The 288,358-nt window shown below is 44.9% G+C and overlaps 3 protein-coding genes, 4 long non-coding RNA genes and 1 other non-coding gene across 16 annotated transcripts in view; 4 read left to right on the forward strand and 4 right to left on the reverse strand.

The window, feature by feature from the left end:
- LOC129381407 (uncharacterized) overlaps positions 1–89,182 on the forward strand; it is a 138,575-nt gene extending 49,393 nt beyond the window's left edge. For 3 of the 4 annotated variants that reach the window (XM_072285376.1, XM_072285377.1, XM_072285378.1), the window contains exons 4-5: positions 88,024–88,304; positions 89,056–89,182. In XM_072285376.1, the coding sequence (XP_072141477.1) occupies positions 88,024–88,299 (276 nt within the window). In that variant the 3' untranslated portion in view covers positions 88,300–88,304; positions 89,056–89,182. Of the gene's footprint in view, positions 1–79,861; positions 80,332–85,285; positions 85,452–88,023; positions 88,305–89,055 lie in introns of those variants that run through there. The other variant, XR_011891007.1, reaches the window with a different exon arrangement.
- On the reverse strand, positions 1,370–33,694 carry LOC126518349 (uncharacterized). The gene is made up of 13 exons (XM_072285375.1): positions 33,595–33,694; positions 33,042–33,112; positions 31,210–31,251; positions 26,797–26,909; positions 23,942–24,013; positions 22,629–22,768; positions 18,139–18,185; positions 16,631–16,742; positions 15,538–15,684; positions 10,461–10,617; positions 7,924–8,019; positions 3,275–3,415; positions 1,370–1,648 (listed from the first exon to the last, which is right to left on the reverse strand). Exons 2-13 carry the CDS (start codon positions 33,082–33,084, stop codon positions 1,622–1,624), a joined length of 1,137 nt encoding a protein of 378 aa, XP_072141476.1. The 5' UTR covers positions 33,085–33,112; positions 33,595–33,694; the 3' UTR covers positions 1,370–1,621.
- On the reverse strand, positions 27,408–27,603 carry LOC140214301 (U2 spliceosomal RNA). Its single transcript, XR_011891287.1, has one exon. It is a non-coding gene; the product is annotated as a U2 spliceosomal RNA (small nuclear RNA).
- On the reverse strand, positions 74,078–76,787 carry LOC126518347 (uncharacterized). Its single transcript, XM_050168197.3, has 2 exons — positions 75,346–76,787; positions 74,078–74,827 (listed from the first exon to the last, which is right to left on the reverse strand). The coding sequence occupies exons 1-2, from the start codon at positions 76,723–76,725 to the stop codon at positions 74,528–74,530; spliced, it is 1,680 nt and encodes a 559-aa protein (XP_050024154.2). The 5' UTR covers positions 76,726–76,787; the 3' UTR covers positions 74,078–74,527.
- Positions 89,183–125,759: 36,577 nt separating the features above from the next.
- On the forward strand, positions 125,760–145,724 carry LOC140214290 (uncharacterized). The gene is made up of 4 exons (XR_011891275.1): positions 125,760–128,740; positions 142,645–142,731; positions 143,192–143,274; positions 144,781–145,724. It is a non-coding gene; the product is annotated as an uncharacterized lncRNA (long non-coding RNA).
- Positions 145,725–145,913: 189 nt separating this feature from the next.
- Positions 145,914–162,699, forward strand: LOC140213956 (uncharacterized). The gene is made up of 4 exons (XR_011890878.1): positions 145,914–146,955; positions 160,501–160,587; positions 161,032–161,110; positions 162,616–162,699. It is a non-coding gene; the product is annotated as an uncharacterized lncRNA (long non-coding RNA).
- Positions 162,700–163,069: 370 nt separating this feature from the next.
- Positions 163,070–189,787, forward strand: LOC126517441 (uncharacterized). 5 transcript variants are annotated; one of them, XR_011891194.1, is made up of 4 exons: positions 163,070–164,804; positions 179,506–179,644; positions 186,170–186,359; positions 188,132–189,465. It is a non-coding gene; the product is annotated as an uncharacterized lncRNA (long non-coding RNA). The 5 variants fall into 5 exon arrangements; XR_011891196.1 differs by having other exon boundaries at positions 163,071–164,804; positions 179,593–179,644; XR_011891195.1 differs by lacking the exon at positions 163,070–164,804 and adding an exon at positions 189,715–189,787 and having other exon boundaries at positions 176,284–179,644; positions 188,132–188,547.
- Positions 189,788–191,904: 2,117 nt separating this feature from the next.
- On the reverse strand, positions 191,905–229,147 carry LOC129381496 (uncharacterized). 2 transcript variants are annotated; one of them, XR_008609667.2, is made up of 3 exons: positions 228,404–229,147; positions 195,421–195,521; positions 191,905–193,770 (listed from the first exon to the last, which is right to left on the reverse strand). It is a non-coding gene; the product is annotated as an uncharacterized lncRNA (long non-coding RNA). The 2 variants fall into 2 exon arrangements; XR_011891273.1 differs by lacking the exon at positions 228,404–229,147 and having other exon boundaries at positions 195,421–198,443.
- Between the last annotated feature and the right edge of the window lie 59,211 nt (positions 229,148–288,358).

Consider the following 288,358-nt stretch of genomic DNA (forward strand, 5'->3'; position numbering starts at 1 on the left):
AAGTAAGGCTAGCATGGAAAACTTCTTGTTCAATGCAGGAAAATGCTGTATGAAATGTGGCGCTGAATAATCAACAAGCAGGTTCAAGTTTAATCAACGGAGATTGGGGCTTGCTGACGCGGGAACACACGGGAAGCTTATAATCAATCGCAAGAAGCCTGTTGAGTTAACTGTGGGAGGCGGTGAAGGACATTCATGCTGGTTATCAACAGTCGTCATAAAATGGTATGGTCGCTGGAACCAATGTTTCGACGAGGGGACTTTTTTTTGTTCATCGGTCCGTAGACAAGCACTCTTACCGAAAGCTTGGTTCCAGCCGTGAGGCGTCTCTTGTTTGACCATTGTTGATCACTTCAAGCCCCCATTTGCGTGTGATTAATAATAATAATATATGGGGTTTTACGTGCCAAAACCACTTTCTGATTATGAGGCACGCCGTAGTGGAGGACTCCGGAAATTTCGACCACCTGGGGTTTTTTAACGTGCACCTAAATCTAAGTACACGGGTGTTTTCGCATTTCGCCCCCATCGAAATGCGGCCGCCGGGGCCGGGATTCGATCCCGCGACCTCGTGCTCAGCAGCCCAACACCATAGCCACTGAGCAACCGCGGCGGGTCCATTTGCGTGTGACTGTCTGTCTTGTTTGACATTCGGGCTGGTGGGCCCCATAAATTGATTGACAGCGTGAGTAGACAGACGGATCAACAGGTGTGAGAAACAGGTATGTTCTCGGTAGCATATCACAGAATCATGCCTATTTATAGCACATTTTCATACCCCTCTGTGTACGCTCCGCTTAAAGCAGAAAGGAAATTGAGCACGATCCAATTTTGATAGTGCTTGATGAAACTCTTATAATGAAGCGATTATGTGTCGCAGCAACGCAAACAACCTCTTGTGAAGTAGAAGTCCCAGTCTTGTGACGCAAGTGGCCTGTGTGATGATTTCCGCTTTTTCGTTTTAATTCTAGCCTGGAGTATTATAGTCGTAGCGGCTGCTGCGTCAGTACAAGTCAAATTTACTTGTGTAGTTTTCATACGTATATACTTATACCATATAAAAAAAACTAAATTATGGAGTTTTACGTGCCAAAACCACTTTCTGATTATGAGGCACGCCGTAGTGGAAGACTCCGGAAATTTTGACCACCTGGGGTTCTTTAACGTGCACTTAAATCTAAGTACACGGGTGTTTTCGCATTTCGCCCCCATCGAAATGCGGCCGCCGCGGCCATGATTCGATCCCGCGACCTCGTGCTCAGCAGCCTAACACCATAGCCACTGAGCAACCACGGCGGGTACTTATAACATTTGTCTGCGCCTAGGTAATTTGACTATCGACGGTATTCAATAAAGATCAACACGACGGTTATGTATAAACCACTTGCATTCTCTTGGAAATGTATCGTTGTCGCAAGCTTATGCTGTTTTATTTTCTGTGAAGTAGCAATACCCTGCATCAAAAAAGAAAGAATGAATGAAAAAAAAAATAAACGCTTTGAAAAAGAAAAAGTCACTTGGAGAAGCAACAGGAGGCAGGCGTTAACGCAGCTCAAGATATACAACAGCATCGCTTGTTGTCACTGGAATCCCTCAGTCAGTCTGTGTTCCGAAGGTGAATTTAGGCGCACACGCCGTCTAAGCACACCTGAAACAAAGAAAGCAAACACATTGCGTTTTACGAACAGGCAAAAACAACTAAGATTTTGGCTTGCTGAAAGCAATATCTGTGGGTTTATTTTCCTTGTATTTGCCCGTTCTTTTTGGAAGTTATATAGCCGCCTGCGGTTAGGAAGGTATTTAACACAAATAGCTTTTACTTATTGTTATTTTCTTATTCTTTCGGGCTGTTTTCGTGTTCAGTCGGGGGTCGGACTCGGCAAGGAAACAAGGAAAATGTTCGTTCACTCTTGCGTTCACTCGTTCGTTCACTCGTTCGTTCGTTCGTTCGTTCGTTCGTTCGTTCGTTCGACGATCATCGCCGATCATCGCCGATGGTTTCCGCATAATGTTTTCGTATATTTAATTTATTTCGCGAAGCACCACGACCTCCCCCCCCCCCCCCCCCCCCCCCCCCCCCGCAGAACGATTCCGCAATAAAGGTTATTTTATGAACAGGTAATCGGGAGAAACGAAGTAGGTTTGCTATTGTGCCGAGCGAATAACACTCCATGCATGTGTCTGACACTGGTCCTATCACCGCAGTTAACCTATGGGTGAAGAGAGCTGTGCAGAACTGTCTCCAGAAGAATGAATCGGGCCCCCTCCGGAACTCGCGCTGCGAAGTGCTGTGTTACCTATACAGAAAGACACAGCACTGCCTTAATCACGGAGCTTCGTTCACGTTGAATATATACCTGTGTTAACTCTCAGAAGACTTACAGAAATCCAACGAAACGATACGCAAGATACACAGAGATTTGTATGATATTTCTGGTGACCGTGGTCTTGCTTCCAGCAGTCAGTGCCGTGCAATATTTTAGTTTCTTGAGGGTGATAATTTCCATCGAATAAATCTATAGTTCCTTTAGCTTAGGAACTTTAAAACTGTAATTCTGTAATCTGTGGAGGAATTAGACCCAAGTGAGGGAGAAAAAAGCGCGCACGAGTTAAGGATTCCTTTTGTTCAATTTTAATACCATTCGCAGCTCACAACCGATCAATCCTAGTTATAACGGAGAGGGAGCCCCGCTTGGGGGTCACCGACGAAGCGAGAAAAATGAAAATAATTGAAACTGATCGTTAATCAGGTTTGGCCGGCTCATGGCCTGCCTTAAATGCACGTCTGTGTACAAAAAAAAGAAAAAAAGAAGAAAGCAAACGGTAGCCATTTGGTCACCGCTGCGGCAATAGTTCCGTTATCCTGCCGATTGGTGAAATCGACGAAGGCCCAAGTGCTTTGCCAATCAGGAGCACCGCTTCTATATTTATGTTTTGTGGAGTACGGAAGCAGATACCGTCTGTCCCTTTGTTTTCCAAGATAGCCAACATAATACTTGACAGAAGTGACAGTCGGAAATGCCACAGGCAAGACCGTTTCATTGTTGTGGCGTCGTAAAGCCTTTCGGCAAGTGCGAAGGCAGCTCAGCTTTTGACGTGCGCCATTTAGCACCGCTTTTTTTTTAGTTTCTAGGGCAGCGTATAGTGATAAGGACAGTTTGGCGTTGAGCGGTACAAGGCAACGAAGAAAATTAGGGCTCTCGATATTTACGTAAGTTGCAAGAAGACTGCATGTAAAAAACAAAATTGAGTTCCAAAGAGAAAGGTATCTCACCCTTGTCGAATCACATACTGTGCCATCAGCGGCATGAGTCTCCCAGCAGTTCCAGTATCCACCAACGCGCCCTTCGAGGCGGACGAACCGGCAACAGGACTGCGTGCAGTCTTGGTAAGGTGATACTGTCGTCGTTCTCCGCTGAAAATAAATTATAAGTTCACAATATCAGCCAAGCCTCGCAGGCAAGCATGTGCCACCAAATCTGCCGATCACATCGTTAGGGGAAAAATAATTTCGGCGATTTGTGTTCGCACGTGTCATATCTGGTAGCGGGGAATAACGTCTCGCCGTGGGTATATTACTGTGCCTCACTGGCGTAAGTGCGGTTTCGCTGGAGTTGAACTTAGTTCGTGGGGAAAATGTATATTATGGGCGCGCCATACATACGCCCCGGTTTACATAGAGTGACGCATCAGCTTTTCTGGGAGTCGTACTACCAGAACTTATGTTTGGCGAGTGCTAGCGCGTGCATGATGGAGCTATGCGGGGCACTTGGGCACTTGGGAATGCGACCGCGCCACGACTGTGTTGATACAGCGCCAGCGCTGCCTCCGCTAAAAGTCGGTGAAACGATTTGAATAGCTGACCCGGCGCTTTAGTGGTTATGGCTATGGATATGACTGAGCATGAGGTCGCGGATTGGAGCCTGACCGGGGTGTTCGCACACAATTTGGGATTGAATGCAAAAAAAATAAAAAAAATAAAACAGGGCACGAGCAGTGGCACCCTACGCCAACTGCAAACAAATACATTCCCGGACGCGTTTCACTTCAAACGGATATTCCCTGAAGTACGCAAAGAAGACACATACATGTAAGGCATGCAAACAGGACACAGGTATACTCAAAACTTGCTATGGGCATGTAACGCCCAACGCAAGAACGAGTTAAACTCCGAGACCCCATCGCGGAGGTGGGGCGCCGCTTTGCGCAGCTCCGACCTCGGAGACCAACTCTGGGCCATCCAGGAAAGCCCGCGAGGCGGCGATGAGACAAGACCTCGACGTGTAAGCACGACAGAAATACGGAAAGAGAAGCTACATGCTCGTTGGAAAGGGAAAAAAAAATGGAAACGGAAAAGCTGGTGAAACAGGGAGATACGAGAAACGATCGCCGAACGACAGAAAGCAGAACGACGAGAGCACCCGCAGACAGGCAGGCAAAAAAAAGAAAAAAACATCGCAATTTCCGCAGGAACAAGTAGCCAGAAAATGAGAAATATACCGGGAGAAAAACAACAACATATGCTTCAAACACTGGTTCTAGCAAAGATAAAAGTTCAAAGTGAACTTTGGTTGTCATAAATAAGTGAGAAAAGGAAGGCCGCACTTAGAATATTTTGGAATTACATAAGCTTATTAGGCAGGATGTCTGAAACAACAACACAACATATCTAAGACGAAGATGCAAGCAAACTGGAAGGGGACGCGGCATTAAATTACATCCGAAAAATAACAGCCGAATCTTTTGTAGGCAATGACGAAGTTTTACTTGAGGAAAAACAAGAGCATGAAAAATAACCAGATGGAGAAGCACCTGGTGCTGACAAATTTCCACTTGAAGAAAGCCGAAGAGAAAATTGCGAAGCGCACAGCCGCAGGGTTAGACGAGGTTCCCGTTAGGCTGATTGATGAACTAGGACCAAGAAGTAAGGAAGCTATGTTGAAATCAGGAAAAAAAAAATGTTTAAAAGATAGACGAATACTAGACAGTTGGCGAAAAAGTAGAATGAATTTAATTTATAAAGGCAAGGGGGTAGAAAGATAGAATTCACTTGTATAGATCGACCGTTGACCATTACATCTGTAATATGCAGGTTAGCAATGTAGGCAGTTAAATTAAAGCTGCAAGCATGGGCAGAGAATAATGCCATATTGGGAGAACTTCAGAATGGCTTCAGAAAAGGTAGGCGGCTGGATGGTAACTTATTTTTCCTTACTCAGTCTATTGAAATATCCAGAGTAGAAAGGAGACCGATTTGTGTGGCCTTCTTAGACATCACAGGAGCGTATGACAACGTAGACCGCAACATTTTGTAGGATATTCTGGAAGGGGAAGGCTTGGGCGACGATTGTATACAGCACTTGAGAGATTTATCGGGAAAATACCATTTGCGTTGAATAGGAAGGGATGAGGAACGGGTTGAGGAAATTCGGGGCGAACTTGAATTCCGGAAGGTGCTTCGCGGAGGGGACGGCCAAAGGCTCCGGCAGTGATGGGAAACGTGACCGATTCGGGCGCAGCAGAAACAGATCGGCCTGTCGTCAAGTGTCCGCCAGTCCGAGCGATTTCTGGTAGCGTGGGGATAACGGACACTGTGAGGTGGACTGCGATGAGACCGAGGCATAGGAGCAGCGCGGGCGTCAGGGCGACTCAAGGAGCAGGCGCTTGGAATCGCTAACATGGGTCATATTAGCGATTTCCTGATGAACCACGGACTGTATCAGCGATATCGTCTTAGCCGTGTTGTTCCAAGACGTCTGTTGAGGCGAGGGAGGAAACGCTGCTTCGAGTTCGCGGCGTACAATTCGGGTCATGTTTTCGCGTGGTGGTGGCGAGCTAGATTGGTCGGTACAGGAAGAAGTCGCTGTAGTGTTTGGAAGCCGTGTAAACTGATCGTATATACAGCGACTCTTCGCCTTCTCGAAACGGCGGCATTCCTTCATGGTGGCGTCGACAGTCGATAAGTTTCTGAAGACCAGAAGGTTGAAGGCGTCGTCAGCGATGCCTTTGATAATGTCTCCAACAAGGGACTGAGGCAGGGGTGCCCTTTATCCCCACTGCTGTTGGTGACGTACATGGTGAGGATGGAGAGGGCGCTAGAGGAAAGTTATGTCGGCTTTAATCTCTCATACAAACAGGCGGGTACAGTGGTAGAGCAGCAGCTTCCAGCTTTGTTTGATGTGGAGGACGTTGTGTTGCTAGCTAACAAGCAAATTGATATGCAACGTCTGTTTGATATCTGTGTTGGCTCTGTGGACGGGAACGCGAGAATTTAGGTCTGAAATTTATCGTTAAAGAATCAGGTGTTATGGTATTCAATGAAAACAATGAACAGATAATGTAAATTCAGGGTCAGGAAATACATATTTAACAGGGATAGGTGGGCTAGTTGGTGTAAGGAAGAACAGGGCCCATTGAACTAGAAAGCAACATACTTCACAAGGATAGGCGGGCTAGTTGGTGAAATACCTAGTTGGTAGGAAATTAGTTGGTAGGCTAGTTGGTAGGAAATACCTCGGGTAGAAGAATAAAATACCTTGGTCTATGGATAAACGAAGGCTATAGATATCTGGAAACACAGGAAAAAACAATTACTGCAAAGCGCAAGAGAAATGCGACCATAATGAAACACAGAGCACTATGGGGATAAAATAGGTACGAAGTGTTCCGGGGTATGTGGAAGGGTGTAACGGTTCCAGGACTTACATTTGTAAATGCGGTTATTTGCTTGAGGTCAGGCGTATAATCAGGGCTCGATGGCAACCGAAGATTAGTGGAAGGCCTCGCATTGAGAGCTCACGGGAAGACTACAAATGAAGCTGTGCAGGGGGTATATGGGCTGGACTAGTTTTAAAGTGAGGGAAGCTCGCAGTAAAATAGATTATGAAGTGTGACTGTGGAATGCGGAAGAAAGTAAATGGGCTGGGAGAGTTTTCAGGTATTTGTGCAGGAAGAACACTGACTAACAGTGGAGGAAAAGAACAAGGAACCTTACCAGCAAGTATGCGACCTGTACGGTGAGCAACACTTCAACAAAGGACATCAAACGGAAAGTCAGACAAGCTGAGATAATCTCATGATTGGTGGCAGTGGAAAAGAAACCTGCTATGAGTTACAACTTAAGAGGAAAAAATGAAATCAGGGAAGAAACAATTTATGATAATTGAAGGGTAGCTCACTACTTTTCGAAGCGAGATCAGGACGCCTTAGAACACGTACTTATATCGCAAAATACAACAACGAAGAAGATGTGCTTGCTGCGGTGAACCAAGGGAAACGATGGAGCGTGTTTTATTAGAATGTGAATATATCTGCGCAGCGGTCGATTTAGGCATCTCTGCATGGTCTCCTTGAAGCCCTTGGGTTCAGTGAGAGTAGGGGGAAAGTAAACATGTCCGCAGTAGGAGATTAGTAAGGGGTGATTGGAAGATTGGGGGAAGAAAATTAGGGGAACAACAAACAACGGAGGCATGCAAAAACAAAGTTGACAACAGGGGTTCAGAGAATTTGGTTATGGGAATTCGCTGTGGTTTTTTTTTCTCCTTTTCTTTTTTTCTTCTTGTTAACATAGGTAGGACATTAGGCAATAAAATAACAAGAGCTTGGTGGGGCAACTCACCACCCCGTTCCATAGGGTACGCTCATAGCATCCATCCATCCATCCTACGTCCCGTCGCGGAAGACCTGAGCTCAGGTCGCCAAAAACTTGCCGGACAATTCAATGAAGTTATTACCAACCAAACTCGTCTGCCGTGCAGTGGGCGCACGTTAGAGAACCCAGGTGGTCAAAATAAATCTGTATCTATGCCCCGCGGCTTCCCTCACAGCCCGCTATGCAGCTATACGCACTACGCACCATACACCACAAATTATTTTTTAGGAGCATTGCGAATAAATCAAAGAATAAGAGTTTGCATCACCTACTCTGTATAATTTGTCAGCTAGTCTCTTGGCTGCACGGTGCCAGCGGCTCTCCCTCGTCGTTGGCCAGGGGTTGACGTTCCGATTGATTGTAGATAGCTGCGAAGGGAATGGGCAGTGAGCTGTAGCAACTTCTGCCGGTGTTTCTACGCAAGCTCAACGCATTTCCCCTCGGCCCGTAACTCAAAGTTGTGCCTTCGAGCAAATGATGGGCTTCTACAACGATGCTGTCAGAGGCACCCCCACAACCATTTTCAGGCCGCGACGGCGTGCGGCAGCGTGCTCGGTATCAGATGTCGTAGGATTAACAGCCAGCCATGCAACCTGCCTCGGAGTTTCCAATTTTTTTAGCTTTGAAAGGTAAGGAACAGTAATGACCAAATTAGAGTTACCTTGCGTGTACCACGCTCGAATCGAAGACAACTTCATTCTTGGCTGGTAATTTGTAAGGCGAGTTTTCTTTCTCGCGTCGCGTTTTTATGCCTCTATGTAGGAAGCCAGCCAGGAGTTTCTATGGCTGCGGTTATGAAAGGTGATGGCGGGATCCAGTGACGCGGCTTCCGCGCGATCGCCGAAGTGGCCGTATAACCGTCGGTGATGAATCGTCACCATATAAGAACAGCAGGTGAACAGACCCCTAAAACTTCCGACGAAGGGTGTAATATTACTGTTGTATACAGCTTCTCTCTCTTTGATGTTTGCGTTGCTAAGATTAACATACGCCTGCGTAAGCTTTTCGCGTTATATGAACAATTCAGTCTTTTTGTGTGAAGCATCGGCAACTTATGTGAATTTGCGGCAACACTCAACGTAATGCTGGAGTCATATCACTACTTTCAGGTAGCACAGATAGCCTGTGCTACCTGAGCATCGTTATCTTTTTACCTATGCCGAGAGCAGACTTCGACAGTCGCTAGAATATTTCTGAGCATTAATTAAAGCTTCTGTTGGGCTTGTTCCTGTATTTGTGGTTCAACTTTGCAGCATCGTTCTTTAAACACAAGCGATTCCGAGCAGTTGCTAAATATCGGAATTAAGTTGAACTGCGTCATCATCTATCAGTGATGACTGTCAGAGTCGATTGTGCGACTGCATTTGTCTGAATTGGTGCGCCACCAAAGCAATAACGTATGGCATTTACCAACACCAGCGTTTGTTTGCTTTCTTGACGTGAAACGTCTTTCATTTCGGTCAGCATACTGCGTCGCTTGCTAAAACATCATGTAACCAAAACATGCTACACTGGTGTCGCTTATATCTTTGCAACCATGCTACACACTCGCCTGACTTTGGTATCGTTGTGTAGAGGAAAACGCCGTTACTCGATCACACATGTGTCGCATGCAGAAATGACGTCGTTATCGCGCCAAGCATGGCACAGTCGGAGCTAAATTTAGCCCCTCGCTCGGCATTCAAAGGGGCACAGCTTTGCGGTACGTTTGTACACCCGAGCGGGAACGATTGCGTTTGAGAGAGCTCACTCAGCCATAGTAGGCTAATTTATAGCATAATCCATCAAATTCAATCCTGTGCTCATTGGGAGTTATAAGGCTTAAAGTGTGCACTAGGTTGCATAAACTTGACGCTTGTTCGGGTCTGACGCTCCCCGCATTCGACACGTACGGTTCAGGTATGACGTCAAGGAGACTCGAGAAGAAAGGCAGATGGGATGCCGTTGCGATTCGCAGCCATCAATTGTGCTCACGGCGGGCCCGCTACGAATAGGGAACGAGCCCGATTGCAACGTTAGACCGTAGGACCGTAGCAGTCGCTACAGCGGCTGCTGCGTCTACCGTTCTTGGCCGAATCGAGCCCACTTCACACGGTTTCTCCAAGGACGGCAGCCCGACGTTTTAGCGAGCTGCGCCATGAATGCACTGGCTACGTGTCGCGCTTTTAAATGAACCTATCGCCAAATTGGGTCACTGTGTATGTGACACTGGGTGTGCGGGCAGCAGCGGAAGACGCATCTCGTCACGGATGCGAGGCGGGAACTTCTCCGCAGTGCCACTAGATGGTGCAACGCCCCCATAAAAAAAGCGCTAGAGAGAAGCCCAGCTGCCGCATGATGCGTTTTTTCAGCGCCATGCACCGGCGCGCCATGCATCTCGGAGGCCACGCGCACCTGCGCCTATAGAGGGCTCCGAGCATTGATAGGGAAGCCCGAGAGGGGAGTCCCGCTGCAGCACAAGCCTCACACACAAGGCCGCGGTGCCAATATACTGTGTTGCTGTATTGTTTCAATGAGAAGCGCATTGCATTCGACAGTCATATTGGGTTGGGTTCTGCCGAATTTCTTTGTCCCCTATCCTTTTTACTCCTTAGCGACGAGTTAACGAAACCCAATTCCAAATGTGTTTATTTAACTTCTTCAAACCTAAGATGTTCAGTAACAGCGGAACAGTGGTTCGTCTGCTGAAATGAAAACGCCGCCGGTACGTGCCATCGCATCATGCGAGTCGTGATACAAGTGTGCGCAAACTGAAATCGAAACAATGGGCAATGACAGCGTTAAGATAGTCGCGTCGAAATGTGCTTACCGAGCAGTTTAATGGTTGGCCAGTGTTATTCTTTAAATGCTCCGATACGTGGCAGGCATCACAGTCAAATTTCTTGTAGAACTCCACGGGAAACTCGTTATGTTCGGGAGCAAGAACAGGTTGTGGTTTGTCCTTCCAGCAAAGATCACGGTAGTTTCTGAAATGATTCATTTTTTGATGTAAAACGTTAAGCGCGGTGTTAGTAATGCTACCACGCACAAGGCAGGCTGAACCTATACATGTCGACAGTGCGCCGATAATATGGAAGCGTCGGACAAATAGTGGAAATTTTGACTGCTTCAACACGCACGTTTGCAAGTTCAGAGTGTCCGCCTTACCGTTTTCCGTACACGAGTCGATGAAAAATCTTGGAATTCTGTGTGTGCAACAAGGTCTAGCGTGACGGATATTGTGGACGCATATAAGACACACATAAAGATTTCGGTGCAAATTTTACATTGGTGCTGTTAATGCTACCCGAATGGCACAAAAGATGTTAAATGCGTGTTTTCCCGTTTTCCTTGGTCAACTAGGTCATTCTACGGCATTATATATGCGATAGAGTTGATTGCATCGGCTAAATGAAAATGATAAATATTTGTTTTTCTACATTTCTAAAGGCATGTTAAATGCTTCCAAAGTTTCCCGGTTATTCCGGGAAAACCGAACGGGGCAGCAATGTTATGATTGAAGAAATGGGGTCCATCGGTGATGTGCACAGAAACCTCGAATCCGTGTAGGTAATAAGGAGCGCTGGAAATAATTACAGAGTGATCGCTTCGTTCCTATTTAAGGGCGTACAACATGGACACTTTATTTATCCGGTGTTTTGGAAAAACTGAATGTGCCACCTTGATTCAACTTGCATGTAGTCGGGACGTATGTTGTGTGCTGTGCAATGACCGTTTGAAATGGGAAGGTTAATGAGTGCCTTTGTAGAAAATTTGCCATGCTTCTAGAGTGTTATAAGTACACTTTTTTTTTAACGATTATGAAGTTTACCAAATTTTCTGAAAGAACATTCGGCAGGGCTGAAATTTCAAGGAAAAAGGGGCATAATAGGGCTCATGTGCTGGCAAAGTTACAAGTGTGTCAGTTAAATAAGCTGTTTGGGAAAAGTTTTCTTAGGCGAATGGTCGGAAATGTTGTACGGCCGTTACGCAGAGGTATCCAGTGTCCTGAGACTCGACGCCGGGTTCACTTTTGGTAGACATCGGCAGCATGTCAGGAGTAATGTGTGTCGTGAGTTTAACGTTTCTACGTTATGCACTTTACAAGATTTAGTCAGTGCCCGTTTTTCTTTCAATTTTCGGGCATTATATACGAGAAGCGTAGAGAGTCGTCATCGAAATAAAGAGAAATACATTTGTCGCAGGTTTCTTCCAAGTCTTAATTATCTGTCTCTTTAAACTAGAATTTTATGTTATCCTTGCGTAGTTCGTCGGAATGGCCTGGTTTCGCGATCACCTTTTCCACCGGGGTCTTAAACTAATGCTCCGTTGGGTCTGTTAGACATCGGCCACTCTGTGGTTTGCACAAAATGTATCGGGTAGGATTTTGCTCATCTTTCGACAGTGTTAAGAGCGTCGCCTCAGTGTGCATCGAGCGGCGCGAATACCGTAAATTTTTTTTTCTTCGTGGAGCGAGCTGCTTGGCAGTCACGGTTGTTCGTCATCGCTAAATCTCTACGCACAGCCCTCTCTGTGTCCTTAATCGTTCCCACACTGGCCCCTTCGTCTTTCACGTTAGCATAGGACGCGAAGAACGACGCACGCAGGGAGGAAGGAAACGAATGCAACGTGGTTCGTCGCCTCAGCGTTTCGTCTTGGTTCTTCGCGTCGTCCCTTTGCTGTTGGTTATGTTCGAAGATAGAATAATTATGTTCTAGTTCTGATTATAGAACTACGTTCGAAGATAGAATAATCGATAATCTTGAACATAAATTATACACTTGACGATTGTTTTTCTGATTTTGAAAAAAGGCATTTGACTCCATTAAACATGATATCTTATTGCAGAAGTTAAGCAATTACGGAATTAGAGGGGTTGCCTTAGATGTAGTTACCAGTTAGCTAACGAACAGAACCCAGTATACTGCGGTAAACCAAGCTCAGTCTGATATTGGTGTTATGTCGTTTGGATACTACAAGGGTCTACAAGGGACCATTATTATTTCTTCTCTATATTAATGACATCGTAAATATTCCGCTAACCCCAGAAATTATCCTCTATGCTGACGACACTAACACATTTTTTTTCAGGGGCTAATATAGGTTACATAAAGAGACAAGCAAATACCTGGCTTGAAAACTTATGAGTGTGGCTTGGCGTGAATAAATTAGCTCTAAACAGGAGCAGAACAAAATTTATCGTTTTTAGACCGAAGAATAAATATGTGACAGACATTGCTCTTCACTTCGGTGATCACCAAATCGAACACGTTACATCCCATAAATTTCTTGGTGTAGATTTTCAGGAACACCTAAGTTGGTCAGCACATGTCGCAAAAATACAGACATTTCACGAACAATCGGAGTCACTTTTAAACTAAAGGATCTGTTACCACCTTGGTTAAAAAAACAAACATATCGTATCCTAGTACACTGTCGTCTGCACTACTGCCTTCATGTGTGGGGTACAACCACGAAAAGGAATTTAGAAAGCCTACATGAACTACAGAAAAAAGTGCTGCCTGAAATAGAGAATGTTCCACGCTCAGCACGCTCTGCCCCACTATTTCAAAAGCATCGAATCTTGACTATCACAAACATTTGATGTAAAAAATTTGCGTTAGTTATATACAGTCAAATATTCATCATTTTTCTTTGAAAAATACGTGCATAAAAGACACCCGTAGAAACTCCGGCATGCCACTTATAACTAAGAAATCATTCACACTAACTAGGGTTCACAAAAATTGTCATACCAGATTCCCGACTTCTTGAATAACCACAAGAAAGTTATGACCGTTGTTATAGACAGCGTCTCAGGGCAAGCATTTAAAAAAAGAGCATAAGCAGTTATCTTCTTGGCACACTATTTTGAAACGCCTTTTTTTTTTTTTGCTCTCTGTGTGATAAGTGAGTACTAAATGTTTGGTTTGTTGTTGAGTTTTATTTTTATTGTTCCTGTTTCATTGCATAGGTCGATTTTTCGTGTACTTCATGTCACAAATGTCATTCGTTCTTAGTCGCGCATTTCTCGCGATACTGAATACTCTTGTTCCAAATGTTTTCACTGTGATGCATTGTTGCCAGTGCTTTCCAGTGATCTATAATTGAAAGTTTTGTCGACAGGCTATGCAGCAATTATTACAGTGATGTTTGGGGAGGGGGAGGAAGGGGGTTGACAATCTGTCAGGCATTAATTGCCTTTATGTCTGCCACCTAGGCAACTGTTTTCTGATGCTTAAATAAAATACTTTGACTTGACTTTGTGTGTCCCAGGTAGCCCAAATGCAATAGGTTTGTATACCTTATAGGTAATATCGCCTGTGGCAAACAATACATTTATGATCTTGATTCGGATTACTCCAAATGGCCGACATTGTTACTGCGATGAGCGTGCTTAGGATGCTTCACACACTTTCCGGTGTCTGTCTGTCTGTTCGTCCACCCGTCCGTCCGTCGGACCAACTAGGGTGACTGAGTATGTGACATTGGGTACACATGTACCGTTCTTTAACAGTCCTCTTTCACACTAACTTGGGTCATTGGGTACGTGCGCCACTGGCTTGGTGCAACTCTTCAAGAACGAAAAAAAAAAAACATAAAATAAATGTATCGGATGCAGGGCGGAACCGAATCCACGTCATATACGTTCATTCTTGCCAGAATATATATTCACACGCCACGCACGGACTTCGCGGCAGTCCGTTAGACGCCATGGATTGTTCAGGAACCTTGCGGCATACACGCCTCAGACATAACGTGTCTCCGCGGCGGCGGTACGGTGTGTTGCCACACGGCTTCGCTGCTAATCACATTGGCATCGACAATCATCGTGAGTTGGGTTCTGCCGGAATTCATTACACTAGAAATGGAAATGCACGATAGACTAGTTGACGATGTTCTGCTGATCAATTTCGCAACTGATCAGTTTAGAGCACCTAGTGCAACTTACGAATTGAACCCAGTGACGGGTTTTTGAGGCACATCAACTTGGAAGGAGTTGTAAAACTTAAAGAAAGAACAATATAGGGTGTATCCGCTTAATTTATTGCTAGAGCAGCTGAGCATGCTTCTCGGGACGCACTTAAATGGAAAACAAATGCACTTCGTCGCGCACTTCGTGGCACTGCGTATCTCGAAACTAGTGTCCTCAGAATTCGTCCCAAGGTAGATATAACTTGCGAACTCCCCGCATACAATTCGTAAATTGCGATGTGCGGTAACATAATTGAATGAATGAATGAATGAATGAATGAATGAATGAATGAATGAATGAACTTTCTTCCCCTCTTAAGAGAGGGGAGGGGCCGGAGGGGGGTGGAAGAGGGGGAGGTCTAAGCACTCCAGTCCCAGCAGGGGTCCGTCACCACATTATGCGGCTGGAAGTCCGTCTCTTCCGGAGGATCTCTTACGGAGTCACATCGACGCTGTCGACGACGCCGACCTGAGTCATGGCTGCTGCAGCTGCTACCGCCGACGCACGCTGCCGGCGTAGCGCGGCAGGGGCGCGGGCGTTCGGATGTTTCGAATAATTGGCGATAAACTGAAGATGACTGGTCCGATTTCCGCTGAATAGGTATCGTTCGACAGCGGGTCACTTAATGCACCAGTGGTCCAAAAATCACACGAGTCGAGGCAAAAATTTGGACACAGCACACGAAAGAAGGCGGAGCCGATGCATCATGCAACCACAGCGTTCTACAGCGAAGAAGAAGGAAAACCGGCTACATAAAATATTCCTGTCACAAGTAACAGACGTTATAACAAAATTCTAAATAACGTTAAAAGAAAAGACGCCTCATATAACGCACTTTTAAAAATTTACTTTCAGTCATTTGCCATAACCTTCTGGATATCGCCTGTCATAAAAATTGGTCAGAGACTCGGTCAGAGACTCGGTCACTTACATTAGACGATAATAGAAGTCTCGAATTGACTCTCTGCTGCAGTCAGACAAGGCTGGTCGGCGTCCTCCACTAGCCGAGGATGTCAGGTATTGGTCTTCATCTTCGGGGCATTCGCCCCACTTCCCATTATCTTTTTTTGCTCCTACCCTGTAGAGGAACATATGATCAATCAGTTTCCTTGCCTAATTCTTCACTTAGCTTCGCAAAGCGTTCAAACAGTTCAGAGAAGCTGAACGACGTTAAGAAAACAACGCCAACGCCAAACGCTCCTTACAAGTCGCAACGAATCAGCTGCTCGGTGGCGGCCAAAGAGTTTGACAAAACGAACAAGAAGAAAGTGTGTCTGTGCTCTCAAAAAAGGCGCCAAGTTCGTAAGATGCGAAGTTGGTGTAGTGTACACGTGACCATTAACCTGCGGCCATATTTACATAGGCCAGACCGGCCAGTATGTTAATACCGTCTAAACGAGGATCGAAAATCACTTGACAAAGACAACCACTCACACTTAGCCAACCATTGCCAAACGCTGTCCTTGTAAGCCTGTATTTTGTCGTACTACGATTTTGTTTTCTCGTGAAAACAAACAAACACGCGCAATTACCGAGGTGTTTCGTATAAAAAAAGAAGCGTGCCGATAGTACGTAATTGAGCGATGTGACCATCTGACAAGGAATTGGCCTTTTAGAAAGCCACGTGATATTTTTTTAGAATGTGTACAATGTCTGTGTTCTTGTACATATTTTTATATACTTTTTCAGTTAAAAAATTCTAAATGATCTAGCACATGCTCGATTTAGTTAGCCTGGGTGTAACTTCTTCTCCAAAAATAAACTGAGTTGCGAGACAGCGCTTGCATACTACTTTTGCCGTGTGTGTCGAGCGTTGTGCGCCCTGCAGTTTCGTAATGAAGAGCTACAAACTTTCCGAACCTTCAATACCTTTACAACCAGAAGTAATAATGAACAATTTCACTATCTCTGTGTTGCACCAAAACAGATGGTGCTTTATTTTTTTTGTTTTATACTCACGTATTGCGTTTTATCACTGAAAACAATAAAAAAAAGAGTGAACTTCCGGTTTGTGGTCGACTCACAGAAGCGCTATTTGAAGGGCTGTGAGGCGTACTCCGTTGAAGGTGGCTCCATCATCGTGAATGAGTCCCACTGAAGCGTTCCCGTAACAGATGGATCGGGGATTAGATAGTCCTGCACGAATAACACTTTCCTGTTAGCAGAAGCAGTGATTAACTTCTTCCATAACAATATAAGAAACAAGTTTGTCGTTCGGGGGCTTGCTAAGTATCGAAGTAAAAAGTTATTGATTCATGTAGGATCCTCTGCAAGCGAAGTATTTTTAAATATGTAGAATTTCCAAGCATTTGTGAACAACTAACTGTTGTTAATGTTAGAAATATTGCGGGGAGGTCCACCGTAAAATAAAAAAAAGCAATATTCGTTAAAAAAATTAAAGGATTTTATAGGCCGAAACCACGATCTGATTATGAGACACACCGTAGTGGGGGCTCCTGAAACTTGGACCACCAAGGGTTCTTTAACGTGCACCTAAATCAAAGTACACGGGTGTTTTCGCAATTCTCACTTATTGAAATGCGGCCGCCGCGGACGTGGATTCGATCCCGCGACCTCGTGCTTAACAGCCCAACACATGGCCCTTAAGCAACCACGGCGGGTGCGGACCGAAAAATTGATATTGCAATAGCTGAAAAGAAGCATTGTATTTGTTGTTTTAGGAGGATAGGGAAGGTACTGATTTTATTTATGGGGCTTTGCGCCCGGCTTCTGTATTTCTTTATGTCAGAAGTTCTGTTAACATTAGCATATTCTAGAAATAATAGGCACATTATTGATGATGTTTATATTAAAATAATTTGGCGACGAATTTGAACTAGTAAAGAATCACCCTCAAGCCGACCGTGTTACCAGATACGCGAGAAATCACGTAATGAAGATGGACTCGACATCTCGCGAGTCCGGTTCGTGCTTCGGTCAGACGCTTGAGGGCGCTGCCGCCGTGAAGAGTGACGGAAGGTGGAGTGGTGGCAGCGCGTTCTCAGTTTCCTGCTTGTCGGATACCGAGTTTCGCGTTATCAATACATTCTACTTTGGCGAAGCGCACGTATATTTTTCTGCCCTCTGAAGGAGCATGCGGCGCATTGCGACACGAACGAGCGATGCAAGAAATCCTATACACCAGGAACCTGTACGCACCAGAGCGCTTCCTAAGAACACGTGACTGTCAATAGTCATAGCGGACAAATTAGCGGATGCGTCCAAGCAGTGGCAGAGTTCTTACGGCCGTAAAGCTTCGTGAATTAAGTTTAACCCTTGTATCGGAAACATACCATTTAAAAAAAAGTAAGCGACAGCGTCGCGATCGGCAGCACAACTTTTGCCGTGGAAAACAACCCATGCATAAAATGAAAATATGATATGAAGCAATTACGACCTTTGATATGTACAAGCAAAACCTAGATCACACAGACGCAAAAAGCGCTCGTAGAGTAAGAGTGTGCTACTATTAATACGAAGCACTACATAAGGATGGAGTTTATGTGAAGAAAGTAATTTTATAGTTTCTCACCGTACCACTCTCCGGTCATCCATGATTCTCTGATCTGCAGCTTCTTCCTGCGCTCAGCGACATGATTCATTTGTAAAGCACTGTCTTATTCAGACCACGAGAACATTATTAACAAAACGCTGATGATGATAAATAGTGGCTTTCTGCGTGCTTAAGTTGAAAGCCGCGCGCGTCGCGTGACAGGCCTTGTTCAGATTCTACGCTGGCTCCACGGACTCCCTATACAGGAGCGTTGCCCAATGGGGAGTCTCGGTGGCTCCTGCCATTTCTCGATGCTTAGCTCTTTGTTCATCGCACGTAACACGTGTCGTAAATTCTTTGCGTTGAGTAAAGAACACTCGCAGCACACAGTGTACTTAGGCATACGTAACTATAATGAAGCGTAAGGTGTGGTGTAATGTGCAAAGCTCACGAACAATGGTAGCTTTGATAGTATACGTTATGGGAGAGCTGCACTCTGAGTCATCCGCTTGGGGCATCTACCATGCAGCTCTGCCAACTTGTGTGAAGAGAGTCCACTGTCTCGGGGGTTGCTACTGTGCAAAGCGTGACGGCGAACGGTACGGCCGATAAACGGCAGCTGTGGATTTCACTGTAGCGGTTTTTCAGCAATGTTCCACGTGGTTACGCTCGTCACTGCCCGGCGGCGGAAATCGCTAGCACCATGAGAAAGTTCAGTTAGGCCTAGGTGTGGACTCGTGTGGCTATAATGATGCCGATTTCTGGTGTGAAAAGTCGGGATGTTGCAATTCCTGGACATCGCGGAAACCAAGTGTCGTCTTTATTGCGATTATCTTCGGTGTTATTCCTTCGTTTTTTTCAATTATTATTTTTGATTTTATTATTTCTTTCTATGCTTGTTTCTTTTATTTTGCAGTATATTCAAAAAGAAATGTATTTGTCGAGGTGGTTCCTACCTCAATCTTTACACAGCAACCGATATAAAAGATAACAAAAGTGTCATCGCGTGAATACTACGAGTTTTGTGACCCAAAACGAGGGCATGACCTAATACTTCGTTCAGAAAAGTTCGACCTATGCTTTGTCGTCAAAATGAATTTCATTTCAAGTTGTAAGGTTGTTGTGTCGTAAGTGTCGTAACTTGTAATTTTTTTTTTACAAAGGCGCCTCACCGGCCAAACGCGGTAATTAGAGCCTAGTTGGTCTGTCAAGTAGCTCTAAATAAAAAGTACTGACACCAGAGCGATGACACGCAGCGATAACTTTCAACTGTTTATTTTGAGAGTCGTGCACGCTTTTAAATGGACCTCTTGCGCACGTTAGCTGGGGCGTGTCATCATGTCAAGGACAACTAGCGCACACGTCCAATAAATAAAGCCATTTTTTCAAATAGAGGGAAGCAGTGCAAGCGCTTTTTCCGCCAAATTGAGAGCATTAGCTGCTTCGATTAACTCACGTGTTGATTGATCTCTGGCTTTGAAAACGGCACTGCACTGGTTAAACATTGGTGATCACCCTCACTTGTTACGATGAAACACCAGCGACCAACCGGAAGGTTTCCTTACGTTGTTTAGCTGGTCATTCAGGCAACGTTGTTCGGGCTACAGCATTCTGTAGACAACGCACGTCTCAGATTAAAGGGACTTATTTTTGTTCTTCTGTTTATCGCACTGCTGTTCACGAGGGGAATTTTGGGTTGGCCGTCTGGCCAGCTCATTTGTTGCCGAAAAGGCAACTTGTATATTTGAGCGCCGGGCAATGTTTTTTTTTTTTTTTCAATTTCTACGATAGCTTTTGAATGTAAGGAATCACAGCATTTCTTTCTTTGCTATTTAATTTCGGCGTACCTTACTTTTGGGTCGTGACTTCCTAGGAATTCCATTGGCTAAGGGAATCAGCATACTGTTAGAGTACCCAGGTTGAGACAGGTTGACGCCTCGTTTGCTGAGGTTATTTTCGATCAACTGATGGCGAGATTTCCGCAGGAAGTTTTGAAAACAAAGGTTAACGATGGCTTGCTGGACGAGTTTCGAATGCGAACACTGATAGGGAAACAGTGGTTTACTAACACAAGGCTCGTAATTTCTACAAGCATGGTGCTCGCTAAAGCTAAAACGTACACCCAGAAATCACAGATTTCGTTTTACAGGAAGTTACTGCGTCATCTGTAGCGGCATAAGTCACCATTCAACAATTTTGTTAACTTTTTGGACGACTAAACTTTGCTGTGGAACAATCGATAAGGAAATCGGCAACGTACAGAAACAATCTATTTACATTAGTTCCTTCCACTATCGCAGGTGACGTGTTGTGTAACACAGAGAAACATAAATAACTTCGAGCACGTGCGAACAAACGACCCAATGTACACACCAGTCCTTTGAAGATACGGGCTTTTATTCCACTTGACGAAAATGAATTTAATTTTTTTTGTCAGTACCCTAAGGGCCCCAGCTAGCGTTGACTGCGGTGATAATTACAACCTTGCGTGACAACCTGAGAGTGACAAGGTTATATGTACACTCGTGAGAAAAAGTGTACGGACCGCAGGGTTGCCAAAAAATAGAATTTATTAGTAAATAACACGCTTAAACGGAAACTGACGAGTACACTAGATGATTCGTTATACCATGTTTGGACTGCAGTATTTCATTCCAAGTTGCATTCCCAGACAGAGGTCTAAATGAGTTTTCTCGCGCAATTCCTGGTCCGTATACTTTTGCTCACAAATGTACGCTGTCCAATTAATACAAAATTTGCATTAATTGACCGGCCAATTAGATTTGATAATTTACCTGACGTCAAGCGGTTTCGCATGCTTAAAACAATTTTTTTTCGTACTAGTTTCGGGATGAAACGTGAACGTCTTGGCATATTAGATAGGGCATCCTGATGTCACTGTCCAGCCAAAGGTAATATTATAGTCTGAAAAAAAAAACTAGCTTTGATTTTCAAATTAGTCCTAGCATTTACCTCAGCCGACCAAAGTCATTAAGCTGTGAGCAGACACCAGCTGGTTTAGCGCTCTTTCAGAGGTAAAGAGCAGGTGCCCTGCGTTTTTGTGGGTGGAGCTTCCTTGTAATTCTTAGGTTGTCACCAACTACAGTAAGCTCGGCAAAGCTTAAAGGGGCCCTGTAACACTCTTTGGGCACGGTAAATAAATTACGCTAGAAGAGAGAGAATGCTTCCGTGAGTGCCTAGGCCGAGTATTACTCAAATCCATGCAGTAAGGAACGCACAATGCCTCTGTGAAGATCGGTCATGCTTTCCTACGGCTCCGTCAAACCCCCGCCATCTAAACTGCACATAATATGGCGCCGTGGTACCTTCATACGACTATTGGCTAAATGTGTGAAACGAAACGCGAAATGTTAACTTTATCGACGGCCACAAAAGTTTATGCAGCGTCAGCAGTGTTCGTGGTATTTGACGCATTAAAAAAAAAAAAAAAGAGATTACGGAACGCCAATCCGTTCAGAGTTCAATGGCCGTCTTCTGTTCGAGCTGGGCCGCCTCCTCCACAGCGCAAGATCGTGGCATCGGTGAAGCTTCGTTGACTTCCGTCAAAATGCACGTCAGCGCGTTCCAGTGCGTCTTTCGCTATTTTGTGTAAAAAACAGGCATACGTAGGCTCACTCGAAGGTGACGCGTAGTGCGAACGCGGCGTTTGTCCTTTTTCGCAGCTGTGGAAATTGTGCGAGAAAAAAAAGAAGTGCACTGCACCGGTTACTGCAAGACGAAGCTTCAGTAAACCCTGTTATGTGGCAGCCTCTGAGTTTAGAATGTCATGGGTGTCAAAATAGGAAGTAGTGGCGTCTACGTGAAAGTCTAAAAAGCAAAATTAATCTGCGCACCATTCGGTGGGCGGAGCGCTGCTGTCACCGCAGTCCTGCACGACATCGATCAAAAGGGCTGCAGGGCCATTTTAAAACAGCGGAACCTTTCTCACCGGCTGTTCTGAGCTTTGCCAGTGTCAATGTTCTCTGCTGGAACAACTCATCACTGCCAGAACCACCATGATCGCCTACGGGTGGAGATCTGTCCGGTCACTTAACATTGGCCCATCCTTCGGAATAAAAAAAAGCTGACTGCAGCAGTGTAATTATGGCTGGGCGGCTTTTAAGTCAAAACCACGCGGTTCACTAAAGCAAGTTGCCGTAGTACTGCTTAACAACTAGCACACAACTCAGCGCCAAGTGCAACTACAGTATCAGCGACGCTTAATATTTATCTGTGGTTAACAGTGCCTTCTTCCGGTATCTTGATGTTACGCGTATCATTTTAGCTCCTTGTGCGGTAGTTTCACTGAACTCCAGTTCAGTGATGAAGGCTGAGTGGAAGAGCCAGGCTCATCTACCCTATGCGCTCTGAGTCTCCTTCGTTAGGGTAACTGTTCGTGCTTAGCATTCTTCAAGTACGCGCTTTCACTATCGTTTTCCCGAATGATGGGCGAGGCTGGTAGAAGTTGTATTGCAAGGTACAGCAGAAACATTGTCCTTGGAATGGTGATCACCTCACTGTGTACTTACCCTGTCGCAAGAAACACTATGTCGACGTCGGGTTCCAGTGTTTCATTCCACGTCATTATTGCGCCCAGCTTGTCCAGTGTGTCATTCGCTTGTAGTTTATCTGTTCCGTTTATAGTAGTGCTCGTAATTATGTCTTCCCTCTTGGTATAAAAAAAAAGAAAGCAAATGGGTGATTAGCAGCGGAATATATACAGTTAAACCTCGATATAACGAAGTAGGTAAAATCCCCAATTTGCTTCTTTATATCGAAATTTGTTGCATTGAATTAGACCTTTTATTCAGATAAGTACAGTTAGCGATCGTTTTCTCTTACACCAAAAGGGGCCACAGAGTTTTCCAAATGATCGGTCAATCGAAAAAAAACCAAATTTGAATGAGAAAACGATCCATTTTGATGAATTTGGGAGTAGGCGACGAATGATACAGTTTCATGCCACGTCGACGATATCTCCAAATAGTGTGGTACTAATTAAGCGAAGCTAGCACTGGGACGACGCTATCATGAAAAGCGCCGGCAGCGGGGAGCGAATGCTTCGTCTGCCTCTCGCTCCAACGGGTCACCGAAAACTCGAGATTACGCAACTTTCAATGCTAAACGTGCGAGAAGACATCTTACGTGATGCGACACAGTCTCGGCAGGCCCACTATTTGCACATGCGGCAGATTACTTCTAAAGCAAGGTGCGTGGTTGCGTATGCGCTTAGTCGCGCGAACAGCCATGCGCCGCCACGGCCAAGACCAGTGCCAGAAATCGCGACGCGCGCCACCTCAAAGCCCCTCCCGCACTGCCCCTCGCGCGAGCTTGGCCCAGTTACGGCAAGCTGCCTCCCCTCTCCTTCTTTCCCTTTGCTCGCGCGGGGAGGCAAACATTCGTGCGTGAAGCCACCATCTTTCTTTCTCACCTTCGGACACTTTCGCTTCCACCTAAAGCGCAAGGTGCGCGGGCCGCGATAGGACCTTATCGCACTTGGACTTTATACGGGACATGATACGGCTCGACTTCGGCGGTCGCTCCTGTCGCGCCGCGCGCGGTTTGATAGGTGCGTTTGCAAGCAGCCGCTCGTAATTCAATTATTTAACCATCTGCGTCCGCGGAAGTTTCCATTTGCTGTCTCGGCATGCCTTTGCTGCGGAAGCGAAATTTCGTTATATTGAAATCGCGTGCAAGGACACTTCGTTGTATTGCGATTCTAATTACGTGGTGTTCTGTGGACAAGAGGTTATAAAGAATTCAATACTTCGTTATATAGAACATTTCGTTATATGGAAGTTGATTAAATCGAGGTTTAACTGTATTTGCTATATGTTCTCACCTGAAGTTTCGATGATCCGACAAGAGTGAGGCGGATTTTGGGGTCATCGTGTAGCTTGAAGTACTCCTGGGCCTGCAAATTTAACGCGGTGATTGCGTTAAGTAGTTGAATGATTTAATTGTGCTTTTGACTGTAACCATAACTATTATACGAAGCAGGGCTATTCACTGCAACAATTCGTAGCACTCAGCCATAAAAACAAGCGAAAAACAAGCAAAAGCAATTGTTACGTTTAAGGTGGCTAGAATGTCGCTGAATGTGGCATTATAATACAATCTAACGGCTTCATTGAGGTGCCACTTATGTGACCATTTTTATTTTCTTTATTTGTAAAGAAGACATAGCTCACGCATTAGGGCGCCGCGACTTATTCTAAGAACAGCCGTTGCCATTATGTTCGCCAGTTCTTGTAGCTAAATTTGTTGTATTTATCATACATCCCTCTCAGTGGAAGTGAAAACTGGGCGAGTTGGTATATGTTGAGCATGGTACAAAATAGTGCGAACGACAAAGCACAAAATTAAATTATGGGGTTTTACATGCCAAAACCACGGTCTGATTACGAGGCACTCTGTAGTGAGAACTCCGGACCACTTGGGGTTCTTTAACGTGCACCTAAATTTAAGTACACAGGTGTTTTCGCCTCTGTCAAAATGCGGCCGCCGTGGCCGGGATTCGATCCTGCGACCTCGTGCTTAGCAGCCCAAGACCATAGCCACTAAGAAACCACGCCGGGTCGACACAGAGCACAGTGAATGAAGGACGCGAAAGACGAGCAGTGACGTTGGCCTTTGTTTTCGTCCGTTGGGAATTACATCTTTATAGAACACGAGGAACGAAACGTCACTATTTTCTCATGCGTGCAAGCTTTTACGGGAATGTTAAAGCTGAGCTTGGAGGGGCCTTAGGTATACTGTTACCAGTTAACAGATGTGTAAGTTCTCATACACGAGTTGTCCGAATGCGTCAGCCTCTAGTAGGAAGACCTGTCGGATTAACCACTGCGGTTGGTTCGCGGATGATTTCAAGGGGTTTCAAAGCGAATTACGGTAAAGAGTACACACTTAGGAAGTGCATCTCTTATACAGCGCTCATGTAACAAAAACGTTGTTAATACTCGCGCACGTTGTTTGTTGGAAAATGTTGTGCAATGTGTGGTGCACGATGCCGCAGATAAATTGGGCGAACTTGAAATGTCGTGAACATCGCATAAAATTCTCATCGCTAATTATTGTATTTTTGCTTTTAGTTTTAGTAATTATCAAACTTATATCAGGGAAGTTTTTCGTTAGGCAAGTCTTCAGCTTATCTCTTTTTCCGAGACGGTGTTTACGACTGCACTATCTGTTCCTGCTACCATTTGCAACGAATGCTCTGTCCGGCAATGGCAGATGGGACGGCTGTCACCTCTGAAGAGTGATACACCGAAGAGTGAGAGATAGAAAGAGGTGAAAGTTTGATACAGAAGTTGTGGTAATTTGGCCAAGCATTGTCCGAATCGTCAACACACGGGGCCCCTTGATCTTCACTGGAATACCACAAGCAGAAATGGTCGACACGGCGTCAACAATCACAATCACGCAGATCACTAATCGAGACGCGCATAAACTTTGCCAGCGATACGGCAACACATTACATACCAGTGTCGGAACAGAACGAATGAACTCACCATAGCCCTTTCGTAAAGTTACATGCTTGCGGCCAGCGTTTGTTAGGTTGATTCAAAGTTTGGGCAAGGTAGAATGCACTAGATGATGCGGATAGGCTAGGGAAAATTCCGGCGGAGATTCGCAGTGTGGGGGAATGTATCAGAATAAAACTTCATAACTTCTAGCTGAGGGTACACGTGCTCCGCCAAGTCTCTCTGATACAGTGCTGCTTCAGTAACGTAGTAGAATAAATACACGCGCATCGTTCAGATAACATGACCAAGTCACGAAGAAGTACGAGATCTAATGAAATAATTCATACAAAGCCAATGTATATACGCTCCCACACTGGAGATTATCGATATTTACTTGTGAATATCTGAACTCAAGAAGTTTTTTGACTGGAAAGTGAACTTCAAAGCGTGAACCTTTTCAGACCAAAGCTTTCGATGCCGCTTCGCCCGGTTTGAGGCTGTCCGAATGTCTAGCTCGTTTGGGACCGCGTCAACAAGAGATCCTAGGATACGCAAGCGCTTTTTATTAGTTGTGAATGCAAACTCATTAATGTTCCACTGAACGTCTATGAGCGGTCCTTCGAGTTACAATGTTCTTGCGGGCAAGCGAGCGCGTTGAGACGCTAGGCACGTTTTGAGCCACAGTGAGAACGCAGGCGAGAGCTTGTGCGGACAAGAAACGCGCGGATTACACAGGCTTACGAGAGCGAGAGCAAGGGTGACGTGGCGTCGCGGCGATGCCCTCTCCCCTCACGCAAAACCTGGCGCGCCAGCAGTTGTTCGCCCGCTCTGCTCCGGCGAGGCGTGCACGTGAGGCGTGCACGTGAGAGAAAGTGCGTGGCGTGTCCTAAGACTGCCACTGACATTAATACGGCCCGCCAAATAAATATAGTAATGGCCTCGACAGCGGGCATACGTATAAAGGAATAATAAGTAAAAGCAGTACTATTGTCAGGACCATTTCATTGAAGCTAGGAATTTCCTCCATTATGAGGCTGTTCGGCCGCAAGTAAAAAAGTCACAAAACGAGCACCTTTATTAAGTTATCGCTCGTGGCCTGTACAGTAGACCTAAACGAAATAATTGGCAACATTTCAAGCATATTTAATTTATGGAACGGCAGACGAACTAGGCCCGCGTAACAATTCGAAAATATGGCGGGTGGCTTAACGAAGACACCTCTGTTGCTTACCGCTCTTGTGAGTACAGTGAAATAGGCGTCGAAGCTGTCGTTCACTTTGAAGAGGGCTCGCTCCGAAAATGCCTTGTCATAAACAAAGTGTAGTCCTAAATGTAAAACTTCGTCTGAAACAGCGAGAAGTTCACATTGCTTTGAAGTAGGTAAAATTCTGGTCAAGCATTTCAACATGCACTTACGCTTTCACACATCTCAAGATTTTATGTGTAGCAAAAAGTGGACATGTTGAATCAGAAAGCAGGTGTCGATTGAAAAAATGAAGATGTAAGGGGGGATGTAAATAATGGTGTGATATCTTTTTTTTTTCTCAAGAAAGGCGTGGATGTCCGGCTGAGGGGAGCTCTGATGACCTTCCTGAACATCGGAATTAATATGTCAGGAATGTTAAGAAGGGTGCCTGATTATGTGATCCATTATCGTCAGTTTGCAGCGCAGCAGGAAGGTTAAACGAGGACTAAGAGAAGGACAAGTGATGTGGCTAATTGGGCTCGTAGGCGACGCAGATACGTGTCAACTCTACCAAATTTTACAGCCAAGCTCTTTATGACTAGGGTTCTGTGTACTCTTGTTCTGCGTGTGAAAAAGTCGTGGGCCGATCCCGGAGATTGGATACCGCAGATCCCGGGGACGGTGCAATACCTCGCCGACCCGCAGTGGAGGTGACAACAAAGCAAGGCTTCAAGCACTCCGCCAACTTGCAAAAATAAGTTTAATATAGTGTGTCCAAATAGAACCCGTATCAGATATTAAGCTGATGAGAACAGACACTGCAACTTGACCCGCGTCGGCCACGCCAACGGTCGCACCGCGCTCTCTTTGTCGGCGTTCCAAGCGCTTGCGCATTATCTACTTTCCTTTTCTTCCGCTCTCCCTTGGTGGCGCTCCCGTAGAAACGTCACGCGTGTCTAGTTTCCTGCGGCTCCTAGGGGCGGCGGTCCCGTCGTCAGGCGAATTGACATAAAAATCACGTTAAATTAGTTCGTAGGTTTGTTCAAGAGGCTGTGTCGCCTCTGTGTCGTGTGCTAAGCAGCTTCGCTCGTCGCACACCTTACAGAGTGGAATGACTCATGATTTTTCACAAACATTACTAAGTTGGGCTCGCTTTACTTCTTTACAAATGTTGTGGCAAGCTTTACGAAAAATCTGTTTGCGAGCGAGTTTACCTCGTTTACCCTACGCACCACGTATAAGACGATGTTGCCCTATATCGTTGGAAACCTGCTGAAAGTGAACGGAAGAAAGCGGGTACTTGCTTGAAGGAATTTTGTTCAGACAAGTTCCCGAAGCAGTTGAACTAGGCAGCACTAAAGTCACTGAAAAACGTCACTGTGATCTAGAAACGGCGTGTTGACTGTCACATTATATTTAATAAAAGTGAGCATGTACTTCTTTAAAAGTTCAGCCTCAGGGAAAGCTTTAAATGCGAATCATTTCTTTGACCCCTTCTCAGACCCAAGGTCGAACGCGAGGTCGTCCAAGGACACATAGTGTGTCGCCGATGCGCGTGCATCCTCATGTGCCCGTTCGCACGCTGCTATTGGCTTGGCGCCTTCTTGCTCCACTCACCGGGAAATGGGTGCGCACGTCATAAATAGACGTCACTCGGTTGCGCTAGCTGCGCTCCATTGCGCATATATGCCTGTACCTGCATTTACGACAATGGGCACTCGAAAGCATAAAGCGGAAGGCGAGCGTAAGAGTGCAAAGGCTCCGCGGAAAGTAAAGAAGTATGCGATGCATGCTGACGGGGCGATGCAGGAGGCGGAGCGACAGGTCCACGAGATACGCATGGCCGTGGAGCGCGAGCAAAAAAATAAAGGAAGCGACGTGAGGCTGAAGAACAGGGGCACGCCAAGCGAGCGGCAGCTAATCAGGCCGCCGAGACCAAGCCACACCGATTGGATAGACCGGCAGTTGGGGGACGCAGGCGCGTACTCTCAAAAGCACTTTGTTACTGACTAATTTGGCCTGGCGTGTAGTGTTTGCGATGGCCTCTGGTTCCGATCGTACTTCGTGAGTGTGTCACAGGCCGCGCTTGTAGCGATCCTTGAGCGAGCGCTGGCTCAGGACGACGCGTGTTCGCTTGAGCTATGTACCAGGTGCAGGAGAGAAATGCTTGGCATTTCTTGGATGGCTCCTAATATAATGTTTTTTTTTTTAAATGTGTGCTAAGGTGTGCCAGTGCGACCTCTGAGGCTACACTGCTAAAGCATCCAAGCGACGGGTTCAGCATTCGGTGAAGTTGGGAGCTGTTTTATCTGATTTCTGCTGCCACAGCGCTTCTCATTGTGGGAATATTAGGGCCTCTCGATTACTGTGTTGTGGTGGGCGCCATGCACGTCAAAGATGTTTTTTTCCCTTCATGTTTTCTTTATTTTTGCAGCGATGTGGTTAGTGCGACTATAGCGCTTACATACCCACGAATTTTGGACATTGCCCCTTCGACAGTCTGTCGAGTTTCGCCGCAGCACACTAGCGTAATTCAATGAACAGCACCTTCAAAAATTTTATTTCGTGAGTCTAGTTTCAACGAGGTTGTCAGAAACATGAAGAGGGTACTTCCTTGTAATAGCATACGCATTTATGACACTTAGTCGGCACTTCGTGAGGTGTCATGGCAATGTTTTGGTCCTGACGAAAACTTCTATAAAGCAAAAGAAGTTACACAAGTGTCGTAAAAGCGTGTGTTATGAGAAGGAAGTACCCTCTAGACGTTACTAATTGGAACTCGTTGAAACTTCACCGATCTTTCGAAACAGATTTAGAAAAAGACAGATATTTCCCTTTGAGTTGTGCAAGTGTATTGCGCTGAAGTTCAACACATATTGGAAGGCGCAGGGTCGAGAATTATTTGACATGAAAAGCGGCCCCGTCATGTACACAACTCTCTCTCATCTCATCTCAATGTTCAACCGTGTTGTAACTAAATCGTTACGATTTTTTGGAACATCCACGTCTTCGTTTCTGCTTCGTATCCTGGCCTCCTAATGCTCATAGCCCGTCTACACCGGTCGACTACCATTTATTAAAGACGGACTGCTATATATGAGGAACGAGAATCCAGCGCCCTAACAGGCATTCTATGAAACACTACAACGTTTCCACGCTTCCTTGGGAGGACCAAACTAAGGAATGAATTCATATTAAGGGAAACGGAAGCCCATATTATGGGCGACGTGTTTGGTTTATTCATCTGTTCGGAAAATTATTACTCAATACTCTTTTTTGTTTGCGAATTTTAATGCGTTTTACGAGGCGTGTAGTTGGTTTTTCCGACTCGTCAGTGAACTAGGCTAAGCACGTTGTTCATATTTCGTCCAAGTAAAAAGAGGCTTGTTGTGAGGTCGAGAGATAAATGCTTAATCTGTGAATGGTAACTTGAAGAAAATTACTTATTCAAGCGTTCCAATATCTTATATCACCGCTACGCGCAATGTTTCTTATGGTAGTAAAGCAGCTATACATGACACCGAGTTCCAGTTTGGTGTAAGTGGAGGCATAGTAATTGTAATGTGCCGCGGAACTTTCATGTTCTTTTTTCCGTGTCCTATTTTCCTGCGTCATAGGAGGTTTGTAGTATGTTTACCCAGTGTCATCGGAGAAATAAATAAGACACCTTTCTTATATTTGGCGAAAATAAGGGACACGTTATGGGTAATGCGTAAGCAAAATTCAACGTGTGTGGATTAGTTCCAGCGTTTGCAATAAATTACGTATGCAAGCATTTCGGAGCGTTATAACTGCGATTTACGAAACAGCACAGACTTTAACCCGTCTGCGGGCAGGCATAGTTATCTAAGGTCAAATTCAGCAATAGTAGTGCGACGATATAGCCAATGTTATCGCATAGTCAAATGTGTTTGGATGAATTACGGCCTTTGTAAAGATTTATGTATAAGGGATCAAAAGTGTTTGTGCAGGCAAGGTTTTCAACGGGCAATTCACATGCGGTTAATGTTTTAAAGTATGCGGTGTACTTACAGGTAACAAAACTTTTTGTTGCAACTTCGCGAAATCTAGGCTGGCAGTTTTGTTGTGGTTCTTGGAGGTCGCACATGTCTGCTGTCTTTTCTTTTTCTAACGCTGTTTATAATTGCCCTTTCAGTGCAACTTGGAAAGGTGTGTATTCATTAATTAAGTTAGCATTTATGGTTAACACCGCTTTTTTTTCCTTTATTGGCCCACCCACTACAAAAGCATCTGGTACAGAATGTCAATTTACCTGCTACGAGATTTTGCTCTAAGACACTCATGCCTATGCCCAGCGTGTCTGTGAAAAAGTGCCAAACGGTTTTTACTGAATTTTTGTAGGCAAACACAAGTAACTGACTGTTGCGTTTTTCATCTTGTTTGTTTGCTAAAATAGCTTTCGGTGTGATGAAAGATTAGCTTTAAGTATACGATTACCTTCATGCTCTGGGCGTTCCCACCAATTTCTGGGAGTAGCATCTAGAAATGAAGCAAAATTTTTAATTTGTTACGTAGTTTTAGGAAATGCAGTATATATTAGCTCACCAACGTAAGAGACGGTACTGTTCGGATAAAAGCCACTCGGTGCGTACAGTGGAATAAAAATATGAATGAGAAGAAACAAATTAGGACAACCGTTATGGCTAATTGCTTCGAAATGTGATTTGTGGCAGTGTCTTAAACAAAACAAGAGTAACAGCAACAACAGAAAAGGGCCCTACCCCGAAACCAAGCATCTATGAGTGAATCACATCACCATCATGTATACAGGGCATCTCAGCTAACTTAAGCCAAGGTTTTAATTTATGCCGAAACACGCTGCGATGACACGACCAAGCTCATGTTTTTGGCTATTGAGTGAAACAAGTTAAGCAGTTTTCTTTTGTATTCCGCTTAATTGCATATTTAGTCAAGGTTAACTAATTGACCAACCTCGCAAGTGTAAACTGGAGGCTATGGCATCTAATAAGAACGTTGTAATGCATTCTATCGAGCATCTGTTTCAGCATCGTCGAAACTCCTACTTGTTAAGTGCTCAACTTTTTTTACGTCCTAAAAAAAGCCCTTGAAATGCGAAAAAACAAACAAACGCGCGTGACCTGCTCCACTGCGATTGCAGTGGCCTCAAGAGTGTCGCGTGCGAACGAACGAACGATCAGCGTATGTAGCTTGGTGCGCTGCTGCTCAAAAAGCGACAGGGCAGCGACTGAGGCTCTGGCTGTGCGATATAAGCCGTAGATTGTGCGATTTAAGCCCGCATTAAGCTTTAAGTTACTGAAAGTCGGCCGTTCAAGCTGTGACCGCCTTCGATTATACAAACTGTAGCGTTGGCGAGCGATTGACTAACAAGTGTGACACACTGGAGTACTGCACAGTTAAATCACAACTGTGAAAAAGAATGGTACTGCTGAAAGTGAAATTGGATCTATGCCAATACAAGCATGCAAAATCACAAACAGAACAGGAGGCTTGCGTTGCGCTGCGTCGTGAAGCAAGTGGTTAAGAAATTTCACTACATGGCGCGTGAACCGACGCCCTGGGAACATCTGGGGTCGAGTAGTCGTTGGAGCATCTGGACGTTTGTGTGGTCCAATGCTTTGCCGCATATGCCAGAGGTGTTTGTAGTGTCTCGACTTGACCTCCTCGGTCTCTTAGCTCCCAATCGGGTGTGGAACTCAAGTCGGATGCATGGAAGACGTACGAAAGTGATTTAAGCGTATTATCGCGGTCAGATTTTGTGGGAATAGGTATCAACTCGAACTAGGCCATTGCGTCGTCGCAGACGAGAAAGAAAACATCCATGAAGTATGTTTCAGAAACAGCCAGTTGACTTGAATAATCCAGGATACAGCATCAACGTGCCAACCTACCGCGTGATGTTACACTTTCATCTCTCTTCTCAGTACAACGGAAACGCTTTTTGCGACAAAGAACACGAGGAGATTGTTAATTTCTCCGCTTGCATGGAGAAGCCACACTCTGCACCTAACCGGCATATTTCTATAAAAAATTGTGTTTTTTTTTTTTGCGCGAGCTCGTCGCCGGGGCCCGGAGGGCGATCCAAGCCAGAGGGTTCCTGGAATAAGGGACCCTCCCATCACGACTGACAAGTCACTGCTTCAAATAAAGGTTTCATTCTCTCTCTCACATTCGCAGCATAGCAGTCGGTAATAAGAACCATCGCGAAAAAGATTTATATATCTGAGCTTTTTTCGGGTCGAAGAGGTCAATGTAAAAAGAAAAGAAAGAAAAAAACTTTGATAACTTACACACACAAGTGAGGAATAAAAAGCCGATATACGTTGACTTCATCGTGGGTACAGTGGCATAAGTGCTTCCCCTGTAGCACGGAAGACAAAGTTGGTAGAAAATATAACTTTAAAAGCGGGATCCATGCCTGAAGGTTATTAGAATAATATAGTTAAATGATGATTCAGAGTTCTTTTGCAAAAATAGGTAAGGAGAGGGGAGGGAGCGTACGATAGAATTACGAAAGCTTGACGAGCGATTGCTCATAGTCAGGTAAATTTTAATTTGTCTGGAAGTATGATGGAACTTGGCATCCTGCAAATAACCTTTTGGAAAAGCTTTTGGAAAATAAACTTTTGGAATTATTTTTGCAAAAGCACACGCCTAGTCTTCTTGCGCATTATGGGGACAAAAATATTCTGTATTTATATGCATATTGCCGAACGTAATGTCCTTCAACGAGAAAATGAATGAGCTTTCTTCGCAAGATAACTAGCGCGAATTATGCGCGAGAAGATAACACCATGTCAAAATAAGATAATTCTGATTACACTGCGAAAGCGAAATACTTACGTCTTTATGAAAGCTCAATTATGGCGGTTTACCGCCTACCTTTCGAATGAACAGTACTCTCGAGATGTCTGCTGATGTGCGAAAAGCCACGCACGTCACTTTCATTTATAGTGCTTCTTAAAGCCGTGCAACTGTGACTGGCATTTTAAACAGACTTGGCAAATTCAAGACTCACCGTTTGGAAATTGGTTTTGCTATTTCATTTGCTGATAGTGGCCCTAACGTGGTTCATCGTGGACATCGATCATAGGACGTTCGCTGACTTTTGCTAGATAAAGGATGTCTAAAGGTAGAAGTACCTGTCCACGTGCGAAAACATTCGACAGTGGATCTCTTCAGTGAGAGACATTAAGCACGACATTATTACATCTGGTGCACCTGGTTGGACATTTGCATGGTCAGCCAAGTTTACCGAACAAAAAAGGACAAACCTTAAATGTCTGTGACTGCAGTTGATGTTTCTGGTTAAGGCCTCAGCGTTCAGCTGTCAGGAAACTATCATCATAAGGCGAATAAGTACATTAACTACGACTGGCAAACTTCAGAAATTCCTTCGGCTCCAAACTACAGGCATATGCTGCAATAACAGCAGGCTGTCAAAGTGGGTGCGCCATCTGGGTGATGTCGAGAACGAAGTAGTTCTTGTTTTTTTCTTTTTTCGTGATTTACTGTGAGACGCCACTCTAGATATATATTTAAAAAGGACCTTAAAATGAGGTATAAGGCACGTTTGCGTCCCGTCTCTCTTCGCATTTCCCCCTATTTTAAACGCTTCTTTAGAGACGAACCTGTAACAACTCGGCCAGTTTGTTATTATTATTATTATCGGCTTCCATTGCTGCGGCAACGGAAGTGGCGTCGGCCAAACGCCGAGTCGGCCTATTGGTTCGGCAGGAACCAGCCCGAGGAAGAGAAACTGTAGTCAAAAAGTCCACAGCGAGTTCATTGTGTTCTATTTCTACTCGAGCGATTATGCCTAGGGCGAAGAAACTTTTTAGAAAATCTTTTGTCGGAGGTTGAAGAAAAAGAAAGACCGTCTGCAGACGATCTACGTCAAGTAAGTCAAACGTCATCCCACAACAAAGGCCATTGGCACCGTCAATTCTCTTCGTTTCTGACACACTTGCGGACAATATCAATTGCCTTAGTGGACAAGACATTCCCGCTTTCCTGGATGCGCATGTTGCAGACGATATTAAAGATACGAGAATGGATGCTAAAAAAGAATGCCCTGGCCAGCGGTGTCCAACCGAAGCGCACTCGATGCTTTGACGATGATAAAAATGGTGGATGGCATTAGTCTCCGCCATTATATTCCACAAGACAATGAAACCACCCTTGATATTTCTTACAACAGTGACACATTGATAAGTGACAAATGGCTACCGATTTTAATAAAGCCAGCGATAGACTGTGTTGCCACACTGAAAGTTTGGGGTCTTGGCAAATTTGGTTGTGCAAGGCTCGTCTTCAAAGGTGACTGCTTATTATTGCACGTAAGCGTAGGCAAAACACGGGGAATGCGGGGGATGGAAATTCAAGACGATGAGCAAAACGAGAACAACGTAAAAGCGGGAGCCAACGTTTCGACAAGTGGACTTGTCTTTTTCAAGGCGACATATGCTTTCCTCGGCTTGGTATACATAGGTAGGGTTCTTCTAAAAGGAAGAGGGGGTAAGGCGGGTGGGCGAGGCAACGACCGAGGTTGTGTTAGCAGTGAGGGTGTAGGATTGAAAAGAAAGGTGTGGTATTCAAAAAAAAAAAAAAGGTGTGGTATTCAACGTCGGTTGAGGAATGTGAGTTAGCGCCGTGTGTCAGCTGCCATGTGTTTTCTTGTAGAAGAGGCCTGAACGATGGCGACGGGGAGAGGGGGGGGATTACTTGCTCTGCTGAAGGTCAATGAGCTATCGTGTCTCTGAGAGAGAGAATAAAAGAAGCGGCAGAAAATGGTGCTCATGAAAAAAAAGGTACTAAAATGGAATAAATAAAAACAGAAAAAAGAAAGGGAGGATAGAAAAAAAAAAGAACACTAAGAAACTCAACAAAAATTAACTGAGTGCTGTTGCCTGTAGCTTGAAAATTAGCATAGCGAATACATTCTAAAGCTCCCTTTGAAACATTTGTGCCTATTGGTTGCATAAACGTTTGTTAAGGTAGGCCACTTCAGGCACGCGGTACGGCCTTATTTCGTCCCGAAGTGTCTTCGTTGCGGAATATATGAGAATCGGACGCGTAAGTGCTGGTATTCAAGAGATTACGTACGCTTTCAGCCTTTCCCGAAATACGAAGACCTTGAAGCTGAAGCGCAACAACTACTGTCTCGTGTCCCCTTCTTCGTGTGTTGTTGTATTCGGCGCCGTCTTTGTAATCATGCTTAACCAACTAGCCCACCAACACATGCTCAGTAACTACTTGCGGTTCGCTGGAGGACGGAAAAAAATATACAGGCGCACGAAATTCATCCGCGAACTCAAGAGAGGCAAGACGGACACAAAAGAAGATGCAGCGCCGAGTGGACGCCCTACAATCTCAAAGATGGAAACGATTCTGCGAGTCGTCGGATCATCGCCAGCGCTTGTCCGAGATATGGAAAACAACCGTGCCGCGGACTTCGTATCCATTTCAGATCTCTCGCTCTGCACCAAGACGGACGAGAGATGGAGATAACTCAAGCACTTTGCAAGCCTTGCAAGCTTGTATACCCCACGCGAGCGTCACGCCACTCCTGTGTCACAGGACTCCTGTACGGATGCAATGTCTTCTACGAAAGATCTTGCAGAGGTAGTCGTCAGAAGTTGACGACGTTACCGATGCAGTGCTCGGCGATTCAGGGCCGAAAGTACGACGCGTGTCGCTTAACCGGTACGACGCTACCGGGTGCGACGTCTTTTCCCATGTGAAGTGAAATGCAGTTGTTTCATTCCGCTTCTGAAGACTGGTAAGTCCCCGCTGGACCCGCCGTGGTTGCTCATTAGCTATGGTGTTGTGCTGCTGAGCGCGAGGTCGCGGGATCGAATCCCGGCCACAGCGGCCGCGTTTTGAAGGGGGCGAAATGCGAAAACACCCGTGTGCTTAGGTTCAGGTGCACGGTAAAGAACCCCAGGTGGTCGAAATTTCCGGAGTCCTCCACTGCGGCGTGCCTCATAATCAGGAAGTGGTTTTGACACGTAAAACCCCATAATTTAATTTAATCCCCGCTGGATTTGCCATCGTACCGTCCCATCGCTTTGGCAAGTTCGAGTGTTTATCGCTGTTTATCTCGTAACTATCACCCAGCAGCTGGAGTAGCATGTGAGGCGATCAGCCAGGCTAATGCCCCCAAGATATCATTAAAGATTGCATATCTATCTTTAGATAAATCGCACTCTGGCCACTTGCGTCGGAAAGACAAAAGAAATGATGGTACTGATGCACCTGGATAACCTGGAACGTTATACCGTTTGCCCAGATCCTTACCTGCGCTTCAGTTTGCCCGTGCGACAAGGGCACAATTCTTAAGGCATGAGCTTTGCTTTGCTTAGGATCTTCCGGAGGCTTGTCTTGACAGCTCTTATCAAGTTTTTCCAGAAGCCGCCCCACCACGCCCCCCTTTCTGCGGTAAACTTGCACTCTATTCTTCTTCGAGAACAATTGTCTTGGAGATCTCCTTTGAACAATACTCTTGCCAAAGCGGCGTTTTCCTTTGATACGTTGTTGAAAGTCTGCGCGTTTTCGGTGTCTATGACGTCGGGCAAGCCACGACGCGATATAAGTCGCGTAAACGTGAACAGAAAACTTTCTGCTGACAGACGTCTGGATAATTCAACATGCACTGCTCTTTTTAAGGTATGTAACGCGCAAGAAAATGTGGACAACGAAATGGAATGACGACATACAGAGTGCTACTTCCAGCTGAATCTATTGCGCAAGAAAACACCGTACGTAAGCATTCACCATTCATAGCCACAGCGCATGCGTCAGAAAAGACTTTATATCTAGATGTCCGGTACAATTGCCAACGGACGCGACGCCCTGGCCGCACACTTTGATAAAAACACACGCCCACATAGAAGACAATGTTATGTATGACAACATATGAGAAAAAACAATAAAAAGAGATTATATTAAGAAAGGGAGATCGTCAAAAGAGTAAAATAAAGACAAAAATGTATAAAAGGACAATAATGCCATGAAAAACTTGTGGCAGCATTGACGTTGATTAAGATTAGAAGAACGGCTGTTTCGACGCCATCGTAGAAGGATGTCCAATCCCAGGAAGCGAAGTGGGTGCGTGGCTAAGATCCCGCGCAGCCGGCGCGAGGGCGAGGTGATTGATCCGCCGAGGAACTACCGCCAGCTAGGGCCTTCTGCTAAGTAAAATAGGCTCCTGTTTATTGCGGCTCATCGTCATCACTGATTTTGCACGCCACAAGATTGGGGACCACAAACAGCGGACATGGCTGACGACAACCGCAACGCTTCCAATGATCAGCGTGGAACCACCATCACGGATGGCAGCGATCGAACAACCCCTGCACCACAGCTCGAAGTGACTGCTTTTTTGTTGAGGTTATCCCAGTACTGGCCGTCAGACCCCAACTCTGGATTGCCCAAGTAAACAGCCAGTTCGCCATTGCGTGAGTCACATCGCAGACACAAAAATACAGCCATCTCGTATCCTCGCTGCCACCCGAGATTGCCACCGAGCTTCGCGACCTGATCCTTCTACACCTGGCGACAGACCCTTTCAACATCCTCAATAGCGAAGTCGTCAAATGCACGACTGTGTCGGAACAACGACGGCTACAGCTGTTTCTCCAAACTGGAGAGGTCGGGGATCACAAGCCTTCGCAGCTCCTGCGTCTTTTCAACAGCTCCTTGGAGACAAGGCAATCACCTTCGATCAAGAGTTGCTTCTAGAATTGTTCCTACAATGTTTGCCTACCTCCGTCCGCATGGTTCTGGCGACCGCTAGCAGTTTACCCGTGTCCCAGCTAGCTAAACTTGCCGACTCCGTCATGGACGCATGAAATCCCGTGGTTTCACTCGTGGAACGTTCAGATGCATCCACTGTGCCACCTTCGCCCTCCCTACAAAGCCTGCGTGATGAATTCCGCGAGCAGATCTGCAAACTGTCAGACCAGATTGCCGCTCTATCTACTCGACGTTAGCACTCTTCATCATGCGGCCGCTCTTTCTCGCGCAGCCGCTCGCTGTCTTCATCACGGCAAGGCGAATGCTGGTACCATCGTACATTCGGTAACGCAGCGCGAGAGTATACGGAAGCCTGAAGTTTTCAGGGAAACTCCCCACAGCACCACTAGAAGCGGCGAGTGGTGCTCACTCCGAAGTCGGCCGCTTATTCTTCGCGACTGACAAAACCACAGGCCTGCTGTTTCTCGTGGATGCTGGTGCGGAGGTAAGTGTCATCCTATCCTCAACTGTGATTCGCAAGCACCGACAAGTCAAATAAAACCTACAAGCTGCCAATATGACTCCTATTCCCACCTATGGGGAACAAGTACTGTGCCTCAACAACGGCCTCCGCAGGACATTACGATGGATTTTGCTAATTGCTTATTTTACCTATCCCATTGGGTGCGGACTTCCTGCACCATCACATTATCTTAGCTGACATGTCCTGCGAACACCTCGTGGATGCTACGACACACCTTTCTGTGCTTGGTATAGCCTCGCGAGTGCCACTTCAAGCGGTCAACAGCGCATTGCCGAAGTCAGTTTACATAAAACTGCTTGAGCAATTCCAATCCCTTCTTCGACTCGCCAACTTTCTTTTGCCGGTCAAACATGACGCGACTCACCATATCTTTACAACCGGCCCACCTGTCCACGCTCGAGCTCGTCGTTTGCCACCTGATCGCTGCAAGATCTCACGGGATTGTGCGGCCTTCCTCATGCCCTTATGCATCTCCACTTCATATTTTGCCTAAGGCGTCTCCTGGAGATTGGCGGAGATTACCATATGCTCAAATATGCTACTGTGCCGGACCGGTATCCACATCCACACATTGCAGGTTTGTTTGCACCACTGCATGGAGCAACAATATTCTCCCAGATCAACCTATTGACGGCTTACCATCAAACCCCTGTGGAACCAGCGGATATTCCCAAGACCGCAATCATCACGCCATCACGGTCTCTTCGAGTCTTGGTCATGGTTTAAAAGGTGCGCTGCTTGGCTTTGAGTGTGTTTTGATGCATGTGTTGCATACGCCGATTACATTCTTTACTATTTGTCTTGCACAGGGTACCCAAAATTTCTTCCTGAGCTCGGTAAGGGTATCTTGTAGATTACTACGAAGTTGACGCTTATGGTAGTCTCTTATGACAAGTTTTGTCAGTGGGCGAAGTGGAGGCAACAAAACAGGATGTTTAACTTCTGCTTCCTATGAGAATTGCAGTCGTCCACTTACACGCAACCGTCTTTCCATAGCCCTGGACTAGGGGCAGACGGCCATTGCTAAGAAGATGGAACACACCATCTGACTCCGCGAAATTCATCAAATTTTTCTAGTGCTCAATAAACGTTCTTCCTCCTCCTCCTCTTCCTCCTCCTCCTCCTCCTCCTCCATGTCGAGAAAAGGATGAAGCATACTAAGACGGGAATTAGGATTCAGCAGTAGTTCTTTTTCAAGCTAATTGACTTCTGCATTCATCTCCCTCTATCTATCTCTACCTCCCTCTCTTTCTCTATCTCTCTCTCAAGAATAACGTTCCATGTTATTCGCCCGACGTTGTCTTGACCCGGCACAGCACTGCCTGCTGTGGACTCAGAAATACCTGCAAAGATTATAAGCCAATAGGAAGAGAAATATGGGTCTACTTAAGGAGAAACTTGCAAGAAATCTACAAACATGTCTCTTCAGTTAGGAAACTGTACATTAGTATGAAAAACATTCCTTATTGTGCTTACTTAATACTGAGCAGGTAGTAGTTCTGCTAAGCAACCGCCCCGAGAAAAGGAAAGCAGTCTGTCTCTACGAAAAAAAAAAAGGTTGTAGTAATATTATGCAGATCCAAAGCACATGCCGGAATCTATGTGAACAGAATGTTTCGTGAAGCGGTAATTAGATGCTATACGACTAAGTACCATACGCGCAATGTCATTTATTTTCATACCTTGCAGCGTGTAATCTGATGCAATGGTTATGTTCATATACTATGCCATTCATAAGCTATGTCCCTCGTTCAAGACTATTTGGCATTCCCTCCACCGGCGTACATTACATCCTTAGCGAAAGTTAAAAACTACGTTGTGCAGGGGCAACAGCTGTCATCATCGGTGTCGAAGCAACGCATGTGATGTTGCGAAACAGCAATAAATGTGGCATATGACTACGTCACCGTGAGCGAAGCAAGAGGAGCTTCGATGGCCCGAAACGGAATAGAAACTAAGTGTCACCTCCTTTTCCTTCTTTTTTTGAGATGAAGCAGACCTTCAACACATGGAAATGAACTCTCTTTGACTTGCCTTTAGTGACGTATGTACTGTAAAATTTTTGTTCGACTGCTGTTTTCATTGTGTATTATTATTATTGCCCCATTTGCTCGCTATTCATCTACTATTGCGGCAGAAATCGGCGGGACTTCCACCAATTGAGAGAGAGAGAGAGACTCTGCGAAGAGGAAGAGTTTGAATCAAGAGGCACAAAAAATGCAGATTCGCCTGTCATTTTATTTTCCTTTTTGGCTTGCAATGAAGAAGGGGCAGTTTCGCCGGAAAGGTGAAGCATTGATAACGATAGCAAAGCATTACACAACTAAATGAAATAAGGTTCGTGGTGTTAACGGCTACATAAATATATCACTAAGCATTCACCTGTCAAATAAATTATCAGGCGTGATGTCAAGCGCGCACAGGGAAAAAATGAACAGATACCACTTGATGACCGCGAGCCCTCGCTATCACAACACAGGCGTAATGGATAACGCCTCACAGCGTTTCATGAACGAGAGCACTGCGCAACCTCCTGCGCCAAGCGTGCGGGATAGACAGCGCGCATAGTGCCACCAGCCGTCTCGGCTCACTCTTTGCTTTTGCAATAGCCGCAGATTACCCTCCAGTATACAGCACGCGGTCACAGCACGCGGTCAGCGTATGCGCACAGCGACTAGAACGACCACGTGCGGTGTTAGAATCGCACCGCTGGCACGAGTTGTTGGGGTCTCGGTGCTGACGCCCGTTATTGCCAATGGGTCGCAAGCCCCAAGGGTAGCGTTGGCCTGGCGGCCTGGGGCACAGGAAGCATCCGAAGGTCCCGGCAAAGCAAGAGAAGACTGGTAACAGAACAACTTGTTTATTCTAACATAGCAAAAGAGCGGCCGGTCAGTTCGACCGAAGTGGAGAGACGGGAGAGCACGTAACTCAACAGTACAAATCGGAGCCTCTCTCCTGGCGTCCGGGGGCAGCTGCTCTTATACTCTCGGCGTCGCGGTCCAAAAGGGAAGGTCACGGGAAGAGCCCACGCGACGGCGCGCACGGTTGAGCCGAGAGACATGTTGAGCCGAGAGACATGGTGAACCGAGTGTAGTGACGCATCGCCAACCCGCCCACACGACGGCGTGCACGGTCGAGCCGAGAGACCTCCTGGCTCCTCATTTGGGGAACTCCGCTCCCCGGCTGCCGCGCTTTGACAAGCGAGGGCACACACACACACACGCACACACGAAGACACGTGGCACTGAAACACGCCTGGACACGCTTGGCGGGGAAGCGTTGCGGCGGCGTCGCGCGGGCCAAAATGTCCGCCGCTTTGAACGAAGCCCCGGCGTCCGTTGCATCCGCGCCGGCATTACCGCGCGTTGTAGGCGAAACGTAACAGACCGCCCCGCCGGGGGAAGGAGATCCCGATGGTCAGGGGACTGCATCCGCTGTCCGGAGGGATGTCGCTCGATGATGCTCATAACCGAAGTCGGGCGTCCTTTGGCGTTTCTTGAGCGCAGCGCACAGAGAAGGCCTCGTTCTCACGTTCAGGTGCACACAGGACACTGCAAAGTGACTTCGGGAGAGTTGACATTTTTGTTCTCGTTTCCGGCAAGCGTTAGAACTACGCCGAAAGTCAACCGCTCAGTCAGCAAGCACGGCACAACCCTCACTAAGCCCTGCCAGGCTGTTTCCCCTTTTATACTGCTGCCTAGTTCCTTACAGTAGTTTAGCAGCACTCAGAACGCGTCCACAAATCGGAAAATTGCACTAGAAAGCACATCATCACTTTGAAACACTACACAAAAGCAATAAGTTAAAAATCCTGCCTCAGGAAGAAAAACATCAGTAACAAGCAATTTTGAGGCTGATTCCCACGTTAGGGGCTTCGACTTAAGCCATCGGCGTTACCGTTGAGACTCCCCTTTTTGTAACGCACCTCAAAGGAATATTGTTGCAAAGCGAGGCTCCAGCGCAGGAGGCGGCCATTTTTGGGAGAGATGGTCTGCAGCCATTGGAGAGGGCAGTGATCCGTTTCAATGATAAACCTCGAGCCGGCTAGGTAACATGACAATTTCTGAACGGCCCACACGATACACGCACACTCTTTCTCGGTGGCGCTATACGCCTGCTCACGACTGGTCAGCTTACGACTAGCATACAGGACGGGGTGTTCTACTTCTCCATTTTCCCGTTGGCACAGTACAACGCCCATGCCTCGCTCACTAGCATCACACTGAACAACGAACCCTTTTGTGTAGTCGGGCGATCGTAGCACAGGCTGGCTTGTTAGGGCGCTCTTTAGGGCGCTAAAAGCTCTTTCCTTCGTCTCATCCCAGACGACTGTTTGCGGCTCTGTCTTTCTTAGAGCATCCGTCAAGGGAGCCGCGATATCAGAGTACCTGGGGATGTACCTCTGATAGTAGCCGGCGACACCTAAGAACGACCGAATATCGGTCTTCGTGCGCGGTTGCGGGAAGTCTCGCACAGCGGCCACCTTTATTTCAGAGGGGCGGCGTCGACCCCGACCAATCACGTGTCCGAGGTAGACAACCTCGGCCTGTGCTAACTGGCACTTGGGAGCCTTGACTGTCAAGCCCGCATCGCGCAGGCGGGTTAGCACTGCCCGCAAGTGCGCCATATGCTCAGGCCAGGATGCGGAGAATATCGCTACGTCGTCTAGATACGGTAAAGCGAATTCTTGCTGTCCCCGCAACACTTTATCCATGAGGCTTGAAAAGCAGTATGGCGCGTTCTTCAAACCAAAACTCAAAACTTTAGGACGGAATGTCCCCATTGGTGAAATGAACGCCGCATACCTACTAGCCTCTTCTGTAAGTGGAACCTGCCAATAACCCCTGACAAGATCTAGGGTGGAAATAAACTGAGCGCTACTCACTCTCTCAAGGCGCTCCTCGATGTTAGGGATCGGATAAATTTGATCCTTAGTGATGGAATTAAGCCTGCGGTAGTCGACGCAAGGACGAGGTTCCTTGCCCGGTACCTCAACTAAAATCAAAGGGGAGGTATAATCACTCTCACCCGCTTCAATAACACCGAGCTGCAGCATTTTCGTTACCTCAGCCTCCATAATATCGCTCTGGCGGGGTGACACCCGGTACGCCTTGGATCGTACTGGCTCTGGGGAGGTAAGTTCTATGTCATGAGTAAGGACAGAAGTCCTACCAGGCCTCTCAGAGAACAGACCTTGAAACTCTTGTAAGAGCTGGTGTAGTTCGGTTTTCTGCTCAGGCGACAGCGATGCTTTACTTATTAAGTCACTAATGACTTGATCGGTGTCTTTCCTGTTCGTCACTGAGCCTAGTCCCGGAAGCTCGACCGGAAGCTCTTCGGGCACGTTTACCATCATGCACACCACTGCTTCCCGTTGCTTATAGGGTTTGAGCAGATTACAGTGGTAAACTTGCTGTGCTTTCCGCTTTCCTGGCAGACTCACCACGTAGTTAACGTCCGACAGTTTTTGAACAATCCGTGCTGGGCCCTCCCACTGCACGTCGAGTTTGTTCTTTAGCGATGTGCGCAATATCATGACCTCATCGCCCACCTCAAAACGACGGGCCCTGGCTGTCCGATCATAATAAACCTTGGCCCTCTGCTGGGCCTCTGCCATTGCTTCACCTGACAACTCCTGTGCCCTTCTTAAGCGTTCGAGGAGCTTAAGCACGTACTCTACCACGACTGGGTCGTCGCCCCTGCCTTCCCATGATTCTCGAAGCATGCGAAGCGGAGATCGCAGCGAGCGACCGTACACCAGCTCAGCTGGCGAAAACCCCGTAGCCGCATGCGGCGCGGTCCTTAATGCAAACATCACTCCAGGCAGACACAGCTCCCAGTCAGTTTGATGTTCAAAACACAATGCTCTCAACACGCGCTTCATGACGGAGTGGAGCTTCTCCACGGAATTCGACTGGGGGTGGTGCACTGAGCTGTGTAACAGCCTTACCCCGCACCTTTCGAGAAAGGCTGTCGTCAAAGCGCTAGTAAACACTGTGCCCTGATCTGACTGGATTTCTGCAGGAAAACCAACTCGCGCAAATATGGACAGTAGTGCATTGACTATCTCAACTGAGCTGAGTTCTTTAAGCGGCACTGCTTCAGGGAACTTTGTCGCTGGGCAGATCACAGTCAAAATGTGTCGGTACCCCGTGGCTGTTACCGGCAGAGGTCCCACTGTATCAATAACGAGCCGTCTAAAAGGCTCCGTAATGATAGGTACCAACTTCAACGGCGCCCTCGATTTGTCCCCTGGCTTGCCCACCCGCTGACAGGTGTCGCATGTCTTCACAAAGTGGTCTGCGTCCCGAAAACACCCTGGCCAATAGTACTCCTGCAAGAGACGGTCCTTAGTTTTCTTAACTCCTAGGTGTCCGGACCACGAACCCCCATGCGACAAGCGCAACAGATCCTGACGATAGCATTGAGGCACGATCAGCTGATCGAACTCCACTCCCCTGCGGTCTAGATACTTCCGGTACAGGACCCCACCTCTTTCCACAAAGCGAGCATTTTTCTTGGCGATACCTTCCTTGATAATGCAGCGTATGTTTTCTAGGCTGCCATCCTTCTTTTGCTCGGCTATCAAAGCCGACCGGCTGACTTTTAGCAACCTGTTAAGTCCGTCTGACGTAGGCGCGATGAGCAAATCTGGAGACAGCTCTTCTAACTTTCCCGTGTCGGGATTTTCCTCTCCAGTATCTGGTGCCTTTAACGCTACAGGCTCAATTTTATTCAGTTCGGGCGTGCTCTGAATACCAGCTTGCTGCGCCTCTGACCCTTTCTCATCGTTCAACAACGTCGGCCCCGCAACTACCGCCTTTGCAGCGAGCTCCCGAACCTTCGATCTGGTTAAGGCCTGAACGCTAGCCTCACCAAACAAAAGCCCCTTCTCGCGCAGGAGGTGATCGGACCCGTTCGAAAATAAGTACGGGTACTGGGGGGGCAGCATAGATGACACTGCGGCCTCCGTCTCAAGTGCTCCGAAAGGTCCTTCAATAAGCACTTTTGCTACCGGCAGACACACGCTATGAGCTTCCACTGCTTGCTTGATCCATGCGCACTCGCCCGTGAACATATCGGGTTCTACGTAAGAGGGGTGAACGACATCCATCGTAGCTGCGGTATCGCGAAGCACTCGGCACTCTTTCCCGTTCACGAGGAGGTCTCGCATGTAAGGCTCGAGAAGCTTCATGTTCTCGTCAGTGCTGCCTAATGAAAAAAACACGACTTTTGGTTTTGTTTCTGGGCACTGCGCCGAAAAGTGTCCCGGCTTCTGGCACGTATAACACACGCGCACTTGCCTCATCTCTAACCGCTTTCTGCGTTCGGCTTCGGCTGCCGCCGTCTCCTCACGTTCGGTCGGACACTGCGCCGAAAAGTGACCCGGCTTCTGGCACGTATAACACACGCGCGCTTGCCTCGTCTCGAACCGCTTTCTCATGGGCGTGAACTTCGGCCTCTCGAACTTGGAGCCAAATTCACCCTTTTGACCGTCCTTAGCTCCACGAGCCCGACGCGTCACAAACTCCTCGGCTAGCTCAGCGGCTCTAGCCACCGTACTAACGTCTGGCCTATCCAAGACCCAGTACCGCACGTTCTCAGGTAACCGACTATAAAACTGTTCTAGCCCGAAACACTGCAGAACTTTCTCGTGGTCACCAAACGCTTTCTCTTCTTTGAGCCACTCCTGCATGTTTGACATTAGCCTGTAGGCAAACTCTGTATACGACTCACTTCTGCCTATCTCATTTTCCCGAAACTTCCGACGGAACGCCTCCGCTGACAGCCGGTACTTTTTTAGCAGACTCGATTTCACTTTGTCGAAATCCTCTGCCTCCTCTCTCTCCAAGCGAGCGACTACGTCGGCCGCCTCGCCGGGTAGCAAAGTGAGCAAGCGCTGTGGCCACGTTTCCCGAGAGAACCCCTGCTTCTCGCACGTTCGCTCAAAGTTAACCAGGAACAAACCAATGTCCTCTCCAAGCTTAAACGGCCGCATCAGGTCAGTCATTTTGAACAATACTCGTTCTCCTGCACCGTGTGCCTGACTTCCATTACGAGCGCGTTCCATCTCTAACTCGAGACGCTTCATTTCCAAAGCGTGTTGACGGTCGCGCTCTTCTTTTTCTTTCTCTTTTTGTTCTTTAAGTTCACGCTCCTGTCTTTTTGCCGTGGTCAGGATCGGCGTCCAGGGACAACCGACCTTGTCCAACACCACGAAAACCCGTTGACCACGATAATAGATGTGGAAGCTACCAACGGCGACGATCCAGCAACAGAAGGATATCCAGAAGACCCGGCGGATGGATCATGGCTCACTGCTCGCGGCCGGCGGAGACGCCGCGCCGACGCTAAGTCTGACCCAGCAGCCCACCGCCAAGAGACGCTGCATTCGAACCAAACTGTACCACAACGACCCCAGAGGCCCCCACCTCTGCCCATTGACGATTTTAAAGACATCCTGCGCCCGAGAAACGGTCTCACATTCGGTGAGTGGCCTCGCCACACTCTGACTCGCGCCGTCGGCATCGAGGCGCGCCTCAAGGAACAAGAGGTCGACGAACTTCACCTACGTGTTCAACGTGCCCAAAACATCGCCCTCATCAGTACGCCCAGTGAAAGAATAGCGACCAGCCTTAACAAGATGACATCACTTGCACTTGGCCCGCACCGCTACCCCACTCCACATACATTGCCTCCCCCGATAATTCCTGCAAAGGAGTCATCACGGGTCCCGACACAGGGACTACATCAACCGAACTTTTAGACCACCTGTTGGCACCTGGGGTGGAAATCCTCCATGCTCGCATGATGGGGCGAACAACCACGGCCATCATAACATTTGCTGGCCTCAAGGTACCGCGCTACGTTAGGTATTATGGGGCCGAGTACCGATGCTACATACACACCCCGAGGACCCAGGTGTGCAGCGTATGCCTCACAGTGGGCCACCGTGCGGACGTCTGCCCCACGCCAAGCATCAAGCGCTGCACCACATGTGGGACTGAAAACCCATCCACCACCGAACCTCACCAGTGCCAGCCCCGGTGTCTGACGTGCAAAGGGGATCATCCGACAACCGATCCCAGCTGTCCGGGCCGGGCACGAAAGCCACCTAACAAGCAACGAGTGCGTCAGGAACTCGAGAAACAAAAACGGCAACAGCATCGTCCTCCGGCCCAATCTAGAGAGCGACGAAGCCGATCGCGGTCCCGTTCCCGATCTCGGTCCCGATCCCGGTCACGATCTCGGAGCCGAGGCCCCTGCGAGTGTTCTAAGAACCGCGAGCGGGTACCGCCACCATCTTCATCACCACCGTCATCACAACCACCAGTGGCACCACCACCGGCCAAGAAGAAGCCGCCACCACTACCGCAACAGCTACCATTAGCAGCGCCCGAAGGGCCAGCCGGACCTAAAGGGGTAAGTTGGGCGGAGGGCCCGCCACCTTCACTGCGCAAATCTCCCTCACACTCATCCGAACCTCAGTCCCTACCACAAACCCAATCCCAATCCCAGGCGCCCCGCGCGAAAATTCCTCCCCAGTCCACAACTGCATTGTGCCGCGACCTCCAGCAGGAGCTTCGACGAGAATTGCACCGAGCTATAAGATGCGAGAAAGCATTCTCACGGAGGTTAAGGAAATGATCCGAGCCGCCTTTGTAGACTTCCAAACCACCGTGCTGAAACCAATGCTACAGGAAATTACTAACGAACTCAAGCAGAGCGTGAGAGAGCTCACGGCACAACCCCTTCCCCCTAAATCATCATCCTCCTCATCCTTACTAGTCGCACGCGCTACACCAACCTCAGCGCCGTCACTAGCGACAAGCGAGCGCGCTCACCCGTACGTTCGCCCAGCCCAGATACAGAATGATGGCTCCTGCAATGCAAATGCAAAATAGAACGGCTGGACTGACGATGTGGCAGTGGAATTGCAGGGGGTACCGATCTAAACGGGGCTCGCTGCAACAGTACATTGCCGCATCGTCAGAACCGCCGGACATCATACTTCTCCAAGAGCCGGGCGCCAGCCTTGCAACTATCAGTGGCTACGAGGCCGTTAGGGGCTCAGACGAGGCGAAAGTGTGCGCGCTTGTGTCCAAGAAACTCACCTATACCCATACTACTCTCACGTCAGATATCCCTCATCAAATCATTGAGGTTGTCCCCGCGGACACGAGACAAAATAGCCTGTACATCTTAAATGTATACAGTGCACCTCGGGCTCGGTGCGACAATTTTCAGTATCTACTCTTGGAACTCATCAAGTTGGGCCCGGTGTCCGTAGTGTGCGGTGACTTCAATGCCACACACGTGGCCTGGGGCTATCGCAGTAACACACCAAAGGGCACCCGGCTTTGGGACCTCACACATAATCACCGATTCACCCTCATAACAGATCATACCCAGCCTAGTCACCAGGGAAATAGCGTCGAGAGAGACACTTGCCCGGATGTGACTTTCACGAGGGGGGTCCAGGGCGAGTGGCTGAACACTGGCGAGACGCTGGGTAGCGATCACCACATTCTCATCATCCGCATCAATCACACAAGTTACAAACGCCCTGAAAAGAAAATTTGCATTACAAATTGGACCAAACTTCGCGAAATTCGTAAGGATCGAGCCAGAGGAGATGAAAGCCCCAAAAATTATGACAGTTGGCTCAGTGATTTACGCAATGATCTAAACAAAACGACTAGCCGCATTACCACGACGACAGAGACCCCCGAGGTTGACCCGCATCTCCTACATTTGTGGGACGCGCGCCGAGGTCTCACGAAGCGATGGAAGCGGCAAAAGTTCAATCGAAAATTGCGCTACAGAATATCCCAAATTACGAGAGCAGCCCAGGAATACGCAGACCAGCTAACCGGTGCTAACTGGCAAACGTTTTGTGGTAAGCTAAGTGGTACGCTGGGCACCGCGAGAACCTGGGCAATCCTTCGGTCGCTAATAGATCCCAGAAACACGAAATCCCATAAAAACCGGCAGCTTCAAATTTTCCTCCACCAGTACGGAGGAGACGCAGACCAGCTCCTGAAGGACCTTGAACAAAGGTATCTCTCCCGTGGCTCTAAGCCAAGCTACCCGGACTATCCGTACAGAGAAGAAAGTGACCCGCTAGGCACTGACATAACTGTCCAAGAAATCAAAGCCGCACTCGCAGACATTCATAGGAACACCGCACCCGGAGAGGACGGGATACGTTATACTCTACTGCGAAATCTCCCGGATGAGGACCTGGAAACGCTCTGTGCTATGTACAATCAGCACTGGCACGCCGGCACTCTTCCTCTAGAATGGCGACGTGCCGAGATCACTTTCATGCTCAAGCCCGGAAAACCCCTGTCGATCCAAAATTTACGGCCGATTTCCCTCACATCGTGCATCGGGAAGCTGCTTGAGTATGTAATCCTAAAACGGCTTCAACCTTTCTTGGACATGCAAAATTTCTTCTCCCACACACAGTTTGGATTTCGCCCCCATTTGTCCGCTCACGATGTTCTTCTTCAGATAAAAGAGGATCTCGTTGACCCCCCCATCAGGGCTCAGACGAGAGCTCTTTTGGCGCTTGATGTCAAAGGAGCTTTCGATAACGTTTCCCATGGTCTCATCCTTGAGAACCTGGCCCACTCCCACTGTGGCTCCCGTATGTACAATTACGTGCGAGCCTTTCTCAAGGACCGTGTAGCCACAGTGGGAATGGGCCCATATCGGTCAACAGACATTAAAGTTACCAGAGCGGGGACACCTCAGGGGTCGGTGCTCTCGCCGACGCTATTCAACATAACTATGGCGAGACTACCCCAGCTACTGGAGAAGGTTGAGGGGCTATACCACGCGATATATGCTGACGATTTGACTCTCTGGACGTGCACCGGCTCGGATGGAGACATTCAGGACCGCCTACAGACGGCGGTGGATATAGTGCAGGCGTACCTCGTGACTGGAGACCTCGAATGTGCGCCAAATAAATCAGAACTATTACTAATCCGACCCCGATGCAGCTATGAAACGCCAATTCCAGTGATTGAAGTGAAAATACAAGGCATACCAATTCCCACTGCACAAAGGGTCCGAATCCTTGGTTATCACCTACAATCCAATGCCAAAGCTCACTTCACGGTAGATCTCCTTGGTCGACAGTGCGAGCAAATCATCGGTATGATGAGACGTGTTAGTAACCGCCGCTCAGGACTCAAGGAAGCCGATATGCTGCGGTTGGTCAAGGCATGCATTATCAGCCGGCTAACCTATCACCTCCCATACCACAACCTCACGCTCTCTCAGACCAACCGTATAAACACAATTATTAGAAGAGCCGTTAAACAAGCACTCGGAATTCCTGTATATGCTTCCATGGAACGACTACTTGCTCTCGGGGTACACAATACCATCGAGGAACACATCGAAGCACACAGGATGGCACAACTCGAGCGATTGAGACTGACCCCTACAGGCAGGCATTTGCTCTCACGGCTGGGCTACCCACAGCATTCACCCTCTACGCGAGAGCATGTCCCTGTCCCATCAAACATCCGAACCTTACTTACCATAGCGCCAATACCGCGCAATATGCACCCAGAGCATCATAATGGTCGCCGGGATGCACGTGTTAGATACCTTCGGAAACTGCTCAACGCCCAGCCGGAGGGCACCGTCTATTATACCGACGCTGCCCACTATACTCTTGCGACCAGAAACAAAGAAAGACAAGTGTCGGTGGTGGCGGACGATCAGGGTAATATCGTCACCTCGTGTAGCGTCCAAACCGAGGCTACGCTCACAGGGGAGACGTTGGCCATAGCACTCGCCTTCAACCACATCGTCGGTCACATGAAAAGATCACCAAAACACGACCACATCATCATTACAGACTCACAAGACGCATGTCGAGCCTACCTCAGGAGTCATATACCTCAGGAAGCCAATCGCGCTCTCACCAGCACACGTATGCTCCCCGCCATTGCAGATCCCTCAATACCACGCATCAGGCTGATTTGGACACCTGCTCATGCCTCACTGTCGGGCAATGACCGCGCTCATGCGGCTGCCCGAGAGCTAACCTGCCGGGCACCTGGCAGTGAGGCGAGCAACCCATATAGAGCCTCCCAGAATTTGCCCAACACATACCGGGACACTCTAGACTTTTACAGACTAGAGCGCTTGCAATATCACCCTCCTCCCAAATCTTTCTCCCGGAATGAAGCCGTATCCCTGAGACGGCTTCAAATCAACTCATATCCGAACCTCCTCCTTCTCAACAAGCTCTCCCCAACCTTATATCCCACCACCTGCCCAGGGTGCGGTGCACCACCGACGACGTTCCACGTCACGATTGAGTGCCAAAAACCCCCTAAGGATATCCCTCTTCTACAATCCCCCCAACCAACATATGCGCAGTGGGAGGCGATCCTCCGTCGCTCCGAGCCTCAGGTCTGGCTGGCCCTGATACGACGAGCACGAGCGGTAGCGACAGCCATTGGGGCCCTGGACTGAGGGCCCCAACCACATAAATCCTTTCACATTATAATAAAGTTTCTTCTCTCTCTCCTCGCACACGCTTGATCACGTGACCTCCAGCAGAGAGAGAGAGAGAGAATGGGGAGATGAAGAGGCGCTATTTGCTGCCTACTTTTAGGAAGCACGTATCAGCATGATAAGATGGCGCGCATCGAGCCGTCATCCTTTTCGGCTCATCCTCGTGCGCTTTCTCTGGCAGCCGCACCGTACAGCGCGCGGGGCGCGATATCATCGCCCTTGTTCTTTTTACAGAACATTACAGCTACGGTGAAAGTTCGCCTGGAGTGTTCGTATAGTTGTTATCACAATAAAATGTGTTTCCATATTGATACCCATGTTTGACATTCACGATACGTATATTTCATATTGATAACCATTTACACATTAAAATACATTCCTATTGTTATTCAGGAAGAACCCATGGAGCTTGCTTGTTGAACAAAGGTGGCTCCACACTTGGAGAAATTACAGAATGTATAAAAAAATTGGGTCATTGCTGGTTTTGTTTTTCAAGGCCCAAGCTCCACGTTATATACTGCGGATTGCTGTGGCGTTTACCACTGGTAACTTTAATAGTCGCCCTAACCATGATTACGCAGCAACATGGCAGGGCCCCATGTAGCCCAGGCAGCCCGCTTCGACCCCGATTCGCACTTGTTGCTGGCTCTCCACCCTGATAGCAGCAAATAAATGGTAAAATACATCATCGCTTAGTCTCATTTCCCGCTAAGGAGAAAGCATTGGGTATGTTTTGTCGTCATTATTGTTCGTTTTGACGCGGCTGAGACTACAGAGGTATAATCGAGCAGTAGAAGTGGCATGATTTCCATTTAGCAGATGACGCCACAACGCTAGCGCTGGCGATGCGTTGGCGATGCCGCAACGCTACGAAAGCCTGATTGTTCACTCCATCACCAATAAACTACACCGCTCTAGTATGGTACGTGTTAGCGGTGGCGAGCAAACGCCAGACGCAGAGCAGACGATGCGGCACATGTGAATGCTTATTAGGGCGTGCTGTCATTTAGCGCTGCTTCCTTAAAGTTCAGTTAAACTTAACAGTACGGTGAAAAACACTGTATGTGGGGTCATGTGCAGGCCATCGCCACAATGAGCACCTAGGAGCAACGTCAATTCTTCTAGAACGCCACCCTGAAGCAACGCGTTGCCGACAACGATTTTTTCAGAACTAACGGCGATGATTTCTTTTCCAGACGGCCAAAACACAGAAGCAGCGATGGTGACAAAAAGGAAGTCAACAGTCCCATAGAATTAGATTGTTGACTGTTGTCGTCGAGGGATAGGAGGCGCTGTCGATAGCAGATAAACGCGGACGCAGACGAAAAGAAATCACAGAGAGAGAATAAGAGTGAACTTTAATGAGAACCAGCAGTTAGTCGGCTGGGCCTAGGCCTCCCATGATGGGACGTCGAGGTCTTGCCTCTTCGCTGCCCCGTAGGCCTGCTGCGTCGCCCTGAGTTGGTCGTCGAGATGGGAGCTGCGTAGGGCGGCGTGCCATTTCGACGAGAGGGTCACGGGATTAAGGTCTCGGTATTGATGTTTGCAATCCCATAACATGTGGAGGAGTGTTGCTGAGTGAGTTTTGCAGATCTTGCACGTCTGGCTCGGGTAGATGTCGGGGTATATGATGTGATAGCGTGTGAGGGAGGGGTATGTATTGGTCTCTGACAGGCGAAGGGTGGTTGCCTATGCTCTGTTTAACTTGCGGTGAGGGGTGGGGAAGGTTCTTCTTGCGAGGTAAAATGACTTCACAAGGTCGTTGTATCCTGTAGGGTGGTCGCGTCCGGCGGGTGCGCCTGCACCATCTCCGGCGCGGTTGACTAGTCCTCGTGCTACAGAGTGTGTAACCTTGTTGCGGTTGGTGAGGTGCGGGTGGGCAACGCCGGCGTGTGCGTGGATCCAGACGAGGGTGATTTGATTTTCAGATGAATGCGGGGCTTGTTGTAAGATACGGAGTGATTGTTGAGAAATACGACCCTTGATTTGATGTAGTTAATTGCTGCGCGAGAATCGCTCAGTATGATGTGACAGGCTGGGTCAAGAGTCGCCAGGGCGATGCACACTTCCTCGGCCGTCTCGGCATTTTGGGTAACGATGCTGGCAGCATGTCGGAGCAAGCCATCTACTGTGGTAACCACCGCAAAGCGCCGTCCATCTTGGTATTCAGCTGCATCGACGAAGGTGACGCCCGCGGTTTTGGCATAAGCTTTGATGAGGGAGGTAGCTCGTGCCTTCCTGCGTTCTTTGTTGTGGTCTGGGTGCATGTTTTTAAGAACATTGTCGGCGTGTATCCATTGCTGAATGTCTCGTGGTATTGGGTGTTTGTCTCCATGTTGGCGGTGGTAGGTCATATAAAGCTTGGTTAGAATGCTGCGGCCTGCTTCCGTGAGGGTAAGCCGGAGATTGGCGAGGCTAGATGGCTTACCGGGTTCGGGGATGAGAATAACTTTGGCCGTTTCCCATGTCAGAGGAATGGATCCTTGGCACCAGCAGTTGTTGATGTATTCGGTGAGTTGTTGCACCTAAGGGTCATCTAGATTTCTTAGTGTTTTATTCGTAACACTATCTGGGCCTGGCGCCAAACGGCTGTTCAGCTCGTGCACGGCACCATGAATCTTTGTCACGCTGAAATCTCCATCAAGGGCAGGGTTGGAGTTCCCTGTGTATTGCCCGTGAGGTTGCGTGGGCCCAGATGGGATGTACTTTTGACATAAGGTATTCTTAACGTGGTCCTGGCCATGCGTCTTGCTTTCTGTGAATAAAAGCTTTGTGAGGCGATCTTGTTGATATGAGCGTGGGTTGGTGCTATCAAGCAAATGTTTGAGGATTTTCCACGAGCTGGCAGGGTGGAGTTGCCCGTCTAGAGAGTTACAGAGCTCTGTCCATTGCTGTTGACTAAGAACACGGCAGTGTGCTTCAATTTTGCGTTGCCTCCGTATTTGTGTTGCCCAAATAAATGAAATGACATGAAAATTTCCTTGTTGAGAAGTGCGACCTTCCGTCTGAGTCTTCTATTGAGCCGTTGTCTTTTCCATCTAAAGAGGATGGATGTTTTGCCCTCGATATGGTGGGCGAGTCTGCTGTCGAGGTGCTCAGTCGGGGCATCCGTTGTGATAGTGTGGGTGGCCGCCGAACATCTCACGCGAAGCTTATGTGTAAGTTGGCCCAGCGAGGTCACCTCGGAGAGCCAGAAACGTACGCTGAGGAGCTTTTGAGAATTTGTCCGGCTATCTGAGGCGCTGACTCGGTTGTAGCTTTCGGGTGAGTTTCTCGGCGCCATCCTCGATCATCTGCCGAGATAGGTCAGTGACTATGGCATTTTGCTGGTGAGCACGACGTCAGGGGTTCGACACCCGGCCGCGGTGGGGGCGAAATGCAAGAGCGCGTGTGCACTTAGGTTTAGGTGCGCGTCAAAGAAGCCCAGGTGGTGAAAGTTATACCCGAAAGCTCCGCTACGACGAGTCTCGTAGCCTCATAGTTGCGTTTGATCGTTACATCGAATGAATGAATGAATGAATGTAATCCTCGCGTAGGCGAGCGCGCACTTGGAGGCCACGCTGACGGACTACAGATGGTTCAGAGGGAAAGGGTATTAATTGTGTCAGGGTAGCGGTATTAATTGTGTCCGAGTTGGTCGTGACTGAACGCGGTAGCAAACGCTGGCGTTATGCGGCGACTCGAGCAGATGTCCAGAGAGAAAGTTGAGAGCACCTGGGAATGGAGGAAGACCTCCACAACTTGTGAGGAACCACTTTATTCTGACAGATCCCAAGCCACGATGACAAAAAAAAAAAAAAAGAAAGAAAGAAAGAGAGAATGCGACTTGTTGTGGCGACGATATGTAGAGATAAGGAAGCTGAATCCCAAAATATTGCGCTCGTGTTATTGTGGTTAATGCTTAACAGGAGACCCGCAAAACGATGTAGGACTGATCGTGAATAGTCAATCAGTGCAACTCGTTTTGCCAGAGCTCGTCTTTGCATTACATTGTGTGAATATCTAACTGTGCGCGTGATGAACGAAAGGGTGTACCTTCCTCTGCCCACAGTAATGTGAGATTGTTCTGTCGTTTGATTTGACTATTATTTTGCTGTGCCTGTGCTTACAGTACCATTTATTACAACCCGATGTACACCCCCTATTAACTCGTGTTAGTGTTCGGGTCCTGCGTGACATTTAACTTTTTTTTAGGGATTGCTTCATGTAATCTCAGATTTTCGAATTCTTGCGCTTACTGACACCCTTCAGTGTCTGGAAATGCGCACGCATATTAATTATGCGTTCGTTGAGGAGCTTTGACGAGTGTACGCTTCCTTCTACAACGACCTCTCGTCAGGCTATCGTTTACCTAACCCTTGACTACCAGCCTAACTAGCGTTGCTGCAGCTCTTTAGTACAAATTTGTGAGCTGATCAACCTCGGTGAGCAACTTCGATACATTTTTTCACCATGGTTGATCAAGTTGCGCCATTCGTGTTCAAATAAACATTTCCCCCTTAGCAAGTCATCGAACGTCGCCGGGCAACTTTCACAACGTTGATGCTTTTCTGTTTAGGCTGCGATCTGTTTATTGAATCATGTCCACTTGAAAACGTTGCGGTCACGAATGCTGACAAGTAAAATCAAGCCTACGTGTGATAGAAAGTCCCGCTTTAAATTTTCTTTAATATGTGGGCCCTAAACTTCAGTCAGCAAATGAATTTTTGAGGAACAACGAATGTCACTAGCCATTCTGGAAAAGGTAGCGTTAGCGGCTTTCCGTTTATGAAAGGTCATAATGAACGACGGTAGAACTTGTAAAGGTAAACTCTTGTTATTACATCCACCTCGACATAAATATATATATATACATATACATATACGTATTTTCTTCTCGGGCGCTCGCGTTTGTGCGTGTTTTAGCTTGGACGTCGGTGGCTTCTTCATAAAGGGCACGCAAAGGTGTGCATTGCCATCTCAGGAAAAACAGCATGGAAATAATTCCTCAGCGGTATATTGACGTGTGCTTGGCCTATGGACATTGTTGGTTCCACTTAAAAGGCAACTAAAGAGCAAGTTTAAATAAGCTTAGACTGATTATTATTATTAATACTATTATTATATATCGAAACATATAAACGCACAAAGTAAACAGGGCCTAACTACTATGTTTTCTTTTTTTTTTTTAGTTTCGTGCAGAAATCCCAACGCGGGTGCGCTGGCGTGAGGTCACAGATTTCAACGTATTCGCTGGAGTTTTGGCTGTTGTACGGGCATACAATTCTCTCAGCTTGTCAAGTTCAGTCATCGGGTCCTTTAGAATACACTGTAGCGCATCATTTACCGATTAAATAAAAATTAACTATACTCCAGCAGACGCCGTGTCAAACCGCCAGGTCACGGCCAACTGATGCCGTCCTCGCCCGTTTCTAACACGGTAGTGTTTCGCGTTTAGTTCGAAAAATATTTTATGCACCGAAAATCTGTCCTGTGTGCGTACGTCACGTAAATTCACGTGATTCGATTCGTTTTGTGTTTACACCTATAGTGGTTAGGAAAGTGGGCATAGAAGAGTTGGAAGGGATCGCTTTATTAAAAGGATTGCGCTCATGACATCTTATATATACTTGCTGCAATGGGGGGAATTTAGGCACATCTGAGTATAATTTGTGTTATCGCCGAGTAATTTCGTAGAAAACATGGTCAGCAACCCGGAAACCTAAGAAGGCAGTAAAGAGGGCCGTGATTGGACGAGCCTTTGCGGTCTAACTCAGTTGGCATCTATGGGCAACGACGTTTCTTGCGCCTTCTTGGCGTCTTTTTTTTTCTCTCGAAACTTTCCTGGCATTTTCGAAACTTTCGTGGGCCTGCTCACCTTTGAACATGCGTATGGGCGTGCGTGTGCGATGCCGCTGGAGCTCTGCGCCCCATACGCACTCACTGTCGCGTCGGATATGCCTAGACGCCTGGCGCCCTATGGGGCGCTGTGCAGCAGCACAGGTTTTGCGTGCGGGCTTGCTGTCGCTATCGCTGCTTCGCGCTTCGAGCGAAACTGCAATTGGTAAAAAAGACTGCGTACATTTGTACATGACACATATACATTCGAGTTACCAAATTATACTGTGTTGGTCACGTCGTCTACGCGCTTATTTTATCAGTTGTCAACAAGATTGTGTTACAGTGCTTTTTTTTCAGGACATTTATGCATATGTGATTCTTCAATCATGCTATTCATACTAAAACCTGCAATTTTTCTTGTTAACAGTTTGTTGAAGCTGCTGTACTCTTGTTTTATCACCTTTACTATTTAAAGGAGGTCCCATTGCAGTGTTTGACTTCGGGACCTCCTTCTGAATATTAACAACTTGTAATTTTCTAATTATCTCAATAAAACCCGATTCTGATTCTGATCTAATTTACTTGGTATATGTGAACGTGCAACGAAGCTGCCACTGCTTCTTAGATTGCGCGTTTGACTTTCGTGTTATGACCGATTCCTCTGGGAGAGGGATCAAACAATTTTGTTGTTGAAATTCTCGCTTCTTTTTCAAGCTTCCTCTTACGGTGAAATGTACTTTTATATGTTATTGTACAAGGGTAATTTGTTGATACAACCTAATTTTCGTGTTAGTGCTCCTGTGATATTGTAGCTCCGTAGTATAGCGGCACCGGCTACTCCTTGTCACTTAACAAAGGAAGCAAATATGCGCGAAAACGGAAAATAGTGTCACAAAATGCGGCGCTCAGTAGAAGATCAGATGAATAAAAACCACACAGTCCGATAGTACATGCGTCCCAAAATTTTGCGCATGAGTTCAGTACACATACGTATATATAAAGTTAAGTACTTTGAAAAGCCAAAACACAGAAGACAAGTAATTTCGCATAACGTAAAAAAATCACGATCACCACATAAATCTATCTTGAACCCAGCGCAACATTTATATCGCTCATTTAGCTTAGTATGATGCACTGGAATTTAATATTGCCCGAAAACGTTGCTGTCTACGAAAACCTTTTTCAAAGCAAGAAATGCCCTTTCTTGAAGGCCCGCTGTTGGCCATGAACCATGGCCATGGACACTTGGTTGTAAATCATATTTAGTGAACTCGAGGAAGAGATGATGCACAACTTCGTCTGAATGGCCACAAGAACACTGCGGACTATAGGTACGTGCTGTCCTGTATAAAGGGTGTTACGTAAGCGCAGTACGAAGCCGCAGACGGTGCACTAATGCTTCGAATGTTCTGTTTTCTCTCATATTTGACGGAATTTATAGTTGTATACATGGGTCTATAAAGTATAACTCCCAGTTATTGGATTGCTGATCAAACCAGGTAGACGACAGGATATCTGTCTCAGGAGCAGATTGACTTCACAGTGCAAAAGAGGAAGACTGATTGTCTCTGCGTTATTATGCGCCTGATTCACAGCTACTTCTGGTGCTGTCTTACCAGGAATATCGCAGTGCCCGGGTATCCACTGAAATGCAATTACGTGATTCATTGCGCTTGCATTTGTGTGTTCTTTGAGCGTCTCATACAGTGGCAAAGTGTTCAAAGAATTTTTCTTAATGCTTCGTAGTAATGCGGGAGTGGCTTGCGAATCGCTAAACATAACAAATATTTGCGCATTTTTCACTCTTGTTATAAAACACAAAGCCCACAGGATTGCAAACAGTTCTGCCACGGTGAAAGACGTCTCTCGGGATAATATAAATGTTTGCTTCCGCGCCAAATGTGGAATGACGAATGCTGAAGCCGAGAAATAAATAAACGTATATGTAATGGGGATAAAGTGAGTAGATTTGGAATAGTGCCAGTTGCTATGCGGCTACCATGAACAGGTGTCCCTTAGATGGAATCCCCTGGACCGATAATTCGAATTTAGGGCATGTTGACTTCCAAGGAGGGTAACTAACATCCGCTTTGCATATTTCAAATCTTGGTAGTAATGCTTTATGTTCTTCAACAGCATCGTGAGTTTTGCTTTTGTTTCATTCGCTAAGCGCGAGGTTCAATGGGCGCTTCTTGTGTTAAGATGCAATAAATATGTCGGCATGGTCTCAACCGTTCGTGTGACTAAAAATGGTGGGTCACGAGCTTCATCAATTACTAGAGAACTCAAGGTAGCCTGCGGAACTCCAAGACATACTCGCCGCTGCCTTGCCAGTAAACGTTGAAGACGTTCCTCAGAAGTTTGAGATAAACCATGGAGAATAGGTGGCGAATAAGCATTTCTTTATGAGTGTGTTATGAACTTGCAGTAATGAAGAGACTGCTCATCTAGGGCATCGAGCGCTCCACCTTTGGTGGAACCAAAATTCAATGACACCAAAATTGATGGTGCCACCGTTGATTGTCGAACCCAGGATCATTGGTGGGAGGCAAACCCACGGCCGTTGGTGTTAGTCAAGGCGAAGTTAAGGCGCAGGAAATTAAGACGGAGGTAATAGGTACTCGAAACTAGGACCCTGGGTGGGACCAAAATTCGGTAGCACCAACATTCATGGTATGGCTATCAATTGTGGCACCAACATTGATGGTGTCACAACGGATAGCCAAACCCAGGGCCATTAATGGGAGTCGAACCCTCGACCTTTAGTGGAAGTCAAACTTTTGACCTTTGCTGGGACCTAAATTCAATGGCACCAAAATTGATGGTGTCATCATTGATGGCCGAACCAACGACCATGGGTGGGAGTCGAACCCACGATCTTTGGTGTTAATTAACGCACAATTAAGATAGTGCTAATTACACTACAACCCACGATCTTTAGTGGGCGAAAAAAAGTAATAGGAAGTAACAACCCATCCCAATGATAATGTCAAGTAATTCAATGAATGTCTCATGAGCGTGCAGGCTTTCGTCTTCATTCTCTTTAGTGCATGCTAAAATGACTGTCAGCTTTTATTTCACATCGTCTTGATTGAAAACGGTGGTTATATTTGATTTCTGTACTATCTTCGGGACAGAGGGCTCCCCTCTGGCCTGCTTCCATTTGCCCCCAGGATCTACCAGGGGAACTGCTTCATCGCAGTGTAACCAGCAGCGTTCCTGTGGATTTGGTGCCTACCAATGCAGGGGTTATTTGTATGCGAAACCCGAAGGTAAGTCAAGCAGACCTTCGGGCAATCTCTCCCCACTTCAAGCAAATAAACACGGTCGGACAGTTTTGACGAGGTGAGATCTTTACGCTGTTCATCGGACAGGCCTGTGTACAGAATTTGCTGAATGCAGAAATTTTGCCATGTGCCTGGTGAGTGGCTTCACCCCACTTCCGCTGCCGCGCGGAAAAAGGCCTGATCCGCGTTGCAGACTAAGTTCAGCAGACACCTTAGAGATAATTTCTGCGGCAGGTGTAGTTTCTGTGTACCACTGTTCCAGGCTAGTAGACGATAAGAATGTCCCTACAGGAACAGTCACAGCTACATTTACAGAAATGGCTCGCCCTTCAGTGATTTTAGTAATCACCATTAATTGGCAGCGTGGAACTCCCATTTCCCCGACAACTACAATGCCTCAAGTGCTGGAGTAACAGACACCGCGCTAATGGTTGTCGATCAACTGCTCTATGTCATATATGCGGGGAACGCATATTGCTAATTATGGCACCTATCGTCCGGAGTCATGCTGTTTATTCGAATTTCACGAGAGACGAGCAGTCGCAACTCCTTGGTCCAGAACACTCCTTTTTTTTCTTCGGAAATTCAGTCCTAGAAAGGAATTCTTTCACACACTTCTTGGTGCTTTAGATTAAGGAGATGGAGGCAATTCGTTATTAGCCTATCTCGTGTGTTTAATTCAAATGTTCATATCCGCTTGTTGTTGCTTAGTGAATCTGAATTGGAGTGACAATCGTGATCAACCCGCTGTGAAGTCGAAAACCGTGTTAAATCCATAATTTTAGAGGTGTGGTCAGGTTGACAATAAGGTGACTTCATAAGTAAGGTGGCAGGATTTTGGAGAAATTTTATTATTGTCGGAGAAATAACAGACTGCCCTAATCTGACTACTCTCATTACCCTGTCAGATCAAAAGAGTTCCAGTTGATTGAGATAGTTTAATGGAGATCGTACTCTCGTGGAGAAGCCCTTGCACAGCACCAGCGCAAGAAGCAGGTACTGGGTGGTGTAACAGCACTTCAGTCACTCGGAATGGGCTAATTTTTCCAAGCTTACAACCGCGATAGAGAAGGCGATGAGAAAGCAGAACTGTACACGTTTTAATCATTGTGCGAATGAAATGTTAGACCTTTGTCAGGCCAGGTGCCCGGCGTGTCCGAAGATTTCCTGGAACAGTTAACTGTGGCCTCTGTAAAAGTGTCATCGAACGTAGAATTTAATAGGGGCAGTGCTATTGTATGAACTTCGAAGCGCCAGACAAGCTGTAGAGGTCCTGCGTCTCGACCCGAAAACTGGCCTTGCCGTTCTCAAAATGCCTTCAATACCTTTGAAAAATGTTTCATGTAAAATACGGGAAGGTGAAACCCAGACACTGCCTCTGAGCACGTTATCAAGTACACTTTTTAAATAACTGCCGGAAAAAAATATTTATTACAGTCCTGTAGAATCTTCCATTATATAAAACAATATCAACATATTATAGACTCTAAAATGTCATGTAGGGGTTACATAAGACGCTATCAGTAAAATTATTGCTGCCTTACAAGGCTTTCCACCGACAAAGCCATATTTCCACCTTGCCTCTGCTTTCGCTTTCCTTTTGTTATGGCAAACGCTATCGATGGGGCACCGCTGTAGCTCATGACAAAGCCCCCGATACGCGACCGATCATGTGGCTTGTGGATTGATTGACTGGCGCCCCAAGTATTCCGTTGTCGAGTTCAGAGAAGTCTATGGATTGCGCCCTTCATATCCACTGACGTGGCAATGCATATACCTGGCGTGGAATGGATGGCTGAAAATCACGAGTGACTGAATAGGAAAAAAGAAAGGAAAACTTTGCAGACGCTTAAGGGGCTTCGCGTTTGAGAGTAGAGCGCGGTAACATTAAAGGGTCCCTGACTGCTGCTCACGCTTCCCGGCAACTACAGCTTATGCAACCGTAATCATTACCGGGAAACGCTTGCGGCTAACCCTATGCATGCATGCGTGCTTTCTGGTTCTTTTTCTTTATCTCCCCCGGCACCGCCGCTGGCGCGGTTGATAGGAACGCGACGCACCGCACTGAGACTGCTAGAAAACACGTGGCGAGTGCCGCTCTGTGATTGGTAGAAGCGAGGCGCGGGCTGCGCTGTGATTTGCAGACGCATTTCTCTCACCGTCAATTCGCGCTAAAAGCCGCGGACGGCGTGCTCGCTGCGCAACGGGGCCCTTAAAGCTCTCGCTTTTAAAGGAATGGTAGGTTTGCCCGAAGGACAGCGACGGCAAGGTTTAGCCTTGCGCTTGAAATCATCGGACGGTGTTCGAACTATATACCTTATACGTTATGTGCGCTAGGTCAGGCGTCTACCTGACCTCCTGATAAGTCGTAACTTGACGTCGTCTTGCCATACAAATCCAGTGAAGCGGAGTTTCTTCCTCCAGTCAGTATGCAGACATTGCCCACACGTTTGTCACGTGCAGCCTTAACGTGCATCTATCTGGTCTACCTGACCTCGTGATAAGGCGTAACTTGACGTCGTCTTGCCATACAAATCAAGCGAAGCAGAGTTTCTTCCTCCAGTCAGTATGCAGACATTGCCCACACGTTTGTCACGTGCAGCCTTAACGTGCATCTATCTGGTCTACCTGACCTCGTAATAAGGCGTAACTTGACGTCGTCTTGCCATACAAATCGAGTAAAGCAGAGTTTCTTCCTCCAGTCAGTATGCAGACATTGCCCACACGTTTGTCAGGTGCAGCCTTAACGTGCATCTATCTGGTCTACCTGACCCCGTGATAAGGCGTAACTTGACGTCGTCTTGTCATACACATCGAGTGAAGCAGAGTTTCTTCCTCCAGTCAGTATGTAGACAATGCCCGCACCTTCGTCACTTGCACTCCTTAACGTGCGTCTGGTCGTTCTACTTTTACCCGCTCCGATCGCTCAGGGGCTGTTGCGTTCTGCTTTTGAGCTCGGCGGCAATATATCGATGGGAGAGGAAAGCACAAAAAATAAATGGTAGATTCGCCCGCAGGGCGAAGCACCCACAGCCATGGCAAAGTATCGCGTTGTGCTTGAGCTCTTCCGAAAGTGTTCCAACCATACGCTAATACGACTAACGCGCACGACAGGACACGCGGGTTAACATGCTGTGTATATAGGGCCTTGCAGTATGGCAAAGGCTCCTAGATATAAAAACTAGCTTAGCAATGTCATCCCACAAGCGCCATTATGCTGCGCCGTAAAGAGTCGTACCGGTAAAATTAGATCACTTTCAGATTTGAGCAGTGATATTATTTTACGTTCGTAATAATTAAATGTCTGCGAAAATTCATGATCAAAGCCATGCGCTTGGGATGATACCTATGAAGAAATTCGTTTGTGGCCTGCATTGTCAACAATTTTGAGGTACGATTCAGTCAAGAACGTGAAACCTGCGTTGGGCTAACTTGGCGGTTGAATAGTCCAGCATCTACCTTGCATATAGGGCACGGATAAACATATAGTATACATAGTATACAGTATACATAGTATATAGTATACAACCTCACGGTGACGACGACGGCGGAAAATTCGTCTTGAGTGTCCATATAGTTGCTGTCGCAATAAAAGACCCTGATAACAAGTTATTGGTTTGCGTCAAACTTAATAGCAATCAGTTGCCCTTCATTGGAGAGTGTTGAACGTGATAAATAAATAAATAAATAAATAAATAAATAAATCATCGAGCTTTGTTGAACAAACATCCGGAGTTGGTGTTCTTGGGGAAATGGCCTTGCCTGCCATTCATCGTCATGCACGAAGGTTCTAGTCACGTAGGCGCTCCGCACAAGAATTGACTCGGCAATGCAAATGTAATGACGCACGAGATCGTTGACGAACGCTTCATGAATACATTTATCGGTGGGATTACCCGGCAAGTGCTCTTTCTTTCGGTACAATTTCTTCATCTTTTTTGTCTCTTTGTGGCAGCGAGTGAATTCGTTCATGTTTTAGTGCGCTTACGGTCTTACGTACCAACGCGGCCTGGAACCCAAGCACGCCGGCAGCGGATGCTGCATGACCTTTGATGCGGTTGACCGTTGGAGACGGCAGTTCCCCGCGAAATGGCTGCAGCCGAAAAGGTCGCGACATACGTTTCTTAGGCTTATGTACATGCACATCTGCGCACGCAGAAGTGCAGACCTTGGCACGCCTTTTTGATATTCACTGCTTTGACCCATAAAGAACATAATGTCAGGAACGAAAAAAAAAATTGCGGACTATCGACAATGATTATCAGTGTCAGTGGATGGCCGAACGCTTCTATTAAGTTATTCGTTTTGTTAGGGGAATGATGCGGTTGAATGCGTATGCACGTATTTCGGACGGTGAGAACATTTTGGTAGCGTTTGTTGTTTCATCGCCTAGCCTCACAGGGAGCCGAGTCGTTAATCGTTGCATCTGCAGCCGCCGTGGTTGCTTAGCGGCTTTGGTGTCGTGCTGCTAAGCACGAGGCCACGGAAATTCTGGCAGCGGCTACCGCGTTTCAGTGGGGGCGAAATGCCAAAGCACCCGTGTAATTAAGATTTAGGTGCACGTCAAAGAACCCCAGGAGGTCAAAATTAATCCGGAGTGCCCCACTACGGCGTGAATCATTATCAGATCGCGGTTTCGGCACGTAAAAGTTTACTCACATCTGCAGAGGCAGTATAGATGGCTACACATACACGCCGATTCGTCGTACGTGCCTGCAGTCTCTGGTGGCGCGAGCGGCACCGTGAATGCCGACTGTCGTCCTATTCTCTTACGGCCACCACAAGAGGAGCGTGTACGGCGAGAGACGAGGTAGGGTGTCATTACGGAGCGCTTCACAGCAGCGCGTAAATCCTCCGACACCTCAAGGCTTCCCCGCGACACCGCGTGCATTTGGATGAGCTATACGTAGCTCTCCGTCACTTGGTTTCGCGAGGCCGCGCACCCTTCACACCGGCGCCTTTTTATCGACGTCGAAAGTACGACCACCACCGCACCATCCACCCACCACAAGAAAAGGGAGCGAGTGACCCAACGAAAGCTATTTGTTTCAAATATTGAAAGCTTCTCTTGAAGGCGAAGCATTGAAAGCGACAGCAAGGTTTAGCGTTGCGTTCGAGCCCCTGACGCGGTGTTATAACAATACGCAGAGGTCACATGGCCTGACGCAGTCCGCGGGACAACTGCGGCTGCTGCCCAGCAGGAACAGCACCCTGGAAGTTACCAGGCGTCTCACGACGCTGGTGTGGGGAGGGACTCCGGCAGAGCAGCGTCACAAGCGTCGAACAATCATCGACCAGAAGGTGCCGATGAGGCACGTCAAGATCGTCTGGGCACTCGCCGACCACGGCATTCCTGGCAACGAGATCGCCAGCCTTGTGACTCGAGATTTGATTCGAGCCCGAGCGCGTGCATCATCTAGACTCGTACCAATAGATCACTCAGCATTACAAGCTAACCCGCAGAACATACCCTCTCGGAAACAAGCCATTATACCTGGGGAAGAGGAGAGACTACTCAGAGCTATACAGGTCAACACATTCGCCTAACCTACCAGAAATCAACTCATAGCCCTTACACAATTCTGATATTAAAATCGCTTGCAAAAACATAACTCAACGAGCCATCCTTGACACATTGGGCGATGTCGGCCTGCGTGACCTTGTTTTTGGATGGATATTCAGCTACGTATAGAACAGGCCATTATTCGTGCAAACAGAGGATGGTGTGGCAACCAACGCAACACCTACCGTGACGTACGACAAGGTGGGGTCTTGAGACCCACGCTTTTTAACCTCCTGTTCATCGACATGGTTCATTCCCTTCCACAATGAGCGCATGGCGCTGCACTGCTAAGCCCGAGGGCTCGGGGTCGAAATCTGGCCGCGGCTATCGCGTTTCGATGGGGGCGAAATGCAAGAACGCCTCTCTACCGTGCATTGGGTGCACGTTTAATAACCTCAGGTGGTCAAAATAATTCCGGTGTGTTCCTCACTATGACATGCCTCATAATCATATCTTGGTTTTGGCACGTAAAACACGAGAATTTATTTAATTTTCGTCTTTTGTTCCCGCATTAGAAAGCTTACATGCCTGTCTTATGTGACAGATAGTGGGGGTCTTACGGTCTGATTTTGCAGACGTACTCGCTTCCTATTTGTGATGAGCCTGTTTGTTTTGCGGAGGGTGGTGGGCGCTATAGGGTAAAGAAATGACCTCCCTTTTATACTGGTGGTGCCCGTGACTACCCTGCACCGCTGGAGCCTGCCGTCTTCGTAGTTGCTTGGGCTCCTGTGCTTGCCTCAATCTCCTGCGCTTGTTCTCGCTATGGAAACGGACACATTACGCCGTGGTCAAGGGGTTGGATGTACCTCTGTCTTGCTGTGTGGGCCTCATCGCGCCATTTGTTTAGACCCTGCGTGTCGAACGTGGGGCGCCGTAACCCAGCGAGCGTGTGATTTCAGCGAGAGAACTGCGCACTAGTAGACCTTGTAACTCCTGTTGAGCATAGGCTTGAGTTTGCTGGAAAATACCTACTATGCTGAAAATTTAGCACTAGACGAAGACAAAGGAAGGGGTTGCGTCATCGTTGTAATAATTTTATTCTCCCCGCGCATGCACAAGCGTTATTATATAGTTGTGTTCTTTCTAAAAAAAATTTCACGTGTCAGTAAGAAGTGAAAGGTCCAAGAGGGCAGTCGAAGCCTTTCCACCTTAGGGTGCCTTCCCTTAGGGTGCCTTCCTTAAGGAGTCTTCCCACCTTAGGGTGATACCGGGCCTAGCTCGGAACACTGTTTCGATTAATAAACGTTTCTTCTTCTCCCTCTCTCTCTCTCTTGTCAGTAAGCGCTCGCGGCGTGTTCTTCCTTTGTCTTCGTCTTTTTCAGCGCTAAATTTTCAACGTGGAGAAATACCAACTTGCTCAATGCAGCCTCCTTATTATACCTACCGTGGTTGAGTGAGTTAGCTCACGTTCCACTACTTCCGTTAGGTTCGACAAGCTTGTTGCCTAGCTATGCATGCCTCTCTGAACGCCGAGCAAGAGACTAAATTTAGCTTTGGTCGCGTCATGCTGGGTGTGACAAAGGCGCCGTTCGTGTATGCGACATGTGCATGATCAACTAATGGTTCCTTTCCCCTATGCACAACCACACCAAAGTAAGATTCTTGGGCTGTAAGGATTGAAGCGATGCTACTATAGTATATTCGTTGACTGTTGGGCCAAGGGATAAAGGTCGAAAGACGCTTTTGAGCGTCCTTTCTGTCCCCGTCGTTTCTTCCCGTTTTTATTCCGCTTAATCATGCAACATAGTATAACACGTTTATTTCACATGCGCCTTTAGCAAGCCACCTCCTCTGACTGATTTTAAATATGTTTCACGTGATTGGCAGTTTCATCCGAAGAGCGAAGCATTTACAGCGATTCATTGTTTGGTGGATGCGCTTGAATGTAGTTCTTGGACGGACTTTTAACTATATCCGGGTTTTCACTAGTGCTGTCTTCAACATTCGCTAGTGCTGTTCGGGAGGATGCTCTATTTTCATTATTATATGTACGTGCATTCGGCGATGCTACGCGGTGTCTCTTTTTATTTTACACCTTCAGCTGCTATGGGCTCATTCCAATAGCCGTTTCGATCGGTTGACAATGGTGTCCGCCGCCGTCGTCTCCGCCGCCGGTGTCCGGTGTGCGTAGCAGCTATCGCCGGGAATGGGGCAAATAAAAAAAAAAAAAATACCCAGATCCCGCTGGGATCGAACACGGGCCGGTTCGTGGAAGTCAGCTACGCTACCACTGAACCGCATTTTTTCTTTATTGCGTGGAATTACGAGTAGTGTCAATCCAAAATTTCATTCATGGTATTTATTATGATTATAATAGGTACTTTCGTAAGGTGTTTACATAGCGGCCAAAACAGTCACAGCCACGTCTACAAGAACAAAACAAACACTTCACGGTACAATTATTACGGTAAACGCTTCTATAAAAGGGAGGCAAAAGTATACGCGACGTCTATAATGGATACCAGTCTTGTTGGAATTAAAAGTCCTTCAGTTGTGTAATCATCTGAATGAAATGTGGCTGCGAAGATACCATTGGTTCTGAATTCCGATCTAACATGCGAGTATTCCATAAATTGTGCAACGCCATAATAGCAGCATGTCAAAAGGCACATCTTCACATTTAGGTGGCATAAGATATCGCATTGTAGGAGGATTTACATCAAGATCCTTTTTAAAAGTCATTTGCAGAACGCCCCAAAACAAGATAGCGTCCTTGCATACGGTCTGCCCCTGTCCTTGTCTGCTCTCTCTGCGATCGTTTGTTCGTGCATTTGCGATGACAATAATAATAATAATAATAATAATAATAATAATAATAATAATAATAATAATAATAATAATAATAAAGATAATAATGATAGTAACATTCGTCATCAACAACGACAGCAACGTACCGTGTCACGGATCAAGGAATGGGACATGTGCACCACATAGTGTGGATACTTATGTTTGCTCTGCGGTACACGTTATGGCGCCTCCTCGCAAGGTACGAACCGCTGCTGAAGAAGCCAATCGGAGAATGACGCGTGCGGCTGCAGTCAGGCAACATCGGACTCAGTATACGGCTGTGCAGAGAGCAGGACAAGCCGCAGCTCACCGTCGATGCCTGGCGGATAGTTCATGTCGCTCTCGTGAAAACCGCCCGAAGAGACTTCGCCGCCAAGACGCGTGCGCGCTGCCGAAAATGGAGCCGCTCCTCCAGCTTAGGCTGTGACTGTGCTAGAGTGTACTAGAATGCTCCTGAGTGGCGGAATTGGCTGCCGTGGGCGGGTCCTTTTCGTGCAGAAAAGTAACGGCGCCGCATCATTATTTGCCGCGACATACCAACATTGAAACTTCGTCACACACTTCGTCATGGAGCGTTTCCTTATGACGTAGGTGCGGGGAACGCTCGGTTACGAAATTACCTGTATCTAGGCCTGGATCATAGAGCGGCTATGCCTGGATTGAGCGTTGAGTTTCGATGATCACTATACTTAATCCGGAGCAGTTTGGAAGATAAAAGAAAGCAGAAATGCATTGAATGTCACTATATCCAAATTTGCCATAACACTCCCCCTCCTCCTCCCCCCCCCCCGCAGATCTCTATAAAAAGGTAATTAACATGATTGCACTATTTTTTTGAAATGGTCGCTGCGCTCGAAGCTCTCTTACAAAAATCTGCATAATAAAAAGAAGAACGAAAGAAGAAACGCCCTTTACATTATGAAAGTTGTGTAATTGCAGAAAGGCGACTTCGTCGATGATGAGCGGAATCGAACACTAGTGGGAAGGGTTCCTCTAGGGCAGAAACACAACGCATAAGCTGGCTGCGCCACAAATCATTTTTTTTCTTCTTTAATGGTGTTTATTGCATCGTGTATACGCAAGAATCGTACTATACGCGAGAAATGGGCAGTCACAATCCATTACATTTCGTACTCATGGCCTAGGAAGGACCTATAAGTCACTTTGAGCACACCATGCACCGCACAAGAACTACGACTACCTTTGAACTTTAAAAAGTGGCAGCAACAAGCAACTTATCAAGAAGTGGTTCCAGTCCGGTTGAAAACCTCTAATGTCATACATGTACTTCAAGTGTCTAATTATTTGAGAATACTGAAATTTCGACGAAACAACGGGTTCGGCGTTTCGGTCTAACATGCGCGTCTTCCATAAGCTATATGTAGTCCAATTAGGAAAAAAAAAACATAAAATGGCACGTCTTGGCCGTGGGGTGAAATCAAGTATCGGATGGCCGGTATGCTGATTCAAAATAAAGTCTTTCTTAAGACTTAATTGAAGCGCATCCCAAAATCATATTGAATGTTTACAACTTAGGAAGCAATGCTCTATACTCTCCCTCCTCTTTACCTTTCTTCATTCTCCAGTCTGCCAGGGTCGGACTTATTTCAGCGAGTCCGCAAGACGTTCTTATCCCTATGTACAAATTTGTTAAATTACACAGTGAAACATTACCCGCGAAAACATGGTTACACCAAAAAGAATGACAACCATTCCGCTCTGTGAAGATGGAATGGCAGCGAAATCTGACGACAGTCAAAGCTCTCAAACGAAAAGCAAAGTGCTTTCGCTGCCATTCCATCTTCACGGAGTGGAATGGTTGACATCTGTTCGTTCAGCATCGCGGGAACGTTTTTCGTCGGCGGTCATTTCGCGCCGGCGCAGTTTACATTCTCGTTGCTGTTCCCCCCGGCGCTCCTCGTACGCATGTTGTTCTTCGGGTGTACGAAACATACGTGCCCGCCCCATCGACAACGAAGCTGTTTTCAGCGCCGATACCTTTCCTGCATGTATACCGCGACAACCATGACGTCACGCTATTTTTCACGGCGAGTGTTCTAATCTTTTCCGCATTTTGACATCTGCGTCGCCGCACCGCACCCGTACGTGATCACACACAAAGCAAACAATGAAACCCATTGTGTATGGGTTTGCTAGAACTCGCTAAGTCCGTTTCTGTTGTCGGACGCCGAAAAAAACTACGGAAGGTTAGTCATGCACAGCTTTCGCTGTAAAAAAAAGGTCATTTTTGTATCCGTTGCTCCACAAGTGCACTGGATGTTTGCCGCTTTCGATGAGCCTCTCGACAACTTGGGTCACCAAGTATGTGCCAATGAGTGTGCGGCAAGCAAAATGACAATTATCAATGACCGCAGGCACCGGCGCGCCACACTTTTTGTCTAATAGCCCGCGCGCTGACTTCTCGGCAGTGCCGTTAGATGTCGCAGCGTGTCAAGATAGAAGCACGAGAAAGGAGCTCGGTTGCAGCATGACTCGTTTCTACGCGTTCGCTTGCAGCGGCGCGCCATGTATTTCGAAGGCTACGTGCAGGCTTTGCGGCCGCGGCGCTAGATGGTGCTTGGGGTGTTCCTAAAGAAGCACGAAAGAGGTGTACCGCTGCAGTACAAGTCTCGTAGTTAACTCGTTTCGCCGGTGGAAGATACGTTGTGTCGCTATATTGATTCAATGACAAACACTTCACTATCGGCAGTCATCGGGAGATGCGTTCCGCCACTTTTTTTTTTCCTTCCGGCACTGCCGAGGGCTACGGTGCCCTGCGATTTAGTTCGAGATAGCAAGTTCTCTTCCCGGCCGACGCGGCCGTATTTGCACGAGGGCGTAACGCAAAAAAATAAATGCTCTAATTTGTGATTAATTGCGATACTTTGTATAGCTGGATGAGAACAGTAACAAGACTTCACCAGTCGATTATTGCGAAATAAATGTTTCATTGTGAAGGTATTTCGCTGGAACTTAACCAGTGCATGCACGCAAGGGAGAGCAAGACACACACAGCGCTAACTTCCATCGAGTTGGTTTCCGAGAACGAAAGCCACTTATACAGTCTCCGTTTTATGTCAAGGACACGTGACCATTTGCAGTGACAACATAATAAACGCTAACAGTTTAGACGTGGAAAACAGCGCAGCCCGTCACTACAATCGCTAACGGATGCGTAAAAAAAAAAAAAAAAAAAAAATACGCCAGTAACAAGGACATCTTGCGCACACATTGTTCGCCTCAGTGCGAGTGCTTTCAATGATTAGACGGTTGAAATGACACCTTTTTTCCCAATGATAACTGCGTCTTCAAAGCGAGAGACACAACCACACTTTGGACAATGAAGGCTAAGAAACCATCTAGCGACGATTTGTTCACTTCGTTAGAGCGCTCTCTCAGCCGCTCATTCAGGGAGGTGCCAGTTTGCCCAGTGCAACTTTTCCCACTGGATAACCATGTTCGATAAACGGCACACAACAGTCATCGAACGAACCAATTTCAGTGTTTTTTTTCCCACATGCGTTTCTTATTCTACTATCTGGGGTAGTTTTTGCACACACAAGGACCAGCTTGGTTTTAAACGGTTAACAACGTTGATATTTCCACGTAGGTTTAACTTCTTCAGGTGATGTGACAAGTGGTGAGCGTTCGAGATAAAGGCAATATTTGTTTTTGTTGTGCTCTGCGTCAGCTGGCGTCGAGAATGCAGCCCTTTCTGACATACCAACAAGCCCAAATCTTGTAGTTTTGAATACTTGTAGTTATTTTTCGAATACGAATGAGAAGACATTCCTAAAATGGCGCATATAAATCCAATCATAATTGATAGCGGCGCTTTCTGTAGATATATGATGCTTAACTGCGGTGCCCATTTAACTTTCATAGAGCAGGCGCCCATAGACAGAGGGCGCAAGGTGCCTCACACGCTTCGTGTCCCGCACTGGAGAACTTTCCCGTATTTGCCTGACCGTCGTGCGCATGGAGGCTTGCATCTCGGAACTTGCGTTTCCATAGGTAATGCTGTACCGTAGAAGAGTACACGTAGAAGAGGAAGTAACATTTATTTGCCGTGAATTGAACATTTTGGCGTTAAGAAGTGGTGAAACTTGCGTAGGAATTGAAGCGGATTTGAGCAAGGACAGCAGTTCGCAGCAGAGACGATTGTTGGAAGCATGCGTTAACAGGTGGAATGTTCTGCAGAACTAGCAAAACGATCAGCGCCAGCTCACTGAATGCACTGAGGAGAGCGAAGCAGCACAGACCCTGCTCCCTTCGTCACGCGACGCAAACCAAACACCAAGCTACTTTCAAGCTAGCAAGGTGTGACGTCACTAGCGGACTGTTAATTCCGCTGCGACACTAATATTACTGCGACAGAGGCAATCACCATTTCAGTTCGACGAGAGCCGTCACTCGGCTAGGCGGAACCAAATCCCGCCCGGACTGAGCCACCGGTCCTGTCACCACATGTGGCGCCCTGGTCCGCTGCTTGGTCTACAGTTCACGGCGACGCGGTTTCGAGAGTGCGATGAACGACTGGGTGGAGCACATGATGCAGGGTTTGGCAGCCATAACTTTTCCTCGGTGCGACTGGCCAGCTACGCCATCGAGCGAGCGCATCCACGTCAAGCGTGCCTCTTTGCCCGCTTCGTCCACGTAGTGAATGTGCAGGTAGGAGATCGAACCTAGCTTGTGTGCCAACGATTTAATGATGCTCTCCGCGACCTGCGACTGCACCCGAGTGGTGGACAGCAGGCACAGGCGCTCCAGACACATCACATCGTTCAGGGAAGTCTGCAAAAGAAAAGGGGGCGAGTTTTTGAATCGCAAGTGACGCTGTAGACGAGAGAGTAAAGAAGAACGTTTCAGGAACCGAATATACGCCGAATCTTCATACGGGACGCGTAATGAACAGCGATGGTCAAGCCGGACACACGCTCACTGGGACATCAGTGTTTCTCGTGTGGGCCAACATTAGATTTGACAAGCGCCCTTGCGAAAGGCCTTAGCCACGCAGATGACGCTGCTAGGGACAACAGCGCAGGTGCGTTGACACTTAAAAGGGAACCTAAATGAAAGGTTAGCTGTTTTGTAGCGATATGACCGCTCGCTTACCAGCGCCGATCCATGCAGCACGCTAACTGACGCGTACACGGCGTTGCTGATAAATATCTTAATTCACTGAACCTTATTTTGCTTACGCGTTTGTTAAGCGTTCGCGTAAACGTCAGCTATATTGCTTCAATAAAGTCTCATCGAAAACATCGTGCTCAAGAATACACGCTAGGGCAAAAAGAATAAAAAAGTCTTACCGTGAAGCCCGGGTCTAATAAATTGAGGTTCGCAAACTTGACTACGAGGGAGCGTAGGCAGTCGTTAAGGCTGGTGCATATGGCTGTTGCGAGGGCGTTGTAATCAAAGCGCGGGTTGTCGCTGACGTCGATGAACCGCAGGTGGGGCACCTGGCAGTTTGCGAGGAAGCTCAAAGAAGCCAGGTTCGGTACGTTGAAGAAAGTAAGCCGACCTCGCCCCGGGCTGACACGAAGCACGCTCGTGTCCGCAGTCTCGATGAGCAGCAACTTTTCGCAGGAATCGCAGGTCTGGTGGCGACCGCCCATGTTAAGGCGGATGTCCAGGTCCTCGATCTCGCTAATGGTGACAGCCAGACGGCGCACCGCTCCGTTCTGGCGCATGCCGCATGGCGGCAGGCACAGCGCGCGCAGTCGCTGCAGAGCGGGCGTAGCCAGCAGCTCCGTGAAGTCGATGCCGTCGCCGAAGTGAAACGAACTGACATTCAGCTCGGTGATGCTGGAAAACTTGCCGAAAAAATCGCGCAGCACGACGTCGTACGCGGTGCCGACGGCCGGGTACACGGTATCGTTGGGACACTGAGAAAAAAGCACGATGCACAGACTCTGCAGTTTGCTCCAGTCGTGCTGGGAGCCGGCGTCGTGCAGCCGCCGCTCAAGGCCCGGCGTGTCGAAGGCGACCAGAACGACGGGTTCGCCCGGGATGGACACGTGGGACAGATCGCGAAGGAGGGCGTAGTTCAGGCCGTTATCCAGTACCCGGAACAGCACGTTTCCGTGGATACCGGCGCAGTGCCGCAAGTTGAGGGACGGCATACATTCGGGCTGCGCCGGCAACAGCGCTTCGCACGTTAACGTGAACACCTTCATATTGTTAAGTCTTTCGCCGATGTGCACGCATTTGGCCAAGTCTACGTCGGAGCGAGCAGGATGTAGCACGTGAATGTGAAGGTGCGTCACGTGCGGACAGTACGCCAAGAACGCGGAGAGCACTTCCATGTTCTCGTCGCCCTCGACTTCGACGAAGACCTCGCGAAGGTTGGTCTCTCGATTTCTCTTCTCGTTCGTCACGTGGTTGATATGCTTGACCTTGGCAACTTGCTCTTCGGCATCCTCCTTGCTGTCGACGAGCGAGAATTCGAGGCGAGTCACGGTCTCCAACGATCTCAGAAGGCTGTCCAGAAGAAAGCTCGCGCTTAGGGGACACGCAACGCTCCTGAGAGTTTTAAGCGTTTGGAGGCCGGATATATACCACAGGAGGTCTTCCGGGTTCGCGACGATGCAATTGGAGATGTTCAATTCCTCGAGGTTGCTTCCCGGTTCTTCTATTCTGAGTCTAAGCATCCCCTCTCTGGCGTTAGCAGGCAACTCGTATGACGTCATCGTGGGCTTGTGGGTGATGCAACTAGCTCAATGAAGCTTGAGTCGGATACTGAGCGCAGCGAATGGCTGCCACAGCTATATGTAGGCTGTGTTATCTCAGACCAGCCTTGCTGAGATTGGGAGAGCGTGTTGGTATCGAAGAAGTTAATGTGGCCTTTAGAGACCACTGAGAGCGTTTACGCACACTTTTGATAAGGTCCTTTTTTTTTCAAAGGCGGAAACCTTATGAAGCGAGAAATCCGGCGTCCGACGTTGACATCGGATCGCAAGAAGACTCCCGTGACCAAGTGATGACGTCACTACCCAGGTGCTGGTCCTGCTGCGGCCCGCATGCTCGCACTGCGAATTTCCACGGTGAACACCCACGGCGCCGGCCGGACGCCGTGCCCCCCCCCCCGAGAAAGAAAGCACCAGCTTGGTCCACTCCAGAAATTGGATTAAGGTTGCATAAAGTGGATTAAAGGGGACTAAAGTGGATTGAGGTGAATCAGATTAGATTAACGGTAATAAAGGTGGATTAAGGTGGATTACGGCGGAGGTATTATGTTAGGTGATGACTTCGACAAGGCCTTATGCTTTCGATGTCAAACAACCTGAGGATACTTAAGGGACTGTCAACTTTTTGAAGCTATCACTGGCCATGAATATTTTTGGCCGCATGATTGTACTGTTGATCGGCGGCCCTAATGTACGGGGAAGCACGCGTTCATCAGTTTGAATGGAATCGTTTTCTTCATTTTGGCGTAAGCTTGTTAGTGGAATTACGCGGCCTCCTTGTGGTGGTTCAATAGCAACAATATACAGTGACTATCTGATGCAAGGTCGATCCAAATAGGTCACGAATCTTCGGGCGAAAAGCCGTTCAGAACCACTTTTGACCGGCGTCAGCAAAGACTGTTATCGGAGCAGCGATTGAAGCGCGACTATGTGTGAAGAGAACAAACATTACGAAAAAGCGTTTTCTTTTTAATTTTAGAGAGACGGAGCTTGATTCAGTCAACGAAAATAAAATTCCTAATCAATTTTATATACGCGTGGCGAGAAAAGCAAGGACGATTCCATTATACTCTATAATAACAATTAATACCTTTATTTTTCAGCGCTAACTATAAAAGGGGGCGTTTACGTTGCGATCTCTTGCAATGCAGTGAAGTGTGCAGAAAGGCGCGCTCGTAAAGCTTACCTGTTACAATGCGGCCCCCTCATACATTGTGTTGTTTTGCTGTCAATGTTTGTCTGCATTCTGGTGGCTCGGGCGGTCTCATCGTTTCTTAAGGTGTGCGGTCAAAAGTAGTGAGTTACGACCTCCAGATAATTGTTTACTTTAACTTTTCGTGCGGCTGCGCTGGCCGGCGGGCTTGGCGTCCGACGACGCGACCAGCACTCTGCACCCAAAGCTTCCGTCGACTTTCAAAGAAACGATGTTCGTACAGGCCTGCGATTTCGACACCCGTACGGTCGACCTTTTGCTTCATCGCTTTCAGCGTTGAAAGCTATAGACATGCCCATGGGCAGTCGAAAATACAGCTGTAATGGCAGGCCACCAAAACACATTTCGTGCCTTTGAGAGCAAAAAGGACGTTACCACTGTTCTACAGCGAAGCTGTACGTATATGGCTAACCGATTCGCCCGTCCGTCGCCTGTACGCCGAAAACCATTTCATATGTCGGCCGATCCCGAAGATAGTGCGATGCCGGGCCGACCCGCGGCGCAGGTGCAGTTCGCCATTAAAGGAGCCACATTCACAGCTTCGCTGGTCATCTTCCTTCACAAAGTCGAAGGGCACTGCATTTGTTTAATAGATATGGCGTCACATTATTTTTTTCTTCGGCCGGGAGTGTTCTCTCGTAACACAGATGGCGCTAAGCCACATGAGCCGTCGATGAACAGCCATGTTTTGCACGTATGAGCTTCCGTGGACGCTTTGCTACCAGGTATGTTTACCTTGTATGAGGCATATTGCCTCAAATATGATTGCTTTCTATTGCACTTGCGTATTTTAATGTCTTTATGTAGCGCTCATAATGCACTTACTAATATCAAGTCCATGCGCAAGCTTGGACGCCAGAAATACACGAAAAGGCTCGCGTGAGCTCCTACGTATTTCTTATGCGATTGTGCTGTGACTGTTCTGAACACTCGACCATGCTTTAGGTGAATATTTGTGCACTTGCCGCTCGTGTTCTTTGGTTAACTGCTTGTTGTTTACAATTCTCTTGATTTTTATTCGTTCCTGCTCAGGGGACATGACATTCTACTTCTGCGATTTAGGTCGCGGGACCAGCCGTGATACCTTAGTGGCTTTAGTGTTGGGCCGCTGAGCACGAGGTCGCGGGATCGAATCCCGGCCACGGCGGCCGCATGTCGATGGGAGCGAAGTGCAAAAACACCCGCGTATGCTTAGATTTAGGTGCACGTTAAAAAAAACCCCAGGTGGTCAAAACTAATCCGGAATTTCCCCCACTACGGCGTGCCTCATAATCAGATCGAGGTTATGCCAGGTAGTGCCCGATAAGTTATTTTAATACCCCCCCTGGTTGTTCAGTGGTTATGGTGTTGGGCTGCTGAGCAAGAGGTTGCGGGATCGAATGCCGGCCACGGCGGCCGCATTTCGATTGGGGCGAAATGCGAAAGCACTCATGTGCTTAGATTTAGGTGCACGTTAAAGACCCCCGGGTGGTTCAAATTTCCGGAGTCCACCACTACGGCGTGCCTCGTAATCAGAAAGTGGTTTTGGCACGTTAAACTCCATAATTTAATTTTTCTACATTTTAACTTAAGCTAGGTTGCGGGCATGTTTTCCTGCCGTGACGAATTTGGTGAGCAGGAAATGCAAACGCGCTCGTGCACTTCGCTGCACGTTAAATAATGACCCGTGTACTTGCTCATCTATTTTGGGGGACCACTTTTCTCTGTCGAACAAATGTTATCGCTCAGCGCGGGATGCGCCCGCATGTACTGGAAGTTTCTCGAATGTTGTCGATGTTTCTACCCCTTGTCTGTTGTCACCGAAGCTTGTGTAATCTGATTGCATGTGTGACGTGAATTGCATATAATTTTTCTGGTAGGCATGCGGGTACCAGCGATTACTATGGAACCTTGGATGACCCATGTAAGGAAGCCGACGCGCTTGACCGGTAGATCGGATTTTCGACGATCGCCGACTGCGTTCGCCTCTGTCGTTGACCCATAGAGAAAGGATTTTGACAAGAGGGGACACTTGGCGAAAACTGGCGGCAGGAAATACGACACGTTAGTATTAATGCCGGCCATTTGCTGCCGCGAGCATCGAAAAAAAAACAAAAGATTTTGAAATGAAGTTAATAGATATTCTGTTATTTCTCTTATTCTTTCTCGGCAAAACTACAAGATATCTGCGTGTAACTTAAATTGTAATTTGCGACTTACTTTTCTTGCGTTACCTAGCGACAGGCCAATGACGCGCCCGAAGCCTGCCTCAGCCACGCTGCCCAAGAAAGCGAGGCCGGCTGAGCATGTGGGCGTTGGCGTGTTGGATTTAGCCTGGTTTTTTGGGGCTCCCGGCGAATTCATACGTTACGTCTGCACTTCGACAAGGGAGCACTGCACTATTGGACTACGGCAAGGTGAGAAATTTTGTTTCACACTCTGCAACGCATTTCGAGAAATAAGGTTTACGGGACGGAACCTATACTTGTGACGCAGTTTGCAAAAAAAAAAAAAAAGACCACCTCAGTGGTCCTGCCGCAGGTAAGCTGAGTTGGTGACTTGTACTGGGAGATGTTGGCGACGCTTTCTGTGATTTCCACATTACTGTAAAAAATTACGCTCGTTTTTGAGCGTGCTCGCCGCGCCTGGTGTTGTGACGCAGTTAGCGAAAAGCGGTAAGTCTGTGAGGTGCACTTAGTTTCGTGGGTACAGAACCTTACCGGGACAAGTTCGTGGCGCTTTCTCTGGCCCCCAACGTGGTTGTAATTAATTTCGTTACTTATTAGGGTAATGTTGAGGCAAACTCCTCGCGCTTGTCGTGACTATGCAAAAAGCAGCTCGGCCGTGGTGGCAGTTTGGCGTGTACTGAATCTTAATGGGACAAATTTTGTGACGCCTCTTATGGCCCCGCAACAACATGTACCTTTTTTCGGTACTTACAGTTGTCTGAAACACGACGACAGATTGCCAATAGTGATAACAGGAAGTATGTTGTTTGCGCCGGCAGAACGCGGAAAAGACAACGCCAAGGAGCCTAAGCACCAGGAACTTGTAACTCGAAAATTCTGTCTTCTGAACGACTGAAGACAGGCGTTGCACCCAAGCATTTGTCGTTGAGTGCGAGTAGAAGGAATTGCGTCCAGCATGGTCTGGTTGAGAGTCTTTGTTGTGGCCACCTCTGTGTATACCTAGCATGCTGTCGCCGTCGGTTGAAGCCAAGTTCTTTTGCAAACGCGCCTTCGCCTGCTTATTTGTCCTACTAAAGTGGAGGCCTGGGAATGGGGGAATGCTTGGAAATTGGATGTTTTCGTGATGTCTACGTTATTGCTTGGGATGAGTCGGGTATTTTCTACGCTATGTATGTAAAAGCGAATTGCGTTTGTTTGTAATGCCGCCCATTCGCCACTTTCGCACGTTTCGTCTCTAACGCATTATTTGTGTAAGGTGTTGAAAACAACGACAAGGAAAGCGTTGGACAAAAATGCTGAAGACCTGCTGGAATAAGTACGCGTGCTTCTCTATGGTCTCCAGAGTCCGGGCGCTAAAAGCGCCGTGAATGTGCTCGCCGTGCTCGAGCCGCTTGTCGCTGCTCTTTGCATAATGTAAACACCTTTCTCGGCACCTGCACTGCCCACGAAGCTTACACACAAGATCCTTCGTTGCGCATTTTGGTGAAGCTTCAATCGGGGTTGTGACTCTAGCCAAGCTCAGGAAGGCGGTTGACAATTCTGAATTACTTTATTCGACTTCGTTGAGAATGAGAATGCTTAACGTGCCTTCATAGTTGTGCATCCCCACCTTTAAGTCCTCGTTCCCCACTTCCCCTGTACATGGCAGCAGGCTAGAGCACGGTAGCCCAGGTCGACCTCTCTGCCTTCCTTCAAATAAGTTCCCTCCTCCTTGGGTCACTGGATCGGCGTAATAAGAGTTTAGGTAGATAGACTTGCCATAGAAGCACTAGAGAAGTAGGCAAGAAATTATAATCGCATTAAAAGGGATTTCAAATTGACGCTATATTCATAAATTTTTCCAAAGCTTTCGATACCGTACTTCACTCGAAACTACTGCCCAAACTAAATGCCATTCCTAACAACCCAAAATTAGTGAACTGGATAGAAAGTTTTTTGTCTCACCGCACTCAATTCGTAAGCTTTAACTCCATCAATTCTTCGGTGGTGGATGTGTCATCAGGCGTCCCTCAAGGCTCGGTCCTGGGACCTCTACTTTTCTTACTATATATTAATGATTTGCCACACGAGATATCATCTAAAATTAGAATGTATGCAGATGACTGCGTATTGTATGACATTATTTCATCTCCCTCTGAGCATGTTCACCTTAGTGAATCATTCGTCAGATTTTCTAAATGGTGTGAAACATGGCAAATGAATATTAACTTCCGTAGGACTGTCGTTATGTCCTTCTCTAATAAAGCTAACCCGTTCCTTTTCAGTTACGGATTTAATGATAATTTATTTCAACGCGTTTCTGAATATAAATATCTTGGTCTCACGTTCACTACTAACCTGTCCTGGTCAAAGTACGACTAAAGCTCTACAAGAACTCGGTTATTTACGTCATACTCTGTCTAATTCTCCGCGCGACACTAAATTACTGTTATATAAAGCTATTGTTCGCCCTATACTTGAGGATGGTAGTATCGTTGGGAATCCCTACAAGCAGTACGAAATAGACAGAGTTGAGGCCATACAAAGGAAAGCCATTAGATTTGTCTACCGACGTTATGACCACCAGTTCTCACCATCGTCAGTCATGTCTTCACTCAACCTGATATCTCTCGCCGAACAGCGACACGTTAATTCTTTAAAATTTTTTCATGGCATTATTCACTCATCTTGTCGCCTCTCCAGTAATGAATATATCACCTTTGCAAAAATATCTTCTAGTAGGAGACATCACGCGCTTAACATTACACCATTTTTTGCACGCACTAATACCTTTGTGTATAGCTTTATCCCTAAAACAATTGAAGCATGGAATTCGCTACCAGGAACCAACCGTTCTCTCCCAATAAATGAATTCTTGTCTGTACTCCCTCAACACTGCGCCTAATCTTTCTTTGTTGCCTCTTGCATTTCTTGTATTGTACTTTCCACTCCTGCTATAGCCCCAGCAGGAGCTGCAGTATGTGTAAATAAATAAATAAATAAATAAATAAATAAATAAATAAATAAAAGAGATGTGGGTTTCAATTGCCATTTTATTTATGTCCCGCCGTGGTAGTCCGATGGCTACGCCGTTGCGCTACTGAGCTCGAGGGAGCGAGTTCTATAGAGGCTACGGCGGCCGCATCTTGATGGGGCGAAATGCAAGGGCACTTGTGGGCCGTGCGTTGTGTACACGTTAGAGAGCTCCAGGTTGTCAACATTAACCTGCAGTCCGTCTATGCGGCATGCCTTCTAATCAGATCGTGGTTGTCACTCTTAAAACCCCATAACTGAATGAAGAACCAATCCTCAGGAGTTTTCAGACGCTCCACAAAAATCCACATCAGCCATTCGAGGTCAACAGACTTCTTGAGGAAAAAGCTACCCCGTTGTATCACGCTACAACTAGGTCCACCTACACCCGGGCAAGGTTATTAAACGCAGAATGATACGCCTCACAGCGTTGCGCCTTATCAGGTAAAACCAATGACGTCGAACCTTTCGTCTGGTTGTGTCCAGTGTTCGGCGCGACATGGAAGGCGCTGCTTCAGGGCCTACAGAAGAAAGGACTTTCACACGCCACTTTAAAGACCTAGTGTTCCCTGAAGAGCCCGAGTAATCAAGAAAGGAGTTTTACGCCTGTTGATTGCCTGCCTCCGAGACACTGTGTTGACCGACGTTTGGCAGCACGCCAACGCTAAGAACGCATCACATGCTCAGGCGGCGCGATTGCCGGCCGTACATGCTAGGCTAGTCCCGCCCGATTCAACACCACCACCTTGTTGTTGTTCCTCTGCACAGATGACACATACCCGCCGTGGTGGATCGGCCAAGAATTGGTCAGTTTTGAGAAAATGGATGAAAAAAGATCAGAGACAAACAAAAAAATATAAGGGGAAGACATATTCGGCTCGGTGTTCCAAGTGCGACCGTCATCATGCTAAAGTGAATCGAAAAATACGTAAATAATTATAATTTACTGCTTTAGGAAGGCAGTCAATTGGTGTCAAATATTCCGGCTTGTTGACGTTGACTTTTTCAACATGGTGTATGCCCAAGAGGGGGATTCTTCACTCAAATGAGAAATTAAATAAAGCAAACAAATAAGGACAAATAAATACAATGAAAATATTAAAAAAGCAAGGTAATAAATATATTTAAGGAGAACATATAATAATGAAGCTTTAACCACTGCCAGTCAACTTGGAAAGAAGCAATGGGAGCATGACACAGGGACGTGTTTGATGCCGTTTGCGGTTACATAAAATCAACAAAACGAATAACGTTTTGATTGTTCTCTGGTAATGTAATTTATTAGTTTTTGTAGGTTTCCTTATCTTTCTTTCTTATTTTTTTTTCATGGATTAAGTAACACTTCAGAAGAATAGGTAATCGCTTCAGCACACAATTCTTGCCCAATGCCCCAGTGGCGGTACGAACCATAATATGAGGCCATCATTATCATCATCATTATCATGACTCCGCGAGGCTCGTGCGCACCTTCAGAGAAGAAGAAAACGCCACGCGGAGTGTGGCCGCGTTCTGCTTCGCTGGAACCTCTGGAGAAGCCCAGCCCCCGGTCGCGCCATGGAGGGGAGCCCCTTCGCCGCCAGGGACTTCGTGGTGGAGAGCGTCCTCGAGTACTTGGAGACCGAGGAGCTCTTCACGTGCGCCGAGGTGAACCGGCTGTGGCAGTCGATCGCCCTGTCCCTGCTGCGCAGGAAGCTGGTCTCCGTGTCCGTCTGCTGCACGGCGGTGAGCCACGTCGTTTTCGTTTCTGCGGCCAATGCTCCAGCGATACGCCATTAAGCAATCTACGTATATGTATAACAGAATGAATCCGTTTTGGAGCCACGCTGGTGAGGCCATTAGCTGGTTGCGACTGCACTTAGGCAGCTCGGCTACCTTGTTATAGAAGCATTATTGTTAGTGCCAGTTTTAGAGTATGCGATGTAGTATAACAGTATCGGGCCATCGGAGTACGTGTTGTATAGTATTGAAAGTATTACTCCCCTCTCCCACCCTCTCTTCGTCTTTTTTGTCACGGCGTGCATGGGTCAGTTTTTAGCATCACAGCGCGGCATCTGCAATACACAGCTGAATTCCATGTTATATTGTGTAACTGTATTTGGAGCACTAACAGAACGTCTGCAAGTTCGCAAAAATGGCATGCAGCACAACAAACGTGAGCACGGCTTCGCAGGACTCGGAGCGGGCTGCCCTCGCCTGAGCGCTGGGCAGCTCGCACGTGTGCGTGGACATCTTCTGTTCCAAGTTTTCGCGCTTCCGAAACATCGCGCGCATGGCAGGACTGCGACCGTCGCTGGTGTTCCTCTCCCACCACGTCGACCTCGGTGAGGACAAGCGAGGTACGCAACTTTGACCCCACGGGAGTGCTGGAATCGTGACAGCTCCGGAGCTTACTGTCGGGTGTGTAGTGTTTAAATAATGCGGCACGCTAACTGGCCGTCACATCGATTGCCGCGTTGCTTGTGATCGACGGAAGGGATTACAGGAACTACTGAAACATATGTGATAAATGCATTCTGTGTTTCAGAACGTACGCAGCCAAAGCGGAGTTAACAATGAGACCTAAGAAACTTAGCGCCGCTATAACAGCCTTGGAACGGAAAAATCGTAGTCGTAGCTCTGAGACAAAAAGACAGCTGTGTTGACAGGAAAGCGAGGGAGTGCAACTAAAATTCTATTTAGATTAAGACGAGGTTATTTGCACAGGCCCATTAAAGCAACAGAACGCAATCGTGGACGACGCAAGGTTAGGACATGCCTTTAGATTGGGAAAGTTATATGCACAGAGCGGAGTGAGTTTACGTAAGACGGGTATAGTTGAAGAAAGCTAGGGAGGGCTTTACCCAGCAGTGAAGACCAATCGGCTCATTACGGTAATTGGGGCATTGACGCGGTACAGTGTTAGCTGGTTCGATGACAGGGTTGACGATGGCACGGCAGCTCGCAAGCTGTGGAGGCTACGTGGGAACGAGTAAAGTACGAAAGCGAAAAGCATTATTTGGTTCTTTCGCCTGTTTTCGTGCTGGTCAACGGATTTATTCCGCTGCGAGCATGTGCCCTGTATCCGATAGACTTAATACTAGACTGGGTAGGACCCCTTGTAGGCCTAGTTGGTGCAGGCTCATCTTGGTAGAAGTGACACAAAACACGAGGGCTAATTAGAGAACACGACAGATACAGGTGCCTATGCTGTCATCAAGTCTTGTTTGAAGTCATTTGTGCAGTTTATAGCAATTTTAAACGGGACGCGCATACCACTTTGAGACGCAACACTTGTGCAACTTTGAGACGTACAACTTTGAGACGTACAACTTTGAGACGTACAACTTTGAGACGTACAACTTTGAGACGTACAACTTTGAGACGTACAACTTTGAGACGTACAACTTTGAGGCGTACAACTTTGAGGCGTACAACTTTGAGACGTACAACTTTGAGACGTACAACTTTGAGACGTACAACTTTGAGACGTACAACTTTGAGACGTACAACTTTGAGACGTACAACTCTGTGACGCACAACTCTGTGACGTACCACTCTGTGACGTACCACTCTGTGACGTACCACTCTGTGACGTACCACTCTGTCACGTACCACTCTGTCACGTACCACTCTGTCACGTACCACTCTGTCACGTACCACGCTGAAACGTACCACATCGAGAGGCATGTGCTTTCGCGCGATAACTTTGTGGCTTCTTAAGGTGTCGACGACTGGGATCGGTGGTGGCGTTGTCTCGTTTCTTCGTAGCCGTGTAGTGCTGCGCTATCGAAGCACCCTTTTTAGCGACGTGGCAGAGAGATTGGCGGCATATCAGCGATTTCGATGTTAGGACAGCTTCTTCGAAAATAACTTTCCAGAAGGCACCTTACTTTTCAAAAGCCACATGTGAGCGGCCCTCATTGGCTGTATGACGCGTGGGCTGTGTGACCATGAGGAAACAAGTTATCTCACAGGATTATGTGTGCTAAAAAAGGCACATTTTCCCGGCTTCTGCATTTTCCCCAAGGACGTTCGGTTGGGGAACATTTAGAAATGTTATTGTGAGATTTAGGATGCAGCAGGTGATTAATACGATAAGTCCAATGTAGAAAGGCGCATAGATAGGAGAGGCTGGGTTCGTTCACGCGAGCCTAAACACACGGCTTCTTTATCACATGTGTTTAAACAAATCAGTAGTGCGGTGAGCGTACAGATTGACCAAGGGAGTGAAAGAGTACTTTTTGACCTGCATGAAGGTCACGTAGTTGTGATCGCTACACCAACATGCGATCTTCCGTCTCTTGCAAAATTTTGCTGTATTTTTGAGCGCCGAGGTCTACAAAATTTTCTAAGATATTGTGGGCCAAAAGTGCCTTTACACGCTAAGAGAATCAAATGGCTTGTGTTGTTTGGTATCTTGCTGCATTTGGAACATCACAATTGGAGAGTAAGCGCCGGATTTTCGTTGTCATCCGAATTTCAGCTGCCATCGTGCGCTTTTGTGCAATTATAGCACTAAAGTAAAAGCCCGCTACACGCTCCTGGTAAATTCAATGTTTATTCCTCACTCGCACAGTCCATTGCGAAACCATAGAGGTTTTGCAAAAAGGACTTACACGATGCTAGCGTATAATGTAGCGTTCCAAAAGGCCCACGTTGCCGAAGTTTTACTCAAAACGTTTAGCGACAGTTTTAGTCACCGTGAAGCAAAAATTTAGCGGAAATTTAGCGACCTTCCCGCTTCGTTTTAGCTAGCCACTTTAATGAATTATGGAAACGCCGCACACAGCGAGAGCAGCGCGTGCTTGTAGGCGAACACCGCCACGCCTCAAGCGCAGGCACTCAGAATTAAGCACAGATTCTTGGTAATCGTTGTGGCGAGCTGCAACGAAAACACCCGCCCACTTCGGTTGTACCACCTCCTGGCAGGTGACGTCGGCGGCTGTCTTCAGCGTCATGCCGAGCAGCCAGCTGGAGCCGCTCATGCGCCGGCTGAGCGAGGAGTTCGGCTTCGCCGACGACGCGATCGCCGTGGTGTTCCCGCGCAACCAGGACGAGGTGCTCGGCGAGCTGGAGGCGTTCGAGCGACACTTCCCCTCGGTGCCGGCGCTGGCGAACCAGGCCACCGAATTCAACGTGGACGGCCAGTACGCGCCCATGAGCAGGCTCAGGATGATCTTGCTGCTCATCAAGCTGCTCCACTGATCCCGGTGAGCGGTGTACGTGCGGGCTGTGACATCTCGGTAAATGCGCTCTAAATATGGTGGCGCGAATCTGCACATTTCTCATATTTTCCTTTTACGGTTAAGCCGCGCCTTTTTGCTGTGAACAACGGTGATAGTCCTCGTGGACTTGGATTTCATGGCAGTTTTTAGTGCTTTCAATCTGCGGGGGCGAAAATGCACCTACGTTAAACATGCCGTAACGTGACTCCTGGTGCCGCAGGAACATATTGTAAGCTCCAGCAAATTTTAACTGTACTCGCATTTGAATTATTTTAATCCTCATGTTAGCACTATGTTGGGCAAACTACCATCATTTAGGGTATATTAATTGCCATTAATTGCCAATATTTGTCGTTCTGCAAATAGACTCACCTTATATGCAAACCGTTGCACTTCTGCGCCATTTCGTTCACTTTTTTTATACATAACGCTCGAGTGGTGTACGTCGCGAAACAAAGCGATATTTTGCTGTAGTAAGTAGTAAAACAAACTGCCATAATAAACGTGGTTAAACAACGTACGTAACGTGTGCTGATTTCGTGAAATTTGAGATGTCCTCGTGGGCCAACGTGACGAGCTGTGGAGGTAGTTTTTCGAATAAACAAGAATGAAGATTCAGATATGCTATCGCCCACTTTTAATGACTTAAGACGTGGTTTGGGAGGGACTTACAATGGCTCTGCAGCTCTCCCGGTTCTTCTCACTCAAAATCTTAACAATGGTCCTTTCTCTACAGGTATCGCAAGCGAGACAGAGCTTGGTCACCAGGCCCTTCTCCACCCGCTGACCGCGCCATCGGAACTGAATTGTATATAATATGTAAATTAGATATTACCATAAAGAGCGCATTATTTTTGCCACTCTTCGGCGCCCTTCGGTCGATTGTTTGCCTATATACTTAACCACTTCGCAGATACATTATATACCAAATTATCTTGAAAGAATTTTGCATATATGTGGTTAAACACTTGTACTCTGTATCAAGAAACTGGTAAAGAAACTGGAAGAAACTGGTACATAAGAAGCCGATCAATGAGTTAGCGGTAAGAGGGAAAATAGAGGAATTCCAGATCAAGCTACAGAACAGGTATTCGGCTTTAACTCAGGAAGAGGACCTTAGTGTTGAAGCAATGAACGACAATCTTGTGGACATCATTAAGGAGTGTGCAATAGAAGTCGGCGGTAACTCTGTTAGACAGGATACCAGTAAACTATCGCAGGAGACGAAAGATCTGATCAGGAAACGCCAATGTATGAAAGCCTCTAACCCTACAGCTAGAATAGAACTGGCAGAACTTTCGAAGTTAATCAACAAGCGTAAGACAGCTGACATAAGGAAGTATAATATGGATAGAATTGAACAAGCTCTCAGGAACGGAGGAAGCCTAAAAGCAGAGAAGAAGAAACTAGGAATTGGCAAGAATCAGATGTATGCGTTAAGAGACAAAGCTAACCTAACCTAACCTAACCTAACCTAACCTAACCCGCTAGCTCATCAAAAAAACACTTCGCCTCACCTACATTGCAACACTGCCTAGGATACCTGCGTGTTCCTTCGTCTTCTACCTCGTGGTTATGGTTTAAAGCGTAACACTAATATGGTACTGTTACCGCTCGTTAATCACCATTCCCGTGGCCAACTGGCAAGAGATGCTGGTCTTCGCGGGGGTGGGAGGTGGCCAGGCTAAATCTTGGCGGGGGATTCACGCATTATTCACGTCAAAGAGTTGGTCTGCCGCCGGGTGGTACTGCTGGAATCTGTCCGACCTCCTCAACAGGGAGAGCTATGGGCAGGTCACGGGGCCCGACTGAAGCGCAGAAGCACGGTATCGGAATCCCGGGGTACGAAGGGCTCCCAGCTGTCCCATCTTTTTTGTTAAGTCTAAGTTACGTTAACACATTGACCAAGCACTTATAAGCTGTTCATGGTGTCATGCTTAAGACATTCTGCTTGTGCTCTTTGAATATGTACCATGATAGGAAGCTCTGGAGCTTTCCAAGACATCCGCTGTACGTCAAATATGCTCTTTACGAGGCATAATTACTTCGTTAGAGTTGCTCGACGTAGAAACGGCCCAACCATGTTACGGTTCACAACCTTTGGTCACGCAGTCGCCCTTGCTGAGCTTCTTCGTTTTATTTAATGAATTTAAGTTGCTCATAATACAATTGGCAGAGTAAAATGTTGTTTGCTTCAAGTACGTGGTCAGTTTTCTCCTGTTTAAATACCAAAGGAATGCAATGATTGTCATGTGGGCTAAGTAAGAAGTGCGAGCTTTATTGGTATGTGTCGTGGCAAATTATCACATTTCTTTTGTAAATCGTCTGCCCGGGAAATTTCGAGGCTTAAAACGCATAATAGAGCATATACTTCATACAACATGCTGGAAATATGTGAAGCTGGTGGGGCTTCATGAAGTGAGTCACAAAGCGTTGCTCGGAAACAAATGCTGAAACTGCGATCGTCGAAATGTGCACAGTACTTGAAATTGTTTCAAACAGCTCATTCCAAGAAGCAAAATTAGCGTCGGTGAAACTTCAGTGTGGTTAGATAAATAGTGAAGCTGCAACAAATGAGCTAAACCTCATTTTTGTGTGTGCTGTACGTGGATGTTGACAGGAGACTAAAGCTCCTGCCGTGAGAGATCTGCTGGGTGTGTCAGAAAAATCCGAAAAAATCAGAAAAAATTTATTGTTAGAAGTTGGATCACATTACAAGTACTTAGTATGCAGAAGGAGGTCCCATAGTTAAAGACTGTATCGGGACCTCCTGTACAAGAACAGTTATTGTAGTTAACATCTAAAAGCAACAACAGCATATAATAAGGAAGTATACAAGCAACAAGAAAAGAACGGTTACAGAACAAAATACAAAATTACAAAAAATAACAAGGTTTAGCATATCTCATGGTAGCAGGAAAATTGTGCGGGAACAAAATACCAGCAGTTTATTTACAACAACAAAAGAAAAAAAAGAGGAAAAAGAAAAAGAAAAAAAAAGCGAACAATGACCGACTACAGTAATCCTTGTCGTTAATCTGTCAATAAAAAATGCATTTTTAGTTCTCTTTTAAAATGTGACTAACATATTGCATTTTTCATTGTGAAAGGAAAGGAGTTTCATATTGATATGGAAGAGAATTCTACAGTCTGTTTACCATAGTTAGTACGGATTCCTGGGAAAAGAAAATTGTTATTCAACGCAAATCTGGTGGTACTATGAATCATCAGGTTAGAAGGTGAAAATGGGATCGATGGAAGCTCATTATTCACAAATCTGTAAAAAAAATACCTAGGTTGTATTTAGTGAGTCCAGATATGGTATGTTATTCTCGTGTAGTAGGGAAGTGGCATTAGAAAAGCGGGGGCTGTAAGTAATTATTCCTATGGCTTGGTTCTGAACAGTCTGGAGAGATGCAGTATGAGTGTTATAGGTGTTACCCTAACATATTATGCCATAAATAATGTGGCAGTGGACAAAAGAGTGGTAAAGTGAGAGTAATGTGGCACGTGTGAAGTAAGGGCGTGTTTTAATTAAGATGCGTATACCATAAGCTATTTTCTTTTTTATGTGAGCAATATGATTGTGATATTTCAAATTACAATCAAGTAGAATACCAAGAAAAGATGAACATGAACTTGGAGGAATGCGGTGAGAACCGAAAGTGATAGGTGGAATGGATGGTATGTTTCGCTGATGAGAAGAGAATACAACAAATTTAGTCTTAGTTGCATTAATAGATAACATGTTAACATTACACCACCTTAGGATATTTTCTAAGTAAGTATTTAGCTTATTAACGAGAGATGAGATATCATTATGAAATGTGAATATAGTGGTGTCATCTGCGTACAGAATGCATTTTGTGGAAGAAAGACAGTTCGGTAAATCATTAATATAAACCAAAAACAGAAGTGGCCCCAGGATAGATCCGTGAGGCACACCAACGTTAGTAATTCGCTGTCGAGAATAAGCGTTGGAAATGGAAACAGCTTGAACTCTGTTATATAAGTAGCTTTTTAGTAGTGAGAGAGCAGGCCCACAAATGCCAATTGCTTCGAGCTTCGAAAAAAGGATATTATTATTTATGCTATCAAATGCTTGCGTTAGATCGATAAAAACTGAGGCGGCGAGAAATCCTTCGTCAATTAATTTTTTTAGTTGATTTAGTTTTAGTTTTAGTCGGACTGACTATGAATGATACTGAGCCCGAATCTTGTTAAATGCTGTTGAAACGGCATGAGGAACTGTTTTAACTCGCAGTGAGTTTCTACCCTGAAATTCTACATATTTCCGGGCAGGCATGGAGGGGGGAAAACAGAGGGAAAGAGAGATAGAGTGAGAGGGGAGACAAACGTGCACTTCTGCTGTTGAGACAAAGTCGTGCTTGTTCGCTTTCGCCAGCCGAATTTTTATCTGTGTCGTGCACTTAGTCGAGGGAACTCTCGCTTGCAACTGGGGTCCACTAACAAAGGGGACCCGACGCTGGGGTTCGTAGCGTCAGCTGGTCGCCAGCGTTGGGCTATAGCAGTAGAGGCAGCTTTGTCCAGGTGCAGCTATGGCGTCATGTGAAGCGACCACCATTCTTAATAACGGAAACGAAGAAAGAGGCAAGCGATTCGTCAAAGACTACAAAAAAAGAAGCGTGAGAAAACACGGGGAAAACCACCTCACAAGCACAGAGAGAGCCTTTTACACAAACATCGCGTCGCGCGGCACAATGACTGTGACGTCCCTGAGGTCCCGAAACACATGACGAAATCCGGGTCGGGTTTTTTTGCACGGGCTCTTTCGACCACGATTGTGCGCGGTCCGGTTCCAGTCGATAGCGATTTGTGTAGATCTCGTCTGCACCGTCGTGCTGAGTGAGCTCAACAAACTCGACCTGGATTGTTGGACCACTCAGCTGCAACCATTCTTGATCGTGATGGATAAAATTTGATCCGGATCGGGCTTGATCACGATCGAAGGTTCCTGTACTGCGCCGGTATTAAAAAACCGCCGAAGGCCACAGCGATTCAAACCCTCCCCTCCCAACACAACTTGCGGATTGAAGATGTCACACAGTACTGTCAGGATGTTTTTTTGACAAACACGCTTTACCTATCATACGCCCTTGCTGAAACTGTTTGCAGTTTTCTACTGCGAAAATGTTGCCGATCGAGAGGCTCGTCCGAACGGCCCGTGCGCGCTGTCGTACAAACAGGGCCGCTCTTTTGTAGCCATGCCTTATGCCTTATTCTATGCCATTGTTATCATCCACCACACACGGCCGCCTGATCGCGTTGATAATGTGGGCAGACCGTCGCTCTGACCAGTGGCCAAGCGCGAAAAGCCTGAAAAAGCATAGAATCGGAAAAGGCATCGCTACAAAATACCGGCCCAGGAGAAAACCCAATTTAAGTCGCCGAGCAAATCAGCCAGCGCTCGAGGCGTCACTGAAAAGATGTGCAAGCAGAGCTGCAGCGGCATTCTCGCTGTCACGAGTAAACTGTCACGGCTGAGGTGCAAGGTGAAGCAACAACGCTAACGCGAATAGCTAGCATTCAGGAAAAAGGCAAAAACTTTGGCGTTCCATCGAGCACTCCGAGGCGCCCGAGCCCTGTCGTCGGAGCAGTCGTCAAGACTGAAGCGTTCCTTGCAACGTCATCACAGCACAGCGTCGCCGCTGTTGGAGACGGTCCGCCGTAACCTAGGCAACCTGAAGCACTGCCAACTCCTCGACGGGTTCAGCTCGCTTTATCAGCAGAGCGACGCTCTGTCCCCTTTTCATCCTTTCCTCGGCGGCACCGACGCAATGCGAGCGTTAGGAGTATGCCCGGAGCATCGCGGTTTAGAAATGGCGCCTGTCTTTATGCGATGCGGTGGGGAGCGTGTCTTGCGCGGTGGTTGCGTGCCCACTGGCCTGCCGTGAACCACGTGGACGCGTAGAGGGTTCACAAGGACTTTGACTTGAACTGTCCCGAGCCGTGGCTACGACGTATGCGGCACTTCCAAGCGCCAAGGACCGACGTGCCACTGAGAACAGTCACCGACCACGCAAGACCTAATGGTAGGGTGGCTACTTCGTGATTTGCGCTATCGCGTGCTTCATTAATTTTTTATTGTTTGCTTGTGTTATGGGAAATCACAGCTCAATGTAGCTCTTGTCACCTTTAACGCCACCATAGGTTTACTTAAGTGCGAGCAGATTGAAGGCGGCTACGCTCTTATCGCCCATGGCGTGCTTATGCAAGAAAGTGATCTTAATTTTCGTAAGAGATTTTATGTTGATGCCTTTTTTGTTATCGCCACTACTGGCTCGTGTGACGCCGTTGTTTTCTCCGTTCACCGGAAGGTCAGCACATGAAGTCTGAACTTAACTGTCAGCGTAGGTAGACCAGTGCTATGTGTATCGATTTTTCTGGTGGATGATAGGCGCTTTGTAGCTTTTGCGATACGTTATCCTGAAGAGCAGTCCGATGCTTTGGCGACTTCGAAAGGTTTTTGTTGTCGATCCAACTTCGTCATTGGAGACTGCAAACGTGTTCTAGATTCTGCAAAAGAAATCAGTGGTCCTGCACTCTAAAGTTTGCACCCTTTGGAGCATATCATGTAACATAATAATAATCATCTGCCTTGCTTGCGTTTGCGTTCTTTAAAACTCTTGCGCTCGCTACTTTCCTATCGAGGATGTTGTGTAACACCGATTACGCAGATACCTGGGGGTACTGGGCGCGCAACATTAAAGGAAGGAAATGCGCACAAGACATGACGCGTTTACTGTGGCATAGTTACTAGCGCTTGGAACAAGGCAAGCCCTGAACGGTGCATACTCTTTTGTGGGTGTGGTCATGGATACCGTAGCCTATAGGCAAACACGTTTCGTACTACGTTGTTTTGACATGTGCGTCACCACGTACGCATGCAGTTCAAGCACGCATGGCTACACATTCTCATTTAGCCCATTCAGAAAACAAAACGCTCGAAAGACGCGTACGCCGAGCTAGACCAAACAGAAACCTCGTTAATATCTTCTTAGGACCTCCTACAGTGTCCTCAATTCATCGCCAATTTTCAAAATAAATTATTTTCGTCTTGGCCCATTTGCAGTCGTTCCACAGAACGAGATAGGTGTGCTAGTGGGGCTTAACTGCTTCTAACTTCCGAAAGCAGTGACTGATTCGCATACATGGTCTACATCCAGGCATCTACTCCAGTTTGCAGACCATAAAGTGAAGTAATATTTGGCCAAACTATGGCGCATCGCTTTGTAATCGACCACAAAATTGTACAGCATACATAGACGCCCATTTACGACAATGGTGTCGGGGATGTGTGAACACAAACCATCTTTCTTTCTTAGGATAACCACCTTTATTAGGATTAAATGGCGAAAACGTTCCAGTTCAAGCAGGTCGCAAACGCAAAGCCTGCGTCACGTTTTGCTAGCGATTGCGCATTGGAAGCCCTCCCCGCTCGCAAGGATTATCGCACAGTCACCACGAAATGATACGCTGACAGCTATGCTTAGGGCAGCGAAAATTTTGCTTTCTTCTGTCTGCATGTCGCTATCATGGACCAACGCGCGTGTTCTTTAGGCGAGCGAGCGAGGCCGATCGTGCGCGCGAATTTCGGAGCCTTCGTCGCTGCCTTATCAATTTCTCAGCGGCAGCACCAGAGGCTAAAACAATAGCAAAGATCCGCACGTCTAAGAGTAATGCGTTGACGATGCGCAAGCCTTAAGTTGCTGATGCTTTCTTGAAGTGTTTTTTTTTTGTTTGTTGGTTTAGTGTATAGCAACAATAAGCCGGTGTTGCTGCAAAGCCAGTCATTCGAATCCGAAAACCGGATAACCGAATGGGTTACGCTGTCTTTCTGGTTATAATATCGGTGTATCTGAATTTGTGCATATTTGTTTTCCTGTACCTGGTACCCAAATTCTTTGAACAGCTGAACTCCGTGGCACGAAATTCGAACTGCTACACCCAGCGAATTACATGCTGGACCAAATTCGTATATGAAAGTTCGCGTTGGCGCCCCGCAAGTGGCGGGCCACCAGTCGGAGCCGCTTAATCTCGGCAGTCAGTTCAGCGGCCGATCGCATGGCGTGCCGCTTTTCCTCGCGCGCGCGTCGCTGCTACTCCGCGACTGCGCATGTCTCGTGGGCCCGTGGCTTCGTCTCCTGTCTCGTCACTTCGGTACCGATCGCATACCTCTGGGGTATCTGCAGAGCCTTTGTACTCTTACGTGGCTCGTACCGCACCTAGGCCCGTACAGGCGAGTGTGGCAAGGAGAGGAAGCGCCAAGCGAGTACAGGCAGCACCACCTATAGACCAGGTGGTGTTGGTGTAGCGGTATGCGAGTGGGCCATGGGGTTATGCGCGTATCGGCGGTAAACTCTGTGACATTTCACGTCCTGGTGTTTAACCGCGGCTTCGATAATCAAATAAAAGTTCTCCTTTAAGAAAAAAGGAACCAAAGAATATTAAGATATATGGAAGAAATCACTGAACCACTGCAGTGTGCCCCCTCAAGAAGCTCTGCTTACTATACTTGCCAAATCAAAGTATCGCTCAGGCATGCGTTACCCCTAGACGCCACATATAAATAGTTTCCACCGGTGCCAGCAGAATCTTCGCTTCTTCCGAGTACGCTCATCTCTCGAAGTCGCACATGCGGGAGCGACAATAAGCAGGAAAATGTGCAATACCATTATTTGGGACACTCATATTCTGCCATAGTTTCAAACGAGCCACCTCGCCGGCGCTTATGCAAGTGCCCTGCCTGAGTGGCTCAAAACGCCGACATCGCGTAGATTGACAGCATCCACAACTGAAACGCCGCACTTCGTATGAAATAAAAGGACTGAGATGGCTGATGCTTTCGGAGCGGTCCGGGAGTTTCACAATTTCGCATTCGTTCGTTCTTCCTTTAGAACGAAGTTTTCTTTACCTCTCCTGCGGAGCCTAACGCTCGTCGTCGTGGTCTCACCTTATATATTTTTGGATATAGAGAGACAACTTGGGCCACTGGGGTTGTGCTGGATGCTGCCTTGTCGAATACGCAAAATACGCAACTTGGCCCATGTGTGTCCTAATAAACAATTCGTTGCTGGCTGCTGCATGGACTGTGTACTAGGGAACTTGGCTTGACTGGTTTTGTATGTAATACCGGGAATGTGCCCGAACAGACAAATCCACGCGCTCGGAACGTGCAACTCGATGTGCGCCTGTACCGTGTATGTGTTCTATTCTTGCCCGATTCCCTAGAATGTATGTGCCACACTGCCATAAGAAGTATGAAGCCTTAAATACGTTTAAATATATTCCGCACGTCTCAATGCATGCATCTTTCACCAATGCTCTTGAAGCATCGTGCATCACCTTTCTTCGGACTCGTGAGGCAGGCAGATAAAATGTACTGGCGACCAGGCTGCCCAGCTGTCATTCGCTGCTGCGGCTAAATCGATTGCTCTGGCAAGCTCTGCGTCATCTACACTGCAACGCTCCGTTGGATATCTGCATGTTTCTTCGCCTTCTTCGTGGTTAGGGGTTAAAACGTCACACTAATATAGTACTGTTACCGTTAGTTAATCACCAATCCCGTGGCCGACTGGAAAAAAATGCTGGTCTTCGCGGGGGTGGGAGGTGGCCAGGTTGGCTCTTGGCGAGGGATTCACGCGTTTCTCACGTCAAGGAGTTGGCCTGCCGCCGGATGGTGTACTGCTGGTATCTGTCCGGCCTTCTCGTTGGGGGAGAGCTATGGGCAGGTCGCGGGGCCCGACTGAAGCGCAGAAGCACGGTATCGGAATCCCGGGATACGAAGGGCTCCCAACAGTCCCATCTTTTAGCGGCTGTTCTTTTCGTCACGTCGCAGTCATTTACCACCGGTAATTCCGCTCTCGAGATAAATTCCACTCCGCTTTCCAGTGAATTCCAGCGCGCAATCCTTTTGCCTGCTCTATTGTTTCTCATTCTACTGCGATACTAGAATTTCGGAGTAGGAACAGGAACACGCCACCCAACGTAGCGATTGCTAGCGATTGCGCATCGGAAGGCATCACTGCGCTTAACGATTATCGCACGTTCACCGTGAGATGATACGCTGACAGCTAGCTTAGGGCAGTGGTGATTTTACGTTTCTTCGGTCTTCGTGTCGCTATCATAGAAATTTCTTTCTGTGTGTCGCTATCATGGACCAACGCGCCTGTTCTTTCAGCGAGCGAGCGAGACGGATCGCGAGCACGAATTTCGCAGCCGAAGCTTGCGTCACTGCCTTATCAATTTCTCGCTCCCCAACTCTGGGCCGTCCAGCAGGTCCACGACGCCGCCAGGAAACTCAACCTCCCGGTTCCGTCGTGCGAGACGCCCACTCCATGAGAGCCCAAAGCTCTCGTGGCCTGCAGGACCTGAATAAAGTTGGTTTCCTTCCTTCCTTCCTTCTCAGTGGCAGCACCAGAGGTTTTAAAACGGTAGTATTTCAGCTCCGCACGTCTAAGAGCAATGCGTTGTCGATGCGCGAGTCTTTCTTCGCAGGCGTCTTCTTTAGGCGGAGTTTTTTTTTTTCATTTAATGTAGCAACACTAAGCCGGTGTTGCTGCAAAACCGGTTATTCGAAATCGAAAACCGGATAACCGCAGTAATTGGCTACGCGATCAGTTTGGTTATAATGTGGGTATATCTGAATTTGCACATTCGTTTTTCTGAACCTCTTATCCAGAATCTTCGAATGCTGTTATCCGTGGCGTAAAATTCGAACTGCTACACCCAGCGAATTACTCCAAGCGTATGCGAAACCTGCGCGTGGGTTTGAGCAGCCTGTTTTGAAAGCCGCGCGGAGAGCGAAGGCTTCAGTGGCAAGTTAATTTATTTATTTATTTATTTATTTATTTATTTATCTTCAACTTGTGCTGCTGAGCACGAGGTCGCGGGATCGAATCCCGGCCACGGCGGCCGCATTTCGATGGGGGCGAAATGCGATAACACCCGTGTGCTTAGACTTAGGTGCACGTTAAAGAACCCCAGGTGGTCGAAATTTCCGGAGTCCTCTACTACGGCGTGCCTCATAATGAGAAAGTGGTTTTGGCACGTAAAACCCCATAAGTTTTTTATCTTCAACATGCTGTCTATCCAATCGTGGTTATTGTAGCAGTGAGTGAACAAGGTGTCACACATAAATGTGGATTTGCAATCCTGGCTTTTTTTGTTTGAGCCAGAAAAAAAGAAAATACAGAGTAGTTGAGAACAAATAAAGAGGCGGAAACAATATCAATAAGTAGAAGAGAGGACTGCCTTCTCGGCAAGCTCAACAAACTTAGGAAATGTCTGCGCAGTGGCACGCCGGTTCAATCCATTCCATTCTCGTACAGTTTGCCGGAAGTCGAAGAACGAGAACGCGTTATTATTGGAGAAAAATTCTTGTAGTCTATTTGAGTGCATCTGTTGAGTCTGGCGAGTGGATTTGAAGTCTGTAATGTTTGAGTACTTAGGTTATATGAGTTGTGGAGTGGCATATACAAAAACTTCAAACGCTGTAGTTTCGCTCGGCTTCCCAGAGTGTGAAGGCCTTCACATTGTGAGAGCTCGGTTGGTTAATCGGTACGCTTGTAGCGGTTATAAAGAAAACGGAAAGCTTTCCTAGTATGTGGATATTATCTTTTCGTGTGCGGAAACTAAACTATATTCGCACGTTTTAAAATCGGGCGAATAAATGTGACGCAGCCAAGGTATTTAGTTTCAAGTGTCGAGTGACGCAAGACTCTCTTGAGAAAGAACAGTTTCTGCATTGTTTTCCTGGTTACCTGTTGGATATGCGCAGTCCATGTCAAGTCGGAAGAAATGATGAGTGCTAAATAACGGTGCTCGGAAACACTTGGGATGATGGCATTGTTAATTCAATAAGAATAACCTAATTTTCTCTCTTTCCTTTGCAACAGACATTGAGACCGTTTTATGCGAAGCATACTAGCCGCACAACCACGATCTTCCTTGCTGCGCCGCGCGCGGCCACGTAGCTACCATATGACGTCATAACAGCTGCAAAAGTGGAGGCTCAACTCGTGCGCTCGCTTGCGGCCGCGTAGCTACATAGCCGGGTCTCAGCTCGTGCGCTCGCCTGCATGAGTTGTTTCTTCGTCTAGCCGAACCAAATATACCCAAGCAACAGCAGTTCACCAGGCTAAACAGTGGTTTAACAACTAAAATAAAGGCTAGTATGCTTCGCATCCTGGGCTTAACCTTAGCTAAGCCACAGCCATTTTTTTATTCTAGATTAACTCACATATGCCAATCCTTGCACCACTTCCAGACGTTATTTAATGGGTTATTGAGTTTAATTTGATCATGAATGTTCTGGATTTCTTAGTAAAGCACGCAGTCACTTGCAAACAGTCGGCTTTTAAAGTTAACTGCAGCATCATTTATGAAGAGCTAAAAAAGGAGGGGAGCCAGAACAGTACCCTGAGGTACATCGACACCAATTGGAACAAGATCAGAAGAATGGTCTCCAAGATGCACAAACTGGCTCATATTGGGCAAATAATCACTTACCTAGCAAGTCACTGGCCCATCTCCGAGTATGTTCCTAAGCTTGAAATTTAGTTTCGCATGAGAGACCAGGTCAAGGGCTTTTGATAAGTTCAGAAAGAGCATATCAGTTTGACACTGCATGGTAAAGGGCTTGTGCAAGGTCATGAGTTATTCTTATTAGTTTATATCATAAGAACGCAACAAACACTGACACCGAGGACAACATAGGGAAAATTACTTGTGCTTAATACGCTGAATAAGATAAAGAAACGATAAATTTAGGGAAATGCCGCAGGTGGGGAACCATCCGACAACAATCATCGGAATCGTTCCTTTACATATCGGACCAAACTTCTAGGCTCCACTATCTCAGGGATTGGTCCACGGTAAGAGACCCGATGTGGAGGAGTTGTGGTAACTCGCTAAGAAAGGCTTTGTCTTTATAAAATTACGGCAAAAGACATTCTCGGTGTCTATCTTAGTCAATGCGAAGCATTTCTCCCCTGCATGGGGTGCAAATCCGGAAAGAACTCACGTCCTCCCCGGGAAACACTCACTCGATCACCGTCACATGCGCAGGCCGCGACACCCTGACAGCGTACGATTGGAATCAAAGCCAGTCGCACACTCTACATGCCGAACCACGATCGTCTTCGGCAAAGTGCTTTTCGAAAGTAGGGGTCGGCGTGCCGCAAGTGGCGGGCCTCCAATCGGCGCCGCTTGGTCTCGGCAGCCACTTCAGCGGCCATTCACTTGGCGTGCCGCTGTCCTTCGGCCGCGCGTCGCTTCTATATACTCTACGACCGCATGTGTCTCGTCGGCCCGTGGCTTCGCCTCCTGTCTCGTCACTTCGGTGTGCCTCGCATACCTCTGTGGTCTTTGCAGAGCTTTTGTACTTTTACGTGGCTCGTAGCGTACCTACGCTCGTGCCGACGAGTGGAGCCAGGAGACGAGGCGCCAAGCGAGTACTGCCAACGCCATCTATAGACTAGGCGGTGTTCTTAAAGCGATGTGAGAGCGGGTGCGTGAGGGTACGTGCGCATCGGTGACAAACTCTGTGACTTTGCACGTCCTCGCGTTTGACCGTGGCTCCGACTAGGCAAGGAAATGCTCCTCATCAAGAAAGAAGGAAAAATAAATGCTGTGAATTACGGACGAACTGAGTGAGCAACTGCGGTGTGCCGCTCAAGAAGCTCTGTTTACTATACTTGCCAAATAAATCAAAGGATCGCTCCTGGATGTGTTGCCCCTGGACGCCTTACACACTTTCCACCAGTGCAGTAGAATCTTCCGATTACGTTCATATCTCGAAGTCGCACATGCAGGAGCGACAGCGAGCAGGTAAATGTGTAATGCCATTATTTGGGACACTCGTATTCTGCTATAGCTTAAAACGAGCCACCTCGCCATCGCTTATGCAAACGACCTGCATGAATGGCTAAAAACGCAAACATCGCGTAGTTTGACAGCATCCACAACTGTACTACGGATCATTGACCGCACTTTGGGACTGACGCAGCTAGTCGACATGAAAGGCGGCACTTCGTATAAAAGGGCTCAGGGGGCTGATTCTTTCGGAACAGGCCGGGAATGTTTCTCACGGTCGTATTCGTACTTGTTCTTTTAGAGCGAAGCTTTCTTTAGCTCTTCTGCGTAGTAGGACGCTCATTGTCGTATTCTCACCTGATATATTTATGGATATATGTGGAGAATTCGGGCCACAGGGGGTGTTCGAGATGCTGCCTTGTGGAATACACAACTGGGCCCTTGTTGTTAAACGTATCCGCATAAACAATTTGTTGCCTGCTGCCTGTACTGTAGTGTAGACAACTTGGGTCACTGGTTTTATATGCACCACCGGGAATGTGCCCGAACAGACAAATCGGCGCGCTCGGAATGTGCAACTCGGTGTGTGCTTATACCGTGTATGTGTCCTGTTCTTGCTCGCTCCCCTAGAATGTACGTGCCACCCTGCCATAAGGTGTATGAGGCCTTAAATACGTTTAAATACATTTCGCACTTCTCTATCCACGCACCTTTCACCGATACTCTTGATGCACCATGCATCGCCTTAGTTCGAACTCGTGAGGCAGACAGCTAAAATGTACTGGCTACCAGGCTGCCAATCTGTCATACGCTACTGCGGCTAATTCGCTTGCTCAAACAAGTTTCGCGTCATCTGCATTGCAACGTTGCGTTGGATATCTGCGTGTTCCTTCGGCTTCGTGGTTAAGGGTTAAAACGTTGCACTTATATATCACTGTTATCGTACGTTAATCACCATTCCCGTGACCGACTGGCAAGAAATGCTGGTCTTCGCGGGAGTGGGAGGTGGCCAGACTAGCTCTTGGCGAGGGATTCACACGTTTCCCAAGTCAAAGAGTGTGCCTGCCGCCGGGTGGTACTGCTGGTACCTGTCCGGCCTTCCTGAAAAGGGAGAGCTATGGGCAGGTCACGGGGCCCGACTGAAGCGCAGAAGCACGGTATCGGAATCCCGGGATACGAAGGGCTCCCAGCAGTCCCATCTTTTAGCGGCTGGTATTTTTACCACGTCACAGTGGCTTACCATGGGTTCTGCTTTTGCGATCGACCGGTTAAAATTCTCCTCTTCGAGGGCATGGAAGGGCGCGAACGTTTTCTCTGTTCTAGTGTTTCTCAGTCTCCTGCGAAACTAGAATCTCGGAATAGGATCAGGAACACGCTACCCAACGTTCCGGAATTTGCAGAAGCATCTGATTAAATGACTTTGTTTCCTAACTCAGTCGGCATTTCTAGGTTCTTAGATATTCAGATCTGGGAAGACATCGAGACCGGTATACGTCTACAATTCCAGGCGGCAATGCCCATATTTGATTTATTTCTGTGCTAGAAGTTCTTTGCTTTGTTGAAGCTTGATGATTTTTTTTATTATTTGGTTTGCAACGCATCAGTTGAGATTAAATTTTTCCCGTGTGTAAGCTACGCCCAGAACTTACAACAGGGCACATTGATCCGGCAAGCTCAGACGAACACTCTTCTCACTTCAGCGCCTTCCCAGAGGTCCGCTTCCTGAGAAAACTCTCGCAATAGGTTTGTCTATCGCAACACAGCGCGGGGCTTATGGCTGTCGAGAATGCTCTGTCATGCTGATAACGCGCATGCCGTACGTGACTTGGAAGTATCCTGCTCGCAGCGTAAAGAAAGGAAATGCGGGCAAGACAGATGATTATACTTGTGGCAAATATACACCCCAAAGGGTGCAACTGTTGTTGGAGTGTACGAGACATAAACATGCTTAATTCATTAAGTAACACATTCGGCTTATTTTGCTGTTTAATTATTTACAGCACATATCTCAATCTATTAATTATACCGGTTGAGTTCGCAAGGGGTATCCAGTTGGACCGTATTCTCAGGTTAGCAGCAGTTCCGAGATATTTTCAATGTGTCGAACGAAATGCATCGGCGTTCCAGTTATTTCCTTTCGTAAGAAAACGCTGTTTTATGCGTTGAAGCAGAAGGACGCGCTAGGCACACCCGTCGATCGCGGCGGCCGTCTGGTAGCTTCATCGGAAAAGCGACCACGGCTGTCTCATTTTGCTGTACGGACGAAACTGTCCCATTCCACTACATCGTACCTCAATTATAATCAGGCCCGTCGGCGACAGAAATCGCGCCTAGGCCACAGATTCATCGCACGGCTCGTCTTATCAGCATAGCAACGCCCTTTCCCTTTTTTCCTGCTTTCACGGGCGAGACCGGCGCAGTGCAAACTTCGCAGCTTCAGCAATGGCGTCTGTCTTTCCGCGGTGCGTTGGTGCGCTTATTTTGCGCGATGGTGGTCGGCCCGCTGGCGGGCCGTGAACCAAGTCGACACGTGGAGAATTCGCAAGAACGTTGACCTGAAGTGTCCCTGAGACTTGGCTACGACGTATGCTGCCCTTCCACGCGCTACGAACCGACGTGCCATTGGGAACAGTCACCGAGCACGCAAGACCTAATGGTAGGGTGACTACTTCGTGATCTCCGCTATCATATGCTTCATTAATCTCTTATAGTTCGCTTAATTATGGTAAATCAGTGCTCACTGTAGTTCTTGCCATATTTAACACCACTATAGGTTACCTTAAGATTGCAGTTAGCTTGAAAACGACCGCGCTCTTAACGCCGATGGCTTGCTTCGGCAAGAACGTGATCTCAATTTTCGTAGCAGACCTAATGTTGATGCCTTTTTTTGTTCTCCCAACTACTGGCTCGTGTGGAGCACTTTTCTCCGTTCGCCGGAAGGTCAGCATGGGTTCAGCGCTGCATTTTCAATTAGGGTGATGTGGGCTAGCTGTCGATTTTGCTTCTGAATGTTAGGTGTAATGTGACGTGTCATGTGCCCGCACTGGGGAGTTAGGCTCTTTGGGGACATTGAAGAAAAACGACAGTCTTATGAACAGATCGTGGTTCTGGCACGTAAGAATAGAAATCTTTAGCGTCTACTCCCGTTTGTAGGACCATCAATTTGCGTGAAACTGTAGGGCTTCGGTGAGATCTTTAGTCCTTGGCTAATCTATGGCGGACGGGCGCATCGCTTTTTAATCCAGCACGAAAGCGCAAAGAATTGTTGGATGCCGATTTACAACAGCGTGTGTAAACGCGATCACCTTTCTGGGATTCCATAAGCAAGAGTGGGGAAGCCTTCAAGGGGGACGTTAGCGCAAAGTCTTCGCCATGCTTAAAAGCTTGCTCAAGGGCATTGCGCATCGGAAGGAATTTTTGCGTGAGCGGATGATCTCGTTTGCACTACAATACTGCGCTTAGTGACGGGGCAGTGGTGGTCTCGGTTTTTCCCGTCTGCTTGTCGCTTTAACGACCCGTTCTTTCAGCAATCAAGCCAAACCGATTGTCGGCGTGACTTTGTGAAAGTCGCCTCCTTACCAATTTATAAGTGGCATCATAATACGTGAAAACCATTAGTAGTTCACGCGGCACGTCCGAGAGCGAAGTTTTTGAGGGGCTCAATGCTGTCGTCCCTGTCCTTTTTCTTTTCTTTTGTAGACTTTCTTTTTGAGGCACGGCACTTCCGCGCCAGGCGCGCTTTGCGCATGCGTGCCCTTTCTTCGCTGTCGGGCATGTCTCGCCGATCGCTTCCAGGCGATGTGCTTTTGATGCTTGTGGCAATCGCTGAATCGCCGAGTCACCATTGCCGCGTGTTTGCTTGGGCTGCTGCGATGGATGACGGAGCTCTCGAGCCTCTTCTGCACAGCACACAACAAGGGACACGCACGCACGAACGACGATGTTACAGCCAAGCTGTATATCCCTCCGGCGGTGGTCATGTGCGGCCGCGTACGCGTAGCGTCGACAGAAAAAAAAGAATAAATTCGGCTTCAGTTTCTCGCGAATGCACTGTAGCTCTCAATCTAATGTAGGTCGGAGGACCTCTTGCTAGGCGCATGGCCACAGAGTTGGCAGACGACAGAGACAATGCGTGCACTTTAACGTTTCCTAGGTGACACGGGCCTGGACTCACGCCTGTGATACCAGTTGTGTAATATGTCCTTCACCTCGTTCCTCCCATTATCATCCCCCATTGTGACCCCTTTTCTTCCTCTCTTCCCCTTCCCTTGCGTAGAGTAGCAGGCTAGATGCTCCATTATCCGGCCAACCTCTCTACATTTTCCAATCATTAAAATACTTCCTGGAAAAAAAAATTATACAGAAATTGGCCGCTAAGGTGGCTATGATCAGGCGGAATTTCATTATTTCTCAGTGAAGTTATAAACGTTAGACAATTCCCGTCTGCTGTCAATACATGGCTGTCTACGGAGAGAGTATGGTTACACAAAACGGCTGTAACTCTTAACTCTTGTTTTATTGAAACTATGTCGAAACAAATTAAACGACAATTAGCCGCTAAGACGACTCTAAGGTTACGCCGAGGTTCACCTAATTTTCCTAATTACGTATTTCACGTTGAAGTTGTAATTATTGTGGAATTCTTGTCTGCCATTGGGCCGTACTTGCACACGTGGCTACTTCGTAAAATAATAGTAAATCACTCCACAGTCAAAAGACGTATTCGTTGTCCGTGTTCTCTAATAAATATATATATATATATATATATATATATATATATATATATATATATATATATATATATATATATATGCGGAGCATGCGTCGATTGAGGTAAAACACCACAGGTTCGCTGCTTGTCCATCTTCACAGAACGGAATGGCAGATGAAATTTTTTTCAAAGCCTAAAGTTATATTAGTTTTTACTCTATTCGTGGTCTGTTCTGTGCACTGTCCCGCTTTTCAAGATGATCGGGTCTAGTCCAACTGTATATGCCCTTTATTGAAATACATTTGTAGTTTCCTAATGTCGTATACATAATTAAGGTTTGAATGCGTATGTGCTTTGCTGCATCAGGCATGTGTGCAAACGCTGTGCGCAAAGCGCGCATTCTGCACTGTGCGTGTAAAATATGTTTAATTCTCGATCAGCACATTCCTGCTGTGACGTCCATATATTTCTTGCCTCCCAGAGCGGTTTGCCGACCTGGACCAGGTGAGACAATTGCCTGCTTGATTCTGCGTGACGTCAGCGCAGATTCCATGAAAGCCGTCGACCGAGCAGGCAAGTTTTCGGCAGCCGTGGTTTTGTTTTATTTTTATTTTATTTTATTTTTACAGCGGACGACTAGGCAAAAGTTCACGCGGATTTAAGCGCTGAGCGTAGTGATATTAGATGGGAATTAAGCCATGTACCAACAAACGATTGAGGACCTCAGCAGAGAGTGTTAGAGGCGGGTCGATTATTATGCAGAAGGCAAAGATAATGATCAATAGCCGGGCAAGGTAAGATGGTTCAGGATTGCCAGTCAACCTCTAGAGTCTGTGAAGGAGTACGCTTACCTAGGTCAATTACTCACAGGGGCCCTGGGCGTGAGAAGGGAATTTATAGAACAAATATGAGTTGGAGCACACACGGCAGACATTATAAAATCCTGACTGGAAACTTACTATTATTATTGAAAAAAAAATGTACAATCAGTGCATCTTACAGGTGCTAACATATGGGGCAAAAACGTGAATACTAAGAAGCGTGAGGACAAGTTAAGGACCGCGCAAAGAGCGATGGAACGAAGAAAGTTAGGCGTAACGTTAAGGATACAGAAAGAGAGCGGTGTGGATCAGAGAGCAAACGGGGATAGTAGATATCCTAATTAACATGAAAAGAAAGAAATGGAACTGGGCAAGTCATGTAAAGTATGGGTTAGATAACCGCTGCACCATTAGGGTTAGAATGGGTGACAAGGGAAGGGAAGCGCAGCAGAGGACGACAGAAGACTAGGTAGGGCAATGAAATTCGTAGGGGCTAGTTGGAATCTGTTCGTGCAGGACAGAGGTAATTGGAGACCGCAAGGAGTGGAAATAAAATAGGAAGATGATGATGAAGCCATGTACCGTATAATACGAAATAGGTCGAAAAGATATATTCGTTTAACTACTTGAGATAACGCATTCGTGGGAAAGAGCATTTGTAATAAATGTATAAAAGGTGAAACACAGTCAAGCACCGTGTTAATAATGTGCTTAGAACCTCAACAATTTTTGTCATACAGGTCACTTCGTTGTAAACGTCGCACACACAGTATCCTTCACACCAGAGCATGCACGCTAAGCAGGTTCAACAAAATAAAAGCTTTATTTTACATGAATTGAAGAAATACTTAAATAAAAAAAAAACGGCCATTTCCTTCGGGCTCAGCTGTCTGACAGCATGTGCGAATGTAGCCCACCCTATCACCCCGAGGTTCACAGCAAGCTTATGCGGCGAGGCACCGTAGATGTGCAAAGTGAGTGTGCACATAGCCAAACGCCACCGTCGCATAAATTTTTGGTTTGTTTAGAAGGCCTTTACTACTATTGCCTTCGTTTACATACGTGGCCTGTCAACCTTGTAAGCGGCTTCAAAAACGTTGTCTGTCGCCAGTTACGATGACATGATGTCGTCGTAGTCAGCTGCGACGTGTTCGTCAGTCCTCGCACCCACTGATGCGTTACATGAAGCGTACGGGTTGAGCGATTCTTGAAGCAGTGCAGCAGGACTACTACTGACAAGTGCGTTGCTATAGGTACCATTCTGGCTTGCGCACAGCGCACGTTGATGACGTCGACAGAAGGTAGTGATGGCACTGCTACATGACCTTTTTTGGTAAAGGAACAAATGGGCCATCGGGAACGATTAAATTCCTTCGCTGCACAAGCAAATTCGTTGTAGCGGTCTTCATTACAAAAGAGTTCACACCATATGTGAAATACAGGAATTCAGCCGCGACATAATCAATCCTTCGTTATAGAGGTAATTTCGTTGTGCAAGCGTTCCTTGTAGAGAGGCGTTCGACTGTATGTGACTCTAGAAGAACGTTCAGTGGCACGAAGCAGACGAACACGCTGTACGGACTGGTAAACACATAGGAGGGGCGCCTATTCAGCACATTTTAAGGAGCACGGCAGACATCAGTTACATAACCATTAAAAAAATTACCCGTAACCAAAAGTGGTCCAATCCTCTCCCATGCCCCATGTCTTCCACTAAGGCAAGAACAATAAACCAAAAACAATGACCTTGCAGGATATTGGTTCGGAATTCACGTTTAGCCGAACACAGACACAATTTCATATTTATTTTAGACTCAAACGTTGTTGAAAGCGAATTATTGTTTCTTGGGAACGTTTCGCTTGCCTTGTATTTGCTTCGAGGTGTAACTGAACGGTTATAGTTCACGACCAAGTCGATTGAACCGCGATTACAACTGACTAATTTGTACTGCAGAAAATATTCACTGTCGCGATTGAATGAAGCGCGCAAAGGAATAACTGCTACTTGCCATTCCCCATTAGCGATTGTGTGAGATGTTGGTACGATTTAACCGCGTGTGTTTAGGCTTTAGATTATGACCCACACACAGCTTGATCATAGCTACATCAGAGGTAATCTAGTAATTACGCGTTTGTGGTGCGCTGAATTACTTCTCGTTCGTGTTCCGTAGCAATATACACATCTTTTTAGACGTTTCTTACAACTGCGCGAAAAAAACGAGGACACAAGAAACACACACCACAGCACGAACGCGGACTGCCGACTGTTTATTTTTGGAAAGCAAGCAGCATACATATATTTCATTCGGGAACCTGTGCACATGTCCGCATTGTCACTCTCAGATGTGCCGATAAACATAAAAACGTGAAAGATTATCTGCTGGGTAACAGTTTAGTCCAAGATTGCGACAAGCAATCTCTAAAATAACCGTGAGTCATTATTACTGCATCATCAAAACAGGGAGAGATAACATAAAAAATAGACAGGAAGAAAAAGAGGAAGAGTCCGCGAGTATGATGAGGAAACGGATATGGCCCTTAAATGACCAGCGTAAAGGTGGAGGATGAGGGCATAAAATTGTTTGAAGAAAGCAAAAACGCAAGAAAACAACAACTAAATAACAACATGACAAACGGGGTATATCACACCAATCAACAAATGTGGTAATGACGTCATGAAAGCATGAAGGCTCAAAATAGGCCTAATGAAATGAAATGCAAAGTGGGGGTAACGGCGATTGTCGAATTTATAAACGTGGCTATGGAAAGAGTGAAACATGGTGAAAAAACTAGCGCTCGGCGGCATTCACAGCACACAACACCTACAACGACAAATGTATCAGCACGCCATCTGTCTCGTTGCTTCTGGAAGGAGGAGTCAATTTTCTGGAATATGCCTTTTAAGAAACTCCTTTCAGCGGTCTAAAGACTTCTTTTTTCTTGTGGTTTTGTTTGTTGTAGGTGCTTTTTGCTGTGAATGCCGCCGAGCGTTAGTCTTTTTCACCAAGTTTCACTCTTTCTATAGCCACGTATGTAAATTCAATAGTCGCCGTCACCCTAACTTTTCATGCTTCTTTTCATTAAGGCATATTTTGAGTCTTTATGCTTTCATGACACCATTGCCACACTTGTGGATCGGTGTGCTATTCCCCGTTTGTTCTTATGTTGTTTTCAGCTTCCTTTTTGCCTTTCTGCCTTTTTGCTTTCTTCAAACGATTTTATACCCCCATACTTCACCTTTACACTGGTTATTTGTTAAGTGTTTCCTTCGCATACTCTGTTTCCAATCCGTTTCCTTCACATACTCGCGGTCTCTTCCTGTTTTTCTTGTTATGTTTTTTTACGTTATCTCTCCCGCTTTTGATGATGCTGTATGAATGGCTCAAGTTTATTTCGTTGATCGCTTGTCGTAATCTTGGACTACACTGCACCCAGCAGATAACTTCTACGTTTCTATGTTTATCGACACATATGAGAGTGACAAAGCGGACAAGTGCATAGGTTCCCGAATGAAATACATGTGTGTTGCTTGTTTTCCAAAAATAAGCAATACTGCACTCGTGGTGTGCTGTGTTTCTTTCTTGTGACCTCGTTCTTTTCGCGCAATAATAAGAAACGTCTAAAGCTATGAACCAACTAGCCCTCCAGAACGTCCTACTACCAATATACGCTACACGGACGAACGGATCGGGAAAACCAAGTCCCTTCTAATGGCATCTGCGATACTGCTGTATCAGGTATTTCGTTTTATCCAGAACGCTTAAAAAACTGCCATATCATGGCCACTGTAGTTATTTCAGACAAGTTACATAGCTATGCGAACGTATGCAGCAAGGAGCAATTGATCTATTTAACTGAGATACGCAAATTACCCTTTTCATTACTAACGTTAGGGCGCACTCTGTAATTGAAAAATCAAAGCTCAGCTCTAGAGTCATATCTGCTTAGGTGAAATTCTAAGAGTAGCACCGCTTTCAAGATATCCGTCGCAAAAATCTGCCATAAATACCTCGACGTTTCAGTTAAGATTTATTTTATTTATTTACAGAATTCCTGCGTCGCCGTAGGGGCATTACTGTACGGGGGCGGACGGGCATACAAAGTCAACGTAATTTGGATGAGTAGCTGGATAAAGTAACTGTGGGAAAATGAAAGTGCGCACAATATCTAATGACATAGTCAATACAAGATAACAATAGTGTATCAAATGGCACGAGCAATACAAAGCCAAAGTACGCATGAAATACAACTTCATAGGTTACAGCAATGAAACAAAGACGCTGTTATCTATAAATTGGCGCAAGAATGTGGGGCTGCCTCGTCCCAGGTGTGCGCGCGCTTAGGTTGGCGCGATGAAAGACGATGAAGCGCGTTAGCTGCACCGAAGGGGGTGGGAGGACTGTATACTGTCTACTGTGTCGTTTATATTGTTACGTGTAGAAAGACACAGATGAAAGAGGCTATTTACAGGCTATTTACACTGGGGGCAGACAACCAGGCCGACACTCGCCCGCGCCAAGGGCACAGACCCACTTCGTCGTCGTTCTCGCGGTGGCTCGTCCCTTGAGCATCGCTCGATGATATCGTAATACTACCCCCCCCCCCCCCCCCCGGCGGCAAAAGCGCCGTCACGGTGCTGTCAAATATCCAAGGCACGTGGAGAGTTGTAGGGTTTGAGTCGGGCGACGTGGACAATGTCACTGGTTGTCACAGCGGAGGACGTAGTGGGCGTGGCTAGAGCGATTTCGTAGGTGACATCGGTTACTTGGCGAAGCACGCGATATGGGCCTGTGTAGCAGGAAAGCAGTTTTTCACTAAGGCCAACTTTACGCGATGGTGACCGAAAACCGAAAAGTAAGAGCGGACCCAAGCTAGCTTGCGGTGCGCCCGAAGTCAAGCTTACGAACGATGACACATCTGCATTTATTACGACGCGTCATTCACGATTACTTAGATCATTCAGATTACAAGTTTGCATATTAGCATTAGAGTTTATGGAGCGAGTTTAATGCCTAATAAATTGTGAGGCACTGTGTGGAACGCGCTGCAGACATAAGAAAGAAAAGGCATAAACGCATTTGTTATAGTTAAGTGCCTTTAGTATGTCGTGTTGAAATTCTGCTGATTGCGTTATGCATGATCAGACCCCCGCTAATATTAGTGCTGACATTAGTGAAAAATTAATAGATTCAAGATGTTTAAATCATCATCATCATCAGCCTGGTTATGCCCACTGCAGGGCAAAGGCCTCTCCCATACTTCTCCAACTACCCCGGTCATGTACTAATTGTGGCCATGTTGTCCCTGCAAACTTCTTAATCTCATCCGCCCACCTAGCTTTCTGCCACCCTCTGCTACGCTTCCCTTCCATTGGAATCCATTCCGTAACACTTAACGACCATCGGTTATCTTCCCTCCTCATTACGTGTCCTGCCCATGCCCATTTCTTCTTCTTGATTTCAACTAAGATATCATTAACTCGCGTTTGTTCCCTCACCCAATATGCTATCTTCTTATCCCTTAACGTTATACCAATTATTCTTCTTTCCATAGCTCGTTGCGTCGTCCTGAATTTAAGTAGAACCCTTTTCGTAAGCCTCCAGGTTTCTGCCCCGTACGTGAGTACTGGTAAGAGACAGCTGTTATAAACTTTTCTCTTGAGGGATAATGGCAACCTGCTGTTAATGATCTGAGAATGCCTGCCAAACGCGCCCCAGCCCATTCTTATTCTTCTGATTATTTCAGTCTCATAATGCGGATCCGCAGTCACTACCTGTCCTAAGTAGATTTATTCCCTTACCACTTCCAGTGCCTCACTACCTATTGTAAACTACTGTTCCCTTCTGAGACTGGTAAACATTAGTTTTCTGCAGATTAATTTTTAGTCCCACCCTTCTGCTCTGCCTCTCCAGGTCAGTGCGCATGCACTGCAGTTGGTCCACTGAGTTACTAAGCAAGGCAATATCATGAGCGAAGCGCAAGTTACTAAGGTATTCTCCATTTACTCTTATCCCCAATTCTTCCCAATCCAGGTCTCTGAATACCTCCTGTAAACATGCTGTGAATAGCATTGGAGAGATCGTATCTCCCTGCCTGACGCCTTTCTTTATAGGGATTTTGTTGCTTTCTTTATGGAGGACTACAGTGGCTGTGGAGCCGCTACAGTGGCTATCGCCTTTGGTTAGGAGTTGCCTTCACAAAGGCATACTCTACATTAATTGGAGTGACCGGCAGTGCAGCATGCGAGGTTTGAGGCACCGAATATCGACCACCCGCTGTTCCTCTGTCCACGATATGCCCCAGAAAGACAAGAACTTGCTAACGCTCTCCAAAAACTGGGCAATCGGCCACTTTCTGTGCAGGTGCTGCTGGAACACCGCCCGCAGCGCTCGTCTGCCCATGCAGCGGTGAAGACGCTTTTGTGCTTCTTGAGGACGATGGGCTTGTTAGAACGTCTGTGACTATCATTGCAATTTCTATTAGACCACACGCGTCAGCGAACTCACCGCTAATTTCCTTCTTTCCTTCCCTCCTCTCCCTGTCGTCTTTGTTTTCCCCTTTCCCATTCCCCCGGTGTAGGGTAGCCAACCGGACGTTATTCTGGTTAACCTCCCTGCCTTTTGCTTTTTTCTTTCCTCCTCCTGTGGCACTTCTCTGTGTATACACCTTTCATCAATACTATTCGCGCATCATGCACCGCCTTAGTTCGTACTCGTGACACTGAGAGCTAAAATGTACTGGCGACCAGGGTATACAACCTTCATCATTAGTTCGTACTTGTGAGGATGAGAGCTAAAATGTACTAGCGACCAGGCTGCCCCGCTGTCAACCGCTGCTGCTGCTAACTCGATAGCTCATCAAAAGCGCTTTGCCTCATCTGCATCAAAACACTGCGAGGGATTTCTGTGTGTTCTTTCGTCTGCTACTTCGTGATTAGGGATTAAAGCGTAACACTAATATAGTACTGTTATCGTTTCTTAATCACCATTCCCGTGGCCGGCTGGTAAGAAACGCTTGTCGTCGCGGGGGTGGCAGGTGGCCAGGTTGGCTCTTGGCGGGGGATTCATGCATTTCTCACGTCAAAGAGTTGGTGTGCCGCCGGGTGGTACTGCTGGTATCTGTCCGGCCTCCTCAACAGGGAGAGATATATGGGCAGGTCGCGGGACCCAACTGAAGCGCAGAAGCACGGTATTCGGAATCCCGGGATACGAAGGGCTCCCAGCAGTCCCATCTTTTAGCGGCCGTTCCTATTCCGAAATTCTAGTCTCGCAGCAGACAGAGCAGGCAAAACATTCGCAACCTACCATTTCCTCGAAGAGCGGCAGTTTAACAGTTCGATCGCGAGACCTGAAGTACCAGTGCTAAACTGTGACGTGATCGAAACTGCCGCTCTTCGAGGAAATGGTAGGTTGCGAATGTTTTGCCTGCTCTGTCTGCTGCGAGACTAGAATTTCGGAATAGGAACAGGAACCTGCTACCGAACGTTCCGGAATTTGCAGAAGCGTCTCATTAAATGGCTTTATTCCCGAAGTTGACTTGCACGCGGCAATGCACCGATTGGGTTTGTCTGTGCTACAACTTGGTAAGCATGTTGAAGCTTGATGTACTTTTTAGTCTTCTGGTTTGCAACGGTTCAGTTAAGATTGCATTTTCTTGTGTGTAAGCTACGCCCAGAACATACAACAGGGCGCATTGATCCGGAAAGCTCAGACGAATGGTTTGTCAGACTCAAAGAAGAAAAGAAAAATAGCGTGAGAAAGCTCACGTGGAAAGCCGACTTAGAATTGCAGAGAGCATTTTATGTAAACGTCGCGTCACGCGACACATTGAATGTGACGTCCCTGAGGTCCCGAAGCACATGACATATTTATAGCCTTGTCACACAGGCACCTTGAATCGCGATGGCGTACAATGCGGGTCGGGTCCTTCTGTACGGGCACTTTTCGACGACAATTGTGCACGATCCGGATCCAATCGATCGCGATTTGTATTGCTGTCGTCTGCACTGTCGTGCTGAGTGAGCTCAGCAAACTCGACCCAGATTGGTGGACCACGCAGCGGCAACCATTCTTGTTCGCGATGGAAAAATTTGATCTGAATCGGACTTGATCGCGATCGGAAGTGCCCGTGTTGCATTGGTATTCAAGAGCGACCGAAAGCCAAAGTGATTCAAACCCTCCCCTCGCAACACAACTTGCGTATTCAAGATGTCACACAGTACGGTCCGGATGCTTTTGACGAATGGGCTATACATATAATCTTACACCTGGGCCAAGACGCTCAAGTGCTTGCAATTTGCTACTGCAGAAATGTTACGAACGTCCATCCAGCCCGCACGCGCTGACGTACGAACAAGAAAACACCCAATGTGTGTCGCAGGGTAAATCAGCCGGCGCTCGAGGCGTCACTGAAGACACGTCGAAGTAGAGCTGCCGCGGCATTCTCGCCGTCACGGGTAAACTGCCATGGCTGAGCTGCAAGGTGAAGCAACAACGCTACCGCGAATAATAGCTGGCATTCAGGAAAAAGGCAAAAACCTTGGCAGTCTATATTTAAATTGATTCAAGCGCTCCAAGCCCTGTCGTCGGAGCAGTCATCGGGGCAGTCGTTGAAGGTGAAGCGTTTCCTGCGACGTCATCACAGCCTAGCGTCGCCGTAACTTCGGCAGCCTAGGCCACTGCAAGCTGGCGTCTCTGCGAACGCTAGTCACACATGTCGCGTCCGCATGTTTTCCTGGCAGCGCCGGGTGCTTTCATTACGCGAAACATCGGACGTTGGCAACAGTCCCGTGGTTATACATCGGCGATTTTCTCCTCCGAGAGCGAGTTGCACGTTCAGCTTGTGCGCTTGTCCTCTACCTCTGGGTTCGTGACACGCCGGATCTGCCCGACTCAGCTTCGGGGTGGAGGCGACCAATCGAAAGTACCATTACCCACCAGTTCATCGCTGAGCTTGCTTTATCAGTAGAGAAACGCTCTTTCCCCCTTTTTTTCCTTTCCCCGGCAAAACGGATGCAGTGCGAATCATTTGACCATCGCAGATTTGAAATGGCGTCTGTCTGTCCGCGATGCGGTGGTGTGCATGTTTTTCGTGGTGGTAGCGTGCCCGTCGGCCTGCCGTGAACGTCGTGGACGCGTAGAGAATTCACAAAGCCTTTGACATGAAGTGTCCCTGAGACGTCACTACGACGTATGCTGCACTTCCAGGCGCCACGGAGCGACGTGCCTTTGAGAACAATTACCGAGCACGCAAGACCTAATGTTATGGGGTAACTACTACGTGATCTCCGCTATCGCGTGCTTCATTAATCTTTCATAGTTCGCTTGTATTATGTTAAACGACAGCTCAGTATAGTTCTTGTCACCTTTAACAACACTATAGGTTTCCTTAAGAGCGCATCCGCCTTCAAACTGCTTGCACTTTTAACGCCGATGGCTAGCTTCTGCAGGAAAGTGATCCTTATTTTCGTAGGAGACTATGTTCGGGCTTTTGTGGTTCTTAGAACTGCTGGCTCGTGTGGCGCCGTTGTTTTCTCCGTTCACCGGAAGGTCAGCACATGAGTTCAGCACTGAATTATCAACACAGGTTGACGAGTGTTATATTCATTCTGTTTTCGTGTGGATGTTAAGCGCGTTTGGTTCTTGTGGTACGTTCTCCTGCCGAGCAGTCCGATTCCTTGGCGACTTTGAAAGGTTTCTGTTTCCGACCCAACTTCGTCATTGGAGACTGCAAACGTGTTCTTAATTCAGGGCGAGAAATCAATAGTCCTGCACTCTTAAAGAAGTTTCCACCTTTTGTAGCTTGTCACACAGCAATAATCATCTGCGTTGGTTGTGTTTCCGTTCTTGAAAACACTGCATTTGCTACTTTCCTGTCGAGGATATTGTGTCACGCTGATTACGCACATACCTGGAAATACCGGGTGTGCTGCACTAAAGAAAAGAAATGCGCGCAAGACATGACGCATTTGCTATGGCGTAGTTACTAGCGCTTGGGACACAAGCCCCGAAGGGTGCAAGCTCTTTTATGAGTGTGGTCATGAATACCGTAGCCTATGGGCCAGAACGTTTCGCGTGACGTTGGTTTGACAAAAGCGACACCGCGTGCGCGTGCATTTCAAGCATGCATGGCGACACATTCTCATTTGGTCCATTGAGAAAACGAAAAGCTCGAAATACGCGTACACTGAGTTAGAACAAACAGTAACCGCGGTAATATCTTTTTATGGCCTCTCACAGTGTCCTCATTTCATCGTCAATTTTCAAAACAAATTAGTTTCTTCTTGGCCCATTTGCAGTGGTTCCAGAGAACGACTGCAAATGGGCCATAGTGAAGCGATAGTGAGGCTTCACCGCTTCTATCTTCCGAAAGCAGTGACTCATATTCGCATAGGTGTCTATTCCAGTTGTCAGGCCATAAATTCAAGTAATATTTGGTTAAATTGTGGTGCATGGTTTTGTAATTGATCACAAAAGTGTATAGCATATTTAGCTGCCCCTTTACAACAATGGTGTCGGGGGATGGGCGATCAACTGGTTCAGAAGCATTATTAATCAACTAGCGTTAATGCATAAGTGCAGATGAGAAGCATCAGGTGCCTATGCACAAATATATTGAAGATTGCTTTCCTGCCTTATGTAAACAAATATGTAAACTAATTTGTAGATAGCAGGTAGCTACCAGATTTCATTCAAGCGGATGCATTGCACGCAACTGTAATATTTCTTAACGTTGCATATGTACAAATGCTCATGCAATCCTACATAGAGATTGAGGGCTACATGTATTTGAGATTTTTCGACTGCTTGCGTGTACAAACATGATTTTCTATGTACAGTTCCCTAGGTATGTTCGCATATGCATGGTGGATGTATTAAAATTCTATAGACATTTCGAATAGACTGCTTATTAGAAACCCGAGCAGCGAGTGTTTATATATAATTGAAACACAGTTGGAAAAATATGGTTTGTATAACTTGTATATAGGGTGACCATCCCGGTTATTTTAACCAAGCTTTAAAAAACACACAGTGCAAGATGTACTATTATAAAAAGACCCACAGTTCAGATCTCTGACGGCTGGACACCATAGGTCTGAAATTCGGATCTTACTGCACCGTCTCTTTTTACATTATTCTTCGTTGAACATCTTCAGTAAGTTTGTTAGCTGGGACACCCTGTATCGACAGTAGTCGATAAATAGTGTAAGGCTAATGTCTATAGATTAGCTATAGACTGGTCTACAGGTGTTGTCTGTAGACAGTCTGTGGACTTATGGCCTTACACTTAAAAAGTGTGAGTCTATAGGCTGTCTGCAGACTGTGTATAAATTAATGAAAGTTCACGTTTGTGGGCAAATAAATGTCAGCAGAATGTCTATAGTGAAAAGTCCATAGGATTATACAGTTCTATTTTTGTAGGCTGAAGTCTATGGAATGTCTATAGACAAATGTGTATAGTCTAGACATTTGCTTAGAGATTTTATAGACTTCAGTCATGTTCTACTTGTGTGGACTGAAGTTTTAAAATCTCTATAAGCTAACGTCTGTAGACTATCTATAGACATTCCATACACTTCAGTCTACAAAAATAGGTCTGTATAACCCTACACACTTTTATCTACAGACATTCTGCAGACAATTGTCTACAAACGTGAATTTTCATTAATCTATAGACAATCTACAGAGCGTCTATAGACTCAGAATTTTCATAGACTAGTTTACAAAAAATGTAAGGCCATAAGTCCACACTCTCATATACTTGTCTAAAGAAATATTTATAGACGCTCTATAGACTTCATAGACCAATGTCTATAGACTTTCTATAGACCTTCGATAAAACTTTCTGTAAGGGGTACCTACTCCCGTACCGGCGAGTGGAGCAAGTAGAGGAGGCGCCAAACGAGTACAGCCAACACCACCTATAGACTAGGTCGTGTTGGTAAAGCGATGTGAGAGCGAACGCGCGGGGGTAAGCGCCCATCGGCGACAAACTCTGACTTTGCACGTCCTCGCGTTTGATCGTGGTGTTGCGGGAACGCCGGCCACTTGCAGCTCGCGTCGCCAGAAAAAACGAAGAAGAGACCATAAAGGGTATCAATAAAATTCAAACAGCGCTAGACGACAGGACCAGAAAGAGGAGGAGACAAACACGGCGCTCCTCCTCCTCTTTCTGGTCCTGTCGTTTAGCGATGTTTGAATTTTATTGTTACCATGGAACACCAACTCGCGCAATCCGCTGCCCTTCTGCAGTACAAAGGGTATCATGATGATGATAAAGGTGCGCGCCCTTCTTGGCGCCAGGCGCGGGGGCAGCAGCCCACGATCCATTATTTTTCTTCGTCGTCTGCTAATCTATGACACGTGGCTCCGACTAGGGAAAAAAGTGCTCTCCTTTAAGAAAAAAAAAATGCTAAAACTGGGGGCGAAATCACTGAACCACTGCAGTGTGCCGCTCAAGACGCTCTGTTCACTATACTTGCCAAATAAATGTAAGCATCGCCCACGCATGTGCTACCCCTGGACGCCATACATAAATAGCTTCCATCAGTGCAGTAGTATCCTCGCTTATTACTAATACGTTTATCTCTCGACGTAGCACATGCAGTAGTGACAGTGAACAGGCAAATGTGCAATACCATCATTTGGGACACTCACATTCTGCTATAGTTTCAAAGGAGCCATCTCGCCAGCGCATATGCAAATGCCCTGCCTGAATGGCTCAAAACGACAACATCGCGTAGTTTGACAGCATCCACAACTGAAACGCGGCACTTCATATGAAATAAAAGGACTGAGACGGCTGATGCTTTCGGAGCGGGCGAATAGTGTTTCTCACGGTCGCATTCGTTCGTCCTCTTTCAGAGCGAAGCTTTCTTTACCTCTTCTGCGGAGCTTGCCACTCGTCGTCGTTTTCTCACTTTGTATATTTTTGGATATAAGTAGAGAACTTGGGCCACTGGGTGTGGACTGGATGCTGCCTTGTCGAATACGCAACTTGGGCCATCTTGGTATACGTGTCCGAAGAGAGAGAGAGAGAGAAAAAACATTTATTCGAACCATCGAGGTGGTTGCTATGAGGTCGAGTGGGTGGTGTCCTCATTCCAGGACTCCACTGGCCATGGCTGCTCGACGTACTTGCTGGACGAGAGCTTCTTGTCCCGCCAGGGTATCGCCGGTCAGCTGTACCTCCCACCGCTCAAATGACGTGCTAGGCGTCTTTAAGTGTTGAGGTTTGCCCCCGCACCCCCACGAGATGTGGAAGAGTGTAGGGCGTGTGTCGCCGCACCAGGGGCAGATGCCGCGATATGTGTGTGGGAACATTTTACTGTATTTGTGTAGGTTAGGAAATGTGTTTGTCTGAATAAGTCGGAGAGCTACGGCATCTTCAGTGCTGAGCTTTCTGTGAGGCGGAGGATAAATCCTGCGGTTGAGTCGCTGGATCTCGAGTCGGTCGCAGTAATTGGACGGCAGGGGCATGAAGGTAAATGGTGGGGATTGATGAGACGATTCGTCTTGCCCCGCTCGGTTGATTAGCGCTCGAGCTAGGGCGTTCGCCCTCTCGTTCCCCTCCAGACCCGCGTGGCCCGGCCTCCACGTGATTTGATGGTATTCTTGCAGCCTCGGGCCTAGAATCTGAGCCGCCAGCAGCGGTGTTCGTCCGTTGGTAAAGTTACGGCAGGCCTGTTGCGAGTCGGTAACGACATGGACTTCCCTGCCTACCCTGTCTTCTTGCTTTATTACGAGCGCCGCAGCTATGGTTTCAGCCGCAGCTGGGGTCTCTGCCCTTACGGAGGCCGCGAGAGTCAAGGAGTTGTCTCTCCCGTTCACGGCGGCTACCGCGAAGAGGCCCCCTACAGGGTACGCCGCCACGTCCACGTACGTTACGTACGGGTCACCCTTGAATTGTCGGCGCTGTCTGTCGACGCGAGCCTTGCGTCGTCCTTCATGGAGTTCATGGCTCATGTGCTTCGGTATCGGGTTCGCCTTGATCTTGCTTCTGACCTCAGGTGGGAGTGATCGTTGCCCATCGAGGGCACGGAGCTCCGTTGCCGTTCCGGTCCGGTGGAGGATGGCTCTGCCCGCCGCCGTGTTCTGTAGTCTGGCCTTTTGCGAAGCCATAACCGCGTCCGACAGCTCAGCGAAGGTGTTGTGGATCCCGAGGGCAGCTAACTTCTCGTTTGAGGTGGTGACAGGGAGACCCAGGGCCGTTTTGTACGCGCCTCTGATGATGGCATCGACTTGTTCTTGGTCGCGTTTGTTTAGCGAGTGATAGTGTCCGAATAAACAATTTGTTGCTGACTGCTGCCTGGACTGTAGTAGAACACTTGGGTTCACTGGTTTTATATATAACACCGGGAGTGAGCCAAAACAGACAAATCCACGCGCTCGGTACGTACAACTTGGTCTGTGCCTACCGGGTGTGTGTCCAATTCTTGCACAATCCTCAAGAATGTATGTGCCACACTTCCATAAGGAGTTTGCAGTCTTAAGTTGGTTTAGAGATATTTCACACTTCTCTATGCATGCACATTTCACCAACACGCTTGATGCATCATACATCGCCTTCGTTCGGACTCGCGAGGCAGACAGCTAAAACGTACTGGCGACCGGGCTGCCCAGCTCTCATCCGCTACTGTGGCCAATTAGCTTGCTCAAACAAGCTCTGCGTCATCTACATTGCAACGCTGTCTTGGATATCTCCATGTTTTCTCGTCTCCCTCGTGGCTAGGGGTTAAAGCGTCACACTGATATAGTACTGTACCAGTTGGTTAATCACCAGTCCCGTGACCGACTGGCAAGAATTGCCGGTCTTTGCGGGGTTGGGAGGTGGCCAGGTTGGCTCCTGGCGGGGGATTCACGCGTTTCTCACGTCAAGGAGTTTGTCTGCCGCCGGGTGGTACTGCTGGTATCTGTCCGGCCTTCTCAATAAGGAGAGCTATGGGCAGGTCACGGGGCCCGACTGAAGCGCAGAAGCACGGTATCGGAATCCCGGGATACGAAGGGCTCCCAGCAGTTCCATCTTTTAGCGGCTGTTCTTTTCATCACGTCACAGTGACTTACCAACGGTACTTCCGCTTTCTCGATCATCCTGTTAAAATGCTACTCTTCGAGGGAATGGCAGAGCGCGAACTTTTTCCTGTTCTAGTGTTTTCCATTCTCCTGCGAGACTATAATCTCGAAACAGGAACACGCTACCCAACGTTCCGGATTTTGCAGAAGCATCTCATTAAATGGCTTTGTTCCCTAAGTCAGTCGGCATGTCAAGGTTCTTCGATATTCAGATCTGGTGAGACTTCGAGACTGGTATCCGCCTACGATCGCAGGCGCCAATACGCATATTTATGTTTGTGCTACAACTTCTTTACTTTGTGGAAGCTTGATATACTTTTTTTAGTCTTCTGTTTGCAACGTGTCCGTTGATATTGCATTTTCCCGTGTGTAAGCTACGCCCAGAACTTAAAACAGGGCGCATTGATCCGGCAAGCTCAGACGAACAGCCCTTCTCACTCCAGCACCTTCTCAGAGGTTCACTCACTGAAGAAGATCTCGTGATAGATGTGTCTTTTCCAACATATCAGGGATCATATGACAATGCCATACGGCAACGCGGGAGTCACCATGTCTTGAGTGCGCCTAAACGTCTCGGCACCGAAGCACAAGCAGAGGTAGAAGACGTCGTTGAGGCTGATTAACATCTGCCGGTCGACCGTGAAATTTGCGTCGCAAGACTGCTCGACTGCTCAGAGGAAAAGCCTGTCTGTGCGCGCCTGACGCCATGCTTGTTAATCTAGTTAGTAAGTGGTCGTTTGCAAAATTATTCGGCCAATAGTATCATTATTTCCTATCGCTGTCTAATAATTTGCTATCGCAATCGATGCTCCGGCTTTATTGTGATGCCCTGACTTTCCTATTTCGTACGTGTCTATTCCAGCATCCCAAATGAATAGTACCGTTCTTTGAGAAAAAAAATTATTTCTGAATTGGCTTGCGAAGTTTACATTATGGGAGCCTAGGAAATCGCTGATATTAAGAAGCATTTTGCGAGGAGAAAAACATCTTTTGAACGAACTGCTGTGCCACTGTGAACGCTGTAGTAATTTTGCAAGCGTCAGTGAATGCGCTTTGATCTCGCTGTAGCAGCTAGTCAAAAAACGACGAAACACTTCGTATTTATCTATTGACGGGGCACTCGCAATCTGTCTGTTTCCATAGGCAAAGACCAAGACCGGTATGGGGACGATTTTGAAAATACATTTGAAGAAATGTCATAACATTACTACCAATACAGAAATGGCAGTCAGATGTTAGGAGAGACAAAAAAAGAATGTTGCAAGTATCAACAGCAACTAAGAAAAGAAATAGACAAAAAAGACATGCATTTGATGTCGGGGTGAGGTTCTTCTACGGATAGAAATAATGGAATTGCAAGACACAACACCTGACAATGAGCACAAGTCCACAAGGTTAAAACGAGCTGCCCTGCAATTGACAAAATAAAAACAAAATGACCCATTAATTACCATCAATGTACGGGGATGCAAGCCGAATACAGAACAGAGTCATCCTCTCTGTGTATCGCACGTTACCGCAACATGTGGTCCACGAGGCTATTTGCCTCGTGGGCTACAATTCTCATGGAACACAATGTTTTGTTGCTTTCGAAGTGAAGTAATCACGCTCAATGAAAATTTCATGTAGTGTCTATGTGATATGTGCCTTTGACTCATTTTTCCTGTACAACATTCTTTTCCCCGTTGGCGAGGTGGTGACCTAGGGGCCAGGTGTTCCAGCTGCTCATTGTCTTGATGCCCACCCTGTGGATCTGGTGGCCAGCTAATCAAGCGACCTGGTAACTCGATGGCTGCCTTGCGGACCTAGTGGCCAGCTTTTCTTCAGGCCTCCTAGGCTGCTGATCAGAAAATCGCGCGTTCGCTAAGGATTCACAGGTGGAAAATTGATTTTTATAGCAATTTCTTTATCAACAAGATGTGTTGGACGCGTTGTTGGTAAACATACGCAAAATAAGCGTTTGTGTTAACCTCTTTTCTTTCGCGCTGTTTGATTTCTAATGTTTCTTTGTATTTAAAGGTTGTATTCGCTACAATAACGGGCGATGTAGCCTGAAACGATATCGCGGGTTGCTGTCGCGTTGGCTGCCATTTTGCCTTGACAGTGCACGTGATTACGCGAAAGAGTGCTCACTTGCTTTCGTGAATACCTTCAGTCTATGACGTCAAAACTCAACACGTGCCGCCTTTTTGAAGATACTACGAAGTATCTGGATTAATGCTGGCGACTCGTTTATGTAGGACATCACCGTGGCTTCTGGTTGAAACAACGCGGGGACGGACGGACGGACGGCCGGGCCAAGTTCCGCTTCATAGCATACGAGGTGAGTACAATGGTTTCTGCTGCTTTCGAAGGGAACTAATTACGCTCAAAGAACTTCTCGCGTAGACCCTGATCGACATGTTCATTTGGCTAATTTTTGCTGTAAAATGTTTTTTTTTTTATGTCCTGCTCGCGAAGTCGCCGTATCGACCGTTAAACAAATGCACCACAGATACCAGTACAGTGCAGCACGCCACTGAATTCAATGTATCCGCTCTATATAAGAAGGTAACCTGCTCGTTCCTTGAAAGTGCAGTCAATGACTACTGCAAAAAACTTTTACGTTTGTCGACGTTTGGCCCATTTTTGTTGTCTTTTGTCGTGTCGCCATCAGGGGTAAACATGCCGAGTGAGGGATACGCCAAGAACGGAAATGTTTCTCTTTCCCGCCGAGGTTGCTTAGTGGCTATGCCGTTCGGCTGCTAAGCACGAGGTCGCGGAATCGAATTGCTGCCTCGGCGACCGCATTGCGATGGGCGCGAAATGCGACAAAACCTGCGCACTTAGATTTAGAGGCTCGTTAAGGAACTTCACGTGGTCGAGATTATTCCGTAGCCCCCTCTACGTCGCGACTCATAATCAGATCGTGGTTTCGGCACGTGAAAGCCCGTATTTTTTAAAGATTGGGACTGACTAGAATTTATAGCCAGATAGAACGGACATGCCGGAATGTATTTGAAGGGAATTTTTTTTATTAGATGCTTTACAACTAACGACGGTGCTTATAATTGCTTGATTTAATCTGTGTTACGAGTAACTTAATGCAATGTTTATGCATAACCTTCAATTCGTACAATTATATTTGTGCGCTCATTGTTCAGAAGCACTTCAGAAATGCACACACCAAATGATGTGGTGATATTTCTGCGTAGCGATATTACGACGACGAAGGAGATCTGTGATGTTTATCGAGGAAAGTAAGCTGATGACAGGGTATGCACAGGGATGTATACAGACATCTGCAATCACGCGTATTCGGGACCTATTGGGGGCAGTTGTAATCTTGAAAGAATGTGTGATTCGGGAGCTCTGCGTAGGCGGTCACCGAGGGTCATGTAACTTCTGCTGTGGCGGCTACGGGCTTAGATCTGCGGGTGTCCTTGAAGAGCGACCTTACAGTTCTGGAAAAAATTTCTTCGGCATTAGCCAACGCACCTTGTTAAAATGAGAAATAGTGGCGTTTCCCATGCCTATGATGCGTTATTAGGAAGACCAGCGTTGATAAGTTAATTCAATATGAGAAACAGGTCTGTCATCTACTCTGAACCGACTCCTAATGCAATTGAGAAACTACCTCCACACTTGCGCACGACGATAAAAGACCGGTATCTCTCTTCTAAAGTATTTATCGATTTATTTGGTTATTGCCCAAGATGACCACGTTGATTAATCTGGTTAACCATAACCATCAGGCTTCTAATGTCATCTTCCAGCGATTTTCACGCACCACCTGATTCAATGTTATGTCTACCAACTGTCTCATTTGATCACAGCACTTAATTCTCTGCCGTCGTCGACAGCGCTTCCTTTCCCTTGGCGTTCATCCTGTAACTCTAATGCAACTTCCGTTATCTGCCCTAGGCATTACATGGTTCGTAAACTCTATATTTTACTCTTAATGTCAACTATAGTGTCGGCTACCCCTGTTTGCTCTCTAATTAACATCGCTGTCTTCCTGTCTCTGAGCGTTACGCCTAGCATTTTTCTCAAAGTTATTCGTTAATCCCCAAGTGTATGCTCCATATATTGGGACCCTTAGAATGCTGTGGTTGTACGGCTTTCAAGGAAGGCGGTAAGCTGCCGGTCATTATATCGTAATTCGTACTTTATGGAATCCAACCGATTTTATTTTCCTGCAAGTTAGCTTAGCACGATTAGTCAACATAGCTAGGCTATCATACCTTACCTTGATGTTATGCATAATAATCTTCAACCTCACTCTTACACTCAGTCGGCTCAGTCAAACCATAGCACACATGCTTCACTTTCCTTACGAATTCCCATTCATCATCATCATCAGCCTGTTTTATGTCCACTGCAGGACGAAGGGCCCTTCCTGCGATCTCCAATTGCCCCTGTCCGACGCCAACTGATTCCAACTAGCGCCCGCGAATTTCCTCATTTCATCGCTCCATCTAGTCTCTTCTTCTAGTCTTTCTAGCATTTCCCTTCTGTTGGTACCCATTCTGTAACTCTAATGGTCCAACGCTTATCTAACCGGCGCATTACATGACCTACCCAGCTCCATTTTTTTCTCTTGATGTCAATAAGAATATCGTCTATACCCGTTTGCTCTCTGATCCGAACCGCTCTCTTTCTGTCTCTTAACGTTATGCCTAGCAATTGTCATTCCATCGCTCTTTGCGGTTCCCATTGTAGACATATGACTCAGCGGAATGATATATACGTTATAATTTCGGCAACAATAGTCTGGTAAGGTTATTCTATCCAGTAATTCATCCTTTTAGCAAAACTAATCACAAGCACTGCCGCCGGTACGTTGCATTAGCGGAAGGTGAAATCTGACACTAGACAATCAAGCATCAGGCATCACGTAGGCAAATTTGCACGCTGCATTAAGCTAACGTAAAATGAGCATCAGCCAAATGTCAGAAGAACATGGTGTTGGCCTCCAGCTTCCATAAATAGTCATCACCGAGAGTTCAATGAAAGTCACAGCCTGCATATTCATAATATTAGCGAAGGCGAAAGCTGTATTCGAGCTGAAAGACTATGGCGGTTGGGATTGTCATGTGTTAGCATCCCATGCGTTCGGTTGTCTTCCGTCAGGAATTGCGGTATCATGGACTTTACGGAATCTGGGCCTAGGTCCTTCTACACAAGCTACCATATTGCGCTTTGTTCCTGTGTTTTGCTTTTTCGCACTGATGAGACAGATTATTTTGCTTTTTACGGAATTATTCATTTGTCGGACCTAGGCGCTGTGTTTGTGTGTTTCGCTTGCGTTCGCCTGTTTTTTGTACGCGACCGAGATACTTTCTGGCACTTTGACAAGCTGACTATCTTCACGCAAGGCAAAGAACAGTGCCGGCCGTATACACAAATGAGTCCGGTGCCGAGTCTCGCGAAATCTCGCGAAACTATCTCCATAAGTGGTCACCACAGAATACACGCCTGCTTTTGCAAGATGACGAAAAGAGAGAAGGCATGCTAGCGGTGGCCGGCACAAACGGGGTTTGCTGTCCTGTCGTTTTTATAACTAGGCTGTACCTGACTCGGTCATAGTAGAGGCAAACGCCACAAGTGTCGATGTCTTTCTAACTCAAATGAGACCGTTTGTATATATGCCTAAACAACTCGGGCCAAGCTGACTATACTAACTCAAATGAGAAGAACCGGATGACCTATAGCGTCCTAATGTCCTTATAGGTATTTTTTCTCAATAGGTCATGGCTGCGGTTACGGTGTCAAGAACAGAACCCGAGGGTATCGCGTCCTCATTTCTTTCACCGTGTTTCTCACATACCCGTGCCATGTCTCTTCTTTTTCAATGGTGCCGTGAGCGAACGGGCAGAGATCGAACGGGTCGTGGTGGGTACCCATCCCTCAAGCGAAGGCGATGCTGGCGTTTCGTGCATCGTCACCGGGACCGGCGTGGGAGGCCGTGCTGTGACCGACTCTACTAGCTAGGCCAGCAAGGTGAGCGCATCGAAGACGTGTCTTCTTGCGTCTTGATCTTTCCGCAGCCTTTCGCTCTACAAAGGTAATTACCTAAAAAAATTATTTTACGCTCAATAAACTTAAGTAAACAAACATTCCTTATAACCCTTAGCAATAAAGCGTAAAAAAACACTAATAAGTGGTTATCGTTAGTGCATCGACAATTATGCCACTTCTTTATGGTACCACAGAAAAAAAAAATGCAATCTGGGTAAATTGGAACTCATTCAGTGAAGTATCGCTTGAGGAAAAATAAAATAGTACACGTGCGTTGAGTCAGAATGGAAAGTTCATTGAAAAACTTATAACAGTTTTGTCATAAGCGACAGACGTCTGAGCAAACGTGTAATGTGAATGAAGATTTTTTTTTTCCAAGCTTGTGAGCCCCTAAAGTAACGCCTTCAAGCTCAGCGGAAAAGTGCATCAATAAAGAATAAAGAAAAAGGGGCGAACAAAGCAAGGAATGCGATTTAAAAATAATATTACACGAAGTATACGAATCATAGATGTAGTGGCTGTATGAACTAAAGTAAACGTCAGCTAAATAAAAAGGGCTGTTTGTGCCAGAGGTCCTCTGTTTGAAACTTGCCATTGGCCAATTTAACTTATGCTTAATAATTAAAGACAACGCCCTTTCTTAGCGATTAAGTGATAGGATACGTGCATTTGCAGGAGTAATGAAGTTAGCGTCCAATTTGAGCATTTCAGAGAATTGAGTCAACAGGAGTTACCTGAGCTTCTAAGGGCACTGTAGGGTGATATTTTCTTCTGCGAAAAGTGATTTGAGCAAATTTGTTTATCAGTTAGGCAAGGTATTGTCAGTACAAGTACATTTACAGGGAGAGGGATGTATGCGTCGAATTTGAGCTTTTCGGAGAATTCAGTCAATAGGAATGTGGGGAGGTACTTAGGCTACAGGTTCGCGTTTTTTGCCCTATAACTTGAGCAAATTCTTTTACTGATCATATATGTTAGTGGCAGTATTCATGCAATGGCAGGAGTAATGAAGTTAGCGTCCAATTTTAGCATCTCAGAGAATTGAGTAAACAGAAGCTACCTGAGCTTCTAAGGGCACTGTAGGGTGATATTTTTTCTGGGAAAGTAATTAGAGCAAATTCGTTTATCAATTATTCAAGTCATTGTCAGTATACATACATTTGCAGGGAGAGTGATGTATGCGTCGAATTTGAGCTTTTGAGAGAATTCAGTCAATAGGAATGCGGTGAGGAAGTAATGGTCTACAGGCTGGCGTGTTTTGCACTATAACTTACTTGAGGAAATTCGTTTACTAGTCATATAACTTAGTGGCAGTATTTGTGGAATCGCAGGAGTAATTATGTAAGCGTCCAGTTTGAGCATTTCATAGAATTGAGTGAACAGGAGTTACATGAGCTTCTAAGGGCGCCATAGGGTATTTTTTCTGCAAAAAGTCATTTGGGCAAATCTGTCTGTCAATTAGGCAAGTGTGTTTCAGTACACGTACATTTGCATGGAGAGTGATGAATGCGTCGAAATTGAGCTTTTCAGAGAATTCAGTCAATAGGAATGCGGTGAGGTACTAATTGTCCATAGGCTGGCGTTTTTCCAGCAATATTTTAGTTGAGCAAATTCGTTTACTAATCATGCAATTTAGTAGCAGTATTCGTGCAATTGAAGAAGTAATGAAGTAAGCGTCCAGTTTAAGCCTTTCAGAGAATTGAGTGAAGAGGAGTTACCTGAGCTTCTAGGGGCAATAGGGTGATATTGCTTTTGTGAAAAAAGACATTTGGGCGAATACATTTATCAATTATTCAGGTGAGTGTCAGTACACGTATGTACATTTGCAAGGAGATTGATGTATCCGTCGAATTTGAGCATTTCAGAGAACTCACTCAATAGGAATGCGGTGAGGTACTAACTGTCTACAGGCTGGCGTTTTTTCCACTATAACGAAGTTGAGCAAATTCGTTTACTACTCATATAAGTAAGTGGCAGTATTCGTGTAATTGCAGGAGTAATGAAGTAAGCGTCCAGTTTGAGCCTCTGAGATAATTGAGTGAACAGGAGTTAGTTGGGCTACTAAGGGCGCTATAGGGTGATACTTTGTTTTCTGCGAAAAGTAATTTCGACGGAGTCGTTAATCCAATAGGCAAGTTAGTTGCAGTATACGTAAATTTGCAGGAGGAGTGGTTTTATGCGTTGCTTTTGTGCTTTGCAAGGAATTCAGTCAATAGGAATTCGATAAGGTACTAATTGTCTACGGGCTGGAGTTTTTTCCGCAATATGTTACTTGAGCAAATTCGTTTGCTAATCATATAAGTTAGACGCAGTATTCGTGCAATTACAGAAGCAGTGAAGCGTCAAGTTTGAACGTTTCATTGAAATGAGTGAGCAGCAATACGCTGAGCTTCCATTTCATTTCATTTCATTTTATTTGTGCCCATTTACAAGCAAATGGAGGGGGCCAAGGTAAAAGCTGCTTATTGGCAGCTTGAGTGGTCCCTGGCCCCCTTTACATATTGGCAGAGGGGTGGCAGAGAACACTTTCAGAAATGAAAAAAATAAAGAACAGTGGGTTACATCAAATAAATTACATTTCTTTCATTGAATACATATGGTTTTACGGAACCATAGCGATTTAAATGGTAGTTTTCACCAGACAGATGAGCTCCGATGGTGTCAAGGCATAGATGTCAATGCCGGCTTCTAGATAAGAATTTAGTAGCCGTGGCAATGTATTTGCCAAGGTGTTATAGGGTGTTATAAGGTGTTATATGTGTTATAAGGTGTTTCCAAGGTGTTATAGGCTGATGTTTCTTTCTGCGACAAGTTTTTTGGAGAAATTCGTTTATCCATTACGCAACTTAGTGTCAGTATACTTACATTTGCAGGGACAGTGATGTATGCGCGGAATTTGAGGTTTTTTAGGGAATTCAGTCAACAGGAATGCGGTGAAGTACTAACTGTCTATAGGCGTGCATTTTTGCGGCAATAACCTACCTCAAGAAATGAGATTTTTTTAATCATATAAGTTAGTTCCAGTATTCATGCAATTGCAGGACTCGTGAAGTTAGAGTTTAGTTTGAGCCTTTCAGATAATTGTGTGAACAGGAGCACTTGAGCTTCTAAGGGGACTATAGGCTGATATTTATTTATGGGAAAACGAATTTTACAAGTTGGTTTATCACTTTGGCATGTTAGTGTCAGTATACGTACATTTGGAGGGAGAGTGATGTATGCGTCGGTTTGGCGCTTTTCAAAGAATTCAGTCAATAGGAATGAGGTGAAGTACTGTCTATAGGCTGAAGTGTTTCCCCGCTATAACTAAGCTGAACAAATTCGTTTACTACTCATATAAGTTAGTGTCAGTATAGGTGCCGAATCAGGAATAGTGATGTAAGCGTCCAGTTTGAGTCTTACGGCGTATTCATTGAGCTGGAGTACGCTGAGCTTCTAAGGGGGCTATAGGATGATTTTTTTTCTGCGAAAATTTATTTCGGCAAACTCTTTTATAAAATATGCAAGTTAGTGTCAATACACATGCATTGATTACACATGCTAAACGATTTAACAACGCAGGCGCATGGAATAAGTATTACCTTGCAGAAAACGAATTCGAAGCTCTATTAAATAAAGAAAAACGCACTTTTTCGCAAACGCTGCCGTCTATGTTAAGAAATAACCCCCCAAAATTCTGGAATGTTATTAACCCTAATAACTCCCAGCCATTAGCTCTGTTTGACGATCAAAACCATCGTATTCCCGATTGCGAAATTGCTGAACAACTTAACCGTACTTTTTCTTCCGTCTTCACAACTGAACCTGTTAACATATTACCTCGCTCCCCTATTTCGGATCATGCAGTCATGCCTGATATTACCTTTTGTCCTTACTGCATTGAGAAACTAATTGATTCATTAAAACTTACATCATCGTCTGGCGTCGATGAAATAAATGTTAAAATGCTGAAAAACACCAAAAGAAATGTGAGCGCGATGTTATGTGCTATTTTTCAGCAATCATTGTCATCAGGAGTGGTGCTGGAAGACTGGAGAGTAGGCAAGATTGTTCCAGTCCCCAAAAAAGGTCCTCCATCGTTGTGCTCTAGTTATCGCCCCATTTCACTCACCAGTGTTTGTTGCAAACTAATGGAGCATGTTATTTACTCTCAGATGGTAAACTTTTTACTATCCAATAACTTCTTTCACCCAGCTCAACATGGCTTCCGTAAAGGTCTTTCATGTGACACCCAGCTAGCTTTGTTTTTTCATGATCTAAGCTCTAACCTCGACTTGAACGTACCTTTAGATGCTATTTTCTTAGACTTTGAAAAGGCATTTGACAAAGTTCCACACCAACGGCTACTCCTAAAGCTTTCCCGTCTCAAGATTATTCCATTTGTACTAGACTGGATACGTAGCTTCCTCACTAACCGACAACAGTTTGTATTTGCTAACACACAGTCATCTAAAAGATCTTCTGTCCTTTCGGGCGTACCACAAGGCACAGTTCCCGGACCACTAGCTACTCTTTCTAATTTACAATTATGATCTTCCTACTGAGATCTCTTCTAACATTCGATTGTTCGCAGACGATTGTGTAGTTTATCGACGCATAACTAACACTTCAGACATGCATTTGCTTCAATATGATCTAAAACGCATTGAATTATGGTGCAACAAATGGTTGATGTCTTTAAATACTAAAAAAACCTCGGAGGTTTCTTTCCATCGCAGACAGTATCACCAATCAGGGAAATACACCATATACGGCGCCGAAATCTCATCCGTAGACTCGTATAAATACCTCGGCATAACCTTTTCAACTACCCTAAATTGGTCACATCATGTCATTAACTTAGCCAATGCCGCGAATCGAACCCTCGGTTTTCTCCGCCGGAATCTAAGACTTGCTCCCCCATCAGTAAAATTGTTAGCTTATGTTACATATGTCCGCCCTAAGTTAGAATATGCATGCTCTGTCTGGGATCCTCATCAACATAACCTATCTAATACACTGGAATCAATTCAAAACCGTGCAGCCCGGTTTATCTACTCTGAATATTCTTATCATGCAAGCGTGTCTGAACTAAAATCCCGTGCCGGTCTTACTAATCTAGAATCGCGACGTCTTATTTCTAGACTGTGTCTTTTTCACAAATTCTATCATTCACCACTCCACATTTCAGCTATATTACCAGCTCATCGTCAGTCCAGCCGCATTAACCACAGCAAAGCCGTGTATCCTCTATCCTCCCCCGGCGCAGACTACCTCTCATCTACGATCATTTTTTCTGAAAACCGCCAGGGACTGGAACGGTCTGTCTGCCGACATCACGCACCACTCCGACACTCATCACTTCAAGGCTGCTCTCGAATCACTGTTTCGTTAAAGCCCATCCCTCATGTAATACCCCATCTCTGGGGCCTTTGAGGTTTTATAAATAAATAAATAAATAAATAAATAAATAAATAAATAAATAAATAAATTTGCAGGTAGAGTGATGTATGCCTGTAAATTGAGCTTTTCAGAGAATTCAGTCAATAGGAATGCGGTGAGATACTAATTGTCTACACTCTGGCATTTTTGTCGCTATAACCTACTTCAGGAAATTGGCTTACTAATCATATAATTAGTGGCAGTATTCGTGCAATTGCAGTAGTAATGAAGTTAGCGTCCAGTTTAGCCTTTAAGAGAATTGAGCGAACATGAGTATCCGAGCATCTAAGGGGGTTATAGGCTGATATTTTTCTGCGACAAGTTTTTTGGCAAATTCGTTCATCCATTACGCAAGTTAATGTCAGTATGCTTACATTTGCAGGGAGAGTGATGTATGCGCGGAATTTGAGCTTTTTTAGGGAATTCAGTCAATAGGAATGCTGCGAGGTACTAAATGTCTAAAGGCTGGCGTTTCCTCGTTGTAGCCTGCTTGAGCAAATTCGTTTACTAATCATATATGTTAGTGGTACTATTCGTGCAATTGCAGGATCAAAGAAGTAAGCGTCCAGTTTGAGCCTTTCATGGAATTGATTGAACAGGCGTACCCTTAGCTCCGAAGGGGGTAATAGGCTCATTTTCTTCTGCGAGAAGTAACTATAGGAAATTCGTTTATCAATTAGGCAAGTTAATGTCTGTACACGTACATTTGCAGGAAGAGTGATGTATGCGTCGAACTTGAGCGTTTCAGAGTGATGCGGTCAACAGGAATGCGGTGAGGTACTGACTGTCCATAGGCCGGCGTTCTCCCCTCTATAATTGATTTGAAGAAATTCCTTTAAGAATCATATAAGTTAGTGGCAGTATTTCTGCAATTGCAGGGGTAATCAAGTAAGCGTCCAGTTTGAGCCCTTGAGAGAATTGTGTGAGTAGGAATATGGTGAGCTTCTAAAGGTGCTCTAGGCAGATTATTGTTCTTCGAACAGTAATTTAGGCACATTCGTTTATCCATTAGGCAAGTTAATGTCAGTATACGTACCTTTCCAGGGAGAGTGATGTATGCGCGGAATTTGAGCTTTGCAGAGAATGCCGTCAGTACGAATGTGGTGATGTGCTAACGGTCTGCAGTCTGGCATATTTTGCGCTATATCTTGAGCAATTTCGTTTACTAATAATATAGGTTAGAGGCAGCATTAATGCAATTGCAGGAGTAATAAAGGAAGCGTCCAGTTTGAACATTTCAGAGAATTGAGTGAACAGGAGTTAGCTGAGCTTCTAGGAGCGCTGTAGGGTGATATTTTTTCTGCGAAAAGTGATTTTGGAAATTTGTTTATCAATTAGCCAAGTTAGGGTCAGTACGTGTACATATACAGGTAGAGTGATGTATGCATCGAAATTGAGCTTTTCGGAGAATTCAGTGAATAGGAATGTTGTGAAGTAGTAATTGTACTGGCTGGAGTTTCTTGCGCTATAAATTACTTGTGCAAATTCGTTTACTAATGATATAAGTTAGTGGTAGTATTCGTGCAATTGCAGGAGTAGTGAAGGAAGCATCCAGTTTAAGCCTTTCAGATAATTGAGTGAACAGGAGTTAGCTGAGCTACTAAGTAATATTTAAATTTATTTATCAATTAGGCAAGTTAGTGTCACTAGACGTACCTTTCCAGGAAGACTGATGTATGTGCGGAATTTGAGGTTTTCAGAGAATTCAGTCAATAGGAATGCGGTGAGGTACTCTCTATAGGTTAGCGTTTTTACCGCTATAAGTAAGTTGATCAAATTCGTTTTCTAATTGTAGAATTTAGTGGCAGTATTCGTGCAGTTGCAGGAATAATGAAGTTAGCGTTTAGTGTAGCCTTTCAGAGAATTGTGTGAACAGGAGTACGTGAGCTTCTATATGGAGTATAGGCTGAGTTTTATTTCTGGGAGAAGGAATTTGGGCAAGTTGGTTTTTCACTTAGGCAACTTAGTGTCAGTATACGTACATTTGCAGGGAGAGTGATGTATGCGTCGGTTTGGCGCTTTTCAAAGAATTCAGTCAATAGGAATGCGGTGAAGTACTGCCTATAGGCTGAAGTTTTTTTCCGCTATAACCAAGTTGAGGAAGTTTGTTTACTACTTAATAAGTTAGTGTCAGCATACGTGGAGCTGCAGGAATAGCGATGTAAGCGTCCAGATTGAGCCTTCCTGAGAATTGAGTGAGCTGGAGTGCGCTGAGCTTCTAAGGGGGCTATAGGCTGTTTTCTTTTCTGCGAAAAGTAATTTGGGTCAATTCTTTTATCAATTAGGCAAGTTAGTGTCAGTACACGTGCATTTGCAGGGAGAGTGATGTATGCCTAGTATTGGAGCTTTTCAGAGAATTCAGTCATTAGGAATGCTGTGAGGTACTAAATGTCTAAAGCCTGTCGTTTTCCCCGTTGTAGCTTTTTTGAACGAATTCCTTTACGAATCATATAAGTTACTGGCAGTATTTCTGCAATTGCAGGAGTAATGAAATAAGCGTCCAGTTTGAGCCCTTCAGGGAATTCAGGGAGCAGAAATATGCTGAGCCTCTAAGGGTGCTATAGGCAGATTTTTTTTCTTCGAACAGTAATTTAGGCACATTCGTTTATCCGTTAGGCAAGTTAGTGTGAGTATTCGTACCTTTCCAGGGAGACTGATGTATGTGCGGAATTTGAGCTTTTCAGAGAATTCAGTCAATAGGAATGCGGTGAGGTACTAACTATCTGTATGCTGGCGCTTTTTCCGCTAACACTAAGTTGAGCAAATTCATTAACCAATCACATATGTTAGTGGCAATATTCGTGCAATTGCAGGAGTAATAAAGTGAGCGTCCAGTTTGAACCCTTCGGAGAATTTAGTAGATAGGAGTATGCTGAGCGTCTAAGAGGGATATAGGCTGATCTTTTTTTCTCCGAAACGTAATTTGGGTAAATTCGTTTATCAACTGTGCAAATCAGTGTTAGGATTCGTAGATTGTCAGGGAGAGCGACCAATGTGTGGAATTTTATCTTTTCAGGAAATTAGGTAAATTCGATTGCGGTGGTGTACTGTCGACGGGCTGGCGTTTTTGCCGCTATAGCTATGTTGAGGAAATTCGCCTACAAATCATATAAATTAGTGACAGTATTCGTGAGATTGTAGGAGTAGTGAAGTAAGCGTCCAGTGCGAACCTGTCAGAGAACTGGGTGAACAGGAGTACCCCGAGCTTAGGATGTAGCTAACACAATTGAACTGATGCACTAACATACCATTAAAGGCTGACGCTTTCCTTCTATATTTCATTTATTCAAATTCGTTTATTATTCAAGTAACTTAGTGTCTATATGCGGGCACTTGCAGGGGTAGTGATGGATGGGTTTGAATTTGAGCATCACATTGAACTGTGCTAACACGACTGCGCTGCGGTTCTAACATACTCTTAAAGGCTGATGTTATTTCCTCTATTAATGGTTTCCGCAAGTTCTTTTATTAATCACGTATGTTAGTGACTTTAAACGTGTATTTGCAGGGTGAGTGATGGATGGATAGAGTTTGAGCTTCACATAGAATTTAGCTAATACTCTTGAGCTGAGGGTCTTACATGCTATTATAAGCTGATGTTTTTTCCTCTATAAGGTATTTGCGCAAATTCGTTTATTAATCAAGCAAGTTTCTCTGTGAACGGGAACTTGCAGGGCGAGTGATGAATGTGTGGAATTTGAGCTTCACATAGAACTATACTATAATAGGCTGATGTTTTCCACCATTTTAAGTTATTTGCGCAGATTCGTTCATTAATCAAGAAAGTGGCTGTAAGCGTGCATTTGCAGGGGCAGTCATTGATGTATCGAACTTGAGCGTGCCATGGATCTGAGCTTTAACGACTGAGCATAGGTTCTAACATATTAATATAGGCTGATGTTTTTTCCGCTATGATTTTTTTTTCGCAAGTTAGTTTTTAATCAAGCAAGTTAGTGTCTGTAAACGGGCATTTGCAGGATCAGTAATGGATAGATAGAATTTGAGCGTGACTTAGATCTCAACTTACACCAATGTGGGCAGGTTCTAACATACTCTTATAGGCTGATGTTTTTTCCACTATAATTTATTTGCGGAAATTCATTTATTAATCAAGTAAGTTTGTCTGTAAGCGATAGATTTGCTGGGGAAGTGTTGGATGGGTCGAATTATAGCTTCACATAGAACTAACTATACTATTATACGCTGACGTTTTCTTCCGTTTTAAGTTATTTGCGCAAATTCTTTCATTAATCAAGTATGTTACTCTGTGTAAGCGTGCATTTGCAGGAGCAGTGATGGATGGCTCGAATTTGGGCTTCACATAGAACTGAGCTAACACGACTGAGCTGAGGTTCTAACGTACTATTATAGGCTGGTTTTTTCCCCCTCTATAATTTATTAGCGCAATTTCCTTTATAAATCGAGTAAATTACTGTCTGTAAGCGTGCATTTGCATGAGCAGTGATGGATGGGTCGAATTAAACTTCACATAGAACTATTCTATTGTAGGCTCGTGTTTTTGGCCGGTAGAATAAGTTTGCGCAAATTTGTTAATTAATCAAGTAAGTTAGTAACTTTAAACATGCTTTGCAACGGTTTTTGTCCACTGTTAGTTATTTGCCCAAATTGGTTTATTAATGAAGTAAGTGGGTCTAAGCGGGAATTCGCAGGGGAAGTGATGAATTGGTGGAACTTGAGCTTCACATAGAACATTACAATTATAGGCTGATGTTTTTGTGCCGCTACACTTTATTTGTACGAATTCGTTTATTAATCAAGTAAGGTAGTGCCTGTAAGCGTGCGTTACCAAGGGGAATTATGGATGGCTCGTATTTGAGCTTCACGTAGAACTATACTTTTAGAGGCTGATGCGTTCTTGCGCTATAATTTATTTGGGTAATTTCGTTCAATAATCAAATAAGTTAGTGTGCTTAAGCGTGCGTTTGCAGGGGCGGTGATGGATGTTTCGAATTTGAGCATCACATAGAACGGAGCCAACACGACTGAGCTGAGGTTCTAACATGCTATATGCTTATGCGTTTTTCCGCAATATGTAATTTGCGCAAAATCGCTTCATAATCATGTTGTTATTGTCTTTGAGCGTGCGTTCAAGCTGTGGGATAGATGCATCAAGTTTCAGCTTCAGAGAAAAATAAGTTAGCACGATTACGCAGACGTTCTACGGGGTATAGACTGATGTTCTTTCCTCGAACAGAAATTTCTGCATATTCATTTAATATTAACGGATGTTAGTGTCAGCATACGGGCTTTTGCAGGGGGAGTGATAGATGCGTCGAAGCTGAGGTTTTCAGAGATTTGGGTCAGACGACGTAGCTGAGGTTCTGTTGGGCTCTACTTTGCATTTTTTTCCGAGAAATGTAATTTGTGCAAATTTATATAATAGTCATGTAATTTAGTAACTGCCTACGTGTGTTTGCATTAGCAGTGATGGATACGTCGAGATTCTGCTTTTCATGGAGGTGATTTACCACAAATGAGCTGGTTGCAGTTTTCCGCGACAACTAATTTCTTGAAATTCGCTTAATAATCGTGTAGTTAACTTCTGTATATGTGCATGTGCAGCGGGAGTAAAATGTGTGTGAAATTTGAGCTTTATATATAAGTAATCCCGACAGCGCAGACGTTCTATCGGGCTATAGACATACGTTCTTTCCGCGATGACGTACTTCGCATATTCGTTTAATATTGGTGCAAGTTTGTATACGCGCATTTGCACGGGTAGTGATGGATGGTTCGAACTTAAGCTTTACGGTGAAGTGAGTTAACACGACGTCGCTTAGGTTCTGACATGCTGTAGGCTGGTGTTTCTTCTGCAAATTGATGTATCTATCATTTACGTGTCTGCACACGTGCATTTGTAGGAGGCGTGATGGATGCCTTGAGTTTGGGCGTTACAGAGAACTGAGTTAGCACGACGTAGCGTAGGTTCTAACGGGCTAAATGCTTGTATTTATCTCTATAAGTAATAGAAAAGTATAAGTTGTCTCTATAAGTAGTAGACAACTTGGGTTCACTGGTTTTATATATAACACCGGGAGTGCGCCAAAGCAGACAAATCCACGCGCTCGGTATGTACAACTTGGTCTGTGCCTACCGGGTGTGTGTCCAATTCTTGCACAATCTCCTAGAATGTATGTGCCACACTTCTATAAGGAGTTTGCAGCCTTAAGTAGGTATAGAGATGTTTCACACTTCTCTAAGCATGCGCATTTCACCAACACGCTTGATGCATCATGCATCGCCTTCGTTCGGACTCGCAAGGCAGACAGCTAAAATGTACTGGCGACCGGGCTGCCCAGCTGTCATCCGCTACTGTGGCCAATTCGCTTGCTCAAACAAGCTCTGCGTCATCTACATTGCAACGCTGTGCTGGATATCTGCATGTTTTCTCGTCTCCCTCGTGGCTAGGGGTTAAAGCGTCACACTGATATAGTACTGTGCCAGTTGGTTAATCACCAGTCCCGTGACCGACTGGCAAGAATTGCCGGTATTTGCGGGGTTGGGAGGTGGCCAGGTTGGCTCCTGGCGGGGATTCACGCGTTTCTCACGTCAAGGAGTTTGTCTGCCGCCGGGTGGTACTGCTGGTATCTGTCCGGCCTTCTCGATAAGGAGAGCTATGGGCAGGTCACGGGGCCCGACTGAAGCGCAGAAGCACGGTATCGGAATCCCGGGATACGAAGGGCTCCCAACAGTCCCATCTTTTAGCGGCTGTTCTTTTCATCACTTCACAGTGACTTACCAACGGTACTTCCGCTTTCTCGATCGTCCTGTTAAAATGCTACTCTTCGGGGGAATGGCAGAGCGCGAACTTTTTCCTGTTCTAGTGTTTTCCATTCTCCTGCGAGACTATAATGTCGAAACAGGAACACGCTACTTAACGTTCCGGATTTTGCAGAAGCATCTCAATAAATGGCTTTGTTCCCTAAGTCAGTCGGCATGTCAAGATTCTTCGATATTCAGATCTGGTGAGACTTCGAGACTGGTATCCGCCTACGATCGCAGGCGCCAATACGCATATTTATGTTTGTGCTACAACTTCTTTACTTTGTTGAAGCTTGATCTACTTTTTTTAGTCTTATGTTTGCAACGTGTCCGTTGATATTGCATTTTCCCGTGTGTAAGCTACGCCCAGAACTTAAAACAGGGCGCATTGATCCGGCAAGCTCAGACGAACAGCCCTTCTCACTCCAGCACCTTCTCAGAGGTTCACTCACTGAAGAAGATCTCGTGATAGGGGTGTCTTTTCCAACATATCAGGGATCATATGACAATGCCATACGGCAAAGCGGGAGTCACCATGTCTTGAGTGCGCCTAAACGTCTCGGCACCGAAGCACAAGCAGAGGTAGAAGACGTCGTTGAGGCTGATTAACATCTGCCGGTCGACCGTGAAATTTGCGTCGCAAGACTGCTCGACTGCTCAGAGGAAAAGCCTGTCTGTGCGCGCCTGACGCCATGCTTGTTAATCTAGTTAGTAAGTGGTCGTTTGCAAAATTATTCGGCCAATAGTATCATTATTTCCTATCGCTGTCTAATAATTTGCTATCGCAATCGATGCTCCGGCTTTATTGTGATGCCCTGACTTTCCTATTTTGTACGTGTCTATTCCAGCATCCCAAATGAATAGTACCGTTCTTTGAGAAAGAAAATTATTTCTGAATTGGCTTGCGAAGTTTACATTATGGGAGCCTAGGAAATCGCTGATATCAAGAAGCATTTTGCGAGGAGAAAAACATCTTTTGAACGAACTGCTGTGCCACTGTGAACGCTGTAGTAATTTTGCAAGCGTCAGTGAATGCGCTTTGATCTCGCTGTAGCAGCTAGTCAAAAAAGGACGAAACACTTCGTATTTATCTATTGACGGGGCACTCGCAATCTGTCTGTTTCCATAGGCAAAGACCAAGACCGGTATGGGGACGATTTTGAAAATACCTTTGAAGAAATGTCATTATAACATTACTACCAATACAGAAATGGCAGTCAGATGTTAGGAGAGACAAAAAAAGAATGTTGCAAGTATCAACACCAACTAAGAAAAGAAATAGAGAAAAAAGACATGCATTTGATGTCGGGGTGAGGTTCTTCTACGGATAGAAATAATGGAATTGCAAGACGCAACACCTGACAATGAGCACAAGTCCACAAGGTTAAAACGAGCTGCCCTGCAATTGACAAAATAAAAACAAAATGACCCATTAATTACCATCAATGTACGGGGATGCAAGCCGAATACAGAACAGAGTCATCCTCTCTGTGTATCGCACCTTACCGCAACATGTGGTCCACGAGGCTATTTGCCTCGTGGGCTACAATTCTCATGGAACACCATGTTTTGTTGCTTTCGAAGTGAAGTAATCACGCTCAATGAAAATTTCATGTAGTGTCTATGTGATATGTGCCTTTGACTCATTTTTCCTGTACAACATTCGTTTCCCCGTTGGCGAGGTGGTGACCTAGGGGCCAGGTGTTCCAGCTGCTCATTGTCTTGATGCCCACCCTGTGGATCTGGTGGCCAGCTAATCAAGCGACCTGGTAACTCGATGGCTGCCTTGCGGACCTAGTGGCCAGCTTTTCTTCAGGCCTCCTAGGCTGCTGATCAGAAAATCGCGCGTTCGCTAAGGATTCACAGGTGGAAAATTGATTTTTATAGCAATTTCTTTATCAACAAGATGTGTTGGACGCGTTGTTGGTAAACATACGCAAAATAAGTGTTTGTGTTAACCTCTTTTCTTTCGCGCTGTTTGATTTCTAATGTTTCTTTGTATTTAAAGGTTGTATTCGCTACAATAACGGGCGATGTAGCCTGAAACGATATCGCGGGTTGCTGTCGCGTTGGCTGCCATTTTGCCTTGACAGTGCATGTGATTACGCGAAAGAGTGCTCACTTGCTTTCGTGAATACGTTCAGTCTATGACGCCAAAACTCAACGCGTGCCGCTTTTTTGAAGACACTACGAAGTATCTGGATTAATGCTGGCGACTCGTTTATGTAGGACATCACCGTGGCTTCTGGTTGAAACAACGCGGGGACGGACGGACGGACGGACGGGCCAAGTTCCGCTTCATAGCATACGAGGTGAGTACAATCGTTTCTGCTGCTTTCGAAGTGAACTAATTACGCTCAAAGAACTTTTCGCGTGGCCCCTGATCGACATGTTCATTCGGCTAATTTTTGCTGTAAGATGCTTTTTTTTTATGTCCTGCTCGCGAAGTCGCCGTATCGACCGTTAAACAAATGCACCACAGCTACCAGTACACTGCAGCACGCCACTGAATTCAATGTATCCGCTTTATATAAGAACGTAACCTGCTCGTTCCTTGAAAGTGCAGTCAATGACTACTGCAGAGAACTTTCACGTTTGTCGACGTTTGGCCCATTTTTGTTGTCTTTTGTCGTGTCGCCATCAGGAAAAACATGCCGAGTGAGGGATACGCCAAGAACAAAAATGTTTCCCTCTCCCGTCGAGGTTGCTTAGCGGTTATGTCGTTCGGCTGCTAAGCACGACGTCGCGGAATCGAACTCCTGCCTCGGCGACCGCATTGGGATGGGGGCGAAATGCGACAAAACCTGCGTACTTAGATTTAGAGGCTCGTTAAGGAACTTCATGTGGTGGAGATTATTCCGTAGACCCCCTCTATGTCGTGACTCATAATCAGATCGTGGTTTCGGCACGTAAAAGCCGGTACTTTTCAAAAATTGGGCCTTACTAGAATTTATACCCAGATAGAACGGACATGCCGGAATGTATTTGAAGGGAACTTTTTTTATTTAGATGCTATACAACTAACGACGGTGCTTATAATGGCTTGATTTAATCTGTGCAATGAGGTAATTCACGCAATGTTTATGCATAACCTTCAATTCGTACAATTATATTTGTGCGCTCTTTGTTCAGAAGCACTTTAGAAATGCACACACCAAATCATGTGGTGATATTTCTGCGTAGCGATATTACGACGATGAAGGAGATCTGTGATGCTTATCGAGGAAAGTATGCTGATGGCAGGGTATGCACAGGGATGTATAGAGATATCTGCAATCACGCCTATTCGGGACCTATTCGGGGCAGTTGTAATCTTGAAAGAATGTGTGGTTCGGGAGCTCTGCGTAGACGGTTACCGAGGGTCATGCAACTTCTGCTGTGGCGGCTACGGGCTTATGTCCGCGAGTGTCCTTGAAGAGCGACCTTACAGTTCTGGAAAAAATTTCTTCGGCATTGGCCAACACCTTGTTAAAATGAGAAATACCGGCGTTTCCCATGCCTATGATGCGTTATTAGGAAGACCAGCGTTGATAAGTTAATTCAATATGAGAAACATGTCTGTCATCTACTCCAAGCCAACTCCTAATGGAATAGAGAAATACCTCCACGCTTGCGCACGACGAAAAAAAAAACGGTATCTCTCTTTTCTCCTAAGTATTTATCAATTTATTTGGTTATTGCCCAAGATGACCACGTCGATTAATGTGGTTAACCACAGCCATCAGGCTACTAATGTCATCTTCCAGCAATTTTCATAACCCTTGTCACGCACCAGCTGATTCAATGTTATGTCTACCAACTTTCTCATTTGATCACAGCACCTAATTCCCTGCCGTCGTCGACAGCGCTTCCTTTCCCTTGGCGTTCATCCTGCAACTCTAATGCAACTTCCGTTATCTGCCCTAGGCATTACATGGTTTGTAAACTCTATATTTTACTCTTAATGTCAACTATAGTGTCGGCTACCCCTGTTTGCTCTCTAATCCACATAGCTGTTTTCCTGTCTCTGAGCCTTACGCCTAGCATTTTTCTCAAAGTTATTCGTTAATCCCCAAGTGTATGCTCCATATATTGGAACCCTTAGAATGCTGTGATTGTACGGCTTTCAAGGAAGGCGGTAAGCTGCCGGTCATTATATCGTAATTCGTACCTTATGGAATCCAACCGATTTTATTTTCCTGCAAGTTAGCTTAGCATGATTAGTCAACATAGCTAGGCTATCAAACCTTACCTTAATGTTATGCATAATAATATTCAACCTCACTCTTACACTCAGTCGGCTCAGTCAAACCATAGCGCACGTGCTTCACTTTACTTACGAATTCCCATCCATCATCATCAGCATCATCAGCCTGTTTTATGTCCACTGCAGGACGAAGACCCCTTCCTGCGATCTCCAATTGCCCCTGTTCGACGCCAACTGATTCCAACTAGCGCCCGTGAATTTCCTGATTTCATCGCTCCATCTAGTCTTCTGCCGTCCTCGACTGCGTTTCCCTTCTCTTGGTACCCATTCTGTAACTCTAATGGTCCAACGCTTATCTAAGCGGCGCATTACATGACCTGCCCAGCTCCATTTATTTCTCTTGATGTCAATAAGAATATCGTCTATGCCCGTTTGCTCTCTGATCCGAACCTCTCTCTTTCTGTCTCATAACGTTATGCCTAGCAATTGTCGTTCCATCGCTCTTTGCGCGGTTCCCATTATAGACATATTACTCAGCGCAATGATATAGACGTTATGATTTCGGCAACAATAGTGTGGTAATGTTATTCTATCGAGCAATTGATCCTTTTAGCAAAACTAATCACAAGCACCGCCGCCCTTACGTTGCATTAGCGGAAGGGGAAATCTGACACTACACAATCAATCATCAGGCATCACGTAGGCAAATTTGCACGCTGCGTTAAGCTAACGTCAAACGAGCATCAGCCAAATGTCAGAAGAACCTGATGTTGGCGTCCAGCTTCCATAAGTAGTCATCACCGAGAGTTCAATGAAACTCATAGCCTGCATATTCGTAATATTAGCGAAGGCGAAAGCTGTACTTCAGGCGAAAGGCTATGGCGGTCGGGATTGTCATGTGTTAGCATCCCATGCGTTCGGTTGTCTTCCGTCAGGAATTGCGGTATCATGGCCTTTACGGAATCTGAGCCTAGGTCTTTCTACACAGGCTACCATTTTGCGCTTTGTTCCTGTGTTTTGCTTTTTCACACTGATGAGACACTGATGAGATGCTTTTTACGGAATTATTCATTTGTCGGACCTAGGCGCTGTGTTTGTGTGTTTCGCTTGCGTTCGCCTGTTTTTTGTACGCGACCGAGATACTTTCTGGCACTTTGACATGCTGACTATCTTCACGCAAGCCAAGAACAGTGCCGGCAGTATACATAACTGAGTCCAGTGCCGAGTGTTGCGAAATCTCGCGAAAATATCTCCATAAGTGGTCACCACAGAATACACGCCTGCTTTTGCAAGATGACGAAAAACGAGAAGGCATGCTAGCGGTGGCCGGCACAAACGGGGTTTGCTGTCCTGTCGTTTTTATAACTAGGTTGTACCTGACGCAGTCATAGTCGAGGCAAACGCCACAAGTGTCGATGTCTTTCTAACTCAAATGAGACCGCTCGTCTATATGCCTAACCAACTCGGGCCAAGCTGACTATACTAAATGAAACGAGAAGAGCCGGATGACCTATTGAGTCCTAATGTCCTTATAGATATTTTTTTTTTCAATATGTCATGGCTGCGGTTACGGTGTCAAGAACAGAACTCGAAGGCATCGCGTCCTGATTTCTTTCACCGTGTTTCTCACGTACCCGCGCCATGTCTCTTCTTTTTCAATGGTGCCGTGAGCGAACGGGAAGAGATCGAACTGATCGTGGCGGGTACCCATCCCTCAAGCGAAGGCGATGCTGGCGTTTCGTGCATCGTCACCGGGACCGGAGTGGGAGGCCGCACTGTGACCGACTCTATTAGCTAGGCCAGCAAGGTGAGCGCATCGAAGACGTGTCTTCTTGTGTCTGTATCTTTCTGTAGCCTTTCGCTCTACAAAGGTAATTACGTAAAAATATTATATTATGCTCAATAAACTTAAGTAAACAAACATTCCTTATAACCCTTAGCAATAAAGCGTAAAAAAACACTAATAAGTCGTTATCGTTAGCGCATCGACAATTATGCCACTTCTTTATGGTACCACAGAAAAAGAAATGCAATCTGGGTAAATTGGAACTTATACAGCGAAGTATCGCTTGAGGAAAAATCAAATAGCAGACGTGCGCTAAGTCAGAATGGAAAATTCATTGAAAAAATTATAACAGTTTTGTCATAAGCTTCAGACGTCTGAGCAAACATCTAGTGTGAATGAAGATTTTTTTTTCCAAGCTTGTGAGCCCTTAATGTAACGCCTTCAAGCTCACCGGAAAACTGTATCAATAAAGAATAAAGAAAAAGGGCGAACAAAGCAAGGAATGCGATTTAAAAATAATATTACACGAAGTATAGAAATCATAGATGTAGTGGCTGTATTAACTAAAGTAAACGTCAGCTAAATAAAAAGGGCTGTTGTGCCAGGGGTCCTCTGTTTGAAACTTTCCACCGGCCAATTTCACTTATGCTTATTAATTAAAGCCAACGCCCTTTCTTAGCGATTAAGTGATAGGATACGTGCATTTGCAGGGGAACTGCAGTCAGCGTGCAGTTCGAGCCTTTGAGAGAATTGAGTGAACAGGAGTTACCTGAGCTTCTAAGGGCAATAGGGTGATATTGTTTTTCTGCGAAAAGTAATTTGGGAAAATTTGTTTATCAATTATTCAAGTCAGTGTCAGTATACTTACAATTGCAGGGAGAGCGATGTATGCATCGAAATTGAGCTTCTCAGAAAATTCAGTCGATAGGAATGTGGTGAGGCAATAACAGTCTACAGGCTGGCGTGTTTCGCACCGTAACTTGAGCAAATTCGTTTACTAATCATATAGGTGAGTGGCAGTATTCATGCAATTGCAGGAGTAATGAAGTTAGCGTCCAGTTTGAGCATTTCAGAGAATTGAGTCAACAGGAGTTACCTGCGCTTCTAAGGGCACTGTAGGGTCATATTTTTTCTTCGAAAAGTAATTAGAGCAAATTTGTTTATCAATTAGGCAAGGTACTGTCAGCAGAAGTACATTTACGGGAAGAGGGATGTATGCGTCGAATTTGAGTATTTCGGAGAATTCAGTCAATAGGAATGTGGGGAGGTAGTAATGGTCTACAGGCTGGCGTGTTTTGCACTATAACTTACTTGAGCAAATTGTTTACTAATCATATAACCTAGTGGCAGTATTTGTGGAATAGCAGGAGTAATTAAGTAAGCGTCCAGTTTGAGCATTTCATAGAATTTGGCTGAACAGGAGTTACCTGAGCTTCTAAGGGCGCTATAGGATATTTTTTTCTGCGAAAAGTAATTTGGGCAAATTTGTCTGTCAATTAGGCAAGTATGTTTCAGTACACGTACATTTGCACGGAGGGTGATGAATGCGTCGAAATTGAGCTTTTTAGAGAATTCAGTTAATAGGAATGCGGTGAGGTACTAATTGTCTATAGGCTGGCGTTTTTGCTTTATTATTTTAGTTGAGCAAATTCGTTTACTAATCATATAATTTAGAAGCAGTATTCGTGCAGTTGAAGTCATGAAGTAGGCGTCCAGTTTAAGCCTTTCAGAGAATTGAGTGAACAGGAGTTAGGTGGGCTACTGAGGGCGCTATAGGGTGATACTTTGGTTTCTGCGAGAAGCAATTTCGGCAGAGTCGTTAATCCAATAGGCAAGTTAGTTACAGTATACGTAAATTTGCAGGAAGAGTGGTTTTATGCGTTGCTATTGTGCTTTTCAAAGAATTCCGTCAATAGGAATACGATAAGGTACTAACTGTCTACGGGCTGGGGTTTTTTCCGCAATATGATACTTGAGCATATTCGTTTACTAATCATATAAGTTAAAGGCTGTATTCGTGCAATTGCAGAAGTAGTGAAGCTTCAAGTTTGAGCCTTTCAGTGAAATGAGTGAGCAGCAATACGCTGAGCTTCTAAGGTGTTATAGGCTGATGTTTTTTTTTCTGCGAAAAGTAAATTGGGCAAGTTGGTTTATCACTTAGGCAAATTAGTGTCAGCATACGTACATTTGCAGGGAAAGTGATGTATGCGTGGAATTTGAGCTTTTCAGAGAATTCAGTCAATAGGAATGGGGGGGGGGGGGGGTACAGTCTACAGGCTGGCGTGTTTTGTGCTATAACTTACTTGAGGAAATTGGTTTACTAATAATATAAGTTAGTGGCAGTATTAATGCAATTGTAGGAGTTATGAAGTAAGCGACAAGTTTGAGGATTTCAGAGAATTGAGTGAACAGGAGTTACCTGAGCTTCTAAGGGCGCTTTAGGGTGATATTTTTTTCTGTGAAAAGTAATTTGGGCAAATTCATTTATCAATTAGGCAAGTTAGTGTCACAATACGTACATTTTGCAGGAAAGGGATGTATGCGTCGAATTTGAGGATTTCAGAGAATTCAGTCAATAGAAATATGGTGAGGTACCAACACTCTACAGGCTGGCGTGTTTTGCACTATAACTTACTTGAGGAAATTCGTTTACTAATAAAATAAGTTAGTGGCAGTAATAATGAAATTGGAGGAGTTATGATGTAAGCGTCCAGTTTGAGCCTTTCAGAGAATTGAGTGAACAGGGGTTACCTGACCTTCTAAGGGCAATAGAGTGATATTATTTTTCTGAGAAAGTTATTAGGGCAAATTCGTCTATCAATTATTCAAGTCAGTGTCAGTATACGTACATTTGCTGGGGGAGTGATGTATGCGTCGAATTTGAGCATGTCAGAGAATTCCGTCAATAGGAATGCGGTGAGGTACTAATTGTCAACAGGCTAGCGTTCTTTCCGCAATATGTTACCTGAGGAAATTCCTTTACTAATAACACAATTTAGTGGCAGTATCCCTGCAGTCGCAGAAGTAGTGAAGCGGCCAGTTGGAGCGCGTTTCGTAGAATTGAGTGAACAACAGTACCCTGAGCTTCTAAGGAGGCTGTTGGCCCATCTTTTTTTCTGCGAAAAGTTATTTGTCCATGTTCGTTTATCACTTAGGCGAGTTAGTTTCAGCATACGTACATTTGCAGGAAGAGTGATGTATGCGTGGAATTTGAGCTTTTCAACGAATTCAGTCAATACGATCGCGGTGAAGTACTGTCTCTAGGTTGGTATTTTTTCCGCTATAACTAAGTTGAGCAAATTCGTTTACTACTCATTTAAGTAAGTGGCAGTATTCGTGTAATTGCAGGAGTAATGAAGTAAGTGTCCAGTTTAAGCCTTTCAGAGAATTGAGTTAAGAGGAGTTACCAGAGCTTCTAAGGGCAATAGGGTGATATTGCTTTTCTGAAAAAAGAAATTTGAGCGAATACGTTTATCAATTATTCAAGTCAGTGTCAGCACACGTACATTTGCAGGAAGATTGATGTATCCGTCGAATTTGAGCATTTCAGAGAACTCAGTCAATAGGAATGCGGTGAGGTACTGTCTACAGGCTGGCGTTTTTTCCGCTATAGCTAAGTTGAGCAAATTCGTTTACTAATCCTATAAGTTAGTGGCAGTATTCGTGCAATTGCAGGAAAAATGAAGTAACCGTCCAGTTTGATCCTTCCAGAGAATTGAATGAACAAGACTTAGCTTAGCTTCTAAGGGAACTATAGGGTGATACTTTGTTTTCTACGAAAAGTAATTTCCGCAGAGTCGTTTATCCAACAGCCAAGTTAGTTACAGTAGACGTAAATTTGCAGGAAGAGTGGTTTTATGCGTTGCTTTTGTGCTTTGCAAGGAATTCAGTCCATAGAAATACGATAAGGTACTAATTGTCTACGGGCTGACGTATTTTCCGCAATATGTTACTTGAGCAAATTCGTTTACTAATCATAAAAGTTAGAGGCAGCATTCGTGCAATTGCAGAAGTAGTGAAGCGACAAGTTCGAGCCTTTCAGTTAAATGATTGAGCAGCAATACGCTGAGCTTCTAAGGTGCTATAGGTTGATGTTTTTTTTTTTCTGCGAAAAGTAATTTGGGCAAGTTGGTTTATCACTTAGGCAAATTAGTGTCAGCATACGTACATTTGCAGGGAAAGTGATGTATGCGTAGAATTTGAGCTTTTCTCAGAATTCACTCATCAGGAATGCGGTGAAGTACTAACTGTGTATAGGCTGGCGTGTTTACCGCTATAAATTAGTTCAGCAAATTCGTTTTCTAATTATATAATTCAGTGGCACTATTCGTAGAAAAGCTGGAATAGTGGTGTAGGCATCCAGTTTGAGCCTTTGAGAGAATTGAGTGTGCTGCAGTAGGCTGAGCTTCTAAGGGACCAATAGGCAGATTTTTTTTTCTGCGACAAGTTTTTGGAGCAATTCGTTTATCCATTACGCAACTTAGTGTCAGTATACTTACATTCGCAGGGAGAGCGATATATGCGCGTAATTTGAGCTTTTTTAGGGAATTCGGTCAATAGGAATGCAGTGAGGTACTAATTGTCTACAGGCTGGCATTTTTGCCGCAATAACCTACCTCAGAAAATTAGCTTACGAATCATATAAGTTAGTTCCAGTATTCATGTAGTTGCAGGAATCGTGAAGATAGAGTTTAGTTTGAGCCTTTCAGATAATTGTGTAAACAGGAGTACTTGAGCTTTTAAGTGGACTATAGGCTGATCTTTATTTATGGGAAAAGGAAATTGGGCAAGTTGGTTTATCACTTAGGCAAGTTAGTGTCAGTATACGTACTTTTGCAGGGAGAGTGATGTATGCGTCGGTTTGGCGCTTTTCAAATAATTCAGTCAATAGGAATGCGGTGAAGTACTCTCTATAGGCTGAAGTCTTTCCCCGCTGTAACTAAGCTGAACAAATTCGTTTACTACTCATATAAGTTAGTGTCAGTATACGTGCAGAATCAGGAATAGTGATGTAAGCGTCCAATTTGAGCCTTACATCGTATTCATTGAGCTGGAGTACGCTGAGCTTCTAAGGGGGCTATAGGCTGATTTTTCTTCTGCGGGAATTATTTTGGGCAAACTCTTTTATCAAATATGCAAGTTAGTGTCAATACAAATGCATTTGCAGGTAGAGTGATGTATGCCTGGAATTTGAGCTTTTCAGAGAATTCAGTCAATAGGAATCCGGTGAGGTGCTAATTGTCTCGACGCTGGCATTTTTGCCGCTATAACCTCCTTCAGGAAATCGGCTTACTAATCATATAAGTTAGTGGCAGTATTCGTGCAATTGCAGTAGTAATGAAGTTAGAGTCTAGTTTAGCCTTTAAGAGAATTGAGCGAACATGAGTATCCGAGCATCTAAGGGGGCTATAGGCTGATATTTTTCTGCGACAAGTTTTTTGGGGCAAATTCGTTTATCCATTACGCAACTTAGTGTCAGTATGCTCACATTTGCAGGGAGAGTGATGTATGCGCGGAATTTGAGCTTTTTTAGGGAATTCAGTCAATAGGAATGCTGTGAGGTACTAAATGTCTAAAGGCTGGCATTTTTCCCGTTATAATCTGCTTGAGCAAATTCTTTTACTAATCATATACGTTAGTGGCACCATTCGTGGAATTGCTGGATCAAAGAAGTAACCGTCCAGTTTAGCCGTTCAGAGAATTGATTGAACAGGAGTACGCTTAACTCCGAAGTGGGTAATAGGCTCATTTTTTTTTCTCCGGGAAGTAACATTAGGAAACTCGTTTATGAATTAGGCAAGTTAGTGTCTGTACACGTACATTTGCAAGAAGAGTGATGTATGCGCCGAATTTGGGCGTTTCAGAGTAATGCAGTCGATAAGAATGCGGTAAGGTACTGACTGTCTACAGGGTGGCGTTTTCCCCTCTATAACTGATTTGAGGAAATTCGTTTAAGAATCATATAAGTTCGTCGCAGTATTTCAGCAATTGCAGGAGTAATGAAGTAAGCGTCCAGTTTGAGCCCTTAAGATAATTGAGTAAGTAAGAATATGGTGAGCTTGTAAGGTTGCTATAGGCAGATTATTTTTCTTCGAACGGTAATTTAGGCACATTCGTTTATCTATTAGGTAAGTTAGGGTCAGTATACGTACCTTTCTTGGGAGAGTGATGTATGCGCTGAATTTGAGCTTGGCAGAGATTTCCGTCAGTAGGAATGTGGTGATGTACTAATGGTCTGCAGTCTGGCGTATTTTGCGCTATAACTTGAGCAATTTCGTTTACTAATCATATAGGTTAGAGGCAGTATTCATGCAATTGCAGGAGTAATGAAGGAAGCGTCTAGATTGAACATTTCAGAGAATTGAGTGAACAGGAGTTAGCTGAGCTTCTAGGAGCGCTATAGGGTGATATTTTTACTGCGAAAAGTAATTTTGGAAATTTGTTTATCAATTAGCCAGGCTAGTGTCAGCAGATGTATATTTACAGGGGGAGTGATGCATGCATCGAAATTGAGCTTTTCGGAGAATTCAGTGAATAGGAATGTTGTGAAGTAGTAATTGTACTGGCTGGAGTTTCTTGCGCTATAAATTACTTGTGCAAATTCGTTTACTAATGATATAAGTTAGTGGTAGTATTCGTGCAATTGCAGGAGTAGTGAAGGAAGCATCCAGTTTAAGCCTTTCAGATAATTGAGTGAACAGGAGTTAGCTGAGCTACTAAGTAATTTTTAAATTTATTTATCAATTAGGCAAGTTAGTGTCACTCGACGTACCTTTCCAGGGAGAGTGATGTATGTGGGGAATTTGAGCTTTTCAGAGAATTCAGTCAATAGGAATGTGGTGAGGTACTGTCTATAGGTTGGCGTTTTTACCGCTATAGATAAGTTGATCAAATTCGTTTTCTAATGGTAGAATTTAGTGGCAGTATTCGTGCAGTTGCAGGAATAATGAAGTTAGCGTTTAGTGTAGCCTTTCAGAGAATTGTGTGAACAGGAGTACGTGAGCTTCTATGTGGATGAGTTTTATTTCTCGGAGAAGAAATTTGGGCAAGTTGGTTTATCACTTAGGCAACTTAGTGTCATTATACCTACATTTACAGGGAGAGTGATGTATGCGTCGGTTTTGCGCTTTTCAAAGAATTCAGTAAATAGGAATGCGGTGAAGTACTGTCCATAGGCTGAAGTTTTTTTCCGCTATAACCAAGTTGAGCAAATTTGTTTGCTACGTATATAAGTTAGTGTCAGCATACGCGGAGCTGCAGGAATAGCGATGTAAGCGTCCAGATTGAGCCTTCCGGAGAATTGAGTGAGCTGGAGTGCGTTGAGATTCTAAGGGGTCTATAGGCTGCTTTTTTTTCTGCCAAAATAATTTGGGCCAATTCTTTTATCAATTAGGCAAGTTAGTGTCAGCACACATGCATTTGCAGGGAGAGTTATGTATGCTTAGAATTGGAGCTTTTCAGAGAATTCAGTCAATAGGAATGCTGTGAGGTACTAAATGTCTAAAGGCTGTCATTTTTCTCGTTATAGCTTTTTTGAACAAATTCCTTTACGAATCATATAAGTTACTGGCAGTATTTCTGCAATTGCAGGAGTAATGAAGTAAGCGTCCAGTTTGAGCCCTCCAGGGAAAAAAAGGGAGCAGAAATATGCTGAGCTTCTAAGGGTGCTATAGACAGATTTTTTTTCTTCGAACAGTAATTTAGGCACATTCGTTTATCCATTAGGCAAGTTAGTGTGAGTATTCGTACCTTTCCAGGGAGACTGATGTATGTGCGGAAGTTGAGCTTTTCAGAGCATTCAGTCAATAGGAATGCGGTGAGGTACTAACTGTCTATATGCTGGCGCTTTTTCCGCTAACAATAAGTTGAGCAAATTCATTAACCAATCACATATGTTAGTGGCATTATTCGTGCAATTTCAGGAGAAATGAAGTTAGCGGCCAGTTTGAGCCTTTCGGAGAATTTAGTAGATAGGAGTATGCTGAGCGTCTAAGAGGGATATAGGCTGATCTTTTTTTCTCCGAAACGTAATTTGGGTAAATTAGTTTATCTACTGTGCAAATCAGTGTCGGGATACGTATGTTGTCAGGGAGAGTGATGTATGCGTGGAATTTTCGCTTTTCAGGAAATTCAGTCAATTCGAGTGCGTTGATGTACTGTCGACGGGCTGGCTTTTTTTCCGCTATAGCTCTGTTGAGGAAATTCGCCTACAAATCGTATAAATTAGTGACAGTATTCGTGAGGTTGTAGGAGTAGTGAAGTAAGCGTCCAGTGTGAACCTGTCAGATAACTGGGTGAACAGGACTACCCCGAGCTTAGAACGGAGCTAACACAATTGAGCTGATGTACTAACATACCATTAAAGGCTGATGTTTTCCTTCTATAATTCATTTACGCAAATTCGTTTATTATTCAAGTAACTTAGTGTCTATAGGCGGGCATTTGCAGGGGAAGTGATGGATGGGTTTGAATTTAGCATCACATTGAACTGTGCTAACACGACTGAGCTGCGATTTTAACATACTCTTAAAGGCTGATGTTAGTTCCTCTATTCAGTTTTTCCGCAAAGTCGTTCATTAATCAAGTATGTTAGTGTCTTTAAACGTGCATTTGCAGGGGGAGTGATGGATGGATAGAGTTTGAGCTTCACATACAATTTAGCTAACACTCTTGAGCTGAGGTTCTTACATGCTATTATAAGCTGATGATTTTTTCCTCTATAAGGTATTCGCGCAAATTCGTTTATTAATTAACCAAGTTTCTCTGTGAACGGGAACTTGCAGGACGAGTGATGGATGTGTGGAATTTGAGCTTCACATAGAACTATACTATAATAGGCTGATGTTTTCTACCGTTTTAAGTTATTTGCGCAGATTTGTTCATTAATCAAGAAAGTGTCTGTAAGCGTGCATTTGCAGGCGCAGTGATTGATGGATCGAAGTTGAGTGTAACATGGATCTGAGCTAACACTACTGAGCATAGGTTCTAACATATTAATATAGGCTGATGTTTTTACCGCTATAATTTTTTTTTGGCAAATTCGTTTTTAATCAAGCAAGTTAGTGTCTGTAAACGGGCACTTGCAGGATCGGTAATGGATCGATCGAATTTGAGCGTGACTTAGATCTCAGCTTACACCAATGTGGGCACGTTCTAACATACTATTATAGGCTGATGTTTTTTCCGCTATAATTTATTTGCAGAAATTAATTTATTAATCAAGTAAGTTTCTCTGTAAGCGGGAGATTTGCTGGGGAAGTGTTGGATGGGTCGAATTAGAGCTTCACAAAGAACTAACTCTACTATTATACGCTGATGTTTTCTTCTGTTTTAAGTTATTTGCGCAAATTTCTTCATTAATCAAGTATGTTACTCTGTGTAAGCGTTCATTTGTAGTAGCAGTGATGGATGGCTCGAAGTTGAGCTTCACATAATAGAACTGAGCTGACACGACTGAGCTGAGGTTCTAACGTACTATTATAGACTGGTGTCTTTTCCCTCTATATTTTATTAGCGCAATTTCCTTTATAAATCAAGTACATTACTGGCTGTAAGCGTGCATTTGCATGATCAGTGATGGATGGGTCGAATTTAACTTCACATAGAACAATTCTATTGTAGGCTCGTGTTTTTGTCCGGTAGAATTAGTTTGCGCAAATTTGTTAATTAAAAAAATAAGTTAGTATCTTTAAACTTGCTTTGCAAGAGTTTTTGTCCACTGTTAGTTATTTGCCCAAATTGGTTTATTAATGAAGTAAGTGGGTCTAAGCGGGAATTCGCAGGGGGAGTGATGAATTGGTGGAACTTGAACTTCACATAGAACTGTACTATTATAGGCTGATGTTCCTGTGCCGCTACACTTTATTTGTACGAATTCGTTTACTAATCAAGTAAGGTAGTGCCTGTAAGCGCGCGTTACCAAGGGGAATTATGGATGGCTCGTATTTGAGCTTTACGTAGAACTATACTTTTAGAGCGTTCTTCCGCTATAATTTATTTGGGTAATTTCGTTCAATAATCAAATAAGTTAGTGTGCTTAAGCGTGCATTTGCAGGGGCGGTGATGGATGGATCGAATTTGAGCATCACATAGAACTGAGCCAACACGACTGAGCTGAGGTTCTAACATGCTATATGCTTATGCGGTTTTCCGCAATATGTAATTTGCGCAAGATCTCTTCATAATCATGTATTTATTGTCTTTGAGCGTGCGTTCAAGCGGTGGGATGGATGCATCAAGTTTCAGCTTCAGAGAAAAATAAGTTAGCACGATTTCGCAGAGGTTCTACGGGGTATAGACTGATGTTCTTTCCTCGAACAGAAGTTTCTGCATATTCGTTTGATTTTAACGGATGTTAGTGTCAGCATACGGGCTTTTGCAGGGGGAGTGATAGATACGTCGAAGTTGAGGTTTTCAGAGATTTGGGTCAGACGTCGTGGCTGAGGTTCTGTTGGGCTCTATTTAGTTTTTTTCTTTCGAGATTAGTAATTTTTGCAAATTTATGTAATAGTGATCTAATTTAGTAACTGCGTGCGTGTGTTTGCAGGAGGAGTGATGGGTACGTCGAGATTCAGCTTTTCATGGAGGTGATTTACCACAAATGAGCTGGTTGCTGTTTTCCGCGACAACTAATTTCTTGAAATTCGCTTAATAATCGTGTAGTTAACTTCTGTATATGCGCATGTGCAGCGGGAGTGAAATATGGTTGAAATTTGAGCTTTATATATAAGTAATCCCGATAGCGCAGACGTTGTATCGGGCTATAGACATACGTTCTTTCCGCGATGACGTACTTCGCATATTCGTTTAATATTGGTGCAAGTTTGCATACGCGCATTTGCGGGGGTAGTGATGGATGGTTCGAATTTAAGCTTTACGGTGAAGTGAGTTAACACGACGTCGCTGAGGTTCTGACATGCTGTAGGCTGGTGTTCCTTCTGCGATTTGATGTATCTATCATTTGCTTGTCTGCACACGTGCATTTGTAGGGGGCGTGATGGATGCGTGGAGATTGAGCGTTATAGAGAACTGAGTTACCACGACGTAGCGTAGGTTCTAACGGGCTAAATGCTTGTATTCATCTCTTCAAGTAATAGTATAAGTATAAGTTGTCTCTATAAGTAGTAGACAACTTGGGTTCGCCGGTTTTATATATAACTCCGGGAGTACGCCAAAACAGACAAATCCACGCGCTCGGTTCGTACAACTTGGTCTGTGCCTACCGGGTGTGTGTCCAATTCTTGCACAATCCCCTAGAATGTATGTGCCACACTTCCATAAGGAGTTTGCAGCCTTAAGTAGGTTTAGAGATGCTTCACACCTCTCTATGCATGCGCATTTCACCAACACGCTTGATGCATCATGCATCGCCTTCGTTCGGACTCGCGAGGCAGACATCTAAAATGTACTGGTGACCGGGCTGCCCAGCTGTCATCCGCTACTGTGGCCAATTCGCTTGCTCAAACAAGCTCTGAGTCATCTACATTGCAATGCTGTGCTGGATATCTGCATGTTTTTTCGTCTTCCTCGTGGCTAGGGGTTAAAGCGTCACACCAATATAGTACTGTAACCATTAGTTAATCACCAGTCCCATGACCGGCTGGCAAGAATTGTTGGTCTTTGCGGGGTTGGGAGGTGGCCAGGTTGGCTCCTGGCGGGGGATTCACGCGTTTCTCACGTCAAGGAGTTTGTCTGCCGCCGGCTGGTACTGCCGGTATCTGTCCGGCCTCCTCAATACAGAGAGCTATGGGCAGGTCACGGGGCCCAACTGAAGCGCAGAAGCACGGTATCGGAATCCCGGGATACGAAGGGCTCCCGACAGTCCCATCTTTTAGCGGCTGTTCTTTTCATCACGTCGCAGTGACTTACCAACGGTACTTCCGCTTTCTCGATCGTCCTGTTAAAATGCTACTTTTCGAGGGTGATGGCAGGGCACGAACTTTTTCCTGTTCTAGTGTTTTCCATTCTCCGGCGAGACTATAATGTCGAAACAGGAACACGCTACCCAACGTTCCGGATTTTGCAGAAGCATCTCATTAAATGGCTTTGTTCCCTAACTCAGTCGGCATGTCAAGATCCTTCGATATTCAGATCTGGTGAGACTTCGAGACTGGTATCCGCCTACGATTGCAGGCGCCAATGCGCATATTTATGTTTGTGCTACAACTTCTTTACTTTGTTGAAGCTTGATCTACTTTTTTTAGTCTTCTGTTTGCAACGTGTCCGTTGATATTGCATTTTCTCGTGTGTTAGCTACGCCCAGAACTTACAGTACAACAGGGCGCATTGATCCGGCAAGCTCAGACGAACAACCCTTCTCACTCCAGCACCTTCTCAGAGGTTCAGTCACTGAAGAACATATCGTGACAGGGGTGTCTTTTCCAACATATCAGGGATCATATGGCAATGCCATACGGTAAAGCTAGAGTCACCATGTCTTGAGTGCGCCTAAACGTCTCGGCACCGAAGCACAAGCAGAGGTAGAAGACGTCGTCGAGGCTGATTAACATCTGCCGGTCGACCACGAAACTTGCGTCGCAAGACTGCTCGAATGCTCAGAGGAAAAGCCTGTCAGCGCTCGCGTGACGCCATGCTTGTTAATCTAGTTAGTAAGCGATCGTTTACAAGATTATTCGGCCAATAATATCATTACTTCTTATCGCTGTCTAATAATTTGCTATCGCAATCGATGCTCCGGCTTTTTTGTGATGCCTTGACTTTCCTATTTTGTACGTCTCTATTCCAGCATCCCAAATGAATAGTACCGTTCTTTGCGAAAGAAAATTGTTTCTGTATTGGCTTGCGAAGTTTAGATTATGGGGGCCTAGGAAATCGCTTATATTGAGAAGCATTTTGCGCGGAGAAAAACGTCTTTTGAACGAACTGCTGTGCCACTGTGAACGCCGTAGGAATTTTGCAAGCGTCAGTGAATGCGCTTTGATCTCGCTGTAGCAGCTAGTCAAGAAACGACGAAACACTTCGTATTTATTTATTGATGGGGCACTCGCAATCTGTCTGTTTCACAGACAAAGACCTGTATAGGGATGATTTTGAAAACACATTTGAAAAAATGTCAATATAACATTACTACGAATACAGAAATGGCAGTCAGATGTGAGGAGAGACAAAAAAAAATCTTGCAAGTATCAACAGCAACTAAGAAAAAAAGAGAGAAAAAAGACATGCATTATCTGTCGGGGTGCGGTCCTTCTACGGATGGAAATAATGGTATTGCAAGACACAACACGTGACAATGAGCACAAGTCCACAAGGTTAAAACGAGCTGCCCTGCAATTGACAAAATAAAAACACAATCACCCATTAATTACCATCAATGCACCGGGGTTCAAGCCGAATACAGAACAGCGTCGTCCTCTTCGTCTGTCTATCGCACCTTGCCGCAGCATGTGGCCCACGAGGCTTCTTGCGTCGTGGGCTACAATCCTCGTAGAACACAATACTTTGTTGCTTTCGAAGTGAAATAATTGCGCTCAATGAACGTTTCATGTAGTGATATGTGACTTTGGCCAATTTTTCCTTAAATCATTCTTTACCCCTGTTTGCGAGGTTGTGACCTGGTGGCCAGCTGTTCCAGCTGCTTGGTGTCTCGATGCCCACCCTGTGGATCTGGTGGCCAGCTAATCTAGCGACATGGTAACTCGATTCCAGCCCTGCGGACCTGGTGGCCAGCTTTTCTTCAGGCCTCCTAGGTTGCTGGTCAGGAAATCGCGCCTGCGTTAAGGATTCACAGGTGGCAAAATGATTTTTTTTGTAACAATTTCTTTATCAAAAAGACATGTTGGACGCGTTTTTCGTAAACATTCGCAAAATCAGCGTTTGGCGCTGTTTGATTTCTAATATTTCCTTGTAATTAAAGATTGTACTCGCTGCAGTAACGGGCGATGTAGCATGAACCGATATCGCGGGGTGCTGTCGCGTTGGCTGCCATTTTGCCTTGACAGTGCATGAGATTACGCGAAATAGTGCTCACTTGCTTTCGTGAATACCTTCAGTCTATGACGTCAAAACTCAACACGTGCCGCTTTTTTGAAGACACTACGAAGTATCTGGATTAATGCTGGCGACTCGTTTATGTAGGACATCATCGTGGCTTCTGGTTGAAAGAACGCGGGGACGGACGGACGGCCGGGCCAAGTTCCGCTTCATAGCATACGAGGTGAGCACAATCGTTTCTGCTGCTTTCGAAGGGAACTAATTACGCTCAAAGAACTTTTCGCGTAGCCCCTGATCGACATGTTCATTCGCCAAATGTTTGCTGTAAAATGCTTTTTTTATCTCCTGCTCGCGAAGTCGCCGTATCGACCGTTAAACAAATGCACCACAGCTACCAGTACACTGCAGCACGCCACTGAATTCAATGTATCCGCTTTATATAAGAACGTAACCTGCTCGTTCCTTGAAAGTGCAGTCAATGACTATTGCAGAAAACTTTTACGTTGGTCGACGTTCGGCCGATTTTTGTTGTCTTTTGTCGTGTCGCCATCAGGGGAAAACACGCCGAGTGAGGGATACGCCAAGAACAAAAATGTTTCCCTTTCCCGTCGAGGTTGCTTAGCGGTTATGCCGTTCGGCTGCTAAGCACGAGGTCGCGGAATCGAATTCCTGCCTCGGCGACCGCATTGCGATGGGGGCGAAATGCGACAAAACCTGCGTACTTAGATTTAGAGGCTCGTTAAGGAACTTCACGTGGTCGAGATTATTCCGTAGTCCCCCTCTACGTCGCGACTCACAATCAGATCGTGGTTTCGGCACGTGAAAGCCCGTACTTTTTAAAAATTGGGCCTAACTAGAATTTATACCCAGATAGAACGGACATGCCGGAATGTATTTGAAGGGAACTTTTTTTATTTAGATGCTATACAACTAACGATGGTGCTTATAATTGCTTGATTTTCTCTGTGCAATGAAGTAATTCAGGCAATGTTTATGCATAACCTTCAATTCGTATAATTATATATGTGCGCTCATTGTTCAGAAGCACTTTAGAAATGCACACACCAAATCATGTGGTGATATTTCTGCGTAGCGATATTACGACGACGAAGGAGATCTGTGATGCTTATCGAGGAAAGTATGCTGATGGCAGGGTATGCACAGGGATGTATAGAGATATCTGCAATCACGCCTATTCGGGACCTATTCGGGGCAGTTGTAATCTTGAAAGAATGTGTGATTCGGGAGCTCTGCGTAGACGGTCACCGAGGGTCATGTAACTTCTGCTGTGGCGGCTACGGGCTTATGTCCGCGAGTGTCCTTGAAGAGCGACCTTACAGTTCTGGAAAATTTTTCTTAGGCATTAACCAACGCACCTTGTTAAGATGAGAAATAGTGGCGTTTCCCATGCCTATGATGCGTTATTAGGAAGACCAGCGTTGATAAGTTAATTCAATATGAGAAACATCTCTGTCATCTACTGTCTGTCATCCTAATGCAATAGAGAAACTACCTCCACGCTTGCGCAAGACAAAAAAAAAAAACAAGAACGGTATCTCTCTTCTAAAGTATTCATCGATTTGTTTGGTTATTGCCTAAGATGACCACATCGATTAATCTGGTTAACCATACCCATCAGGCTACTAATGTCATCTTCCAGCGATTTTCATAACCCTTGTCACGCACCAGCTGATTCAAGGTTATGTCTACCAACTTTCTCATTCACAGCACCTAATTCCCTGCCGTCGTCGACAGCGCTTCCTTTCCCTTGGCGTTCATCCTGCAACTCTAATGCGACTTGCGTTATCTGCCCTAGGCATCATGGTTTGTAAACTGCATGGTTTGTAAACTGCATGTAAACTACATGGTTTGTAAACTCTATATTTTACTCTTAATGTCAACTATAGTGTCGGCTACCCCTGTTTGCTCTCTAATCCACATCGCTGCCTTCCTGTCTCTGAGCGTTACGCCTAGCATTTTTCTCAGTTATTCGTTAATCGCCAAGTGTATGCTCCATATATTGGGACACTAATAATGCTGTGATTGTACAGCTTTCAAGGAAGGCGGTAAGCTGCCGGTCATTATATCGTAATTCGTACTCTATGGAATCCAGCCGATTTTATTTTCCTGCAAGTTAGCTTAGCACGATTAGTCAACATAGCTAGGCTATCATACCTTACCTTGATGTTATGCATAATAATCTTCAACCTCACTCTTACACTCAGTCGGCTCAGTCAAACCATAGCACACATGCTTCACTTTACTTACGAATTTCCATTCATCATCATCATCAGCCTTTTTTATGTCCACTGCAGGACGAAGGCCCCTTCCTGCGATCTCCAATTGCCCCTGTCCGACGCCAACTGATTTCAACTAGCGCCCGCGAATTTCCTCATTTCATCGCTCCATCTAGTCTTCTGCCGTCCTCGACTGCGTTTCCCTTCTCTTGGTACCCATTCTGTAACTCTAATGGTCCAACGCTTATCTAAGCGGCGCATTACATGACCTGCCCAGCTCCATTTATTTCTCTTGATGTCAATAAGAATATCGTCTATGCCCGTTTGCTCTCTGATCCGAACCTCTCTCTTTCTGTCTCATAACGTTATGCCTAGCAATTGTCGTTCCATCGCTCTTTGCGCGGTTCCCATTATAGACATATTACTCAGCGCAATGATATAGACGTTATGATTTCGGCAACAATAGTGTGGTAATGTTATTCTATCCAGCAATTGATCCTTTTAGCAAAACTAATCACAAGCACCGCCGCCCTTACGTTGCATTAGCGGAAGGTGAATTATGACACTAGACAATCAATCATCAGGCATCACGTAGGCAAATTTGTACGCTGCGTTAAGCTGACGTCAAATGAGCATCAGCCAAATGTCAGAAGAACATGATGTTAGCGTACAGCTTCCATAAATAGTCATCACCGAGAGTTCAATGAAACTCACAGCCTGCATATTCGTAATATTAGCGAAGGCGAAAGCTGTACTTCAGGCGAAGGGCTATGGCGTTTGGGATTGTCATGTGTTAGCATCCCATGCGTTCGGTTGTCTTCCGTCAGGAATTGCGGTATCATGGCCTTTACGGAATCTGGGCCTAGGTCCTTCTACACAAGCTACCATTTTGCGCTTTGTTCCTGTGTTTTGCTTTTTCGCACTGATGAGACAGATTATTTTTGCTTTTTACGGAATTATTCATTTGTCGGACCTAGGCGCTGTGTTTGTGTGTTTCGCTTGCGTTCGCCTGTTTTTTGTACGCGACCGAGATACTTTCTGGCACTTTGACGCAAGGCAAAGAACAGTGCCGGCCGTATACATAATTGAGTCCGATGCCGAGTCTCGCGAAATCTCGCGAAACTATCTCCATAAGTGGTCACCACAGAATACACGCCTGCTTTTGCAAGATGACTAAAGAAGAGAAGGCATGCTAGCGGTGGCCGGCACAAACGGGGTTTGCTGTCCTGTCGTTTTTTATAACTAGGTTGTACCTGACGCGGTCACAGTCGAGGCAAACGCCACAAGTGTCGATGTCTTTCTAACTCAAATGAGACCGCATGTCTATATGCCTGACGAACTCGGGCCAAGCTGACTATACTAACTCAAATGAGAAGAGCCGGATGACCTAATGAGTCCTAATGTCCTTATAGATATTTTTTTCAATAGGTCATGGCTGCGGTTACGGTGTCAAGAACAGAACTCGAAGGCATCGCGTTCTGATTTCTTGCACCGTGTTTCTCACATACCCGTGCCATGTCTCTTCTTTTTCAACGGTGCCGCGAGCGAATGGGAAGAGATCGAACCGGTCGTGGCGGGTACCCCTCCCTCAAGCGAAGGCGATGCTGGCGTTTCGTGCATCGTCACGGGACCGGCGTGGGAGGCCGCACGGTGACTGACTCTACTAGCTAGGCCAGCAAGGTGAGCGCATCGAAGACGTGTCTTCTTGCGTCTTGATCTTTCCGTAGCCTTTCGCTCTACAAAGGTAATTACGTAAAAAAATTATTTTACGCTCAATAAACTTAAGTAAACAAACATTCCTTATAACCCTTAGCAATAAAGCGTAAAAAAACACTAATAAGTGGTTATCGTTAGCGCATCGACAATTATGCCACCTCTTTATGGTAGCGCAGAAGAAAAAAAAATGCAATCTGGGTAAATTGGAACTTATACAGCGAAGTATCGCTTGAGGAAAAATCAAATAGCAGACGTGCGCTAAGTCAGAATGGAAAATTCATTGAAAAAATTATAACAGTTTTGTCATAAGCTTCAGACGTCTGAGCAAACATCTAGTGTGAATGAAGATTTTTTTTTCCAAGCTTGTGAGCCCTTAATGTAACGCCTTCAAGCTCACCGGAAAACTGTATCAATAAAGAATAAAGAAAAAGGGCGAACAAAGCAAGGAATGCGATTTAAAAATAATATTACACGAAGTATAGAAATCATAGATGTAGTGGCTGTATTAACTAAAGTAAACGTCAGCTAAATAAAAAGAGCTGTTGTGCTAGGGGTCCCCTGTTTGAAACTTGCCACTGGCCAATTTCACTTATGCTTATTAATTAAAGCCAACGCCCTTTTTTAGCGATTTAATGATAGGATACGTGCATTTTCAAGGGAACTGCTGTCAGCGTGCAGTTCGAGCCTTTGAGAGAATTGAGTGAACAGGAGTTACCTGAGCTTCTAAGGGCAATAGGGTGATATTGTTTTTCTGCGAAAAGTAATTTGGGAAAATTTGTTTATCAATCATTCAAGTCAGTGTCAGTATACTTACAATTGCAGGGAGAGCGATGTATGCGTCGAAATTGAGCTTCTCAGAAAATTCAGTCGATAGGAATGTGGTGAGGCAATAACAGTCTACAGGCTGGCGTGTTTCGCACCATAACTTGAGCAAATTCGTTTACTAATCATATAGGTTAGTGGCAGTATTAATGCAATTGCAGGAGTAATGAAGTTGGCGTCCAATTTGAGCATTTCAGAGAATTGAGTCAACAGAAGCTACCTGAGCGTCTAAGGGCACTGTAGGGTGATATTTTTTCTTCGAAAAGTAATTAGAGCAAATTCGTTTATCAATTAGGCAAGGTACTGTCAGTAGAAGTATATTTACAGGGAGAGGGATGTATGCGTCGAATTTGAGCTTTTCGGAGAATTCAGTCAATAGGAATGTGGGGAGGCAGTAATGGTCTACAGGCTGGCGTGTTTTGCACTATAACTTACTTGAGCAAATTGTTTACTAATTATATAACCTAGTGGCAGTATTTGTGGAATAGCAGGAGTAATTAAGTAAGCGTCCAGTTTGAGCATTTCATAGAATTTGGCTGAACAGGAGTTACCTGAGCTTCTAAGGGCGCTATAGAATGTTTTTTTCTGCGAAAAGTAATTTGGGCAAATTTGTCTGTCAATTAGGCAAGTATGTTTCAGTACAAGTACATTTTCATGGAGAGTGATGAATGCGTCGAAATTGAGCTTTTTAGAGAATTCAGTTAATAGGAATGCGGTGAGGTACTAATTGTCTATAGGCTGGCGTTTTTGCAGTAATATTTTAGTTGAGCAAGTTCATTTACTAATCATATAATTTAGTAGCAGTATTCGTGCAGTTGAAGTAATGAAGTAAGCGTGCAGTTTAAGCCTTTCAGAGAATTGAGTGAAGAGGAGTTACCTGAGCTTGTAAGGGAAATAGGGTGATATTCCCTTTTTGAAAAACGTCATTTGGGTAAACTCGTTTATCAGTTATTCAAGTCAGCGTCAGTATACGTATATTTGCAGGGAGGGTAATGCATCCGTCCAATTTGAGCTTTTGATAGAATTCAGTCAATATGAATGTGGTGAGGTACTAACTATCTACAGGCTGGTGTTTTTTTCCGCTATAACTAAGTTGAGCAAATTTGTTTACTGATCCTATAACTTAGTGGCAGTATTCTTGTAAATGCAGGAGTAATGAAGTAAGCGTCCAGTTTGAGCCTCTCAGATAATTGAGTGAACAGGAGTTAGGTGGGCTACTGAGGGCGCTATAGGGTGATACTTTGGTTTCTGCGAGAAGCAATTTCGGCAGAGTCGTTAATCCAATAGGCAAGTTAGTTACAGTATACGTAAATTTGCAGGAAGAGTGGTTTTATGTGTTGCTATTGTGCTTTTCAAAGAATTCCGTCAATAGGAATACGATAAGGTACTAATTGTCTATGGGCTGGCGTTCTTTCCGCAATATGATACTTGAGCATATTCGTTTACTAATCATATAAGTTAAAGGCAGTATTCGTGCAATTGCAGAAGTAGTGAAACTTCAAGTTTGAGCCTTTCAGTGAAATGAGTGAGCAGCAATACGCTGAGCTTCTAAGGTGTTATAGGCTGATGTTTGTTTTTCTGCGAAAAGTAAATTGGGCCAAGTTGGTTTATCACTTAGGCAAATTAGTGTCAGCATACGTACGTTTGCAAGGAAAGTGATGTATGCGTGGAATTTGAGCTTTTCAGAGAAATCAGTCAATAGGAATGTGGGGGGGGGGGTACAGTTTACAGGCTGGCGTGTTTTGTGCTATAACTTACTTGAGGAAATTCGTTTACTAATAATATACGTTACTGGCAGTATTAATGCAATTGTAGGAGTTATGAAGTAAGCGACAAGTTTGAGGATTTCAGAGAATTGAGTGAACAGGAGTTACCTGAGCTTCTAAGGGCAATAGGGTGATATTGTTTTTCTGAAAAAAGTGATTAGGGCAAATTCGTTTATCAATTATTCAAGTCAGTGTCAGTATACGTACATTTGCAGGGGGAGTGATGTATGCGTCGAAGTTGAGCATTTCAGAGAATTCCGTCAATAGGAATGCGGTGAGGTACTGTCTCTAGGTTGGAGTTTTTTCCGCTATAACTAAGTTGAGCAAATTTGTTTACTATTCATATAAGTAAGTGGCAGTATTCGTGTAATTGCAGGAGTAATGAAGTAAGTGTGCAGCTTGCGCCTTTCAGGGAATTGAGTTAAGAGGAGTTACCTGAGCTTCTAAGGGCAATAGGGTGGTATTGCTTTTCTGAAAAAAGAAATTTGGGCGAATACGTTTATCAATTATTCAAGTCAGTGTCAGTTCACGTACATTTGCAGGGAGATTGATGTATCCGTCGAATTTGAGCATTTAAGAGAACTCAGGCAATAGGAATGCGGTGAGGTACTAACTGTCTGCAGGCTGGCGTTTTTTCCGCAGTAACCTACCTCAAGAAATGAGCTTACTAATCATATAAGTTATTTCCAGTATTCGTGCAGTTGCAGGAATCGTGAAGTTAGAGTTTAGTTTGAGCCTTTCAGATAATTGTGTCGACAGGAGTACTTGAGCTTCTAAGGGGACTATAGGCTGATATTTATTTATAGGAAAGGGAATTTGGGCAAGTTGTTTTATCACTTAGGCAAGTTAGTGTCAGTATACGTACATTTGCAGGGAGAGTGATGTATGCGTCGGTTTGGCGCTTTTCAAAGAATTCAGTCAATAGGAATGCGGTGAAATACTGTCTATAGGCTGAAGTTTTACCCCGCTATAACTAAGCTGAACAAATTCGTTTACTACTCATATAAGTTAGTGTCAATATGCGTGCAGAATCACGAATAGTGATGTAAGCGTCCAGTTTGAGCCTTACGGCGTATTCATTGAGCTGGAGTACGCTGAGCTTCTAAGGGGGCTATAGGGTGATTTTTCTTCTGCGAAAATTAATTTGGGCAAGCTCTTTTATCAAATATGCAAGTTAGTGTCAATACACATGCATTTGCAGGTAGAGTGATGTATGCCTGGTATTTGAGCTTTTCAGAGAATTCAGTCAATAGGAATGCGGTGAGGTACTAATGTGTACACGCTGGCATTTTTGCCGCTATAACCTACTGCAGGAAATCGGCTTACTAATCAGATAAGTTAGTGGCAGTATTCGTGCAATTGCAGTAGTAACGAAGTTAGCGTCCAGTTTAGCCTTTAAGAGAATTTAGCGAACATGAGTATCCGAGCATCTAAGGGGGATATAGGCTGATATTTTTCTGCGACAAGTTTTTCGGGCACATTCGTTTATCCATTACGCAAGTTAGTGTCAGTATGCTTACATTTGCAGGGAGAGTGATGTATGCCTAGAATTGGAGCTTTTCAGAGAATTCAGGCATTAGGAATGCTGTGAGGTACTAAATGTCTAAAGGCTGACGTTTTTCCCGTTATAATCTGCTTGAGCGAATTCGTTTACTAATCATATACGTTAGTGGCACTATTCGTGCCATTGCAGGATCAAAGAAGTAAGCGTCCAGTTTGAGCCTTTCAGATAATTGATTGAACAGGAGTACCCTTAGCTCCGAAGGGGGTAATAGGCTTTTTTTTATGCAGGAAGTAACTTTGGGAAATTCGTTTATGAATTAGGCAAGTTAGTGTCTGTAGACGTACATTTGCAGGAAGAGTGATGTATGCGCCGAATTAGAGCGTTTGAGAGTAATGCAGTCAATAGGAATGCGGTGAGGTACTTACTGTCTACAGGCTGGCGTTTTTCCCTCTATAACTGATTTGAGGAAATTCGTTTAAGAATCATATAAGTTCGTGGCAGTATTTCTTTTCTGCGATTGCAGGAGTAATGAAGTAAGCGTCCAGTTTGAGCCCTAAAGAGAATTGAGTAAGTAGGAATATGGTGAGCTTGTAAGGGTGCTATAGTAAGATTATTTTTCTTCGAACAATAATTTAGGCACATTCGTTTATCCATTAGGCAAGTTAGTGTCAGTATACATACACCCGGCCACAAAAGTTTACGGACCCACGGGATCGCACAAAATGTTACATTTCCAAGCAGCCTGTAGCAGTATCCAGTAGAACAGTATACGATAATGTTCTTAACATATTCTAGCCGATGCCCGAAATGCAAATACCAGGCTGCGTTGTGAGGTTGCGGATATCTTCAGCTTTTTCTCAAATTTCATGGTCCGTAATATTTTGTGGCCGGGTGTACCTTTCCTGGGAGAGTGATGTATGCGTAGAATTCGAGCTTGGCAGAGAATTCCGTCAGTAGGAATGTGGTGATATAATAATGGTCTTCAGTCTGGCGTGTTTTGAGCTATAACTTGAGCAAATTCGTTTACTAGTGATATAGGTTAGTGGCAGCATTCGTGCAATTGCAGGAGAAATGAAGGAAGCGCCCAGTTTGAACATTTCAAATAATTCAGTGAACAGGAGTAAGCTGAGCTTGTAGGGGCGCCATACGGTGATATTTTTTTCTGCAAAATTTAATTTCGGCACATTCGTTTATTCATTATGCAAGTTAGTGCCAGTATACGTACATTTGCAGGGAGAGATTTGTAGGCGAGGAATTTGAGCTTTTCAGAGAATTCAGTCAATAGGAATGCGGTGAGGTACTGTCTATAGGTTGGCCTTTTTACCGCTATAAATAAGTTGAGCAAATTCGTTGTCTATTTGTAGAATTTAGTGGCAGTATTCGTGCAGTTGCAGGAATAATGAAATTTGCGTTTAGTGTAGCCTTTCAGAGAATTGTGTGAACAGGAGTACCCTAGCTTCTAAGAGGACTATAGGCTGAGTTTTATTTCTGGGACAAGGAATTTGGGCAAGTTGGTTTATCACTTAGGCAAATTAGTGTCAGCATACGTACATTTGCAGGGAAAGTGATGTATGCGTGGAATTTGACATTTCTCAGAATTCAGTCAACAGGAATGCGGTGAAGGACTAACTGTCTATAAGCTGGCGTGTTTACCGCTACAAATAAGTTGAGCAAATTCGTTTTGTAATTACATAATTCAGTGGCAGTATTCGTGGAAATGCAGGAATAGTGATATAGGCGTCCAGTTTGAGCCTTTGAGAGAATTGAGTCTGCTGCAGTACGGTGAGCTTCTAAGGCGCTAATAGGCCGATTTCTTTCTGCGAAAAGTAATTTTAGACAAATTCTTTTATCAGTTATGCAAGTTAGTGTCAGTACACGTACATTTGCAGGGGCAGGGATGTATGCCTGGAATTTCAGCTTTTCAGAGAATTCAGTCCATAGGAATGCGGTGAGGTACTAATTGTCTACAGGCTGGCATTTTTGCCGCTAAACCTACTTCAGGAAATCAGCTTACTAATCAGATAAGTTAGTGGCAGTATTCGTGCAATTGCAGCAGTAATGAAGTTAGAGTCCAGTTTAGCCTTTCAGAGATTGAGCGAACATGAGTATCCGAGCATCTAAGGGGGTTATAGGCTGATATCTTTCTGCGACAAGTTTTTTGGGCAGATTTGTTTATCCGTTGCGCAAGTTAGTGTCAGTATACTTACATTTGCAGGGAGAGTGATATATGCGCGGAATTTGAGCTTTTTTAGGGAATTCAGTCAATAGGAATGCTGCGAGGTACTAAATGTCTAAAGGCTGGCGTTTCCCCGTTGTAGCCTGCTTGAGCGAATTCGTTTACTAATCATATACGTTAGCGGCACTATTCGTGCAATTGCAGGATCAAAGAAGTAAGCGTCAAGCTTGAGCCTTTCATGGAATTGATTGAACAGGAGTACCCTTAGCTCCGAAGGGGGTAATAGGCTCATTTTTTTATGCAGGAAGTAACTTTGGGAAATTCGTTTATCAGTTAGGCAAGTTAGTGTCTGTACACGTACATTTGCAGGAAGAGTGACGTATGCGTCGAATTTGAGCGTTTCAGAGTAATGGAGTCAATAGGAATGCGGGGAGGTACTGACTGTCTATAGGCTGGCGTTCTCCCCTCTATAATTGATTTGAAGAAATTCGTTTAAGAATCATATAAGTTAGTGGCAGTATTTCTGCAATTGCAGGGGTGATCAAGTAAGCGTCCAGTTTGAGCCCTTGAGAGAATTGTGTGAGTAGGAATATGGTGAGCTTCTAAAGGTGCTCTAGGCTGATTATTGTTCTTCGAACAGTAATTTAGTCACATTCGTTTATCCATTAGGCAAGTTAATGTCAGTATACGTACCTTTCCAGGGAGAGTGACGTATGCGCGGAATTTGAGCTTTGCAGAGAATTCAGTCAGTAGGAATGTGGTGATGTACTAATGGTCTGCAATCTGGCGTACTTTGCGCTATAACGTGAGCAATTTCGTTTACTAATCATATAGGTTAGAGGCAGTATTCATGCAATTGCAGGAGTAATGAAGGAAGTGTCCAGTTTGAACATTTCAAAGAATTGAGTGAAAAGGAGTTAGCTGAGCTTCTGGGAGCGCTATAGGGTGATATCTTTTCTGCGAAAAGTAATTTTGGAAATTTGTTTATCAATTAGCCAAGTTAGTGTCAGTACATGTACATTTACAGGGAGAGTGATGTGTGCGTCGGTTTTGCGCTTTTCAAAGAATTCAGTCAACAGGAATGCAGTCAAGTACTGTCTATAGGCTGAAGTTTTTTTCAGCTGTAACCAAGTTGAGCAAATTTCTTTACTACTTATATAAGTTAGTGTCAGCATACGTGGAGCTGCAGGAATAGCGATGTAAGCGTCCAGATTGAGCCTTCTTGAGAATTGACTGAGCTGGATTGCGCTGAGCTTCTAAGGGGGCTATAGGCTGGTTTTTTTTTTTTTGCGAAAAGTAATTTGGGCCAATTCTTTTATCAATTAGGCAAGTTAATGTCAATACACATGCATTTCCAGGGAGAGTGATGTATGCCTAGAATTGGAGCTTTTCAGAGAATTCAGTCAATAGGAATGCTGCGAGGTACTAAATGTCTAAAGGCTGCCGTTTTTCCCGTTATAGCTTTTTTGAACAAATTCCTTTACGAATCATATAAGTTATTGGCAGTATTTCTGCAATTGCAGTAATAATGAAGTAAGCGTCCAGTTTGAGCCCTTCAGGGAATTAGGGAGCAGAAGTATGCTGAGCTTCTAAGGGTGCTGTTGGCAGATTTTTTTTCTTCGAACAGTAATTTAGGCACATTCGTTTATCCGTTAGGCAAATTAGTGTCAGTATTCGTACGTTTCTAGGGAGAGTGATGTATGTGTGGAATTTGAGCTTTTCAGATAATTCAGTCAACAGGAATGCGGTGAGACCCGCCGTGGTGGCTCAGTGGTTATAGTGTTGGCCTGTTGAGCACGAGGTCGCGGGATCGAATCCGGGCCACGGCGGCCGCATTTAGATGGGGGCGAAATGCGAAAACACCCGTGTACTTAGATTTAGGTGCACGTTAAAAAACCCCAGGTGGTCGAAATTTCCGGAGTCCTCCACTACGGCGTGTCTCATAATCAGAAAGTGGTTTTGGCACGTAAAACCCCATAATTTATTTTAGGAATGCGGTGAGGTACTAACTGTTTATATGCTGGCGATTTTTCCGCTAACACTAAGTTGAGCAAATTCATTAACCAATCACATATGTTAGTGGCAGGATTCGTGCAATTGCAGGAGTAATAAAGTGAGCGTCCAGTTCGAGCCTGTCGGAGAATTTAGTAGATAGGAGTATGCTGAGTGTTTAAGAGGGATATAGGCTGATCTTTCTTCCTCCGAAACGTAATTTGGGTAAATTAGTTTATCAACTGTGCAAATCAGTGTCTGGATACGTAGATTGTCAGGGAGAGTGATGTATGCGTGGAATTCGCGCTTTTCAGGAAATTCTGTCAATTCGAGTGCGTTGATGTAATGTCGATGGGCTGGCGTTTTTTCCGCTATAGTTGAGCGAATTCATTTACTGATCCTCTAACTTAGTGGCAGTAGTCGTGCAATTGCAGGAAAAATGAAGTAACCGTCCAGTTTGAGCCTTTCAGAGAACTGAATGAACACTTAGCTGAGCTTCTAAGGGCACTATAGGGTGATACTTTGTTTTCTGCGAGAAGTAATTTCGGCAGAGTCGTTAATTCAATAGGCAAGTTAGTTACAGCATACGTAAATTTGCAGAAAGAGTGGTTTTATGCGTTGCTTTTGTGCTTTTCAAGGAATTCATTCAATAGGAATACAATAAGGTACTAATTGTGTACGGGCTGGCGTTTTTTCCGCAATATGTTATTTGAGCATATTCGTTTATTAATCATATAACTTAAAACCAGTATTCATGCAATTGCAGAAGTAGTGAAGCGTCAAGTTTGAGCCTTTGAGTGAAATTAGTGAGCAGCAATACGCTGAGCTTCTAAGGTGCTATGGGCTGATGTCTTTTGTTTCTGCGAAAAGTCATTTGGGCAAGTTGGTTTATCACTTAGGCAATTTTGTGTCAGCATTTGTGTAATTCAGTCAATAGGAATGTGGGGAGCGAATTCTTTGTCTATTTGTAGAATTTAATGGCAGTATTCGCGAAGTTGCAGGAATAATGAAGTTTGCGTTTAGTGGTAGCTATTCAGAGAATTGTGTGAACAGGAGTACCCGAGCTTCTGAGAGAACTATAGGCTGAGTTTTATTTCTGGGAGAAGGAATTTGGGCAAGTTGGTTTATCACTTAGGCAAATTAGTGCCACCATACGTACATTTGCAGGGAAAGTGATGTATGCGTGGAATTTGAGCTTTTCTCAGAATCCAGTCAACAGGAATGCGGTGAAGTGCTAACTGTCTATAGGCTGGCGTGTTTACCGCTATATATAAGCTGAGCAATTTCATTTTCTAATTATATGATTCAGTGGCAGTATTCGTGCAAATGCCGGAATAGTGATGTAGGCGTCCAGTTCGAGCCTTTGAGAGAATTGAGTGTTCTGCATTACGCTGAGCTTCTAAGGGGCCAATAGGCAGATTTTTTTTCTGTGAAAAGTAATTTTGGGCAAATTCTTTTATCAATTAGGCAAGTTAGTGTCAGTGCACGTACACTTGCAGGGAGAGTGAGGTATGCCTGGAGTTTCAGCTTTTCAGAGAATTCAGTCAATAGGAATGCGGTGAGGTACTAATTTTCTACAGGCTGGCATTTTCGCCGCAATAACATACCTCAGGAAATTAGCTTACGAATCATATAAGTTCCAGTATTCGTGCAGTTGCAGGAATCATGAAGTTAGAGTTTAGTCTGAGCCTTTCAGATAATTGTGTGAACAGGAGTACTTGAGCTTCTAAGGGGACTAGAGGCTGATCTTTATTTGTGGGAAAAGCAATTTGGGCAAGTTGGTTTATCAGTTGTTCAAGACAGTGTCAGTATACTTACATTTGTAGGTGGAGTGATGTATGCATCGAAATTGAGCTTTTCAGATAATTCAGTCAATAGCAATGTGGGGAGGTACTCACAGTCTACAGGCTGGCGTGTATTGTGCGATAACTTACTTGAGGTAATTCGTTTATTATTAATATAAGTTAGTTGCAGTATTCGTGCAATTTTATGAGTAATAAAGTGTCCAATTTGAGCTTTTCGTAGAATTGATTGAGCTGGAGTACGCTGAGCTTCTAAGGGAGCTATAGGCTTATTTTTCTGCGAAAATTATTTTGGGCAAGCTCTTTTCTCAATTAGGCAAGTTAGTGTCAATACACATGCATTTGTAGGTAGAGTGATGTATGCCTGGAAATTGAGCTTTTCAGAGAATTCAGTCAATAGGAATGCTGTGATGAACTAATTGTCTACAGGCTGGCATTTTTGGCGCTATAACCTACTTCAGGAAATCGGATTACTAATCATAAATAGTGGCAGTATTCGTTCAATTGCGGGAGTAATGAAGATGTGGTACAGCTTAGCCTTTCAGAGAATTGAACGAACGTGAGTATCCGAGTATCTAAGTGGGCAATAGGCTGATATTTTCCTGCGACAAGTTTTTGGGCAAATTCGTTTATCCATTACGCAAGTTAGTGTCAGTACACGTACATTTGCAGGGAGAGTGATGTATGCCTAGAATTGGAGCTTTTCAGAGAATTCAGGCATTAGGAATGCTGTGAGGTACTAAATGTTTAAAGGCTGTCGTTTTTCCCGTTATAACCTTTTTGAGGAAATTCGTTTACGAATCATATAAGTTACTGGCAGTATTTCTGCAATTGCAGGAGTAAAGAAGTAAGCGTCCAGTTTGAGCCCTTCAGCGAATTAAGGGAGCAGAAATATGCTGAGCTTCTAAGGGTGCTATAGGCAGAGTTTTTTTCTTCGAGCAGTAATTTAGGCACATTCGTTTATCCGTTAGGCAAGTTAGTGTGAGTATTCGTACCTTTCCAGGGAGAGTGCTGTATGTGCGGAATTTGAGCTTTTCAGAGAATTCAGTCAATAGGAATGCGGTGAGGTACTAACTGTCTATATGCTGGCGCTTTTTCCGCTAGCACTAAGTTGAGCAAATTCATTAACCAATCACATATGTTAGTGGCAGTATTCGTGCAATTTCAGGAGGAATGAAGTGAGCGTCCAGTTTGAGCCTTTCGGGGAATTTAGCAAATATGAGTATGCTCAGCGTCTAAGAGGGATATAGGCTGATCTTTTTTTCTCCGAAAAGTAATTTCGGTAAATTCGTTTATCAACTGTGCAAATCAGTGTCAGGATTCGTAGATTGTCGTGGAGAGTGATGGATGTGTGGAATTTTTGCTTTTCAGGAAATTGGGTCAATTCGATTGCAGTGATGTACTGTCGATGTTGTGGCGTTTTTTCCGCTATAGCTATGTTGAGGAAATGAGCCCACAAATCATATAAATTAGTGACAGTATTCGTGACATTGCAGGGGTAGTGAAGTAAGCGTCCAGTGTGAACCTGTCAGATAACAGGGTGAACAGGAGTACCCCGAGCTTAGAACGGAGCTAACACAATTGAGCTGATGTACTAACCTACCATTAAAGGCCGATGTTTTCCTTGTATAATTCATTTACGCAAATTCGTTTATTATTCAAGTAACTTAGTGTCTATAAGCGGGCATTTGCAGCGGCAGTGATGGATGGGTTTGAATTTGAGCATCACATTGAACTGTACTAACCCAGCTGAGCTGCGGTTCTTACATACTTTTAAAGGCTGGTGTTATTTCCTCTATTAAGTTTTTGAGCAAATTCGTTTATTAATCAAATATGTTAGTGTCTTTAAACGTGCATTTGCAGGGGGAGTGATGGATGGATAGAGTTTCAGCTTTACATAGGAATTTAGCTAACACTCTTGAGCTGAGGTTCTTACATGCCATTGTGAGCTGTAGTTTTTTCCTCTATATGGTATTAGCGCAACTTCGTTTATTAATCAAGTAAGTTTCTCTATGAACGGGAATTTGCAGGGCGAGTGATGGATGTGTGGAACTTGATGTTCACATAGAACTATACTATAATAGGCTGATGTTTTCTACCGTTTTAAATTATTTACGCAGATTTGTTCATTAATCAAGAAAGTGTCTGTAAGCGTGCATTTGCAGGGGCAGTGATTGATGGATCGAATTTGAACGTGACATGGATCTGAGCTAAAACTACTGAGCATAGGTTCTAACATATTAATATAGGCTGATGTTTTTTCTGCTATGATTTTTTTTTTCGCAAATTCGTTTTTAATCAAGCAAGTTAGTGTCTGTAAACGGGCATTTGCAGGATCAGTAATGGATAGATCAAATTTGAGCGTGACTTAGATCTAAGCTTACACCAATGTGGGGAAGTTCTAACATACTCTTATAGGTTGATGTCTTTTCCGCTATAATTTATTTGCGGAAATTCATTTATTAATCAAGTACGTTTGTCTGTAAGCGGGAGATTTGCTGGGGAAGTGTTGGATGGGTAGAATTAGAGCTTCACATAGAACTAACTATACTATTATACGCTGTTGTTTTCTTCCGTTTTAAGTTATTTGCGCAAATTCCTTCATTAATCAAGTATGTTACTCTGTGTAAGCGTGCATTTGTAGGAGCAGTGATGGATGGCTCGAATTTGAGCTTCACATAGAACTGAGGTAACACGACAGAGCTGAAGTTCTAACGTACTATTATAGGCTGCTGTTTTTTCCCTTTATAATTTATTAGCTCAATTTCCTTTATAAATCAAGTAAATTACTGTCTGTAAGCGTGCATTTGCATGAGCAGTGATGGATGGGTCGAATTTAACTTCACATAGAAATATTCTATTCTAGGCTCGTGTTTTTGTCCGGTAGAATTAGTTTGCGCAAATTTGTTAATTAATCAAATAAGTTAGCATCTTTAAACATGCCTTCCACGGGTTTTTGTCCACTATTAGTTAGTTGCCTAAATTGGTTTACTAATGAAGTAAGTGGGTCTAAGCGGGAATTCTCAGGGGTAGTGATGAATTGGTGGAATTTGAGCTTCACATAGAACTGTACTATTATAGGCTGATGTTTTTGTGCCGCTACACTTTATTTGTACGAATTCGTTTAATAATCAAGTAAGGTAGTGCCTGTAAGCGCGCGTTACCAAGGGGAATTATGGATGGCTCGTATTTGAGCTTCACGTAGAACTATACTTTTAGAGGCTGATGCGTTCTTGCGCTATAATTTATTTGGGTAATTTCGTTCAATAATCAAATAAGTTAGTGTGCTTAAGCGTGCGTTTGCAGGGGCGGTGATGGATGGATCGAATTTGAGCATCACATAGAACTGAGCCAACACGACTGAGCTGAGGTTCTAACATGCTATATGCTTATGCGTTTTTCCGCAATATGTAATTTGCGCAAAATCGCTTCATAATCATGTATTTATTGTCTTTGAGCGTGCGTTCAAGCTGTGGGATAGATGCATCAAGTTTCAGCTTCAGAGAAAAATAAGTTAGCACGATTACGCAGACGTTCTACGGGGTATAGACTGATGTTCTTTCCTCGAACAGAAATTTCTGCATATTCGTTTAATATTAACGGATGTTAGTGTCAGCATACAGGCTTTTGCAGGGGGAGTGATAGATGCGTCGAAGTTGAGGTTTTCAGAGATTTGGGTCAGACTACGTGGCTGAGGTTCTGTCGGGCTCTATTTTTTTTTTCGAGATTAGTAATTTTTGCAAATTTATATAATAGTCATGTAATTTAGTAACTGCCTACGTTTCTTTGCATTAGCAGTGATGGATACGTCGAGATTCAGCTTTTCATGGAGGTGATTTACCACAAATGAGCTGGTTGCAGTTTTCCGCGACAACTAATTTCTTGAAATTCGCTTAATAATCGTGTAGTTAACTTCTGTATATGTGCATGTGCAGCGGGAGTGAAATGTGTGTGAAATTTGAGCTTTATATATAAGTAATCCCGACAGCGCAGACGTTCTATCGGGCTATAGACATACGTTCTTTCCGCGATGACGTACTTCGCATATTCGTTTAATATTTGTGCAAGTTTGTATACGCGCATTTGCAGGGGTAGTCATGGATGGTTCGAATTTAAGCTTTACGGTGAAGTGAGTTAACACGACGTCGCTGAGGTTCTGACATGCTGCAGGCTGGTGTTTCTTCTGCGAATTGATGTATCTATCATTTACGTGTCTGCACACGTGCATTTGTAGGGGGCGTGATGGATGCGTTGAGTTTGAGCGTTACAGAGAACTGAGTTAGCACGACGTAGCGTAGGTTCTAACGGGCTAAATGCTTGTATTTTGCTCTACAAGTAATTTGCGCAAATGAGTTTAATAACCGTATAAGTTAGTTTCTGTATAGGTGCATTTGTGCCAGCGATAGTAATAATGCTCATGTAGTGTCTTACCGCAATGTTACCGCAAATAAAAGAAAGGGGATGGCGGAATCTGAGAACAAGTTCGAGTCTGATGGTCACTAGGCTAGCAACCCAGTGTCTCGTATCATGAAATATTTTTCCCGTTCCTGTCACATACGCAAACCACGTTTTCTTTTGTTTGCTTTCGTCCATCGCTGCCGAGAACGGCCGGCACGACATGAACCCGGTCGTGTTGTGCACTCATCTGTCTGACCGAGGACGATGCCGGATTTTCTGGCTTCGTCACCAGGTGAAGCGTGGGAGGCAGCACCGGAGGCAGCTGTACGAGTCAGAGCAACAAGGTGAGCTCATCGAGCAGTTTTCTTGCGTAGTAATTTTTCCAATACCTCTCGCTCTGCACGGTGAATTGCCTTTAGAATTATTTCTGTAGCTCTATACTGCAGCAGCCCAGCGTCACAAGGTCGACTGCGGTGTGCAAGGTGTACTGCAAAGACCGTTATGCATCATTTTTTGTTTAATTCTTCCTTTTTAATGTGTTTTGTCATTTCTTCCCGCTATCACTCGCTTTTTTTCTCTGGCTGGAGTGCTATAGTTCGCACTGATACATCAGTCCTAATAGTGAAAATAAACTGCTTATTGGCTCCTATTCCATCATTTGTGCTTTTAATAAGCTTTACTCGAAACTTGCAATATAATCACAGAAATTTCGGTATTGTTTCGAGTATACTGGGATGTGAAGACCTCTTTATATTCATGGAGAGAACGGCAGTTCCTCGTTCGAGAACTATTCTGAAAGTATTCGATATTCAATTCGTTTCGCTTTTGACACTATTCGATTCGTATTTGATGCAGTTTTGTAATATTGCACTCATAGACCCTCAGCAAAATTCAAATACAAGCAAAATAGTGAATGTGAGTAATTACGGTGGGCGTTATGATGGTCCTCAAAGGATAGGAGGCGCCCAGCGTGCTCGTTCAAAGTTCGTGCAAGAACTCCTTGTGACTGGTGCGCCATTTGCTCTCAGTGGCGGTGGTTTTCAGAGGCACATAATTTAATAGCGGGAACCAACGTAGGCGTTCTGTTGTAGTCAGAGGGCTTCCTGAAAGTCGGACAAAGTATGCCCCTGTAGGAGCAGTATTGAAGCAGGTCCCGTCGCTTGCCGTCGTACAACATGCGGCCAGTCGATGTGATCGCCACTGGAGTAAGGAAGAAGGAAGATAGCTGCTATGAATGCCATTCAGATAGAAAAGTCTGATGACATGGAGGCTTTTTGTAAAGCCGGTGCAACGTGATTTGGTCGTTTAAACACAGCCGCAGCCTCATCTGCGTCTGTGATCCAGTGAGGTGGTCAGCTTTCATTGCATATTCGCCAACACAGTTGGCGGCATATTACCACAATATCCCGAATTTGAGCTTCACAAAGGACTGCGCGCTGAGGTGCGCGCTGAGGTTCGAGCTGAGGTTCTAACATAGCTGATGTTTTTTTTCTCTATAATTTATTTGCGCAAATTCGTTTACGAATCAAGTTAGTGTGTGTAAGCATTTGCAGGGGGAGTGATGGATGGGTCGAACTTGGTCTTCACATAGAACTATACAATTGTAGGCTGGCGTTATTGTCCGCCATAAGACATTTGCGCAAGTTCCTTTATCAATCAAGTAAGTATGTGTGAACATCCTTTGCGGGGGGATTCATGAATGGCGGGAGTTTGAGCTTCACATAGAACTATACTATTGTGGGCAGGTGTTTTTATCGGCTATAAGTTCTTTCCGCAGATTTGTTTATTATTCAAGTAAGTATCTGTAAACGTGCATTTACAGGGGAAGTGATGGATGGGTGGTATTTGAGCTTCACATAGAACTATACTATATTAGGCTGATGTTCTTTCCCCTATAATTTACTTGCGCAAATTCGTTTATTAATCAGTTAAGCTAGTATCTGTAAACATGCTTTGCAGGGGAAGTGATCGATGGGTGGTATTTGAGCTTCACATAGAACCATACTATTATAGGCCGATGTTCCTTCCCCTATAATTTACTTGCGCAAATTCGTTTATTAATCAGTTAAGCTAGTATCTGTAAACATGATTTGCAGGGGAAGTGATGGATGGGTGGTAATTGAGCTTCACAATAACTTTACTATAATAGGCTGATGTTCTTTCCCCTATAATTTACTTGCGCACATTCGTTTATTAATCAGTTAAGCTAGTATCTGTAAGCATGCTTTGCAGGGGCAGTGATGGATGGATGTAATTCGAGCTTCACATTGAACTATACTATTATGGGCTGATGCTCTTTCCCCAGTAATTTACTTGCGCAAATTCGTTTATTGATCAGTTAAGCTAGTATCTGTAAACATGATTTGCAGGGCAAGTGATGGATGGGTGGTATTTGAGCTTCACATAGAACTATAATATTATAGGCTGATGTTTTTGTCCGCTATAATATATTTGCGCAAGTTCCTTTATCAATCAAGTATGTATCTGTGAACATGCTTTGCGGGGGGATTCATGAATGGGGTAGCTTGAGCTTCACATGGAGCTATACTATTATAGGCGGATGTTTTTTCCCCTATAATTTACTTGCGCAAATTCGTTTATTAATCAGTTAAGGTAGTATCAGTAAACATGCTTTGCAGGGTAAGTGATGGATGGGTGGTATTAGAGTGTCACATAGAACTACACTATTATTGGCTGATGTTTTTTCCGCTATAATTTACTTGCGCAAATTCGTTTAATAATCAGTTGAGCTAGTATCGGTAAACATGCTTTGCAGGCGAAGTGATGGATGGGTGGTATTTGAGATTCACATAGAACTACACTATTATAGGCTGATGTTCTTTCCCCTATAATTTACTTGCGCAAATTAGTTTATTAATCAGTTAAGCTAGTATCTGTAAACATGCTTTGCAGGGGAAGTGATGGATGGGTGGTATTTGAGCTTCACATAGAACTCTACTAATATAGGCTGATATTCCTTCCCCTAAAATTTACTTCCGCAAATTCTTTTATTAATCAGTTAAGCTAGTTTCTGTAAACATGCTTTGCAGGGGCAGTGATGGAGGGGTGGAATTTGAGCTTCACATGGAACTATACTATTATAGGCTGATGTTCTTTCCCCTATAATTTACTTGCGCGAATTCGTTTATTAATCAGTTAAGCTAGTATCTGTAAACATGCTTTGCAGGGGCAGTGATGGAGGGGTGGAATTTGAGCTTCACATGGAACTATACTATTATAGGCTGATGTTCTTTCCCCTATAATTTACTTGCGCGAATTCGTTTATTAATCAGTTAAGCTAGTATCTGTAAACATGCTTTGCAGGGGATGAGATGGATGGGTGGTATTTGAGCTTCGCATAGAACTACACTATTATAGGCTGATGTTTTTTCCGCTATAGTTTACTTGCGCAAATTCGTTTATTAATCAGTTGAGCTAGTATCTGTAAACATGCTTTGCAAGGGCAGTGATGGATGTGTGTGACTTGAGCTTCACATGGAACTATACAATTATAGGCTGATGTTCCACACAGTGGCGCTCATATTCTGAAGGGCTAACGCGTTCTTGTTCTAACGGGGAAACTAATTCGCGCAAATTCGTTTTTTCATCGTTTAAATAATTGTCTGAAAAAGGGGACTTGAGGGTGAGAATGATCTATGCGTTGATTCGGCGCTGTTAGGAAAAGGGATAGAGGTCGCGTTAATATTCTAAAGGGCTACAGGCTTCTCCTTTTTACGTGACAAATTATTTGTGGAAATTCGTTTTGTTAGTCGAGTAAATAATTGTCTCAGAAAGTGACTTTCAGGTGGGATTGATCTATGCGTTGAATCTGAGCTGTTAGGAAAAGCGATAGAACACATTGGCGCTAATATTCTAAAGGGCTAATGGGTTCTGCTCCTAACGGGGAAACTAATCTGCGCAAATTAGTTTTTTCATCGCTTAAATAATTGTCTGAAAAAGGGGACTTGAGGGTGAGAATGATCTATGCGTTGATTCGGTGCTGTTAGCGAAAGTGATAAAGAGGTGGCGTTAATATTGTAAAGGGCTAGAGGCTTCTCCTTTTTACGTGACAAATCATTTGTGGAAATTCGTTTGTTAGTCGAGTAAATAATTGTCTCAGAAAGTGACTTTCAGGTGGGATTGATCTATGCGTTGAATCTGAGCTGTTAGGAAAAGCGATAGAACACAGTGGCGCTAATATTCTAAAGGGCTAACGCGTTCTGCTTCTAACGGGGAAACTAATTTGCGCAAATTCGTTTATTTATCGCTTAAATAATTGTATGAAAAAGGGGACTTGAGGGTGAGAATGATCTATGCGTTGATTCGGTGCTGTTGGCGAAAGTGATAAAGAGGTGGCGTTAATATTCTGAAGGGCTAGAGGCTTCTCCTTTTTACGTGACAAATTATTTGTGGAAATTTTTGTTAGTCGAGTAAATAATTGTCTCAGAAAGTGACTTTCAGGTGGGATTGATCTATGCGTTGAATCTGAGCTGTTAGGAAAAGCGATAGAACACATTGGCGCTAATATTCTAAAGGGCTAATGGGTTCTGCTCCTAACGGGGAAACTAATTTGCGCAAATTAGTTTTTTCATCGCTTAAATAATTTTGAAAAAGGGACTTTCAGGTGGGAATAATTTATGCGTTGAATCTGAGCTGTTAAGAAAAGTGATAATAGAATATTCTAAAGGCTATAGGCGTATGCTTTTAAAGGGGAAGCCAATTTGTGTAATTTCGTTTATTCGTCGCCTAATTAATTATCAGTAAAGGTTTATTTGCTGGGGAATGATCTATGCTGTCAATCTTAGTTGTTAGAAGTTATAAAGCAAATGGAGAGATTATTCTAAAGGGCTATAGGATTCTGCTTTTAACACGGAAAGTAATTTCTGCAAATTCGTTTTTTTTTTTTATCACGTAAGTAATTTTCAGTGAAATTGCATTTACTGGAGGAATGATCTATGCGTTGAATCTGATCTGTTAGAATAATCTCTCCACCGTGGTTTAAAGCTTCTAAGGGGCTATTAGCTTCTTGTTTTAACGCAGAAAGTTATTTACAGATATTCGGTTATTCATCGAGTAAATAATTGTCAGTAATAGATTATTTCCTGGGGAATGATCTATGCGTTGAATCTGAGACGATGGAACTTTTAAAGTAAGCGGAGATATTATTCCATAATGGCTATAGGCTTCTGGCTTTAACGTGGAAAGTAACTCATGGAAATTTTTTTTTTATCGAGTAAGTAATTGTCAGTAAAAGTGCATTTGCTGGTGGAATGATTTATGATTTTAATCTGAGCTGTTAGAAGTTATAAAACACGGCGGAGAAAATATTCTCAAGTGTTATAGGCCTCTGCTTTTAACGCGGAAAGTAACTTACGCAGAATCGTTTATTCGTCACGTAAATAATTGTCATTAAAAAGGCATTTGCTGGTGGAATTATGTATGTATTGAATTTAGCTGTGATAAATTATAAAATAAGGCGGAGAGAATATTTAAATGCTTATAGGCTTTTGCTTTTAACGCGGAAAGTAATTTACGCAAATCGTTCATTCATCGCGTTAATCATTGTCAATAAAATTTATTTCCAGGAGGAATGATCTATGCGTTGAATCTGAGCTGTTTGATTTTATAAAGCAACCGGAGAGATTATTTTAAAGGCTATATGCTTTTGATGTTAAAGCGCAATGTAATGTACACAAACAAGTTTATTCATCACGTAATGAAATGTCAGTTAAAGTGTACTAACGATATCCCCAGTAGACTTTCTCTTCTTTTAATCTTTCCGTCCCCTTTTCCCTTTCCCCAGTGTAGGGTGGCCAACCGGGCTCAGTCCTGGTTAACCTCCCTACCTTTCCTTTATCATTTGCTCTCTCTCTCTTAAGGGGGAATGACATTCACTCATGAATGAATGAGTGACATTGCATGTCATCTGACTTCTCCGTCTGTGAATTATTCTTTCGATAAAAGTCGTCCAGCTAGATTTAATTGTTTAATTTTAGTCCTAGCTTTATGGGAGTATGTGCTGCCGTCAACTTTCTTTGCCTATCCGCCAACGCAGTTGGCAGTATATTAAAGTAGTGTGCCTGTCGACACGGCTGTTTACTGCAGACGGCGATCCACCTCGCGTCGTTATGGTGAAGATGTCATAGTTGGGTCGATGGACCGTCATGATGACGATGCCCGCCCTGGTGGCCTGTTGGACAAAATCAGTTTAGGACATCAGTCAAAAATGGGTTGGTTTAGCAAGGCTACATCTGCATGAAGGATATAAACATCACTGAAGTTAAATGTGTCATCAGCAGCCGGCATCATCATCAGTAGACATTTCGCCCGGAAATTCAATCCAATAGGCATTGGGAAGTGCTAGTAGCAGTTAAGAGTAGGCGAGAACATATGGTGCCATTTATTTTCATGGAATGCCACTGACGGTTTTGCACAGAGGTCGGGGGTTTGCTTCGCATTGAGTCATTTCGTATAAAGAACAGCGGATAGGTCGTTTTCATAGACTGCCCACAGCCGTCGCACCTATTACCTGGTGTATTGTAGGGGCAAAGTTGTTTCAAATGTTTCATGCTGGTTATGCTATGTAACACTACTAACGACTGCAAGAGGTTTTGACAGTCATGTCAAAGACAAACCTAAAGGTAAGGCTCTTTTGCACTAGCTTTTATATGGACCCATGCTGTAGTGCTTCCAGGCCATATAGTATTCCTGTGGTAATCCGTTGTTTATTGAAATAAAGGAATGAACGGCACAAACTTACTCCTGATTGCTCTCTAATGTGGCTGTCACTGTTTAGCCTGGTCAATTATTCAATAAACTCCGAAAGACGAGTACATGTCATTCTCGCTGTTGCCTTGGCATCATCCCAGGTCGACCTGACTTCTTTAGCAGCGAGGTGAACATCTCCTGCAGCATGCTCATGTCAAGCCACATGTAGCAGCTGCGAGCAACGTACGTGACACAGTGTTCATGCCACTGGCAAGGCTGCAGCACACTCTGTTGTCCTCGCGCAGCCGGATGCTCCATTTTGGATGTCGGTTGGCGAGGATGTCCAGCAAGGTTGAACCTTCTTGCTCAGCATTTCTAAGTGCAAAAGTATATTGTTTAATTGACTCGGCCGCTGATATTTGCAGATGTGTACGTTTTGCTACATTTTCACATTTCATGTCAGCGATGCACCGTTTCTACATTCCACACTAACAATTAACGACCTGTGGATGCAGATGTCAATGTATACAATGCACCGCTTTGGCTAATCCGACACGTAAGGCTGCGCGCCAAGACTTATTCAATATGCGTAAGGTCTAAAGTATGTGTAAAAATTATACAAAGCGAGTTTCAACTGCTGAAATCAGCGACAACAAACTCTAAGGCAGCCGCGTCCGCAGACGGAACTCGGCACGCCTTCAACGGCCGCATTGCTGGCACGAGAGAGCGCTCAGGCTTGCTCATCCGGTGGTCGATGATTGCGACGTGGCTTCCAGGTACGACATTGCTACCATGAAGAAGCCAGCCGCGATCGATGAAACGCCTAACCGGCGCAGACTCAACATGGGTGCAGCTGCACAAATCGAAGGGCGAAAGCCCCGGCTCCCTTCCAAAGCGTTGCCAGCGGCAAGGAAAGTGAAAAAGTCGGATTAGAAACGAACGCATGCTGTAAACTACTTTTCCTTGGTGAGCTGAACATTTTCGGTCTAATCCTGAGCTTCGGAATAATTTGGTAGTACTGAAACAAGTAAATCACAATTGGGGGCAGCATCAGCGTAGTTTCAAACGTGAACGATTCTGAAAATACTCGGACATATCGTCCCGTTCCCAAGTTCACCTGCATTTGTTTATGCGATTTGAATTAAGACACCAAAACCTACACTAGAGACTATTGCTACATGCTTAAACAGAGGCTGCATAGCAATTATATTCCGTGTACCTACCTCACCAGAAATTCAATTCGGTTATTTTCTGATCAGGTTTGTATTTATGCTGATGGTGCAGTGGTTCAGAATTAAAATCTAGTTAAAGCCCATTGGCTAAACTTAGGCCCTCAAGTTCACAGTACGTAATTGCGGGTCTGCGTATGAAACATCTCCTTCAGCTAGCTTAATGTGAGCCTTGCAATCGGAGCAGATAAGAAGCACTCGTTTCTGTATCGGAATTCATACTCCGCCGATTCATTACTTGGACTCGTGCTTTTGACACCCACTGGCTCGCTTCACAAATGAGCAGCGTGCCACTGACAGGTTCCTATTTGAAATATTCAGTTCTTTGCAATTAATAAGGCGGGCCATGAAATGGCGTATATATTCTGGCTGGAATTGTCCCCTATGTAGCACGTGGGTCGATCTGTGCTTTTGAAACGAAACGCCAACTAGATGCATGCGCAACAGCACGAGAACGTTGTGGCGTTCAAAAGTCTAGATAATGTCCAGTCGTCTAGCTTATATGAATTCTGTTGTGTATTCGCTTGACTAAGAGCATTGGGATTGTATTATTTTTCGTACATAGCCAATATATGTACGTTTCTTTAAGTACTCGTCACCATATTACTAACCACGTAAAGCCCCCTTACATATTGATCCGATCAGCAGCCTGTTAGATACTGCAAATAAATAAAAAATTAAATACATAAATAAAATGGACTATAATTGGCCTATATGCTGCGTCAGCGGCGCTAGGAAGCAGGGTCTGTAAATTTCGCCCTCCCACTTTTCGTAGTACCAATTTGGCATCGAACAGTATGCGAATTCCTGACAACTGAAACGCGCGGCAATCATTTATTTCTGCCTGAAGGAGTTGCCAGCCCACTCAATTTTTTCTTTATTTTTTTGTTACAGTTCCAGAGCAGCGTGCTCACCGGAAGTTCTCCGGAGGATCCGGATGCTTACCGGAGGATCTCCCCACCACGGACTTCGGAGAATCCCTCGATCTGAAGCAACCTGGTGCGCGAGCCACCCAGCAGCCGCTGACCCAGACTGGAGAGGTTCAGCTCGAACGCCAGGTTTCGAACTTGCGTCAGAGCGGCCACTTTCACTGTCACGACGACGTGGCCATTCACACAGTTTTTGAAAATTACGACAAGCGCTTGGTTCCGCACACACAAAAATAAAGTCTGAAAACACCGCAGGCCAAAAGGCCAGAAGACGACGACGATGGCGACGTGTAACGCCCATGACGTGGAAGATGTCTTACACTTCACGTACCACGACTCGAACAAATGAGTGTTTACGGGGTACGTCCTGGGTAGCTTGAGGTGAGTTACGGGCGGGTCTTCGAAATAGAGCACCGATAGCACGGCGGCTTACCGAGTCATATAGTTGGTAAAGGGGGAGGGGAAGACAAGGAGTGGAATGTTGGTGGAGTGCATGACTAGCTGAAATAACGAAAAACCTCACGTACGACTGCAAAATTAGCCGGAGACTTTCGCGGTGGCGTATGTTGTTCGCCTACTGTTATTCGATAAGCGAAGAGCTTTGCTCGGGATCCTTTTAACCCTGCAATGCATAACGCGCCTTCCGATTGCTGCGCCGTTCGAGACTGAATTTCAAATTTGTGCACGTGAAACAGAAGTAGCGACATATTCTTAAGCTGTTCGCGTGTGAAACTCTGCTGCAATGTAACTACTAGCTGCAGTGCTCGTTATGTTTGCTGAAGCTATCTTCAGCATAAGCTTGCGCTCCATGGCGAGAAATCGAGTTGCACGTATTTCGTGTAGAACGCTGTTTGGGCATTGCAGGGTTTAATGCGCCGAAATAAGTTTGGTGTCTGCTGTTGGATGCTCTGAACAGCGAACTCGTCAAAGTACTTGAAAAACTGCAGCAATGGATAACGAAGCCTGAAAGGACATCACACGACACCACTACAAAATTTGGAGTTCATCTGGGAGGCGTACCGCAGGTTGAGTAGAAGACGTCGGGATAATTCATCACTCTGAACTGGCGCCTGTGTTGTGTAGCAGGCAAACTTACGCGTGACATTCGTACGTTAAGCAATCGCCGTATAAGAATGAAAAAGCTTGTTGAGCATCGGAAGTACTTTCGTGCTGTTCTGTACTACTTCTGCGTACTTTTCTCTCGCGTTCCACAATCTTCGCGAACAGCCGTGCGCCGTGCTTATTAGCCGGAGGCTTCCGTTAAGCTGTTCCAAACATGCTTCTAGAATGGATTTTGTTTCTCGCAGATACAGCCGTCTGGGTTTTACGATCTCCAGGACTTCGGAATTGCCACTAAGAATTTGTGATAGTATTTGTTTTCCCCTGCCAGCGTTGCTTTCTATTCCCGGCACCTGTCGTTCTAGTTCTAGTTCGATGTCATATTTGTGAGAAATTTGCACGTTCGGCGTCATGTGCGCGCATGTATACGGCGTAAATTGAGGTGAGAATGTTCGGTTCTTGATCGTCCTTCAATTTCGTTTCTTACAGGGCCGGAGGAATGCTTTTGCTGGTGTACGAATGGTTGAGAGCTCTGAAATAAAGTTACGGTGTGTGGAATTAACGCCCGTGCGTGTCTGGTCTCTCTTCGCTAGCATTTTCTTTCAGCGTGGACAAGCGTCCGAGTGTCGCCAGTCAATCGACAAGTATTTCTGTCAAAGGGGGACGTGGGTCTTCTCACAAAACGAATTGAACTGCTTGCTATATTGAACCGCTCCTCGCAGTGCTACTAAACCGGGTCAAGGATTCAAATAACTACAGCGGGTTCAGTGACGCCCGATACAGTTCCGCTACGCTGCTGCAAAGTGTACGCAGAGTGTAGCGTAATGTGCACATGAGCACGCGGATAGAGCATGTGGTATGTTGTCGGCAGAACGAACTGTGTGACCAGCTAGGCAGCAATAGCGGCCCAGCTGGCCAAGCTACTGGTCGACAAATAAACAGCGTTTGATGTGCCGTTCCGGTAGTCGAGCGGCTTGAGTGTTGATCTCGTATCCTTCAGGACGGCAGTTCGAATCCCGTTGCCTGCATCGCTGAAAAAAAAATGCAGCGATGCCGGGGCTCAAAGTGCCATCCATGAAGGTTCGAGGTGGACCGTTAAGGCTGGGTCTCGGACCCTAGAGGACCTCCTGCATCGTAGTACCGGCGTACGCATGGCCAGTGCGCGGATTGAAGGCGGTGCGGACGTCGGCACAACGACACAGGTGGCCCCCTGGGATCTACGTCGCCGTGCAGCTGGCTGGCGGAACTGGGAGTTCCGGCACCCAGCTGTGCCCTCGGCCGCCGGAATGTGGCGGATAAGGGGGAGTTTTGTGTCATGGTGCACACAATTTCCTCTCGCTATCCCCCGGGTATCCTAAGAGGGTGGATACCTGCTGCTTTTGTGGGAAGTGCGGAGGGCACCCCACGGAGAAGGGCGACCACAGGCGAAAGAGAGAACACCACGACGCCCACAGAAAACTTACCTGCAAACGACCTGAGCCACACATAAAATCGCCGTGCACAGAAACACAGAAACGACCTCCACAGAAAATCGCCGTGCACCCGGCGGACCACCCCCACCCGAATCTTTTGCCGCGCCAGCTCTATAGAGGTCGGCCCTCGAAGAAGTCGCGCGGCCCTCCATAGAGGTCCGCGCTCCATAGAGGACGACGCGGACGTCTACGGAGGGCAGCGCGATCGCTTGCAGGGCCGACCTCTATAGAGCTCGCGCGGCAAAAGTTTGGAGTAGGGGGGGGGGGGTCCGCTGGGTGCGCGGCGATTTTCTGTGGAGGGGTGGCTCCGGTCGTTTGCAGGTATGGTTTCTCTCGGTGTCGTGGTGTCGTCTGTTTCGCGTGTGGTCGCCCTTCTCCGTGTGGTGCCCTCCGCACTTCCCCCAAAAGCAGCAGGTATCCACCCTCTTAGGATACCCGGGGGATAGCGAGAGGAAATTGTGTGCACCATGACACAAAACTCCCTCTTATCCGCCACATTCCGGCGGCCGAGGGCACAGCTGGGTGCCGGAACTCCCAGTTCCGCCAGCCAGCTGCACGGCGACGTAGATCCCAGGGGGCCACCTGTGTCGTTGTGCCGACGTCCGCACCGCCTTCAATCCGCGCACTGGCCATGCGTACGCCGGTACTACGATGCAGGAGGTCCTCTAGGGTCCGAGACCCAGCCTTAACGGTCCACCTCGAACCTTCATGGATGGCACTTTGAGCCCCGGCATCGCTGCCTTTTTTTTTTCAGCGATGCAGGCAACGGGATTCGAACTGCCGTCCTGAAGGATACGAGATCAACACTCAGGCCGCTCGACCACCGGAACGGCACACCGTTTACAGTTTTTTTGTCGACCAGTAGCTTGGCCAGCTAGGCCGTTGTCGCCGCCCATGCTCTCACAGTTCGTTCTGCCGACGAGACAAGACGTGCTCCACCCCTCTCTGGCCATGCTTATGCGCACAGGAAGCCGCCAGTCACGCTGGCTGCGCGGTGACGCTACACTGTTCGTCGACGACTTTGCCGTGGCGTAGAGTAACAGCGTCTTCCCTCTAATGCACTCCAACCATTACATACGCTTGACTGGTGCGATTTTGTCCACGGCAACGTGATGTACACGGGAAGTACGGATGCGTTATTTTGTAGGTAGTGAACGCATCATTCGTATGAGAGACATTCGTGAGGAAAATAGTCAGACTGGACACGCACGGCGTTAATTCAAGGCAAGTTTATTTCGAAGCCAGTAAACGTTCTTACACGAGGCAAACCATTTTTCTGGTTGTGTGAAACAGCGTGCGCGCGCGCGCACACAAGAACACTTCAATCTCAGCTCTGCAAGAGCGGAAAGGCGGTAGCTGCTCGAGAAAGACTGTCTTCATTTTAGACGCAGAACATAAATCTTTAAGGAAGCCTTCGGAATGAACAGCTGCACGCTTGTGCTTAGCCGAAGGACAGGGCACCCGAGAAATGCACGCTGTAGAACTACAGTAGAGCACCAAACGATCACACGGTTTTAGAAGAGTTTGCAGACATCCGTACGTTAAACGTAATCGGATTTGTGGGACGTCACGCTGTGCATCCTTTGAAGACTGTCACTTTACCGCACTAGAACAGAAACGCAAGGAGTCCACAAAACAGACCGCCGTCTGGTGCCTCGTGCCGAACGTATCCACGCCAAGACTACCCACTAGCAAATACCTCGCCGTTGCTATGGAGAAGAGTCTGGTTAGGCCTACGGGCGCCGGAATCGCAGGCTGATCTCTGAAATTGCAGGAGCTATGCGCTAACGTTTCAGGAGAGTTCAGAGTAAGCGCAAACTCAGTTTCATAGGTACTGGCGACAAACGAGTCTCAGAGAGCGGTTATCAGAACATACGCTTAAGCTGGAGCATGTTCGACGCTACTAAGCGTACGCAGACGTCCGAACCTGAAACTCGCCAAATACCGTACGTTATCATAGCGCACGCAAACCGCAGAACCAGACTAACGTTCAGAACGTGTGAAGGGTCGACGATATTTCTTTACGTACGTAACGCTATTGTTCGGTTGCAAACGCTGAACTGAAACTGTCAATCGAAGCATCTCTAATTCTGAACGATTGCTTAGCTCGCGCATAATGCCAGTGGCACGGTTAACTACCGGCTACACAATCGATAGGCACCAGTTCAGGCGCGCGCGTCATAAGCCATCGCGTAATTTTTTTTTTTCAGCGTACTCAACCTCTAGCGAGTCCACAAGATTCCCTGTGAATGGTATTATAAGTAACGTGTCCGACCAGACTTCGTTGTCCGTTAACGAGACCTCTGGTTGCGGAAGTCTCCAAATACTTACTTTGCAGAGCTTGTTGTTCAAAGCACATAACACTAACGCGAATACCATTAGGGAGTAGTTAACCCTGTAATGGCGAAACACATTTCTACATAAAAGAAAATTCCTAGAATTTCATCTATTTCTCGTCTTGGAGGACACATTTGTACTGAGAGTAAGTTCAGCAAGCACTCGTTTGCAATTAGATTCGAACCTAATCACAACAGCCACATGGCTCTAACGAATCCACGAATTTCCAATTGAGTGAAGGCACCACTTGACTTCAGTAAAGAGAACAGGCTAGCCATTACCAACAGGGTAACTCCGTAAGCCTGTGTTACCGAAGCTCTATTTCAATGACCCGCCCTAACCTCTCCTGAGGCTACCGAAGATCTACCCCGCAAATACTTATTAGACTCGCGGTACGAAAGCGCGAGTTGTCTTGCACGTCATCGGCGCTGAACGCCGCCATCGTCGTATTCTTCTGGCCTTCTGGCCAGCGCTGTTTTGAGTCTTTATTTTTGTGTATGTGTGTGCGTAACCAGGCGTTTGTCGGGATTTCCAGCAATGGTGTTGATTGCCTCGTTGTCGTGACGATAGATGTGGCCACTCTGACGCCGGTTCGATACTTGACGTTCCACTGAACTTCTGCAGCCTGGGTCAGCGGCTGTTCGGCGGCAAGTTGCTCCCGATCGAGGGATTGTCGTTCCAAGTCCGTGGTGGGGAGGTCCTCGCCATCATCGCCAGTGACGATGAGCACGTTGCTCTGAACGTGAAAAAATAATAATTAGAGGGCTGCGAACACCTTCAGGAAGAAAAAAATTGATCGCGGCCTGTTTTCCTCAGTTTTCAGGATTATGCCTACTGTTAGACAGACAGTAGGTGCTATGGACAATGGGAAGAGGAAATTTACGGACCCTGGTTCCTAGCGCCGGTCACGGTGCATCGACCATGGATATAAGATAATAGAAAAATTTATTATTAACCTATTTATTTATGTATCTATTTATTAATGTACAGTACCTAACAGGCTACTCATCGACACAGTGTAAGGGACCTTTTTATTGTTAATGACAACGGATGGTTACAAGTCCCCCCCCCCCCCCCAAACAAAACGTATGATTCGAAATGTACGGTAAAAAACAGTGATATTCAAGATACAACACATCATAACTTTAAAAAAAATTTAGAAAGAACGTGGCCTAAACTGTCTACGAGGAAATAGTTATCACAACGCACATCGCCAAGCAAGAATACAAATGGCACCGTTTATAGAAACTGGACGAAGAGCCATTATCTAAACCTTCGAACGCCGCAAAGTTCTCGCGCGAGACCACGTGACGTTCGGTGACATGCACGCAGCGCAACCCACGTGCTCCATGCGGGAGAATTCTAGCCTGGAAATATGAGCCATTTTATGGGCCATCCTATTAATAGCATATAACTTGGAATATTTCAAATATGGAGTTGTCAGTGGCATACTACTGCTTTGTGAGGGTAGCCAAAGTTTGTAAAAAGCATGAGTCCTAGTGATGAATCGGCCCAGTATGTGGATTCTGATACTGAAACGAGTGCTTTTTATCTCCTCCGACTGCAAGGCACACATCAAGCTAGCTTAACGATAGGCACTCCAGAAATTCCATGCTGTTGACATGAAGGCCTAATTTTTTTGCAATTCGGCTGTATTTCCCATTTTAACCGCTGTACCATCAGCGTAAACAACAACGTGACCAGAAAATAATCGATCGGAATGCCTGTAGCGTAACCTGGCATACTACTGTGTTACATGTTGCTCTCGGTGAGCAGCAGTGTGAGGAAAATGAAAAATTGTTTCATGAAACAACTCCATTCAGAATTGTTTCCCACCATTCTGACACAAACTGTGCAAATTGACTTGGGTAAGAATGTCCCTCACCTACAGCTACAGTGGCTCAGGCCAACGTCTTTCTAATTCCAGTTTGACGAGAAAAGGTGTACACGTCACAAGATATCAACAAAAGGTTGGATACTTAATATTCGAGGGAAAACATCGTTTTTTATCCCCTTTGGCAACATTAAGTTCTCAAAGGCGGTATAATTAGGCTCGTACAGCTACATAGCCTGGTTCATTGCGTAACTTCACTTGTATGCCTAATATGGCTGCGGAGAAAAATCTAACAGTACTCTTGCTCGAATAGTATATCTGATCACAGATTTACGAATCTGAAACTACTCGAGAAATATTGGAAAAATACTGTGCTCAGAAAGTTTGACAATTTGATTAGACGACTGAATTGAATCGAAAAATACCCAAGTTGCTATTCAATATTTTCAAATATTCGCCCACCCTCAATACCGCGCGAAATCATACCAATCAGTCATACCGATCACACTGCTATTCTAAATGCCCACAGGCAACGGTTCGCACGTATCTCACCTTTGTGGATGTCACGGAGATTTCGGTTTACAACAAATACGTCAACTGCTTCCTTCAGCCCGACATACAGCTTCCTGCCTGCTCCGCAACAAGCCTGCAAACTATTTCATTTTAATCAACACAGCATTCAAACTCCCTAAATATGTAATAGGCAAATCCACTTCGCATTCCTGTCACATACTCCATCATTGCTAATCCACGCCTCACATCTATTGCCCTTGGACAGTAATGACCGTCCCAGGGCTGAGCGTGCTTCTCACTGAATTCAGTGATATTGACTGCGCTGCATTTAGGTTCAATGCTTCACTGAAATTCCCTATCCAACACCATGGTTGTCGTTTACTTTCCTTCGTTGTTGCTTACCCACACTGGAACTGAATGTACAGCTGAACTGCAGCCTATCAGTGGCCTGTGCCATTTCTCTGGCCGCTTCACCAACTACATTAATATATAAGTGAAGTGTGAATCCATAAATATTGAGTTCGCAATATTCTACATTTCCTTGTTTGTACAATTTAAGATGTTCTAAGTTTGCAACATTTCAAAAGCCGTGGCAACGGGTTTGTTAACTAGAGTAAAGGACCTTGAAGAGGAGCCCGGCTCAGTAGAATTTTTGGATGTTAGAAACAATGGGTTACAATTTAGTTTGCAGAAAAACTAACCACGGAAAATATACCTGAGTACATCCTCAAGTAGCCCTTTCTGATTGATAAATACGGCGAGAACAAATGGCCAGGTAGGGCAAGCAACAGAGATGGTCACAGGTAGAAAAACGCAGTATTGAAGCACAAGATTACAGTTTGTGCAGAATGGCCGAAGCAATGCACTCAATGATAGCGTTATTCCACAAGTGACACAACAACAAGAGTCATGTGACGATAACGCATCACAAACTCCACAGCATATTTCATTCTACCTGAACTATCTCTCTCACCACACTTGACGGTTAAAAATATGCAAGGTTCGAGTTTCGTTGAACATTCGGCGATATCCGAATACTTAGAAGTTAGGCGCCACCAACATATTCATTTGTCAATTTCGTGGACGCACATGTCACAGCTTCTGTAAATACAAATACAGCGACACTAACCAAACACACCACTTTACAAAAAAAAAAAAAAATAACTGTCGTGGAAAAAAAACGTAAGCCTATAGCCCGCTAGAATGCCTTTCCAGCCCTGTTCTCCCTTCTCTAAATAGTTGTAACGGGACGAAAATATCACTACGAAAACGGGACGCAAAAATCATTTAGCCCGTTAGGATGTCTGCCCAGCCGTCTGTGTATTTAACTAAAAAGCTGCACCTGGATACACGTGGCAACTTCTGCAAATTCAAGTATACTGACACTAATTAAAGGGAATACAAACATTTAGAAAAAATATTGCCGAGGTAAAGCATAGCTTAATAAAGGTTGTTAGAATATACGCCCAGCCGTCTTCTGACTTCTCTAAATACTTTAAATGGAAGGCCATATCACCACTGTAAATACCAATATACCAACACTAATTAAAGCGAAGAATACTGGAATTTACGCAAAATCATTGTCGAGGAAAAACATGAGCCTATAGCCCGCTAGAATGTCTGCCCAGCCCTCCTTGTATATAGCTAAACAGATGCACCTGGACAGGCCTGAAGACCTCTGAAAATTCACATACATTGACACTAATTAAAGGCAATACAAAAATTTAGGAAAAATATTGCGGAGGTAAAGCATAGCTTATTAAAGGTTGTTAGAATGTACGCGTAGCCATCTTCAGACTTCTCTAAATACTTTACTGGAAGGACATATCATTACCACTGCAAATACCGGTATACCAACACTAATTAAAGCGAAGGACACTGGAATTTACGGAAAATCATTGTCGAGGAAGAACATGTGCCTATAGCCCGCTTGAAAGTCTGCCCAGCCCTTGTTAAGGGGAAAATTATTCTTCGCCTAATTGTTCATTTATCGCGTTAGACGGCTTCTGCGTGTCCCCGGGGACTCGTATTTGCGGAGAACCAGTGCCTTAGAGACACTTTATTTTTTGTTGGAAAAATGATGTTTTCATGGGCTATAGGCTTACCATTTTTTTATTTTAAGGGGAAAATAATTCTTTGCCTGATCGTTCATTTATCGCGTTAGACGGCTTCTGCGTGTCCCCGGGGACTCGTATTTGCGGAGAACCAGCGCCTTAGAGACACTTTATTTTTTGTTGGAGAAATGATGTTTTCATGGGCTATAGGCTTACAATTTTTTTAATTTTAAGGGGAAAATTATTCTTTGCCTAATCGTTCATTTATCGCGTTAGATGGCTTCTCCGTGTGCCCGGGAACTCGTATATGCGAAGAACCAGCGCCTTAGACACACTTTATTTTTTGTTGGAAGAATGGTGTTTTCATGGGCTATAGGCTTACCATTTTTTTTTAATTTTAAGGGGAAAATTATTCTTTGCCTAATCGTTCATTTATCGCGTTAGACGGCTTCTCCGTGTGCCCGCGGAGTCGGATATGCGGAGACCCAGCGCCTTAGAGACACTTTATTTTTTGTTGGAAAAATGCTTTCATGAACTATAGGCTTACCATTTTTTAATTTTAAGGGGAAAATTATTCTTTGCCTAATTGTTCATTTATCGCTTTAGACGGCTCCTCCCTGTGCCCGGGGACTCATACAGGTGGAGAACCAGCGCCTTTGAGTCCCCGGTTTCTCCGGGTGCCCGGGGACTCATATAGGTGGAGAACCAGCGCCTTTGAGTCCCCGGTTTCTCCGGGTGCCCGGGGACTCATATAGGTGGAGAACCAGCGCCTTTGACTCCCCGGTTTCTCCGGGTGCCCGGGGACTCATATAGGTAGAGAACCAGCGCCTTTGAGTCCCCGGTTTCTCCGGATGCCCCCGTGTGCCCGGGAAGCTCAAAGTCGAAGCATTCAGCACGCCCCTTGAGAGCGCACGTCTAAAGAAACTAACACATCGATGAACGAATTTGCACAAATAAGTTATCGCTGAAAAAACATCAGGCAATAGTCCATTTGAATCACAACGCACTGCTGTTCACTCATATCTTTGGAAAGCTCAAATTGGATGCATCAAACACTACCTCAGCAAATGCGCTTACACTCACGGTAACCTAAATGATTGAAAAATCAATTTGCCAAATCCGCTGTTGTGGTAAAAAACAAACATATAGCCAATTAGAACCTCGATGCGCTCCTGTACCCTCATTTCTTTGAAAAGCTTAATTACGACGCATACTACCCCTCCTGCAAATTAACATATCCTGACACTAACTGAAACGCTTCATTAACGAATTTGGACAGATCACTTACTGCTAAAAAAACGCCAATCTCAACGCACTGCTGCGCAATAAAATCTCAGAAAGGCTCAAATTGGATGCATACAACACTGCCTCAGCAAACGCAATTACACTCACGGTGACTTAAATGATTGAAAAACCAATTTGCCCGAATGAGTTGTAAAAAACATCAGCCTATAGGCCACTAGTACATAAACTCGCTCTTGTTCCGTCATTTTTATGAAAACTTTAATATCGACGCATTCATTAAGAGCCTTCAATATGCACATATACTAAAGCTAACTTAAGTGATTGGCAAACGAATTTGGATAAATTAGTTACCGCGGAAAAAAAAACGCGAGGCTCCGCGAATCTCAACGCACTCTTCCTCACTTAAATATCTGAAAAGCTCGAATTGGATGCATACAACAGTGCCCCAGCAAACGCAATTAAACTCACGGTAACATACATGATTCAAAAACCAATTTGTCCAAATGAGTTGTTGTGGTAAAAAAAAAACATCAGCCTATGGCCGATTAGAACCTCGACGTGCTCCCGTTCTCTCACTTCTATGAACACCTGAATATCGACGCATGCAGTAAGCCCCTTGCATATGCACATATACAAAAACAAACATAAACAATTGATGAATGAATTTGGACAAATTAGTTACCGCGGAAAAAACACCAAGGCTGTACACTGTACCAATCTAAGAAATTGTTGTTCACAAACACACCTCAAAAGCTCGAATTGGATGAATAGAACACTGCCTCAGCAAATCCAATTACACTCACGCTAACTTACATTACTCAAAAACCAATTTGCCCAAATGAGTTGTGGTCAAAAACATCAGCCTATAGCCCATTCTAACTTCGACGCGCTCCTGTTCTGTCACTTTTCTTAAAGCTAAATTTCTACCCGCACCTAACGCACCCCTGCAAACGAATATATGCTGACACTGACCTAAATGATTGATAAACGAATATGCACATATTAGTTATCGCGAAAAAAAAAGAAACACCAAGCTATAGCCTGTTCCTATTTCAACGCACTGCTGTTCACTCATATCTCTGAGAAGCTCAAATTGGATGCATACAACACTGCCTCAGCATACGCATTTACGCTCAGGCTAATTTACATGAATTAAAAACCAATTTGCCCAAATGAGTTGTGGTTAAAAGCATCAGCCTATAGCCCATTAAGTCTTCGACGGGCTCCTGTTCCCCCAATTCTCTGAAAAGCAGGATTTCTAAGCATACATTACACCCCGTGCAAATGAACATACGGTGACACTAGCCTCAATGATTGACAAACGAATATGAATATATAGCTATCGCAAAAAAAAAAAATTTAGGGTATAGGCTATTCGAATCTCAACTCATTGCTGTTCACTGATATCTCTGAAAAGCTCAAATTGGATGCATACAACACTGCCTCAGCATACGCATTTACACTCACGCTAATTTACATGAATTAAAAACCAATTTGCCCAAATGAGTTGTGGTTAAAAGCATCAGCCCATTAAGTCTTCGACGGGCTCCTGTTCCCCCGATTCTGTGAAAAGCTGAATTTCTAAGCATACATTACGCCCCGTAAAAATGAACATATGGTGACACAAACCTAAATGATTGACAAACGAATATGATACTGCTATCGTAAAAAAAAAAAAAAACGCTAGGCTATAGCCCGTTCGAATCTCAACTCATTGCTGTTCACTCATATCTCGCAAAAGCTCAAATTCGATGCATACAACACTGCCTCAGCAAACGCATTTACACTCAGGCTAAGTTACATGACTGAAAAACCAATTTGCCCAAATGAGTGGTGGTTAAAAACATCAGCCTATAGCCCATTAAGTCTACGACGGGCTCCTTTTCCCCCAATTCTCTGAAAAGCTGAATTTCTAAGCATACATTACGCGCCGTGCAAATGAACATACGGTGACACTAACCTAAACGATTGACAAACGAATATGCACATATAGCTATCGCAAACAAACAAACCCTAGGCTATAGCCCGTTAGAATCTCAACTCATTGCTGTTCAGTCATATCTCTGAACAGCTCAAATTAGATACATACAACACTGCCTCAGCATACGCATTTACACTCAGGCTAAGTTACATGACTGAAAAACCAATTTGCCCAAATGAGTGGTGGTTAAAAGCATCAGCCGATAGCCCATTAAGTCTTCGACGGGCTCCTTTACCCCAATTCTCTGAAAAGCTGAATTTCTAAGCATTCATTACGCCCCGTGCAAATGAACATACGGTGACACTAACCTAAATGATTGACAAACGAATATGCACATATAGCAATCGTAAAAAAAAAAAAACGCTAGGCTATAGCCCGTTAGAATCTCAACTCACTGCTGTTCAGCCAAATCTCTGAAAAGCTCAAGTTGGATGCATACAACACTGCCTCAGCATACTCATTTACACTCAGGCTAATTTACATGAATTAAAAACCAATTTGTCCAAATGAGTTGTGGTTGCAAGTATCAGCCTATAGCCCATTAAGTCTTCGACGGGCTCCTTTCCCCCCAATTCTCAGAAAAGCAGGATTTCTAAGCATAGATTACACCCCGTGCAAATGAACATACGGTGACACTAGCCTCAATGATTGACAAACGAATATGAATATACAGCTATCGCAAAAAAAAAAAAATTTAGGGTATAGGCTACTCGAATCTCCACTCATTGCTGTTCACTGATATCTCTGAAAAACTCAAATTGGATGCATACAACACTGCCTCAGCATACGCATTTGCACTCACGCTAATTTACATGAATTAAAAACCAATTTGCCCAAATGAGTTGTGGTTAAAAGCATCAGCCCATTAAGTCTTCGATGGGCTCCTGTTCCCCCGATTCTGTGAAAAGCTGAATTTCTAAGCATACATTACGCCCCGTGAAAATGAACATATGGTGACACAAACCTAAATGATTGACAAACGAATATCATACTGCTATCGTAAAAAAAAAACGCTAGGCTATAGCCCGTTCGAATCTCAACTCATTGCTGTTCACTCATATCTCGCAAAAGCTCAAATTGGATGCATACAACACTGCCTCAGCAAACGCATTTACACTCAGGCTAAGTTACATGACTGAAAAACCAATTTGCCCAAATGAGTGGTGGTTAAAAGCATCAGCCTATAGCCCATTAAGTCTCCGACGGGCTCCTTTCCCCCCAATTGTCTGAAAAGCTGAATTTCTAGCATACATTACGCCCCGTGCAAATGAACATACGGTGACACTAACCTAAACGATTGACAAACGAATATGCACATATAGCTATCGCAAAAAAAGAAAAACGCTAGGCTATAGCCTGTTCGAATCTCAATTGATTGTTGTTCACTCATATCTCTGAAAAGCTCTAATTGGATGCATACAACACTGCCTCAGCATACGCATTTACACTGAGGCTAATTTACATGAATTAAAAACCAATTTGTCCAAATGAGTTGTGGTTAAAAGCATCAGCCTATAGCCCATTAAGTCTTCGACGGGCTCCTTTTCCCCCAATTCTCTGAAAAGCTGAATTTCTAAGCATACATTACGCGCCGTGCAAATGAACATACGGTGACACTAACCTAAACGATTGACAAACGAATATGCACATATAGCTATCGCAAAAAGAACAAACCCTAGGCTATAGCCCGTTAGAATCTCAACTCGTTGCTGTTCAGTCATATCTCTGAACAGCTCAAATTAGATACATACAACACTGCCTCAGCATACGCATTTACACTCAGGCTAAGTTACATGACTGAAAAACCAATTTGCCCAAATGAGTGGTGGTTAAAAGCATCAGCCGATAGCCCATTAAGTCTTCGACGGGCTCCTTTACCCTAATTCTCTGAAAAGCTGAATTTCTAAGCATTCATTACGCCCCGTGCAAATGAACATACGGTGACACTAACCTAAATGATTGACAAACGAATATGCACATATAGCAATCGCAAAAAAAAAAAAAACGCTAGGCTATAGCCTGTTCGAATCTCAATTGATTGTTGTTCACTCATATCTCTGAAAAGCTCTAATTGGATGCATACAACACTGCCTCAGCAAACGCATTTACACTCAGGCTAATTTACATGAATTAAAAACCAATTTCTCCAAATGAGTGGTGGTTAAAAGCATCAGCCTACAGCCCATTAAGTCTTCGACGGGCTCCTTTCCCCCCAATTCCCTGAAAAGCTGAATTTCTAAGCACACATTACGCCCCGTGCAAATGGACATACCGTGCCAATAACCTAAACGATTGGCGAACGAATATGCACATATAGCTATCGCAAAAAAAAAAACCCTAGGCTATAGCCCGTTAGAATCTCAACTCATTGCTGTTCAGTCATATCTCTCAACAGCTCAAATTGGATGCATACAACACTGCCTCAGCATACGCATTTACACTCAGGCTAAATTACATGACTGAAAAACCAATTTGCCCAAATGAGTGGTGGTTAAAAGCATCAGCCTATAGCCCATTAAGTCTTCGACGGGCTCCTTTTCCCCCAATTCTCAGAAAAGCAGGATTTCTAAGCATACATTACACCCCGTGCAAATGAACATACGGTGACACTAACCTAAATGATTGACAAACGAATATGCACATATAGCTATCGCAAAAAAAAAAAAGCCCTAGGCTATAGCCCGTTAGAATCTCAACTCATTGCTGTTCAGTCATATCTCTCAACAGCTCAAATTGGATGCATACAACACTGCCTCAGCATACGCATTTACACTCCGGCTAAGTTACATGACTGAAAAACCAATTTGCCCAAATGAGGGGTGGTTAAAAGCATCAGCCTACAGCCCATTAAGTCTTCGACGGGCTCCTTTCCCCCCAATTCCCTGAAAAGCTGAATTTCTAAGCACACATTACGCCCCGTGCAAATGGACATACCGTGCCATTAACCTAAACGATTGGCGAACGAATATGCACATATAGCTATCGCAAAAAAAAAAAAAAAACGCTAGGCTATAGCCCGTTAGAATCTCAACTCATTGCTGTTCAGTCATATCTCTGAACAGCTCAAATTAGATGCATACAACACTGCCTCAGCATACGCATTTACACTCAGGCTAAATTACATGACTGAAAAACCAATTTTTCCAAATGAGTGGTGGTTAAAAGCATCAGCCTATAGCCCATTAGGTCTTCGACGGGCTCCTTTCCCCCCAATTGTCTGAAAAGCTGAATGTTCGAATCTCAACTCATTGCTGCTCACTCATATCTCTGAAAAGCTCAAATTAGATGCATACAACACTGCCTCAGCATACGCATTTACACTCAGGCTAAGTTACACCACTGAAAAACCAATTTGCCCAAATGAGTTGTGGTTAAAAGCATCAGCCTATAGCCCATTAAGTGTTCGACGGGCTCCTGTTCCCCCGATTCTCTGAAAAGCTGAATTTCTAAGCATTCATTACGCCCCGTGCAAATGAACATACGGTGACACTAACCTAAATGATTGACAAACGAATATGCACATATAGCTATCGCAAAAAAAAAAAAAACCCTAGGCTATAGCCCGTTAGAATCTCAACTCATTGCTGTTCAGTCATATCTCTGAACAGCTCAAATTAGATGCATACAACACTGCCTCAGCATACGCATTTACACTCAGGCTAAGTTACATGACTGAAAAACCAATTTGCCCAAATGAGTGGTGGTTAAAAGCATCAGCCTATAGCCCATTAAGTCTTCGACGGGCTCCTTTCCCCCCAATTCTCTGAAAAGCTGAATTTCTAAGCATACATTACGCCCCGTGCAAATGGACATACCGTGACAATAACCTAAACGATTGGCAAACGAATATGCACATATAGCTATCGCAAAAAAAAAATAACGCTAGGCTACAACCTGTTCGAATCTCAACTCATTGCTGTTCAGTCATATCTCTGAACAGCTCAAATTAGATGCATACAACACTGCCTCAGCATACGCATTTACACTCCGGCTAAATTACATGACTGAAAAACCAATTTGCCCAAATGAGTGGTGGTTAAAAGCATCAGCCTATAGCCCATTAAGTCTTCGACGGGCTCCTTTCCCCCCACTTCTCTGAAAAGCTGAGTTTCTAAGCATACATTACCCGCCGTGCAAATGAACATACGGTGACACTAACCTAAATGATTGACAAACGAATATGCGCATATAGCCATCGCAAAAAAAAAACCCCTAGGCTATAGCCCGTTAGAATCTCAACTCATTGCTGTTCAGTCATATCTCTGAACAGCTCAAATTGGATGCATACAACACTGCCTCAGCATACGCATTTACACTCAGGCTAAGAGACATGACTGCAAAACCAATTTGCCCAAATGAGTTGTGGTTAAAAGCATCAGCCTATAGCCCATTAAGTCTTCGATGGGCTCCTTTTCCCCCAATTCTCTGAAAAGCAGGATTTCTAAGCATGCATTACACCCCGTGCAAATGAACATACGGTGACACTAACCTAAATCACTGACAAACGAATATGCACATATAGCAATCGCAAAAAAAAAAAAACGCTAGGCTATAGCCCGTTAGAATCTCAACTCACTGCTGTTCAGTCATATCTCTGAAAAGCTCAAATTGGATGCATACAACACTGCCTCAGCATACGCATTTACACTCAGGCTAATTTACATGAATTAAAAACCAATTTGTCCAAATGAGTTGTGGTTAAAAGCATCAGCCTATAGCCCATTAAGTCTTCGACGGGCTCCTGTTCCCCCGATTCTCTGAAAAGCTGAATTTCTAAGCATACATTACGCCCCGTGCAAGTGAACATACGGTGACACTAACCTAAGTGATTGACAAACGAATATGCACATATAGCTATCGCAAAAAAAAAACGCTAGGCTATAGCCTGTTCGAATCTCAACTCATTGCTCTTCACTCATATCTCTGAAAAGCTCAAATTGGATGCATACAACACTGCCTCAGCAAACGCATTTACACTCAGGCGAAGTTACATGACTGAAAAACCAATTTGCCCAAATGAGTTGTGGTTAAAAGCATCAGCCTATAGCCCATTAAGTCTTCGACGGGCTCCTGTTCCCCCAATTCTCTGGAAAGCTGAATTTCTAAACATACATTACGCCCCGTGCAAATGAACATACCGTGACACTAACCTAAGTGATTGACAAACGAGTATGCACATATAGCTATCGCAAAAAATAACGCTAGGCTATAGCCTGTTCGAATCTCAACTCATTGCTGTTCACTCATATCTCTGAAAAGCTCTAATTGGATGCATACAACACTGCTTCAGCAAAAGCATTTACACTCAGGCTAATTTACATGAATTAAAAACCAATTTGTCCAAATGAGTTGTGGTTAAAAGCATCAGCCTATAGCCCATTAAGTCTTCGACGGGCTCCTGTTCCCCCAATTCTCTCAAAAGCTGAATTTCTAAGCATACATTACGCCCCGTGCAAATGAACATACCGTGACACTAACCTAAGTGATTGACAAACGAATATGCACATATAGCCATCGCAAAAAAAAAAAAAAACGCTAGGCTATAGCCTGTTCGAATCTCAACTCATTGCTGTTCAGTCATATCTCTGAAAAGCTCAAATTGGATGCATACAACACTGCCTCAGCAAACGCATTTACACTCAGACTAAGTTACATGACTGAAAAACCAATTTGCCCAAATGAGTTGTGGTTAAAAGCATCAGCCTATAGCCCATTAAGCCTTCGACGGGCTCCTGTTCCCCCAATTCTCTGAAAAGCTGAATTTCTAAGCATACGTTACGCCCCGTGCAAATGAACATACCGTGACACTAACCTAAGTGATTGACAAACGAATATGCACATATAGCCATCGCAAAAAAAAAAAAAAACGCTAGGCTATAGCCTGTTCGAATCTCAACTCATTGCTGTTCAGTCATATCTCTGAAAAGCTCTAATCGGATGCATACAACACTGCCTCAGCAAAAGCATTTACACTCAGGCTAATTTACATGAATTAAATACCAATTTGGCCAAATGAGTTGTGCTTAAAAGCATCAGCCTATAGCCCACTAAGTCTTCGACGGGCTCCTGTTCCCCCGATTCTCTGGAAAGCTGAATTTCTAAACATACATTACGCCCCGTGCAAATGAACATACCGTGACACTAACCTAAGTGATTGACAAACGAGTATGCACATATAGCTATCGCAAAAAATAACGCTAGGCTATAGCCTGTTCGAATCTCAACTCATTGCTGTTCACTCCTATCTCTGAAAAGCTCTAATTGGATGCGTACAACACTGCCTCAGCAAACGCATTTACACTCAGGCGAAGGTACATGACTGAAAAACCAATTTGCCCAAATGAGTTGTGGTTAAAAGCATCAGCCTATAGCCCATTAAGTCTTCGACGGGCTCCTGTTCCCCCGATTCTCTGGAAAGCTGAATTTCTAAACATACATTACGCCCCGTGCAAATGAACATACCGTGACACTAACCTAAGTGATTGACAAACGAGTATGCACATATAGCTATCGCAAAAAATAACGCTAGGCTATAGCCTGTTCGAATCTCAACTCATTGCTGTTCACTCATATCTCTGAAAAGCTCTAATTGGATGCATACAACACTGCCTCAGCAAACGCATTTACACTCAGGCGAAGGTACATGACTGAAAAACCAATTTGCCCAAATGAGTTGTGGTTAAAAGCATCAGCCTATAGCCCATTAAGTCTTCGACGGGCTCCTGTTCCCACGATTCTCTGAAAAGCTGAATTTCTAAGCATACATTACGCCCCGTGCAAATGAACATACGGTGACACTAACCTAAGTGATTGACAAACGAATATGCGCATATAGCTATCGCAAAAAAAAAAAACGATAGGCTATAGCCTGTTCGAATCTCAACTCATTGCTGTTCACTCATATCTCCGAAAAGCTCTAATAGGATGCATACAACACTGCCTCAGCAAAAGCATTTACACTCAGGCTAATTTACATGAATTAAAAACCAATTTGTCCAAATGAGTTGTGGTTAAAAGCATCAGCCTATAGCCCATTAAGTCTTCGACGGGCTCCTGTTCCCCCAATTCTCTGAAAAGCTGAATTTCTAAGCATACATTACGCCCCGTGCAAATAAACATACCGTGACACTAACCTAAGTGATTGACAAACGAATATGCACATATAGCCATCGCAAAAAAAAAAAAACGCTAGGCTATAGCCTGTCCGAATCTCAACTGATTGCTGTTCACTCATATCTCTGAAAAGCTCCAATTGGATGCATACAACACTGCCTCAGCAAACGCATTTACACTCAGGCTAATTTACATGAATTAAAAACCAATTTGTCCAAATGAGTTGTGGTTAAAAGCATCAGCCTATAGCCCATTAAGTCTTCGACGGGCTCCTGTTCCCCCAATTCTCTGAAAAGCTGAATTTCTAAGCATACATTACGCCCCGTGCAAATGAACATACCGTGACACTAACCTAAGTGATTGACAAACGAATATGCACATATAGCTATCGCTAAAAAAGAAAAAAAACGCTAGGCGATAGCCTGTCCGAATCTCAACTCATTGCTGTTCACTCATATCTCTGAAAAGCTCTAATTGGATGCATACAACACTGCCTCAGCAAAAGCATTTACACTCAGGCTAATTTACATGAATTAAAAACCAATTTGTCCAAATGAGTTGTGGTTAAAAGCATCAGCCTATAGCCCATTAAGTCTTCGACGGGCTCCTGTTCCCACGATTCTCTGAAAAGCTGAATTTCCAAGCATACATTACGCCCCGTGCAAATGAACATACGGTGACACTAACCTAAGTGATTGACAAACGAATATGCGCATATAGCTATCGCAAAAAAAAAAAACGCTAGAATATAGCCTGTTCGAATCTCAACTCATTGCTGTTCACTCATATCTCTGAAAAGCTCTAATTGGATGCATACAACACTGCCTCAGCAAAAGCATTTACACTCAGGCTAATTTACATGAATTAAAAACCAATTTGTCCAAATGAGTTGTGGTTAAAAGCATCAGCCTATAGCCCATTAAGTCTTCGACGGGCTCCTGTTCCCCCAATTCTCTGAAAAGCTGAATTTCTAAGCATACATTACGCCCTGTGCAAATAAACATACCGTGACACTAACCTAAGTGATTGACAAACGAATATGCACATATAGCCATCGCAAAAAAAAAAAAAAAACGCTAGGCTATAGCCTGTTCGAATCTCAACTGATTGCTGTTCACTCATATCTCTGAAAAGCTCCAATTGGATGCATACAACACTGCCTCAGCAAACGCATTTACACTCAGGCTAATTTACATGAATTAAAAACCAATTTGTCCAAATGAGTTGTGGTTAAAAGCATCAGCCTATAGCCCATTAAGTCTTCGACGGGCTCCTGTTCCCCCAATTCTCTGAAAAGCTGAATTTCTAAGCATACATTACGCCCCGTGCAAATGAACATACCGTGACACTAACCTAAGTGATTGACAAACGAATATGCACATATAGCTATCGCTAAAAAAGAAAAAAAACGCTAGGCGATAGCCTGTCCGAATCTCAACTCATTGCTGTTCACTCATATCTCTGAAAAGCTCTAATTGGATGCATACAACACTGCCTCAGCAAAAGCATTTACACTCAGGCTAATTTACATGAATTAAAAACCAATTTGTCCAAATGAGTTGTGGTTAAAAGCATCAGCCTATAGCCCATTAAGTCTTCGACGGGCTCCTGTTCCCACGATTCTCTGAAAAGCTGAATTTCTAAGCATACATTACGCCCCGTGCAAATGAACATACAGTGACACTAACCTAAGTGATTGACAAACGAATATGCGCATATAGCTATCGCAAAAAAAAAAAAACGCTAGGCTATAGCCTGTTCGAATCTCAACTCATTGCTGTTCACTCATATCTCTGAAAAGCTCTAATTGGATGCATACAACACTGCCTCAGCAAAAGCATTTACACTCAGGCTAATTTACACGAATTAAAAACCAATTTGTCCAAATGAGTTGTGGTTAAAAGCATCAGCCTATAGCCCATTAAATCTTCGACGGGCTCCTGTTCCTCCAATTCTCTGAAAAGCTGAATTTCTAAGCATACATTACGCCCTGTGCAAATAAACATACCGTGACACTAACCTAAGTGATTGACAAACGAATATGCACATATAGCCATCGCAAAAAAAAAAAAAAAACGCTAGGCTATAGCCTGTTCGAATCTCAACTGATTGCTGTTCACTCATATCTCTGAAAAGCTCCAATTGGATGCATACAACACTGCCTCAGCAAACGCATTTACACTCAGGCTAATTTACATGAATTAAAAACCAATTTGTCCAAATGAGTTGTGGTTAAAAGCATCAGCCTATAGCCCATTAAGTCTTCGACGGGCTCCTGTTCCCCCAATTCTCTGAAAAGCTGAATTTCTAAGCATACATTACGCCCCGTGCAAATGAACATACCGTGACACTAACCTAAGTGATTGACAAACGAATATGCACATATAGCTATCGCTAAAAAAGAAAGAAAACGCTAGGCGATAGCCTGTCCGAATCTCAACTCATTGCTGTTCACTCATATCTCTGAAAAGCTCTAATTGGATGCATACAACACTGCCTCAGCAAAAGCATTTACACTCAGGCTAATTTACATGAATTAAAAACCAATTTGTCCAAATGAGTTGTGGTTAAAAGCATCAGCCTATAGCCCACTAAGTCTTCGACGGGCTCCTGTTCCCCCGATTCTCGGGAAAGCTGAATTTCTAAACATACATTACGCCCCGTGCAAATGAACATACCGTGACACTAACCTAAGTGATTGACAAACGAGTATGCACATATAGCTATCGCAAAAAATAACGCTAGGCTATAGCCTGTTCGAATCTCAACTCATTGCTGTTCACTCCTATCTCTGAAAAGCTCTAATTGGATGCATACAACACTGCCTCAGCAAACGCAATTACAGTCAGGCTAATTTATATGAATTAAAAACCAATTTGTCCAAATGAGTTGTGGTTAAAAGCATCAGCCTATAGCCCAATAAGTCTTCGACGGGCTCCTGTTCCCACGATTCTCTGAAAAGCTGAATTTCTAAGCATACATTACGCCCCGTGCAAATGAACATACGGTGACACTAACCTAAGTGATTGACAAACGAATATGCGCATATAGCTAACGCAAAAAAAAAAAAAACGCTAGGCTATAGCCTGTTCGAATCTCAACTCATTGCTGTTCACTCATATCTCTGAAAAGCTCTAATTGGATGCATACAACACTGCCTCAGCAAAAGCATTTACACTCAGGCTAATTTACATGAATTAAAAACCAATTTGTCCAAATGAGTTGTGGTTAAAAGCATCAGCCTATAGCCCATTAAGTCTTCGACGGGCTCCTGTTCCCCCAATTCCCTGAAAAGCTGAATTTCTAAGCATACATTACGCCCCGTGCAAATAAACATACCGTGACACTAACCTAAGTGATTGACAAACGAATATGCACATATAGCCATCGCAAAAAAAAAAAAACGCTAGGCTATAGCCTGTTCGAATCTCAACTGATTGCTGTTCACTCATATCTCTGAAAAGCTCCAATTGGATGCATACAACACTGCCTCAGCAAACGCATTTACACTCAGGCTAATTTACATGAATTAAAAACCAATTTGTCCAAATGAGTTGTGGTTAAAAGCATCAGCCTATAGCCCATTAAATCTTCGACGGGCTCCTGTTCCCCCAATTCTCTGAAAAGCTGAATTTCTAAGCATACATTACGCCCCGTGCAAATGAACATACCGTGACACTAACCTAAGTGATTGACAAACGAATATGCACATATAGCCATCGCTAAAAAAGAAAAAAAAACGTTAGGCTATAGCCTGTTCGAATCTCAACTCATTGCTGTTCAGTCATATCTCTGAAAAGCTCAAATTGGATGCATACAACACTGCCTCAGCAAACGCATTTACACTCAGACTAAGTTACATGACTGAAAAACCAATTTGCCCAACTGAGTTATGGTTAAAAGCATCAGCCTATAGCCCATTAAGCCTTCGACGGGTTCCTTTTCCCCCCAATTCTCTGAAAAGCTGAATTTCTAAGCATACATTACGCCCCGTGCCAATGGACATACCGTGACAATAACCTAAACGATTGGCAAACGAATATGCACATATAGCTATCGCAAAAAAAAAGAAACGCTAGGCTATAGCCTGTTCGAATCTCAATTCATTGTTTTTCACTCATATCTCGCAAAAGCTCAAATTGGATGCATACAACACTGCCTCAGCAAACGCATTTACACTCAGGCTAAGTTACATGACTGAAAAACCAATTTGCCCAAATGAGTTGTGGTTAAAAGCATCAGCCTATAGCCCATTAAGTCTTCGACGGGCTCCTGTTCCCCCAATTCTCTGAAAAGCGGAATTTCTAAGCATACATTACGCCCCGTGCAAATGAACATACGGTGACACTAACCTAAGTGATTGACAAACGAATATGCACATATAGCTATCGGAAAAAAATAGAAACGCTAGGCTATAGCCTGTTCGAATCTCAATTCATTGTTTTTCACTCATATCTCGCAAAAGCTCAAATTGGATGCATACAACACTGCCTCAGCAAACGCATTTACACTCAGGCTAAGTTACATGACTGAAAAACCAATTTGCCCAAATGAGTTGTGGTTAAAAGCATCAGCCTATAGCCCATTAAGTCTTCGACGGGCTCCTGTTCCCCCAATTCTCTGAAAAGCGGAATTTCTAAGCATACATTACGCCCCGTGCAAATGAACATACGGTGACGCTAACCTAACTGATTGACAAACGAATATGCACATGTAGCTATCGCAAAAAAAAAAAAGAACGCTAGGCTATAGCCCGCTAGAATGTCAACTCATTGCTGCTCACTCATATCTCTGAAAAGCTGAAATTGGATGCAAACAACACTGCCTCAGCAAACGCATTTACACTCAGGCTAAGTTACATGACTGAAAAACCAATTTGCCCAAATGAGTTGTGGTTAAAAGCATCAGCCTATAGGCCACTAGTACATAAACTCGCTCTTATTCCGTCATTTTTATGAAAACTTTAATATCGACGCATTCATTAAGAGCCTTCAATATGCACATATACTAAAGCTAACTTAAGCGATTGGCAAACGAATTTGGATAAATTAGTTACCGCGGAAAAAAAAACGCGAGGCTCCGCGAATCTCAACGCACTCTTCCTCACTTAAATATCTGAAAAGCTCGAATTGGATGCATACAACAGTGCCCCAGCAAACGCAATTAAACTCTCGGTAACATACATGATTCAAAAACCAATTTGTCCAAATTAGTTGTTGTGGTAAAAAAAAAACAACAGCCTATGGCCGATTAGAACCTCGACGTGCTCCCGTTCTCTCACTTCTATGAACACCTGAATATCGACGCATGCAGTAAGCCCCTTGCATATGCACATATACAAAAACAAACAAACAATTGATGAATGAATCTGGACAAATTAGTTACCGCGGAAAAAACACCAAGGCTGTACACTGTACCAATCTAAGAAATTGTTGTTCACAAACACACCTCAAAAGCTCGAATTGGATGAATAGAACACTGCCTCAGCAAATCCAATTACACTCACGCTAACTTACATTACTCAAAAACCAATTTGCCCAAATGAGTTGTGGTCAAAAACATCAGCCTATAGCCCATTCTAACTTCGACGCGCTCCTGTTCTGTCACTTTTGTTAAAGCTAAATTTCTACCCGCACCTAACGCACCCCTGCAAACGAATATATGCTGACACTGACCTAAATGATTGATAAACGAATATGCACATATTAGTTATCGCGAAAAAAAAAGAAACACCAAGCTATAGCCTGTTCCTATTTCAACGCACTGCTGTTCACTCATATCTCTGAGAAGCTCAAATTGGATGCATACAACACTGCCTCAGCATACGCATTTACGCTCAGGCTAATTTACATGAATTAAAAACCAATTTGCCCAAATGAGTTGTGGTTAAAAGCATAGGCCTATAGCCCATTAGGTCTTCGACGGGCTCCTGTTCCCCCAATTCTCTGAAAAGCAGGATTTCTAAGCATACATTACACCCCGTGCAAATGAACATACGGTGACACTAACCTAAATGATTGACAAACGAATATGAATATATAGATATCACAAAAAAAAAAAATTTAGGGTATAGGCTGTTCGAATCTCAACTCATTGCTGTTCATTGATATCTCTGAAAAGCTCAAATTGGATGCATAAAACACTGCCTCAGCATACGCATTTACGCTCAGGCTAATTTACATGAATTAAAAACCAATTTGCCCAAATGAGTTGTGGTTAAAAGCATCAGCCTATAGCCCATTAAGTCTTCGACGGGCTCCTGTTCCCCCAATTCTCTGAAAAGCAGGATTTCTAAGCATACATTACACCCCGTGCAAATTAACATACGGTGACACTAGCCTCAATGATTGACAAAAGAATATGAATATATAGCTATCGCAAAAAAAAAAAAAAATTTAGGGTATAGGCTATTCGAATCTCAACTCATTGCTGTTCACTGATATCTCTGAAAAGCTCAAATTGGATGCATACAACACTGCCTCAGCATACGCATTTACACTCACGCTAATTTACATGAATTAAAAACCAATTTGCCCAAATGAGTGGTGGTTAAAAGCATCAGCCTATAGCCCATTAAGTCTTCGACGGGCTCCTTTTCCCCCAATTCTCTGAAAAGCTGAATTTCTAAGCATCCATTACGCCCCGTGCAAGCGAACATACGGTGACACTAACCTAAATGATTGACAAACGAATATGCACATATAGCTATCGCAAAAAAAGAACCCTAGGCCTTAGCCCGTTAGAATCTGAACTCATTGCTGTTCAGTCATATCTCTGAACAGCTCAAATTAGATGCAAACAACACTGCCTCAGCATACGCATTTACACTCAGGCTAAGTTATATGACTGAAAAACCAATTTGCCCAAAGGAGTGGTGGTTAAAAGCATCAGCCGATAGCCCATTAAGTCTTCGACGGGCTCCTTTAGCCCAATTGTCTGAAAAGCTGAATTTCTAAGCATTCATTACGCCCCGTGCAAATGAACATACGGTGACACTAACCTAAATGATTGACAAACGAATATGCCGATATAGCAATCGCAAAAAAAAAAACGCTAGGCTATAGCCCGTTAGAATCTCAATTCACTGCTGTTCAGTCATATCTCTGAAAAGCTCAAATTGGATGCATACAACACTGCCTCAGCCTACGCATTTACACTCAGGCTAATTTACATGAATTAAAAACCAATTTGTCCAAATGAGTTGTGGTTAAAAGCATCAGCCTATAGCCCATTAAGTCTTCGACGGGCTCCTTTCCCCCCAATTGTCTGAAAAGCTGAATTTCTAAGCATACATTACGCCCCGTGCAAATGAACATACGGTGACACTAACCTAAGTGATTGACAAACGAATATGCACATATAGCTGTCGCAAAAAAAGAAAAACGCTAGGCTATAGCCTGTTCGAATCTCAATTGATTGTTGTTCACTCATATCTCTGAAAAGCTCTAATTGGACGAATACAACACTGCCTCAGCAAACGCATTTACACTCAGGCTAATTTACATGAACTAAAAACCAATTTGTCCAAATGAGTGGTGGTTAAAAGCATCAGCCTATAGCCCATTAAGTCTTCGACGGGCTCCTTTCCCCCCAATTCTCTGAAAAGCTGAATTTCTAAGCATACATTACGCCCCGTGCAAATGAACATACGGTGACACTAACCTAAATGATTGACAAACGAATATGCACATATAGCTATCGCAAAAAAAAAACCCTAGGCTATAGCCCGTTAGAATCTCAACTCATTGCTGTTCAGTCATATCTCTCAACAGCTCAAATTGGATGCATACAACACTGCCTCAGCATACGCATTTACACTCAGGCTAAATTACATGACTGAAAAACCAATTTGCCCAAATGAGTGGTGGTTAAAAGCATCAGCCTATAGCCCATTAAGTCTTCGACGGGCTCCTTTTCCCCCAATTCTCTGAAAAGCTGAATTTATAAGCATACATGACGCCCCGTGAGAGTGAACATACGGTGACACTAACCTAAATGATTGACAAACGAATATGCACATATAGCTATCGCAAAAAAAAAAAAACGCTAGGCTATAGCCTGTTCGAATCTCAATTCATTGTTGCTCACTCATATCTCGCAAAAGCTCAAAATGGATGCATACCACACTGCCTCAGCAAACGCATTTACACTCAGGCTAAATTACATGACTGAAAAACCAATTTGCCCAAATGAGTGGTGGTTAAAAGCATCAGCCTATAGCCCATTAAGTCTTCGACGGGCTCCTTTTCCCCCAATTCTCAGAAAAGCAGGATTTCTAAGCATACATTACACCCCGTGCAAATGAACATACGGTGACACTAACCTAAATGATTGACAAACGAATATGCACATATAGCTATCGCAAAAAAAAAAACCTAGGCTATAGCCCGTTAGAATCTCAACTCATTGCTGTTCAGTCATATCTCTCAACAGCTCAAATTGGATGCATACAACACTGCCTCAGCATACGCATTTACACTCAGGCTAAGTTACATGACTGAAAAACCAATTTGCCCAAATGAGTGGTGGTTAAAAGCATCAGCCTACAGCCCATTAAGTCTTCGACAGGCTCCTTTCCCCCCAATTCCCTGAAAAGCTGAATTTATAAGCACACATTACGCCCCGTGCAAATGGACATACCGTGACAATAACCTAAACGATTGGCGAACGAATATGCACATATAGCTATCGCAAAAAAAAAAAAAAACGCTAGGCTATAGCCCGTTAGAATCTCAACTCATTGCTGTTCAGTCATATCTCTGAACAGCTCAAATTATATGCATACAACACTGCCTCAGCAAACGCATTTACACTCAGGCTAAGTTACATGACTGAAAAACCAATTTGCCCAAATGAGTGGTGGTTAAAAGCATCAGCCGATACCCCATTAAGTGTTCGACGGGCTCCTTTACCCCAATTCTCTGAAAAGTTGAATTTCTAAGCATACATTACGCCCCGTGCAAATGAACATACGGTGACACTAACCTAAATGACTGACAAATGAATATGCACATATAGCAATCGCAAAAAAAAAAAAACGCTAGGCTATAGCCCGTTAGAATCTCAACTCACTGCTGTTCAGTCATATCTCTGAAAAGCTCAAATTGGATGCATACAACACTGCCTCAGCATACGCATTTACACTCAGGCTAATTTACATGAATTAAAAACCAATTTGTCCAAATGAGTTGTGGTTAAAAGCATCAGCCTATAGCCCATGAAGTCTTCGACGGGCTCCTGTTCCCCCGATTCTCTGAAAAGCTGAATTTCTAAGCATACATTACGCCCCGTGCAAGTGAACATACGGTGACACTAACCTAAGTGATTGACAAACGAATATGCACATATAGCTATCGCAAAAAAAAAAGAACGCTAGGCTATAGCCCGTTAGAATCTCAACTCACTGCTGTTCAGTCATATCTCTGAACAGCTCAAATTATATGCATACAACACTGCCTCAGCAAACGCATTTACACTCAGGCTAAGTTACATGACTGAAAAACCAATTTGCCCAAATGAGTGGTGGTTAAAAGCATCAGCCGATAGCCCATTAAGTGTTCGACGGGCTCCTTTACCCCAATTCTCTGAAAAGCTGAATTTCTAAGCATACATTACGCCCCGTGCAAATGAACATACGGTGACACTAACCTAAATGATTGGCAAACGAATATGCACATATAGCTATCGCAAAAAAAAAATAACGCTAGGCTATAGCCTGTACGAATCTCAATTCATTGTTGTTCACTCATATCTCTGAAAAGCTCAAATTGGATGCATACAACACTGCCTCAGCAAACGCATTTACACTCAGGCGAAGTTACATGAGTGAAAAACCAATTTACCCAAATGTGTTCCGGTTAAAAGCATCAGCCTATAGCGAATTAAGTCTTCGACGGAGTCCTGTTCCCCCAATTCTCTGAAAAACTGAATTTATAAGCATACATTACGCCCCGTGCAAGTGAACATACGGTGACACTAACCTAAACGATTGACAAACGAATATGCACATATAGCTATCGCAAAAAAAAAAAAACGCTAGGCTATAGCCTGTTGGAATCTCAACTCATTGCTGTTCACTCATATCTCTGAAAAGCTCAATTTGGATGCATACAACACTGCCTCAGCAAACGCATTTACACTCAGGCGAAGTTACATTACTGAAAAACCAATTTGCCCAAAAGAGTTCTGGTTAAAAGCATTAGCCTATAGCCCATTAAGTCTTCCACGGAGTCCTGTTCCCCCAAATCTCTGAAAAGCTGAATTTCTAAGCATACATTACGCCCCGTGCAAATGAACATAAGGTGACACTAACCTAAGTGATTGACAAACGAAAATGCACATATAGCTATCGCAAAAAAAAAGAAAGCTAGGCTACAGCCTGTTCGAATCTCAACTCATTGCTGTTCACTCATATCTCTGAAAAGCTCAAATTGGATGCATACAACACTGCCTCAGCAAACGCATTTACACTCACGCTACGTTACATGACTGAAAAACCAATGTGCCAAAATGAGTTGTGGTTAATAGCATCAGCCTATAGCCCATTAAGTCTTCGACGGGCTCCTTTTCCCCCAATTCTCTGAAAAGCTGAATTTCTAAGCATACATACACCCCGTGCAAATGAACATACGGTGACACTAACCTAAATGATTGAGAAACGAATATGCACACATAGCAATCGCAAAAAAACAAGAACGCTAGGCTATAGCCCGTTAGAATCTCAACTCACTGCTGTTCAGTCATATCTCTGAAAAGCTCAAATTGGATGCATACAACACTGCCTCAGCAAACGCATTTACACTCAGGCTAAGTTACATGACTGAAAAACCAATTTGTCCAAATGAGTTGTGGTTAAAAGCATCAGCCTATAGCCCATTAAGTCTTCGACGGGCTCCTTTTCCCCCAATTCTCTGAAAAGCTGAATTTATAAGCATACATGACGCCCCGTGAGAGTGAACATACGGTGACACTAACCTAAATGATTGACAAACGAATATGCACATATAGCTATCGCAAAAAAAAAAAACGCTAGGCTATAGCCTGTTCGAATCTCAATTCATTGTTGCTCACTCATATCTCGCAAAAGCTCAAAATGGATGCATACCACACTGCCTCAGCAAACGCATTTTCACTCAGGCTAAGTTACATGACTGAAAAACCAATTTGTCCAAATGAGTTGTGGTTAAAAGCATCAGCCTATAGCCCATTAAGTCTTCGACGGGCTCCTTTTCCCCCAATTCTCTGAAAAGCTGAATTTCTAAGCATACATTACGCCCCGTGCAAATGAACATACGGTGACACTAACCTAAGTGATTGACAAACGAATATGCACATATAGCTATCGCAAAAAAATAGAAACGCTAGGCTATAGCCTGTTCGAATCTCAATTCATTGTTTTTCACTCATATCTCGCAAAAGCTCAAATTGGATGCATACAACACTGCCTCAGCAAACGCATTTACACTCAGGCTAAGTTACATTACTGAAAAACCAATTTGTCCAAATGAGTTGTGGTTAAAAGCATCAGCCTATACCCCATTAAGTCTTCGACGGGCTCCTTTTCCCCCAATTCTCTGAAAAGCTGAATTTCTAAGCATACATTACGCCCCGTGCAAATGAACATACGGTGACACTAACCTAAATGACTGAAAAATGAATATGCACATATAGCAATCGCAAAAAAAAAAAACGCTAGGCTATAGCCCGTTAGAATCTCAACTCACTGCTGTTCAGTCATATCTCTGAAAAGCTCAAATTGGATGCATACAACACTGCCTCAGCGTACGCATTTACACTCAGGCTAATTTACATGAATTAAAAACCAATTTGTCCAAATGAGTTGTGGTTAAAAGCATCAGCCTATAGCCCATGAAGTCTTCGACGGGCTCCTGTTCCCCCGATTCTCTGAAAAGCTGAATTTCTAAGCATACATTACGCCCCGTGCAAGTGAACATACGGTGACACTAACCTAAGTGATTGACAAACGAATATGCACATATAGCTATCGCAAAAAAAAAAAAGAACGCTAGGCTATAGCCCGTTAGAATCTCAACTCACTGCTGTTCAGTCATATCTCTGAACAGCTCAAATTATATGCATACAACACTGCCTCAGCAAACGCATTTACACTCAGGCTAAGTTACATGACTGAAAAACCAATTTACCCAAATGAGTGGTGGTTAAAAGCATCAGCCGATAGCCCATTAAGTGTTCGACGGGCTCCTTTACCCCAATTCTCTGAAAAGCTGAATTTCTAAGCATACATTACGCCCCGTGCAAATGAACATACGGTGACACTAACCTAAATGATTGGCAAACGAATATGCACATATAGCTATCGCAAAAAAAATAACGCTAGGCTATAGCCTGTACGAATCTCAATTCATTGTTGTTCACTCATATCTCTGAAAAGCTCAAGTTGGATGCATACAACACTGCCTCAGCAAACGCATTTACACTCAGGCGAAGTTACATGACTGAAAAACCAATTTACCCAAATGTGTTGCGGTTAAAAGCATCAGCCTATAGCGAATTAAGTCTTCGACGGAGTCCTGTTCCCCCAATTCTCTGAAAAACTGAATTTATAAGCATACATTACGCCCCGTGCAAGTGAACAAACGAATATGCACATATAGCTATCGCAAAAAAAAAAAAACGCTAGGCTATAGCCTGTTGGAATCTCAACTCATTGCTGTTCACTCATATCTCTGAAAAGCTCAATTTGGATGCATACAACACTGCCTCAGCAAACGCATTTACACTCAGGCGAAGTTACATTACTGAAAAACCAATTTGTCCAAAAGAGTTCTGGTTAAAAGCATTAGCCTATAGCCCATTAAGTCTTCCACGGAGTCCTGTTCCCCCAATTCTCTGAAAAGCTGAATTTCTAAGCATACATTACGCCCCGTGCAAATGAACATAAGGTGACACTAACCTAAGTGCTTGACAAACGAAAATGCACATATAGCTATCGCAAAAAAAAAGAAAGCTAGGCTACAGCCTGTTCGAATCTCAACTCATTGCTGTTCACTCATATCTCTGAAAAGCTCAAATTGGATGCATACAACACTGCCTCAGCAAACACATTTACACTCACGCTACGTTACATGACTGAAAAACCAATGTGCCAAAATGAGTTGTGGTTAATAGCATCAGCCTATAGCCCATTAAGTCTTCGACGGGCTCCTTTTCCCCCAATTCTCTGAAAAGCTGAATTTCTAAGGATACATTACACCCCGTGCAAATGAACATACGGTGACACTAACCTAAATGATTGAGAAACGAATATGCACACATAGCAATCGCAAAAAAACAAGAACGCTAGGCTATAGCCCGTTAGAATCTCAACTCACTGCTGTTCAGTCATATCTCTGAAAAGCTCAAATTGGATGCATACAACACTGCCTCACCAAACGCTTTTACACTCAGGCTAAGTTACATGACTGAAAAACCAATTTGTCCAAATGAGTTGTGGTTAAAAGCATCAGCCTATAGCCCATTAAGTCTTCGACGGGCTCCTTTTCCCCCAATTCTCTGAAAAGCTGAATTTATAAGCATACATGACGCCCCGTGAGAGTGAACATACGATGACACTAACCTAAATGATTGACAAACGAATATGTACATATAGCTATCGCAAAAAAAAAACGCTAGGCTATAGCCTGTTCGAATCTCAATTCATTGTTGCTCACTCATATCTCGCAAAAGCTCAACATGGATGCATACCACACTGCCTCAGCAAACGCATTTTCACTCAGGCTAAGTTACATGACTGAAAAACCAATTTGTCCAAATGAGTTGTTGTTAAAAGCATCAGCCTATAGCCCATTAAGTCTTCGACGGGCTCCTTTTCCCCCAATTCTCTGAAAAGCTGAATTTCTAAGCATACATTACGCCCCGTGCAAATGAACATACGGTGACACTAACCTAAGTGATTGACAAACGAATATGCACATATAGCTATCGGAAAAAAATAGAAACGCTAGGCTATAGCCTGTTCGAATCTCAATTCATTGTTTTTCACTCATATCTCGCAAAAGCTCAAATTGGATGCATACAACACTGCCTCAGCAAACGCATTTACACTCAGGCTAAGTTACATTACTGAAAAACCAATTTGTCCAAATGAGTTGTGGTTAAAAGCATCAGCCTATACCCCATTAAGTCTTCGACGGGCTCCTTTTCCCCCAATTCTCTGAAAAGCTGAATTTCTAAGCATACATTACGCCCCGTGCAAATGAACATACGGTGACACTAACCTAAGTGATTGACAAACGAATATGCACATATAGCTATCGCAAAAAAAAAAAAAAACGCTAGGCTATAGCCTGTTCGAATCTCAATTCATTGTTGTTCACTCATATCTCGCAAAAGCTCAAATTGGATGCATACAACACTGCCTCAGCAAACGCATTTACACTCAGGCTAAGTTACATGACTGAAAAACCAATTTGTCCAAATGAGTTGTGGTTAAAAGCATCAGCCTATAGCCCATTAAGTCTTCGACGGGCTCCTTTTCCCCCAATTCTCTGAAAAGCTGAATTTCTAAGCATACATCACGCCCCGTGCAAATGAACATACGGTGACACTAACCTAAGTGATTGACAAACGAATATGCACATATAGCTATCGCAAAAAAAAAAAAAACGCTAGGCTATAGCCTGTTCGAATCTCAATTCATTGTTGTTCACTCATATCTCGCAAAAGCTCAAATTGGATGCATACAACACTGCCTCAGCAAACGCATTTACACTCAGGCTAAGTTACATGACTGAAAAACCAATTTGCCCAAAAGAGTTCTGGTTAAAAGCATTAGCCTATAGCCCATTAAGTCTTCCACGGAGTCCTGTTCCCCCAATTCTCTGAAAAGCTGAATTTCTAAGCGTACATTACGCCCCGTGCAAATGAACATAAGGTGACACTAACCTAAGTGATTGACAAACGAAAATGCACATATAGCTATCGCAAAAAAAAAAAAAACGCTAGGCTATAGCCTGTTCGAATCTCAATTCATTGTTTTTCACTCATATCTCGCAAAAGCTCAAATTGGATGCATACAACACTGCCTCAGCAAACGCATTTACACTCAGGCTAAGTTACATTACTGAAAAACCAATTTGACCAAATGAGTTGTGGTTAAAAGCATCAGCCTATACCCCATTAAGTCTTCGACGGGCTCCTTTTCCCCCAATTCTCTGAAAAGCTGAATTTCTAAGCATACATTACGCCCCGTGCAAATGAACATACGGTGACACTAACCTAAATGACTGACAAATGAATATGCACATATAGCAATCGCAAAAAAAAAAAAACGCTAGGCTATAGCCCGTTAGAATCTCAACTCACTGCTGTTCAGTCATATCTCTGAAAAGCTCAAATTGGATGCATACAACACTGCCTCAGCATACGCATTTACACTCAGGCTAATTTACATGAATTAAAAACCAATTTGTCCAAATGAGTTGTGGTTAAAAGCATCAGCCTATAGCCCATGAAGTCTTCGACGGGCTCCTGTTCCCCCGATTCTCTGAAAAGCTGAATTTCCAAGCATACATTACGCCCCGTGCAAGTGAACATACGGTGACACTAACCTAAGTGATTGACAAACGAATATGCACATATAGCTATCGCAAAAAAAAAAAAAAGAACGCTAGGCTATAGCCCGTTAGAATCTCAACTCACTGCTGTTCAGTCATATCTCTGAACAGCTCAAATTATATGCATACAACACTGCCTCAGCAAACGCATTTACACTCAGGCTAAGTTACATGACTGAAAAACCAATTTGCCCAAATGAGTGGTGGTTAAAAGCATCAGCCGATAGCCCATTAAGTGTTCGACGGGCTCCTTTACCCCAATTCTCTGAAAAGCTGAATTTCTAAGCATACATTACGCCCCGTGCAAATGAACATACGGTGACACTAACCTAAATGATTGGCAAACGAATATGCACATATAGCTATCGCAAAAAAAAATAACGCTAGGCTATAGCCTGTACGAATCTCAATTCATTGTTGTTCACTCATATCTCTGAAAAGCTCAAATTGGATGCATACAACACTGCCTCAGCAAACGCATTTACACTCAGGCGAAGTTACATGACTGAAAAACCAATTTACCCAAATGTGTTTCGGTTAAAAGCATCAGCCTATAGCGAATTAAGTCTTCGACGGAGTCCTGTTCCCCCAATTCTCTGAAAAACTGAATTTATAAGCATACATTACGCCCCGTGCAAGTGAACATACGGTGACACTAAGCTGAACGATTGACAAACGAATATGCACATATAGCTATCGCAAAAAAAAAAAAAAAACGCTAGGCTATAGCCTGTTGGAATCTCAACTCATTGCTGTTCACTCATATCTCTGAAAAGCTCAATTTGGATGCATACAACACTGCCTCAGCAAACGCATTTACACTCAGGCGAAGTTACATTACTGAAAAACCAATTTGCCCAAAAGAGTTCTGGTTAAAAGCATTAGCCTATAGCCCATTAAGTCTTCCACGGAGTCCTGTTCCCCCAATTCTCTGAAAAGCTGAATTTCTAAGCATACATTACGCCCCGTGCAAATGAACATAAGGTGACACTAACCTAAGTGATTGACAAACGAAAATGCACATATAGCTATCGCAAAAAAAAAGAAAGCTAGGCTACAGCCTGTTCGAATCTCAACTCATTGCTGTTCACTCATATCTCTGAAAAGCTCAAATTGGATGCATACAACACTGCCTCAGCAAACGCATTTACACTCACGCTACGTTACATGACTGAAAAACCAATGTGCCAAAATGAGTTGTGGTTAATAGCATCAGCCTATAGCCCATTAAGTCTTCGACGGGCTGCTTTTCCCCCAATTCTCTGAAAAGCTGAATTTCTAAGCATACATTACACCCCGTGCAAATGAACATACGGTGACACTAACCTAAATGATTGAGAAACGAATATGCACACATAGCAATCGCAAAAAAACAAGAACGCTAGGCTATAGCCCGTTAGAATCTCAACTCACTGCTGTTCAGTCATATCTCTGAAAAGCTCAAATTGGATGCATACAACACTGCCTCAGCAAACGCATTTACACTCAGGCTAAGTTACATGACTGAAAAACCAATTTGTCCAAATGAGTTGTGGTTAATAGCATCAGCCTATAGCCCATTAAGTCTTCGACGGGCTCCTTTTCCCCCAATTCTCTGAAAAGCTGAATTTCTAAGCATACATTACGCCCCGTGTAAATGAACATACGGTGACACTAACCTAAGTGATTGACAAACGAATATGCACATATAGCTATCGCAAAAAAATAGAAACGCTAGGCTATAGCCTGTTCGAATCTCAATTCATTGTTTTTCACTCATATCTCGCAAAAGCTCAAATTGGATGCATACAACACTGCCTCAGCAAACGCATTTACACTCAGGCTAAGTTACATTACTCAAAAACCAATTTGTCCAAATGAGTTGTGGTTAAAAGCATCAGCCTATACCCCATTAAGTCTTCGACGGGCTCCTTTTCCCCCAATTCTCTGAAAAGCTGAATTTCTAAGCATACATTACGCCCCGTGCAAATGAACATACGGTGACACTAACCTAAGTGATTGACAAACGAATATGCACATATAGCTATCGCAAAAAAAAAAAACGCTAGGCTATAGCCTGTTCGAATCTCAATTCATTGTTGTTCACTCATATCTCGCAAAAGCTCAAATTGGATGCATACAACACTGCCTCAGCAAACGCATTTACACTCAGGCTAAGTTACATGACTGAAAAACCAATTTGTCCAAATGAGTTGTGGTTAAAAGCATCAGCCTATAGCCCATTAAGTCTTCGACGGGCTCCTTTTCCCCCAATTCTCTGAAAAGCTGAATTTCTAAGCATACATTACGCCCCGTGCAAATGAACATACGGTGACACTAACCTAAGTGATTGACAAACGAATATGCACATATAGCTATCTCAAAAAAAAAAAAAAACGCTAGGCTATAGCCTGTTCGAATCTCAATTCATTGTTGTTCACTCATATCTCGCAAAAGCTCAAATTGGATGCATACAACACTGCCTCAGCAAACGCATTTACACTCAGGCTAAGTTACATGACTGAAAAGCCAATTTGCCCAAAAGAGTTCTGGTTAAAAGCATTAGCCTATAGCCCATTAAGTCTTCCACGGAGTCCTGTTCCCCCAATTCTCTGAAAAGCTGAATTTCTAAGCGTACATTACGCCCCGTGCAAATGAACATAAGGTGACACTAACCTAAGTGATTGACAAACGAAAATGCACATATAGCTATCGGAAAAAAAAAAAAACGCTAGGCTATAGCCTGTTCGAATCTCAACTCATTGCTGTTCACTCATATCTCTTAAAAGCTCAAATTGGATGCATGCACCACTGCCTCAGCAAACGCATTTACACTCAGGCTAAGTTACATTACTGAAAAACCAATTTGTCCAAATGAGTTGTGGTTAAAAGCATCAGCCTATACCCCATTAAGTCTTCGACGGGCTCCTTTTCCCCCAATTCTCTGAAAAGCTGAATTTCTAAGCATACATTACGCCCCGTGCAAATGAACATACGGTGACACTAACCTAAGTGATTGACAAACGAATATGCACATATTGCTATCGCAAAAAAAAAAAAAAAACGCTAGGCTATAGCCTGTTCGAATCTCAATTCGTTGTTGTTCACTCATATCTCGCAAAAGCTCAAATTGGATGCATACAACACTGCCTCAGCAAACGCATTTACACTCAGGCTAAGTTACATGACTGAAAAACCAATTTGTCCAAATGAGTTGTGGTTAAAAGCATCAGCCTATAGCCCATTGAGTCTTCGACGGGCTCCCTTTCCCCCAATTCTCTGAAAAGCTGAATTTCTAAGCATACATTACGCCCCGTGCAAATGAACATACTGTGACACTAACCTAAGAGATTGACAAACGAAAATGCACATATAGCTATCGCAAAAAAAAAGAAACGCTAGGCTATAGCCTGTTCGAATCTCAATTCATTGTTTTTCGCTCATATCTCGCAAAAGCTCAAATTGGATGCATACAAAACTGCCTCAGCAAACGTATTTACACTCAGGCTAATTTACATGAATTAAAAACCAATTTGCCCAAATGAGTTGTCGTTAAAAGCATCAGCCTATAGCCCATTAAGTCTTCGACGGGCTCCTGTTCCCCCAATTCTCTGAACAGCTGAATTTCTAAGCATACATTACGCCCCGTGCAAGTGAACATACGGTGACAGTAACCTAAGTGATTGACAAACGAATATGCACATATAGCTATCGCAAAAAAAGAAAAAAACGCTAGGCCTGTTCGGATCTCAACTCATTGCTGTTCACTCATATCTCGCAAAAGCTCAAATTGGATGCATACAACACTGCCACAACAAACGCATTTACACTCAGGCTAATTTACATGACTAAAAACCAATTAGCCCGAATGAGTTGTGGGTAAAAGGATCAGCCTATACCCCATTAGAATTTCGACGCGCTCCTGTTCCCTCGCTTCTCTGCAACGCCGAATTTCTAAGGATACATTACGCCCCGTACAAGTGAACATATGCTGATACTAAACTAAACGACTGACAAACGAATAGGCGCATATTAGCTATCGCAAAAAAAAAAACGCAATAGCCTGTTCGAATCTCAACTTATTGCTGTGCACTCATATCTCTGAAAAGCTCAGTTTGGGCGCATGGAACACTGCCTCAGCTAGCGCAATTACATTCACGCTAACTTACATGATTGAAAAACCAATTTGACCAAATGAGTCGTTGTGGTTAAAAACATGAGCCTGTAACCCATTAGAACCTCGACGCGCTCCTGTTCTCTCAGTTCTTTCAGACGCTGAATTTCTAAGCGTACATTCTGCAACGTCAAATGAACCTGCGGTGACACTAACCTAAACGATTGATAAACGAATATGCACATATTAGTTATCGCGCAAAAAAAGCATCGAGCTATAGCCTAATCGTATCTCAACACTGTTCACTCTTTTCACCAAAAAGCTCAAATTGGACACATACAACACTGCTTCGGCAAACGCAATTACACTCACGCTAACGTCCATGATTGAAAAACCAATTTGCCCAAATCAGTTGTGGTGGTTCAAAACATCAGCCTTTATCCCATTAGAACATCGGCATGGTCGTGTTCCTTCACTTTTCTGAGAAGCTCAATTTCTACGCACACTTTATACGCCCCCTGCAAATGAACATACGCTGACACTTACCTAAATGATTGATAAACGAATATTTGCATATTAGTTATCACGCAAAAAAAAACGCTAGGCTATTGCCTGTTCGAATCTCACGGCACTGCTGTTGGCTCTTATCTCTTAAAGGCTCATATGGGACGTATACAACACTGCCTCAGCGAACGCAATTACACTCACGCTAAGTTACACGACTGAATGACCAATTTGCCCAAATGAGTTGTGGTTGAAAATATCAGCATATAGCCCTTTAGAACCCCGACGTGCTCCTGTTCCCTCACTTCTCTGAAAAGCGAAATTTCTACGCATACTTTACGCCCCCTGCAATTGAACATATGCTGACGGTAACTTAAGCGATTGATAAATGAATCTGGACAAATTAGTTCAAAACAATCGTAAGGATTGCGCTTACCTCGTACGCTAGGAAGTGGAACTTTGTCCGGGGTTAGGTCCCGTGCTCTCTGACCCAAAACCACGGGGAGGTCCTACGTTAATGAGCAGCGATAATTGATCGATCAAATTTTTGGTGTCTTCACAAAAGTGGGGCGAGTTGCGTTCACGCGTTAAAGGCTAAAGTTATTCAGGAAAAGATGCGACCCCTCACTCGCGCAACCACATGCACTGTTATTGGCAAAATGGCAGCCAATGCGAAATCAACCCGCGACATCGAGTCAGACTACATCTCCCATTATTGCACCGAAGACAATCTTTAAATACAAAGTAATGGGCGACACTAAACAGCGAGTAAAAAACGAAGTATACACAGGCGCTAAATTTGCATATATTAACTCGCCCAGCTTTTGTTTTGTGCTTGAAGAAAACTTTTGCCTGTTGTGATTCCGTAACGCACGCGTGTCTTCGCATCAGAAGCCTCGGCGCGACAAGAGCTCCCACCGTGTTAGTGAGGCGCGCATCGAAATACCAGCTCGCAGGGTGTGCTGGTCAGTGGATCCGCAGGGTGGGCATCAAGACACCAGGCTGCTGGAAAATCTGGTCAGCAAGACAGCACGGCGCTTCCAGACCCCATCGTACTGGACGGGTTGATTACCAGGTTCGCAGGGCAGGCTGCAACACACCAGGCCGCTATAATTTCAGCTTCAACATCAAGCTAGCTTAACGAAACATTTCATATGCGGTCTACCAATTCCATACTGTGAATATGAGGGCCTAATTTTTGCAAAATGGTCTATACTAATTCACATTTGAATCACTGCAGTATCAGCATAAAACGTGACCAGAAAATACCCGATTGGAATGCCTGTTACGGGTATATATCTTCAATGCCTTAAGGGTGCGGCTTCATGAATTATTCATGCGATCTAATAGCTCTGTAGCCAGTTTTTAAGCATGTACTAGCAGTCTTGAGTGCAGGTTCTGGAACCACATTTACACATTTACATGCAGGTGCATTACATGCATTTACGTTACAAAGCACATTTACAAATGCAGGTGAACTTGGCAACAGAACAATAAGTAGCAATAGTTTCAGAATGGTGGATGCTTCAATTTACGGTGATGGTACCTCCAATTGTGCTATATTATGTTCAGTACTTGCAAAATATTCCGAAGCCCAGGGTAGGACCGAAAATGTTTACATCACAAAAGAAAAGTAGCTCACAGCGCGATTTCCTTACTAATTCCTACACAAATATCCTGATCAGATGCACAACCCTCATAAATTCTGCAACAGTGATTCTGTAAGAATGAAAAGACTTGCAATCTTTTCCTGCCACAGCTAGCCCAAAATGAACAAAAGGAAACTGCATATTCACGTGTAGGGACCATGAGCGCAGAAGAGACAGACATGTTATACAAATTGCAATAGTTACGCAAGTGTTTCACACTGGTTGCATGAAGATTATGAGGAAGCAATAAGAAATCTTTATCAGTTCGAGCGCAAGAATGGGTTTGAAGATTAATAATAAGAAGAGAAAGGTAATGTTAAAAAGCCTGACAAAGAAACAAAAATTTACGATCGCCAGACAGCCTTTAGAGTCTGTGAAGGAGTACGTTTATCTAGGTCAATTACTCACAGGCGACCCTGACCACGAGACGAAAAGTTACACAAGATTAAAAATGTGTTGGAGTGCATACGGTTCACACTACCCAATAGTGAAAAAGAGCCTATGCCTGTAGTTCAAAAGTGTATAACCATTGAATTGTATCGGCGCCAATATATGTCTTAGAAACTTGGAGGTAAACAAAGAACATCGAGAACAAGTTAAGGACCACGCGAAGCGATCGAACGGAAAATCTTAGGCGTAACGTTAAGACACAGGATGAAATCAGTGCGAATCAGAGAGCAAAAGGGGATAGCCTACGCTCTAGTTGAGATGAAGGAAAAAATGAATTTAAGCAGGCCATGTAATGCGGGGGATCGATAACCGGTGGACCATTGCAGTTAGAGAATGGGTGACAAGGGAACGGAAGCGAAGTCGAGAACAGCAAAAAATTAGGTGGGCTAGTGACATTAGGAAATTAGCATGCGCAAGTTGGAATCAGCTAGCGTAAGACAGGGGTAATATGATATGATTGGCAGAGGCCTTCGCCCTGGCCAGTGGACATATTACAAGTGACAATGTGTTAGTAGCTCGGCATGTACGGTTGAACCTCAATAAAATGAATAACAGTATAAGGAATTTGTAAAACTTTGTTATAGCGAAACGAGATATTAGGAAATGATGAATGTGACGAACTCAGTGAAATTTCCCTTGAAGTCCCCTACAGATTCATAGCGCAGTACATGTAATAATTGATATGACGAAGTAATGGATATTAAAAAGTAATCCTAGTTCCCCGCCCAACTTTGCTATGACAGGGTTTTATTTTATTGAATATGACGAAGCAAGCCTAAAATTCACTAATCATTTTTGTCAATATTTGCATGTGTGCTATAGCATGCATGCTAATATTTCTATAGGCCTTGATTTTTAGCCCATTTAAAGGGATTATTTATGGTTTACAACATGTTTTTGATTGTTTTATTAGAATCCTTGCAGTAAAACAACGCAATAATGTTGGTGGCCAGAGTTTTGACTGATACAACTTCGTAGCACAGTATGAACACGTCTACAATTATAGTGGTCATATATTACCGCCGAATCTCGTCATAACAAAGTACCACTCGATAACACAATGCATTCGTTATAAGCGTACTCGTCGATAATGTTGAAGAAACTTCGAACATTTTTTTTTCTACTTCTTTATATCCAATAATTTGTTATATCTGATGATTCATTATATATCTTTGCACTTCGACAGGCAGTGCCAGAAGGTTCCGCCCTGCTGGATATCCTGGCCAACAGGCACCCAAAGTGGGGTAGCCGGCTGCGCGGCGACATGATGTGCAACGGAATGTTCATTCCACCGGAAAGACTGGACCACTGTGTCGCCAAAGTTGCACGCCTGATACCTGCGACCTGACATGAGCGTGCGGCAATGGCTGCTGTTCACCTCGCTGCTGCAGAAGCCAGGTGGACCTGGGAGAGACACCAAGGCGAGAGTGAGAACTGCATCCTTCGTGTCGTCATGAGCTTATCGATCTGTTGACCGCGCAAAACACTTACGGTCACGTTACAGCGCAGTCAACAGTGATTTCGCGCCATTCATTATTTTTATATGCATTACTTTCTTAACAAAACGTCGTTTTGTGCATTCAAAGCACGGAAGTAACTGGAACGCTAGTGCATTTCTACGCAAAGTTCGGGAATTCATATTTCGAAACTGGTCTCATCCTGAGAATTCGCTCCAAGTGGATCCGCGTCGCGAACTCCACGGCTAGAATTTGTTAATTGCAATTTGGATCACAAGGTAACTACTTCGAAATTTAATTAGTGAATTTGGTCAATTAGATGATTATGCATTTCATTTTTTTGCTCAAGCAGTGTCCGCCGCTTCGAGTAGACCATCTCATGAACCAGAATTGCGCCATCTTCCACAGGTAAATTTCAAAAATTATCAAAAGCGTTCGCTGAAACACCCTGTCTACATTGCGCGCAGTTTTACAACTAGTACTAATTGAATAATGTAGCTCAGTGACGCAAGCAGCCATCAATATTTAGAAGGGTAATACGTGCTTTCGTAGTTTGCATCTAGCCAACTGACTCAAAAAAAGTTTTACATCACTACTTTCTCTTTTTCCTATTGCAGTGACCAACTGATCGACGGGTCGCATGGTGTACCATGGAAAGAGACGTGACTTGCTTCCGTATTTTTCCTGAATGGACTTTCGTTGTGCGCCTTTAAAGAACCCCTGTGGATTATGTATCATACGCCTACGTTGCTTCCCGCTTTTAAATTATATTCCTCTTAAACATAGCACCACTGCAAGTTAATGGCGCATCATGTCTCATGGAATCGTTGCACGAGCTTTGAAGTAGGCACGGTGGGCGCTTCCTATCGTTCGGGGAGAATCATAACACCAATGTTCATCTTTCTCATTGGCTATTTTGCTTGTATTTGAGTTTCACTAGGGGTGTGCGAGTAATAATTCTCAAAACCAAATCAAATGCCAATCGAATAGTGTCAGAAGCAGAACAACTTGACTATAGAATAATTTTCGAATAGTTCTCAAACCAGGAACCTCCGCTCGCACCATTAATATGTTCTTTTTTAATTATAGGGTTTTACGTGCCAAAAGCACTTTCTGATTATCAGGCACGCCGTAGTGGAGGACTCCTGAAATTTTGGCCACCCGGGGTTCTTTAACGTGCACCTAAATCGAAGTACACGGGTGTTTTCGCATTTCACCCCCATCGAAATGCGGTCGCCGTGGCCGGGATTCCATCCCGCGACCTCGTGCTCAGCAGCACAACACCATAGCCACTGAGGAACCACGGCGGGTCACCATTAATATAGAGCGGTCTGCACAACCAAATATATTCACAAAATTACTAAATTGTGAATAAATTGCACGTTTTGAAGAGCAGCTTATTAATAGCACAAATTAAACAATATGCAAATGAGCAGTTTACTCGCAAGCTCAATATTAATTGATGAGTGCGAATGATGGCAGTCTAGAAAAAGAATAGAAGGAAAGCGGGAAGGAAGGACATGGCACATTAAAGCGGCTGAAGTAAAGAAATGATAAGTAACGGTCTTTGCAGTGTACCTTGTACACCGCAGTCGAACTGGTGACAATGGGCTGCTCGAGTGCAGAGCTTGAGAAATAATTTTACAGGCAATTTTACCTTGCAGAGCGAAAGGCATTGGAAAGACTACCACGCAAGAAAAGTCTCATCTTCGATGACCTCACCTTGCTGCTCTGGCTGGTACAGTTGGCCACGGTGCTGCCTCCCACGCTTGACCTGGTGACGAAGCACTAAACTCTGGCGTCGTCCTTGTCCGACAGATGGGTGCTCGACACGATCGGGTACATCTCGTGCCGGCCGTTCACAGCAGTGATGAAATAAAAAACAAAACAAAAGAACACGTGATTTGCGCATGTGGCAGGAACGGCGAAAGAAAAATGTGATAATAAGAGACAATGGGTTGCTACTCTGGGTACCATGAAACACCGAAATATTTCTGCTTTTTATTTCTCGGCCAATCATAGAGGGCGCAGTTTCCGTATGAGCCAATCACACAAGGAAAAATGGCGAATGTGGCACCATAGCGTAACTTCTGAATTGCCAGAATATCTCTAGCTTGTCTTCATACGGGACTCGGCCATTGCATAAACCAATGTCAAAAGCACAGTCCTGGGCACGTGAACATATGCTGATAATAACATAAACGATTGATAAATCAATATGCACATATTAGTTACCGCGCAAAAAAACGCCAGGCTACAGCCTGTTCGAATCCCAACGCATTGCTTTTCACTCATATATCTGAAAAGCTGAAATCGGATGCATACAACACTGCCTCAGCGAATGCAATTACACCCACACTAACGTCCATGATTTAAAAACCAATTTGCCCAAATCAGTTGTTGTGGTTCAAAACATCAGCCTTTAGCCCATTAGAACTTCGGCATGCTCCTGTTCCTTCACTTTTCTGAGAAGCTCAATTTCTACGCACACTTATTACGCCCCCTGCAAATGAACATATGCTGACACTTGCCTAAATGACTGATAAACGAATACTTGCATATTAGTTATCACGCAAAAAAAAAAATACGCTAGGCTATTGCCTGTTCGAATCTCAAGGCACTGCTGTTGGCTCTTATCTCTTAAAGGCTCAAATGGGACGTATACAACACTGCCTCAGCGAACGCAATTACACTCACGCTAAGTTACACGACTGAAAGACCAATTTGCCCAAATGAGTCGTGGTTGAAAATATCAGCATATAGCCCATTAGAACCCCGACGTGCTCCTGTTCCCTCACTTCTCTGAAAAGCGAAATTTCTACGCATACTTTACGCCCCCTGCAATTGAACATATGCTGACGATAACTTAAGCGATTGATAAATGAATCTGGACAAATCAGTTCAAAACAATCGTAAGGATTGCGCTTACCTCGTACGCTAGGAAGTGGAACTTTGACCGGGGTTAGGTCCCGTGCTCTCTGACCCAAAACCACGGGGAGGTACTACGTTAATGAGCAGCGAGAATTGATCGATCAAATTTTTGGTGTCTTCACAAAAGTGGGGCGAGTTGCGTTCACGCGTTAAAGGCTAAAGTTATTCAGGAAAAGATGCGACCACTCACTCGCGCAACCACATGCACTGTTATTGGCAAAATGGCAGCCAATGCGAAATCAACCCGCGACATCGAGTCAGACTACATCTCCCATTATTGCACCGAAGACAATCTTTAAATACGAAGTAATGGGTGAAACTAAACAGCGAGTAAAAAAACGAAGTATACACAGGCGCTAAATTTGCGTATGTTAACTCGCCCAGCTTTTGTTTTGTGCTTTTCACAAAGAAATTGTGCTTGAAGAAAACTTTTGCCCCTTGTGATTCCGTAACGCACGGGTGATCTTCGCATCAGAAGCCTCGGCGGCGACAAGAGCTCCCACCGTGTTAGTGGGGCGCGCATCGAAATACCAGCTCGCAGGGTGTGCTGGTCAGTGGATCCGCAGGGTGGGCATCAAGACACCAGGCTGCTGGAAAATCTGGTCAGCAAGACAGCACGGCGCTTCCAGACCCCATCGTACTGGACGGGTTGATTACCAGGTTCGCAGGGCAGGCTGCAACACACCAGGCCACTATAACTTCAGCTTCAACATCAAGCTAGCTTAACGAAACATTTCATATGCGGTCTACCAATTCCATACTGTGAATATGAGGGCCTAATTTTTGCAAATGGTCTATACTAATTCACATTTGAATCACTGCAGTATCAGCATAAAACGTGACCAGAAAATACCCGATTGGAATGCCTGTTACGGGTATGAATCCTCAATGCCTTAAGGGTGCGGCTTCATGAATTATTCATGCGATCTAATAGCTCTGTAGCCAGTTTTAAGCATGTACTAGCAGTCTCGAGTGCACGTTCTGGAACCACATTTACACATTTACATGCAGGTGCATTACATGCATTTACGTTACAAAGCACATTTACAAATGCAGGTGAACTTGGCAACAGAACAATAAGTAGCAATAGTTTCAGAATGGTGGATGCTTCAATTTACGGTGATGGTACCTCCAATTGTGCTTTATGGTGTTCAGTACTTGCAAAATATTCCGAAGCCCAGGGTAGGACCGAAAATGTTTACATCACAAAAGAAAAGTAGCTCACAGCGCGATTTCCTTACTAATTCCTACACAAATATCCTGATCAGATGCACAACCCTCATAAATTCTGCAACAGTGATTCTGTAAGAATGAAAAGACTTGCAATCTTTTCCTGCCACAGCTAGCCCAAAATGAACAAAAGGAAACTGCATATTCACGTGTAGGGACCATGAGCGCAGAAGAGACAGACGTGTTATACAAATTGCAATAGTTACGCAAGTGTTTCACACTGGTTGCATGAAGATTATGAGGAAGCAATAAGAAATCTTTATCAGTTCGAGCGCAAGAATGGGTTTGAAGATTAATAATAAAAAGAGAAAGGTAATGTTAAAAAGCCTGACAAAGAAACAAAAATTTACGATCGCCAGACAGCCTTTAGAGTCTGTGAAGGAGTACGTTTATCTAGGTCAATTACTCACAGGCGACCCTGACCACGAGACGAAAACTTACAAAAGAATAAAAATGTGTTCGAGCGCATACAGTATACGTTATCCAATAATGAAAGAGAGCATATCTCTGTCGTTGAAAAGTGTACAATCATTGAATTGTATCGGCGCCAATATATGTGTTAGAAACTTGGAGGTAAACAAAGAACCTCGAGAACAAGTTAAGGACCACGCGAGGCAATCGAACGGAAAATGTTAAGCGTAACGTTAAGACACAGGATGAGAGCGGTGTGAATCAGAGAGCAAAAGGGGATAGCCGATATTTTAGTTGAAATTAAGAAAAAATGCATCTAAGCAGGCCATGCATTAGTGGGGTTGATAACTTGCGGACCATTAGAGTTACAGAATGGGTGCCAACGGAAGGAAAGCAAAGTCGAGGACAGCAGAAAATTATGTGGGCTGGTGAGATTAGAAAATTTGCATGCGCAAGTTCGAATCAGCTAGCGTAAGACAGGGCTGATCTGAGATCGATGGGAGAGGCCTTCGCCCTGCCCTGTGGACATAAAATCAGCGACAATGTGCTAGTTACTAGTTCAGCATATACGGTTGAACCTCAATACAACGAATAACGGCATAAGGAATTTGTAAAATTTTGTTATAGCGAAACGAGATATTACGAAATAATGGATATGACGAACTCAGCGAAATTTCCCTTGAAATCCCCTACAGATTCATAGTGCACTACATGTAATAATTGATATGACGAAGTAATAGATATGAGAAAGTAATCCTTGTTCCCCCTCCAACTTTGCTACGACAGGTTTTTATTTTATTGAATATGACGAAGCAAGTCTAAAATTCACTAATCATTTTTGTCAATATTTGCATATATGCTATAGCTTGGAGGCTATTTCTATACGGCTTGATTTTTAGCCCATATAAAGGGATTATTTATGGTTCACAACATGTTTTTGATTGTTTTATTAGAATCCTTGCAGTAAAACAACGCAATAATGTTGGTGGCCAGAGTTATGACTGATACAACTTCGTAGCGCAGTATGAACACGTCTACAATTATAGTGGTCATATATTACCGCCGAATCTCGTTATAACAAAGTACCACCCGATAACACAATGCATTCGTTATAAGTGTACACGTCGATAATCTTGAAGAAACTTCGAAAACTTTTTTCCCTACTTCGTTATATCCAATAATTTGTTATATCTGATGATTCATTATATATCTTTGCACTTCGACAGGCAGTGCCAGAAGGTTGCGCCCTGCTGGACATCCTGGCCAACAGGCACCCAAACTGGGGTAACCGGCTGCGCGGCGACATGATGTGCAATGGAATGTTCATTCCACCGGAAAGACTGGAGCACTGTGTCGCCAAAGTTCCACGCCTGATACCTGCGACCTGACATGAGCGTGCGGCAATGGCTGCTGTTCACCTCGCTGCTCCAGGAGCCAGGTGGACCTGGGAGAGACACCAAGGCGAGAGTGAGAACTGCATCCTTCGTGTCGTCATGAGCTTATCGATTCGTTGACCGCGCAAAGCACTTACCGTCACGTTACAGCGCAGTCAACAGCGATTTCGCGCCCTTGGTTATCTTTATATGAAAAAATTTCTTAACAAAACGTTGTGTTGTGCATTCAAAGCACAGAAGTATCTGGAACGCTAGTGCATTTCTCCGCAAAGTTCGGGAATTCATATCTGGAAACTGGTCTCATCCTGATAATTCGCTCCAAGTGGATCCTCCACGCGAACTCCATGGCTAGAATTTGTTAATTGCAATTTGGGTCATAAGGTCATAAGGTAACTACTTAGAAATTTAATTAGTGAATTTGGTCAATTAGATGATTATGCATTTCATTTTTTTGCTCAAGCAGTGTCCGCCGCTTCGAGTAGACCACCTCATCAACCAGAATTGCGCCATCTTCCACAGGTAAATTTCGAAAATTATTAAAACCGTTCGCTGAAACACCCTGTCTACATTGCGCGCAGTTTTACAACTGGTACTAATTGAAAAATGAGCTCAGTGACGCAAGCAGCGATCAATATCTAGAAGGGAAGTGCTTTCGTAGTTTGCATCTAGCCAACAGACTCAAAAAAAGTTTTACATCACTACTTTCTCTTTTTCTTATTGCAGTGGCCAACTGATCGACGGGTCGCATGGTGTACCATGGAAAGCTACGTGACTCGCTTCCGTATTTTTTCTGCATGGCCTTTCGTTGCGAGCCTTTCAAGAACCCCTCTGGATTATGTACCGTACGCCTACGTTGCTTCCCGCTTTTAAGGAATAACACTCTGAAAGCTAGCACCACTGCAAGTTAATGGCGCATCATGTCTCATGGAATCATTGCACGAGCTTTGAAATAAGCACGGTGGGCGCTTCCTATCGTTCGGGGAGAATCACAACACCAATGTTCATCTTTCTCATTGGCTATTTTGCTTGTATTTGAGTTTCACTAGGGGTGTGCGAGTAATAATTCTCAAAACCAAATAAAATGCCAATCGAATAGTGTCAGAAGCAGAACAACTTGACTATAGAATAGTTATCGAATAGTTCTCGAACCAGGAACCTCCGCTCGCACCATTAATGTTTTTTTTTTTTATTTGTAGGGTTTTACGTGCCAAAAGCACTTTCTGATTATCAGGCACGCCGTAGTAGAGGACTCCGGAAACTTTGGCTACCCGGGGTTCTTTAACGTGCACCTAAATCTAAGTACACGGGTGTTTTCGCATTTCACCCCCATCGAAATGCGGTCGCCGTGGCCGGGATTCCATCCCGCGACCTCGTGCTCAGCAGCACAACACCATAGCCACTGAGGAACCACGGTGGGTCACCATTAATATAGAGCGGTCTGCACAACCAAATATATTCACAAAATTACTAAATTGTGAATAAATTGCACGTTTTGAAGAGCAGCTTATTAATAGCACAAATTAAACAATATGCAAATGAGCAGTTTACTCGCAAGCTCAATATTAATTGATGAGTGTGAATGATGGCAGTCTAGAAAAAGAATAGAAGGAAAGCGGGAAGGAAGGACATGGCACATTAAAGATGCTGAAGTAAGGAAATGACAAGTAACGGTCTTTGCAGTGTACCTTGTACACCGCAGTCGACCTGGTGACAATGGGCTGCTCGAGTGCAGAGCTTGAGAAATAATTTTACAGGCAATTTTACCTTGCAGAGCGAAAGGCATTGGAAAGACTACCACGCAAGAAAAGTCTCGTCTTCGATGACCTCACCTTGCTGCTCTGGCTGGTACAGTTGGCCACGGTGCTGCCTCCCACGCTTGACCTGGTGACGAAGCACTAAACTCTGGCGTCGTCCTTGTCCAACAGATGGGTGCTCGACACGATCGGGTACATCTCGTGCCGGCCGTTCACGGCAGTGATGAAATAAAAAAAAAAAAAAAAAAAATACGTGATTTGCGTATGTGGCAGGAACGGCGTAAGAAAATGTGATAGTAAGAGACACTGGGTTGCTACTCTGGATACCATGAAACTCCGAAATATTTCTTCTTTCTTTTCTCGGCCAATCATAGCGGGGGCAGTGTCCCTATGAGCCAATCACACAAGGAAAAATGGCGAATGTGATAACATAGCGTAACTTCTGAATGGCCAGAACATCTCTAGCTTGTCTTCATACGGGACTCGGCCATTGCATAAACCAATGTCAAAAGCACAGTCCTGGGCACGTGAATATATGCTGATAATAACATAAACGATTGATAAATCAATATGCACATATTAGTTACCGCGCAAAAAAACGCCAGGCTACAGCCTGTTCGAATCCCAACGCATTGCTTTTCACTCATATATCTGAAAAGCTGAAATCGGATGCATACAACACTGCCTCAGCGAATGCAATTACACCCACACTAACGTCCATGATTTAAAAACCAATTTGCCCAAATCAGTTGTTGTGGTTCAAAACATCAGCCTTTAGCCCATTACAACTTCGGCATGCTCCTGTTCCTTCACTTTTCTGAGAAGCTCAATTTCTACGCACACTTATTACGCCCCCTGCAAATGAACATATGCTGACACTTGCCTAAATGACTGATAAACGAATACTTGCATATTAGTTATCACGCAAAAAAAAAAAAAAAAATACGCTAGGCTATTGCCTGTTCGAATCTCAAGGCACTGCTGTTGGCTCTTATCTCTTAAAGGCTCAAATGGGACGTATACAACACTGCCTCAGCGAACGCAATTACACTCACGCTAAGTTACACGACTGAAAGACCAATTTGCCCAAATGAGTCGTGGTTGAAAATATCAGCATATAGCCCATTAGAACCCCGACGTGCTCCTGTTCCCTCACTTCTCTGAAAAGCGAAATTTCTACGCATACTTTACGCCCCCTGCAATTGAACATATGCTGACGATAACTTAAGCGATTGATAAATGAATCTGGACAAATTAGTTCAAAACAATCGTAAGGATTGCGCTTACCTCGTACGCTAGGAAGTGGAACTTTGACCGGGGTTAGGTCCCGTGCTCTCTGACCCAAAACCACGGGGAGGTCCTACGTTAATGAGCAGCGAGAATTGATCGATCAAATTTTTGGTGTCTTCACAAAAGTGGGGCGAGTTGCGTTCACGCGTTAAAGGCTAAAGTTATTCAGGAAAAGATGCGACCACTCACTCGCGCAACCACATGCACTGTTATTGGCAAAATGGCAGCCAATGCGAAATCAACCCGCGACATCGAGTCAGACTACATCTCCCATTATTGCACCGAAGACAATCTTTAAATACGAAGTAATGGGTGAAACTAAACAGCGAGTAAAAAAACGAAGTATACACAGGCGCTAAATTTGCGTATGTTAACTCGCCCAGCTTTTGATGATGATGATGTGTAGTGTTTTATGGCGCAAGGGCCAGGTATGGCCAAAGAGCGCCATGACAAATGGTAGTGTTAACGATGTATTATGGAAGATGTGACTTGGCTGTAAAGTGGCCTAAAAATAGTCGCTGTAAAGTGCGTAAAATCTACGTGCTATAAAATTATGGCGATGATTAATGACGAAGACTGAAGATTAAAATCCATCGTAAAAGAATGATGCATTGTTTAAAATATGCGAGACGTTAAATTGCTTACAGCACAACAGCCTCGCCAGAGCCCTTGAACCACAAGGGCCTAGAGGCATGTGCTTATTCAAAATAATTATCCCAGCGACATCCTCAGAAGAGAGGAAGCGCTACGAACGTGTGGGGCTAATAACATGCAACACAACATCTTTCAGAAAGCCTAAGACGGCGTTGGTGTCAAAGAGTGGTTCTGGACCAAGTAACATAACAGGATGAAGGGGGATGTGGTGCCTGTATGCTAAGAGAAAATGTTTTTTTCTCTCGGGTTCGGCTTCCCGACACTCCAGTAGGACGTGGAGGACGGTCAGCCTCTCCCCGCATCTACCACAGGTTGGAGGCTCGTTTCCCGTGAGTAAAAAGTTATGTGTGCCAAAAGTGTGTCCTATTCTTAGGCGGCAGAATAGCACATCTGTCCGGCGGCATTTTGTTACAAGAGGCCAGAAACCTAATTGTGGCTTTATTACATGCAGTTTATTATTTATTTCTTCGTCCCACATGCGTTGCCAGTGGCTTCGTAGTTTCCTTCTTAAGAAAGGCTTCAGGTCTGTGACAGGGACTGAAGCAGTAGGATTATCTGCATGCAATGAGATTGATGTGGCCATCTGGTCGGCTAGAACGTTTCCCTCGATGCCCCTATGTCCAGGCACCCAGCATATGATCACATGTTGGTTAGATATATATGCTTTGCACAGTGCGGAGTAGAGCTCATTAAATACTGGATTTTTGTGATTACAGAAAGACATCAAGGCCTTCACAACACTGAGGGAGTCCGTATATATAATTGATTTCTGGAGTTCTGATTTATTTATATGCTTTACGGCCGACAGCAGTGCGTAGGCCTCAGCCGTAAAGATACTAGTTTCCGGGTGCAGTACGTCGGATTCCGAGAAGGATGGACCGACGGCTGCATAGGATACCCCGTCGTGTGACTTTGATGCGTCTGTGTAGAACTCCGTGCAGGAGTATTTGTGCTGGAGTTCCCGGAAATGCATCTTGATTTCAATCTCTGGGGCATGCTTTGTGACTTCCACGAACGATATATCACATTGTATGAGCTGCCACTCCCAAGGAGGTAGCAGCTTGGCTGGATGCATTAGGCGAAGCTCGAGGAGTGGAACGTGCATTTCTTCGCTAAGCTCCCTCACACGCAGCGAGAAAGGCTGTCTTACGGACGGACGATTGCGAAAGAGTGTAGCACATGTCATGTCATTAATGGTACTAAAACAGGGATGTTGGGGGTTTGAGTGGACTTTCAGAAAATATGTATGGCTGATGTATGTTCTCTGCAGATGAAGTGACCACTCATTTGATTCTACATATAAACTTTGTATGGGACTCGTTCTGAAAGCGCCAGTGGCCAGTCGGATTCCTAGATGGTGGACCGGATCTAGCATCTTTAGCGCGCTCGGGGCTGCAGAATGATAGATCACGGCACCGTAGTCCAACCGCGATCGGATGAGGCTCTTGTAAAGATTCATTAAACATTTCCTGTCGCTGCCCCATGCTGTGTGGGATAACACTTTAAGTAAGTTCATTGTTCTTAAGCATTTGACCTTGAGGTACTTTATGTGTGGAATGAAAGTTAATTTTGAATCAAGTATGATGCCTAAGAACTTGTGTTCTTTGTTCACAGGAATTCGCTGACCATACATTTCGATACTGGGTTCTGCAATGAGCCCTCTCTTTCTTGTGAAAAGCACACAAGAACTTTTGTTGGGGTTAAATTTAAATCCGTTTTCATCTGCCCATTTGGACACTTTGTTCAAGCCCTGTTGTACTTGCCTCTCGCATACTGTAAGGTTGCAGGATTTGAAACCTATCTGTATGTCGTCTACGTAAACAGAATAAAAAATGGCTGGCGGTAATGAAGCACGAAGCGTGTTCATTTTTAAGATGAAGAGCGTGCAGCTAAGTACACCTCCTTGGGGTACACCAGTTTCCTGTATAAAAGGTCGCGACAATACATTGCCGACTTTCACACGGAATGTACGGTTGGACAAATAGCTTTCTATTAGGACGAGCATATTGCCACGGATGCCAATTCCCGACAAGTCTCTCAAGATTCCATAACGCCACGCAGTGTCGTACGCCTTCTCCATATCGAGGAATACGGATAGGAAATATTGTTTATGTAGAAAGGCGTCGCGAATGTTGCCCTCAATGCGCACAAGGTGATCGGTTGTGGACCGCCCTTGTCTAAAGCCACACTGAAAGGGATCGAGCATATTGCTTAGTTCAAGGAAATGTACAAGTCTGCGGTTAACCATTTTTTCAAAAAGCTTACAAATACAGTTTGTAAGGGCTATCGGACGGTAACTTGCCGCCAAGGAAGGGTCCTTGCCCTGTTTAAGAACAGGGACCACAATCGCTTCTTTCCATGTGGATGGGAGGTTTCCCGCAGCCCAAATAGCGTTGAAAAGCGTGAGTAGTGTGAGTTTGGTGTCAGCGTGTAAGTTTCTGATCATTTCGTACATGACCCTATCAGGTCCCGGCGCAGAGCCCCTGCATGTGGTCAAGGCAGCTCTCAACTCAGCAATATTGAAAGGCCGGTTATAAGGTTCATTCTGCCTGGATTTTCGTATTATGGGCTTACATTCTTCTATTTGTTTGTATCTCAAAAATGATTGCGAATAATGGTTTGAACTCGACACGCTCTCGAAGTGTTCCCCAAGTGAATCTGCCTGATCTTTTAGTGTTTCACCTTGTGTGTTTACCAAAGGAAGTGAATATGTTTGTCGCCCTTTTATCCTATTAACCCGGTTCCAGACTTTGGCCTCATCTGTATACGAGTTGATACCGGATAAAAACGTCTGCCAACTCTCTCTTCTAGCCTGTCGGCGTGTTCGCCTGCCTTGCGATTTCACTTTCTTAAAGTTAAACAGATTCTCCGCAGTGGGAGAGGCGCGTAGCAACCCCCACGCTTTGTTCTGTTTCTTACGAGCGATCCTACAGTCCTCGTTCCACCACGGGACACGCCGTTTGCATGCCAAGCCATTTACTTGTGATATACATTTAGTTGCGGCATCTATTATGAAGGCTGTAAAGTATTCCACGGCAGCATCAATTCCTAACGAGGACATCTCATCCCATGAAATACTACTTAAAGTTCGGAATTTCTCCCAGTCTGCTGTATCAATCTTCCACCTAGGAGCTTGTGGAGGAAATTCATTTTCTTTAAATGTTCTTAGCAATACGGGGAAGTGATCGCTCCCGTAAGGATTGCTCGTAACTTCCCATTCGAGTTCGAGCAGTAAAGAGGCGGATACTATACTAAGATCTATTGACGAAAAGGTTCTGTTCGCAAGAGAGTAATATGTGGGTTCTTTCTTATTTAGAAGGCACGCTCCAGAAGAGTAAAGGAACTGTTCAACGAGACGCCCTCGCGCATCGATACGAGAGTCTCCCCACAAGGTGCTGTGTGCATTGAAATCGCCAAGAACAACATAAGGTTCTGGCAATTCGTCTATAAATGACTGGAATTCATGTTTGTTTAATTTGTAGTGTGGGGGTACGTAAAGCGAGCTAATGGTGATGAGTTTGTTTAGGAGGACAGCTCGAACTGCCACTGCTTCAAGAGGCGTTTGGAGCTGTAAATGTTGACACGCAATGCTTTTGTGGATAACTATAGCTACCCCTCCCGATGATGCGATAGCATCATCGCGATCTTTGCGAAAAGTTATATACTGTCGGAGAAAGTTTGTGTGTTTTGATTTTAGGTGTGTTTCCTGTAAACACAGCACTTTTGGATTGTGTTTGTGTATGAGTTCTTGTACGTCATCCAGGTTTCTAAGAAGACCTCTGACGTTCCATTGAATAATTTGTGTATCCATATTTAGAGTAAATTGGTGCTGTGTGTACGGAAACGGAAAGATGTCTTAGATTACAGAGCCCTTTCGAGGCCCTGTAATAGGTGTTTTGTTCTTTTTGAAGCGTTCGAGCGATTCTCGACGCTCCTTAGGCGCTTGGTGCGCCTTGGGGACAGGTGTAGTGTCCATTGCCTCGTGTGAGGCGCCGGACAAGCGCTCTTGCGAGCGAGTGGTTTTCAGAGGGAGTCCCGCCTTGGAGGGCAAGACCCCTGCGCCCACCAGCCCGGAGGTCGATGGGGCTCCCTGAGGGATTTGGCTGCGCTGGCCGTTGCCAGCGCTGGAAGGGGCCTCGGAGGCTGGGGCAGCGTCGGCTGCGTCCACCTTCGGGGTCGATGGCCCCGTCTGCTGGGTAGACGGAGCAGCGCTAGCTGCAACCGCCGCGGGGGCAGATGGCGTAACCGCCGACTCACTGCCTGTGGGTCGGACAGCCGCCGGAGGCCGTTGTGACGCTGCCCCCTTACGCGCCACATCGGCAAAGCTACTCTTAGACAGGTATGCTACCCGCCTGCGTGCCTCTTTGTACGATATGTTTTCTTTAACTTTGATTGTGACTATTTCTTTTTCTTTCTTCCAAGACGGGCACGACCGCGAGTATGCGGCGTGCTCGCCTTCACAGTTTACACAATGGAGAGTGTTCACGCAAGCTTCAGAAGTATGTTCGTGTGCACTGCACTTCGCACAGGTTTGACGGCCTCGGCAGCTCTGCGAACTGTGGCCGAAGCGTTGGCATTTGAAACATCTAAGCGGATTTGGCACATATGGCCTAACACGGAGCTTGATGTACCCGGCCTCTACAGACTCGGGCAAAATACTTGAGCCAAAAGTCAATATAAGGTGTTTGGTCTTGATTTCTTTGCTGTCACGCCTGATCTTAATTCTTTTAACATTGATAACGTTCTGGTCACTGAAGCCCTCCAAGAGTTCATCCTCAGTGAGCTCCAGCAAGTCATCGTCCGAGACAACACCACGGCTTGTGTTCATGGTACGGTGCGGGGTTACTGTTACTTGAATCTCCCCAAATGACACAAGTTTCGGCAGCTTCTCATACTGCTTCTGATTTTGGAGCTCCAAAAGGAGATCACCACTTGACATTCTCGAAACCTTATATCCTGTACCGAAAACTTCGGTCAAAGACTTGGAAACAAGGAATGGTGAAATGGATCGCACAAGTTTGTCTGGCTTTTCTGAGTGAATCACGTGGAATCGAGGAAAGTTGTGGACTTGTTGTCCGAAAAATTGAAAGAGATCTTCGGTGCGCCCTCGTTTCTGAGGGCGATCAGGAAGTTTGGGGAAGGAAGTTTCCATGAAAATGTATAAAAATTCGGCAACAGCGCCGACCGCCCACCACGGAGCCCAACGAGGGGACGCGGCAGAGCTTGCATGCAAGTCTGCACGACGCCAGTCGTACGCCGCCACTATAACCAAATATGGTGTACCCAAGGTTGGATAGCCACACAGGGTTAACCCTTGCCGCCAAGGTAAACGGAAGTAAACAGAAGAGAGAAGGAGACAGGAAAGGTGGAAAGTAAGGGAAAGACAAAGGTTGTAGGGAGAGAGTGACAGGAAAAGGCGACTGCCGATTTCCTCCAGGTGGGTCAGTCTGGAGGTGCCGTCTATGTGAAGCCGAGGCCGAAGAGGTGTGTTGCCTCCGCCGGGGGGCCTTAAAGGTCCAAACACCCAGCTTCGGCTCAACCACCAGGATCCCCTTTTCCCCAGACACGGCTAAGCCGCGCACGGCTACGCGCGGGAGGGTCCAACCCTCGTGTGCTCGGGTACGTGGTGTCGCAACGCACCAAACGCCTGCTCGCGCAGACGCCCCTGCGGGGCGCCCAGCTTTTGTCTTGTGCTTTTCACAAAGAAATTGTGCTTGAAGAAAGCTTTTGCCTGTTGTGATTCCGTAACGCACGCGTGGTCTTCCCATCAGAAGCCTCGGCGGCGACAAGAGCTCCCACCGTGTTAGTGGGGCGCGCATCGAAATACCAGCTCGCAGGGTGTGCTGGTCAGCGGATCCGCAGGGTGGGCATCAAGACACCAGGCTGCTGGAAAATCTGGTCAGCAAGACAGCACGGCGCTTCCAGACCCCATCGTACTGGACGGGTTGATTACCACGTTCGCCGGGCAGGCTGCAACACACCAGGCTGCTATAACTTCAGCTTCAACATCAAGCTAGCTTAACGAAACATTTCATATGCGGTCTACCAATTCCATACTGTAAATATGAGGGCCTAAGTTTATGCAAATGGTCTATACTAATTCACATTTGAATCACTGCAGTATCAGCATAAAACGTGACTAAAAAATACCCGATTGGAATGCCTGTTACGGGTGTGAATCTTCAATGCCTTAAGGGTGCGACTTCATGAATTATTCATGCGATCTAATAGCTCTGTAGCCAGTTTTTAAGCATGTACTAGCAGTCTCGAGTGTACGTTCTGGAACCACATTTACACATTTACATGCAGGTGCATTACATGCGTTTACGTTACAAATCACTTATATAAATGCAGGTGAACTTGGCAACGGAACAATAAGTAGCAATAGTTTCAGAATTGTGGATGCTTCAATTTACGGTGATGGTACCTCCAATTGTGCTTTATGGTGTTCAGTGCTTGCAAAATATTCCGAAGCCCAGGATAGGACCGAAAATTTTTACCTCGCAAAAGAAAAGTAGTTTACAGCGTGATTTCTTTACTAATTCCTACACAAATATCCTGATGAGATGCACAACCCTCATAAATTCTGTAACAGTGATTCTGTAAGAATGAAAACAGTTGCAATCTTTTCCTGCCACAGCTAGCCCAAAATGAACAAAAGGAAACTGCATATTCACGTGTAGGGACCATGAGCGCAGAAGAGACAGACATGTTATACAAATTGCAATAGTTACGCAAGTTTTTCACACTGGTTGCATGAAGATGATGAGGAAGCAATAAGAAATCTTTATCAGTTTGAGCGCGAGAGTGGGTTTGAAGATTAATAATAACAAGGGAAAGGTAATGTTAAAAAGCCTGGCAAAGAAACAAGAATTTATGATCGCCAGACAGCCTTTAGAGTTTGTGAATGAGTACGTTTATCTAGGTCAATTACTCACAGGCGACCCTGACCACGAGACGAAAAGTTACACAAGAATAAAAATGTGTTGGAGTGCATACGGTACACATTATCCAATAGTGAAAAAGAGCCTATCCCTGTAGTTCAAAAGTGTATAATCATTGAATTGTATCGGCGCCAATATATGTGTTAGAAACTTGGAGGTAAACAAAGAACCTCGAGAACAAGTTAAGGACCACGCGAAGCGATCGAACGGAAAATGTTATGCGTAACGTTAAGACACAGGACGAAAGCGGTGCGAATCAGAGAGCAAAAGGGGATAGCCTACACTCTAGTTGACATGAAGAAAAAAAAATGGATTTAAGCAGGCCATGTAATGCGTCGGGTTGATAACCGCTGGACCATTGCAGTTAGAGAATGGGTGCCAAGGGAATGGAAGCGAAGTCGAGAACAGCAAAAAATTAGGTGGGCTAGTGACATTAGGAAATTCGCATGCGCAAGTTGGAATCAGCTAGCATAAGACAGGGCTAATATGATATCGTTGGCAGAGGCCTTCGCCCTGCCCAGTGGACATAAAACAAGTGACAATGTGTTAGTAGCTGAGCATGCACGTTTGAACCTCAATAAAATGAATAACGGTATAAGGAATTTGTAAACTTTGTTATAGCGAAACGAGATATTAAGAAATAATGAATGTGACGAACTCAGTGAAATTCCCCTTGAAGTCCCCTACAGATTCATAGCGCAGTACATGTAATAATTGATATGACGAAGTAATGGATACGAAAAAGTAATCCTAGTTCCCCCTCCAACTTTGCTATGACAGTGTTTTATTTTATTGAATATGACGAAGCAAGCCTAAAATTCACTAATCATTTTTGTCAATATTTGCATGTGTGCTATAGCATGCATGCTAATATTTCTATAGGCCTTCATTTTTAGCCCATTTAAAGGGAATACTTATGGTTTGAAACATGTTTTTGATTGTTTTATTAGAATGCTTGCAGTAAAACAACGCAATAATGTTGGTGGCCAGAGTTATGACTGATACAACTTCGTAGGACAGCATGAACACGTCTACAATTATAGTGGCCATATATTACCGCTGAATCTCGTCATAACAAAGTACCACCCGATAACACAATGCGTTCGTTATAAACGTACACGTCGATAATGTTAAACTTCGAAAAATTTTATCCCTACTTCGTTATATACAATAATTTGTTATATCTGATGATTCATATATCTGCACTTCGAAAGGCAGTGCCAGAAGGTTCCGCCCTGCTGGATATCCTGGCCAACAGGCACCCAAATTGGGGTAGCCGGCTGCGCGGCGACATGACGTGCAACAGAATGTTCATTCCACCGGAAAGAATAGAGCACTGTGTCGCCAAAGTTGCACGCCTGACACCTGCGACCTGACATGAGCGTGCGGCAATGGCTGCTGTTCACCTCGCTGCTCCAGGAGCCAGGTGGACCTGGGAGAGACACCAAGGCGAGAGTGAGAACTACATCCTTCGTGTCGTCATGAGCTCATTGATTCGTTGACCGCGCAAAACACTTACGGTCACGTTACAGCGCAGTCAACAGCGATTTCGCGCCCTTCGTTATTTTTATATGCATTACATTTTTAACAAAACGTCGTTTTGTGCATTCAAAGCATGGAAGTAACTGGAACGCTAGTGCATTTCTCCGCAAAGTTCGGGAATTCATATCTCGAAACTGGTCTCATCCTGAGAATTCGCTCCAAGTGGATCCGCGTCGCGAACTCCACGGCTAGAATTTGTTAATTGCAATTTGGATCACAAGGTAACTACTTCGAAATTTAATTTGTGAATTTGGTCAATTAGATGATTATGCATTTCATTTTTTTGCTCAAGCAGTGTCCGCCGCTTCGAGTAGACCACCTCATGAACCAGAATTGCGCCATCTTCCACAGGTAAATTTCAAAAATTATTGAAAGCGTTCGCTGAAACACCCTGTCTACATTGCGCGCAGTTTTACAAATAGTACTAGTTGAATAATGTAGCTCAGTGACGCAAGCAGCCATAACTATTTAGAAGGGTAATACGTGCTTTCGTAGTTTGCATCTAGCCAACTGACTCAAAAAAAGTTTTACATCACTACTTTCTCTTTTTCCTATTGCAGTGACCAACTGATCTACGGGTCGCATGGTGTACCATGGAAAGAGACGTGACTTGCTTCCGTATTTTTCCTGCATGGACTTTCGTTGTGCGCCTTTCAAGAACCCCTGTGGATTATGTACCATACGCCTACGTTGCTTCCCGCTATTAAGTTATATTCCTCTTAGACATAGCACCACTGCAAGGTAATGGCGCATCATGTCTCATGGAATCGTTGCACGAGCTTTGAAGTAAGCACGGTGGGCGCTTCCTATCGTTCGGGGAGAACCATAACACCAATGTTCATCTTTCTCATTGGCTATTTTGCTTGATTTGAGTTTCACTAGTGGTGTGCGAGTAATAATTCTCAAAACCAAATCAAATGCCAATCCAATAGTGTCAGAAGCAGAACAACTTGACTATAAAATAATTTTCCAATAGTTCTCGAACCAGGAACCTCCGCTCGCACCGTTAATGTCTTCTTTAATTATAGGGTTTTACGTGCCAAAAGCACTTTCTAATTATCAGGCAGGCCGTAGTGGAGGACTCCGGAAACTTTGGCTACCCGGGGTTCTTTAACGTGCACCTCAATCTAAGTACACGGGTGTTTTCGCATTTCACCCCCATCGAAATGCGGTCGCCGTAGCCGGGATTCCATCCCGCGACCTCGTGCTCAGCAGCACAACACCATAGCCACTGAGCAACCGCGGCGGGTCACCATTAATATAGAGCGGTCTTCACATCCAAATATATTCACAAAATTACTAAATTGTCATTAAATTGCACGTTTTGAAGAGCACCTTATTAATAGCACAAATTAAACAATATGCAAATAAGCAGTTTACTCGCAAGCTCAATATTAATTGATGTGTGAATGATGGCAGTCTAGAAAAAGAATAGAAGGAAAGCGGGAACGAAGGACATGGCACATTAAAGATGCTGAAGTAAAGAAATGATAAGTAACGGTCTTTGCAGTGTACCTTGTACACCGCAGTCGACCTGGTGACAATGGGCTGCTCGAGTGCAGAGCTTGTGAAATAATTTTACAGGCAATCTTACCTAGCAGAGCGAAAGGCATTGGAAAGACTACCACGCAAGAAAAGTCTCGTCTTCGATGACCTCGCCTTGCTGCTCTGGCTGGTACAGTTGGCCACGGTGCTGCCTCCCACGCTTGACCTGGTGACGAAGCACTAAACTCTGGTGTCGTCCTTGTCCGACAGATGGGTGCTCGACACGATCGGGTACATCTCGTGCCGGCCGTTCACAGCAGTGATGAAATAAAAAAAAAACAAAAGAAAACGTGATTTGCGCATGTGGCAGGAACGGCGAAAAAAAATGTGATAATAAGAGACACTGGGTTGCTACTCTGGATATCATGAAACTCCGAAATATTGCAGCTTTTTTTTTTCTCGGCCAATCATAGAGGGCGCAGTTTCCCTTTGAGCCAATCACACAAGGAAAAATGGCGAATGTGGTACCATAGCGTAACTCCTGAATGGCCAGAACATCTCTAGCTTGTCTTCATACGGGACTCGGCCATTGCATAAACCAATGTCAAAAGCACAGTCCTGGGCACGAAAATAAGTCTAAGACGTGGTGCCGTACGGCATTTCATACGCGACCGAGAAAAACATCGCCACATTTATTGGTGTCTCCTGCGTGATTGCTCGCGTAAAGAGCTATTCTAGCTGCAGCAACGACAGGGCAATAATCCTCGCAATTGACGGCTGTCATTTATTATTCAGCTTTCACTGTCAACAACGTGCGTTTGTTCGGAAGCTTCCACATTTCCTTCCACATTTAGGTGACAGTTATTCACCCCCGCGCTCAACACCCAAATTGTTAAAGCTCTCACGGAAAGAAATGATATTGTAATAAAAGAAGCAGACAACAAACGGCAGTATGGTAATCTGGCCTTTAGAAAACTACAAGAATCAGGCGTCAAAACAACAGATTAACCACATCTATTACACGAAGCACGTCTCTAAGCCAACTTCAGACTACAGCAATATTGTGTAAAGCCCAATAGCGAACCTCCTGTCCAGAGCACTTATCACCCAGTCTGAATATCGCTTCACGATGCCGAAGAACAAAGAAGCAGGCCGCTTTTATCTCCTTCCTAAAATACGCAATGTTCCAGTAGAAGGAATATTTACAGCACAAATCGCAGGTCGCCCTATAGTATCTAATAACAACACGCCTACGGAGTCACTATCTAAATTCCTAAATCACCACCTGTCAAACGTCCCCACCACCCTCCCATCTTTCACTCAAGACACGCCACACTTACTCAGAATTATCGACGACATTACCGCCAACCAAATCCTTTCCGACCGCGTTATTCTAGTCACTTTAGATGTTTCTGCCCTTTACACCAACATATCCATGAGTGAAGGAATTGAAGCCGTATTGAAATCCCTCGCAGTCAATCACCAAGCGCGCGCTCCTGAAGTTTACCTGTCACTCCTTAGGTAAGTTCTCGCGCACAACTATTTCGAATTCGATTCTATTCACTACCTGCAAACTTTAGGCACTAGCGTGGGAACACCATTCACGCATGCGAACATTTTCATGGGACAGCTTGAAGCAGACCTGTTGAAATCATACCATTTAAAACCCCACACCTATCTTTATTACATTGACGATATGCCATTACTGTGCAGTGGTTCCAAGTAACAGACAACGAACATTAAGTTTTGAGTATATTGAACATTCCGGTTACCTAAAGTACACCCATTTCACTTCTGAGGGAATTTTATTGCTTCAGACGACCGCTTTGGTGACGGCACTAGCGTGTTTGACGGGACATTTGAAGTGGGGTGTTTCGGTAGTAATTGCAAAAGATTTTTTTTCCTCGTTGCAATGCTTCCATCCAACAATTAACCTGTGCTTGTAATTCGAGCGGGTGATTCATGATTTTTAATGAAGAAACGTAGCATGACTGAGTGTGCAATAAATGTATAATTAATTACTATGTAATGATGGTGGCTGTCTATAATATGCACAGAGGTATCCTCATCCCACCTTGAATTGCTTTCTATGGAGTCTCCAGAACCTTGGCATAAAATTATGTAAATTTCACACATTTATCGACAGTCGAACGTAATTCGTGACTGAACGGGATATATCAATACTACAACCAAAGAGAGAGAGCGCAACCAATTATTCCGGTTATCCGGTTTTCGTATTCCAATAACCGCTTTTGCAGCGACACCGGCTTGGTGTTACTACACTAAAGAAAGAAAAAAAAAACGCTTATAGAAAGCACCTGCGAAGAAAAACGCGCATCGCCAACGCAATGCTCTTTGATGTGCGGACCTGAGCTACAAGTGTTGCTTTAGCCTCGTGTGCTGCGCTGAGAAATTGATAAGGCAGCGACTCAGGTTGGGGCTGCTCGCACTCACGATCGGTCTCGCTCGCTCACTCAAAATAATACGCGCCTTGGTTCACGATAACGACATGCAGACTGCACAAACCCAAATCATCGTTGCCCTAGCTTGCCGTCAGCGTATCGTTTCACGATGAACGTGAGATAACCGGCGCACGCGGTGACGCCTTCCGATGCCCAATCGCTAGCAAAACGTGCCGCAGACATTGCGCGTGCGACCTGTTTGAACTGGAACGCTTTGGCCACTGTAGCCTAAGAACGGGCAAGTGGTTTGTGTTCGCACATCCCCCACCATTGTTGTAAATCGGCAGCGAAGTATGCTATACACTTTCGCGATAAATTACATAGCGATGCGCCATAGTTTGGCCAAATATTACAACACGAACTTATGGTCTGACTAACTGGAGTAGATGCCTGGATGCAGACTATGTATGCGAATCAGTCACTACTGATGAAATTTAGAAGCGGTGAAGCCTCACTACAAGACACATTTCGTTCAGTGGAACGAGTGCAAATGGGCCAAGACGAAACTAATTTGTTTCGAACATTGGCGATTAAATGAGTACACTGTAAGAGGTCCTAAGAAGACATTAACGAGGTTCCTACTTGCTTTATTTCGGTGTGCGCGCTTGCGTATTGTGTTTTCTTAATCAGCTAAATGAGATTGCGTCATCATGCATAGTGGAACTGCATGCGTACGTGGTGATACATTTGTCAAAACAACGTCGCGAGAAACGAGTTGGCCTATAGGCAACGGCATCCACGACCACATTCTTAGAAAAAATGTTTACACCCATCGCGGCTTGTCTTCTCCCACAGCAATAATGTCTTGCGCGCATTTCCTTTCTTTAATGTTGCGCTCCCGATACTTCCAGGTGTGTGCGTAATCAGCGTGACAGAATATCCTCGATAGGAAAGTAGCGAGCTCAGAGTTTTCAAGAACGGAAACGCAAGTAAGACAGATGATTATGTTGCATAATAAGCTCTAAAGGGTGCAAACTTTTTAGGAGTGCAGGACCACTGATTTCTTGCGCTGAATTAACACGTTTGCAGCCTCCAATAACGAAGTTTGATCGGGAACAGAAACCTTTTGAAGCCGCCAAAGAATCTGACTCTTCTGTAGAAGAACGTATCACAAGAACCACAACCCGCCTAACATCCACAAGAAAAATCGGTAGCTCTAACCCTCGTCAGCCTACGCTGACAATTCAGTTCTGAACTCATGTGCTGACCATCCGGTGAACGGAGAACTGCGCCTCACGAGTCAGTATTGGTCAGAAAAAAAAAGGGCACGAACATAAAGCCTCCTACAAAAACTAACATCACTTTCTTGCAGAAGCAAGCCACCGGCGTTAAGCGCGCAGACACCTTCAACCTGCTTGCACTTTTAAGGAAACCTATAGTGGAGTTAAAGGTGACAATAACTGCATTGAGCTGTGGTTCACCATAATCCAAGCGAACTATAAGTTAATGAAGCATACGATAGCGGAGATCACGAAATAGTCACCCTACCATTAGGTATTGCGTGCTCGGTGACTGTTCTCAAAGGCGCTTCACTCCGTGGCGCCGGGAAGTGATGCATACGTAGTAGCCACGTCTCAGGGACACTTCAAGTCAAAGTCCTTGTGAACTCTCTATGCGTCGACGTGGTGCACTGCAGGCCAGCGGACACGCAACCACCGCGAAAGACATTCACACTACCGCATCGCGGAAGGACAGACGCGATTTCAAAACTGCGATGCTGCAACCGCTCGCACTGCTACAGTCGCGCCAGTGAAAGGACGAAAAGGGCAAAGAGCGGACTGCTGCCAACGTTCGATGTTTCGCCTAACCAAAGCACCCGGCGCTGCCGGGAAAACTTACGGCGCCGGTGGGACGCGCATTCGTCGAGACGCCAGCATGCAGTGGCCTAGGTTGCCTAGGTTACGCGGACCTGTCGCGAACAGCGCGGCGCAGTGCTGTGATGACGTTGCAGGAGACGCTTCAATCTCGATGACTGCTACGACGACAGGGCTCGGGGCGCTTTGGAGCGCTCGAACATGGAATGCCCAAGTTTTTGCCTTTTTTTTTCCTGAACGCGAGCTATTATTTGGGGTAGGAGTGTTGCCTCACCTTGCCACTCAGCCATGTCATTTTACACGTGATGGCGAGAATACAGCTGCAGCTCTACTTCGACGTGTATTCAGTGACGCCTGAGCGCAGGCTGATTCGCTCTGCGATTTGCTCTTGTTTGTACGACAGCGCGTGCGGACAGGGTGGACATCGGTAACATTTCTGCAGTAGTAAATTGCAAGCACTCGAGCGCCTTAACACACGCGTAAGATTATAGATATGACCCATTTGTCAAAAGCATCCGGACCGTATTGAGTGACACCTTGAATTAGCAAGTTGTGTTGCGAGGCGAGGGTTTGAATAGCTTTGGCTTACGGTCGTTCTTTAATACCGATGCATTACGGGCACCTTCGATCGCGATCGAGCCCGATCCGGATCAAATTTTTTTCATCACGACCAAATACGTTTGCCGCTGCGTAGTCCAACAATCCGGGTCGAGTTTGTTGAGCTGACTCAGCACGATGATCCAGAATAAAGCAGTACAAATCACGATAACTGGATCCGGATTGTGTAAAATCGTGGTGGAATAGTGCCCGTGCAGAAGAACCCTACCCGGTTCGGACGCGATTGCGATCCGAAATGCTTGTGTGACAGGGCCATAAATTCAAGTGTTTCGGGACCTTAACGACGTCACATTCATCGTGTAGCACGACGTGGTGTCTACGTAAAAGGCTGCCTCTGCACTCCTAACGCGGCTTTCCACGTGACTTCTTTCACGCTATCTTTCTTTTTACTCTGACAAATCATTCGTCTGAGCTTTCCAGATCCATGCGCCTTGTTGTATTGTGAGTTCTTGGCGTAGCTTACACACGAGAAAATGCAATGTCAACGGACACGTTGCAAACAGAAGACTAAAAAAAAAAAAAAGAATCCATCAAGCTTCAACATACTAACAAAGTTGTCGCACAGACAAACCAAATCTGTGCATTGCCGCCTGCAAATCAAGTTAGAGAATAAAGCCATCTAATAAGAAGCTTCTATAAAATCCGGAAGGTTGGGCAATTCCGAATATCCAAAAGTTCCATAACGCTGGTTCAGTTGAACCAGATCACCGCCTTTATCCGCATAAAGGAAGGCATGCATGAGACCGCAGTTTCGCAGGAGACAGAAACAATTGAATGAGATAAACGTTCGCGCCCTGCCATACCTTCGAAGAGGGGTAATTTTAACCGGTCAATCGCGAGACCGGAAGTACCAGTGCTAAGTCACTGTGACCTGATCGAAAGAACGGCCGCTAAAAGATGGGACTGCTGGGAGCCCTTCGTATCCCGGGATTCCGATACCGTGCTTCTGCGCTTCAGTCGGGCTCCGCGACCTGTCCATAGCTCTCCCTATCGAGGAGGCCGGATAGATACCAGCAATACCACCCGGCGTCAGAACAACTCCTTGACGTGAGAAACGCGTGAATCCCTCGCCAAGAGCCAACCTGGCCACCTCCCACCCCCGCGACGAACAGCGTTTCTTGCCAGCCGGTCACGGGAATGGTGATTAACAAGCGATAACAATATTATATTAGTGTTACGCTTTAGCCCCTAACCACGAAGTAAAGCACGAAGGAACACGCAGATATACCACGCAGTGTTGCAATGCAGACGAGGCAAAGCGCTTTTGATGAGCTAGCGAGTTAGCAGCAGTAGCGGCTGGCAGCGGGGCAGCCTGGTCGCCATTACATTTCATCTCTCTGCCTCACGAGCACGAAATAAGGCGGTACATGAAGCGCGAATAGTGTTGATGAAAGGTGTACAGACAAAGTGCTATGCATATCTAAATAGATTTAGGTCTTCGTACTCGTTATGGAACTTCGACACATACATTCCAGGAAGTTGGGCAAAAACTGGACACATACACGGTAGGCACATACGGAGTTGCACGTACTGAGCGCGCGGAGTTGTCTGTTTGTGCAAATTCCCAGCGCTACATAGAAAACCAGTGACCCAAGTTGTCTGCTACAGTCCAGGCAGCAGCCAGCAGCAATATGTTTGTTCGAGTGCGCATACCCAGATGGCCCAAGTTGCTTATGTCCGATAAGAAAACGACAACGAGCTTCAAACCCCGGCAGAACTGTAAAGAAAGCTTCTCTCTAAAAGAAGACGAACGAATGCAACAGTGTGAAACGCCACGGTCCGCTCCGAAACCATCAGCCGTCTGTGTCAGTTTATTTTATACAAAGCACTGCGTTTCCTATCGACTAGCTGTGTCAATTCCAAACTGCGGCCACTGATCCGTACTACCGTTGTAGATGGTGTTAAAACTGAGCGATGTTGGCATCGAACATCAACGAACATCAATGCTGCTTTTTCTGATCAGGTGAATCGTTAACTGGACGCTGGTTACCCCGAATCCATTATTTCACCTGTGAGTGAAAGTATGGTTCGCGGCGTCAAGAGCATAAATGAACAAGGTATTAAAATAAATTTAAAAAACAACGAAAAAAAAAACGCAGTTGTACCGTATGTACACAAGCTAGCGCATGGGCTTAAGAACGTTGGTTGAAGGTACAACATTGATGTTCGTTTTCCTGCGAAACATAAAATAGGTCGCATATGCCCGTTAGATGATAATTTGCTGAAGGATAAGCAAGTGAAGGGAAAATGCACTGTCAAACATGTGAACAGGTACATCACTTGTGCTAAGCAGGTTATGTATGCCATTCCATTATCTTGTGGTAGAGAGTACGTGGGACAGACGAAGCGATGTGTGAATGTTCGACTTCGAGAGCATGAGCTATGTCATCAAGGGATTGCGCCACTTCATCTCCCGGAGCACTGTAAGTCGTGCGGTTCTCGCCCGGAATTAAAAAAAAAGAGACAGTGTCATTTATAAACACGTAAGCCAATTGACAAGGGAAATTGCTGAAGCTCACAATATAAATATTAGGGACTAAGCGTGTATCAGTGAACCGCCTGTCACTCTACATGACAAGGAACTGCGTTACCTATGTCAATATTGATTATGCGTCAGTGTGTCACAGTTGCCTCGACGCATGTCTGTATCTCGTGCAAGTCACGGCTATCAAATGGCACCTATATATATGCTAGACATATCTTCAATAAAAATATCAGTCGAGAATCAGCGCCGACTTCCTTCTGTTCCTTCGAATTCCTTCTGTTGTCCTTGTCTTGGGTTGCGCTGTAACAAACCTTACTTGGCTGACTCTGCGTCATACTGTGACGCCGTGTCGTCTACATTACTCCAGCAACAAAGTGTAATACGCTTCGTCACTGCTTGGTTAGCTGTGTGTGTCTGTTTAAGCTCTTTGCCAACAGGTGGTTACACCCTACAGGCCACTAAAGTTTGCACTTCCGCCCAGTCCGCCTGCGTTTACAAGAATACCGGAAACCTTTACACTCTCTATTGTGGTAGCGACCCTCGGGCATGAACTGACGGCCTAAAACGCGTAGGTCCCGGCACTGATCGGATACAGACAGCCCGATTCGTTGAAGCTACTGCGGTCGCCTGGGACCTCTCAGAAGGACGTGACGCCGGAGCTGCACATGTCGCCAATTGCTAGGTTTGCAGCCCACAAAGCAAACAAGGACAATTCGTGGTCTTCGCGGAAAGAAACTACGACTTGGAGCTTGCCTAAACATCGAGCACATCGTAGTAATGCAGACAGCAATACATTTCTCCCTGAAGCCATCGCTCTCCGCGCGGCTTTCAAAACATGCTTCTCAAACCCACGCGCAGGGTTCGCATAGGCTTGGAGTAATTCATAGGGAGTAGTAGTTGAAATTTCGCGCCACGGAGTACAGCTATTCATAGAATTTGGCCACCAGGTGCAGAAAAGCGAATATGCGCAAATTCAAATACCCGCTTGAGTCACGGCGTACACGTTAGTGGACGCGACTTACTTTTGCCATTACTGTGCAGTGGTTCCAAGTAATAGACAACGAACATTAAGCTGAGTAAATTGAACATTCTGCTTTCCTAAAGTACACCCATTTCACTTCTGAGAGAATGTGATTGCTTCAGAGGACCGCTTTGGTAAAGGCACTAGCGTGTTTGGCGGGACATTTGAAGTGGGGCGTTTTGGTAGTAATTGCAAAGGATTTTTTTTTCCATCGTTGCAATGCTTCCGCCCAATAACAAACCTGTGCTTGTAATTCGAGCGGATGATTCATTATTTTTAATGAGGAAACGTAGCATGACTGTCGGCACAATAAATAAATAATTACTATGTAATTATGGTGACAGTCTATACAATGCACAGAGTTATTCTCATACCACCTTGACTTGCTTTCTATGGAGTCTCCAGCACCTTGGCATAAACTTATGTAAATTTCACACATTTATCGACAGTCGAACGTAATTTGTGACTGAAGGGGATAAGTGAGAATGTCCATATGGCACACAAAGAAAGGTTTCAAGGATTACTTGCAGTTTCCATTCATTAAGGCGAAAGACTTAAGTAGCTCATACACCAGACGGTGTGGAAAACGCGGCGTGCAGTACAGAAAGTCACGTGAGCTCTACTCGCGTAGGCACGTGCTCGTGCTCGCGCGTTCATCGTCGTCTTCTGCCACAGCTGGCTCAGATGCCGCTCATCATTTTAAAGAACAGTTAATTAAGTTAGAGTTAATTCTGGCACTCGAACCCATGACTATCCATTGGAGTCGAACCCTCGAGCTTATGTGGAAGCCAATCCCACGGCGTTTGGTGTTAAGTCGAAGTTAATTAAGGTACCGTTAACCAATATTGAGCTAATTAAGGCAATCGAACCCACCAGCTTTGGTAGGAGAAAACAATAATTAATAATGCACTCGAATGAAAATGTTAAGTAATTTAATGATTGTCTTTTGAGCGCACAGGCTCTCGCCTTTACCCTCTTTAGCGTATGCTAAAGTGACTGAATTATTTTCTAGGTAATTTATTTTCTTTAGATAATTTAGACACAGTCGTAAACGAGAATGTGATGGCCATTCAGAGTTATCTCAGGCATACCGGGTAGTATTCTTTGCCTTGATCGGAAAATCATGAATTGAGTTTGGGTAGGATTGATAATTAAATGACTGGAAGAACACCATGCAACCATCTGTTCAAGCTGATTGTTTAGTTTGAAGATTAAGGTTGTCAAAGATTTTTCACACAAGGAAATGGTAGTATCGGCAGCGTGTAGTACGCTTTGTGCAGACTTAAGACATGTGGGTAGATCATTAATATAAATGGAGAATAGTAAGGGACATTTAACAGGGAGAGGCGGGCTAGTTGGTGGTCGATATTGGAATGCATCATGTAACCGCACAAACGACAACGGACGAGGAAAGAAACACACAGGACAGGCACAGAATTAATTACATGCAAATTTGTCCACTCATGCGTGCATGCCAATGACGAGTGATGGTTGTCCGATGATTGTCAAGTGTGATTATGATACATGTGTAAATGTGGGCTTTCCCGGAGTAAATCTCAGTTGAAGTAGATCCGCACCTGTCCTGTGTGTTTCTTTCCTCGTCTGTTGTCGTTGGCGCGGTTACATGATGCATTAGAATAGTAAGGGACTTAGTGCAGAGACTTGTGGTACACCTTGATTAATAACTTTAGTACCAGAGTAAGCACTTCCTGAAAAAAAAAATGTTATCTATCATGCAGGCGACATTTTAGGAGCTTTAGTACACTACTGGTAATTCCCAGGGCTCCTAGCCTAGTAAAATGATATGATTAATCGCATAGAAAGCTTTAGTAAAGTCTAAAAATACCAAACCAACGAAGTTACAAGTATTTATCGAGTCACAAACGTAGTCGGTTAGGGATAATAAAGATAAGTTAGTCGTACTGCCAGCAAGATAACCAAATTGATATCATTGCAACAAATTAAATGTTTAGAGTATATATTCAGGCAATTACAAGATAACTTAACAAATTTACTAATCAACGAAAGAATAGAAATGCAACGATACTTAAGCGCCATTGTTATATCACCTTTCTTATATACAGGAACAACCATAGCCCTTTAAGCGTACTTGGAAAAATACTACATTTGAAAACGTGATTAACGACAATACAAAGTGTATCAGAAATAACTAGCGCAACAAGTTTTAGATAAAATACAGAAATGTTACCTAAGCCAGGACTTGTATTCCTCGGACCTAATACCACGGAGCATACTTCATCTACAGTTGCGGGGAAGAAGGATTGAGAGTGCAGAGAGGAGTGGGATGAGAAGGGGTCATCTGACGACTGCGGCATAAGTTATAGAAGTAGTCACCGCGAGTATTTGTTATGGCAGAAGAATCAGTGCAGGTTTTATCGTAATTTATTTTATCAGTAGTATTACCGCACTTAGGTAAATTCATGAACGCATTAGGTCGTTGCTATTGTTTTTTGTGGTTCTTCTTGTGTTCTGCAAATTAATTTGTTGTAATATACTGTCGTTTAGACTTCATCAAGTTATTCAGAATGTTACAATAATTTCGATAACGTGCGGCTCAGCGCACACTCGTGAGCAAAAGCATACAAACCAGAGGGTCGCCGAAAAAGCAGAATTTTTTCGTAGTTAATAGGCATCAACGGAAAACGACGAGCGCACTAAAAAATTTGGAATGCCTAGTTTGGACTGCCGTTTCTAATTTCAAACTACATTCACAGGGAGAGGAGAAAATGAGTTTTATTGCGCAATCACTGGTCCTCATATTTTTCTCATGGGTGTCCATTAAATGTTTTTTTTAAGGTTTCTTTTGCATAAGTATTTTTTTTTTCTCATAGTAGTTAGTAAGGTTTTCCTTACCCAAGGATTGCTAGGAAACTTAAAATGTTTCCTGCATCTGACGGTAGTTGTGCTAGCGGGAACAGCTTCCAGGAAGATGAAAAAAAAATGTTCAAGAACTTGATGGGGATCACGTAGTGAGTTAATTGCAGACCAGTTAGTATCAGCTATAGTGTTAACAAAACTACCTCGGTCAAAACTGAAGAAAAAATGGCAAGAATCGGACTGTGGTATTTCGGCTTGAAAGGTGACAAATATTGGAAAATTACGACCTGTGCAACTATGAAACCAGCGTATGGAGTTGGTGCGATGCTAAAGCATGGTCAAGAGGCGTGTTCGCACCATGTGTAGAACACCTACTAGGAGAGATAATTGATCGTTAAAGTCTGAAACCAGAAAAACAGCCGGCACAAACTGTTATACTTCCGTTGCCGGCGTCACGTAAATTGAGGTTAATCTCGCGGATAATGAGGACTTGCTTATTTCCAAGAGAAAGTTTATGCAAAACCCTGGAGAGAGAGTTCACTAAGAAAATGAAGGCTAAATAAAGAAGGGGAGCGGCAGACGCAGTCAAGAATACAACTGGTACGATTTTAATCGTTCGACCTTAAGTCAGCTTCAATGCATACGGATCCACATGAAAGAAAAAATCAAACCTACGCTTATACTTAATATAAGGTGAAACAAATATAGCAAAACCACCATGGTGATTCGAGATGCCGTAGCAGTAATCTGCTTGGTATGAACGAAAATCGTTTGAATAACTACCCGCATTACCAACACTTGTTTTCAAAACATCTTTACGAAGCACGAAAAAAAGGAGACATGGGCATAACAAATTTTATATAATAGAGTGGCTTCACTAGTAGGGCAGTATGTCCAAGGAAAAATCGATCGTTACTAGTTCTAACAGAGCCCGTTGGCCAATGCTGAAAAAAAAAAACTTCTTTCTGCTAAAGATCATTCTTCAAATATGCTGAGGCACAAGAGCTCGTATCTGCAACAGCAGAGGGTACATGGCCGCCTGTGACAGTCTACGCGAAGCTGTCGAACCGCGCTTCCTCAAGGTTCCAACTGCCTCGAAAATGTCCCGAATTCGTGCGATGAGAAACGTGTCCAACTTCTATGTGCATACCTATACGATGACATCAGCATTTTCCCTTAGACTAGCATAACACGTCGTCTTCATCCTCGTGACATGGCCACAAAGACGACTCACGCTGTCCATCCACCTACTTTGGTGTTTGCACTTCAGAATAGATTGTGAACGGTGTAGAGCACAAGTGCAAAAATTGAACGAGGGGAAAGATTGTGCACGAACATTACATGAATTTACTCCTTGCAGAGGATAAGATTAAACAATTGTGCGCATAACCGTTGGCTTAATAACATTTACTGAAATCTTTCGCTTCAAATATACATGGTGTCCCAGCTTACTTTAGACAGAGTTTAAAAATATGCGAATGTCACGTAGCTGGACAGAATCAAGGTAATGTTCTTTACCGTCGGTTGGAGGTACTCAAATTAGTTTTTTTAATTCCGCTTAATTAGAAAATTAGTCCTAATTAAATAACTGATCAAATATTACAATTAAATATAAGTGTAATTGAGGAAATTGTACAGCAACATGGAAAGCTCCCGATACAAGTGTCTGTTGCTCAGTACGTGCTACGTAAAAGTTTTTCGAGCGTGAAAGAAGCCCGCAAATGCATGCAAATTTGTCGCGCCAGGCACTTAACACATTAGTCGGCACAGAACTGCATTATTCTTGTGTTTCAGTATTGCGCCGGTGGGGTGTATAACTTCCGAGTCATCGACTGAGAACGACCCTGAGTTCGCCTTCCGCACATTCATGCACTCTTAATTATTGAGTTCTGCAATGAAAATGTGCGACTTCCTTTAATATAACGACAGATGGCAAGCAAAGCAGGACTTTTTTCCGAATGGGCTCGCACTCCCATCGATCAGGATGCAGCCTGGCAAACCGTACTGTGTTTCCGCCGCTTGGTGCAGCTTTAAATTAGGGGGTATAAGTAAAGCTCTTGCTTGGGCTAGTTGGTTCATGCTTGAAGTAGTAAAGGCAAGGCGCAGAAGACCAGGACTCAAGAAGGTCTGTCGATTGTGTTCTTCTTGAGTCCCGGTCTTCAGCGCCTTGCCTTTACTAGGGGGTATAATATTCCAATGGAGCTCAGGGCTCATGAGGGACATAATAGTGGATAACTCCGAACATTTACCAGTGATCATGCGACAGGAAAGCAAAGTACGTAGGCAAGACATACCCCACTGCTGCGATGCTGAAGTGATAAATCGACCATTGCACCAGCGCACACGAAACATGACTGATAGCTGAAAGATTATTGTAAATCAACGTCAAATGCATACCGTTAACAAGACAGATGCTCTCTCACTATTGTCAAATGAACTTTCAATTGTGAGTAAACGTATGTCTGCTCTTCGTACCCTGTTCCATACGCGGTGCTTATAATTTTTTGTTTGATTATAGACTCTTGCTCCCTCTTTTTACTTAAGACTTGAAGCATTTGCGGAATCGAGTTTAGCTTACGTGCAAACGCTTTATAGGCAATTACTTTGGGTAGGCAAACACGTGACGCAACACGTCACGTCTTCGATGCGCTCACCTTGCTGGTCTGGTTCGTACAGTAGGCCCCCGTGATGCTTCCCATGCTTGACTTGGCGATGAAGCACGAAAGGTCAGCATCGCCACTTCCCGACAGATGTGTGCACGACACTACCACGCCGATCTCGTGCCGTTCGTTCACGGCACCAATGAAAAAAGAAAAGACATATGTGGGAGTCACAATGCAGCGAAACTTCGAGCGCTTCCAAATGATGCTACACAATCGTTGTGGAAAACACCTAGATTCCAACACACACGTCTGCATGGACTGTACTCCTGTCTTCGACTTCGTCCTCCACCTAGACTATCCCGACCCGAGACAACATTAATTTGTCGACTGCAGGCTTGGCGTTGCTTTTATAAAATTGTTTGCTTTACGCAATCAAAAGGGATGCTAATGCTGCATGTGACTAGTGTGGTAGCGAGGAAACTATTGAACACGTTCTCTCCCGTCGTTCCTGATACAGCGCACAGAGGCGCTCACTCGCGACCGAGCTGGCCCGTCTTGACGACCGACCGCTTTCAGAGAAGATAGTCCTGGAACGCCGGTCGATACAGTCATCACACTACAAGTCGGTCAAGGCACTATTGTAGGTTTTGCATTCGAATGGCCTATTAGAGAGACTATAGTTCTCGCGGACATTCTCCTCCTCCTCTATTTTTGTCGTGCTTTTGTTTTATCTCTCCACTATTTCTTACCCCCATTGCTGGGTAGCAAACCAGAACCTGTTCCAGTTAACATCCTTGCCTTTCACACCCTGTTTCTGTTTCTCCCTTTCTCTTGGATAAAAATATGCAGACACGAAAGCTCTAGGTTCTATTCTGGAGACCGTCAAACGCCGCCTTGATCTCCCTCAAAGTTTTCTTCATCAACAGTCCTGAGTACTCCAAGTGTAACTCATGATGACATCTGATGTCTTTTATGCGGGAGCGAACGACATCGCGCTTTTCTACAGGCGTTTGTCTCACACGTGACTGCGTCAGGTGCTATCTAGCAACAGAAACGAGGGGACAAAGCCTGCTTGTGCCCGCCGTCGGTATAGTTTGTCATCAAATTCTTCCGTTTTCGTCATTCTTCAAAAGCAGGGGCGATCACTTACGTAGATAGTTGTTTCCTATTGCGAGATCTTTCGAGACTCCGCACGACTTGAAGTGTATGGCTGACAGCGTTTTTGCTACTTCGCGAAGATAGCGAGCTTGGCACAGCACCGGAAACACTTTCAGCCGCATACGCGCACAGGCCCGGTGTGAAGTGATCGACCCACTTGTTACTCCCGAACCACTGGCCTTCCGCACCTCGATGATATTTGAGCATAACTTGAAGCATTGCGAACAAGTGGTCAGGAACGAAACACAAACACAAGAGCGCTGAAGCTGTTGCTACGATGATATTTATTCACCTGCGTAGTCTCATAGATACCACTACTAGAAGGTATTCGTAGGCTGATGGAGAGCAAATGGGCAATAAAAGAAAGATAGGCAAACAATAATGAAGCACATGCCCATAGCGCCATCTCTCAACAAAGGAATCATCCTGGAAAAGACGAGTATAAATACTATGTATCATCAGAGGGGAAAAGCGAAATGATAGAACAAAGCGCAAAATTGTAGGTTGTGCAGAAGGGCTTAGGCCATTCACTCCATGATAGCACGATTCATGACGTGACAGCACAACCGAACCCACGCGATGCCAACGCATCACAAACCCTACCGCCATGTCTTTTACGGCAGGGATTTAGTGGCGTTAGGAAGTTTGCAGGGATCAGCAGGCGCAAGACAGGGATAATTGTAAATCGCTGGTAAACAACATAATTATGCTTATGGGGATGATGATGACTCCTATAATTTTTTTTCGGGGGGTTGGCTTCCTATTTTTCATCACCTAATTTTTTAAAGGTCACATTCGGCAACATAGACTATGAGCTGCTATGAGTAACCAGACGAAGTGAAGTGGTCAGTTTGGGCAATAACGAAAGCGACAATTACTCGTGAAGGACGGATGTTAAGCAGCTCATCTCCCAAACATGCAGAACAGGCGGCGTGACACACTAAGTACACAAGCAATTTTCCGGCTCTCTCTCAGCACGGTAATTGACCATGCGTGAAATGCTCGAATGATGGGGTAATTACCCACTAAAACCTACACATGAATGTAGGAGCGTTGACATCACCACCAAAGGTGGGGTAAGGGGGGGGGGGCGATGATATCGAAGACACATTTGTAACATCTAAATAACTAAGGCGAAGGATCTACAATGACAAGCACCTCTAACGTGGTATATGACCTGCATGGAGACGGTGCCAAGAATTTTCCAATTGAAGAACGGCGAAGTCTTCAAAAGATTATGGAGGCCAGCGTAGTGACAGCGCAGAATTCGACAAAAAAACGCTCCTTTGACGCAGTGCTTGTTAATTGACGGTGCGCGGTCACTTCTGGTATTCTAAGAGAGCGGGCCTGGAACGTATTACGCGGTAACGTGACGCAGAAATTAGAGGCACCCAGGCAGTGAGGAATCGCTGAGAGCGTGAGAATAGCAGAGAGAGAGAGAGAGAGCCATGATAGGAAACAGTGCCAAACGCTTGCCTAAAATCTAACAACTTTGCTAACTAGATTACGCACAACCCAGCAGGTGGTTTAAATTCAGTCGTAACGGCACCGGTTAGGGTAATGTTGAGGCTGGCCAGCAGTTCCCCTCCCCTGTTTATAGTTTCCTGAAGCGTACTTGATGACTGGTCGAGCAGTGAGACTCGGTTGGTCGTGTGTAGAGACAGTTGTCCTAGGATCACACTTAGGAAAAAGTAGAAGAGTAAGGCGCTGTTTTACTTGTGTGTTTATCGTCAGCGTTCTTCTGCAAACTGCATTTGAGTGTGTAAATGGTTTCGCTGCAATGTATCTCCAAGCTTTCTTGCCTCCAAACTGTCTCCTGCTTCCTCAAAGCCAATTATCCTCTTGAAGAGACTTGAACAACTTGAACTTGAATAGACTTGAACAACCGATTGGCGTTGTCGTGCGTGAGCGTGGCATAAGTTGCGGTACGGCATAACGAGTTATGGTTATGTCAGATTAATCATAGGATTATATTCGAACTTGTTTTTTAATAATTTGGCAGAACATTGCGCTTTATCCGCACGCATAATTTGTCCATTTCTGCATTATCAGAGCATTCGTATTACAGTATTGTTTATCCATCCATCCATCCATCCATCTGTCTCCAATTTATTTTTACAAGCTGCAGCTCATCTTGGGCTACAGCAGGAGTGGCAATAACATCACATGCCAATTTCAAACAAAAAAAAATAGGCCAGAGGCAAATAACGAACATTTCCAGGCAATGCATTCCAATGTTCAATTGCCGAAGGAAAAATCTTTGTACATGTCAGTTCTGGATTGCAGTGACAAAATATTTAGGTTGCGAGAGCTGCGGATGCGTGAAGGTTCAGAAAACTTAAAGTACTTCTCTAAGCGGGTACAGCGTGGACAGGTAATTAAGGTGTGCACGAACTTTACGCTTTCGTTTCGGTGACGTGTTTAGTAGGGCGATTCAGATTAGAGAGTTTAGATGGTGAAAAGTCCCAATCGTAGGGACGGTAGATAGAATGAACAGCTTTGTTTTGCATGGAATCAATCTCATTAATATCGTTTATGTGAAAACAGTTCCAAATTATACATGCAGCTTCAAGGATTGGGCTGATTAGTGTTTTGTATATTAGCAGTTTAGATACTTCAGGAATCATACGCTGGATGCGTTAGAGATGGCTGAGTTTTTTAAGTGATTGCGTACATATTAGTTCATTATGCTTGCTCCAAGATAAATTGAGTCAACAAGAGTCCGAGATACTTATATTCCGGTACTTTTAGCAGAAAGCAGTTATTGAAAAGGAATGAGAAAGCCGTAGGAGTTAAACGCTAGTTAATGTCATTGAAACAGTTTTGGTGAAGTTAGTATTCATGTGCCAGGTGTTACCCCGTATGCAGAAGTGTGAGAATACTTCATTAAGAACAGTACGATCTTCAGGGAAGGTGATATTGTGGTAGATAACGCAATCATTAGCATAGCGACGTATGTTAGCAAATATATTTTTTGACAAGTCACTAATGTAAAGTAGAAAAAGAAGTTGGCCGAGGACTATACCCTGCAGCGCGTCACAGGAAACATTAGCAATAGGAGAGTCACGAGCATTATAAAGGGCATATTGGCAACGTTCGAACAGAAAACTGGCAATCCAGTCTACGAATTTAGTATTGTTTAGGATGAGGCTAAGTTGAAATAGCAGTTTATGGCGAACCACCGTATCGAACACTTTGGACACATCTTTGAAAATTGAGTCAACCTGCGTACCATGGTCTAGTGCATTAACAATGTTGCGGGCGAATTCAACCACCTGAGTTACGCTGCTAACACCACGACGAAAACCATATACTGGCAATCACGTAGTATGTTATCGCATTCTAGGTAATTCATGATATATTTAAGTCATATGTTCAAGTGGTCTGCAAGAGTGAGAGGCTAGCAAAATCGGTTGGTATTTAGTTAAAATCTGCATATTATCTCACTTGTGCAGAGGCAGAATTTTAGCACGTCGCCACGGAGAAAGAGCAAACGCAGTTGCTAGTGATTCACTCGTTAAAGTTAACTAAGATGAGGACTACTCCAAAGGGGCAAACGAACAAGGAGAGCATAGCAAACGCAGTCGACTGCGACTGCGTAGTCGACACTGCACACACTGCTTAACACGGTACATTTACGACGCAGCTTTGCTGTGGTCTAGTAGTTCTAACATCAATAAAGGAGCTGTTCAAACACAAGAGATTCGCGTCCCGTGGAAAGTGCTTGTCTTCGCCTCCGCAGTTGAAACCGCTGGGGAGGTTGGGCTACGAAGGTGAACACTCAGACTTGTACTCACCAATTCGCCGTCTTATCAGTGCACCCGTCTTCCTTTTAGGGTATATTTTCCTTCCTCGCGCTTCCCAACTCTAGTTGCGGCAAGCACATGTCTGTTCGCTGTGCTTTGATCAAAGGCGAACGCAAACACACCCGCGTATTCCCACTTGCCGCCACCGACAACTCCCGTCCCGCTAAACTGTGTGAAATGGACCACGACTGAAAATTTCCTTAGTTTCGAAGACTTTAATAATGACGAAGCATTGCGAAGACAAAATAATTACTACGGACAGAGAACGGGAACTTACCGACACATGTGAGAGTGGCGAAGCAACTCAAGAAAAAAAATAGGAGACGTACGTCTCCTTTTCTTTCTTTCTCTATAATATTATAGCACAACCTTGAGGCACCCGTTCATGCGTTGAGCGTCGGCGTAACCGAGCGAACAAGCACAGCGAAGGATGAAAGAGCGAACACGGAGCGCAGCGGGCACAAAAGAATGCGTTAGCGAAGAGAGCGCGAGGAGAAAAGCGGAGGAGGAGGGTATGGTGAAAACTTGAGACGAAAATAGTAGCACGAGACCAGACTGGCTCTGCGGCGGCGACTGCTGCGGGATGGCGCCAGAGTAGCGCGTCGTCGTTTGTCCACCGATGACATGCAGAGAGCGCGTCCACCGATACCATATATGGAAGAAAGCGCCGTATGAGCGGAGGTCTGTTTGCAACGGCTGCTGTGCATCACGCCTGCGTCATGCACGCGCTGCCTCTCGCGATCTTTTAATTAGCCAGGTATTCGCGCCACACTTCGCTCCATTTGTAATGTACCACGCGAGACAGATTCTTAGCGCCAACCAATATATCGCGCAATGAAAACACGCATACATTTCACATTAGGGAGTACCGTAATTGTCGGCGATTTTTTTTTTTTTTACTTCAGAAAGAAACGGTACAACCTTTCCTGAACCTGAAGGTGGTACAATGTCTCGCAGCGTCTTGCAGCGTTCTGCTACGAGGAAAGGACTGTGGAATGAGAGCCGAGCTCGAAGGCGGGGGTGCAGTTTAACGCAGTGTCCCAAAGCGCTAGCTCCCATGAGGCGATAATGGAACCAATTGAACACACTACCGCTGGTGACGCATGGAAGAAAGCCATTAATTTGAGTGGCCGAACAGACGCTATAGTGCACACAAGCGCTGTGTATCGTGCTATGTGAGACGTGTAGAACAGTAGCGCTCGGGACCTCCGAAATCCTTCAATTCAATCAACCAATGTTTATTTCGCATTCATTCATTTAGACAACAAGTGTAAAGGTGGCGTAGGCGTCGGCATGCGAGAAGCATTCGTTCGGTTTGAACACTCCGCTACTGTGCCTGTGGCGTCAGGGATTCGATCCCGCCGTCTATTGAGAACCCTGGAACAACTACGCGACCATCACTGGAGCCGAATCTTACACGAACAAGCCTACACGTTATCACTCATAACCACTGCCATTACTCTGGCAATCCTTGTAGTCTTCTGACAAATACTTCGTCATTGAACAATTAAGGAGAAAATCAGAACAGTCTTCGTGAACCGCTTAGGTAGCACCGAAGGCCTTTTAGCTTAATGCCTCCCATGCGAAGTCCTTAAAGAGGACAAACGCGATATTGAAGGTAATGTTTGGCAAGAATGCGCTTATGGAGAGCTGTAAAAAAAAACGCCATGTAGACGCCGACCCTCATTTATAATAAAAATCGAATTACGTGAATGTCACCATGTAGGTGTGATGTTGCTGATACTTGCATTGACCCTAGTTGACGTAAAAAACATTCATTGAAGAATGGCAGGTGTCCATTAGTTCCTGGGGCACATACCCAGTGGTACGCACCCAGCGGCTCCATGGATACATATCCAGTGGTATGTATTATACATTTTTCATGCATCCTCGGTGAATATCTTTTTGTGTTCTTCCCCTTTTTGTATGATTAAGTACATATTTGGTGCCATAAATATGGCCTGCCTCGTACAAGTGGCAACCTTTCTCAAAAACCGGTACACGCAAATGCGTTTTCCAATACGTCAGGCCTTAAAGCCCGACGACGACGTTTTTCGTGCTTGGTTGGCAGTTCCTTCGGGTGCTGCTGTTTTGAGGCCGAAGCCTTAGATCTTTACGATTCAAGGTCGCGTTGTGAGGTACATAAAATATCACGTGGCCTTGCTTGCCAGAAGCGAATGAAATCATGTCCAGTCATGTGTAAGAGATGAAGAATGATTAGCAAAGTTGACAGAGTAGTCATTGGATTAAGATAGATTAATATGGATCAGGGTAGCTTATGTGCATTAAGGTCGACTGTAGTGTATTAAGTTTGATTAGGGTGGATTAGGGTGTATGAAGGGAGATGAAGGTGTATTTACAAGGCTTTACAGTAGCATTTACAGTAGGCTTTACAAGGCTTTCGCCTTCGCGTCTCTTAGGCGACAGCTAAGGACACCTGAGACTTAGTGGTGTTAGGAAGTTTGCAGGAATCAGCAGGCGTAAAACAGGGATAACTGGAAATCGCTGTTAAAGAACATAATTACATTGATGGGGATGGTGATTTATATTTCGGGGGTTTGGCTTGCTATTTCTCATCGCCTAACTTTGTTTAAGGTCACTTTCGGCAACAGACATATTATGAGCTGCTATGAGTAATCAGACGAAGTGACGCGGTCAGTTTGGGCAAGAACAAAAGCGACAAATACTCCTCGAGGACGGATGTTAAGCAGCTCATCTCCCAAACATGCACAATAGGTGGCGTGACTTACTAAGTATAGCTGTTAGACACGGACCCTTTTCCTGGAATGACTAAGGTTCACCAGACCACATCGAATCGCCGTCGCACCCAGTTAGGGTGCGCAGAAGCGCGTCCAACACGTTCCCGGACCTGTAAGACAAGTTAGTCACCCCCACCCGAAGCGCCGCACGTCCAGACAAGTTGGCGACCTCCACCTCGTGCGCCGCACATGGAGCTATTGTCCCACTGCTTGACTCTTCCCGAAAGTGCAACGGAGGCCTGGCGCGGTTCTAGGTAATTGACCCTGGTCCTGAGCAAAGCTGCTTCGTAGCTCTAAAAGCTCGTTCGAAAACAACCCGTGTCCTCCAGCTGAGCGCTGTCCGACAGGGATGCAAAACCAAGGCAACGCGGGCTGTAAGTAACTGTGAAGCCCTCGGAGCCACACCATCTGCCGATTGTGACGGCAAGTCAGACAAGGAGGCAATACCGGTGACAAGTCATCACTCGAACAGTGGAGCCCTTGGAGCGACCCGCTTAGCCGAATGTGACTGCACTTTCACGGGCGCCTACCACTGCCCGAAAATGACGACAACCGAGCGGGCTCGACGATTGGCCGGAACTGACGACAGCTTAGCAAGCTCGACGATTGGCCGAAAATGAAGCGACCGCGAAACACCGAAGTGGTTAAAAGCCAGAGACATGGAGCAGAGAGAAGCATTCATTCCTTAATTCATCTCTTTTGGGCTTCTTGCAACAGGCCGCAGCGTCCGATTTGCTACCGGCCATCAATGACTTTATGACTGTTAATTACTTCACGTTTTTACTGTAAATAATGTAATAAACCTTCCGTTTCATCTCAAGCTCCTCCTCAACGTCGGCCAACTCCCGCACTAAACGGCAAGATCCAATAACTGGTGGACAGCGGTGGGATTGGCCTCCAGATCCAATAGTATACAACCAATTTCCCCGGCTCTCTCTCTCTGCACAGTAATTAACCATGCGTGAAATGCTCGAATGCTGGGGTAAAAACCCACTAATCGCTACACATGAATGTAGGAGCACTGACATCGTCACCAAAGGTGGGGGGGGGGGGAGGAGAGGAGATGGGGGCGATGATGTCGCACACTTTTTTGTCAGATCTAAATGCCTACGGCAAAGGATCCACAATGGCAACCACCTTTTACACAGTATATGACCTAGGCGGAGACGGTGCCAAGAATTCTCGAATTGAAGAACGGTCCAGCCGTCAAGAGCTCATAGAGGCCATCGTAGTGACAGCGTAGCATTCGACAACAAACGCTCCTTTGACGGAAGCTTCTTGTTAATTGGCGGTGCGCGGGTCACTTCTGGTATTCTATGAGAGCGGGCCTGCGAACGTATTACGCAGAAACAAGACGATAGAAATTGGAGGCACCGAGGCAGTGAGGAATCGCTGAGAGCGTGAGAATAGGAGAGAGAGAGAGAGAGAGAGAGAGAGCCATGATAGGAAATGGTGCCAAACGTTTCTCTAAAGTCTAGCAACTCTGCTAGCGAGATTAGGCACAACTCAGTAGGTGGTTTAACTTCAGTCGTAACCGCATCGGTTAGGGGAATGTTGAGGTGGACTAGTTGCCCCGTCCCTTCTTCATTGTTTACTGTAGCGTATTTAAAGACTGGTCGAACAGTGAGACTCTGTTGGTTATATTAGGGACAGTTGTCCTATGCTCCAACTTTGGAAAAACTAGAAGGGTAACGCGCTGTTTCACTAATGTGTTTATCGTCAGTATTCTTCTACAAACTGCATTTGACTGTGTAGATATTTTCGCTGCAATATATCTCCAAGCTTTCTTACCTCCAACCTGCCTCCTGCGTCCTCAACGCCGATTGTCCCCTTCAAGAGACTTGATCAACTTCAAGGAGAAAGAAAAAACTTTTCTGGCGGAGATATCCCGGTTGGCTTTGTCATGCGGGAGCTTGGAATAAGTTGCGGTATGGCATAACGAGTTATGGTTATGTCAGATTAATGCGAGGAATATATTCGCACTTTTTTTATCATTCGGCAGAACATTGCGCTATGTCCGCAGGCCTCATTTTTCCATTTCTGCCTTATCAGAGCATTTGTATAACAGTATTTATTTATTTATTTACTTATTTTAATTATTTTTACAAACTGCAACCCATCTTTGGCTATAGTAGGAGCGGCAATAACATCACATGCCAATTCCAAACAAAAAATTGGCCAGGTTCCAAGAACGAAGATTTCCAGGCAATCATTCCAATGCTCAATTGCCGAAGAAAAAATCTATGTTTGTACATGTCAGTTCTGAATTGCAGTGGCAAAATGTTTAGGTCGCGAGAGCTACGGGTGCGGGAAGGTTAAGAAAACTTTATTATTTATCTAAGCTGGTACAGCGTGGAGAGTTAATTAAGGTGTGCACGAACTTTACGCTTTCATTGTGGCGACGTGTTACCAGAGCGCTTGAGATTAGAGAGTTTAGAAGGTGAAAAATTCCAATCGTAGCGACGGTAGATAGAACGAACAGCTTTGTTTGGCACGAACTCAATCTTGGTAACATCTTATTTGTGAAAACAGTTCCAAATTATAGATGCCGATTCAAGGATTGGGCGGATTAGTGTTTTGTATATAAGCAGTTTAGTTTTTTGAGGTATCACACGATGGATGCGTGAGTGATAGCTGAGTTTTTAAAATGATTTAGTACACATTAGTTCATTATGCTTGCTCCAAGATAAATTGTGAGTAAATAAGAGTCCGAGATACTTATATTCCGGTACATTTAGCAGAAAGCAATTATTGAAGAAGTATGAGAACGAAGTAGAAGTTAAACGCTAGTGAATGTCATCGAAACAGTGTTGGTGAAGTTAATATTCATCTGTCAAGTGTTACCCATAAGCATAAGTGGGAGAATACGTCATTAAGAACAGTACGATCTTCAAGGAACGTAATATTGTGGTAGATGATGCAACCATTAGCATAGAGACTTATGTTAGTAATTATACTTTGTGACAAGTCACTAATGTAAACTAGAAAAAGAAGTGGGCCGAGGACTGCACCCTGCGGCACGGCACAGAAGACATTAGCAATAGGGGAGTCAGAAGCATTAAAACGTACATATTGGGAACGTTCGAACAGAAAACTGGCAATGCAGTCTACGAGTTTAGGATTCTTTAGGATGAGGCTGAGTTTAAATAGCACTTTATGGCGAACCACAGTGTCGAACACTTTGGACATATCTTTGAAAATTGCGTCAACCTGTGTACCATGGTCTAGTGCTTTAACAATGTCGTGGGTGAATTCAACCAGCTGAGTTACAGTGATAACACCACGATGAAAACCATACTGGCAATCACGTAGTATGTTATCGCATTCTAGGTAATCCATGATATGTTTGCAAGTCATATGTTCAAGCAGTCTGCTAGAGTGAGAGGTTAGCGAAATCGGTTCGTAGTTAGTTAACGTCTGCGTATTGTGACATTTGAGCAAAGGTAAAATTTTAGCACGTGGCCACGAAGAAGGAGCAAACGCAGTTGCTAGTGATTCGTTAAAGATAACTAAGATAAGGACTAGTCCAAAAGGACAAACGCACAAGGAAATAATTGCAAATCCAGTCGGGACCACAGGACTTCTTGCTATCGAGTTTTAACACCAAATTAAGAACACCGTCAAGTGGTACAAAGAGGTAACTAATTGTTGAAGTTCTATGAAAATCAAAAGGAGGGTGTTAGAGGTTATCTTGAGCAAGAACGGACTGAAAATATGAATTAAAGGCTGATGCGATTGTGTCGGAGTTACTGTGGCCCCTGGTTAATTACAAAAGTGGTATTAACAGTCCCACAAGGTAAGGTGGATTGGCAAAAATTTCTTTGATTGCTTTTAAGAAGCTGAGGCGATGCATGTTACCCTAATATAGAGGGTGTCGCAGCCAACTTTAGCCAGATTTTCAAAATTATGCGAATGCCATTTAGCCGGACAGAACCAAAGTAATGTTGTTTGCCGTTCCTAGGCGTATACTCAGATTTTTCTTTTCCACTCTAATCCTAATCACATAGTTAGTCCTATTTAATGAATCAACTTCTCGAATATTATAATTAGATGAAATGTGTCAATTATAAAAGTGTATAGCGACATGAAGAAACCCCGATACAGCTTTCGGTTGCTCGATACGTCCGACATAAACGTTTTTCTGAACGTGAAAGAAGCCTGGCAAATACAAGAAAGTGGCTCGGCAATTTTGCGTACATCCACTCGACGCCGAGGACACCCAAGCCCGAAAGAAGCGTCGCGCGGAACAGGAGCGTCTTCGCTGCGCAGCGAAACATGGTGCAGACCGGTTATAACTCGGTGCGATGTGCCATGTCAGGCAATGATAATGCCCAACGCTCTCAGAGATTACGAACAAATGGAGCACAACAACGCTTCGAGCAAACACGTCTCCCGTTGAGTTCTGTGGACTACGCAGACACACGGCAGTGGTGCACGCGAGGTAACGTTTAGCGTCGACTCATGATTGTCGTATTGGACTAAACCCGGAAGAAAGTGCACATTCACCGCCAACCCCACCACTAATGATCGTAAATCGAAGCAAACAGCATACAAAGCTTGGCTTACATAGATTCCCACAGTGCGTGGGATCTGCAGGTATTTTTCTGCTTTGCATTGCCAAAACACCACGTCAAACCAAATACAGTAAAAAATATTGCGTTTTCAGGCGCACGAACAGTTCCTGAAACATTACTGAAGCTAGTTAGGTCATTCACTTCAATCGTCTTTCATCGTGGCCTCCCAAGATGGATACACGTGGTCTGTAGTCTGCAGGCAACAGTACGTACAGTGCTCAGCAACTGAAACGCGATACTCGAAGCGCGTGGTCGCCAATGCCTTTGGCACCGACTGTAAAGGCACACTTATAGTTCGACGTTATCGGCGCGCGGTAAGACGTCGCTCGACGCCGAGCGCGTCGGAGCGCATTTGCCGGTTCCGGTTACGTTGGCTGCGCCAGGGCATCGGACCATCGTTTCAACTATAGACGCTGTTGTTCTCGCCAACGTGACGTAACGCGTGTGCGCGCTCACACTACGTCGGACTATATTTATCCCTTAAGCGCCGCGGACACGGAGCTGATGCATCATGGTATACTGTGAAAGGGAGAAGCTTTGTGACGTATGGCCACTGCATTTGGTCCCATGGCGATTACCCAGGGTTCACCTGTAGCGCAAAACAACAACAACAAGAAAGATGGTGGCAGCCGCGTTCTTCGGGTATTGGCGTTTCAGTCGCTGAGAACCGTACACTTACGACGCAGCTTTGCTGTGCTCTTGTAGTTCTGACGTCAATAAAGGAGCTGTTGATACACGAGAGACTCGTGTCCCGTGGAAAGTGCTCGTCTTCGCCTCCGCAGCTGAAACAGCTGGGGAGGTTGAGCTACGAAGGCAAACACTCAGACTTGCACTCACCAATTCACCGTCTTATCTGTGCATCAGTCTTTATTTTAGGGTATATTTTCCTTTTTCGCGCTTTCCAACTCTAGTTGCATCAAGCACATGACTGTTTTCGGTGCATCGACGGCGAACGCAAACGCACCCGCGTGTTCCCACTTGCCACCACCGACAGCTCCCATCGCGCTGAACTGTGTGAAATAGACCATGACTGAGGATTGGCCTAGCGTTTAAGACATTAAAAATGACGATATATTGCATAGATAAATATAATCACAACGAACAGAGAACGGGAACTTACCGACACATGTGCGATCAGCGAAGCAACTCAAGAAACAAAACAAGGAGGCATACGTCTGCTTTCTTTTTCTCTGTCTGTAATTTTAGAGCGCCACTATTAGGCGCCCTTTCCTGCGTCGAGGGTCGACGTAACAGAACGATCAAGCGCAGCGAAGGCCGATAGAGCGAACACGGAGCTCAGCGCGGGCATGAAAGAATATGATACCGAAAAGAGCGCGAGGAGAAAAGCGGAGAAGGAGCTAGGGTATGGCGAAAACGTGAGAACAAGATAGCAGTACAAGGCAAGACTGGCTCTGCCGCGACGACCGCTACGAGGTGGCGCCAGAGTAGCGCGTCGTCGTCTGTTCACCGATACCATATATGGAACCAAAGCACCGTATGAGCGGAGGTCTGTCTGCGGCGCCTGCTGTGCATCACGCCCGCGTCATCCACGTGCTGGCTCTCGCGATCTTTCGATTAGCCAGGAATTCGCGCCAAACTTCGCCCTATGTTAAATTTACCATGCGAGACATTGTCCGCGCCAGCCAATATATAACGAAATGAAAACACGCATAACTTTCACATTAGAGAGTACCGTATTTGTCGGCGATTTCTTTTTTACTTCAGAAAGAAACGGTACAAGCTTGGCCGATCCTGAAGGTGGTAGAATGTCTCGCAGCGTCTTGTAACGTTCTGCTATGAGGAAAAGACTGTGGAATGAGAGCCGAGCCCGAAGGCGGATGTACAGCTGAAGGCAGCGTCCCAAAGCGCGAGCTACCACGAGGCGAAAATAGAACAAACTGACACACTTCCGCTGTTGACGGATGGAACAAAGCCAATAATTCCAGTGGCCGAACGGACGCTATAGTGCGCACAGGTGCTCTATCTCGTGCTATGCGAGACGTGACGTATACGTTCAAGTCGTGTCAAAAATGTGTAGAACAGTAGCGCTCGGGACCTCCGAAATCCTTCAGTTCAATCAATCAATCTTTATTTCGCACTCATTCATTTGCAAAACAAGCGTTAATGTTGCGTAGGGCATAGCGCACACAAGAAGATGGACAGAATTATTCATTCGGTCCATTCGTTGGAGAAGTACTCGACTGTAGTTGATGTGGGCACAAGAGAAGTATGCCTTCGCGCTACTGTGCCTGCGGCGTCAGGGATTCGATGCCGCCGTCTACGCAACCATGTGGGGATTCGGTAAGACTGCCATTGGCGCCGAATTTTACACGAACAAGCCTACACCTTATTACTCATAACCACTGCCGTCACTCCGGTAATCTTTGTAGTCTTCTGACAAATACTTCGTCGTTGAATGATGAACGAAAAAATCAGAACAGTCTTCGAGAACCGCTTAGGTAGCAGCGAAGGCCTGTTAGCTCAATGTCTCCCATGCAAAGCCCTTAAAGAGCACAAACGCGACGTTGAAGGTCAGGTTTGGCAAGAACGCGCTTCTTGAGAGCTGAAAAAAAATCGCCCACTACGTCGACGCCGGCCCTCATCTATAAAAAAAAATGGCTATACGTGAATGTCACCATGTAGGTGTGACGATGTTGATACTTTCAGTGACCCTAGCAGACGCCAAAAAAGTTTCATGGAAGAGCGGCAGATGTCCGTTGACCCCTGGGGCACATACCGTGTGGCACAACACCCCGCGGATTCGTGGATTCATATCCAGTATTACACATTTTTCTTGCATCGTCGGTGAATTTTTTTTTTTTGTGTTCTTCCCCTTTTTGTATGATTAAGTACGCGACAATGTTAACGTGCACAGCAATATAACGTCTGGAATATAAACGCTGGAGGTCCACGTCTCAGCTTGCTGCGGTGAGCTCTGTTGGCGGGGTGCATTTGCATCGCAATTTGCACTGGTTTTCTGCTTTGTATCTTACTTGGTGCCATAAATATGGCCTGCCTCGTACAAGTGGCGACCTTTCTCAAAAGCAGGCGCACGCAAATGCGTTTTCCCATACGTTAGGCCTTAGAGCCCGACGACGACGAAGTTCTTCGTGCTTGGTTGGTAGTTCCTTCCGCTTCCGCTGTTTTTAAGGCGAAAGCCTTAGATCTCTATGATTCAAGGTCGCGTTGTGAGGTACAGAAAATATCACGTAGCCTTCTTGCCAGGAGCGAATGATATCATGTGCAGTCATGTGTAAGAGATGATCAATGATTAGCAAAGTTGACTGAGTAGTCATTGGATTAAGATAGATTAAGATGAATCACGGTGGTTTAAGTTTTGAAAAATAATAACTTTAAATAATAAAATTTAACTTTTGAAAAAATAATATTGAGCTACCGGGTAGTTTAAGCACATTGTATAACAAGAAAATCAAAGTTAATGAAATCAAGGCCACAGGATTCTTTTTTTCGAAGTGCAAACTTAGATTCAGAACACCTTCTAGAGAAGGGGTAATATCGCCAACTGAATAATGCGTGCCATGAATGAAGGCAGCTATGTCGAAGCTATCAATTGTGAACAGCGATGGAAAATATTCGTTGAATGCTGTGGAGATAAATATTGGGTCACTGGAAGGGACATTATCACAGCTGTATTTGTGGAGGCTGAGTTGGGTAAAATTGAAGCGCAATGTTTTCTAGGGTGGCTCTTCCTTAAATCTTGTGTAAACCTGAAGTACAAGTCTTCTGATGAGTTATCTTCAGGCGAAGTTCTTCCTTGGCGACGTTAAATTTGGCTACTTCAAGTGGGTCACCGTTTCGTTTTAAATGCCTTAACCTAGCGACACGACGCGACAGATGATGTATGTCTAGCGAAATCCAAGGAAGGTGAACATTTTTTTCTTTTCAGAGGAACAAAGCGCTGGATGCAGCTTGCCAAAATCTTTTCAGAGGAAGCCATGAAGAAAATTACAGGATTAGATTCACTAAGCCGTTCGAAATCATCGAAATAATTAAATAAAAGATCAATAATACACGCGTCGTCGGCGCGTTAAAAATCAGGGAAAGTAGAATAAACAAAACGACTGTTACGATCCGGAACACAAATTCCTACAAGAATAGCCTTGTGGTCTGAAATATCATCTGTAACCTGCATTCGAAACAATTATCTAAAAGACGGAGACTAACAAAAACTAAATTTGACCTGAAGTACCTCTTGCGTTTGCTTAAATAATTTGCTTTAAACCAAAATATAATGAAAAATCTAATAGCGCTTTGCTTATTTCCGCGTACTTGCCGTTGATCAATGAAAATGGCCACAAAATACCGGGGGTGTTAAAATCACTAAATAAGATCAAACATGAAGAAAAGATACGCTCGTGAATGAATGTCGTTAAAGCGAGCAGCTATGTTCGATGACGGCGGGCGGTAGATAACGACACATACTATAGAAATGTTTCCGATAAAGACCTTACACCAAACATATTTGGTATCAGGTGGACTGAGAAGGACTGAAAATTTAAGGTCAGACCGCAAAACTAATGCAATGCCACCGCCTTTTCCATGACGTCTATGTGTTCTAATAACTGTAAGACATGGAGGTGTCATTTCGCTGCCACCTGTGCATCATGCAACTATCGTCCTTTTACACCAAGTATATCTGATGAATGGGCGGAAGTCGGTTAAATTAGTAGACTTGTTAATATTTTGGCAATCGTATTTAGGACGCGTAGGAGGTCTTCTTGTGGTTGGTTGTTGAGGCGCCAGGGGCTAATAGTGGTGAAGTTGGAAGGAACTTTTGTTGGCCGAGAAAGAACCTTAGTGAGAGTTAGTATCATCGTTCCAGTTTGACTTAAGTTTATCAATAAATGCTTGGTGAAAGCTTATGTGAACGATGTAGCCATTATTCCGAAAGGGCTTAGTTGCTGCACCTACCTTATTTTTCTGATTCATCTTATGCGCATCAAAGAACCCTCAGAAATACGAAAGGCAGAACCTCTAACTTTGTGACCGTTTGAAAGGTCGTTTGTTTTTTCGCGATAGTTGCGCAGTTTCGCGATAACGGGGTGTGGGCGATCGGCATGCTTTCTACCAATCCTGTGGCGCCTTTCAAAACTCGGGCATTCGATGCCAAGCTTTTCGGCGAAACACGCGGAAATGGTAGACAGCAGAAGATGGCAGGTTCCGTCAGATCTCTCAGTGCAGCAATGCAGCAGCAAGTTGTTACGGATAGGTCGGTTTTCTAGATCATCATTACGCAAAACAAGTTCGTTGATGTTGATTTGCAGCTGCAGAAGTTCGCTGTTCACTTTACCATTGTTTGCGGTGGAAGGAAGTGCGGCTGGAAGTTGATTCCAACGCGGAGAAACGAGTCTCTAAAGCATCAAACCTTGAATTAACTTGGTGGAAGCCTTTGATGTGTGTTATTGTGTTATACGTTGCGCACCCTTTATTCATTCGGCAAACACGTGAGCCACTCAAGACAAGTTACCATCCTTGCCATCTGTGGTAACCGCTTCACCAGCCGTGGTGATATTCGCAAACTAGTATTATGCACCGGGAAATCTTTACCCTTGTTTAGCTTAGGAGGCCCCGGATTAGGTTAAGGAGACTGCTGAGGCAGCAAATGAGGTCAGAGAACGGCGATACAAAAGTGGAAGCGCATGTGGAATTGTCTGGGCGAGAAAACAGTCGCAGAAACCTATTCTTCGAACGAACGCATTCGGCATTCTTTAGGTAGCCTACCGGCGTAAAAAGCAGGTTCGGCATTCCGCTAACGCCAGCAACCGTTATAGCTCGCGCTGCGTGAAGCGACTGACGGACGTGGCAGTTGCAGACAGCGATAAACATTGTCAAAAACGATTGTCAATGTTCCGAAAAAGGAGCTTTTTCTTCAAGTATGTTCCGTTTGCCGAACATCCTTGTTCAGTTTCAACAGGTGGATGTTCAGGCGGATGTTCAACAGGCGGGTGTTCAGTTTGCTGAACATCCGCCTGTTGCGTCATTACGCAACAGGCGCGTAATGACGCAACAGTTGACGCGTAATGACGCATCCGTAATGACGCACCTGTTGCTTGCGGCAGTACAAGCGATAACCACTGCGTCTGCTTGTCGCTGTCATGAACCGCCGCGAGGAAAGCACATCGCTGATGTAAATCGCACAGCCAACGCCTGCGTCGCTGCCCTGTCACCTCTTAAGCGGCAGCACACCGGGCTAAATGCCATGGTCGTTTGTACGCCGAACGTTTGGTAGCACTGATATCACAGTGCGCAAGCCGGGCATGTCGCGCGGTATTTTCTATTTCGCGGGGATCTACAGTAAGCGAAACAAAAAGGAAAACCGCTTAGTAGACAGAATGTTAGAAACCGTTTAATCGTACGTTTTGCAAACCGCTCTATAACTTTCTAATCCGAATTTTTCGCCCAGCCTGGTTAATTCAGAAGTTGGTGATATGAAAAATAGTTACTCCTTAAAAGAGTCAGCAACCTGCACTTGGTCGTGTCGTCTTAGAGTGCATCGGCACATTATTAGACTGGCTAAAGTTAGCTCGGACACCCTGTATGTCACAGAGTCGGACATCGACAATTCACTTCATTGTTTTTCCAGACATCTAAAAAGAATCAGGAAACTGCTTACTGTTGACGAAGCGATTTTCGACATACCGCTGGCGGGTAAATTCAGGCAGCGAATCTGACAAATCCATTCCAGCAAATGCCATGGTGCCCATCGCACAAGGAAAATGTCTCGTTCGTCAGCTATTTCCACAGGCCTCGCAATTCTCTTTTTGCATGGCCCGTGTCGTCACGCCACTTACGCAAGAGAGAAGTCGATTTATTTCTCTTGGGACACCTTCAAAATACGTATATAATATTATCAAGAGCTTCCATGCTCGCGAAAACAGCTTGACTGTAACAGCCTGAGAGAAAAAGTGCTTTGCCTCTTTGTATAGCAAACCTTCGCGCGCGGGCTTGGTCTGGCCTATAAGCTCGCATTCGGACAAACATTTGGAAAAGATAACGTCATCCAGAATCTCTGCTGCATTCAACTATTGACGGTTCCGAACTAAACGAACTTCGCATCGAAAGATCGGGCTTCATGGAAAGCCGGACTTCATAGAATCAATTCTGTGCATTTTTTTTTTTTTTTTTTGTCCCGCTGCGAGCGCTACCTGCAACTGATTGCGCCGAAAACTTTTACAGACTCGAACGTTTCACTATATTCTGTCCTAATTTTATGCAAAATCGTAATATTCGCTTACGAGCAGGGCTGTAATTTAAATTTGGCAGTCTTATGTCAAAACCGCGATATCATGATAAGGCACGCCGTGTAGAGGGAGTAGGCGACTGACGGAATAATTTTGACCATCTGCATTTCTTTAGCGCAAGGGTTCTAAGCCGCATCGTACCGTGAACTGCACCTTAAGCTTTCCGCAGTTGGTGCATTGCTGAACATGACAGCAGAGAAACAATTACACCTGTTAGCAGTAGTGAGTTAGGAAAAAAATTGAGTTGGTTTACCACAGTTCTTTATTAGCTGCCAGTCCATACGAGTATTCAAAGTTGGCACTGACCGAAACTGTGCATTGTATTGGCAGGCCCTGTCGTTTGAACAGATTTGTTCAATCGAAGACGCGAATGTCAGATGGAAAACATTAAGGTTGCTACGCCATTTAATACAGTATGCTTGCAGCTGACTAACATGTTACGTTGCAGTATCTGCGGCAAACCGTGACGCCCACAACCGAAGCGTAGAACTGGAGAATCAGGGGTCACAAGAGCAGAAAAACTTCTGTTCCTCGCGAAATCTCGAGCAATATTTTTGTCGTCACTCCTTCAGCAGAAAGGCTTGCACGGGCGTTGCACTGTTTGGCTGCTTGCAACGTTTGCTCCCAATCAAACCTACTATTTCATTACCCCTGCTTCCGATCAGAGCGTCTGTTCGAAAGTAATGCGCGGTAACGACCGTGCGCTTTAGCTAGAGAAATACACACATTAGGCTTACAAGGCTAGGCAATATTTTGCGCCATAATTCGGCAAGGAACGCACAAAACGAAGCCTTCTTAAGCATTCCTCTGGAACATTTAACGCGTTCCTTGCTCTCACAAGCGCTTTAGGAAAGTAGCATTTCACTTACATCCCGCAAAAATTGATATTTTGCACCTTATTCGAAGAAACATTTCAGTTCTGCTCACCTTGCTTGCAGGGGCGGCTTCCGCAGGCAGCTCTCGATACCGGTCTGTCGATTCTCGGCGGGACTGAGCATGCTCAGCCGTTGCCAGGGCGACCGCGCAGACTAGCCCGCCGTATCTGCGGTCCCATCTCTCCCATCTTTTCTCCGGCGCGTGCTACGTTCGCGCTATCGCGCTCGCTTATCGCCCTCAAGAGTAGCAGATTCGTAGACACGTTCGTAAGCTCAAGCTCGGTAATCGTGCTACGGAACGCACATTCGTGAAGCCTTGCATATCCCTCGCAATCTCGCGTCGAATATCTGCCGGTTCCCATCACCGGTACGCCGCGTATTCCCGTAGCGAGAACCTTGTAAAAAATATATCTATAGTTTGCGACATACGTACACCCGTCATCAAAAGTATATGGACCGCAGACTCGCCGCGATTTTTATTCGTGGTTCAGACGCGCAAACTGAAAATGAACGAGTGCACGGAAAAGCTTGCTGTGCCAAGCTTCGACTGAAGTCTTCCATTTCAAGTTGCATTCATTCCGGGAAAAAGAAACTGGCTTTATCGCGGAATCCTTGGCCCACATATTTTTGCTCACGAGAGTGCATACGCCAAAATTCGAAGCATTACATGCTGTTGCGAGTAAAACGAACTCGAAGCTGGGGGTGCAATGCACACAATTTGTACGATGTGATGCGGGACAAGTTCTTCATTATTCAATAGCCAGATAAATTGTACGCGACCACTGAACAGGCAAAACGCACCAAGGGGGTAATTCGCTGCCATCATTTCACCAGCACCGGTTGATAGAAGATGTGGGAAAGGGTTCGAGACGCTCGCCAGTGCTGACAAATTTCGATAGCTCTGCACACGTTCTTAATTTCCATATTATTTTGCTTACATATCGTCCAGGTCTTTGTCGAAGACTATCATACGAATCATTGCACTTGTGACAATGCAATTCTTGGACACCATGCCTTGTGCAAGCCCACGTTGTCTACAGGGACTACCCGAACTCCTTTCCTGCCGAATTTCTTGTGTGCAGACGGCTGACCTGCTACTCGGAACGGGCGGAACACAACACCTCGCCGATGCACGGCCTAGTTCTTAAGTTGGTCACGGGTCAACCTGACGACCGTGTACCGGTCGCCTTGTCCATCCAAACGAGCAGAGCCCACCAAGCTCTTTCCAAGACCACCAAGATTCGCCGTCAACACGTCGTTTGTCGCGGCTCTCCATGGCAGGAATTGTGTCGCCATTCCCCTGGACGTCGACCGGGCGAGCTCCGAACGCGTGACCGATCTGCGCGAGGGGCACCGGTCCCAAGGAGCGCGGCAGCTGACTGCTTACGGCATCACCGCCAGAAGAGCAAGTGCCGAGTTCAAGGGACTTTCATTAAGGGGAGAGTTCGTGTCCTTGTACGACACCCATATGCTCGTCATAGTCTCGGACGCCACGGCAACGTCCCGGTACGCGGCTTTCTGAGCGCTGACGAGAGGCCGGTGGTCGAGCGTCGGAGTTCTCGGGCATAGTGCTTCTTGCGTAATCCGGTTCTACTGCAGATATGCGCGAACTCCTGGATGGTGTTTGTGGAACGTCGCAACAGTAACGAGCTCTTTACAACTGGTGACTCTTCTTTCAAAGAATCTGTCACCATCAAGAACATCAGCTTAGCGAGTGGTCTCCGCACCTGTCGCCTACGACAATTTATTGGCGCTGTGTCAAAGAGACGATGCGGGAGGCGGCGGCGTTTCGCGCGGTCGGCTGCTTGCTGGACAACTCGACGGTCATGGACAAAAGTGCGAATCTTCTCCGCCCAACCTACTGTCATCTTGCGTTCATTCCTAGGCATCAGACCTATTGACCGGGCAAGCAATTCGAAAATTCTTGAAGCTTCTGCCTGGCTTTGAGCATGCTTGAAGAATGTACGAAAAATATTGAGCTTTATTTTTTGTCTGCGTATTGCTAATGAAGAAAGGATGACCACTCGCATCATATTGTTTCTCTCCGAGTGACACCCTGTATTCTGTACGGTTATATGCAAGTTCATGATCATGGCTGGGCAGAGCATACACAGAGCAGGCACTTCTGAAACCTCTTTTCAGGACCGTTTCTCCTCTGGTGATGTGTACATATAATGCACCTGCTTCGTAAATGTCGCAGTGGCGCGAGCAGCAACCATCGCCGCATCCGTTCTTCCGACAGCTTAGCTTAGTACACGTGTCGAGCTTGCAAATGTGCGAAGTCCCCGGTTTGAATCCCCAAGCCTGCACTGTCATTGCACTGTTTTCTCAGGCATACATGGACTGGATCTCCCACCTAGCGCACTCTTCGTTCACAAAGCCAATACACGGCAATAGCATGGCCTCTGGAGTGTTGTGCACAAGGCGAAGTGGGTGTGTCTTTTCGCACGTCATTTCCTGTCGGTGTGAATGTCTGTAGCCGTTTTTCTGCGACTATAAAACATGCTATGATTTTTCTCTGCGTCCATACCGTAAGCTGGCAGCCCTCGCCGAGCAAAACGAAAAAAAAAATCACGTGAATCCTCACTGTCACTGTCAGGACGAGAAGCAACACAGTTTGGCATGCTCTGCAGGTCAAATGCCATGTCGAAAGCGGCGACTTCTCGTTGAAAGGTGATCTCATTCATAAGCCAAGAAGTGGCGATCGTTCCTTACGTGCAGAGCGGAAGGTCCTCCAGTACCAACTGCCGAACTATGCTAAAAAATGCACGGCGCGTGTTCTCCGTTCGCCGCCACTGCCGTGAGTTGTGACGCTGGCTAACACTCTCAGACCTAGATCTAGTAAACACATAGTACTCAACAAAGTCGATGGGAAAATAGCGCCATGGGAGTTCATTTGGCAAAAAGATCGCACTCGTAGTGCTA

Source organism: Dermacentor andersoni, chromosome 11 (assembly GCF_023375885.2).
Source record: "Dermacentor andersoni chromosome 11, qqDerAnde1_hic_scaffold, whole genome shotgun sequence".
Taxonomy (NCBI): domain Eukaryota; kingdom Metazoa; phylum Arthropoda; class Arachnida; order Ixodida; family Ixodidae; genus Dermacentor; species Dermacentor andersoni.

Excerpts from the sequence above, each read along its gene's own strand:
- LOC126518347 (XM_050168197.3), bottom strand. The coding sequence starts at position 76,725 with ATGACGTCATACGAGTTGCCTGCTAACGCCAGAGAGGGGATGCTTAGA. Across the intron at positions 74,828-75,345 it reads TATTAGACCCGGGCTTCACG|ACTTCCCTGAACGATGTGAT; the intron begins GTAAGACTTTTT and ends TTTCTTTTGCAG.
- LOC126518349 (XM_072285375.1), bottom strand. The coding sequence starts at position 33,084 with ATGAAGTCAACGTATATCGGCTTTTTATTCCTCACTTGTGTGT. Across the intron at positions 10,618-15,537 it reads GACTTCTATTATCGTCTAAT|AAACTACCGTGATCTTTGCT; the intron begins GTAAGTGACCGA and ends GAATCATTTCAG. Across the intron at positions 1,649-3,274 it reads CAGTATGTGATTCGACAAGG|GTGTGCTTAGACGGCGTGTG; the intron begins GTGAGATACCTT and ends TCTTTGTTTCAG.